The sequence below is a fragment of the Homo sapiens genome, chromosome 4, assembly GCF_000001405.40.
Source record: "Homo sapiens chromosome 4, GRCh38.p14 Primary Assembly".
In the NCBI taxonomy this organism is placed as follows: domain Eukaryota; kingdom Metazoa; phylum Chordata; class Mammalia; order Primates; family Hominidae; genus Homo; species Homo sapiens.
The window spans coordinates 143242993-143486785 of NC_000004.12; the positions used below are offsets into that span (position 1 = coordinate 143242993).

At 39.6% G+C, this 243793-nt stretch overlaps 1 protein-coding gene, 1 non-coding gene and 3 pseudogenes across 18 annotated transcripts, besides 13 other annotated features; 3 read left to right on the forward strand and 2 right to left on the reverse strand.

Annotated features, from left to right (window-relative positions):
• Positions 5489-5990: an enhancer, noted in NCBI's record as "NANOG hESC enhancer chr4:144169634-144170135 (GRCh37/hg19 assembly coordinates)". NCBI's record gives its function as "activates a minimal SCP1, AML or CMV promoter by ChIP-STARR-seq in primed H9 embryonic stem cells {active_cell/tissue: H9 hESC(primed)}" and the evidence as "EXISTENCE:reporter gene assay evidence [ECO:0000049][PMID:30033119]".
• Positions 92691-92900: an enhancer, noted in NCBI's record as "active region_21941". NCBI's record gives its function as "activates an Ori minimal core promoter by ATAC-STARR-seq in GM12878 lymphoblastoid cells {active_cell/tissue: GM12878}" and the evidence as "EXISTENCE:reporter gene assay evidence [ECO:0000049][PMID:35858748]".
• Positions 93093-93260: a silencer, noted in NCBI's record as "fragment chr4:144257238-144257405 (GRCh37/hg19 assembly coordinates)". NCBI's record gives its function as "represses an EF-1alpha promoter that drives an FKBP-Casp9 reporter gene in an ReSE screen in K562 erythroleukemia cells {active_cell/tissue: K562}" and the evidence as "EXISTENCE:reporter gene assay evidence [ECO:0000049][PMID:32094911]".
• Positions 93093-93500: a biological region, named in NCBI's record as "ReSE screen-validated silencer GRCh37_chr4:144257238-144257405".
• Positions 93201-93500: a silencer, noted in NCBI's record as "silent region_15718". NCBI's record gives its function as "represses an Ori minimal core promoter by ATAC-STARR-seq in GM12878 lymphoblastoid cells {active_cell/tissue: GM12878}" and the evidence as "EXISTENCE:reporter gene assay evidence [ECO:0000049][PMID:35858748]".
• Positions 93601-93660: a silencer, noted in NCBI's record as "silent region_15719". NCBI's record gives its function as "represses an Ori minimal core promoter by ATAC-STARR-seq in GM12878 lymphoblastoid cells {active_cell/tissue: GM12878}" and the evidence as "EXISTENCE:reporter gene assay evidence [ECO:0000049][PMID:35858748]".
• On the reverse strand, positions 93643-94198 carry LOC124900789 (uncharacterized; annotated as a pseudogene). The gene has a single exon (XR_007058287.1). The product of XR_007058287.1 is annotated as an uncharacterized LOC124900789, transcript variant X1 (transcript).
• Positions 93731-93780: a silencer, noted in NCBI's record as "silent region_15720". NCBI's record gives its function as "represses an Ori minimal core promoter by ATAC-STARR-seq in GM12878 lymphoblastoid cells {active_cell/tissue: GM12878}" and the evidence as "EXISTENCE:reporter gene assay evidence [ECO:0000049][PMID:35858748]".
• Positions 93810-94623: an enhancer, noted in NCBI's record as "H3K27ac-H3K4me1 hESC enhancer chr4:144257955-144258768 (GRCh37/hg19 assembly coordinates)". NCBI's record gives its function as "activates a minimal SCP1, AML or CMV promoter by ChIP-STARR-seq in naive and primed H9 embryonic stem cells {active_cell/tissue: H9 hESC(naive and primed)}" and the evidence as "EXISTENCE:reporter gene assay evidence [ECO:0000049][PMID:30033119]".
• Positions 93884-231573, forward strand: GAB1 (GRB2 associated binding protein 1). 16 transcript variants are annotated; one of them, XM_047449969.1, is made up of 14 exons: positions 102064-102143; positions 148452-148640; positions 151825-155916; positions 172485-172779; positions 190499-190724; positions 191096-191176; positions 195007-195608; positions 196810-196895; positions 197087-197390; positions 214688-214777; positions 216393-216486; positions 217372-217495; positions 223111-223233; positions 226039-231573. In XM_047449969.1, exons 3-14 carry the CDS (start codon positions 155884-155886, stop codon positions 226195-226197), a joined length of 2217 nt encoding a protein of 738 aa, XP_047305925.1. In that variant the 5' UTR covers positions 102064-102143; positions 148452-148640; positions 151825-155883; the 3' UTR covers positions 226198-231573. The 16 variants fall into 16 exon arrangements, with proteins under 16 accessions (NP_997006.1, NP_002030.2, XP_047305925.1 ...); XM_017007966.2 differs by lacking the exon at positions 102064-102143 and adding an exon at positions 124751-137747 and having other exon boundaries at positions 140479-148640; XM_047449968.1 differs by lacking the exon at positions 102064-102143 and having other exon boundaries at positions 148489-149013.
• Positions 100468-100543, forward strand: MIR3139 (microRNA 3139). Its single transcript, NR_036091.1, has one exon. It is a non-coding gene; the product is annotated as a microRNA 3139 (primary transcript).
• RPS2P20 (ribosomal protein S2 pseudogene 20) lies at positions 106246-107148 on the reverse strand (annotated as a pseudogene).
• Positions 129668-129857: an enhancer, noted in NCBI's record as "active region_21942". NCBI's record gives its function as "activates an Ori minimal core promoter by ATAC-STARR-seq in GM12878 lymphoblastoid cells {active_cell/tissue: GM12878}" and the evidence as "EXISTENCE:reporter gene assay evidence [ECO:0000049][PMID:35858748]".
• Positions 161539-161598: an enhancer, noted in NCBI's record as "active region_21943". NCBI's record gives its function as "activates an Ori minimal core promoter by ATAC-STARR-seq in GM12878 lymphoblastoid cells {active_cell/tissue: GM12878}" and the evidence as "EXISTENCE:reporter gene assay evidence [ECO:0000049][PMID:35858748]".
• Positions 161719-161838: an enhancer, noted in NCBI's record as "active region_21944". NCBI's record gives its function as "activates an Ori minimal core promoter by ATAC-STARR-seq in GM12878 lymphoblastoid cells {active_cell/tissue: GM12878}" and the evidence as "EXISTENCE:reporter gene assay evidence [ECO:0000049][PMID:35858748]".
• Positions 161849-161928: an enhancer, noted in NCBI's record as "active region_21945". NCBI's record gives its function as "activates an Ori minimal core promoter by ATAC-STARR-seq in GM12878 lymphoblastoid cells {active_cell/tissue: GM12878}" and the evidence as "EXISTENCE:reporter gene assay evidence [ECO:0000049][PMID:35858748]".
• On the forward strand, positions 181984-182992 carry RPSAP36 (ribosomal protein SA pseudogene 36; annotated as a pseudogene).
• Positions 194689-195888: an enhancer, noted in NCBI's record as "MED14-independent group 3 enhancer chr4:144358834-144360033 (GRCh37/hg19 assembly coordinates)". NCBI's record gives its function as "activates an origin of replication core promoter dependent on BRD2, BRD4, P300/CBP and CDK7 cofactors, and independent of MED14, by STARR-seq in HCT116 cells {active_cell/tissue: HCT116}" and the evidence as "EXISTENCE:reporter gene assay evidence [ECO:0000049][PMID:35650434]".
• Positions 231574-243793: the final 12220 nt, after the last annotated feature.

The following is a 243793-nucleotide window of genomic DNA, read 5'->3' on the forward strand; positions in this document are numbered from 1 at the left end:
CTAAAGTGTATTCGCACTTAAATTCCTAGGAATGGAACTTCTGAGTCAAAGGGCATATATATTTGTAACAATAGCGATAAGTACTATTAAACTGCCCCCTATGAAAGCAAGAAAATGTACCTTCCCAAGTAATGTATGGTAGAGTCTGTTTCCTCCAGCCTTGCTAACACCATGTGGTATGTAACCTTTGAATTTTATTCAGTCCGACAGCTTGAAAAATAATATCTCAGTGTAGTTTCCACTTTCATTTCTCTTCTTGTGAGTGAGGATAAGCATCTGTTCATGTATTTGGGGCTCTATATTTCATGGGACTGTTTGTTCATATCCCTTGCCCATTTTTCTATTGGGTTGTTGTTCCTCTGGGTTAGAACTCTATATTAGGGGCAGAACCCTTTGCCTGTGATTTGGGTTGTGAATACTTTTCTCCATTTTTGTTTACCTTTCATGCATATTTTTATTTTATTCATGGTGTTTTTGCCATGCAGAAGTTGTTGTTGTTGTTTTGGCAAAATGTAACAATCTTTTTTTCTGGATTCTAGATTTTCTGGATTCCAGTCAAAGTTAGAAATGTCTAGGGAAGATAAAAGTTAACTGTATGCTGAAAACAGTAAGTTTTGGGGAAAATAAATATTTAAAAGACCAAGAAACACTGGTAGATTATGGAGTGTTCGAAAGCCCCGCTTTCAAGGTGTTGCCAGAATAAAAGGTTAGTGGAAAGGCCTCACTTGTTCTTGTGCTGGTTTTGGGCAGAGGTAGAAACTGCCAAAAAATTAAAGGCTAGTTTTTTTTTTAATTGATGGGTAATACACATATAGTAAATTGAATAAAGGGCACTCATCTTAAGTATCCAACTCAATAAATTTTCACATATGTATAGACCTGTGTAACTACCACACAGATAAACACAACATGAATCCCAAGTTCTTGATCACCTGACAAATGGAAGAAGAAGGGATATTTAGTTCTGTGAGTCAGAGAAATTTTTCTCCAGTGCAATGGAGTAGGGAGAGTAAAGGGAATGAAGAGTCATGGGCATCAAACCAGCACTGCTGGAGTAACCTGCAGGAGTCTGGGGAGCTCGAAGTTCCTCCCCAAATTCTCTCTCTTGTTAGAACTTATTTACAGGAAAAAGGTATTGAGAATCCAAAAAACAAGTCAGGGTGGCTGAGATGTCATCTCAGGCCTAAGTCTTTGTGGGCAAAATAAAGATAACTCTATAGGAGTGGAATGAGGTGTGGCTGCTGCATTAGAGACAATGGGCATTTGAAGATAAAATTTAGGAGAACTGACTTATAGTATTGGGCTGGCATTTAATCCTTTCTTCTTTACTCTTTTCATAATCTCCCCTCCTTATTTGGTTCAAACAAAATTTCTAGGGGGAATGAAAGTGGGGTAGAATAGGAACAAAAATAAGCCAACAAAAAGGTAAGGCACCCAGTAAACCCTCATTCACCTCCCATCTTCTATTCATATTCTTCCCAAGCTTTTTAAAAATATAATTACAAGCTTCACACAGGTGTAAAGAGACAAAGGGGTATAAAATGAAAACTAAAATTATTCTCCTATCTACCCCATGTCTCATGCAAGTTGGAAGGGGAAACTCCTTAGTCTTAATGTTTCCTTCCACGTGGAGACGTGATATTTCTGGCCTCTCTCCACTCCACAATGGAATTCACTTTAAAATGTGGCTTCATCTGAGTAGCAAACTTCAGGGAAAATAAAAAGCTAAACCCGTGCATTCCTGGCTCAGCTTCTTCCTTTCTTTCACCTGGGAGCTGGCACCCCGAGGGAGAATGTGTTTACTGCTTTTCCAGGTGCAGGCTTTTCCCGAAATGTGGGAAGGGCTGCCCTGGTCCAGCACTTTTATAACTGCCTGGATAAAGTTCCTTCTACTAAAGGAACTTATTATGCCTTTTAGCTCTCACAGAAAGTTACGTTCTCCAACTTAGATTTTATTAATAATAAACATTTGAATCTTCCATCAACCTTATTCTTTGCCTTATTCCTTGATTTGTTCAGAAACTGAATATGGAAGAGGATTGGCTCTCTTCAGAGGCTTCAATAACACCTACTTACGACTGTTTCAGATTTCAATTCAAAAGAATATACTCATAACTCTATTTCTTGATGTGTCAGCTTTTGGAGTATCTGTTGGTCCTACTTTGTAAATAAGGAGGGATCTAGCTCACTAACTGGCTACTTCTTCTCCAAAAAATTGTTAGCATTTTTTAGTTTTAGCTCTACCACTGAAACTACCTTTGCAAAAATTTTAACAGTGAGAAAATTATGACAGTGAAAGAGATCTAACCTAACCAACTCCATCTTGTTTCTAACCTTCAAGGTGTCATTGTTCATTCCTGGGTGTAGGCCAAACTAACTTTGGGAGGAACTTAGTTTATAGTTTAACTTTGAAACAAAGATGATAACACCCCTTTCCTGAAACAAGCCCTCTTCTTGCCTGGGGACCAGGCTGCCTTTGTAGGACAAATAAATTAGCTGTAAGATTAGAAATTATGGTTTAGGAATCATGCAGCTACAGGCCACAAGATTCAAAACCTCCTCAATTGCTCCTAGGGATAATAACACTGTTAGAAAACCTAAGATTGGTGCTCAAGATATTTTTCAGACTCTGGCATCACCAAGATCGATGAAACTGGCTCGTCTGATTTTGTGGTCCCCACCCAGGAGCAGACTCAGTGCAAGAAGACAGCTTTGACTCCCTATGATTTCATCTCTGATCCAACCAATCAATACTCTCCACTCCCAGGCCCCCTACCTACCAAATTATCCTTAAAAAACTCTGGTCTCTGAATTTTCAGGGAGATTGATGTGAGTAATAACTTTGTCTTCTGCATGGGATGGCTGGCCTCAGGTCAATTAAACTTTCTTTACTGCAATGCTGTGGTCTTTGTGCAGCAGGCAGGAAGAACTTGTTGAGTGGTTACAACACTGGTAATCTTTGTAACTTTAAAGAACTTTATCTTCTATTTTTGTATCTACTTCAGATAGTATTCTCAATGCTCTAATTCATAAACTGAGCAATTAGTTCCCTACATTTTGCTCCAAAATTCCCCCCTCTACCACCTTCCAGTTTATCAGCTCTACCTTTAAGTCTTACACTATTAAAGCTTATAATATTTTTATTTTATGTAGACTTACACATAGGTACATACATATAATTATTACAATTAAATGTCCTAATGTTTTTCTAAAGGCCAAAGCTTTAAAACAATTATTAATATTTAAAATATGATGATTCGGGAAATACTATTCTTAGCAGAACAATTGATATGATAGGACCCACAAAGAGTGAAACATAATCGTAGGTCAATATACCATATTGCTTGAAGGAACTTTTTCCAAAGTCAAAGCCAAATGGATATTTTCTTCTTACATCCCATCAATTCCTCAATGCCATACCAGATTTTTTTGTTGCTTCATGTTTAGACAATGCATTTCGTACAGATTATTTTCCCCAATGTATTAGTCTGTTCAGGCTGCCATAAAATACCACAAATTAAGTAGTTTAAACAAAAGAAATTTATTATCTCACAATTTTGAAGGCTGGAAGTTCAATGTCAAGATGCCAACAGGGTCAGTTCCTAGTGAGGCCTCTCTTCCTGGCTTACAGACAACCACCTGCTCACTGTGTCCTCACATGGACCTTCCTCTGTGCATGCACGGAAAGAGAGAGATCCCTGATGTCTCTTCCTCTCCATTAAGGACACTAGCCCTATGGGATTAGGACCCTACCCTTATGACTTCATATTAACTTAATTACACTAGTTAAGTTCCCTCCTCCAAATATAGTCACATTAGGGGTTAGGATTCAACTTAAGAATTTAGGAAGGAGGGAAACAATTCAATCCAGAACACCTGTGTTTGTTCAAAATCTACAAATGTAGCAAATACTAAGATAACTGGGTATTTATAGAGTTATTTGCCAATTCCCTAGAATAGGTTATTCTAGAGGTAAGCTCCTATTACATATATGGAGAAAAGTATTCATTTACCAAGAGTCTGGAAACGTTAGGATGCCCTAAAACAGGGCCCCCAAACCCCAGGCCATGGACCAATATTGGTCCATGGCCTGTTAGGAACCAGGCTACACAGCAGGAGGTAAGTGGTGGGAGACCTAGCAAAGCATCATCAGTATTTACAGCCACTCCCCACTGCTTGCATTACCACCTGAGCTCTGCCCCCTGTCAGATCAGCAGCGGCATTAGATTCTCATAGGAGCATGAACCCTACTGTGCCCTGTGCATGCAAGGAATCTAGGTTGCGGGCTTCTTGTGAGAATCTAATCCCTGATGATCAGTCAGTCTCCCATTAGCCCCAGATTGGACCGTCTAGTTGCAGGAAAACAAACTCAAGCCTCCTACTAAGTCTACGTTATGGTGAGTTGTATAATTATTTCATTATATATTACAATATAATAATAATAGAAATAAAGTGCACAATAGATTTAATGCACTTGAATCATCCCAAAACCACCCCCCACCCCCAGTCCCTGGAAAAATTGTCTTCCACAAAACTGGCCCCTGCTGCCAAAAAGGTTGGGGACCACTGCCCTAAAACTAAACCATGGGCTTATCTCCTCTGGGAACTATGCATAACGTATTATAATTCCCAGGCCAAACTACTCCTGTCCTCATATTAGAGACAAGCCAAATTTTTACCTGAGACCTAGAGCTTCCCACTAGATGACCCATGGCTGGGGCAATTGTTCCTGAAGGCACTAAGGATTATGTTGTGGGTCTTTGTCTTAGATTTTCTGTGTTGCTATAACAAAACACCTTAGAATGGGTAATTTATAAACAGCAGAAACTTATTTCTCACAGTTCTAGAGGCTGGAAGTCCAAGTTGGAGGCACCAGCAGATTCTGTGTCTGGTGAGTGTCCAATCTCTCCTTCTAAGATGGCACCTTGTTGTTGCACCCTTGGGAGGGTACAAATGCTGTGTCCTCACATGGCGGAGGAACAGAAAGGCAAAAGGGGAAACCTAAATTTGTTCCCTCCAGCCCTTATATAAGTCACTAATCCATTCATGAGGACAAAGCCCTCATGACGTAATCATTTCCCAAAAAGCCCCTCCTTATAATACTATCACAATGAAGAGTAAGTTTCCACATAAATTTTGCAGAGGACACACATTCAAACCATACCAGCCTCAACCTCCCCACTCCATCACTCCCACATCCTAGTTAAGTCTGGATAGATACTCTAACCTGCACCCAGAAGTGAAGAGATGAGGACCCAGGTGAGGACCCAGGTGAGCACTCTCTTCATAAAACCAGAGTAAAAGGCATCTTAGATATCAACTCATCCAGAGTTCTTCTCTTTACAATCAAGAAAACAAAAACCGAGCAAATTTGGACAACGGGTTTATGTCCAAATTACACAAGGTTCAATTACATTGGAACCCAGGATTTCTGGTTTTGTTGTTGTTGTTCTGTATCCTGTACATGAAACAACATTGCCTTTCAAGTCTCCTCGATAGCAGGGGAACTCAGGAATTCAGAGAAGCTGCCTGATTTTTATAGATGAATATCCATTCACCCCCAATAGGAAGTGTAAATTGTGTCTCTGTTCCAAAGTTTGATATGTAATTACCGTCAGGAGCTGAGTTGGAGAGTGAGGAGCTGACAGGTGTTAATGTGGTCAATTAAGACAACGAGCCAAGCTGAAAGTAACAATTAAGCTTTTGTTCACTGACTGCAATTGTATAAGCAAGAGGCCAACAGGACAAAACACCAGCTCTCTAATGTTCCATTTTTCCCCACGGAACAGCTCCAGGGGAGTATCATCAGATGGATCAATCCAGAATGGCGGATTCGCTCACTGCCTTAGGGATGGGAGACGGGTTGGGGACAAGGAGTGGAAAAGTACTGAATACTGAGTCACAATGTCACAGTGGAGACAAGTGTCTTGATAAGGAGACCTCTGAAAGGAGGTGTTTGGACTAGGAATGTAGACATGTGTAGGAGCATGGCCAGTCTGGGAGGCACTGTGTCCTTGATTGCAACTCCCTCCAGACCATGCACCAATTGTGGTGTGGGAAGGACAGCTTCCCCCATGAGGCCTGCCAGATAAAGCCTTTGTAATCGCCTGTGGTCGGGACAGAAAGATCACTGGTAGGATTTTGACCTGGAGCCAGCCTCCTCAATCACATATGGTGACACACCTGTCCCCAGATGTGTTCACAAATAGTCTATAAGTCCTTAGACATGACTTTTCCTTAATGTATATTTTAAATACCATAGCTGACTATAGTCAGAATAAAGCTAATTTTCACCAAATTTTCTCCACAGTAAATTGTCTTCTCATCCATCATAAGGGCCACAACCAACACTCCTCTAACAAAAGACAGGTTAGCAAGAAAAAAGCATAACAAATTTATTTCAAAGTTTTATGTGACATCAGAGTCAGAAATGAAGACCCAGGGAAGACTATCTTTATGCTTAGGTACAATGAAAAATGGACAGCCATGAAGAAATATGATTGGACAAAAAGGTAGGATCTAATGGTAAGAGACCGAAGGGGAGACCCAGCAAGGCCTGTTTATTCAGATGCTTCTTGGCCTCTCTGTGTAGCATTCCTTCCTCCCAGGTATGGGGCAGGATCCCTCTGGAACAAGGGTCTTATGACCTACAGTAAGATAAAGCAGGCCAGGGAATTTCTTTATGGCCAGCTCCTACACAGAAAGACAGGGGGAGATTAGAATAATAGTCCTGGGTTTTATGGCTTGCTTTGGGGAGAATGGTTCTAGTTTCTATGATCCACCTTAAGGAAGATAAATTCTGGTTTCCATCACTTGCTTCAAGGGAGAAAGAAGGATGGAAAACAGGAGGATGGGAAAGTCAGAAAGACCTTGGTTCTAAAGTTGCTTCTAAGGCCTTCCAACCTCCTTTGGTTAAAAGTACTCAGCATGCCAAAGCGCCATAATTTGGGGATTGTGTTCTGAGCCCCAACAACACCAAAGATGCTACAATTAGATATTATTATGCATTAAATTGCATGCTTTTCTGTGCTATAACACAGAGCTGGATACAACTGTGAGAACTCAATAAATACATGTTTAGATTTCTTTGTTTGTTTTGGTTACTATAAAGATCTGAATATAATTAATGGTGTATTTTCTTTGCTTGCAGTATATGGCTTTCAATTTTACCTATTAATTTTATTATCCTATTCATTGTATACGGTTTTAATTACAATCTCCTCAAATCTTTCTTGGTAGAAATAAGTGTGGTAGAAATAAAGAAGATAATTGAATACAGATATTACAGTAAATACATGTCAACTGGAATGTGAAATGCTGTGGCTACTCCCCAAGCAGATTTCATCCTAAGACATTCCAGATAATATAGATAAATCCCTCTTCCCTATTCCTGCCTCCAAACCCCACCTGTTTCCCTGCCCTCAACACATTTCCTAAACTAGGACAGGAACATGTGGGAAAAACAAAGTGGAAAAGGGAAGCAATTCACAGCCCAAACCAAGCCAAACCATGTTTCCACCCATTTGTTGGACTTTTAAAAACTTGCTAAAGCAAATTTAACTCTGCAAATGTGTATTTTAAAAGGTCAGCTATTGAATGTGGTACGGAAATTGCACTGCCATGCAAGATTGAAGTGTTGTGTGAAATTTCAGCAATTGTGCCCATTAACAGAAAAAAAAATATTTACTGTAGGGTCTCTTTCCAGTACCAAGCTTTGGTTAGCTGACGGCGCTGGAATGTGCTAGCCAGGGGTACTCTGATGCCATGTTACCTACCACATCTTCAAAGCTGGAACATCTCCAGCTATGCCTTCCTACATTCAGTGTGTTTACGTACCTTTCTCTATTAAAATAAACACCATGCAGAATGTTAACAGACTGGATTAAAGTGGAAATAGACATGAAGTTGGGGGCAAGCATTAAGCATCATCTTTCTGCTTCTCCCCAGCTGTGCCACAGGCTTGGAACACTTTAAATAGGCTTGGGTGGAAAAGACACCAAAATTAGCTTTGAATTTTCTAGGGTTTTTTGTTTCATTTTGTTTTGTTTTTGCTGATTTCAGACACTTCAAGGCATTATTTAAAAGTAGCCTCCTGGTCTTTTCTTTCCCTGTGTTTCTTTTCTTTTCTTTTGATAATTGATTTAAAAGTTCTTTGTACTACCTTGCTCACCTTTTTTCTTACAATTCCCTTTACAATTGTTTTAACCTTTCTCCTACCTAGCTCAGTCTGCTTTTTGTATGCAGACAGCCAACAGGATACAAACTGTAAAATATGTTTGGCCTGACTTACTGTTTCCTTTCTACATGCTTGGATGTAGAGAATAAGAATCTAAAAGCATAGCTTTTTCCATCTTCTGAAAAAAAAAAATCCATGCTATGCAGGTTAGCCTAAAACTTTTGAATGAATGCAGTTGTCCTATGTTATACTTTAGTCACAGGCCCTTTGAATAGAGCCAAATCCCAGCTGCACCAATGTCTTCTTGGCTGGATATGAACAGTGCCATTGCCTGGGTTCTCATTGCTTTTCTGGCCCAGATCAGCAGATCTTCCCACACCCACACCCAGCCCTGCCCTTCTCCTTGAGTGTAAGGCAGGAAATAATAAGGCCTGAATAAGGAAATAAAGGCCAAGACACTATTTTAGTGCCCTTAGACTCTTCATCAACCAGAAACACTAATGGTCCCTGGTTTCCTTCTGGCCGTTCTTCAGGACCATCAGTAGCACAGCCACTGCTTCAGCCTCTTTTATTTGTGCACACACACAAAAAAATTATCCTAAATGATTGCTCAGTGAATTATCCTTTCCATGTGTTTCTTTTACTAAGAAGGACAAAATATATACATGAGGGAAATACATTTCCATCATTTACCCACAACTATATAAATGAATATTATGGAATATTTACAATGTATTAGGATTAACTGTAGGATTATCTTTTTCAAGGAAATGTACTAAACTTAGTCATAAGCAATGAGTCAGTCTCATTCCAGAAATCATTCAGAGGTGCCATATGAGCAAAGGTAACAAGAACTTCTTCATGGAAATATGCCAAGAACAATATATAGTATAAGAAAACACTTCAGACTATTTTATTTCTAAATGTAAATAATAAAAGCAATATTATAAACTGTAGACAAGAAGAAACTTAAATGAGAGTGCCGGTAAATGTTATCCATCCCAGCAGAACTACAACTTGCCAAGACTTCGGGAGAAACTGTGTAACTGCTACTGTTACAAATAAAGAGGAGGGATTTGGCATTTTCATGCAGGCAGACATGCTATCTATATATGTATGTGATATTAGGCGGCAAGGAAGACAGACAGTGTCATCCTTATAATAAGCATCCAGGAAAACAAGGTTCACAGACAGGGCCTTGGAATCTATGCTTCTTCCTGAAAAAGAAGAATCGGTTTTCCATTTGGATCTGCCATCAGGACACTTATTATCCCACTAAGAATAATTGCCTTAGTGACAATGAGGCACATAACACAAAGGAACAAGGGAAACAGCATCCAGTCTCAGGTTTCAAGATCAAATCAAGGCAGTGCGGTGAATAGGGCAGGGATTTCTGCCTGTTTTGTTCATTGATATGTCCTAAGTGCTTATAATGGTACCTGAACATAGTAGGTGATCAATAAATATTTACTAGATGAATGTGTGATGAATGAATAAGCAATGATTCAACATTATTCACACTGAAGGATGAACTATTTCTTGGAACATGTAAGCATCGGACATTTTGTAAAATGTTTTGAAAATGTAGTAAGTAGCCTCCTTTGTTTGCTATTCAGCTACCAAATATTTCATCTAAAATATATTTAAAGCAAGGGCATAGTATAGTTCATGTTTTTGGAAAAAATAACAAGTATTCTGGACCTACTACGTGCAAATCATTGTAACCTGTAAGGGTATGAGCTCTGATATAAGATGCAAATCACAGGTATGAGACAAAAGATAAATGACATACACAAAAGAAGATGAGCAGATTTTTGGATACCACAAAGAAAAAAAATGACCCTTGTTTTAACCATCTGGGCCTTGGTAGGTAGTAATCAGAAGCTCACATCAAAAACCTACTCTTCAAGTTTTAATATTTTTTCTACTTGGTTAGAGTGTACCAGTTAGGATTTGGTCAAGAAAACAGAAATCACTCTAGGTATTTCAAGAAGGAAAGGATTTAATACAGAGAATTAGAGCCCTTACACAAAACCACTGTCAGGACTAGGAGAAGAAAAGTCAGGGAAGCTCCTCATAGTTTTCAGGACATCAGGAAATTCAGAGATCAGAAGAAACCTCTGCTAATGATCTCAACTTCCTGCAGTACCAAAGTGGGTGATTTCCAGAAGAATACCTAAAAGCTTCGGGCAAAGCCTCATGTCTGCTCTTTGCCAAGGTTTGTTTATCTGCTTGCCCACAGCTGCTGAGTCAATGATGGCTTCTCCTTTTTGCCTTCGGTTCTACTCTAAATCTCAAGGAGTGACCTCCATACATGGAACCTGAATTAGAAATCTGGTGACAAAGCAGTTTAGAAAATATAATTTCCAGGCTTCCAGATCCTACATGATAAGGGAGAAAATAGATGGGAGTTAGGACTGTTGCTAACATTCCAACAGAAATCCAGCACAACGATTGAGGTTAAGTCTATCATCAAATGTAAATGGTTTTCATCCATCATATGGACTCAGTCACTCTCCTATGGAAGTTTTGTTGTTGTCTTCCTAAAACTCTCATATTTGGCTGGGCGTGGCAGCTCATGCCTATAATCCCAGCACTTTGGGAGGCCGAGGCGGGCAGATCACCTGATGTCAGGAGTTCAAGACTAGCCTGGCCAAGATGGTGAAACCCCATCTCTACTAAAAATACAAAAATTAGCTGGGCGTGGTGGTGCGTGCCTGTAATCCCAGCTACTCGGGAGGCTGAGGCAGTAGAATCTCTTGAACCTGGGAGGCGGAGGTTGCGGTGAGCCAAGATTACACCATTGCACTCCAGCCTGGGCAACAAGAGCGAAACTCCATCTCAAAAATAAATAAATGAGTACTCTCATATTCAAGAACCCCTCTACTATCATCATAGAAGATATATGCACTGAGTAGAACCTACTGACTACTGTTTTGTTGGCCAGAACGGACAAAACCTTGTAAGCAGTTTGCCTGCGGACTTCTTGGGAAACTGTATTTCAGTTAAGTTTATTTCCACCAGAGTGTGTTGCCTGATGCTCTGGGAGGACACGACAACCTGGGGAGGAAAGGGTGGATATTTTCAGGGAAGGTATGCAGGGGTAGATTAAAATTTAGTAGGTTCTCTGAGCAGAACAGACAGCAGTGGGCCATCAGGACAATGGAAATAGCATGTGATAAGCCTCCACTAGAATTTAACAGAACGGGGAACATGAGTCTCTCTCGACTCCTTTGCATGTTTTCTTGCATCCACTCAATAGCCCTTCACTTTAAATTCTCTTTTTGGTGAGTGAGATCTGTTGGGGGAAAATGGCATACTCTAGAAGTAGGACTAAGGAGAAGATAGAGAGTAGAACAATATACTGGGGTCATATTCCTCTCATTTAAAATAAAACAAAAGAATAGTTTCCATCAGCCCTCCCAACTTGAGGCTCCCAGTTGAGTCCCCCTGGCGGTGCAAGGAAGGGTAAGCATAAACCACCTCACCTCCTCGCACGCCCTGGCCACTCCCTTGCCCTCCGTTCCTCTCTCCACAAGGGAGCTTCCCTGGCCACCCAGGCTTTGAGCAGTGTTCTGCTCTGGAGGGAATGCCTCTAGGAACAGGATTATGGTCCTGTAACCCTGCCCTCTCTCTTCTCACTGATTTCCTTGGGCTAGGGAGTGCTGAAAACCAAGAACAAGTATCAGGTTCTTATTTTGATCTCTAAGAAAAATACTCTTTTATCTTTTTCTCTCCAGTCCTTAGGGAGTTTTTCTCCTGTAAGTGCAAGGGAAATTCAGGCTCCAAAAAGCCACCTAGGAAGATGACCCGGGGCCAGCCCAAGAATCCACACCCTCTTCTCTGCAGCACATATAACAGTAACTGTACCAGAGGGCTTAGCCAAAAGCAACATGTGGTTGTGCAAGGAGAGAAAGGGTGAGAAAATGCATTAAGATTTTTAAGATGCTGCTTCTTCACTGAGTTCCCTTGCTAAAGGTGAGTGAAAATAAGTACTTGAAGAGCAAAAATACATTGAGAACTAGCCAAAGCACTAGAATCCTGCTTTATAGGGCAAGGATGTAGAAAGGACAGAGAGAGAGAGAGAGGGAATGAGAGAGAGAGAGAATGAATGAGAGACAGAGAGAAAGGAGAAAGAGAACTTTAATTTTTTTCAAGCAAAACTAAAATCGTGGCCAGTCGCCGTGGCTCACACCTGTAATCCCAGCACTTTGGGAGACCGAGGCTGGTGGTTCACTTGAGGCCAGGAGTCTGAGACCACCTGGCCAACATGGTGAAACCCTGTCTCTACTAAAAATACAAAAAACAATTAGCCAGGCATGGTGGTGGGTGCCCGTAATCCCAGCTACTTGAAAGGCTGAAGCAGGAGAATCGCTTGAGGCCAGGAGGCAGAGGCTGCGGTGAGCTGAGATCACACCACTGCACTCCAGCTTGGGTAATAGGGCAAGACTCTGTCAAAAAAAAAAAAAAAAAAAAAAAAAAAACTAAAATATCTAGTATGAGGAATGATGAAGACTATGTTAGTTGCATACACTTTCAGATACATTAGCAGCACATAGAAAAGACTGAAAATAAGTTGATAATATTTTTCTTTTCAGTGTGTTCACATTCCCAACCTGAGGGGTGGGGTGCTTCAATGTATGTTTTTCCCCATTATATAATGTGGAATGTAATCAAGGAAGAATCATTACTGGACTAATCCTCCTCTTATATTAATTCTCTATAATAATGAATAATCAGTTATAAGGGAAAAGGGATTGAAATTAAAAGGCTAAAACTACAGGTTAAGCAAACAAACATAGCCACAATTATGTGATTGTAAGAATAACTTTCCATGAAGCTAATAGATGCTACATGGCAAAATATATTATTACAAACCCAACTGTCCCCAGATTGGGAAAAAAAATGTATGAGGCCTAAAAACTGCTGGATTATTTTGAGTAAGAATTGGACTCAAAATGAGAAATGCAAATGAAAAGTACTACTTCTATATCTCTTTAATTGACTGGTACTCTCTGCCATCAGATTTACCACCCCAGAAGACTACATGAAATTATAAAACCTAGAAAAATGGCAAAGCTAGAGAAAAATCCCAGCAGACGTATTTTTGAAACCTGATTTTTTAAAGCTCCTCTCTGAAATAAATCTCTAAATGTCACTACTTTCAGAATGCATCTAACTAGAGAATTTCAAAATTGCTTTTTTTTCTGAGAATTGCCCAGGACAATGTTACACAAGTGTCTTTGATAAAGCCTATCCTAATATACCAGAAGTATTTCTGAACTGTTGAATCATCACCATCAAAACAAAATCGTACATTCAGGAAAGTAGGTGTTTCTCCTGCAGTCGCCTTTTCCTTCCTTTTTGCAGGGGCATGCAGGAGATAGGGTCTCTGTCATCCTATCACCCTGCAGCCCACTGCAGCCTTGACCTCCTGGGCTCAAGCAATTCTCCTGCCTCACCCCACAAAGTGCTGGGATTACAGGTGTGAGTCACTGCACCAGCCTTCCTTTCATTTTTTATGACAATTTCAAGATGATTTTCAGCTTTGGTTTCTACATAGTGTTTTCCTTCAGGGAATCTATTGATGTTTTATGGGGGAGAAGTCTTCATTGTCCAGGACAGTCTCCAACATTGTGCAAATTTGGTATTCCTGGTCCTTGTTCACTAAATCAAGTAACATCTCCCAAATGCCTATGAGGAGAGTGGAATTCATGGAGTTGAGAACCACTATACCACAAATACATGTTTCTATATGGACAACTGCTGTTTATCATAGCCCTAAAGGCAATTTACACTTCTTGTGGCTGGGACACCACATTTCTTAATCATAATGCAGATTTTCTCTGAGCATGTATACATCTCTGTTCAAGGCATGGTTCCTTCTGAACATGGGCCCATTCTTACTGTTCAACATGACCATGGCTATTTAGTGTTTTTTTTTAATTGCATACATTTAAAGTGTGTAATTATTTGTGTTTTCTTATCTTATTTGAAGACATGAACAAATACGGAAGTAGAATTTATTTATTTAATTGTTTAAAGAGATGGGGTCTCTCTGGAGCTCAGTGGTACAATCACAGCTCACTGTACCTTGAACTTCTGGCCTCAAGCCATTCTCCTGCTTCAGCCTCCCCAGTAGCTAGGACACATGCCACCACACTCAGCTAATTTTTTTCCTTTTTGGAGAGACAGGTTCTTGCTATGTTGCCCAGGTTGGTCTTGATCTCCTGGCCTCAAGTGATCCTCCTGCCTCAGCCTCCCAAAGCACTGGGATTTCAGTCATAAGCCATAACATCCAGCCTAGAAGTAGAGTGTAATGTGTTTGTTTCACCTAGGAGTTCACTCCCAGGTTGTATCAACCCAGCCCTGTTCATATTCTAGCACTCTCTCATCTGAAATGCAAATGAAAGTGTTTCCCAGATGTTGCTATTGTACCAATTATATTCTCTTCAAGAAAAGAACTATCAGTCCTAGTGGGAGAAACTATTTTTATTCATTGAGATCTTTTCCCAGCAATATATATGGTGTGTCCATCCATTGGGTTGACTTCAGAAAGCCTGGAAGAGGACTTCTTAGGTTCAGATATATTTCCCAGAAGGAAAGACAGCCACCAACTAGATAACCGGGAGAAACTACAGATTAGGAAGAAAGTAAGCCACCCTGATGTCACTTAGACCTCATCTCATTGATCCTGCTAAGGCCTTCACAAGCTATGTTTTAAACATTTGTGCCTCTTATGATGATGATCCTGTCACTTCTCAGATATTACTCCTTAAGAATCTTCCATTATTCCAATTATTCAGCATAAAGACAGAAAATAAGCAAATGCTTAATTCCCTATGATGTTTGAAGAGAGAAAAAAAACTTTTCTTTCTATGCACAGGTTATGATCTTGGCATAACAATAAAACACATTTGCATAACACTCCAAAAAATGAAAAAAAATTACCCTCAATTCCACTTAGCTCCAAAAACTTTTTTATTTTTTCCTGTACTTTCCAGATCTTATCAAAATTGCAATCATAATTTACAATACCTTTTTGAAAAACACCATATCAAAAACATTTTCTATCTTCTTACTTTGCTTAAGCAAGGTATCTTGCTTACCTTGCTTATAAGTTATTATATTTGATGGTTGAATTGCAGTCCCTCTTTTTGATACATTATAATTTACTGAATTATTCTCTTATTTTTAAATATTTAATTTTTTTCTGTCAGGTTTTTTTTTTTTTGGTATTACTGATAAAAACATCTGTCCTACATCTGTCAAAATATTTCCTTAGGAAAAATTCTCTGGAGTAGTATTACTTGGTCAAAGCAATATTACAAAGTAGTATTATAAAGGTCTTCTTTGTAGTCTTTACTAAATGTTTTCCTATCCTTCAAAAGGTGGCTACGCCAACTTGAAATGCTCCTTGCTACATATCCATATCCAAACTTTACCTTCACCTCAGGTAACATAAAATAGTAACTCTGAATTGCATTTCTTTGGTTACTAACAAGCATACCCCCTTCCCTTGGTTAAGCTACACTCTAATTCCCTCATCTCTCTTTTGCAATTCTTTTGCAAAGCTGAGCACATAACAGCAACTCATGGCTTGTTGTTGCCTCCATTTAGAGTTAAGCCAAATTGAAGAAGAATGCTCAAGGAAAACAGAGAAAAGATCACTTACTCTTTATTTGGATGAACATTTTTCTGACTTCCTCCTATGTTGTAAAGAAAAGAAAAGCTCAAATATTTTGTGAAAAGCCTGAGTAATAAGTTAATATTCCTTTGGCTGCACAAAATAGAAATTTACTCTAGTTAGCCAGAAGAGGAAAAAGAATTTACAGAAAGTATATTGGTAAGTCTAATAGAACATAAGGAAAAAGGTCCGGGTCATATGGTCTGCCATTTAAGATTCATTTTACTGCCAATAACAAAAATTCTGACTAACAATGGCTTTAGGAATAAAGAGATTTATCTGGCAAAATAACATTCTAGATATTTTGAGGCTGGTTTTGCCACTAAATAAGGTCATCAAGGAGCCCGACTTTTTCCATGCTTTCATTTAACCAGACTCAATGTGTCAGTCATTCTTATGGGTGGTTGCTTCATAGCCACAAGATGGTTGCCTTAACACCAGCATGCCATTCAAAGCCAGGAAGCAGGAAGCAGGGGTGGTGGCTAGGGCAGAGAGTTCTCATTATTTCTCTTTTATTTTCAAGGAGCAATAAGCATTTCCCAGAAATCCCTCAGCAGACTTCCCATCATGCCTCTTCAGATAGAACTGGATTCATAGTTATTACTAGATACTTTATAATTATCATTAGATAGAACTGGGCTATGGCTTTATGACAATCCCTAGACTAGAAGTTGGGCCCATTTTCCATGAAATCAAGGAATCTTCAGCTGATACCAGAGGGAAATTGTGGTGTCTGGTAGTGAATAAGAATGGAACTGAGTCTCTCGGTAGGTAACCATCATGTGTGCCACAGGTGCAAACCAGGGAGTTTGTGGATGTTTCTTTCTTACGCTATGGGTTTTCATCAGCAAGAAACCCAAATCTCTTTTTCTCTTAGGTCAAAACTCCAGATTTCTAAAAGAAAGAGTCTTATGGCTCTGCTTGGCCTATCAGAGAGAATCACAAACTGGAGGCCTGGCTTCTGGTTCCTCTTCTGCACTCCAGCCTGGGCGACAGAGTGAGACACCATCTCAAAAAAAAAAAAAAAAAAGAAAAAGAAAAGAAAAATTAGCACAGTTCTTTGTGTATTTTGCTTATATTCTAGAATGGATAAGAGATACGAGTAAATAAGCAACGACAACATGCCCTTCATCCTTGATAGGAGACCATGTGTTCAGTGAGGGTTTGTGTCAGTGGCATGCCTGCACTGAGTGCCTCAAAGGCAGTATTCCACAGCTAACAAGAAATGTGATATGTTTGTAGGGTAGCATTCTCTTTGAGGGTAAATATGAATTCCTGGGAAGCTGAAGAAGTTAAGATGTCACAGCTGGGAAAGGGGACTGCATCGGCCCTCAAAAAAATTGGAATTGTCTTGAGCCAGAGATAAACACCATGGACATCCCTGACATCTAAGCTAAATGAAATATCATCAAAAGATATTTATTGACAATATAGTTTGATCTGTGTCCCCACCCAAATCTCATGTTCAATTGTAATCCCCAATGTTGGAGGTGGGGCCTGGTGAGGGGTGATCAGATCTTGAGGGCAGTTTCTCATGAATGGTTCAACACCATCCCTCTGGGTGCTGTTATTAAGTGAGCTCTTGTGAGATGTGGTTATTTAAAAGAGTGTAGCACCTCTCCCCATCTCTCTCTTTTTCTCCTGCTCCTGCCATGTAAGATGTGCCTGCTTCCCCTTCGCCTTCCACCAGTTTCCTGAGGTCTCCCCAGAAGCTAAGCAGATGCATCATGCTTCTAGTACAGTCTGCAGCCAATTAAACCTCTTTTCTTTATAAGTCACCCCTCCTCAGATATTTCTTTATAACAGTGCAAGAATGTACTAATACAATTTAACTTCCTAACTTGTATAAAGAATTGTACCAAATCCTGTGGAGGCACAATCTGTAAGCTTTGGTCCTTGCCCCAAAAGAGACTGCAATCTGTTTGAGGAGATTCTTGGTGTAACAACACCACAGGAGTAGATGAATGCTAATTGTAAGGTACAGACAATAAATGTTTTTCCCCTAGTAAGCTTTGTTGACAGTAACAGGACAGAAACTATGTCTGGTGGAGGAAAGGCCTGGAACTGTTTAGTCCACTCAACCAGCCCTCACGTATCCAGCCATGCCACAGCTCTTTCTTAGTCACCCAACACCCTAAGGTCATGGTCTCTTCTGATGCAGGCTATTTTGGTGGTGCGGGCCAACTATAAGGGCTTACATGTTGCCTCAAGAAATTCTGTTCCCGTCAAGTAGACTTCATCTTCCTCACCTTCTCTTGCCTTTTTAAAGACATTCATTTCAACTCTTTCACCCCCACCCCATGTTCTCATTTTCAGAGTGGCTAATAAAAACTTGATTATTAGGAGCAAAGATTTTTAAAACCTTTTTTATAGCCACCAAACAAGAACACAGTATAAGATAGAGGATTCTGCTACTGGTCTGCTGTGAGATAAGTAGCAAGTTACTTTCTATGCTGAAAAATTACTTAAGGAAAAAAGAATATGATTACTCTCTTTCCCACCTTTGCAACCAGGTTCCTGATAAAGATTAGTGAAATGGTCCCCAAAAAACTTGGTAATACTTTACAAAATATTTTATGATACTGTGCAGTCCTATTACAAAAATATAACAGAGTTTAAATGGATTTGTTATATATTCTCTCTCTCTTCTTTAGAGAGTTAATAGCCTTTCAGCTAGAAAATCCAATTACTGAAATCTATGTAATTTCTCTTGGTCATTGGAGAATTCAATAACACTATAAATCTAATTTTTTAAAAAATGTTCACACCATAAATGAATTATAATCAGCAGGACTAAGATCTAATTGGAAATGCTGCTACCATCTGAGATTACTTATGAGCCAAAAACAAATTGCTTAAACCAAACCAGACTCCCAAAAGCCTTGGAGAAGTATTTGTGTTGAAAATTTGGTTAATATTTTTATTCCCAACTTAAGCACCCAGATCTGGATCCATTATTATCACACAGAAGTTCTTGTTTATAAATCATTAAATGCTATTCAGGACTTTCCACAGGAAGCAGACCCTTAGTAACAGGAAGAATTTATAAGACTTTCTTTTTTTTGGAAAAAAGAACAGAAGTCAAGAAAAGGGGAATGCACTCTAGAGAAAGAATTTCCCATATACTAGACTACATTATTCCACAGGCAGCTGAAAACCTGCTTCTTTGTAAAGCTTTCCTTGATCCCATAAATTAGCGATTAACTTCTCTGTGTTGGAGACTACCACGGCTAAAATTTTTACCCTCTTTCTAGTATTTATTTGAATGACTTACATTATTGATAGTTATTTATCCATTAATCTTCCTCATCAAAGTTATAAGTTATTTGGGAAACAACAAGTTCTTTCACATTTTTTACTCCTTCCCACCCCCACCAGTGTCTCCTTTTGTGTGTCAGGTATTGTGGTAGGGGCTGGAGAGAAGATGGATATGGATAGGAAAATCAGCGCAGTTCCGGCTGGGCGTGGTGGCTCGTGCCTGTAATCCCAGCACTTTGGGAGGCCGTGGCGGGCTGATCATGAGGTCAGGAGGCCAAGACCATCTTGGTTAACACGGTGAAACCCCGTCTCTACTAAAAACACAAGAAACTAGCCAGGTGTGGTGGCACACACCTGTAGTCCCAGCTACTCGGGGGGCTGAGGCAGGAGAATGGCATGAACCCGAGAGGTGCAGGTTGCAGTGAGCCGAGATAGTGCCACTGCACTCCAGCCTGGGCGACAGAGCAAGACACCATCTCAAAAAAAAAAAAGAAAAGAAAAGAAAAAGAAAGAAAAGAACAATTAGCACAGTTCTTTGTGTGTTTTGCTTATAGTCTAGAATGGATAAGAGATACGAGGAAATAAGCAACAACAACATGCCCTTCATCCTTGATAGGAGAACATGTGTTCAGTGAGGGTTTGTGTCAGTGGCATGCCTGCACTGAGTGCCTCAAAGGCAGTATTCCACAGCTAACATGAAATGTGATATGTTTGTAGGGTAGCATTCTCTTTGAGGGTAAATATGAATTCCTGGGAAGCTGAAGAAGTTAAGATGTCAGTTACTAGTCTTTGATAAGAATCATGTGAGCTTCACATCCAGGCTGTACAGGCATTAAACTGAAAAGGGTCCCCAAAGGCATCTTGAGGGTTTGGGGTAGGGGGCAGGAAATTCTGGTTTCCTCCAACTCCCCAGATTTGCTGACTAACGCTTTTAATGAATGTCTTTCTACATATTCCTAAAGTTAATTGCTTATCCTAACACATATGTGAGCTTCATCATTCCTGAGGAGTTCAGTGAACTCCTGTGGATGTGCCTTGCATGAAAAGAAATCCAGGAAACTATGGAAACAAAGCCAGAACACACAACCTAGTTTCAACACCCATTCAATTCAATTGTAAATAAAAATGTATCTGAATTTGAAAAAAGGGGGATTCAGATACACAAAGAAAATGAAAATGTAAATGGCAATTGATTCATTCATTCAGCTGATAGTTATTGATGACTCTTTACATGTATCATTTTACAGTTATGATATCTGTAGCTATTTTTTAGTTTGGGGATTGTTAAATCTGGTAAATACTGAGACTGCTGTTGCTTCCTAGAAACTTTACCTGTACCTTGGATAAGCTGTAGGTGAAGGTGAAGTAGAAGATAGAAAGGCTAATTCTCAGGTTCAATCAGCCTGTGGTCTTCTCGCATATTGTGAACAGAAAGAATACTCTTCCAATTGTACAAACCAGTGCAAGGGCCAGAGAGGATGTTAAGAAAAGTAATGTTTTGAGACAAATGTAGTAGAAATCTTCAAGGAATAAACTAATGAGAAGTGAATTATCAAATTCTAAGCCAGACCGGGCATAGTGGCTCATGCCTGTAATCCCAGCACTTTGGGAGGCTGAGGCGGGCAGATCGCTTGAGGTCAGGAGTTTGAGATTAGCCTGGGAAACATGGCAAAATCCCATCTCTACAAAATACAAAAATTAGCCAGGCATGGTTGTAGGCGCCTGTGATCCCAGCTACTCGGGAGACTGAGGCAGGAGAATTGCTTGAACCCGGGAGGCAGAGGTTGCATTGAGCTGATCACACCACTATACTCCAGCCTGGGCAACAGAGCAAGACTTCATCTCAAAAAGAAAAAAAAATCATAATACAATGTGAAGTAACTCTTACATTATTTGAACTAACATTGCCTACTGCTTCAAAGCAGCTTTCTGTCTTATCTCCCAGCCCAACTTCTCAAAGGGATACAACAGAAGACATAAACACATACAGAGATTTCCAATCTGGATAAGATGGCATGCTGTCATGTTTTTCTTCTGAACTATAAACCCTAGGAAAGGCATAAGAGACAACCAAAGGACAACTCTGAAACATGGTTGGAAGGCAAGCTGGTCTGGGACCCCAGGGGAAAGGAACAACATGGTGGCAGGGCATCTATCATCTCCGCCACCCAACAGAAGGTCATCCCAGCCTATCATTTCCGAACTCCCTGCCTAGCAGTGGAAGGCAGCACCGTAGGCCCATTCCTCTCCTTTAATGGCATCAGGCAAACCCAACTCCACAAAGAAGACCATCAGTTGGAAGCCGTGTGGCTAGGGGAGGCACTTTCCTTCCCTGTAGGGTCTGTGACCTGGCTTTTCTGCCAAGAAAGACTGAGATAAGTGGCAGAAATGGCAAGATAGACCTAGTGACAGCAAGTAGCCCAATTCAGGAGGCCTCTTTATTCTCATGGGCCAAGACTCCTTTACTCAGAGACACAGAAACAGCCAGGGGGCACTGACAGGGGCATCTACCCCATCCCTCCTCACCAAGAGTCACTCAGCAACCAGATCTGGAGACAACCCTTCCATTCCCTTAGCCAGCACCAGCAGGGAGTAATGGGAGCCTGATATCAGGGACACCTGATAAATGCAGCAGACCAAAATAATAGTGCAAAGGCTCTAGAAAGTAAACTGCCTTTGGAACCGCTGCTCACAAAACTAGGCCAGGACCTGCATGATAAACCTGAACAGAGTGAATTCCTGCTTAAACAAAAGACTCAAATGAGACCTGGAGTCTCCTAACATAATTGCCATAATATTCAGGACACAATTAAACGTCACTGTCATACCCAAAAGCCAAGGAAATCACAATTTGAATATGAAAATGACAATCAACTGCTGCCAACACCAAGAAAAAATAAGAGGTAGGAATTATCTGACAAGGATTTTAAAGGATGCATAATACAAATGCTTCAACAATCAATAACAAATCCTCTTGAAACAAAAAAAAATTAATAGAAACTCTCAGGAAAGAAACAGAAGTTGCTTTTTAAAACAAACCAACTAGAAATTATAAAACTGAAAACTTCAGTAACAGAATAAAACTGAAAAATTCAGTAACAGAAAAATCTTTTTAAACTCAGTGGATGGGCTCAATAGTAGAGTAGAGACAACAGAGGAGAGAGGCAGTGAACGTGAAGCAACTCCCTGTAGGACAATAAAGAAAGATACAACTTTCTTTCCTTTTTTTTTAAGAAACAGGGTCTCACTATGTTGCGTAGGCTGGTCTCAAACTCCTAGGCTAAAGCAATCCTCCTGCCTTGGCCTCCCAAAGTGCTGGGATTATAGGCATGAGCCAACACTACAGGACTGAAAGGTCCAACTTTCACACCACTGTAGATGAGTAAGGATCAGCTGAAAAAATGTCAGAAGAAATAATAGCTGAAAATTGTTTAAATTTGGTAAAATACACAAGTCTACCCATAAAATACAATCTTTAAGGTATAGGGCTAGGCTGAGTTCTTAGACTTAACACCAAAACACAACTCATAAAAGGAAAAATTGACAAATCGAACCTCAGAGGGGGAAGAATATTTGAAAACCACATACCTAATAAAGGCCTAGTATCTATGATATATAAAGAATTATCAAAACTAAACAGGAAAAAAAACTATAAAATATCTAACTAGGAAATGGGCAAAAGACATGAACAGACATTTCAGAGAAGAGAATATACAGATGGTAAATAAGTACCAAAAAAAAGTGCTCAATATTATTAGCTACTAGGGAAATGCAAATTAAAACCACAATGAAGTATCACTACATACCTATCAGATCAGCTAAAAATTAGCGACAATACCAAATGCTGGAAAAGATATCAAGAAACTGGATCACTCACATATTATGTAAATTTAGGGAATATTGTTAATATGCTAATAAGTAGCCTCAGCTGCAGGAAAAAAAAAAACCAACTGACAAGAGGAAGCAACAATTAATTTTCTACTGTTCCTGTCAGCCAGAAAATGGGATAATAAAGTTAAGGAACTCCACCTTTCCTTAACTAAGTTGCACTGCAAGTACAAAAGCTACTCAAGTGTGCAGGAAATACCTTAAAACAAAAACAGACCCAAAAAAGGGTCCAGAATACAGCACTTGAATTCTGACCTTTTAAAATCTAACACAACCTAAGAGTTAGAACTGTACTCTCAGGCAGAAGGGACTGGACACATAGCCTTGGGAAGAGACCATATAGCTTGGGTCAGAAGCCAAGATGGAAACTGATTTGGAGCATTCCTTAACCATTCCATTTCTTGCCACCTCACTGCAGGAGTCCTGATTATGTTTGCATCCCACGTGGAGCCCAGCAGAACAGGAATAAATAGGATGAAAGGCCAATCCACACTTCTTTTTATTGATGTGCCTAATATATAAGTATGATTAGAATAGTTTGGGTGTTTGACCAACCTGGTACAGTTTGAAGAGGAAGTTATAAATCAGAGGAAATGTCTTTGACTCCTCCTAAGCCAGGTGATATGGTTTGGCTGTGTCCCCATCCAAATCTCATCTTGAATTGTAACTCCCACAATTCCCATGTGTCATGGGAGGCAACTGATGGGAGGTAATTGAATCACGGGGTTATGTCTTTCTTGTGCTGTTCTCCTGATAGTGAGTCTCAGGAGATCTGATGGTTTTAAAAACAGGAGTTTTCCTGCTCAAGCTCTCTTCTCTTGTCTGCTGCCATATCAGACATGCCTTTCACCTTCCACCATGATTGTGAGGCCTTCCCAGTCATGTGGAACTGTAAGTCCAATAAACCTCTTTCCTTTGTAAATTGCCCAGTCTCAGGTATGTCTTTATCAGCAGCATGAAAACAGACTAATGCAGTAAATTGGTACTGGGAGTGGGACATTGCTGAAAAAATACCCAACAATTTAGAAGCAACTTTGGAACTGGGTAACAGGCAGGAGGTTGTAACAGTTTGAAGGGCTCAAAAGAAGACAGGAAAATGTGGGAAAGTTTGGAACTTCCTAGAGACTTGTTGAATGGCTTTGCCCAAAATTCTGATAGTGATATGAACAATAAGGTCCAGACTGAGGTGGTCTTAAATGGAAATGAGGAACTTGTTGAGAACTGGAGCAAAGGTGACTCTTGTTATGTTTTAGCAAAGAGACTGGCAGCATTTTGCCCCTGCACTAGAGATTTATGGAACTTTGAAATTGAGAGAGATAATCTAGGGTATCTGGTTGATGAAATTTCTAAGCAGCAAAGCATTCAAGGGTGACTTGGCTTCTGTTAAACGCATTCAATTTTATAAGGGAAGCAGAGCATAAAAGTTTGGAAAATTTGCAGCCTGACAGTGCAATAGAAAAGAAAATCCCATTTTCTGGGGAGAAATTCAAGCCAGCTGCAAAAATTTGCGTAAGTAATGAGGAGCTGAATGTTAGTCCCCAAGACAATGTAGAAAATGTCTCCAGGGCATGTCAGAGGTCTTCGCATTAGCCTCTCCCATCACAAGCCTGGAGGCCTAGGGAAAAATAGTTTTGTGAGCTGGGTTCAGAGTCCCTGTGCTGTGTGCAGCCTAGAGATTTGGTATCCTGTGTCCCAACTGCTCCAGCCATGACTGAAAGAGGCCAATGTAGAGCTCAGGCCATGGCTTCAGAGGGTGCAAGCCCCAAGCCTTGGCAGCTTCCACTTGGTGTTGAGCCTGTGAGTGCACAGAAGTCAAGAACTGAGGTTTCAGAACCTCCGCCCAAATTTCAGAAGATGTATGGAAACCCCTGGATGTCCAGGCAGAAGTTTGCTGCAGGGATGGGGCCCTCATGGAGAACCTCTGCTAGGGCAATGGGGAAGAGAAATGTGGTTGGAGCCCCCACACAGAGTCCTACTGGGGCACCACCTAGTGGAGCTGTGAGAAGAGGGCCATCACCAGAATGGTAGATCCACTGATGGTTTGCACCATGAGCCTGGAAAAGCCGCAGACACTCAATGCCAGTCTGTGTCAGGAGAGAGGCTGTACCCTGCAAAGCCACAGGGGTGGAGCTGCCCAAGACCATGGAAACCCACCTCTTATATCAGCATGACCTGGATGTGAGACATGGAGTCAAAGATCATTTTGGAGCTTTAAGATATGACTGCCCCACTGGATTTCAGACTTGCATGGGATCTGTGGCCTCTTTGTTTTGCCCAATTTCTCCTATTTGGGACAGCTGTATTTACCCAATGCCTGTACCCCCACTGTATCTAGGAAGTAACTAACTTGCTTTTGATTTTACAGGCTCATAGGCAGAAGGGACTTATCTTGTCTCAGATGAGGCATTGGACTGTGGACTTTTGAGTTAATACTGAAATAAGTTAAGATTTGGTGGGACTATTGGGAAAGAATGATTGGTTTTGAAATGTGAGGATGTGAGATTTGGGAGGGGCCAGGGAAAGAATTATATGGTTTGGCCATGTCCCCACCCAAATCTCATCTCAAATTGTAACTCCCACAATTGGTCAGGGTGATCTCAAACTCCTGACCTCAAATTTCATGGGAGGAACCTGGTGGAAGACAATTGAATTATGGGAGTAGGTCTTTCCTGCACTGTCCTCATGAGAGTGAGTCTCAGGAGATCTGGTGGTTTTAAAAAGGGAAGATTCCCTGTACAAGCTCTCTTCTCTTGTCTGCCACCATGTGAGATGCACCTTTCACCATGATTGTGAGGCCTCCCCAGCGAAGTGGAACTCTGACTCCAATAAACCTCTTTCTTTTGTAAATTGCCCAGTTTCAGGTATGTCTTTATCAGCAGCATGAAAACTGACTAATGCACCAGGCCATCTGTAACTGGGGTTATGGTTAGATTGTGATGTTGTGGCCTTTAAGATGAGGCCGTTCACAGGTGTAGTTTACTGGGATGAAGATGTTACCATATTATTCCATTCAATTATGCCCCTAAAAACCATCCTCACAACAAAATAGAGCTCTTCATTTAGAGGAAAAAGAAATCTCACCATAAAGGTTAACTGGGATTTCTAAATGCTAAGTTTACATTGGAAGTAAAATTTGCATAACATTTAAGGAAATATGAGCAATTAAGTTCTTGTTGTGGCCAGGCACAGTGGCTCACACCTATAATCCGAGAAATTTGGGAGGCCAGGGTGGGAGGATCACTTGAGCCTAGGAGTTCAAGACCAGCCTGGGCAACATAGCAAGATACGGTTTACATTAAAATAATAATAATAATAATATTGCCTCAGTTTTCTTTCCCTGTTAATAATGAATGCTTGGTTGAAATCTAATCAACTTCTTCTCCAGGTTTGTTTCTCCCGAGCCCATCCTGAATCTTCTTTCAATATTAGGTCCTCCCTTGGATTTTTGTGCCAGGTTGGTGTCAAAAGCCAGAGCACTGCTCTCCTTACCACCGCCTCCTTCCTTTACCCTGTGATGGAGGTGGTTCCACCTGAGAAGGTGGTTGGCTGACCAGACATTCCTTTTAAAACAATTGCTTTACTTCTTTCTTTTCTGGGGTTCTTGCCTATGGCCAGAGAGAAGTTTTGCTAAGGCAAACTAAACCAATTGTTAGCTTTCAAAAGAACTTCAAAACAAAATGAAAAAGTACTTTTGACTTGTGGTATCATAAGAATGTCTTAACTTTTTTTATTTTTTATTTTTTTTTTTTTTGAGACAGAGTCTTGCTCTGTTGCCCAGGCTGGAGTGCAGTGGCATGATCTCGGCTCACTGCAAGCTCCGCCTCCTGGGTTCACGCCATTCTCCTGCCTCAGCCTCCCGATGAGCTGGGACTACAGGCGCCCGCCACCGCGCCCAGCTACTTTTATGTATTTTTAGTAGAGGCGGGGTTTCACCATGTTAGACAGGATGGTCTCGATCTCCTGACCTCATGATCCGCCCGCCTTGGCCTCCCAAAGTGCTGGGATTACAGGCGTGAGCCACTGTGCCCGGCCTGTCTTCGCTTTTTAAAAGCAAAGTTTTAAAAGTTTGGAAAATTTCCAAAATAGAAAGTTGGAGAAGAGAGTAAAACTGTGCTCATCCTGCACTGATAATTTTATTTCCTTCCATGAGATTCTGTGAGTAGAAAAAGAGGTGCCTTTTGGGAATCCACGTTAATTTAGATTTTCACGATTTTTTCTTAAATTATAATTTTTGTGTACTAAATATTAGGCCTGTGAGATTTGCAAAGAAAAAAATTCTCCCTGGTCGCCAACTCTGCCTCATGAATACATGGCATTTATCCCAAAGGGGATAGAGCTGAGAATGTTAGGAACTTAGGAGAAACCCTCTTCAGTGCTAGAAAGACACATCCAAAGCTCATGCCTTGCCAAGAATGAGCCACTAGGGCTGTCATCACAAAGGGCAGCACATTGCAACTTCTAACACTACTATAAATGTCCAACTTAATACCAGAGAGTGGTGTGGGCAGAGGATCATCTAGCTTATTACTACTTAAGCCAAAAGAATTTAACTTGTCCGGACTATTTGAAATACCCATTTATTAGTAAATTTGATGAGTTGATGATGGGTACAACTAACTCTAGCTGAGTCAGCCTTTGTGGCTTTTCATATACTTACTTACTTAGGGAAATAGAGTGGGAAGGTGGTACCCATGAGTAATTTGCTGCAAAAATAATAGCATTCTATCACAAACACAGGATTTGGAGAAAAGGAAATATACACATATGTATATGGAGATATATATGACATATATGTTACCAATAACATATATGATACATATAATTATAATTATGTGCATATATTATATATGTATAATATACATTTGTATATGTAACATATACACATCTGTATTATATTTTGCTTTTGCTAGCTTTTATCTGCTGGTTGTTTTTATTGGTTTGTTCTTCATTTTAATTTCTTTAATTTTTAATTTTTACAATTTTTTGTAGAGACAGGTCTTGCTATGTATGGTACCTAGGCTGGTCTGAAACTCGTGACCTCAAGCTGTCCTCCCACCTTGGCCTCCTAAAGTGTTGGGATTACAGATGTGAGCCACCAAGCCTGGCCTACTTACTTATTTTTAGGTAATCAGTTCTTTTTTAATTAGCTCAGCAGTGAGAAGAGGTCGCACCGATGGCTCATGCCTGTAATCCCAGCACTGTGGAAGGCTGAGGCAAGCAGATCATTTGAGGTCAGGAGTTCAAGACCAGCCTGGCCAATACGGTGAAACCCCATCTCTACTGAAAATACAAAAATTAGCCAGGTGTGCTGGTCCATATCTGTAATCCCAGCTACTCAGAAGGCTGAGGCAAGAGAATTGCTTGAACCCAGGAGACAGAGGTTGCGGTGAGCCGAGATTGCGCCACTGCAGTCCGCAGTCCGGCCTGGGCGACAGAGCGAGACTCCGTCTCAAAAAAAAAAAAAAAAAAAAAATTGTGTCAGTAGTGAGAAGAGTCAGAAATATTTGGAACTGGTTAGTATTGATATTCTGCATAGCAGCCATTTTTTTAAGAGTTCAGAAAATCTTTAAAATTATCTTTTTTTTCCTTAACCCTCACAGCATTTTGAATAAGTAATAAAAATTTTTGGCATTATTTCTAGACCTAGCTATAGGTAAGAATGTGGAGGGCTAAAAAGAAAAATGACTTGTCAAACAAAGTGCTCCAGGGGAAATCTAAACATCTAAAACAACAACAACAACAAACTCAAGATAATATTTGTCCGCATGGTAGAAAAGAACCAAATATGTGGACAATGGCAAATGAATGACTGAATCTCATTTCATCAGCTGTCCTGTTTCTGCCATTATATAGATACTAGATTTTATTACACGTTATTTTTTCACCTGAAAGATGCAGGATTCTTCATTTTATTTGATTTTATTTATATGAATTTTAATTCACATCAATAACACATAGAATATTTTTCTCAGAACTTGTGTCATGTTTGAAGAACTCTCTGCTATAAGCCTGTGTTTCTCAGAAAATTGAAGAGATAAATACTAAAACAGATTTTTGTTTAATATCTAAACTTTTTAGAGATATGAGTGGTATCATTAATTAATAGTTCTCTCTTCCAAACTGGTCTTACAAGTGGAACACATAGCCTTTGTGTCGTGAACAGGGCAAGGCAGGCACAGCCCTCGGCCCTCTTCTACCATTGCATCTCCCATCCGCTATCTCCTTCAAAGCACAGGGCCTGACATCAGAGTGAATTCTCACCAGGACCTTCTAGAGTGTGTGCTCATCATGGTTACAGCCTCCACACATCTAGCCTGCACATATTTGGAATGACTTTCACCTCCAGAAACAGTAAAACTGCGGCTATTAAAAGACAATCTTCCAGAGCCCCAAGATTTTTCAAAATGGATTTGAATCTGGAATTAACATTGACCTCTTTATTCTCATACACAGATACACAAACAAATAACAATAACAAAACAATAATAGTGATAGAACCTGAGCAACTAGTGAAAACAAACCTCCCAAAACTACCTCAATATATATGTATCACACCTGAGGGTCTGATGTGCTATAATTATGTGGTTTACTTATGCATTCATTTGTTGATTCATTCAACAAACATTTATTTACCACATACCATGCGTTCTATTCAAAGGGGTCAGGGGATGGCAGTGAATTAAGACAGACAAGACCTCTGCCCTTATAGAGTCTTATGTTCCAGGGGAGATGGAGAAGACAAATGATGATGCTGTAAAGAAAACTAAGATAGAAAGATATGGAAGGTGAGTGGGTTTATTTGGACAGGTGAACAGGGAAGGGCTTCAAGAGAAGGGCTGGAATAATTATAAGTCTGCCATGTAAAGATCCAAGGATGAGAATCAGAGGTAGAGAAAAGTCCAGGAGCAAGGGCTCTGAGATAATAACAGGCTTAGTGAGTTGATAGATGAAGGCTAAAGCATGGAAACGAGAAAGTCATAGGAGGTAAGGTTGGAGAAGTACACAGTAGCCATAGGAATAAGTTTTTTGCTTTTATTCCGTGTGCAGTGCGATGCCACTGGTATATTTTAAGTAGAAATATAATATCTTATTTGTGTTTTTAAAAGATTATTCTGGCTGCTTTTGGAGGAATGGACTGTAAGAGGCAAGACAGAAGCAAGGGACAAGTTAGGAAGCTATTTCATAGTATAACTTGGACCAAATTTTATGACATGAATGATGCATTTTGATTATGTATGAATTATGGAAGGCTGTATTTTAATAGCTGCAGTTTTACTGTTTCTGGAGATGAAAGTCATTCTATATATGTGGAAGCTGGATGTGCGGAGGCCGTAACCACGATGAACACTCACTTTAAAAGCATCTGGTGAGAGCTTACTCTCATGTCAGGCCATGTGCTTTGATGGAGAAAGCGAATAGGAGATGCAATGATACAAGAGGGCCTTACCTTGTGCTGTTCATGACAAAAAGGCTATTTGTTCCACTTGTGAGACCAGTGGAACTGATATAAAAGATTCTTCTCTCAGCACAATGGCTAAAGTAAATGGGAGCACCAACGTAAACTAGAAAAAAAAAACAAAAAGAGAAGATGAGGGAAGAAATTGGGACAGCAGAGATAGAAGACCCAAAACAAGACTTCCATGAGGCTGGAATATCTTATTACAGAAAAGTCAGTGCCAGAAAGTAAGATAGTACTCAGAACTCACCAGGACATGTCAAGAGATTGTATGAGTCAACATGAAGGGGCAACCACTGGCAATATTTTAGACAGTGCATTCATCAGAATTAATATTGTGTGAAATGGATACGACACATTGAAGAAAAAGTACCCATGGAGTTCACATTGACACTAACAAAATTTTTTTAGAAAGTAAAGGTGGAGAGGCATGATTCTTTACAGAAAAAAATGCCAAGCATTTAATGCAAATACACAATGAAAACAGAAAATCCCCATTTTAAAATCACTAATAGCAACGACTGATTCAGCAAAACCATAGTGGGTGCCAAAGCTACTAGGTGAAAGATTATTTGGAAAAAAATATTTATATAGATACAAAATCTTATCGCATATATTATTAATTTGAAAAGGAAAAGTTCTCTTACCATTTGAGAAATCTGACAGAAACTGATCAAATTTAACATTACCAATAATGGGACAAACTGACACAGCATTCTTATGATGTGAATCACTAAGAATAACCCACATCACCTGCACAGTACTCCTGAATCTACTCACAAGGAAACAAACAAATCAAAATTGAGAGACATTGTGCAAAAATAATTAACCTAGAGAAAAACAAATAAATAAAGTCAATGTCATAAAAGAAAAAAAGGGGAATAGGAGACTATTCTAAAGTAAAGACAAAATAAATATGAATGCTGAAGGTAATGAGTCATCTTCATTGGAATCTGGATTAAATAAATCTATAAATGGTAATATTCAGATAATTACAGAAATTTGATAGTGGGCCATGTACAAGATAAGTGAATACTTTTGTTCTTAGGAGCGACAAGAAGAAATATTTAGATTCGAGTGAGTATTACATCTGCAAATGGCTCAAAAATAAAGAAATAGAGAAGCAAAGAATTAAAAAGTCTAGATGAAAAGTAGATACAGTGCTCATCATCCTCATCTTGAAAATTTTCTGTAGGTTTGAATCTTTCCAAAGAGAAAGACACTAAAAAAGAAAACAATACAAGTGTTCTGCTGTCAGAAGTGGACTACGGTTCTCTTCATCTACTCGTACAGAATAGCACTGTGAAAGAGCGCAGTGTAGTATTAAAACCATGGGTTCGGCCGGGCGCGGTGGCTCACACCTGTAATCCCAGCACTTTGGGAGGCCGAGGTGGGCAGATCACGAGGTCAGGAGATGGAGACTGAGGTAGGAGAATTGCTTGAACCCGGGAGGCAGAGGTTGCAGTGAGCTGAGATCATACCATTGCACTCCAGCCTGGGCAACAGGGAGAGACTCCGTCTCAAAAAAAAAAAAAAAACACACACACACACACACAAGGTCTAGAGCCAAACCTCCTGGGTTCATCTTTCAATTTTTTCACATATTAACTATATTAACTATATATATAGTTTTGAACAAGTTACTTTATTTCCCTGTACTTCCATTTCCCAGCTACAAAATGAGAATAAAAATAGTGCCAACCACGAAACGCTTTTGTGAGGATTAAAGCATTTATAACTATGCTGGCAAACAGTAAGCACTCAATAAATGTAAGCTGTTAGTATTTCACTTCAGTGGTTACTAAAGGTAAGACTGTATATCCTCAAAAGACACTACTGAGAGAACAGCTCATCTAAAATGTAGTGATTGTAGATCTCATCCATGATCAAAATTATGAACTGGTAATATTTTTATTATTTATTACTACTTGGTACTCTTAGAACTTCAATTTAGTGTTCTGTGGGTTTTTTCTTTCTTTTATTTTCTTTTTTCTTATTTTTTTGAGACCAAGTCTCACTCTGTCACCCAGGCTGGAATGCAGTGCCGCGATCTCGGCTCACTGCAACCTCTGCCTCCAGGGTTCAAGAGATTCTTCTGTCTCAGCCTCTCAAGAAGCTTGAATTACAGGCGCGTGCCACTGTGCCCAGCTAATTTTTGTATTCTTAATAGAGACAGGGTTTCACCATATTGGCCAGGCTGGTCTTGAACTCCTGACCTCCTTGGCCTCCCAAAGTGCTGGGATTACAGGTGTGAGCCACTGCACCATCCTGGGTTTTTCAATGGATAATTTTTAAAATGCCTGTCTTGTAGAATTATTGTTATGATTATAATTTTAAGAACACTCACAATGGTTATCCTGAGTAAGAAAAAAAAACTTTAATTATGCTTGATATCCTATGTTAAAGATCACAGGAAAATATTTTGGAAATATTTTCCTTTAAAATAGTTCAAATTTTAATATTTAAATTATAAGTTAACCTTTAAATATTCAGAGCAAAGATTTTATCAAATTATTCATTTCCTTAGATCTGCATAGCTAAGGTGGTGTACATTTTTACTCTCAATTATGCCTTTACAAATATTTCCTTTGAAACTTCTCTTTCTTCCAAAATAAGAAACTGAAATGAAACCCAGGGACAAGCTAATGTAGGAATCTAACAAAATATAATTCCCCTCCTTCCTAACATGACTCTAGGATCTAGGACCTAAAGGGCTTCCCAACATGACTCTAGGACCTAGGACTCTAGGACCTAAAGGGCTACGGTCTTAGTGTAAAGGTGAACTGGAAGTAAATCTGTTCCCAACCTCAAAGCATTGCAAGAAAAATCAATTCTCTTAAAAATGGCACTGAAAAAAGGTGACAGAAAAAGTGATGCCAAAAATTTGGATCCACAACTGAGTGTTCATTGTGGGTTTGTACCCATAATTACATAACTCATGTAGTCCAAAAATATCGAACCAGTAATTCAGCCTAGAGTAATCCCTTCTAAGAATCTGGTAGAACACTCTGCAAAACTCCAACTTCCAACTGAGCCTGTAAGTTTTCCCATAAACAAAATTCTAAGAAAAATGAACATTCAGAAATAGCAAAATACATAAGAAAAAAGGCACAAAGAGTAAGAATTAGTGGAACAATATGGTCCAAAAAGCAGTCACATAATCAATTCAGCTAGTGGAGTTATCTCTGGTGGCTTTGTAATGTGTCAGCTTGGCTAAGCTGAAGCCATTTTTCGTTGGCTATGGTATGCTACAAGGGAGAGCCTTATTAGTTGGAAGGCAGGAGAGAAACAGCAGCCATCTTAAACTGCACACAAGTTGTATTATTGTTGCTTTGCTGACTCGCCTCATTGATGTGAGGTACCATCTGGGGCTACAACTGCTCTACCTCCCCCTCTACCCTTCTTTAGCTTTTCCAACTCTTGGGTGAGGTTTGCATACAGAGCTCTGGGACAAAGGGTCCCAGCTCCTGCAGGATACCCTTGGCACTAAGAGCAGAGGCAACAAGATTCGACACGTTTTGGTCCAGCCTTACAGAAAATTCTTAACCAGCTCCGCAAGTTGCATAAGCTTATAACAAATCTGTTTGTGTGTGCGCGCGCGCGCGTGTGTGTGTGTGTGTGCGTGTCCCAGTAGGGGATTTATGTTTGTTGTTTGTTTGAAACCTGACTAATACATTTTCAGACACAGACTATAAAATGACCATGTTTAATATGTTAATAAAAGATCATTAATATGCTAATAAAGAATATGCTAATAATGAATCATGAGGGGGTTCTGTTTGTGCTTAGGATATAAAAAGCTGCTACAAAAGGTTGCTCTCATTCCAACAGGAAGAAAATAGTTGATAAAATTTTAACTTTTTGAATTCATCAGAGAGCTGAGATTACAAGACAACCAAGTAAACTGAATTCTAAGGAGTGACAATCACCTCCATAGAGAGAGGTGGAACCCATGAACTATATTGCCTTTGAGAAAGCATGAGTAGAAAAGGTTGGTCCCTTAATGGCGGCTACGAAGAAATCAGCTAAAAATACTTACTGTATATTTAAAGACGGAGTACATACTAAGGTATCCGTTTAGAATAATTGGAAGTCTCCAGCACAAAGATAATTGGCACTCACTTGAAAATTATTTTCTGCAGTCTTTCACTAGGTGTTCACAAGAAAAACTAAATGTGAGGCAGAAGACTCAAGAAAGTCCCTTTTGCTGGAACAGTTATGTGGATGATAACTGACTGATGTTGGGAGAAAAGGCAAAAAAACACTGCCTGCTTTCCTAGATCCTTCTCTCATAGAAAGCAAGAGCTTTGTACCACTTGGAAAGGAGCAGCAAACCCTTGTGCAAAGAGCCACTGCTTGAAGGAAGGACAGAAACAAAAACCCTCTACTCTTGAGAAAAACACAGGAATACCCCTTGGGCTCACATTCCTGCCCCAATGTGTCTGCTGACACTGGAAGAGGGACAAGATTACTGTAAATACAATGCAGAGTAGTGCACTGAAAGTAACAGCAACAACAAAAACCTTAATCTAGTGCAAGCTATGACTGGATTGACTCAATGTCCCACACTAAGGGCCTGTTAGAAGAAGCATTCTTATTTCTAGGCATAAATATTATTTGCCTCAGTCTCTACTATTCTTCAATGTACAATGTCTGACATTTCATTAAATATTTTAGTCATACAAAAGGCAAGGAGAAAAAAACACCATCAATTGTTAAGAGATAAATGAATTACTAGAAGCAGACTCAGAAATGACCCAGAGGCCGGGCACAGTGGCTCACGCCTGTAATCCCAGCAATTTGGGAGGCCAAGGCGGGCAGATCACCTAAAGTCAAGAGTTCGAGACCAGCCTGGCCAACATGGTGAAACCCCATCTCCACTAAAAATACAAAAATTAGAGGGGCGTGGTGACAGCTTCCTGTAATCCCAGCTAAACAGGAGTCTGAGGCAGGAGAATCGCTTGAACCCGGGAGGTGGATGTTGCAGTGAGCTGAGATTACACCATTGCACTCCAGCAAGGGTGACAGAGTGAGACTCCATATAAAAAAAAAAAAAAAAAAAAGACCCAGATATGGGAAGTATCAGAGTCAGGGACTTCAAAATAACTGCAAATAATAATGTTAAAGGATACACAGGAAAAGATGGATGACCTCCTTGAACACACTGGTATTTCAGCAGAGAAATGAAAACTTTTAAAAAGAGTCCAGTGAAAATGCTAGAATTTTTTTTTTCAGTAATAGAGGTAACTTCCTTTGATAAACTGATTAGTAGAATGAACATGGTTGAAGAAAGACACAACAAACATTGTAACAAATGTGCCACTCTTGTAGGGGAATGTTGACAATAGGGGAGGCTAGGCATGCGTGAGGATAGAGGTATGTGGAATGGCTCTGTACCTTCCCCTCAAATTTGCTTGAACCTAAAACTTTTTTTAAAAGTCTTTAAATAAATTACAATTTAAAAAAGAAACAGAGGAGGCCAGATGCAGTGGCTCATGCCTGTAATCCCAGCACTTTGGGAGGCCGAGGCAGGCAGATCACTTGAGGTCAGGAGTTCAAGACCAGCCTGGCCAATAATATGACAAAACCCCATCTCTACTAAAAATACAAAAATTAGCTGGGTGTAGTGGCAGGAGCCTGTAGTCCCAGCTACTCAGCGGGGCTGAGGCAGGAGAATCGCTTGAACCCGGGAGGCAGAGGCTGTAGTGAGCTAAGATCACATCACTGCACTCCAGCCTTGGCAGCAGAGTGAGACTCTTTAAAGAAAAAAAAGGAAACAGGGATAATTGCGAAAAGAAGTTTTGAAATAAGAAGACTAGAATGAGAAAGACTAATATATATCTAATTACAGTCCCAAAAGAGACACAGGAGGGAACTTAGCAGAGAAAATATTTGATGAATATTTTCAGCAAACCTTAATCATTAGTGAATGGTTAAGATTTTCTCAAATTCTTAAAATACAGCAACTCACAGATTCAAGACGACTTACAAACTTCAAGCAGGAAACATTTTTTAAAAATCCACAACTATCTATTTCATAGTAAAATTGCAAAAGACCAAAGTCAGATAAGATTTTAAAAGTGATCAGAGTTGTGAAAATTAGAATGACAAATTGAAAAAAGTGTCAGTTCTCCTCAAAATGATCCAAAGATTTAATATAATGCAAACAATTCTAAAATGTTTTTGTGGAATTTGACAATCCATTTCTAAGATGTAAATGAAGGTGCAAGAGGTCAATAAGAGCCAAGACACTCTTTTTCTTTTTCTTTTTCTTTTTTTGGATGGAGTCTCGCTCTGTCACCCAGGCTGGAATGCAGTAGCGCTATCTCAGCTCACTGCAACCTCCACTTCCTGGGTTCAAGCAATTCTCTGCCTCAGCCTCCTGAGTAGCTGGGATTACAGGCGCCCACCACCACGCCTGGCTAAATTTTTTGTATTTTTAGTAGAGATGGGGGTTTCACCATCTTGGCCAGGCTGGTCTTGAACTCCTGGCCTCATGATCCAACCACCTCGGCCTCCCAAAGTGCTGGGATTACAGGCGTGAGCCACTGTGCCCAGCTTTGAGACACTCTTGAGAAAGAAGAAGGTAGGAACTTGAACTACCAGTTATCAAGTTTATTGTAAAGAGATTATAACTAACAATGTGGTTTTGGCACAGGAACAGACAAATGAGTTATGGAAGAGAATGGAACCCTATGCGCATATAGCCATTTGGTAAATGATAGAGTTGGTATTGCAGTTCAGTGCAAAGTAATTGCGCACTTCAACGTACTACAGAACCAGTTCCAAGTGGAGGAAAGATCTAAATGTGAAAGGCAAAAAAATAAAGCTTTAAAAATATGACAAAAGAGAATATCTCTGTGACCTGGAGGGTAATGAAGACTTTTACAAAGATTTTTGTTTTTTTTTTTGTTTCGTTTTTGAGACAGGGTCTCACTCTGTAGCCCAGGCTGGAGTGCAGTGGCTCAATCATAGCTCACTGCAGGCACAATCATAGCTCACTGCAGCCTCAAACTCCTGGGCTCAAGCAGCTCACCCACTTCAGCCTGCCAAGTAGCTGGAACTACAGGCATGAGCCACCACACCTGACTAATTTTTAAATTTTTAGTAGAGACAAGGTTTTACTATGTAGCCTGGGCTGGTCTGGAACTCCTGAGCTCAAGTGATCCTCTTGCTTTGGCCTCCCAAGATACAGGGAGTATAGATGTGAGCCACTGCACCCAGCCAAAAGATTTTTAATTGACAATTTTAAAGAAAAAGTTGGCAAATTCAGTTACATTAAAATTAAGAATTCCTCAAAAGCCATCATGAAAAAGTAAAAGGCAAGACATAAAATGTGAAGAACTATTTCAATGCATAAAGACACAAAAGACACAAAATTCAAATTCAGAATATTTTCAAAAACACTAATTCATACATAAAAGAGGAGAAAACAAGAAAAGGTAACGGTATTGAACCCTGGGAAAAGTTATGCCATAGAAAAGTGGCTTCTGTATGCCAGGCAAGTAACATATCTTAATTTCACAATGACTTGTAAGATCTATAATATCCTCATGTTTCAAAAAAGGAAGCTGAGTTCCCAGACAGCAATAGCTTTTCCAGGATTACACAGCTAGTAAATGTCAATGTCTGAATTCAAGATTAAGTCTTCTAACCAAAATCCACAGCTTCTGCAGTTTACTGTGCATCTTGCTTTACACCATAGTCTGTGATTAATAAAATTCAGAGAGAATTCGCTTTTCTTTGTTTACTTACCTGCTGGAGATTTGCCTCCTTCCTTAACAAATAACTGCTTCTTGAAACTTGTACCCAACACTTAAAATGTGTGTATTTAATATATCTGATGAATGCTGCAGCTTTTCTTCATTGTAGACCCTGCCACGTGTGTTTTAAGAAGCCCTGCAGGTGATTGCAATGCACACTCTAATTTGAGAACCGCTGCTCTATACTTACCTTAGATTTAGCTCAGAAAGCCACACAGCTGGGCATGGTGGCTCACATCTGTATTCCCAGCACTTTGGGAGGCCAAGGTGGACAGATCCCTTGAGGTCAGGAGTTTGAGACCAGCCTGGCCAACATGGCGAAACCCCATCTCTACAAAAAATACAAAAATTAACCTGGTGTGGTGGCAGATGCCTGTAGTCTCAGCTACTTGGGAGGCTGAGGCAGAGAATTGATTAAACCAGGAGGCAGAGGTTGCAGTGAGCTGAGATCACACCACTGCACTCCAGCCTGGACAACAGAGCGAGACTCTGTCAAAAAGCCACAGTTCTCATCTGTCTGAAAATGGCTTCCTCTCATCTCCTTAGAAAATTCTCTTTTTTGTCTTGTTCAAGCTCATTGCTAATTCTACTTAATGCAGGAAGCTTTCCAAGCCTGGAGAAACTAACTTCAGTTTCTCCCATCATATGGAAAGAGCCGCCTCCCCCAGCTCCAACCCTATCCCAGTACAGGATATTCACATTGTTTCTTAAGAGAAAAATAAATAAACACAGAAACTGAAATCAAAATTTCAAACCAACCACAAAGTGCAGTTGGTGTGTGTTTGGACAGTATGTGAATAAACATGTGACATGTTTATTTTACTGTTTAGAGCTTCAACTTCTGGACTAAAGGAACTATACCATGTATGCACTCTCCAGCAATGTGGGAGCCAAACACATTTTTAAATATCAGATAATAGCGGAAATTCTCAAAGCATGGTTCTGCCTGAGTATCTGCTATAGAATCACAGGATTGGATTAATCGATGTGAAAAATAATTGCTTGCATGTAAAAATTGTTTTTCAGAAGTTTTGTCCCCATGATGCTCCAGATATTGCCTGGAATATAAGCAGGCTCTGACCCCTCTTCCCATGGTCACCTCCCTGTGGCTTTCCGCGCTTCTGGCTTGGCTTTCCCTGGGAAGAAAAGCTGAAAACTTTCTTGGTACTGAGCCATTCTCCCATCTGGGATAAAGATTAAGAAAGAGGAGGGGAGCTTTTGATCAGATTATAAATGCCAGATGCTACCACATTAATAGCCCTACAGATCCCAATGGTGCTTACTTCAAACATTTGATTTTCCAACTCTCCTCTCTAAAGAATGTGCTGGTAACTGTCAGGAGTCACAGAGGAGTGGCCCACTACATTCATGAGCACTTGCCACTGACAGATTAAAAGGAAATCACGAGACCTTATTGTGGTTTATCAGCTTTCACATGGAGCAATTTTTCCCAGATTGGAGACTTCCATCATAGCTCAGGGAATCATGAGAATTGTTAAAGAGATCAGCATATCGGCTTCAAGCCAAGAGGACATAAACCAACATCAACGAAAGGCATTCTAGCCTTAGAATTAGTATAGACTTGGCCGGGCGCGGTGGCTCACGCCTGTAATCCCAGCACTTTGGGAGGCCGAGACAGGCGGATCATGAGGTCAGGAGATCGAGACCACCCTGGCTAACACAGTGAAACCCTGTCTCTACTAAAAAAATACAAAAAAATTAGCCGGGCTTGGTGGCAGGCGCCTGTAGTCCCAGCTACTTGGGAGGCTGAGGCAGGAGAATGGCATGAACCCAGGAGGCGGAGCTTGCAGTGAGCTGAGATCGCGCCACTGTGCTCCAGCCTGGGTGACACAGCATAACTCCGTCTCAAAAAAAAAAAGAAAAGAAAGAAAAAAAGACTTAGTATAGACTTATAGGAAACCATTCAGTTATTATAAATAAAAGAGTTCTTTGATTGTTTTCCTTATAAAATCTGAGGAAGAGTACATTGGTCAAAGCTGATGTGCAGAAAGAAAGTAGCAAAAAGAAATATGAGTGATAACAGAAAAAAGAGGAGAAAATGGAAGAGTCAAAGAAGAGAATCTGGAAAGGAAATACACAGTGAATAGAAGGAAGTAATGCAATAGAACAAAATCAATTTCTAACTCGAAATTCTTAATTATGGTAATAATTTTAAGCCCAGCCTCTGAGGGAAAAATAGTTATGATGCAGTCTAAGATCTATTGGATCAGCATTACTGAGTTTTCCTCTTGCCTGAGACTCCACTATGGCTTGGCCAGCACTGCTACTGACAGTCTTTATGTAAAATTTAGAAATTTTGTTCATTATGGATTTTCTTGCATAATTTTATTTTTTAAAATGTTCCATTAAAATATTATTTACCTTTATTACTGAGTTTTTGGTGCCCCTTAAATTTTGCACCCAAGGTGAGTGCCTCACTTACCATTGTCTTGGCCCCATGAATCAATCACACTTTTCTTTAAAATTTAGTTTGGTATCATCAGAATAAGTAATGGAGATATAGAGGCATTTCTTTCAAATGGAAAGACCAGCTAATCATCTGGGTTAAGGTAAATAAAGATTTTAAGACTAGAAGACCTCTTGGGAGGCTATTTTCACAAATTATGGAGTTAGAGAAATGCTTTTACCTTGAAGAATTATATGTGAAGATTTATTCTGAATAAAGTTTTTCCTGGGTGCTCATCTATGTGATCTAACCAAAGCCACACATAAACATTATTATGATTACGTCTTGATCTGTTACAGATATTAGGCCCTGAAATAAAACCAAAGACTCTTGTCCCACCAGCTCTGATGAAAACAGCAAACTGGCCGGGCTCGGTGGCTCACGCCTGTAATCCCAGCACTTTGGGAGGCCAAGGCAGGTGGATCACCTGAGGTCAGAGTTCAAGACCAGCCTGGCCAACATGGTAAAACCCCGTCTCTACTAAAAGTACAAAAATTAGCCGAGGGTGGTGGTGGGCGCCTGTAATCCCAGCTACTCAGGAGGCTGAGGCAGGAGAATTGCTTGAACCCGAGAGGCAGAGGTTGCAGTGAGCCAAGATGGCGCCACTGCACTCCAGCCTAGGCGACAGAGAGAGACTCCATCTCAAAAAAAAAAAAAAGAAGGAAACTGGGAACACAGCAACTCCCAGGTATAAATTACAATGTGAACCTGAAAAGGTTCTCCCTCGAGCAATGTAAGAAAGTTCAGAAAAAACATGTTTTGAATGTTAATTCATCTGTTCCTGTGGAAAAGTATACATACACCTGGATTCGTATTAAGTGCGTATATGTGGACTGTAGCAGGAGACTACAGAAATACATTTGGATGGAAACAAACCCTTGTGGCCAGGCACTGTGGCTCACACCTGTAATCCCAGCACTTTGGGGAAGCTGAGGAAGGAGAATCACTTGAGCCCAGGAGTTCGAGACCAGCCTGTGCCAAATAGTGAGACCCTGTCTCTAAAAAAAAAAAAAAAAAGAATATACAATAACATGTTCTCACTGCAAATGTAGGTGACTCAGAAATTTGGTACATGTAATTAATAAAAATAGTTTTTATTATTTTGTTTTCATTTGTTAAGAGAGGACAGAATAATAGGCATTTTACTAATATTATTTTTCTTAATTCCCATAATAACCATAAATGGGAGATTCTACTGTCCTCATTTTCCACATGAAGGAGATGAAGCTTACAAAAGAGATTTGCCCCCAGCCAATCTAGCAGCTTGTTAATAGCGGGTGGGGTCAGATTTTTAACCTGAGTCTGTTTGATTTCAAAATCTCTATGTTCTTCTCTATACCATGGGTTGACAAACTACAGTCCACATGTCAAGTCCACCATGCCACCTCACAGTCTGCAAGCTAAGAATGTCTTTTACATTTTCAAATGGTTGAAAAAAAGTCAAAAGAAGGATATTATTTTGTGACATGTGAAAATTACATGAAATTCAAATGTCAGTGTTCATAAAGGAAGTTTCATTGGAGCACAGCCACACCCGTTCATACTATCAATGGTTGTTTCATACTACAATGGCAGTTGAGTAATTGCTACAGAGACCATCTCTCCCACAAGCCTAAAATATTTACTGTTTAGCCTTTTTAAGCTAAAGCTTGCCAACCTCTGTTTTGCACTACCTTGTCTCTTAATTTGGTAGTGGAAATTTTAAAAGTATCATTTAAAAAAATAATAATCCCAGTTTTACTACGCTTTCTCTTGAAAGCATATTAGTATTAGATATATATTAGATATAGCTAACACTGAAGTGCATCTCTTTTTTTTTCAAATAACACTTTAAGTTCTAGGGTACATGTGCACAATGTGCAGGTTTGTTACATATGTATACATGTACCATGTTGGTGTACTGCACCCATTAACTCATCATTTACATTAGGTATATCCCCTAATGCTATCCCTCCCCTCTTCCCCCACCCCATACAGAACATCTCTTTATGATGCTCTTGCAAAAGCTAAATCTCCCTGCTTTTTGCACCTCCAACCTGCAAGAAAAATTTCATTCCTACCTCAATGTTCTACCAATCAGATCAAGTTACATTTGTCTCTAACTTAATTGCAGTTCTCCATTTAACCTACGTGGAAGAGAAAAATCTGAACAGGAACACAGACATAAGTGCTGAAGTGCTGGTTTCTTGACAAGTCATGGATTTCTGCCATGGCTGATTATAGGAACCATAAGAAGCCAAGAAGGAGATCACATTTAAGTAGCAGCAAAAGAATACTTTTTCAAGCTATATAATTCTATGTATAGAGAATAACAAAATTATGGCAAACACCACCACACCACACTGCAAACAAAATAAATAAGCTATTGTAAAACTGTGGCTAAATATCTAGTTTCTAACATCTACTTCCAATGGATTTCTGCTGCCTGCATTTCTTTTGACAGCCAGTCTGCTGACCTGGCATCCAAGACATCATTATGTAAAATGTTCTGGGAATCCAACAGTCAGTTCTCAGCATCTTAGGTCTAGCCTCCAAGCATTATTTATAATGCTAATGTCAGCACCATGACCCAATTGTATTCCCATAATCCCCTTCCAAGAGTGGAAGAAAGAAAACTCCCAAGAAATATCTATCCCTGGGACGTCAAAGGTAAGGCTGAGAGCAATGTTGCAGTCTCCTGTTTCTGTAGCTCTTGCTTTCTGACTCTCAGAGCAGCTTCTTTGGCTATTTCTCTAGGGCTTTCCAGCTTACACTGTTTTTTCTTATAACTTTTTGCCATCCGCTAAAGGAATTCATTGAACTAATGTGAAATATTATTAACAAGGCTGGCAGAATGCTCTTCCACGGATAATGAGACAGAGGTTTCTCTGCCAAAATAAATTTTCATAGGTACAAATTCTATTTCTCTGCCTGATCCCCAGTGGTTTAATTTTTTGTTTCCTAATCTTCGGCCTCAGTCAAATTATCTTTTCATAGGGAAAATATTCCTAGCAACCTAAAGTACACAACTGACTTTCCATGAAAATAAACTCCATTTCTCCATTCTCCTAGCCTCTCAGATTTCTAACACATTTAATCTTTTCTAGAGTCTGCCAAAGTCAAAGGAGTTCATAAAGTACATCATGCACCAATCTGCTTTTCAGACCAACTTGATATGATGCAGTTGAATTTTGACAGGCTAGCAGAAAGGAAATGACTTAAATCAGAAGCAGGCTTGGTTTAAAATTGTCTTGTCTGTGTGGTTGTTATTTTTTTCCTAGATGGTTCCAGAAAAAATAAATACGATTCTTGAGAGTGTCTACTTTGGAAATTGTTTTTTCCCTTCTTTGTCATTCTCTGTGTGATCCCAAGGGGCTACTGGAAAGAATTTTCCGGGAGCAAAAGGAAGAGAAAAGCCAGCAAAAAACTCAGTTTGCTCTTAATAACAACTCTTTTTCGCGTGTTGGTGAGCTGTCTCATCAGCCAGCAATGGAATCATTGTTAAAGACTCCTCTGGTTCCTTGACCTCAGGAAAATAAGTATCATTTAGTCCAGGATCAAAACCAGGTTGAAAAGTTCTCTTTAAGAATCTTAACAATATGCCAGAAATGACTTAGATAACTAGGTGGTTCGGACGAAATCTTTAATATTCAAAATACTTTAGAAAGAAAAACAAGCTTTTAAAAATGACAAACCCCAATGAGAGCAAAGATAACTCTTTAAAAATGTGAGAAGAAGCTGAGTCAGACTCTGTCAGCAAGCTTCACTGAGGCCTGGGGACTTGTAGCAACATGATTTTTTTTTCTTGAACTTACACAGCAACTTTTAGCCAAAGATCTCAACGTAGTCTATAAAAGGAAAATTATCTAACATCCCACTGGAGGGGACAGGTTCAGGATATTACCACTATCTCTCTAAATCAGGGTTTCTCAACCTCTGCACGATTGACATTTTGAGTTGAATTATTCTTTATTGTGGAACCTGTCCTGTGCAATGTAGGATGTTTAGCAGCATCTCTGAACTCTACCCACTAGATGCCAGTAGACTCACCATCCCCCCATGTCCCTCCTCCCTTGTTGTGACAACCAAAAATGTCTCTAGACTTGCCAACTATCCTCTAGGGGGCAAAATAGCCCCCAGTTGAGAAACACTATTCTAAATGAACCCACCAAGGCACAGAGTAGTCAATAGACTTATATGGGCCAGGTACGGTGGCTCATGCCTGTAATCCCAGCACTTTGAGAGGTCGAGGCAGGCGGATCACCTGAGTTCAGGAGTTCGAGACCAGCCTGACCAACATGGAGAAACCCCATCTCTACTAAAAATACAAAATTAGCTGGATGTGGTGGCTCATGCCTGTAATCCCAGCTACTCAGGAGGCTGAGACAGGAGAATTGCTTGAACCGAGGAGGCGGAGGTTGCAGTGAGCCAAGATCACACCATTGCACTCCAGCCTGGACAACAAGAGCAAAGCTCCTTCTCACAAAAAAAAAAAAAAAAAAAAAAAAAAATGACTTATACGATAGCACTCAGCCAAAAGGCAGTCTCAAAACTGGAAGAAAATGATAATTCCCAAGTCCCAAACATGTAACCCATACAACCAGTGCTCCCTACTTTAGTGGAAACTCATCTCTCAGACCACCCCTGAGTCACTAATTTATTCCTCAGTTTGGTTAGTTCTGGAAACATATCCACTAGGACTTAGTTGTCAGTAAAAATTTTCCCTCACGCTGCACTGGAAGGTTGGCTGTGTTGTGTATAACCGATTGGTGTTATTCTCTTGGGGATCACTAAGTGAATTCTGAGACTCACTAAGTGAATTCTGAGACTAACTTCTTTCTGAAAGCAGGTAAGCCTATATAGCATGAAACGAATCAGAAGCAACCCTGTTATTGTACATGCAGAATCATTTATAGCTTAAAGCCTTTACTAAATGCAGAGCCGCTGATGGAGCAGAATGGGATGGGACGAGGAGTTCACAGGATGACTTAGCTGAGCAGATGAACATTTTTAGATTTTATCTGGTAAGTCCCTCAACCACATTAATTTTTTGCAGAGGATTTCTTGGAAATGGTTGCTACATGTACTTTTTCTTAATTGATTTATTTAAACAGAACACTTCATTTGCATACAATTTTTTGATATGTTTGTGCTTGTCTCTTGATAAATTATAAAATGCCTGTCCCCTCCCTCCTTTTTATTCACATCAGCATGTGAACTTGCTGATCCCTCCATGAATCAGTGAAGGCAGGTACAGATTAACTTGGGCAATGAGCCACCTCAAGGATTTTGGGAATAGAAACAGGTGTAATCATTTATTTTTAAAACTTGAACTCAGAGACGCAAGAGGAGTGGAATGCCATGCTTGTGTGACTGTTGCAGAAAGCTGGGTGTGAAGCTGTACCATTTAGCTCTATAGTCAACGAACATATGCTGCGTACCTACTGACTCTGAGGCCCTGTGCTGACGTTATAGAAAATGCAAGAATGACCAGAGTCGGACGGGCCTGGTGGTTCATGCCTGTAATTCCAGCACTTTGGGAGGCCCAGGCGGGCAGATCACTTGAGGTCAGGAGTTCGAGACCAACCTGGCCAGCATGATGAAACCCTGTCTCTACTAAAAATACAAAATTAGCCAGGAGTGGCAGGTGCCGGTAATCCCAGCTACCTGGGAGACTGAGGCAGGAGAATCACTTGAACCCAGAAGAGGGAGGTGGCAGTGAGCCAAGATCAGGCCACTGTACTCCAGCCTGGGCAACAGAGTGAGGCTTCATCTCAAAAAAAAAAAAAAAATGCCCAGAGTCATGTTCTGCATTGATTTTTTTATTTTGTCATAGACTAAGAGAAAAACTGTTGCATATGCAGAAGTAATTATACTGTGAGGCAGAAGGTAATCAGTGATGTAAAGGGGAAAAGGGGAAGTGTGTGTTTTTGGCATTCACAATTTTTGGCCCCATAATACCATAAAGAATTAGGTTCTCATCACAAGATAGGGCAGGTGGTATGTAGTAGAAAATGCTCTAAATTTAGGGTCAAAAAATCTGGGCTGAAACCTAGTTTTTCCATTTTCTAGTTGCATATCTTTGAGCATGTTATATAACTTCTCTGAGCCTCAATTTCCTCACAACAGAAAGACAACAATAGTGCCTCAGAGGGTAACTATGAACAGCATGACTTTTGTTAAACCTTCAGACAAATGCTGCAGTTTCCAATGTTAGGGTCAAGCATAGCTATACTTTGTTGGATGCTTTCCTTGTGCAAAGTCTTTTAATATATCATCTTTAACCTACACAATAATCATATAAAATAGGCATCATTAGTCCACTTTTATAGATAAGGAAGTTGAAGCCAAAAGTGATGTCTAAAGTACACAGCTAGTATTCCACAGATTCTACTGAGTCTATTGAACCCAAAGCCCACCCAACCCAAAAGCATGCATAATTTTCATATCACCATGCTGCCATTTCACCATAGTCTCTATTTTGCATAATACAGCAAGAAGATTACAAATAAACAAGTTAACATAGCACCCATTGACATATGGGATTGATAAAATAACCATCAAGGAAAACAGTATTGATTTATCATATTTCAAGAATGGAAAAATAGAACAAATACAAGTTACCCCCGACAGGATTCTTAAGAAAATGAGACAAAATGACCTAAAATTTGAGACCAAAAAAAATGCGTGGGGAAGTTTACAGAAGTCCTACCCATTCCTAGAACTGGCGAGTTTCCACACTTGAGCAGGTGGAGGGCCTGAAGACCTCAGGAGCTTTTCTGAGTTTGGGTTTGAGCTCAGAACCCAGCAGCACCTCTCTTACCATAGGAAGAAAGAAAAGACCAGGCAACAGCTGTACTACAGGGCGCGAAGAAAGAGAAAGAATTAGCTATCTGTCCTCAAGAAATGAAGATTTTTTTTTGGCAAGCTATAGTGCAACATGTCAGGTGGAAATAGTCTATTTTTATATTAGGTTGGTGCAAAAGTAATCACGGTTTTTGCCACTTTAATGGCAAAATACTAATACTTGCACCTAATACTTTACAAATAGAAAGTGTTGCTCTTCTGGGAGAGAACATGGAGATATAGAGTCAGGAAAAATATCTAAGGCCAATAAGGATTTAAACAGAACCCCCACCAATAAAGTAATCTACTACAGGCTGGGTCTATACAGTTCTCTCATGTAATCCTCGGATCAACCACGTACGGCATATGCTCTATGACTATTTTGCAAATGAAAACATTTAAGTGAAGTGATCCTTTTATTTTTCTCAAGGTGTCTGTGGAGCAGTCATTGTGTTGCTTTGTAAGAAGTGGCCACCTTCAACATGGGAAGATGCTCTATCTGGCCCCGCCTAGGTCTGCCTGTTCCCTCAACACAGCCACTTCCCACTCAGTCTGCTCTACATCTCTATGCACACTGTCCATCTGGCACAAAGAAGGAACACCAGCTGGTACATAAACTAGCACTGGAGGTATTTCCAGTAGCCTATGACCTTTGAATGGATCAACCTTTCACAGTCAACTCCTGATTATCTGCAAAAGGCTTGCACATCTCCTTGGCAAAGTTCTGGCACATAAGTGTTATTTCAACAATACAAGAGAATAATTCCACAAGTTAAAGGAATTTTCATCTTGGCCTACACAAAGTAGTAGGAAGATAAATCTGCAGGGAAAAAGGAATAATAGAGCCTCCAATGTCAAAGAAAAATCTATTCATTGTGGATTATCTCTTGCTCTCCTCCATTAAGGCAGATAATTGGGGTTACCTGAGTCTCTAACCTTACAACACTGCTGAAAGCTAGGTATTAGTCTATTTTTATAGCTGATGAAAATGAGTGTCAGAGGTTAAGCAATTTGCCTCAGGCCTTACAGCTAGTAGGTGTTGGAAGAGAGGCTCTTCAACCTCACTTACCTTTTGTAAGGCACTCCCCTCCCAATAAAGCAAACAGCAGAATGAAATGAAGGGAAGACACTCCTTCTCTTTAAAAGCATGATTAAGAACAGTTAAAAATTTGGGGCTTAATTATCCAGCCTTACACTTTGTCAGCTACCTATAGTGAATGTTACATCTTGTCCTGGCCTTTTCCTTATACCCAGTAACTTTCAGGCCCCTGTCAATGGTATGTGCTCAATGGCTAAAGAATAATATTAATATTAGCCTAAACAACATTGCATTGCAAAGACAAAATCAAACGGGGAAAACAATATCAAGATACATGATTCAAGAGCTAAGCACAGTGGTGCACATCTGTAGTCCCAGCTACTCGGAAGTTTGAGGCAGGAGGATGACTCGAGCCCAGGAGTTCTAGTCTGAGCAATATAGTGAGACTCTGTCTCTAAAAATAATAACAATAAAAAGACATATGATTCATTCCAAGTCAAATAAAAAAGACTTCTTATCTTCAGATAAGCTTGGATCTATCACTTTATTAATACCAACAGTAAAAGTTGCCACTAAACATTGAGTATGTTAGCTCTAATTTAGAAAGTAGAAATTAACATTTCTATATTAAGTTGAGAAAACTAAAACTAAGCAACTTGCTCAAGGCCATTGGCCTAATAAGTGCTAGAACCTAGATTCAAACCTGGGTGTTTCTCACTTATAAGCCTGCAGCCTTCCTAACTGCACTAACGTCTATAACTAAGAAATGTTTGTATGTGTCGCTCATCACATAATTACTTCTCAGTCCCTCATAATTCTTAGATAATGGAAAGACACAAGACTGAGAAATCTGAATAGAGCCAGTGCCCAGAAATTGTCACCACTGGATTTAGTGCCTAAAATTTCACACTTTCAGTCAGCCAATGAGAAAACCCAGTTAAATGCAAGAACAAGCTAGAATGGATAGCATAATAACCAACTAAGTTGGTGACAAAGTCCTGAGAAACACTCAAGAGAGGTCTCAGTTTACTGGTAAAAAAAGGAGGGCATTGGACACCCAGGAGAAGTAGAAAATGGCCTCAGCCTCAACAGCAAACCCAACTGTAGCACCACGGCTTGCCCTGGCTAGAAACACTCCCCATCTGATGCATAGAAAATGGCTTGTATAACATCTTTTAGCAAGGCAATGGTTAATGTAGTATTAGAGCTCAGAGGGCCCAGCTGCTAATATACAAATCTGTTCAGAAGACATGGCTAGTATCTACACTGTGTCTTCAAGAAACAAATGGAGTCAAAATCCTGATTCTTCAGCCAAACATGTTTGCTACAGGTCCCAAAAAGGCATATACATAGAGTGATCCCATGCTCACATACTTTATTATCAGCTGAGGTTCTGACCCCAAATCTTTCCTCCTCTGTTGAGCTGCATAAACACAACCCCACTAACCTAGTTAAGACTTAGCCTAGAAGCAGGTGAAGTTTTGTAGGCCAGTGGCTCTGCATTAGTCACCTTGAGGACGTGTTAAAAGTTGGACTGCTGGGCCCCACCCACTGAGATTTTGATTCAGTTTGTCTAGAGTGGGACCTGAGAATTGTTTACATTTCTCATAAATTATCTGATGATGTTGATGCCACCAGTCTGTGGACCACACATTGAAAATGACTGTTATAGACCTACACTCAAGACTTGTCCCCAGGATCCTACAGCTACAGAAGCAGGAGGAGGCAAGGCAAGTTCCAAGAAAATGCACTTCTACACAAGGGCAAGAACAGCTGGCCAACCCTTCCTTTCCCCAGAGCCCTACCTGAATCCTCCTAGGACTTCCAAAGGCCCAGGGCCACCTTTCAACTGACAGGCTACCTCAGGCCCATCTCTCATTGCACCAGATACACAGGGAAAAAAAGAAAAACAAAATTGAAAAGACAGTCTGAAGAGCAAAATAAGTCCCACTTCCCTCCAAAGGGTAGAAAAAAATGTTAACCCCCTTGCTCCTCCCCCAGAAACTCCACTTCCTATCATGATGACCAAGTTATTGATCATTGCTTTTGTGGAAGAATAAGGTTAAGCTTAGATGTGCAATTAACAAGGTTTATAGTCACGCGCTTTGCCAGATGAACAACTCTTTGCAAAAATATTTACCATAAAATAAAGAAATTGGCACTTCCAATAAAAATATCACTACAGACATTTTATTTGGCCATCCTAGAGAAACATCCACAGAAGTGATCAACACATAATAACCTCCCAATTATCTTTCTCTTTAAGACTTATGGTTTCTTAAAGTGCTTTTTTTTTTTTTTTTTTTGAGACAGAGTCTCACTCTGTTGCCCATGCTGGAATGCAGTGGCACAATCTCATCTCACTGCAACTTTTGCCTTCCTGGTTCTCCTATCTCAGCCTCCTGAGTAGGTGGGATTACAGGCGCGCACCACCACGCCTGGCTAATTTTTCTATTTTTAGTAGAGATGGGGTTGTGCCATGTTGGTCAGGGTGGTCTCAAACTCCTGACCTCAAGTGACCTGCCCGCCTCGGCCTCCCAAAGTGCTGTGATTACAGGCGTGAGCCACCACGCCCGGCCACTTAAAATGCTTTTAACCATGCAAATTAGAGAGGCTAGAGTTAATTTTATAATGCATTAGATAGTTGCTGGGATTACTATTGATTTTTTTCATTTCAAATGGCATTCAGTTAAGGAATATGTACAAATCATCACTGCTTCCATCTTGAATGGTCATTTATAAAATTTTAGGGGCTAGAACACATAAAATATTTTTAGCTTGGAAGATGTGTTGCAGGGTGGAATGTTTGTGGGAAATGTCCTCTACATGAAGGATTTCTGCTCCAAAATGTCTTGATTAATTAACATAAACAGCTTTGAGGAAAAAGAGAACAGCATCTCACGTCTGGCAGGATCCTGGCAGGGTTCTTTGGAAATTCCAAGGCAAGCCAAACACAGGGAAACCAGGCCTGTTCCATCCACGGCTGGTCCAGTTCCAGGGAAACGCCTTGGGCTTGGGAGAGCTCTGGAAAGGCTCTGCTCTAGTTGGCAGTAAACCAAAGTCCATTTCTTCTTTTGCTCCCAGGTCCCCTGAGATAATGAATTGGCTTCAGAGCCCTGGAGAAATGGGCTACAGCTGAGGAGACCTGGAGGACCCTGTCAAGAATGGCCTCAGTCAGGTGCGGTGGCTCACACCTATAATCCCAGCACTTCAGAAGGATTGTTTGAGGCTGGGAGTTTGAGACCATCCTAGGCAACATAGTAACACCCTGTCTCTACAAAAAAAAAAAAAAGAAAAAAAAAATTTAAAGAATGACCCCGATGCCCTGCTCTGCACTGTGAGCTTGTCCTTCCAGAATTTCAAAATGGAATGAATGGAATTAAGCATTATGAGAAAGAAATATAATATTTACTGAAAGTATCCTGCTGAGCTTTTAAAACATATGTTATTTAGTTCTTGCATTAACACTGCAAGACAGAGATTATTGCCTTTTCTATAATACCAGGGGAAAAAAGGGTGAGCAAGAAGGCTAAGTCATCTGCCTCACATCACATAACACATTAGTGACAGAATCAGGATAGGGACAAGAGCCTATTTTATAGCAAAGAAACCATCTTCTCCACCGGATTCCTCCAATTAACTATAGAAAAGGGGAAAGTTCAAAACAGCTCAACACTATTATATTATTTTAAGCCATTCAGACACGAAGTGGGAAATAAGTACTTTGCAGGTTTTTCTCAATATCAAGGAGTGATTCCCACCACCGGGTTCTTGGGCAACATTGCAACATTGTGAAAAAGGTGATGTTGGTTTACAACCTTTCTATATCCCAGCCTCCCTCTCCTGTACCTCTACTACTCCTCTACCACCCAGGGCCTACATTAGCCCCTCATCAGAGCTCCCCTCTCACTCCTGGAGTTTTCCAGAATCCTGATGTGGTCTCCCATCCAATGTCATAAAGACCATGTAATTGTGCCAGTGTACAGAGGAGAGATCCTTTGTACAAGAAGAAACCCACCTCCTACTAGTCTTAAACACCTCTTGCTTAAAAATTAACCCTTCCACGCTCACCACCAACCTCTTTTCAGTACTTCCAATGCTTCCATATACCTGGGCTCAATTTGTGAAATGAGTGTAAAATGCTATCTGAGTAAAATAATTTGCACCACTTGAATGACAAATGGATTCAACTATTCAGAGATATCTGTATTTTAAAGGAAGAGTTCTTAATGAATTTTGAACACTGAAAATTGTCATGAACTGGAAGGTTTTTCTAGATGTATTTCTTTCTGATTTTATCATGTTTCACTCTTATCTCTCAATCAGTCAGGGAGCAGTCATGGACTTGGTGTCCCCCATATGAAAGTTTGCCAAGGCCGGGCGTGATGGCTCATGCCTGAAATCCTAGCACTTTGGGAGGCTGAGGCAGGCAGATTGCCTGAGCTCAGGAGTTCGAGACCAGCCTGGGCAACATGATGAAACCTCGTCTCTACTAAAATACAAAAAATTAGCCGGGCGTGGTGGTGCGCGCCTGTAGTCCCATCTCCTCGGGAGGCTGAGACAGAAGAATCACTTGAACCCAGGAGGCAGAGATTGTAGTGAGCCGAGATCGTGCCATTGCACTCCAGCCTGGGTGACAGAGTGAGATTCTGTCTTCAAAAAAAAAAAAAAAATAGAAAGAAAAAGTGAAAGTTTGCCGAAGTGTGATCTAACATTACCAGGTTTTGATTTGATTAACCTTTTTGCTGCTGCAGTTTCTTCTAAATAAAAAGATTTAATATTTCCATGAATAATCTTCTACCTAGGACTAAAATAGCACCAAGAAAACCTATCAGAGTTCAAAGACCTATGTGATTTGCCCAAATTTTAGAAGAATTGAAATGTGTAGTTTCCCCGAAAATATGTCATTAAGTATTACATATCAGAAAACTTAGGCCAAGTGTGGTGGCTCACGCCTGTAATCTCGGCACTTTGCAAGGCCAAGGCAGGAGGGTGTCTTGAGCACAGGAATTCAAGACGAGCCTGGGCAAGATAGCAACACCCCATCTCTACAAAAAAAAAGTTTTTTTTTTTAATTAGCTGAGTGTGGTGCTATGTGCCTGTAGTCCTAGCTACTTAGGCTGAAGTGGAAGGATCACTTGAGCCCAGGAGTTCGAGGCTGCAATGATCTGTGATCACACCACTGCACTCCAGCAGCAATGACTCTGCTGGAGCAAGCACCTGTCTAAAAAAAAAAAAGAAAGAAAGAAAAGAAACTAATTTTTTTAATGTATAGTAGTCAAAATATTCTTTGTTCAGACATGCCACTTGCCTAGGATTGTTGAATAGCTGGTAAGTCCTGTCTTGTTTAGCATCAGAATACGTATAGCATAGCAATTTTAAGAAACTAAAATATTAAACTACATATTTGCTTTCAAAGCAAAAGTTACATAAAATATCTTTGGACTATTATTAAGAAAAAAATTGCCTGCATATTTAAAAATTCAATGCTATGTTTTCTAAAGAAGGATGGATGGAGACCCCCTTACTGGTGCAGAAGGTCAAGCTTGCCTTAATGGTCTTAGGCAAACACTCCTTGCTTAAAAATTCACCTTTTCTACAATGTTTGAAAATAGAAGGAGGAGGAAATATGAATAGTGGAAAGAAGAAAAAAGTAGGTCAGGGCTTCGAAACCCTGCCATCTGTTCTTTATCACCTAATATAGATCTCTGTTTTTCCCAGTCACCACTCTTAGGACATCTACTATAGGGGACAGTTTATGTCAGTGATGGCATAATTACAGACTATTCCTCCCAGGCCCACATCTATATATGCCATCACTTCAGGCCCACAGGCCACCCCACTATTTCTCCATCTTAACCCTGGCCCTTCTGTCTGTGGGCCTTTGCTCAAGCCATTTTTCTCTTCCAAACACATACTCTCCCAGTCCTCAATCTCCCTCCTAATTAAACTAATAGTAGATTAAACTTTAATTAAGTTTTATTCATTTCTCAAGGCCCATTTGAAATGCTCCTTTTTTCAAGGTCCCTTTCTTGTTTCTTCCCAAGGGTGGCACATTTCTCCCTGTCGGAACCTCTCAGGTATTACCTTTGTGTTACTGAATGGGCCTTGTGTGATAGTTATTTGTGTTCTATAACAGATTCCCCCTACTAGAACTTCTACCAGAAAAGGAAGCAGGGCTTGTTTATGCTTGTACTTTTAGAAAGGGTTGCTACAGTGTCTAGAGCAGAGGAGGTGTTCAGTAAATGTGTTTTCCAATGGAAATAAGATGAAAATTTCAGACAGACAATGAAAATAAATAATTCTAGACTATTTCCTTCTTCAGTTTTTTTAACTTCCCATCTGCCTGGACTCCTCCCCTGCCTTTCTTTGAATATGAGGTTAAGTTTCATGTTCTCACACTTTGCTGTCAGTTAGCTGTGATCCTACCAGGAGATGACAATACTCATCTAGAGGGATAAGAGTGGGCACAGGCTATGGCCCATCATGATGAAAAAGAAGTAATAGGAGATCAGAAGCCCGGCCAAGCAGGCTTGTTTGTTCATCTCCCATGCTGACTTGCTTAGTGGCTTTGTAGGTCACTTTCTATATTAAGGCTTTATATCTAGTGCAAAAAAAAATTAAAGTTTATGACGTTTTTAACATCTGGAGAGACCATCAACAATAGGGTCTAGTGTCCTGTGGCTTCGTAGTCTCCTCTGGGCAATGGTATAGAACAGCATATTTTTTAAGCCTCAATCAAAAAGCAGGTTTAGGTAGCAATCTGGAAGGTTCTCCATGCTAAGGGGTTTTTTTGTTTGTTTGTTTTTGTTTTGTTTTGTTTTGTTTTGTTTTGTTTTGTTTGAGATTCAGTCTCACTCTGTTGCCCAGGCTGGAGTGTAGTGGCATGATCTCGGCTCACTGCAACCTCCGCCTCCCAGGTTCAAGCGATTCTCCGGCCCCAGCCTCCGGATTAGCTGGGATTACAGGCATGCTCCACCACACCTGGCTAATTTTTGTATTTTTAGTAGAGACGGGGTTTCACCATATTGGCCAGGCTGGTCTCAAACTCCTGACCTCAGGTGATCCACCCACCTCGGCTTCCCAAAATGCTGGGCTTACAGGCATGAGCCACCACGCTCAGCCCATGCTAAATTTTTAAATTTTGCCTGAATTACTCTAGAAGCATTTTCATTTTACTAAGTCACTTAATAATTTGTTCTACAGCAAGGGTATTTTTCCCACCAGCCAACCTCACCCAAGAAAAAAGCTGCTTAGGCTTTTTTCTTTCTGTGCCACTACTGCCCATCAGAGGACATGATCCCAGTCTTCTGGGCAGAGAGAGACAGTGCTCCCAGATGGCCTGAACTGCTGATGAGAACCGTCCATTGAGCAGTTTGCACAAAGGCATGGCAGTTTTCAGGAGACTTTGGTGCCTCTCCAGGTGTGCTGTGAGGTTAAAGAAAGGCAGGCCAGGTGTGGTGGCTCATGACAAAATTAGTTGGGCGTGGTAGCACATGCCTGTAATCCCAGCTACTCGGGGGGCTGAGGCAGGAGAATCACTTGAACCCGCGAGGCGGAGGTTGTGGTGAGCCAAGATGGCGCTATTGCACTCCAGCCTGGGGAATTTAAAAAAAAAAAAAAAAGGGAAAGGCTTGCCCTGGGTGCCCGTGGTTCTGGCCTGGACATTGCCAATAAGCGTGTTCTAAGACATCCCCCTCCTCTTCCTTTCCTACTGTCCTGTGTGCCCTGCCCACCTTGGCTCTGCCAGGTAACTCTCTTGTACTATCCCTTTGTTAGATTGTAAATTCCAGGGCAATCTCAGTAGTATATTCTTATTATCTAAGGTTGACTTAGGAAGTATAAAACTGAATAGAACCTGTTTCTTCTTCAGCTTCTTCACTGACTAGTCTAGATTGAGTCATTGCCTGTGACCTCTTGCTTATCCTAGGGAACAGGCCAGTTAGAGATGCTCAAGGAGCATAGTTGGGAGACCTAGATGATACTTCAGCCTGAGAGAAGGAATATGTCTCCAACAAGGAGTCCCCAGGGACACCTCCCGGATGAATCAGACCTGAAAAAAGAGAAAGTGATTCCTTTCAGCTAGTTTGCACGTGCCACTCCTGTATCCCCACCTCCATGTCACCCTGAATCAGCTTCTGAACTTCTAAACTTCAATATCCTTTTCCACATGTTCCACCCTTTGTTACCTGTCAATGAAAGCCAGAATAGCAAGCTGCTGCCACTTTCTTACAGGTTGGTGAAAAAACACCCGAACTTCTCATATCTGCCTACTTTCACCTTTGAAAAGAGTAGGGCTACTCAGGTGTAAGAAGGATGAAAGAGAAACTAGAGGGACCCACGAAAATTCCCACTTGCTACACAGTTTTTCCTGAGGCCATGCTATGTACCCCTCACCAGTTTATCTTCAACCCTTCTCTAATGATAAAAGCTGTGCACCCTTGTTAGTGGGAGTGTAAATTGGTTCAACCATTGTGGAAGACAGTGTGGCGATCCCTCAAGGATCTAGAACTAGAATTACCATTTGACCCAGCAATCCCATTACTAGGTATATATACCCAAAGGAGTATAAATCATGCTACTATAAAGACACATGCACACGTACATTGACTGCGGCACTATTCACAATAGCAAAGACTTGGAACCAACCCAAATGTCCATCAATGATAGACTGGATTAAGAAAATGTGGCACATATACACCATGGAATACTATGCAGCCATAAAAAAGGACGATTTCAGGTCCTTTGCAGGGACATGGATGAAGCTGGAAACCATCATTCTCAGCAAACTATCACAAGGACAGAAAACCAAACACCGCATGTTCTCACTCATAGGTGGGAATTGAACAATGAGAACACTTGGACACAGGGTGGGGAACATCACACACTGGGGCCTGTCAGGGGGTGGGGGGGCTGGGGGAGGGATAGCATTAGGAGAAATACCTAATGTAAATGATGAGTTGATGGGTGCAGCAAACCAACATGGCACATGTATACCTATGTATCGAACCTGCATGTTGTGCACATGTACCCTAGAACTTAAAGTATAATAAAAATAAAATAAAATATAACAGTTCATAACAAAGAAAAAAAAAGCTGTGCACCCAGGTGCGTCTCCGCACTTCAGTGGGGACACTGGTTCATATGCATGCAGGTCAGTTTCCTGAAGCTCCTCAGACACATCTCCTGGGAGATTTTCCTTGGCACAGAAGAAAGAATAATAGATCTCTTCTTTGCCCATTTCTCTAATCTGACTTTGTTTTACAAAACTGCAGATCCAGGGTGAAGAGTGTTAGTATAGTAGATAAGTTCAGGGTTCTAAAGTCAGAAAAGTCTGGGTTCAAATTGTGACTTTGTAACATACAGTTTTATGTCTGCAAGCATATCACTTTGGGTTTCTTGGCCTTCATTTCCTCAAGTAAATAAAGGAGATAAGGAGACAACAGGTAACTTGCCAGGTACTGGGAAGATAATACATGTTTCTACATGTCCTTAGCACAGTAAGTATTCAACAATGGCAGATATTACCCATATTGGGTGAAGGCTCAGGTCCACATAGTCATATGTGTTAATGGTGCTCCCTGGAATTGCTCAGTGCAATGACTGCAGGAACGTTTTACCCCACAGTTCTGGGAAGAAGTAAAGATGAGGACCTTTAAAAATTCACATGAAGTAGAAGTTAGACACAGAGCGGGCAATTCCCAGCAGTGACACCAAGCATACACTTGGTTCAGGGCAATTCTGGAGATAAAGAGGAGAAAATTTGTTTTTCTTTTTTGGAGACAGGTTCTTGCTCTGTTGCCCAGGCTGGAGAGAAGTGGTGGGATCACAGCTCACCATAGCCTCGACCTCCCTGCTTAAACAATCCTCCCAGCTCAGTCTCCCTAGTAGCTGGGATCACAGGCACGCATGACCATGCCCAGCTAATTTTTTTTTCTATTTTTTTGTACGGGGCGGTGCGGGGGGTCTCACTTTGTTGTTCAGGCTTGTTTTGAACTCCTGGGTTCAAGTGATCACCTTGCCTCGGCCTCCCAAAGTGCTGGGATTACAGATATGAGCCACCACACCCAGCCAAAAACTTTAAAAAATATTTTTTTCCTGCATCAAGGGAATGATACATTGCAGAACTTATTTTAAGTACAGACTTGCATTTGTAACCAAACAAACACCTCAAATTTTTTTAAGAACACTATAAAAATAGAGAATAACTTTATTATTGTAAGTTCATGTGAAACACTAACTAGAATGTCTGAGTATGTAATGGGGTATTAGGCACAAACAGGAGAAATGCTGTGCCAATTGGACATAATTAGACACAGAGATTAGACATAATTGTTGCCATTGAGAGCTTCTGGCCAGGTTTGGTGGCTCATGGCTGTAATCCCAGCACTTTGGGAGGCCAAGGCAGGAGGATCCCCTGGGATCAGGAGTTCAAGACCAGTCTGGCCAACATGGTGAAACCCTATCTCTACTAAAAATACAAAAATTAGCTGGGCGTGGTGGTGCATGCCTGTAATCCCAGCCACTCGGGAGGCTGAGGCAGGAGAATCGCTTGAATCCAGGAGGCAGAGGTTACAGTGAGCCAAGATCATGCCATTGCACTCCAGCCTGGGCGACGAGAGCGAAACTCCATCTCAAAAAAAAAAAAAAAAAAAAAAAAAAGGAGCTTCTGGTATAAAGAGCAGGGATTCTTAACTTGAGAATTATGGACAAGCCTTGAAGGACCCGCCAACCTCCAGAAATTGTGTACACAATTGTGTGTGTACTTGTGGGCAATTTCAGAATGTCCAGAGCTTTCTTCAGAATCTCAAAAGGATTAAAAAAAAATAGAAGAAGGAAAAAGAAAAGATGAAGAATCACAGATCAAGACTAAAGAATCATTGAATTATAGTAATTTTTCTATGGAATGCTACAAAAGTAGAGTACTCACAGTCATCTAATTCTGGGGTTCTCACACTGTTCTAGGTAAAGGACAAACTTAATTCTTGGCCCTGCTGAACTTAAGATAAGCTCAGTGTTTCATTCCTCTGTAAACATGTGATTTTTCAATACATTTGGATTTCTCAGAAATTGTTCACAAAACTTGTGCCAAAATCTATGATTCCCTTGGTATTACATTTGGGCTGCTCCAAGCCACAGGGTAATTTACAACCAGCCCGCTGTGTTGAGCCCACCCCCCTGTATGACCAACAGGAAGAGAAGTTTGGCAGCAACACTGCCCTAATGAATGAAAAATGCAAACCTTGCAAATCCCTCTGCATTTAAATCCCCCAGAGTCCTGATGCAGACACATTTCCAAAAAGCCTGCATTTCCAAGATGTAATTTACTGTCCTTAGAGGTTCATGTGGGCCACCCAAAGTAGATGGGCCTTATTAAAGCAGCTTTTATCGGCCAAGCAGATACAGTGTTTTTTATTATCAAATGGGGGAAATTTGATGAAATGAGCAGCTTTGGTGAGAAATGATAAATTGCACAATGTCATGGCATATTCTGGTGAGCATTTGCACATAGGGTCGCAGCAGAGGCGCACTGATCTCCGTGTCTCCACATGGCTTCACCATATTCCAATCCAGTATCTTGAAGAAGGAAGGAGACTTTAGGTTAGTTGTACCTTTGTATGGGATATTCTTCATAAAAACAAATGTGTACTGAGAGAGAAGCTACCACTAAATTCTCATGGGAAGAAGCCAGTAATTTCTTTTCTTTTTTCTTTTTTTTTTTTTTTTTTTTTGTAGACTAGACCTCAGTGAGGCAGAGACTCCAGGGAGGTGCTGGATAGAGGAAATCTTCTCCTTTGGAAAATATGCTTTTCCTGGAGCATGGGGTACTAGTCCCCTAAAAATAAGATTTTATTACACAACACAGGATACAAATTGTAGTACAGGTCCAGGATCCATTATTTACAGCCCTTGGGGCAAGATGTGTTTCAGAATTTGAAATCTTTCATTTCTTAAGGCCAGGAACAGTGGCTCATGCCTGTAGTCCCAGCTATTCAAGAGGCTGAGGCAGGAGGATTGCTTGAGCCCAAGAGTCTGAGGTTACAGTGAGCTATGATTGTACCACTGCACTCCAGCCTGGGCAACAGAGCAAAACCCCATCTCTAAAAATGTTAAAATAAAATAGAATCTTTCCAATTCTTAAAAGTTAGGGCTGGGGCAGCGGCTCATGCCTGTAATCCCAGCACTTTGGGAGGGCAAGGCAGGAGGATCACTTGAGTCCCAGAGTTAGAGACTACCCTAGGCAACATGGCAAAACCCTGACTCTATAAAAAAAATACAAAAAATTAGCGAGGTGTGGTGGTGCACGCATATAATCCCAGCTACTTGGGAGACTGAGGTGGGAGGATCACCTGAGCCCAGGAGGAGGTTGAGGTGCAGTGAGCCGAGATCGCACCACTGGATTCCCGCCTGAGCACAGAGTGAAACCCTGTCTCAAAAAAAAAAAAAAAAAAAAAAAAAAAAAAATTAAGACTTGCTGAAGGCTCAGGTTATCATTAGCATTTAAAATGTTAATATAGGGTATATATACTCTATAACTAAGAGAGGATGGGGAAACACCCTATTACTAAACAAATTCTTTTCATTATTTTCTTCTGCCAATGTTAAAGTGTTGATCATGTCCCCGCTCATGGTCCCAAGATGGCGATGGGTACAGCAGATACAAGAATATTGTTTTCATTCAGTGATAATCAACAGCCAGGAGAAAGGTGCTGGGGTTTCATGTTGTGTTTCTCTTCCCTATTGTGGAGAAAAATTCATTCCTAGAAGCCCCAGGGAGACTTCCCTCAGATACTATTGCCTAGAACTGGGTCCCAGACATATCCAATACAAATTCCAGACAAAAATGCATTCCCTAAACTTGGGAGAGATATGTCTTCCCTGCACACACTGTTGTTATAGCTGAACAAAATCCAGAGTTCTTATGCAAGGAATGAGGACAAAACAGTACTGGATAAAGCAACAAATGGAGACTAACACCAGAGTGTATCAAAAAACCAAGGCGAGGTTCTAATTCTTAGGAAGGAAATAGCATAAATTACCGAAATAGAATCTGATTAAAGTATTAGCCATCTGGGACCAAAATCTGTGTGCTGCCTCTTCTAAGAAGCCCTCATGGGCACCAAAGCAGACTTGTTACTCAGGTACACAGACTCATTTTTATTGGTTTATCCAGTGGTGATTTGTATCTTATCTTGGGATTTTACATGGAAGTCATGATACTTTACTCTCAGCAATCTAAGGGAAAGGAATGAAGCTGGAGGAGGTGGGAGTAAGAAAATAGAAAATGCGACCAGGTGAGGTGGCTCATGCCTGTAATCCCAGCACTTTGGGAGAGCGAGGCGGGTGGACCACCTGAGGTCAGGAGTTCGAGACCAGCATGGCTAACATGGTGAAACCCCGTTTCTACCAAAAATACAACAATTAGCCAGGCATGGTGGTGGGCGCCTATAGTCCCAGCTACTTGGGAGGCTGAGGCAGGAGAATCACTTGAACCCGGGAGGTGGAGGTTGCAGTGAGCCGAGATCACAACATTGCACTCCAGCTTGGGCAACAAGAGCGAAACTCCGTCTCAAAAAAGAAAGAAAAAGAAAATAGAAAATGAGGCAATAGGCTGGACGCAGTGGCTCATACCTGTAATCCCAGCACTTTGGGAGGTAGAGACAGGCAGATCACTTGAGGCCAGGAGTCTGAGACCAGCCTGGCCAACATGATGAAACACCATCTCTACTAAAAATACAAAAATTAGCTGGGCTTGGTGGCACATGCGCGTAGTCCCAGCTACTTGGTAGGTTGAGGCAGGAGAATTGCTTGAACCCAGAAGGCAGAGGCTGCAGTAAGCCAAGATCACACCACTGCACTCCAGCCTGGGCAACAGAGTGAGACTCTTTCTCAAAAAAAAAAAAAAAAAAAAAACAATGAGGCAATAAAGAGATAAGTTATAGACTAGACCAGGGGTCAGCAAATTATAGACTTTGGGCCAAATCCAGCCTATTGCCTATTTTTATAAATAAAGATTTATTGGAACACAGTGATGCTTTTTGGTTTATGCATTGTCTATGGTTGCTTGTGTGCTAACAGCAGAATTGATTAATTGCAACAGAGACCATATGGCTTGCAAAACCTAAATGTTTGCAGTTGAGCCCAACCTGGAAAAACTTGCTGATCCCTATACTGGTCCCAACCACCAAAGCAAGTGATAAAAAAAACAAATGTACCCTAAAATCTATGCACAAGGTCATAGGCATCTGCAAAGTTATAGGGCCATGGCCACTAGGAAAAAGGAAATCACAAGGGCAGGGCTGTAATTCAGAGTTCACAGCAGGATTAGAGGATTAAACAGGTGACTTGGATGAGATATCACAATGAAAGCCAAGGTAGATGCATGGTTCTTCCAAATAAGCATCTAAACAAGGCGATGGGCAAGGGTGAGTGTGTGAGTGTGAGTGTGTCTGAGTGTGTGTGTGTGTATGTGTCTTCATCTGTGTGTAATTCAAACACTGAAGGCAGGAACCCCATAATTAGGGTGAGAGCACCAAAGATGAGCACACTACAAATCAAGGAAACTTAGTGTTCAACACAGATTTGTAGCACAGAGCCATACTTTGTATATTGCATTGGAGTAAACCTGCAAGAGAGTTAAATAACAATGTTTCACTGGTTTGAGAGGAGCCTAAAGTGGCTGAAATGATCCTGCCTCAAGTCAATTATTTTGGCAAGTGAGGGGAACTAAGCCATGTGCGGTGAGATCAGCAGCACATCTGAAAATCACTGGGATCAGTAGAGGAAGAAAATGAACACTAGGGTGCTGCATGAACCTAACTATTTCAATATGGGGGTAATTGAGACTCTTGATCTAGAATCATCACTCCCTACCTTTGATAGCACTAAAGAAAAACCACACTGGGCATGGTGGCTCACACCTATAATCCCAGCACTTTGGGAGACCAAGGTGTGTGGATCACCTGAGGTCAGGAGTTCGAGACCAGCCTGGCCAACACGATGAAACCCGTTTCCACTAAAAACACAAAAATTAGCCGGGCATGGTGACATGCACCTTTAATCCCAGCTACTCAGGAGGCTGAGGCAGGAGAATCACTTGAACCCAGGAGGCGGAGGTTGTACTGAGCGGAGATCACGCCATTGTACTCTAGCCTGGGCAACAAGAGGGAAACTCCATCTCATAAAAAAATAAAAAATCGTATTCTGACTGTCGTTTTTCAAGATTTTCTTCTATTTGTGTAAGTAAAAAATATCATCTACATCTCCCCTCCTCACTCTTTAGTGTTGTTGTAACATGATGCAAGATTATATTTTAGGTTAGTGTTTCCTGGTGGCAGCTGGAAAGGCACCTTAATATCCGTATTAAAAATACTTGGAAATTGCATTGTGAGAAGGCCTTCCTGTGGACAGTGAATCCACCTCACAGTGGAGGATTCTCACAGCTCCATCAAAGAGGGTGTTCCCTTCCGGGGGCAGTGTCCTTGCCTCTTCCTGTTCTTCTGCAGTCCAGATTTCATATGAAAGTCTCCCTGACCCTTGGAGATTTAGGTAAACTTGGCCTGAACTTCTAGAGTAGCAGCTTGTGTGAGTCCAATGCCCCAAACACGCTTCCAAGAATTCCTGACCTTTTAACTTCATGGTTTCCTCTACCTTTGCTCCTACATACGCTTCTGTAAACTGGGTTTCATCCTGTTATGGATTTAATTGTGTGCCTGAAGAAAGATGTGTTGAAGTTCTAACCCCCATCACCTGAGAATGTGACCTTATTTGGAGGCAGTCAAGTTAAGATGAGGTCATTAAGGTGAGCTCTAATCCAGTATGACTGCTGTCCTTATGAAAAGACAAAATTTGGACACAGAGACAGGTACACATAGAGGGAAGGTGAAGTGAAGAGACAAAGGGAAAAGATAGCCACCTATAAACCTAATGCCTAAGGCTACCAGAAACTAAGAGAGATCCTTCCCTAGAGTCTTCAGAGGAAGAATGGCCCTGCCAATGCCTTGATTTCGGACTTCTAGCCTTCAGAACTGTGAGAAAAGGCATTTTGGTTGTCCTAGGCCATGTGGCTTCTGTACTTTGTTACAGCAGCCCTGGGAAATGAATGCAAGTATACTCTACTGGCCTGGGCTCAAAGCTCCACCCCTTGCACATGGGGCACCAACAAATCTGCTCATGCCACACCTTTCCTGAGTTCACTCAGTAATTACCAAGAGCAGTGACTGCACAGCCTCCACCCTGGAGCCTTCTGTCTTCCCACAGCCTCTCCCTCACACTCCACCTCAGGGACATCTCTCACAAGAGGAAGCTTCCTGGGAGGTGAGGGCTGGATCCCTGGCCAGGCCTGTCTGCCTTTTTGAAAGCTCTCAGAGTTCTGTGAAAATCATCTTCTCCATTTCACTTTTCTATCATGATGTTTAATCCTGGGGTTTCTGTTGCTACTTAGATTTGCACCTACTACTTTGTCCACTGACAATACAAAAGAATAGCAAAAAGATCTAGGTGTTATAGTTCAGAGGTGGAAAGAGAAGAAAGTATGGGGCCTTTTCTGTAACTCAGGACTTCTGAGACACAGTGCATTGACTTGACAGCAACAGATCCAGGAGCTAGACCTCAGTTATCTGTACAGTCAACACTCCTCATGATCAGAGAAGCATAATCTTGAAATCAAATGGCTAATCTGTTGACAGAAAGAGTCAAATTTTGTAAAAATTTGAAGAGATTTATTCGGAGCCAAATATGAATGACTATGGACTGAAGCACAGTCTCAAGAGGACCTAAGGACATATGCCCAAGGTGGTTGTGCTGCAGCTTGGTTTTATACGTTGTAGGGAGACATAAGACATCAACCAATACATGTAAGGTGTACATTGTTTTGGTCCAGAAAGGCAGGACAACTCAAAGGTGGGCAGGACTTCCAGGTCACTAGTGGATTCAAAGATTTTCTGACTGGTAATTGGTTGAAAGAGTTAAGTTATTAGCTAAAGACCTGGAATCAACAGAAGAAAGTGTCTGGGTAAAGATAAAGGGTTATGGAGACCAAGGTTGGTATGTAGATAAAGCCAGGCTTCAAAGAGAACAGATTGTAAATTTCTTATCAGACTTAAAAAGGTGCCAGACTCTTAGTTAATTCCCTCCTGGACCAGGGAAAAGACCTAGAATGGGAAGGGGATGCTCTACAGAATATAGATTTTCCCCACAAGAGACAGCTTTGCAGGGCTATTTCAAAATGTGTCAAATAAATTTATTTTGGGCTAAAATACTTCCATTTATTTCAGGACCTGCTATTGGTCATGTTGGTATCTTATTGCTACAAAGAGTCTGTTTTGTCAATCTTAATGTCCGTGTTTTAGTGTTTTGTGTTTGTTTTTGTTTTTGTTTGAGAGAGTCTCACTCTGTCGCCCAGGCTGGAGTGTAGTGGCGCAATCTCGGCTCACTGCAACCTCTGCCTCCTGGGTTCAAGCGATTCTCCTGTCTCAGCCTCCCAAGTAGCTGGGATTACAGGCACGCGCCACCATGCCCAGCTTATTTTTGTATCTTTAGTAGTGATGGGGGTTTCGCTATTTGGCTAGGCTGGTCTTGAACTCCTGTCCTCAGGTTATCCTCCTGCCTCAGCCTCCCAAAGTGCTAGGATCACAGGTGTTAGCCACCTTGCTCGGACTGTTTTAGCGTTAACGTGGGTCAGTTGTGCCTGAATTCTACAGGGAGGAAGGTATAATGAGTCATGCCTGACTCCCCATTCCCGTCATGGCCTGAACTAGTTCTTTGGGTTAACTTTATAATGCCCTTGGCCTAGAGGGGGGTTCATTCAGTTGGTTCAGAGGCTTAGAATTTTATTTTTAGTTTACAAACCCAAGAGCCCTACTTAATTTGCAATATAAAATATGATTGCCAAGCATATTGAAATACTCAGATTATCTGGTCTGAGTGCAGTGGTGTTTGCAACTAATTGATCACACCAGGTACAGATTTCTTTGTTCCTTCTCCATGCCCCCTGCTTCACTTGACTAGCCTAAAAAAAAAAAAAGAAAGAAAGAAAGAAAAGAAAAGAAATAAAAAATAAAAATACCCAGATCATCACTTGATAAAGTTTTATTTTTTTATTTTTTTCCTCTAAATAAAGTACACAGACAAGGAGAAAGATGTTATGATCTGGATGATCTATAAATATCAAATCAGGATAATTGCAGGCAGGTAGCATACCCTGGTTATGGAGATTAAAAGCATGAGTTCTATAGTCCAGTAGAAGTTGAGTTTTAACCACAGCTTTACTACTTAATGCCTATATAACCTCAGGAAAGTTCCATAATCTCTGTTTTTTAATCCTGTAAAATGAAGATAATAATGCTTAACTCATTATTATTATAAGTTACAACAATTACATGAGCTAATAATGCATGTCAAGTGCTTAGCACAGTTTCTGCCTAATCCTTCTATAGGTTTTATCTGTTATTCCTTTGAAAAGACCATCTCTCTAGGTGGGAACATGGGTGTGGCTGCTAGCTGGCATCAGGAATTGTGTTTGGTTGCTGATAATAGAGACTTGAAATGACAGTGGTTTAAACAAAACAGATGACATATTCTCTCCCTCTCTCTCTCTGTAAAGAAGAGTAAGCTGGCCATGGTGGCATACATCTGCAATTTCAACTACTCAGGAAGCAGAAGATTGCTTAAACCCAGGAGTTCGAGGCCAACCTGGGCAACATAGCCAGGCTGGCTTTAAAAATAAGAGTAGCAGTGGGCAGCCCAGGGTAGGTATGGCGTCTCACAATCATCAGGATCCCAGAGCCTTGCCACTGTTTGCTCAGGCTTCCTTTCATGTGGCTTCCTTCCTTAAGGTTACTTCATAGTGGAAGATGGAGCTCCAGCCATTATGTCTGAATCACAGATCACAGACAGGCTCTATTTCCTTCAATGAACCTTCCCAGAGTCTCAGCTAAAATTTCTGTTTACGTGTCATTAGCCAGAACACAGTTAAATGACCACAACCACACCTAGCTGCAAAGTAGGCTGGAAATACAGTCTTTTAAGAGTTCTCTTGGCAGGGTGCAATGGCTCACACCTGTAATCCCAAAGCTTTGGCAGGCCGAGGTGAGCAGATCCCATGAGCCTAGTAGTTCAAGATGAGCCTGGGAAACATAGTGAGACCCTGTCTCTACCAAAAAAATACAAAAATTAGCCAGGCATGGTGGCATGTGCCTGTAGTCCCAGGTACTCGGGGGTGCTGAGGTGGGAGGGTCAATCGAGCCCAGGAAGTCAAAGCTGCAGTGAGCCGTGATCACACCACTGCACTCCAGCCCGGGCAACAGAGGGAGACCCTGAGACCCTGTCTGAAGAAAAAAAAAAAAGTTCTCTTACTGAGGAAGACAGGAAGAATAGGTTTTGATAGGCAGCTCTGGCCCCTGGAACAAGAGCCGTTTTCCTTCCCCAACATAATGTTTGCAAAGGCTTGGAGCTCTAAAGGACCTGAATCCTGAGGTCCTGAGAGAAGGAAGGGTCACCCAGAAAGCCCAGAAGAGAGCTGAATCTAGGAGACCTGTCAGATCTCCTTGGTATGAAAACACAATATGATTTTTAGAGACAGAGGAGAAAGGGTATTGGCAGGAAACAGAGGCCTTGATTTGACAGAGTTCTCCAAATTTTAGAGAGTAGAATTTGAACATGTCTCAGTATCACTGTCCACTATGAGCTGATGCTTTTTTAATGCCTGTAAGGCAGTTACTGTCAAATAAACCCTGGACGCAGAATTCTGGGTCTGAACTGGCTCTACCACTCTCTCAAAGGGCTTTGAACAGCCCCTTTCTTCCTGAAGGGAGGAGGAAAAGAAAATAACACAGAGTGTCTATTTTAAAGGAATAAGGTGTTTGCAGCTTTATATTCTTTATATCATGCTATCCTCACAACAGTGAGGTGGATATTCTTAACCCTCAAGGTATAGATTAATAAACCGAGGATCAGAGAAGTTAGATAACTTGCTCAGGGACACTCAGCTAGGAAGAGGCAGAGCTGAGATTGAAGGTGAAGTCGAGCTCCTTCTGTGGCCTCAGCTCTTCACTGTAACCATGGACCAGCTTCCATGCCCTTCCCTTGGGTTCTGGGCAAAGCAAAAATGAGCCTGACCCATTGGGAGGTGGATAAACTGAGATCCAATAAAGCCACCTGACTTGGCCAAGACACAGAAATTCTTTCTCCAGCAGTTTTGCTCAGCATCCTTGCTTCTATTTTCTTATAGAACTATTGCCTCAGGCATGATTTTAGTATCTGTTGATAATGACAATCATGACATGATGGTGGTGCTTTGTGTCACACTGTTCATTCTCTAGAGAAAACAAAAAAAGGTTTAATGGTCAATTGCCTTTAGAAAATACAGCATGTTATACTCCCTTCCTTGATACTCTCAGTGCACAAAAATCCTTCAGCAAATAATTTGGTTTAATTTAGTTTAATCTAGCATGTTTAAAAAATATTCCCTGTTTCAGTAAATGGTATTATCTTATCTTCCATCCAATTACCCGTATCAGAAACTTTCAGACACACCGCCCAGCCTCTCCCCACCCCACCACACACATACTGTATTTCGGCCCATCTCTACATACTCACTGCCTGTCACCTGGCTTCTGTCACTATAGTCCTTCTGTAGCAGCAAACAAATTGGATTCACCTGCTTCCAGTCTTTCCCCTCCTCTAATCTATCCCCCATATTATATCAAGGATGATCTTAAATATGTAAATCACCTCACTATGCAAACCTTTAAGACAAGGTCCAGAGTCCCTAAATTGGCCCAGAGCCTTTCTCTGGCCTAAAACCCTTGATATGCCACGTGCATCACATAGGAATCTTTTCACATTTTCCAATGTTCTGCTCCATCTCTCCTGCCCATCTTCCTGTATACCAATCACCCCACTTGGCCCACTCTTCCTACACTCCTTTATCTGGCCAACTCCAACTTATTCTTCAGGTCTCAGTTGAAAATCTTCCCTCAACCATGACCTGGAGGTCAGATTACATCTCCTGGCTATAGATTCCCACAGATGCCCTTGCACATCTCCTGTCATCACATTCATCCCTGGAAATGAAATGTGTTGGGGTTTTTCTGTTTTTGTTTTTGAGATGGAGTCTCGCTCTGTCACCCAGGCTGGAGTGCAGTGGCGTGATCTTGGCTCACTGCACCCTCCACCTCACAGGTGCAAGTGATTCTCCTGCCTCAGCCTCCTGAGTACCTGGGATTACAGGCAAGTGCCACCACACCCAGCTAATTTCTGTATTTTTAGTAGAGATGGGGTTTTGCCATGTTGGCCTGACCTCAGGTAATCCACCTGCCTTGGCTTCCCAAAGTGCTGGCATTTCAGGCGTGAGCCACCATGTCCAGCTGTGAAATAGAGAGAGAGAGAGTCTTGCTCTGTTGCCCAGGATGGAGTGCAGTGGCACGATCTTGGCTCCCTGCAACCTCTGCCTCCCAGGTTTAAGCAATCCTCCTGCCTCAGCCCCACTATTAGCTGGGATTACAGGCACACACCTCCACGCCCGGCTAATTTTTGTATTTTTAGTAGAGACGGGGTTTCGCCATGTTGGCAAGGCTGGTCTCAAACTCCTGACCTCAGGTGATCCACCCACCTCAGCCTCCCAAAGTGTTGGGATTACAGGTGTGAGCCACCGGGCCCTGCCGAAACAATATTTTTAAATACAGGTTAGGGTAATATAAATAAATAAATAATTACTTATATGGTCAAATTAATTCAAATAATTCACAAATTCTTACAAATATTTCTTAAGGGCCTAGGGTATGCAGGGTTCTTTTTAGTTGTAAGTGGGACTTCAAAGTAAATAAGAGATCTATGCCCATAATCCCAGCTACTCAGGAGGCTGAGGCAGGAGAATCACTTGAACCTGGTAGGTAGGGGTTGCAGTGAGCCGAGATCATGCTACTGCACTCCAGCCTGGGTGACAGAGCGAGACTCTGTCTCAAAACAAAACAAAACAAAAAAGTATATATACATATACAGTTTCATATATTAAGCCCAATCTCCTTATCTGGCTTCAAGGCTCTTCAGAATCTTCCCAGCCTTCCTAATCAATGATCCCTAGTCTCATCTTTTTGCATCTGGGCCTTAGGGATTTTATTTTCTCTGTCTGGAATGTAAGACACTGGCCTCTTATCTGCCCAAAACAGAACCACCCATCAAAGCCTAGCTCAGATTCAACCTCCTCCAAGGAACCTGCCCTACCCCTACAATAAACACTAATTTCTCCCTTCTCTGAATACTTTGTAAACCACTAGAAGTCTATACCAGTGATATCACACCTAGCGTTCATGGTGGTCTTGTTTCACAGTTGTGGAGAACATTATTGTATAATAATTAGCTACTGTTTTCTCCTTAGATTTTCTTGCTTCTTTCCTTTCCCTGCAACATGGTCAGGGCCAAGCTCTGGCCACGGAGAAGGAAGCAAGAAAAAAAAAAATCTGTGTTTTGTGTCCCAAAAGCCAGAATTGCCAGAGCAATTTTTAAAATTAGATCAAAGGGAGGAAGAGACTAACAGAAGTTTCCCCCAGACTGGGTGGAGAAGAGAGGAGTAAGGAAGGAAAGATATGGAGCCAAGAGAAACCAATGCATTCCACTGACAGTTTCTCAACCTGTTTTGGGGCAGATCTCTAGGGAGGGGCCAGGACCTCTGAGAGGTGTGGGGATGGAAAGCAACAGGTGTCTGTATGATGCTAACTGGATAGAGCTCCAGGGAGACAGTCAGGTCCCAGAGAACTTGTCTGCAATATGTGTCTGAGCAGATAAGGATATGAACATTACAAATACTCTTAACCTCAGTTTGGCAAGAAGGAAGCAGAATAATTCCTGGGCCTTCCAGATATAGCACAGGAGTGTTCCAGAGGTTTGTAGGGCCTGAAGGGGCCATGCAGAGCCTTCAGGAATGAAGGACATCTTAGTGGCAATCTATATGCAAAAACAATTGGAGCAGTGGATGCCTCATGGACAAATCAGTCAAGGAACAGATGGGCCCTTTTCCAATATCTTGGCACTATTTACATTCCCTAGAATTTGGATAACATGGAGGTTAACCCTACTAGACTATAAGCTTCTTGATGGACAAGATTTTGTAAAATTTCCTTGTGGTGTCTTCTCACATAGTGCCTAGGGTGGTGTCTTTTACAAGAAAGTAAATGAGGCCGGGCTCGGTGGCTCACACCTGTAATCCCAGCACTTTGGAAGGCCGAGGCGGGCGGGTAATGAGGTCAGGAGATCGAGACCATCCTGGCTAACACTGTGAAACCGTGTCTCTACTAAAAATACAAAAAAATTAGCCAGGCGTGGTGGCGGGCGCCTGTAGTCCCAGCTACTTGGGAGGCTGAGACAGGAGAATTGCTTGAACCCGGGAGGCGGAGCTTGCAGTGAGCTGAGATTGCGCCACTGCACTCCAGCCTGGGCGACAGAGCGAGACTCCATCTCAAAAAAAAAAAAAAAAAAAAAAAAAGAAAGTAAATGAATAACTGAATAAATCGTGTTCTCCAGTTGTCCAGAAGGAAATTCCTGATCTTGATCTGGAGTCTCCAAAAGGAGTTCCTACTTTTCTCCCAGGCACCAAAAGGAGATGGACCAAGTCTCTTCACTGAATCTCCTTTGTCTTTGTATACTGTTAGTATTGTAGGTGTTTCCATCAACTTACTAGATATTTTATTTATTTATTTACTTGAGACAGGGTCTTGCTCTGTTGCCCAGGCTGGAGTGCAGTGGTACAATCTTGGCTCACTGCAACCTCCACCTCCTGGGTTCAAGTCATCCTCCCACCTCACCCTTCCAAGTAGCTAGGACTATAGGCATGCACCACCATGCCTAGCTAATTTTTGTATTTTTAGTAGAGACGGGGTTTCACTATGTCACCCATGCTGGTCTTGAACTCCTGGGCTCAAGGGATCTGCCTGCCTCAGCTTCCCAAAATGCTGGGATTACAGGCATGAGCAACCATGCCTGGACATTTTTATTTAGGTATCTAAGTGCAGGAATAAAAGAAAAGCAAAAAAAGAATGCTATTTGGTGGAATATGTTATTGCTTAAGTTTAAATGACCTTAGCAAATTTTTAAAAAGAAATCCTGAGAAAATATAAATAAATTAAAATAGTTTTTTTGTTTTGTTATCTTTTTAGACAGGGTCTCACTCTTTGCCCAGGCTGGAGTGCAGTGGCACAATCTCAGTTCATTGAAACCTCCACCTCCCAGGTTCAAGCGATTCTCATGCCTCAGCCTCCAAAATAGCTGGAATTACAGGCTTCTGCCCCAACACCCGGCTAATTTTTTTGTATTTTTAGTAGAGACAGGGTTTTGCCATGTTGCCCAGGCTGGTCTCAAACTCCTGAGCTCAGGTGATCCACCTGTCTCGGCCTCTCAAAGTGCTGGGATTATAGACGTGAGCCACCTCACCTGGCCATTAGCTATAATTTGTGCAAAATAACTTTTGCAGTGAAGACAGTTAGACACTGGGTTTAGGAAATTATCCTTTTTAAAGCAGGAGGATTTTGGAAACCTGGTATGAAAGAGCTGCCACTCGCAAATGTCCACATTGCAACAAAATATTGCTGGGTCGTCTGCAGGCACTTCTGGATTATCATTCTGCACCTTGGATTCTCATTCCTATTTAGAATTGTCATCTCATTTTCTCTCATGCTTCCTGACCTCAGCTCTTTGTAGATTTATAGGTCCACCAATATCCAGATCTTCGGTGTCTTTGTCTTTGACACTATTCTGATTGGCATTTGTATTAAACAACCTGGAGGAAGGCTAAGAAGGGTCCACACCATGCTCCAAAAGAGGGCTATGCCATCATGGCCTGGTCAGTGGGGTCAGAGGCAGTGGAGGTCACCTGCTCAAGTAGACAAGAGCAGTTCTGGGTTAAGCCCTCTATCTGTATAACTGGGTTCCCCATTCTTACCTCCTGGGTCACTGAAATTTATATCATCAATTACCCCAATCTCAATTATTCCACTTGGTTTTCAATTTAGCTTTGCTCCTGGCTACAGATTTCTGATACCTCCTAAAACCTATTTCAGTTTAAATGACCTTAGTACATTTTTTAAAAGGAACCCCAAGAAAACATAAACAGATTTATAAACAGCCTTTCATAAGAATACCTGTTGCCAGTTCAGCTGCCTCACCACAATACAGCCTTCCAGATATTGGGCAAGATCTGATATCCAACTAGGACCCTGGTCACTGAGTGAGTATAACCCCAGACTGGGTTTCAAATAAGCCTAAACACGTGAGGGTGCAATAGAGCAAAATTTTCAAATATGTGGATGAAACAAACTAAAAGAGATGGCTAATATGATGGAGACTTTTAAAGGCTTTTGAGAGCTTAAAAGGCTGGCTCAAGAGCAACAGAATGAAATTTAACAGCCCTGAGTCTGGGTTCCAAATACCATCTCATAAATATAGATGATGGAAAAAATGGCTTCACTATTTTATGTGAAGAGCCCTGGGTGTTTTTGTTGATCATGAGTTCAGTATAAAGTGACTTAGTTGCTCTAAAAGCTAATCCTCCTGTAGGCTGCATTAATAGGATTGTGTCCAAATCACGTAAGGCAATAATCTCAATATACTCACCTTCAACTGGTCAGGCAGCAGCTGACTATTCCATTGTGACCTCCATTCTACAAAAGGGTCATTAACAACCACAGACAACACAGGGGAAGGAGAGGTCTGGGCTTTCCATTGTACAGGGAATTGTTGGGATAACTGTTTAGCCAGAGCAATGACTCTATATCAAAATTAAAACTCTTTTGGTTCAATAAATAGTTCAGTTGGTTTAGGCAAAGTGGGATGTGGATCCTAATGATATAGAAAGAGCTGCCATTCAGATGAGATGCACAGGTATTGCTGTGCTAGTTGTTTATCTCTGGCATCTGCTCCGGTTCTTTGGTTCCCATAGAGTGCTGCCTTTAAATATTTTGACTATCACCCCTGGAAACAGGAATGTCTTGTACAATCCAAGGTTAGGAATATTGCTGAGCTTTAGTAAAGGCGACAGCCAGGAAATGGAATGTCACTGGAAAGGCTGGCAATATTGGCTCTTGGTTTCTCCCTTCTGTTTCATTCTTCTTTGTTTGTATGAGACAGCTTTCTCCAGACCCTACTCCGCTTGTCAGAACTGGCTTTCACTCAATCCTGGTTCCAAATTCCCAATAGAAGGGATTTTTCTGGGAGAGTATGGGTCAAGTGCCTTCCCCTATCAACAGTGGCCAAGTGGGTGGAGTACCTTAGGTAAATATGACTGCTGGAAACCCACTCCTGTGGATTGAGATGGGGATGATTAATACAATCATTCCATGGCAGGTAAATACCCCAAAACTTTTTATATAAGTTTCTTAATTTTCTTTGATGTCACAGGCCCCTTTAAGAAGTTGGAGAAACTTGGCTGGGCGTGGTGGCTCACGACTGTAATCCCAGGACTTTGGGAGGCTGAGGTGGGGGGCGTCACCTAAGCTCAGGAGTTCAAGACCAGCCTGGCCAACATGTCAAAACCCTATCTCTACTAAAAATACAAAAATTAGCTGGGCGTGGTGGCGGGTGCCTGTAATCCCAGCTGCTGGGGAGGCTGAAGAAGGAGAATCACTTGAACCTGGGAGGCAGAGGTTGCAGTGAGCTGAGGTTGCACCACTGCACTCCAGCCTGGGCAACAGAGCAAGACTCCATGTCAAAAAAAAAAAAAAAAAAAAAAAAGGCCAGGTGCAGTGGCTCACACCTGTAATTCCAGCACTTTGGGAGGCTGAGGCAGGTGGATCACAAGGTCAGGAGTTTGAGGCCAGCCTGGCCAATATAGTGATGCCCCGTCTCTACTAAAAATACAAAAATTAGCCAGGCATGGTGTGGGCACATGGAGTCCCAGCTACTCGGGAAGCTGAGACAGGAGAATTGCTTGAACCAGGGAGGTGGAGGTTGCAGTGAGCCCAGATCGTGCCACTGCCCTCCAGCCTGGGCTACAGAGCAAGACTCTGTCTCAAAAAAAAAAAAAAAAAGAAGTTGGAGAAACTTATCTTTTCCTCTACACAAAACACACACACACACACACAATTTTGTCCATGCTTTTATAACAGGTCCCTAGAACCTTGAAATGTATTCATTGATCCCAGAATAAGAAACCCTGACCTATAGAATGAAATACTTAAGGGAGAAAATATGATTATCTGCAATCAAATAGCTAAAGAATTATTGGGAAAGGGGATGACAATTTGGAAATGCATGCATAGTAAAAAAAAAATTGAAATGCTATGTAAAAATGAAAATATGGTTCTCTCTGGAAGTGGTATAATGAATGGCTCTTTTTTTTTTTTTTGCATGGTTTCCAATTATATTACTGAGAACATATCTGGCTACTTTTATAATGAGATAACCTTTTTTTAATGAAAGAAACTAAGTTTTTAACTGTTCTACATGGAGTTTAGAACAGTGGATGTAATTAACAAGAACACAGATTGTGAATCAATGGTACTGGTTGTCTCAGGAATAATCACATTGTCCCTGTATCTATCCTTGCCCTACTAAAATCTGTTCTCAAAAGTCAGTTGTGTTAAAATATAAGTCAGAGTAAGTCTCTCTACTCAGAACCCTGCCAAGGCTCTCCAGCTTACTCAAGTTAAGAGCCAAATTACATTTGCCTACAAGGCTTCATATGAACTTGATTCTGTTATGCCTCCTATCTCATCTCCCATAACTTTCCCTCCAGCTCATTTTGATTCCTCTCTGTTCCTTAAATTCCATCACTTCCTTATGTCTTTGCAAATGGCATGTTCTCAGTGAGGTTCACCCTATTTTAAATTGCAGTCCCCCTCCCCAATCACCACTGTTACTCTCCACGCCCCTTACTCTACTCACTTTCTTTTTCCCACCGGACTTATCACCTTCTAACATACTAATGTAAATTACTTTCTGATGTCTTGCTTATTACCTGTTTTTTCTCACCTGAATAGTAAGCTCCATTGAATTTGTTGTCTGATTTGCTGAATGCTAATCACCTGGAATAGATTCTGACTAATAGTAAACACTGAATGGATGTTTGTTGGAGGGAGGGAGAAAGAAAAGGGGAGTAAGCCAGAAGAATAGAGCAAAGGAAAGAGGAAGGGAAAAAAGACTGCAAGTGGCCAAGCAGAGGGAATTCCTAAAATGGAGAGAAGTATGGCTTGGATAACTTAGAAGTTTTACTGCAAATCTAAGATTCTATGATAGGACTCTTCCCTTCTCCATCATAACCCAGATTTTTGCTTAGATTTATTGCTTGCCACATGTCTTAGACAGGAAGCATTTGCATGAAAGGAAGATAACTCACTCAGGTCACATTAAATAAAAAGAGAAGTTTTAATTTAACATGTGAAATCTCATGGACTCAGGGTAGAAACTCCAATGTGTCCCCTGGCAGGGCTGAAACCAGGATGGCTTCTCAATCCTTCTGGTGCTTCATGAGCATTCATTTCTTCCTCTCAGCAGACATCTCATTTCTCCTTACTGGCCAGCCACAGGACCTCCCAGCTCCCGGGCCCATCACTAACAAACTAGACTCTCTGTTTCAATTCCAAATTCTTCAAGGTTCAGAGTTTCTTATTCTGGGATCAATGGTTACATTCAAGGTTCACTGATTGACTTGGCACAGCTCTTATCAATTGTTTTCTCATAGTTCAAGTGATGCTGTCACCAGAGACAACAGCCTCAGAGAGTGAAACCATGACCAAAGAGTCCACCCTGCTGGGCTCCTGAAGGGAGGTAGTTCTGAGGGAGGATGCACACGGGCTGAACAGGCAAATTGGCTAGCACACCAAGGCACCATCCCACTGGAATCTATCTGCATTAACATTCTGAACAATCTAATTGCACTTCCAAAGCAATTTCCTGTCTGGAAGAGGTTGCTGATTTCTTTGAAGCTAAAATAGGCACATCCTTCACTTATAAAAATAATAAACAGCTTTCTGAGAAACTTCTGAGGAAATTTTTCTACCACCTGGAAAAGCACAGTGAGAGGATTCATCTCCCAGAATAGGAGTGGCAGAGAATTTATCCTGAAATAGAGCTGACAACATTTGCAAAATTCTCCACCATGAACACAGATGTAAGTATAATTGACTTTTTATTATAAACAGCTTTTTATTGAGGTATAACATACAGAAATGTGCACAAATCGTAAGTGTTCAACTGGCTGATTTTTCCAAAAGTGAACACACCCACGTAACCAGTACCCAGATCAAGATATCAACATTACCATCCTATTAGAAGCAACCCCCTCGCCCATACACACACCCAAAGTAACCATTCTCTGGACTTCCAGAGAATAGCATTGCCTAAAATTCCGGTTTAAATTTTTTGCCTTTTTTCTCCTAGTTGAGTTGACTATCTTTTTATTTTTTAAAGCAATTTTATCGAGGAATAATTGACATTCAATAAAGTGCAAGTATTTAAAGCATATAATTTGATAAGTTTTGGCACAGATACCTACCGTGAAACCATCACCACAATCAATATAGTGAATATATCCATCCCCAGGCAACCACTGATCTATCTTCTGTCATTACAGATTAGTCTGTATTTTCTAAAATTTTATGTAACTGGAATCCTACAATATGTCCTTATTTTTGTCTGGCTTCTTTCATTCAGCATCATGATTTTGAAATTCATTCATGTTGTTACATGTAACACAAGTTCATTCCTTTTTATTATTGAGTAGTATCCCATTATACACCACACTTTATTTTTATCCACTAACTTGCTGATGGGCATTTGGGTTGTTTCCAATTTGGGGCTATTTAAAATAAAGCTGTTATGAACATTGTGCACAAGTCTTTGTATTGACATATGCTTTAATTTACCGTGGGTAAATATTTGGGAGTGGAATGTCTAGGTCATATGGTAGGTGTGTGTTTAACTTTATAAGAAACTGTCGGCTGGGCGTGGTGGCTCACGCCTGTAATCCCAGCACTTTGGGAGGCTGAGGCAGGCAGATACCCGAGGTCAGGAGTTCGAGACCAGCCTGACCAACATGATGAAACCCTGTTTCTACTAAAGATACAAAAATTAGCCTGGCATGGTGGCAGTTGCCTATAATCCCAGCTACTCAGGAGGCTGAGGCAGCAGAATCACTTGAACCTGGGAGGTGGAGGTTGCGGTGAGCCGAGATCATGCCATTGCACTCCAGCCTGGGCAACAAGAGCGAAACTCCATCTCAAAAAAACAAAAGAAACTGTCAAAATGTCTTCTATTTCACATTCCCAAAAACAGTGAGTTTTACTTGCTGAGTCTTCTCACTAACCCTTGATATGATCAGTCTTTTAAAATTTTCCTCATTCTAATATGTGTACGCATGTTAAATTATATCTCATTGTGATTTTAATTTGCATATTCTTATTGACTAGTGATTTTGAGCACATCTTTTGATATGCTTGCCACCATTTTTTTTTTTTTTTGAGACAGGGTCTTGCTCTGTCTCCCAGGCTGCAGTGCAGTGGCATGATCATAGTCCACTACAGCTTCTAACTCCTGGGCCTAAGCAATCTTCCCACCTGAGCCTCCTGAGTAGCTGGGACTACAGTCACATGCCACCACACCTGTTTAATTTTTAAAAAATTTTTTGTAGAGGCAAGGTCTTACTATGTTTCCCAGGCTGGGCTCACACTCCTGGACTCAAGCAATCCTCCCACCCCATCCTCTCAAAGTGCTGGGATTATAGGCGTGAGCCAACACACCCAGCTTGTATTTGTTGTTGTCTGTACAAATCTTCTACTCATTTTTAAGTTGGATTGTTTGTTGCTATGTTGTTGAGTTTTATAGTTTTGTTTTTTTTTTTTGACGGAGTTTCGCTCTTGTTGCCCAGGCTGGAGTGCAATGGCGTGATCTCAGCTCACCACAATCTCCGCCTCACAGGTTCAAGTGATTCTCCTGCCTCAGCCTCCCAAGTAGCTGGGATTACAGGCATGCGCCAACCTGCTCGGCTAATTTTGTATTTTTAGTAGAGATGGGGTTTCTCCATGTTGGTCAGGCTGGCCTCAAACTCCCGACTTCAAGTGATCCAACCTCCTCGGCCTCCCGAAGTGTTGGGATTACAGGCGTGAGTCACTGCGCCCGGCCTGAGTTTGTATAGTTCTTTATGTATTTTGGATACAAGTCCTTTATCAGATGTGATTTGCAAATACCTTCTCACTGTTTGTGGCTTGTCTTTTCGTTGCCTCAACAGTGTCCTCCAAAGAGCAGAGATTCTTAATTTTGAGAAAGTTCAATTCGTCATTTTTTCCCTTTTTTTCTTTTTTAATTTTTTTTTTCAGTCAGGATCTCTTGTGCCCACTCTGGAGTGCAGTGGAGTGATCATGGTTCACTGCAGCCTCAACCTCCCAGACTCAAGCAATCCACCTCAGCCTCCCACGTAGCTGGACCACAGGGGTATGCCACCACAACTGGCTAATTTTTTAAATTTTTTGTAGAGACAGGGTCTACCTATTTTGTCCAGGCTGGTCTCTAACTCCTGTGCTCAAGCAATCCTTCCACCTTGGCCTCCTAAAATGCTGGGATTATAGGCATGGGCTATCACACCCAGGTTGTATTTTTTTTTTTTTTTTTTTTTGAGACAGGGTCTCACTTTGTCACCCTCACTGCAGCCTCGACTTCCAGGTTCAAGCAATCCTCCTGCCTCAGCCCCCCAAGTAGCTGGGACTACAGGCGCATGCCACCATGCCCAGCTAATTTTTGTATTTTTAGTAGAGACAGAGTGTCACTATGTTGCCCAGGCTGGGGTCTCGAACTCCTGGTCTCAAGCAGTCTATCCACCTTGTCCTCCCAAAGTGCTAGTATTACAGGTGTGAGCCACCGCACCTGGCACCAGCTTGCATTTGTTGTTGTTGTTGTCATTGTTGTGTCTGTACAAATCTTCTCTGCATTTTTTTTTTTTTTTTGAGATGGGGTTTCACTCTGTTACCCCGACTGGAGTGCAGTGGCGCGATCTTGGCTCACTACAGCCTCAACCTCCCATGCTCAAGTGGTCCTCTCACCTCAGCCTCCCAAGTAGCTGGGATTACAGGTGTGCTCCACCATGCCTGGCTAATTTTTTGTATTTTTTGTAGAGATGGGGTTTTGCCACGTTGCCCTGGTCTTGAACTCCTGGGGCTCAAGCGATTTGCTTGCCTCAGCCTCCCAAAGTGCTGGGATTAAAGGCGTGATCCACCACGCCCGGCCCTGTGCATTTTTAAATTGTGTTGTTTGTTGTTTCATTATTGAGTTTTTATATATTTTGGATGCGAGTCTTTTATCAGATGTGATTTGCCACATCTGGCCTTTATTTTATCTTTTTTGAGTCTTGCTTTAGATGTCATATCTAAGAGATCTTTGCCAAACAATGTGTCTTAACCCATTTTCTGTTGCTATAACAGAATACACAGACTAGGTAATTTATAATTAATGGAAATTTATTTGGCCCGTGGTTCTGGAAGCTAGGAAGTTCAAGACTATGGTGCTAGAATCAGGTGGGGGGCACCTTCATGGTGGAAGACAGAAAGGCAGGGAGAACAAGAGCAAAAGAAAGAGGGCTGAATGCATTCTTTTACAGGAACCCTCTCCTGCAAAAACTAACTCATTCAAACCATAATGCTATTAATCCATTCACTAGGGCAGAGCCCTAATAAAATTCTTGCCTCTCAACACTGTTGCAATGGGGATTCAATTTCCAGCATATGAACTCTGGGTGACACATTTAAGCCATAACAGAATGTCACACAGATTTTCTCCTATATTTTCTTCCAGAAGTTTTATTCTAATCAGATTTAGCATTAGGTCTGTAATCTACTGTGAGTACATTTGTGCATGTGCTACAAGGAATAGATTAAAGTTTCGGTTTGTTTGTTGCATTTGGATATCCCATTATTTCAGCATCAATTATTGAAAAAAATGATCCTTTCTCCTTTGAATTGTCTATGCACCTTTGCCAAAAAAGAAAATTGGCCATATATGTGTGGGTCTATTTCTTGACTCTCTATTTTGTTCCATCAATCCATTTGTCTATCTTGATGTCAACACTACATTGTCTTCTTTATTGTGGCTTTGTTTTTTTTTAAATTATGGTTATTATTTTACTTTTTTGAGACAGAGTTTCACTCTTGTTGCCCAGGCTGGAGTGCAGTGCCTCGATCTCGGCTCACTGCAACCTCTGCCTCCTGGGTTCAAGCAATTCTCCTGCCTCAGCCTCCCAAGAAGCTGGGATTATAGGCACGTACCACCATGTCCGGCTAATTTTTGTATTTTTAGTAGAGATGGAGTTTCGCCATGTTGGCCAGGCTGGTCTTGAACTCCTGACCTCAGGTGATTCACCCCGCTCGGCCTCCCAAAGTGCTGGGATTACAGGCGTGGGCCACCACACCCAGCCTTATTTTATTATTATTATTTTTTGAGATGGAGTTTCATTCTTGTCGCCCAGGCTGGTGCCATCTTGGCTCACTGCAACCTCAAGTGATTCTCCTGCCTCAGCCTCCCGAGTAGTTGGGATTACAGGCATGCACCACTACACCCAGCAAATTTTTGTATTTTTAGTAGAGACGGCGTTTCACCAGGCTGGTCTCAAACTCCTGACTTCAGGTGATCTACCCACCTTGGCTTCCCAAAGTGCTGGGATTACAGGAATGAGCCACTGTATTGTGGCTTTATAATAGGTCTTGAAGTATGGTAGTGTAAATGCTGTCACTTTATTCTTTTTCAAAGTTGTTTTAGCTATTCTAGGTCCTTTGCATTTCCACATGAATTTTAGAATCAGCTTGTCATTTTGAAAAAAAAGTTGCTGACTGTGATACTGGGGTGTCGATTGTGATTGTCTTAAATTTATTGATCAATCTGGAGAAAAACTGACAACTTAATAATTTTGTCTTTTGGCTGGCCACAGTGGCTCACACCTATAATCTCTGCACTTTGGGAGGCCAAGATGGGAGGATTGCTTCAGGCTAGGAGTTTAAGACAAGCATGGGAAACATGGTGAGACCCCATCTCTACAAAAAATTAGTTGAGCATGGTGATGCATGCCTATAGTTCCAACTACTTGAGACGCTAAGGTGGCAGCATCCCTTGAGCCCAGGAATTCAAGGTTGAAGTGAGCCATGATCATGCCACTGCACCCCAGCCTGGGCAATACAGAGAGAGACTCCAACTCAAGAAAATTTTTTTGGTCTTTTAAAAAATATTTTGTTTTATTTTATTTTATTTTATATTTGAGACAGAGTCTCGCTCTGTCACCCAGCCTGGAGTGCAGTGGCACCGTCTTGGCTCACTGCAACCTCCGCCTCCCAGATTCAAGCAATTCTCCTGCCTCAGCCTCCCGAGTATCTGGAATTACAGGTATGCACTACCACACCTGGCTAATTTTTGTATTTTTAGTAGAGATGGGGTTTCACCATGTTGGCCAGGCTGGTCTCGAACTCCCAACCTCAGGTGATCCACCTGCCTCAGCCTCCCAAAGTGCTAGGATTACAGGCGTGAGCCACCGTGCCCAGTCATTTTTGGTCTTTTGATTCGTCAACTCTGTATATCTTACTACAGTCTTTTTAAATTTCTTCCAGCAATGCTGTCTCTTGCATCTATGGATTTACAATGATCAAATTTTTTGGCCATTATCTCTTCAAGAATTTTCAACATTCACACTTTGGGGACTCTAATTACATATATATTAGGCTACTAAAAGTGGTTTTATTTTCCTTATTACTCAGTTCATTTATTTCAATCTTTTTTTCTCTCTTTGTTTTATATTGCTATGTATTCATTTTCACTAATTCTGTGATATCTAATCTACTATTAATTGAATGCAGCATATTTTTCATGTCATTCATTGTATTTTTCATCTCTAGAAATTTAATTTGAGTCAGGCTGGGCGCAATGGCTCACGCCTGTAATCCCAGCACTTTGGGAGGCTGAGGCTGGTGGATCACCTGAGGTCAGGAGTTTGAGACCAGCCTGGCCAACATGGTGAAACCCCATCTCTATTAAAACTACAAAAAAATTAGTGGGATATGGTGAACCCAGGAGGTTCAAGTGATTCTGCTGCCTCAGCCTCCATAGTAGTTGGGATTACAGGTGCCTGCCACCATGCCTGGCTAATTTTTTTGTAGTTTTAGTACAAAAAAATCCTCGCTGAGGATCACACAGTGTTGAAATAGTTCCTCTTCTCCCCAGCCAGAGCAGAAAACACCATAATGCACAGAGCATTCATGAGTTCCTTGAAGGATTTTGTCTCAGTAGTGGTGGAAAGTTAGCCCTAGATTAAATGACGCTGTGGTCCTGCCTAAGAAAACGTAATAGCAACACCCCATAAAATCAAACTGTTTTCAAGTAACTATGTTCCAGAACAAAGCTCAATATATTTATAGAAAAACAAAAATATCCAACACTCAACAAGATAAAATTTACAATGTGTGATATCCAATCAGAGATTAGCAAGAGTTAGGTAAATATGGCCCAAAATGAGGGGGAAAAAAATCAATCCATTGAAGCCAATTTAGAAATTACAGACGATGACATTAGTGGACAAAAACGTTAGAACAGTTATTATAGCTATATCCCATATGTTCAGAAAGCTAGAGGAATGACTTAGCATGGTAAGTAGAGACATGGAAGATATTATGAAGACTCAAATTAAATTTCTTTTCTTTTTTTTTTTTTGAGATGGAGTCTCGTTCTTGTCGCCCAGGCTGGAGTGCAGTGACATGGTCTTGGCTCACTGCAACCTCCACCTCCCGAGTTCAAGTGATTCTCATGCTTCAGCCTCCCAAGTATCTGGGATTATAGGCATGTGCCATCATGCCCGGCTAATTTTTGTATTTTTAGTAGCGACAGGGTTTCACCACGTTGGCCAGGGTGATCTCAAACTCCTGACCTCAAGTGATCTGTCTGCCTTGGCCTCCCAAAGTGCTGGGATTGAAGGCATGAGCTACCATGTCTGGCTCATCATTTTGAGTTTAAAAGAAAATTGAGTTAAGTAAATCTAAGTTTTAATTTAATGGAATATTTTTGCTCATGCAAAAGAGAAAAAGAATAGTTTAAATTCAAGAAGTGTGAAAAGGTAATAACTATATAAAATAGCTCTAATACTATTTTATATATAGTGTTTTCATGTCACAATTACAAAGGGATTCGTTTATGTTTTTAAATAAAAACTCTCTTTTAGCCCACTTTGTAACCTAAATTTCGAAAATTAAGTTTAGAGATAAAATTATGCAGCTCAGGCAGTGATTCCATAATGTGTTTACATTTATCATAATCTACCCTGTAATGATTGTAATTAAAATGTCGATGAAAAGAGTCAAATTCTGTAAAATGTTTGAAGAGATTTATTCTGAGCCAAATATGAGTGACCATGGCCCGTGACACAGCCCTCAGGAGTCCTGAGAATATGTGCCCAAGGTGGTCAGGGTACAGCTTGGTTTTACATATTTTAGGGAGGCATGAGACATCAATCAAATATGTTTAAGAAATACATTGGTTTTGTTCAGAAAGGCAGGACAACTCAAAGCTGGGGGCAGGGCAGGAAGGGATGCTTCCAGGCTATAAGTAAATTTCAGCATGTTCTGGTTGACAATTGGTTGAGTTTACCTGAAGACCTGGGATTAATGGAAAGGAATGCTCAGGTTAAGATAAAGGACTGTGGGGGCCAAGTTTTATTGTGCAGAGGAATCTCTCAGATAGCAGACTTCAGAGAGAGAGATCGGTTGTAAAGTGTTTCTTTTTTTGTTTTTGAGACAGAGTCTCACACTGTTACCTGGGCTGGAGTGCAGTGGTGCAATCTCGGCTCACTGCAACCTCCGCCTCCCAGGTTCAACCAATTCTCCTGCCTTAGCCTCCCAATTAGGTGGGATTACAGGAGCCTGCCACCAAGCCCAGCTAATTATTTTTATTTTTATTTTTAGTAGAGATGGGTTTTCACTATGTTGACCAGGCTGGTCTTGAATGCCTGACCTTGTGATCCACCTGCCTCGGCCTCCCAAAGTGCTGGGATTACAGGCATGAGCCACCGTGCACAGCCGTAAAATGTTTCTTATGGGACCTAAAAGGGTGCCTGGCTCCTATCTCCTAGATCCGGAAAGAAAGGAAGGAAAACAAAGGGGAAAGGGATTCTCTATAGAATGTGGATTTTTCCCGCAAGAGACTTTGCAAGGCAATTTTGAGGTATGGCAAGGAAATATATTTTTGGGGTTAAATATTTTTTTCCTTGTCTCATAATGTTATCCCAGAGTCAGATTGAAAAGTAAGTCAAAATATATAGGATCAAATAAAACCCATCTGATGAGAATATATGGTTTGTAGGGCATGACTCCCTAGACTCCTTAGGTAGGAATTTGGGCAAGATAAAAAATCAGAGCTTAGTCCTCAAAAATATTCTAAAAATAAGCAATATTTTATTCCTTTGTCGAAGGACCATTTTCACATTATAACAATATAAATCTTATTGCAAGGATATTTCATTTTGAGATTTAAACATTACTTCCTTAGAAATGATTAAATGTGTAAACATTTCAAATTCTAAAATGTAGGTGGGACCTTTGAGAGGTAATTATTTGGTGAGGGCAAAAGTAATTGCAGTTTTTGCACTGTTGGAATTTGCCATTTGATATTGAAATACATTCTTAAATAAATATGGTTATGTTATACATCATTTTAATGGGCATTTCTCGCTTTATTTATTTTTTGCTACTTATTACTTGCTGTTTATTTTATGTTTATTTTAGACTATGGAAATGATGTTAGACAAAAAGCAAATTTAAGCGATTTTCTTATTTGAGTTCAAAATGGGTCATAAAGCAGTGGAGACAACTTGCAGCATCAACGAAGCGTTTGGCCCAGGAGCTGCTGACGAAGGTACGGTGCAGCGGGGGGTTCAAGAAGTTTTGCAAAGGAGATGAGAGCCTTGAAGGTGGAGAGTGTAGTGGCTGGCCATCGGAAGTTGACAGTGACCAACTGAGAGCACTCATTGAAGCTGATCCTCTTACAACTCCATAAGAAGTTGCAGAATAACTCAACATTGAGCCTTCTGTGGTCATTTAGCATTTGAAACAAATTGAAACGGTGAAAAAGCTCAATAAGTGGGTGTCTCATAAGCTGACCGAAAATGAAAAAATGTCATCACTTCGAAGTGTCATCCTCTTATTCTATGCAACAACGAAGCATTTCTCAATTGGATTGTGACATGCGATGAAAAGTGGATTGTATATGACAACCATTGACAACGAGCTCTGTGATTGGACTGAGAAGAAGCTCCAAAGCACTTCCCAAAGCCAAATTTGCACCCAAAAAATGCCATGGTCACTGTTTGGTGGTCTGCTGCCAGTCCACTACAGCTTTCTGAATCCTGGCAAAACCGTTACATCTGAGAAGTATGCTCAGCAAATCGATGAGATGCACCGAAAACTGCAATGACTGCAGCCGGCATTGGTCAACAGAAAGGACCCAATTCTTCTCCATAACAATGGCTGACCCTACGTCAAACAACCAATGCTTCAAAAGTTGAACAAATTGGGCTACAAAGTTTTGCCTCATCTATCGTATTTACCTGACCTCTCACCAACTGACTACTGGCAAGCTTCTTCAAGTATCTTGACAACTACTTGCAGGTAAAATGCATCCACACCAGCAGGAGGCAGAAAATGCTTTCCAAGAGTTCGTCAAATCCTGGAGCACGAATTTTTACGCTACAGGAATAAACAAACTTATTTCTTGTTGGCAAAAATGTGTTGATTGTTATGGTTCCTCTTTTGATTAATAAAGATGTGTTGGAGACTAGTTATGATGATTTAAAATTCGCAGTCCAAAACCCTAATTACTTTTGCACCAACCTAATAGGTTACAAGAGCTCTGCCCTTATAAATGGAACTGGTGCCCTTATACAAAAGGCCTAGGGCAGCCTGTTTGTGTCTCTTGCCATGTGAGGACACAGCAAGAAGGCACGATCTATGAGGAACAGGCCCTCACCAAACACTGGATCTGCTGGTACCTTGATGGAGGACTTACCAGCATCCAGAATTATAAGCAATAAATGGCTATTGTTTATCTATTACCCAGTCTAAGGTATTTTGTTACAGCAGCTTGAATGGTCTAGGTCACTGGGTGGCAGAGACATCCATAAAGCTAATGAAGCTTCAGCTCAGGGCCTGTCATTGCACAGGCCTCTTGTGAGAGTGGGGAGCTTCTAGGAGAAGTGGAGTGTCCTAGTGGAGAGGGGGTGTCAAGCTGTACTCAGGAAGAATATGTAAGGATTCTGGTAAATTACCTATAAATCTTAGAAGAAAGACATCTGCATCTCCAGGGCTTCGGGAATTTGTTGGTGATTTATTTCCTCATTCTAAATACATATTCATCCAAATTTCGTATTTGTAATTGCATTATTTTCGTTAAAAAGACTCCCCAAACTATATAAACTTCTGGTCCCAGGACATGAAGATTTGCCCCTGCAGAATAATTTTGTATCTATCTGAGGTCACTGAACATGAATTTACAGTGATGTCACTCATCCTGTTCTGCGACTTGCTCCAACAGCACTTGGCTGGTTGTGTGCAGAAGAAAGTACAGTCAAGCTGGGCATGGTGGCTTAGGCCCGTAATCCCAGCACTTTGGGAGGCCAAGGCAAGTGAATCACTCGAGGCCAGGAGTTTGAGACCAGCCTGGCCAACATGGCAAAACCCTGTCTCTGTCAAAAAAATACAAAAATTAGCTGGGCATGGTGGTGTGTAGCTGTAGTCCCAGCTACTGGGTGGGCTGAGGTGGGAGAATCACTTGAACCCAGGAGGCAGAGGTTGCAGCGAGCTGAGATAGCACCACCACACTCCAGCCTAGGTGACAGAGTGATATCCCATCTCAAAAAAGGAAAAAAAAAAAAAAAAGAAAGAAAGGACAGTCAGGTTTGTCCAGAGTTGGGGTTTTGTGAGATAGGAATGTTTACTGAAAATGTGGACCACAGAATTTAAGCTGGATAAGGAGAAGGGAGTGAAGAAAGGAAATGTCTGATAGATCACGGGAAAGCACAAGTCTTAATAGACTAGAAAAGCTGTTGAGAAGAAGGAATAATTACATAGGGAGATATTGAAAAATCAAGTTGAAAGATGTATAGCTAAAGTGGGATGCTGGAAGGGAATAACAAAATGCACAAAGATGATTGCTTGAGGTGATTTGGATAGATTTTTCTTTTTTCTTTTCTTTTTTTTATTTTTTTTTTGAGACAGTTTCGTCTTGTTGCCCAGGTTGGAGTGCAATGGCGTGCGATATCGCCTCACCGCAACCTCTGCCTTCCGAGTTCGAGTGATTCTCCAGCCTCAGCCTCTGGAGTAGCTGGGATTACAGACATGCGCTACCATGCCCGGCTAATTTTGTATTTTTAGTAGAGACCGGGTTTCTGCATGTTGGTCCGGCTGGTCTCGAACTCCTGACCTCAGGTGATCTGCCAGCCTCGGCCTCCCAAAGTGCTGGGATTACAGGTGTGAGCCACCTCGCCCGGCCTGATTTGGATAGATTTGAATGTCATAGGAGATGAAATGGTCATTTGCTTCAAGAAAATGTCTAAATCTGAAGATCTCCAAGGACCTGCACAATCTGTCCCTTGCCTGCCTCTGTACCTCAGCCAGTGCCAATGTCTCCATCATTCACCCCACTGCTGCCTTCATTCAGTTCATTAAATGCTCCTTCCAGCCTGAAAACCTGTACACCTGCACCTTCTCTTTTGTCTGGAATACTCTCCCTTACTATGTCCACCAGGCCAACTTCTTCTTATCCTGAGGATCTCAATTTAAAGCCTGAATTTCCTGGCGGGCGCTGTGGCTCTCACCTGTAATCCCAGCACTTTGGGAGGCCAAGGCAGGTGGATCACCTGAGGTCAGAAGTTCAAGACCAGCCTGACCAATACAGTGAAACCCCGCCTCTACTAAAAATACAAAAATTAGCCGGGCGTGGTGGTGCACGCCTGTAATCCTAGCTACTTGGGAGGCTGAGACAGGAGAATAGCTTGAACCCAGGAGGCGGAAGTTGCAGTGAGCCAAGATTGTGCCACTGCACTCCAGGCTGAGAGATAGAGTGAGACTGCGTCTCAAAAAAAAAAAAAAGTCTTTTCCTCAGGGAAGTCCTTCCCAACCTACCGCCCTACTCCTGGGGGGTACATCCTCTGTTATATGCCCAAACAACACTATATTTTCTTCCATAGCATTTATCAACTGTATTGCCAAAATGATGGGGTTAATTATCTGCAAAAGCTTTTCTCTAGGAAAGAGGAGTGTGGGAACAGGTCTGGCTTTCCCCTACTGTATCCTGGGTCCTCAGGGACTGGCATATAATAGGCATCCCATAAATATTCGTTGTATGAATAAAATTTAAGATACTAACATATAATAACTTTTTCCAGCGTGCCTTTTAAGGCATAAAGATATAAAATATGATTTAACAAATAATCTAAACATGACATATAAAAATAAGGCAAATTTCCTTTCTAAAATATATACATGGAGACATATCTATCTTCAATTTCTCTTCAACCCTGATTTAATTTCTAGAAATACAAGCCTAAAACAACTCAGTAGAAGATAGGAAAAACACTTAAAGATTTTTTACATAGGAATGAGATAACTGAATGCCTTATTTGAAATAAAGAAAAAAATTTGTGGAAATTCCCAAAGCTAAATAATACAAGATATATTACAATTTTCCATTTACAAAGAACTTTATAACAAGAGTGTAGGAAATGGTAAATTTGCTAAAGCCAATAGTTAACTACTCAACAATACTAGTCTTACTAATGCTAATTATACTTTTGGCTCAATGTAGCTACATGCTGCCTATGGGAGAAGAGGAAAACAAATTTGATGGTTTATTTTCATTTGGAAGATTTGTGGCATGATTTATATTCACATACTTAAAAAGAAGTGCTTTGGTTTATTAGCTGCCATAAAAATTACGCTTGTTTATGTTTCAGAAAGAACATTAAGAAATACAGCAACAAACAGCAAAAATCCTACAATATCTAATATGTGCCTGATATTTAAAACTACCATTTCTTTTTTCCTTTTTTTCGAGACAGACTCTCACTCAGTCACCCAGGCTGGAGTGCAGTGGCCCTATGTCAGCTCTCTGAAACCTCCCTGTCCCGGGTCCAAGTGATTCTTGTGCCTCAGCCTCCTGAGTAGCTGGGACTACAGGCACGCGCCACCACACCCAGCTAATTTTTGTGTTTTTAGAAGAGACTGGGTTTTCACCACGTTGGCCAGGATGGTCGCGACCTCCTGGCCTCAGGTGACCTGCTCATCTAGACCTCCCAAAGTGCTGGGATTACAAGTGCAAGCCATCACGCCCAACCAACACTACCATTTTCCTTTTTATTTATTTATTTATTTTTCAGAGACAGTCTCGCTCTGTCTCCCAAGTTGAAGTGCAGTGGCACGATCTCGGCTCACTGCAACCTCCACCTCCTGGGTTCAAGCGATTCTCCTGCCTCAGCCTCCCGAGTAGCTGGGACTACAGGCGCGTGCCACCACACCCGGCTAATTTTTGTGTTTTTAGTAGAGACTGGGTTTCACCACGTTGGCCAGGGTGGTCTCAAACTCCTGGCCTCAAGTGACCTGCTCACCTAGACCTCCCACAGTGCTGGGAATACAAGCGCGAGCCATCGCGCCCGACTAACCGACCAACACTACCATTTCTTTTCTTTTCTTTTCTTTTCTTTTCTTTTCTTTTCTTTTCTTTTCTTTTTTTTTTTTTAGAGACACAATCTCGCTTTGTCGCCCAAGCTGAAGTGCAGTAGCGCGATCTCGGCTCGCTGCAACCTCCGCCTCCCGGGTCAAGCGATTCTCCTGCCTCAGCCTCCCGAGTAGCTGGGACTACAGGCGCACGCCGCCACGGCTAATTTTTTGTATTTTAGTAGAGACGGGTTTTCACTGAGTTGCCCAGTCTGGTCTCAAACTCCTGAGCTCAGGCAATCCACCCACCTAGGCCTCCCAAAGTGCTAGGATTACAGGCGTGAGCCACCGCACCTGGCCAACACTACCATTTCTATTTCTCATTAAACTTCTGCAAAATCGGTGTTGCAATTCCCATTTCACATATCGGGAAACTGAGACTCAGAGACATTGTGTAATTTACCCAAGGTCACGACTACTCAGTTGATGACCTGAAAAGTGCATCCAGATCTGCAAGAAGTTCCGCCCTTGTGATACTGTTAAGTGCCTGCCAAAAGATGACGGTCTCTAAACCCCAGTGGGAACCAGGCTTTTTCAGATTTTTCTTTTTTGAGACTGAGTCTCAATCTGTAGTTTTGTTGACTCTTTATTTGCTTACTACCCTATGCCACTACCTCCATATATGCAGGGATCTTTGTCTTGTCACCACTCCAGCACCTAATTTCTTATTACAATCATCTAACATTTTCAAACTCAGAGGAGCTTCAGAATATGAATGTTGTGTTAATAAGAAAATGACTGAAGTTATGTCTTTCCAGAAATGCTCATTTATGTCGTCATATTTTTAGCACTTTTATCTGATTATATTATCTGCTGAAATTGGCTTTGGGGCTTTTTCACAAATAAATTGGAGAAGATGTTTATTACAGAATCATGTTAAACTCAGGACCAGTATAATAATTGTGAAACACACAAGGAAGTAGGCAAATAGAACTAGGGTACCCAGTAAATTTCCTTCCTTCCTTCTTTCTCTCTCTCTCTCTTTTTTTTTTTTTTTTTTTTTGACGGAGTTTTGCTCTTGTTGCCCAGGCTGGAGCGCAGTGTCGCGATCTCGGCTCACCGCAATCTCCGCCTCCCGGGTTCAAGCTATTTTCCTGTCTCAGCCTCCCGAGTAGCTGGGATTATAGGCGCGCGCCACTACGCCCGGCTAATTTTTGTATTTTTAGTAGAGATTGGGTTTCTCCATGTTGGTCAGGCTGGTCTTGAACTCCCGACCTCAGTTGATCCGCCCGCCTCGGCCTCCCAAAGTGCTGGGATTACAGGCGTGAGCCACCGCGCCCGGCCAAGTGTCCCTCTTCTAGTCCAGCATCCGAACAGTAGATTTCAAACAAATACAAAGTTAAGTGGAATAGGCAACAAATGGAAGGGGTGTGAGACTTCAAAATGTCTCAGAGATAGGACCCAACCAAATCCTTGGCCTCGCCAAGCGCCCCCATCACTCTGGCAGAACAGCTCCAGAGACCAGCCCTGGCCAGCCCTGGGTCCCCATCTGTCCTCCCCTCCAAGCTGGTAGCTCCCGCGCCCTCTTGGTCTGTCCTTTAATCTCGCGCGGCGGGGACCGGCAGGATGGTGGTCTCCCCGCGGTTTTGCCTTTCAGGCTCTCAAGTAAAGAAAACCCTCGAAACTCCTGATCTCGAGCACAGCACAAGCTCCGAGCTGGCACCGGGCTGAGTCAAGATGGCAAGCCCCGGACTGAACATTCGAATGTCCCTCAGTCTTCCCCGCGCCCAAGCCCCGGTGCCTCTGCCCTAGCCGAGGCCTCTGCGGTCTTCCCGGGCGAGGAGCCGATTGGGGGCCGCCGGACGGCGGAGGACCCTGCTCCTGCTTCCCGAACTACAGATCCCAGGGTGCCTCTCGGACTCGCGCTCCCTCCCTCCCTTGCTCCCTCCCTTCGTCCGTCTCCTCCCCCGGCCCTTGTTGTTTTGGCTGGAAGCACTCCGGCGGAGTTTCAGAGAAAGTCTGGGCAGAAACCGGAGCCGGGCCTGAACGTGGGAAGGGGAGGAGGAGAGGGAGGAAGAAGGAGCCCGGCGGCCGGGAGAGGGAGGGAGGGATCGGGATCTGGGGCCGAGCCGCTCAGGACCTGCCGCGAGCCCCGGGGTGGGGGAGGCGGCGGGGGAGGAGCGCGAGGGGACGGGACAGCGGGATCCCTCCCAGGAGCCAAGCCGCCAAGCGCCTCGTTCCTCTGCTGCTCCCCGCCCTCTTCGGCGGCCGCGAGAGCGGACCCACCCTCCGGCTTGACCTGCGACCTCCCTGCGCCCGCCGCTCAGAAACGCCCCGCGCTTCGCTGCCAACCCTGCGGCTCCCTCTGTGACCCGGGACCAGCCCCGCGCCCGCTGCCCGTAGGCGGCTCGCGGCTTCCCCTTTCCTCGGCGTTCACCGAGCGCCGCGAAGTGACCCACCCTCCCCCGAGGAGAGGGAAGGAGGATCGCTCCGGGCGCATCGAAACCGAGGGCGGGTGGGCGGGCGAGCGGGCACCGCGCGGGGCATTGTGTGTGTGTGTGTGTGTGTGTGTGTGTGTGAGCAGCGCTGTGTCTGTTTCGGAAAGCGCTCTGGGGAGGTCTTGTCCCTAGGGGGCGGAGCGCAAAGGACAGAAGCTCCGGCACCGAGTCGGGGCAGAGTCCCGCTGAGTCCGAGCGCTGCTGAGGCAGCTGGCGAGACGGCACGTCTGGAGGCGAGGCGGGCGCACTGAAAGGAGGCCGGCGCGCCCGCGGCCCCGGCTCGCGTTCTGTTCAGGTTCGTGGGCCTGCAGAGGAGAGACTCGAACTCGTGGAACCCGCGCACCGTGGAGTCTGTCCGCCCAGTCCGTCCGGGGTGCGCGACCAGGAGAGCTAGGTTCTCGCCACTGCGCGCTCGGCAGGCGTCGGCTGTGTCGGGAGCGCGCCCGCCGCCCCTCAGCTGCCCGGCCCGGAGCCCGAGACGCGCGCACCATGAGCGGTGGTGAAGTGGTCTGCTCCGGATGGCTCCGCAAGTCCCCCCCGGAGAAAAAGTTGAAGCGTTATGTAAGTAGAGCTGCGGGCACCACTCCGCGGGCCTCGGCGTCCACACCCCTCCCCAGTCGGCTCGCCGGCGGCTGCAGCTGGCCGCGCGCGGGGCTGGTTCTTAAACGAATGCCGGTCTCTTTCCCCTTGGCCCCTACCCCTGGCGGGCTCGGGACAGGGTGCCTTGCACTCCCTCACGCCCAGGCATCCACTTGGCCGGACAACTTTCTTCCTCCAGGTTCCAGACAGCCTGCTTTGCGGGCCTGTTCGCCCCATAAAAGGACCTAGACGTCCAGCTAAACTCCTGCTGCATGCTTTTTTTCTTCCTTAGGAAGGATGGGGTGCGATGGAGAGAGGAGCCTTCTTCCTGCTTTATTCCTGCATCTGATTATTGGGCTGATGTGTGCTAAAGCTCCCGCACCGGGAAAACTGCCGAGGTTTTAGGGCTCACTAGCCCTTTCTTTGGTGGGCGCTCCCTCTCCTCCGCCCCTCGAGATGGGTTGCGGGAAGCGGGCTGTGGAGCTGAGGAGTTGGTAGTAGAGACAAGCATATCGAACGCGCGCAAAAGGGAAAGAAAGAAAAGTTATTACGCGCCCTGCCGTTTGCTTAGCAGGGTTCACATTTTCGCGGTTTTGAATTGAGGGACTTTGGAGTTTGGCCCGGGAGCCTTGGCGGTTTGCTGCGAGAGGAGGGCGCTGGGGGGGAGCCTAGTGGCTGGTGTTTGGGCGCCTTGGATGTGCTGTCAAACTCGGCAGGAGGGGACAGCTGAAGCCAGAAGGGATTTCAGTTGCGGTCCTTTCCCAGGGAACCAGAGTGGCTTTAATGGTGTTTGTGTAATTGATACAAGATGCTATGTGTTAAACCGTTTTAGCTGTTAGGAAAAATATTCCTTGAAAGTATCAACCTTGCTTTAGTGGAAACCTGTGTCCTCTTCAGAGGTCTGGGATCTTATTCTTCCTCCCCATTGGTTGTTTTGTTGCTGCTCCCTTGCAAAGGAAAGAAATGACACTTTTGTGCTGACATCTGGATCAAATATTTTTCTAGTAAAATGTGTTTGCAAAAGCAAAATTTATGCCCCCTTAAATATAATATAAATTTAATGCCTGTACGAAGGGAACCCGTTTGTCGTTGAGGAATATCTACACCCAGTATTAGAGCTCAGGTTAATCCTGTTAGTCACTGTTTGCTTGTATAGAACAGAGTGAAGTACACAGAGTGAAGTATTTAACTTCACTGACAACTCACCAGTGAATTTCTGATTTACTTTCTGCCAGAATTTATTATAGACAAGTAATTTTATTGAAAGACTCGATGCCACAAATCATAAGAAAGCTCTCCAGAGATGTGTAATGCCTCCAAATCCTGTCCATCTATCAGTTTTCCTGAATATCCTAGTAAAAATGCTAACTTTATTCCAAAAATATGAACGAGGCAGTGTTTTTTTTTCCAGCTGTTCTAAAGAGAAAGGTAGGGGTGTGTGTGTGTGTGTGTATGTGACAGAGAAGGAAGGGAGAAAGGGGTAGGGAGATAAATATATTTGTTTTGAGAAGGCCCAATTTAGGAAAAACAGATTCTTGGAGGAATTAAAGAATAACATATTTGCTGAACGTGAAAGTGATAATATAGGTTTAATTCATTCTTTCACATGGTTAGTTCATGGCTCACTCAAAAGACGCCAGGCACTGTATTAGACACCAACCATAAGGTCACAAAATACAGTAGGAAAAAGGAAAAAAGCCCTGCCTCTTGGGCTTAGAATTCAATTGAACTATTAACCAGGAAAGAAATCAGCCAAAAAGATTATGTCTTAACAAGAAAAACAAAAAGGAAAGTATAATTTGATCATTACAACTGTTTTCTGAGGTAGGTGTCATCTCTATTTTACAGAAAACAGTCCTGCATTTGAACCCAGATCTGCCTGATTGATTGGACTGTAAAAGGTTAACGACTCTCACCTAGTTCATTTCAAATGTGGAGCTTAGACTAGGTTATCTCTAAAGGTCCTTCAGGCTCACACCTGTAATCCCAGCACTTTGGGAGGCCGAGGCCAGTGGATCACCTGAGGTCAGGAGACCAGCCTGGCCAACATGGCGAAACTCTGTCTCTACTAAAAATACAAAAAATAGCCGGGCGTGGTGGTGTACGCCTGTAATCCCAGCTGCTGGGGAGGCTGAGGCAGGAGAAATGCTTGAACCTGGGAGGTGGAGGTTGCAGTGAGCAGAGTTTGTGCCATTGCACTGCAGCCTGGATGACAGGGTGAGACTCCGTCTCAAAAATAGCAACAACAAAATAAAGGTCCTTTCAGATTATAACTTTTCCTGACTCTGAATATTAGTTGAGAATACAAGAATGAGGTGGACTATGGATCAGGTGCACAGTGCTAAAGAAATGTAAGACCTAGTCTTTGCCTTTAAGTAGCTCTTTGAGTCTTTGGGACCACGAGACAAGTATATGTGAAAAAGCCAACAGTGCAAAGTGGTATATGACTGTGTGTCTAAGTTGAGTGGTATGGGTATTTTTTGGCTGTTCTGAGGAACAAGTTCAATGTAGACTGAAACTATGGGAACATTTGAGAGAGACAGTGGGCTGCCTACATTGTGTTTTCCACAGGAGGATGAATGTGCCTAATAGCTTGGGAGAAACTAGGATTTTCTTTGCCTGGTGTAGCACTGGTGTTTTCTTTACCCACGAATAAAGTAGATGGAGATAGTCCTGGAAGACAGTAGACAGGGCGGCTGTCAGAATAGAGGAAACCAGCATGGAGTGTAATGAGTTAAATAAGGCTTATTTAACTGTCAGGTTAAATAAGGCTTGTATTTTACCTGTCAGGTTGGTGGCCCAGAAGATTTTGACATTCCCAGATTATTGATCTTTTGGCTTTGCTGTCCAGTTTAGATGGTTTTTGCTAAAGTAGCTTTGACCATCAAAGATATAGACATGTATACGTGCATTTCCTATGCTTGTTTTTTTTATGTAGAATGTTTATTTTTCTGGATAAAGGAAACATTGTTGGCCACCCAGTAGGCAAAATGTTTGTGGATAATGATTTGTAATGAATGGATTTGCTATGAAAAGATATCTTGGATGCTTGATACTATAATTATTAAATGAGACTTCAGGGAGTTTGAGCATCATGATTCTGTTTGGAAATATTTGGCCCATGGGACTTTGACAGTTGTCTCACTGTTTACAGCATTTATAGGGTAGTCCGAACACTGATTAAGATGATCCATAAGGGCTTTTAAGTGACAAAAAAATTGTTTTAGTTTTTTTTAATTAATTTTTTTTTGAGATGGAGTCTTGCTCTGTCACCCAGACTGGAGTGCAGTGGCACTATCTCGGCTCACTGCAACCTCTGCCTCCCAGATACAAGCAGTTCTTCTGCCTCAGCCTCCCCAGTAGCTGGGATTATAGGCATCCCCCTCCACACCCAGCTAATTTTTGTATTTTCAGTAGAGATGGGATTTCGCCAGGCTGGTCTCAAACTCCTGACCTCAGGTGATCCACCCACCTCAGCCTCCCAAAGTCCTGGGATTACAGGCATGAGCCACCACGCCTGGCCTTAAATTGTTTTAGTTTTAGCTTTAAAGCCATCTCATATATGGCCCCCAATGTATTCCATTTACAGCTCCGTTTTATGTTTACTGTTTCATAGTCAACTCAAGCAGGATTGTTTTTTGTACACGCTAGTGTGTTAGTCTGATGTGTAAGCTTTTCTTGAATTTTCTAAAGAATGACACACAAAAAAATGAAAGTCAAGAGTAGTCAGCAGATTCCCCAGCTTTTCCTTCTCTTTTTAATTTTTTCTATATTCGCAAAAGGTTCTTTCTTGTATGTGTTTCATTCTCCTGGAAGTTTTTAAAATCTACTTAAAATGTAGGTGAAAATTTTAATGCTTCTTTTCAGGGTTGCTACTGTGGTGTTGCTGTTTTCATGCTGTGTTATATATTAAACAGCTGCTTTTTTACTTTGTTAAGGACCTGATGGAATCATAAACAGATTACTGTCACTAGGATTACAGAAAACAAGTAAAGTCTTGGTAGTATGCACTCAACAATGGTGCTCAGATTTTTAAAGAATTATTTAAAGAAATGATGGTGAAATTTTCATCAGAACCTGAAATTTTAGCTGAAATAAGATGCAAGTCTGTAAATAAAGTATTGTTTCAAGACAGCTGGCTACCACCATCGCTCTGGAGGAGGAGCTTCCTTGCCTGAAGCCCAAACACTAAGTTTGGGCTCCTCCATAGCCCAGCTGTCAGCATTGGGCAGGTGCACAATCTCAGCAGGAGAACCTGCTTCTGAGGCCAGAGCAAGGTGGCCTGTTAGCTGACAGCCAGCCTGGTAGCAAGGCCCCAGCCAGTTCTTAGGTAGGTAATCTGTACCCAGCGTGGGCTCTCTGTCTGCTCTGCAGCTGTCAATTAACAGGACAACTCTTGTCTGGACTTCAAAAACACACCCCTGGTTCTGGAAATGGGCCTAGAAACAGAAATAGCCTCTCCTACTGGGTGGGCACCTGACATCTGACATGGAGGAGAGGGGCGTGGGCAGGCCAAGTGTCAGCATCTCCTTGGTTCAAGGACAACCCAGGACCTGTGCTAAGCATGAAACCCCTGCTCAATAGTGTCACTACAACAAAGAGGACTGTCATGTCTAGAAGCTCTTCCTATCCTTTTTTGACAATTACCACTAGCAATCAATGGATTCTGATGTTTCTGCTTACAGTGACTGAATAAGCATAATTATTCTATTGAAGGAAATTTTTTCTTGCCATCCTCATGTTAGTAAACATAATTCAGACTCCCAATGTTTTTACCTTTTCAAGTGTAGCAAGAATGTTTTTTCTGTTAACAGAGATCATCAACTTGCAATTACATTAAGCCTTTATGATGGTTAATGATAGTTCATTTGTTGTGCCTGGGCTGAATGATAAGTGTAGAACTCTCCACGTGCAACTTGCTGAATCTCCAAATCTGATTGCTACCTTTTGAGATTCAGAATTACTGTTAGGAAGGTGCATTAGTTTGGAGGGGGTAGTTTGAGAATTCTGCTGGCTCTTTAAAATTATTTTTTTAAGAGATCATCTTGGAACAAAAAGTGGCAAGAGTTATAGTTGGATAATCTGTTTGACAAGTGACTGGTTATTTCAGTGTATTTTGCCATAACCTGCTTAAAAATGTAAGGAGTAAAACACACAGCGTTTTTTGAGAGTAAGTAAAATCCCATATTTTAGACTTAACATAAAAATATGTAGATAAGCTATTGACAATTTGCAGACTGAGAAAGTTTCAGAGGTGATAGATTCTTTTTTTTTTTTTTTTTTTTTTTTTTTGAGATGGAGTTTCGCTCTTGTCCAGGCTGGAGTACAATGGCATGATCTTGGCTCATGGCTCACTGCAACCTCCATCTCCCGGATTTAACTGATTCTCCTGCCTCAACCTCCCAAGTAGCTGGGATTACAGGCTCCTGCCACCACGCCCGGCAAATTTTTTTTTTGTATTTTTAGTAGAGATGGGGTTTTGCCATGTTGGCCAGGCTGGTCTCGAACTCCTGACCTCAGGTGATCCGCCCGCCTCAGCCTCCCAAAGTGCTGGGATTACAGGTGTGAGCCACCGTGCCCAGCCAGAGGTGATAGATTCAAAACATGTGTTAGGTACTCAGCAGTCCTAATTTTCTTACAGAGACTGACAGCCAGAAGGAGCATTGTAGTAGATGGGCTACTACTTTACTTTTGAAGAATTTTGTATTAAAATGTAATTTGATGCACCCACTGATGCTTTTAGTGGGGATGTTTTGCTATAGTGGAAGGAAACTCAGACTGAGTGTCAGGACCCGGATTCTACTTGGTTTTGCCATTACCCACCCACAGGAGCATTTGACCATTCTGATCCTCAGTTTCCTTACCTGTAAAATGGGGGAGGGAGGAGCTGTAGATCTTCAGCAGAAGCCCTGTTGCAGTTTAGCGTTCCTCTTCTCAGACATTTTCTTGGGTGGAAGGGACAAATGGGGAGCTCTTCAATAAGCTGCAACATAAATTTTTGGGGGACATAAATCTTCCTTGTGGGGAAATCTTTACTATTTATCTTAAATAGTTTAGTGACTGCTTAAGCAGTATTCTTTGGGGACTCTTGGTTTTTAACTGAAGGCAGACCTGCATGCAGGGCCTTTGGCTGCTGTGCTCCTGGGCTGGGTGCTGTGTCTTGAGCCCCTGTGCAATGCCTGGCTCAGAGTAGGAGCTCAACAGATGCCTGTTGACTGAATAATAAACAGGTATCGCAGGAGCTTTTGTTATGTGCCATGTGTGGAATGCAAGGAAGGAAAGGCCCACTCTCTGCCCTTAAGGAGTTTCTAATCTGTTTGTGAAGACAAGCTGTCAGTCATTTTATAGGAGCTATGATATATGATTAGTTGCCAAATGAAAGTTTAGAGTGAGAACAGGGGATGCAGGGGTACGAGATGCCAGGGAAGACTCCGCAAATGAATTTTACACTTTGCTTTTAGAAGAGCTGGTGTACTGCTGGCAGCAACAGCAAAATCTTAAGGGAGGGCTGGTTTTAAAGGAAGAACAAAGATTTGTGTTGAGTTTAGATGTCCTCATGAAAAAAACTGCTTCCCAGCACCCCAGTTTCATGTGAGGAGTTTGGCTGTCAGCTGTATCTTCTAGTTTGAGAAGTTTTTGTTTCTGCTAAGATCTAATGTTCCTCATGGGTTCCTGAGCACAAGTGAATTTTCTGCATCAAACTAGAAATGAACAAAACAACTTGTTTGGTCACCTGAACTTATTAAAATTCCAAGGGACATGAGTTGTTTAAGATTTCTTTATGTCTGTTTTAAGCTAAGTAATTCATTCTGGCAAGCAGTTAGTTTACAACAGAGAGGGAGCATGTTCTGGTGGGAGGGAGAATAAAAGAGCCTTTGATTCATTTGCTTCTGAGTTCCAGCAGCAGGACCAGGGCTGCCTTGGGCTAGCGTCTTATTTCGGACTTTGGAAGCCATCTTAGCCCAGCTGTGTGAGTGCCAGCTCGTGTTGGGGGGGAGAGAATAACACCAACGGATCACATGAAACCCCCTCTCCCTGTGGATGGAGGGGTTTCTCTCATTTCACATTCCTCGCATCAACATGGCGCCTAATTTCCACCAAGTTAGAGCTCCATCTGAATTTGCCATTTGAACTTGGATTGAAGTCACGATCTTTCTGTGACTCCTTTTATCTCAGTCTGCCAACTAATACAGAAAACTTATCAAGTCACAGTTCTCTTTATTCTCCCCTCTTGGGGTATAACACACATAAAATTAGCATTCTTTCTTTTTTATATTACCCCTGGCAAAAAGTGGCCCATTGTACTGTGGATTTCCATATTTATTAAATAACTAGGCTCTTCCGTTGCCAGTGGGATGGCTATAGGAGCCTCAATAAATTGTAGATGACAATTTAGGCCTGTAGAATTGCTGAGAAAAGTCATTTTTAGGAACTGGAATTTTTTGCTCATTCTAGGCTTCTATGTTTGAGCATCTTAAATAATAGAAGAATGCCCTAACTGGAAAAAAGAATCATTTCTCTTTTAAGCAATTCACTTATTCATAGGAGCGAAGTTCTCCCTAGTTTAAAAGGTCGCATTACTGAATAAAGTACACTATAACCTAAGAGCTTTTGACCTTCTCCCAGCCCGTTTTTAAAAAGAATTAAGACTATGCACTGTAATGCATGTTTGGTTGTTATCTCTGTTACATTAGCTCTTGAAGCATTCTGATTACAACTTGTAGCTGCCAAGCCCTGTCCTGCAGTATTATCTGGAACAAAAATTTTCCATGTGGTTGTTTTTAGCAGAGCTACTATATGCAAACTGCACGTGAAGGATATAAGTTATAAAGGAATAGAGCTTCTAGAAGGAGAAATGTGAGTTAACTTTTTTCTACCATTTAATCATTCTTTCCTCACCTCTTAGTGTGTGTTTCAATAATGTTTATCATCTTTCTAAACTGAGTTTTCTTTTATTTTTATATATTAGAAAGAATGCCAAATTTACCAAGTGCTTTTCTGATGGTGGTTTTCTTTTCTCCCAGCTTTTTACTTTGAATTCATACTTGGCCTAGGTAGTTCTCTTAAGTTATGTGTTCAAAAAACAATGTCCTAAGAGGAAAAAACAAATGGCCACATTGTCTCATGAATTAAAAACAACATACCAAGAGTCCAAACATTTCAATGTAAAAATATTAAGCCTTTCTTTTTTTAGGAAGACAAATATTAAACTTTGCTTTAACTATCCTGTTGTTTTTCCTTTCCCTTTTTTATTTATTTTCTTTTGGTTTGACTCATGTAGTTTAAATTTATTTTGAAAACAGCTTTATACATACTTCTTTAAGAATACTGCACGTAGGGGAAAGCATCAAACTTCCATTTTACATTTCAAGAGAAAAGTGAGAGGAGGCCATCCTCCTGTCAGAAGAGGGGCAAAATGTCAAATAATACCAAGGTCTTCTAACTTACTTTTACATTGCTTGGTTATTTATCATTATTGCCTAGAGATATTTAGCTATTTAAACATGAAATAAGCAGGTAAATGTAATTTAAGTTAAGCAAGTTTCACATTTGCTTTTGTGAAACGAAATCCTGGACATAAGCATTGGAAGAACTCAACTCATTTTGTTGTAGTTTTTGTTTTAAATAGAAAATAGAGACAGGGTCTCTACATTCCCCAGGCTGGTCTTGAACTCCTGGCCCCAAGTGATCTCTTGCCTCGTTGTAGTTTTTATTGTTGTATTTAACTCATTAGCCAGCCAGTTGTTGTAACATTTTATTTGCTAACTTTTTAAATGAGAGGAAGGTAAAAGCACTCTGTGCCATAGTTCCCTACTCTCTCTTTTCCTATTCATTTCTGCTTCTCTGTGATATAAGCCTAGACATCAAAAATCACAAAATATTTGTGTCCCAATCTTTACACACACATTCTTTCACGAAACTTTTCTCTAAAAAGAGAGTGTTAATTTGTGTCACTCTTACTTAGTAATCAAGAATAGAAATAATAATGTTCCAACTAGCATGTAGATGTTTTTCTCTCCTGAAATGCAGCTTTTAGTTACTGCTGTATTGGGAAATGTGGTTAGGCCACTTTCTGACTGGCAGAACTCCTCCCTGAGATGACTACCTGATGAAAGAATTACCTGCCTGTGTGCCTTCCCAGTTCCAGTCCTTAGCACATTCCCATCACTGCTGTGGCCAGAGTTGGAGTTGCCAAGACTAAGGTGCTGGTGGAGGGATGACTCCTTGATTATCGAGAGAGAAGTGCTTTAATCTTTGACTTTTGTAAGAGAGATACTAGGTAAAAGCTACCTTCAGCGTTTTGAATTCCAGTGCTGTTGTGTAGAGCTTGATGAGGAACGATTACCTCATTCAGCTAGGGAGGTATTTTTTGAACCCTCTACCCTCTGGCAAAGTTATAATTGACCCCAAAGTTATGTAGGATTATTTACTTTACATGTTCTTGACAGTTTCAGGTTTAAATGTTTGAAGTGTTGAGAAAAGGTAAAAGGAAATATTGAACTCCTAATAATGTAAAATATTTGGGAAGGTACTTTGTTCCTAGTGATGCTGTTACATAAAACCAAAGCCTTCTGAGTAATCTTTGCTGGGTATGTAGGTCATTTACCTCCAAAGAAAAAGGCACACAATTAAACTGGTGCTGTTGAACGGTATTATTTTTCTTTCTATTCCTTTAAGCAGTCAAATAGTTGAGAGTCAAATTTATAAATGTTGACTGTTTCAAATGGGAAAAGCAAGCGTAATATATTTTTCTAGTTGATTTTCATAGTGACCCACAGTATACAGAGAAAAAGGTATATACACAGGAATCTGTGAAAATTATGGCTTCATTTATCATTCTTCGGTGTTTGTAATAGGATATTAATTTCCAGAGGACAGAGATGGCATTTGTTCTCTTGTCTCAAATATACAGTATGGTGCCTTGCATATACTCTTGAACAGCACAATCAAATAATTGTAGAATTTTGAGCCTAAAATTGTAAATTCTCTTGTCCAATGTTTCTTAACCTTTTCTAACCCACTCCTCTCTCATGTATTGTTTGAGTGTCCTTTGGCTTTTAATCCAGTTTTACTTTCTATGATTTGCATTACAAAAACAATAGCTATATTGAAACTTTTTTCTAATTACACATATCTCCTTCTCCACCAGTCAAGAATCCAACCCACTCCTTTTACAGGGAATGAAAATAAGCCTAAGGGAGGTGAATTGATTAGTCCAAAGTCATATTACTTAACCAGTTGTTCTGTTGGGGTCCATCTCTCCCCTCCCAGATAAAATCCTTTCCGTCAGAGTGAATGCCCACATGAACAGGGCACTGTGAAGAATGCAAAAGAAGAGGACCAAGTGAACACTGTTTTCACCTTTGAGAGCTGTGTGCTGCTAGGGGACATAGGTTGCACTTAGTTCTACAAATTACATCATGATCAGTGATGTGTGAGACATTCTGGTAGAAGAATCCAGCAGAGAGGTTAATTCAGGTACTCTGTGAAGGCTTAATGAAGGTGGCAAGAGGCATTTCACCAGCACCTTAAAAGATGGATTCAGTTTTCAAAGATGAGGCTGGAGTAAGATCTGATTTCTGTTTCTCCTTTTCCCAGCCAGACTCTTGCATTGTTGTTTACATTTGGCTCTTCCTCTTTTTCACCTGCTGTTCATTTCATAATGGAATACAGCTGGGTCCTTTTTCCATCACCCTTATTTAAACACCAGTCTCTGATGTTCCTAAGTGTTGGAGTTCTTGAGGGTTCCAGTGCTAGCCCTGGTTGGTCTCCTCCTCTTTTCATCTTTGTTAGTTGGTTCTTCATCTGTTGTGAAATCGTGAACTCCTTTGAAAATTTGAGGCTCCCAGTTCCCATAAGAACTCTTACTAACTTATACACAAACATTATTATAATCTTGGATGTTTTCTGACCTTTAAAGCTCATCTATGGCTCTTAACACCTAGTTAAATGCCCTGAATTATATGTTGATAATTTGAGTACTCTTTCTCAGCCCATTTCTCATTCCAGATCTATGGCTCTAATGGTTTAAATCCAAAACTGCTTATATAGCCCACAGCAACTCAGAGTCAGAATGCCCACAGCAGATCTTATCATCCTTTCCCTTAAACCTGGTCCTCTTGGCTGTTCCTTGTACAGTGGCTCAGCCAGAAGGTTTTCTTTGACTTTTCTCTCTCTCTCATTCTCCACACCCAGTGACCAAACCCTGTCGGTTTTACCTTCCAAGTATCTTGATTTATTGGCCACTCTTGCCTAGGCGATATTTGCCTTTCTTCTGGATTGCTGCAATAGCCAGTTGCAGTTGCTGCTCTCTGCCTCCTCTTGGGCCCCTCTTAGCTGTCTTATCAAGGCAGCCAGAGTGACTTTTCTGAAATACCAATCTGATAATGCCATTCCATAGCTCGAAGCTGTTCTGCCGCGCTCTTTTGCTCTTCGGAGTGCCTCTGCCTCTTCCCTTGGCTTGCATGGCCCTTTATGTGGCAGCAGCACATCCATCCAGTAGTGTTTGTTGCTTCCTTCTCCACTCAGTCTCTCCCCTTCAGCTATACTGAACTTTCATGGTCCAGATCAGCTCTGAGATCTCTCTCTCCGGGCCTTTGCACATGCTCTCCTCTCCTCCAGGAGTCCTTGACACTCTCTTTTCTGTCTCACAACCAGGCTAACTTTGGGAACCTTCTCTGAACTCCACCACCACTGCCACATGTACACACAGACATACTGTGCTGGGAGCATCTGTTTTGTCCTCCTGTCATGCTCTGTTATTCTCATAGCATAGCACTTGCCACACTTGATATTTGCTTGTTTACTTGCTTATTTCCCCTCCCATGGTGGGGCCATGTTGTGACTTTTGTGAGCCCCAGGTACATTTGCCTTCATAGGTCCCCCCCTTCCTAGATTAAAATATTCTAACCTGGAGTAGTTATATATTATTTTTCATTTTTTATTTTGATTTTTTTTTCACGCTTAATTCACTTTATTTTTCTTGTATAAAAACCCTACGTTGTAGCCACAGCTGGAGCCTGAGTCCGCTGCATGGAGACTCTGGTGTGGGTCTTGACTAGGTGGTCAGTGAAGTCCTGATAGGGAGACTTGGTAAATACAGTCTCTTTCCAGAGGTCAGGGGTCAGATAGCTGTAGGTCTTAGAAATGGCATCAAAGGTGGCCTTGGCGAAGTTGCCCAGGGTGGCAGTGCAGCCCTGGGCTGGGGTGTAGCAGTCATCGATACCAGCCATCATGAGCAGCTTCTTAGGCACAGGTGCGGAGACGATGCCAGTGCCCCTGGGTGCAGGGATGAGGTGCACCAGCACAGAGCCGCAGCGGCCTGTCACCTTGCAAGGGACGGTGTGGGGCTTGCCGATCTTGTTCCCCCAGTAGCCTCTGTGCACGGGGACAATGGAGAGCTTGGCCAGGATGATGGCCCCACAGATGGCGGTGGCCACCTCCTTGGAGCACTTAACACCCAGACCGACGTGGCCATTGTAGTCCCCGATAGCAACGAATGCCTTGAACCTCGTGCGCTGGCCGGCACGGGTCTGCTTCTGCACTGGCATAATCTTCAAAACCTCATCCTTGAGAGAGGCCCCCAGGAAAAAGTCAATGATCTCTGATTCCTTAATGGGCAGAGAGAAGAGATAGATCTCCTCCAGGGACTTGATCTTCATGTCCTTGACCAAGCGGCCCAACTTGGTGACGGGCATCCACTCCTTATCCTCGGCCTTGCCTCCGCGACCCCGGCCCCGGATGCCACTGCCGAAACCTCCGCGGAAGCCACCGCGGTTCCCCATCCCAGGGCCACCAGGGCCTCCGGGCCCTCCCGCTGCACCGGCGTCATCCGCCATTTGGTGTTTTCTCGGAAAAGAAGCTGATTTTTAAAAGAAAATATTAAGACACTTTTTGTGTGCTCCTAAATGTATCATGGGCCCCAAGCACTGTGCCTTCTGTCTGATGGATACGTTGGCCCTGTTAAATGAACAGAAATACTTTTAAGATAAAGTTGACAGCATATGTCAACTGCCTGATTGGGACTAAGAACGGTGAGGAGTTACTCAGTTATTTTGTCATGTGGCACTGTTATCATGGCTTAGCTCACTAAAACACTCTTAAGGCTTTGTGTTTTAGGCTGGGCGCAGTGGCTCACCCCTGTAATCCCAGCACTTTGGGAGGCGGGGCGGGCACATCACCTGAGTTCGGGAGACAGAGACCAGCCTGGCCAACATGGTAAAACCCCGTCTATACTAATAATACAAAAATTAGTTGGGCGTGGTGGTGCATGCCTGTAATTCTAGCTACTCAGGAGGCTGAGGCAGGAGAATCGCTTGAACCCGGGAGGCGGAGGTTGCGGTGAGCCGAGATCTCGTCATTGCACTCCAGCCTGGGCAACAAGCGTGAAACTCCGTCTCAAAAAAAAAAAAAAAAAAAAGAAAGACTTTGTATTTTAGGCCCTGGTAATGGGAAAAAAATTATGTATAGATTTATATAAAATATATTTAAAAATATGTATTTAGGAGCAAAAATTGATTATGTAAAAAAATGTGTTCTATGAGCTGTTTGACTACTACGCACATTTCTTCATGATGTTTCTGTGTACAGCAGTTTTTAGTAGAGGTGGGTAGGTGATTTGTCCCCTCCACGGGACATTTTGAAACAGGAAAGGTTCCCTTGTCCCCCTCGCAGGGCATGCAATGGGGATGTGCTCACTTCTTCAGGGCCCCACTGCTCAAACCTCTAGGGGAGCATACAGACCGGCAGGCCGAGGGGCTCTGACCCCACCGCAGTGTCTAGGGGTGAAAGTTTACAGCTGAGGCCCCAGCGGGCGTGTGTTACGGGGTGCTCTTTTAGTTTGCCGTCTATAGGCAGCTTGTGTTAACCAGTTCAGTTAGACCCCCTCCCTTATCACAAGGACAGAGTGATTTCTGTATCCCAGTGTTTCTTGCCTTGGTGTACCAGAAGAATTGGATCACACGTGGGGCTGGAGAATGAGTGCAAGGTTTTATTGAGTAGAAGTAGCTCTCAGCAGATGGGGGAGCCAGAAGGCAGATGGTTTTCCCCTGGAGTCCGGCCACTCAGCCGCCTGACTCTTCTCCAGCTTCTCCGGCCATACCCCGAGTTGTTCGGCCAGTCGATGGTCAGCTTGCCTGCGGGTGCTCTTCCGCGGTGTCTTCTCCCGCCAACGAGTTCGTCAGGATGTCCAGCCGCTTGTGTCTGCCACCTAGGGTCTGGGGGGTTTTTATAGGCACAGGATGGGGGCGTGGCCGGCCAGGGTGGTCTTGGAAAGGTGACCTTTCGGCGGCAAGGCTGGAGTGCCTATCCTCACCTAGGTTCGTGGGGATGGATCCCTAGTCAGGGACCACGCCTTCCTCTACCAGGCACTTCCCTTCCCCACTTCCATATCATTTAAAGGGACCAGGCTCTTCCCGTCCCAGCACTTCCATAACAATTTGACAATTTCTGGAGACATTTTGGTTGCTACAGCTGGAGGGAGGAATGCTTCTGGTATCTAGTGGGTAGAAGCAGGGATGCTACTAAACACTCTATTGCACAGATTTATCTGGCTCAGAATATCAGTGTGCTGAAGTTGAGAAATCCTCATATAGAGGGGTTCATAAAGCTTGGTTCTTACATTTATTTTATTCATTTAGTATATTTCCCTATGTTGCCAGTTGGATTGTGTCATAGCACCGGAAGCAAACATTTATTTTTCTGACTGAAGTAATGTTTGAGAAAAACAGTCATTGAGATGGCTGAGCCTTTGATCACTAGAGGGTTTAGGTGATAGGCAAATTCTCTCTCCAAGGATCTGTTGTCATTTAAATCATTACCAAAATACTCATTTTTACTTTGCTCTCCTAGCTTAGAGTACAGCCAATTGTTGTCTGGTAGGGGGATGCTGAGTCATTTATTCATGCATTTTATTACCTCTTGGCTGCAATATCACCATTCATTGTTCACAAGCCACCCAGCTTGTTTACTTTTTATAAATTACATGTAATCAAGTCCTCTTGCAGGTCTGGCTACTGTAATTGGCAGCAGCCACAGAGCAGGGCTGACAAGTCTGCATTTATGCTGATGTCTCATATTCAGCCCACTCTCCAAGCTTTCTTTCCTCTTCCATGTGTATTTTAGAAGGAAGGCAAATAGAAGGAATGCAAAGAGAGAACTGTTAAGGAGTTTTCTCTTTTCAGATGATCTTAAGATACTTATAGCTTGGCAGAGTCCTTGTGTCATTTGGTTGGGAAAAAACAAGGGTCTAGAGCAGTCAGTGGTCCTTAAACTTCAGTGTGCATAACAATCACTGGGTAACTTCTAAAGTGAAGATTCTTGGGCCCTACCCTCCTTCTAATGTTTTTATTAAGTCTGGGTAGAGGTCCAGAAAACTGCAGTTTCTAACTTGAACCCCTGCTGATTCTGAAGTAGATGGTCCTTAGGTTATTCTTGGAGAAATCCTGAGTTGGGCATAGAGGGAAAAAGAGACAAGAAATAAAATTCAATAGAAGTAAATACTTATAAAGAAAGCAAGAACCAAAACTGAGAGAGTAACTTTAACCTCTCTTCTGTGAGATGAAGGGAGTGAGTATGCTGTGCTGCTTAAAAAGATAAGCGTTTAGTTTTTTCTGGCAGTGAATGAGATCAAACTGTCCTCCAAAGACGACATATTGAGAGGATTACAGAAGTGAAAAGGAATTTTTAGAAAGGTTAGAATATGAGAAAGTACCTAACTGTCGCCAAGAAACTCAAAAGACATGATTAAATCAAAGAAAGTGTTTTGTAGGTATCTGTTTAAAAAAGAATGTGCATTCCTGAATCAAGAGTTTATGAATAGCTTAAAGATGAAGAGGAGAGATGAAGGAGGATTAGCTGTTCACCAGAAGTTCTGGTTATTCTGGTTATTGGATCTGAAAGCATATTATTAAAGTATTGTCTAGATTTCCTGGAATAGTTCTCATTTCTAATATTCTTTCCCATTGTTTTTATAATACATGTCTGATTTGCCCTAATTTTTGGTTAGTTGAGGTGTGGTTGATTTGTAAAAGAACACCAAAAGTGGGTCTACTTGACTGAAGAAGCTCTCTTGCTTTCCAACTTTGTGTTTGTGTATGTGTGTGTTAAATGTATGTTTTCTAATCTATCTCTTTTAACCTAAACTTTGATTTTAAAGTCCACATTAGAGAAAGAGCAATAGAGACAGACTGACTCCACTTTAGAAAATTGGTCAAGAAGTGGACCAGGTGGGAATGGTTACTTAATCCTAGCAGAGGAATAAAGTACTTGATTTCCAGCTACCTACTGAATGCACTCTGCTACTAGACAGCTATTCTTATTTTTTTTTTTTGACATATTATTTCCATAGGGGAACTTTATAGTTCAATTCAGTAACCTTGGAGAGAGATCCTGACCAAAAAAAAAAAAGAGAGAGAGAATTTTGGAAGTTACTTATAAAATGATGAGTATCACCAGCATTTGTTAAATCATTCTTTCTTTATTCTAATTATCTCTGTATTAAAGTATTGACTTTTCCACATACATGCTCTAGAAACCCAGGTTGTACTTTAGAACTTTTCACCACTATAGTATATTAACTAGCTTGCTAATCCTTTTTACTGTCTTTCATGTTCTCTCCCTGCCATCTGCTCACAAGATTTTATAGAATCTTCATATCTGCTTTGTAAGTGTTGAGGATCATTATTGTTATTGTACGAAGTGTCTACCACACCCTCTCATTGCACTGAGAGTCCGAGTAAGTTTAGTTAGTAGATCACTTTGCTCTGAAGTGAATAGAAGGGTTGTTGCTGTATGCTGGTGGAGACCCAAAACCAGCTTCTTCCATTTACTCAATCAAGGAAGGCTAGACTCCTGTGACTTGTACCCTGCACTTTGAAGACTGGGCTCAGGACTTGCTCTCTTCATTTCAGGTGACCTTATTTTCTTGCTTTCTTTTGTTTTTAAAATCGTACACTTGGTATATATCTTGGTGTATCTCCTTTTTATGAGCCTCTGAGTATTCCTAACTTTTTTTCAGATTTTTTTTTCTTCCTTGTTATTTATTCTAACTCATATACTGTTTAACATAGTGATGGGTGTTTCCAATGAATATTTATATTTTCTGAAAACAAGTGTAAATGCTCTTAGAGAGAAGCATAACATTAAATAGCTATCCAAATGCAACATTGAGAAATCACTTATAAATTTTCAGTGGGGGTATTTTAACTTACAGTTTTCCATTTTGAGTTTAAAGTATAGAGAAAAAAAGGGTTACAAAATATTAGGTAAGCAGATTTATTGCCCTTTGCCTAAGTTACTAAAGGGAAGTGTTTCTTTTAAAAAAAACTTAGTGTAGAAGATTTATCATTAAACTATAATATACATATTTGACCTTGTAATATTTTTGTTTACTTATATTTGAATAGAAAATGTGCATAGATTCACTTAAAATGTGTAGTACATTGTTATTCATTATTTCTTTGTTTTAAGTTATAATTTTTAATACTCAGAGATTTCCAAATCTTTAATATCTACCTGCTTATGCCAGTGATTCTTAAATAACTAAAAAATACTCTTTTATAGTAGCTTTTATGCACAATACATTTTTTAGCAAATGTGCTTTGCCCCAAGTTGGAGAATTAGTTATATGTTGAGAAGCCCATGCTTTTACTAAGTGAAATTGAAACATAGATACTGAAATATTTTTCATCCTTCAACTAAGTTCTAGCATTGAAAACATCTGTTTGTTTTCAAACAGGATCTGTTGTTTTTCTAAACCATGTACTTCCAAAGCAGAACAGATTTTCTTCGAGATTTTTATTGAAATACCTCAAGGAGAAGAAAATGACTCAAAGAGGATAAAGGCTAATTTTTCTTAATGAAAGAAGAAAAACATTTTTTACTCTTTCTATTCTTAATTTAGGCCTAGGAAATACCCTGAGTCCAAGGCCAGCTGGTTTCAGCATGCAGAGATAAGACTAGAACACAGCTTCCTGATGCCCAGACCAGAGCTGTTCTCATTACCATTTCTATATCCACCTCCATCTTTAGTGGGTTGCTGTGATTTCCAGCATTCAAACCCTTGCACATTTCCAGAGCCTTTTAGCTGTCTCGTGGAGCAGTTCATCCCAATTGCTGCCTTTTTAATTTTTATTTTCAATTGTGTTTAAAACAAAACAACAACAACAACAACACATAACATAAACTTGACCATCTTAATCATTTTTAAGTGCACGGCACAGTAGGTTAAGTATTCAGATTGTTGTGCCAGCCCAATCTCTCCTGCTTCACCGTTCAATCTCAGTAGCATTGGAAACAACAGAAGGGTCTTTATGCAAATACCTTTCAGGAAGGCGTGCGCCTCACCTGTGTTTGCTCCTTCACAGTAGTAGGAAGTTAATTATGTGGGATTTGCTCACCTGATCCACACAGCTGATCCTACTGTAGTGCACATTTGGAAATCCCACACCCCTTTCTTCCCCTGAGGAAAAAATTCTTTCCTCATCCTAGATTCAGTGCTCTGTTTAATCTTGAGCATATGAGAATGAGTCACCATGGGTAAGAGTGTAATCTCATTTATACCTTTCTTCCAACCCTCCTTTAATTTTTTAAGTTTATGATACTGGATCCTGCTTTCCTACATAAGGGCTGGTGATTTGGAGACTAATTTTGGGAGTGCGAGGTGTTGAGATTTTTTTTGGGAACCAGTGCTTTCTGTTCTGCTGAACATGAAGCTGCATGGCCTAAGTTCTGAAATTCAGGCTATGTATGGAATGTCTGTGTGGATGAAGAAACAAGCCAATGCCTTTTTTTGGGTCGGGGCCGGGGGGAGACTGGGAGAAAGATGAATGAAAATGTTAAGATAGTCTGATTTTGTGGGGGAAATATTCAAATTTTGAGAATTTGTGCAAATCAAAGACAAGCAGTTAGTTGCTTTGTGATTTTATTTTACCCACAAAAGAAATACTTGATATTGTGCTGAAGATGTTGTTGAATAGGTATATTAACTCAGATAAAATAACTGAGTTCTACTTTTGATTCCAGTTATCCCTATCTATGCAATGTGTAAATGCTATTTCCATTTCTTCATTTGTGGAATGAAAAACATTTCACTGGAAAATTGTTTTTAAAAAAGTACTTGTAAAGTACATTGGAATCTTTAGGATACTTTGAACATGGTGCTTAAAGAATGTAAATGGTTAATGCTTGCTTTCATACCCATAGAGGAATATGGGAGTGGGAGTCACTTGAATATCAAAATGAAACTCTGTATCCATTTTTAAATACAGTATGCATTTGAGCAAAGCCCTTCTCCCTAACTGCTTATTTTAAATTGGCAGTTGCTCAGCCAACAGTCAGTAATCTCAGTTAGCAAGTGTTTGGCACGCCTGTTTTAACCTGCACAGGTTCAGTTCACACAAAGAAAGGGAGGGTTGGGTTATGTGATGCAAACACCACGTTAGCCTCATTAACATATTTTGAATAACTGTATTTGAATATTTGCCAGCTAAGCTAGGCCATCTGAAGGCCTGCCAAACAAAATGGGGGTTTCTGCGAGGAGTGCAGAGATTTGAGCTTGTAAACTTTTTACTTTTTCTTCTTGAGGGGAAAGATTTTAGATGATGCTATTTAGAATACTTTCCATACCCTCTCAAAAGAACAACCTTTTTTGTGTGTGTTTTAATTCTGCAGAAATTTTGGACTTTCTCTTTCTACCACCTTTTTATATATCTTTAAAAGAGGTACCTTAGGACATGTCTCTGAAATACCTTTAGGTAATCTATCCTGGGTGGGTTTGAGTTTCTACTCAGCCTGTTTTTTTGTCTTTGCAGAATTTAGTCCTGAAGCTCTTTCTGTGAGTCTAGCTGGAGAACCTCTTCTGCAAACTTAATGTGTGAATACCAGTGGTTGGAACAGAACAGATAGGATAAACTAGGGTATCTGTAAACTCCTACCTAGTGGATGCCCAGATCATAAAGATGCCAGCCTGGTTCAACTCTATATAGTATAGACATTGTTTTTACAAGCCTTCAGTTTTGTGGCCTGACATCTGTATCTGTTCAGAAATACTTTTTTGACTTTGACACCTGTCTGGCTGAAACCACAACTTTGGACTCTAAAACTGGGCAAGGGAGGAGTCCATTGGAACCAGGGGTTATCAGATATTTTAATATACAGGGTTTTAAGGGTGAGAACATGAGGCAGCATACACTTAGCTCTCTAGTTTTCATTCTGGGGGACAGGTGAGGGGAGTATCAAAATCACCAGGGAACTCTTTGAAAATCATTCACCTTGATTATTTTTTTCCTGTTTACCTGTTGTGAAGGGTGGGTAGGGATGACAGTGTGATGAGGTGGCATTTGAATCTAGAATCTGCGGAAGCTGTGGGTGCTGACCACAGTGTGGTAGTTTCCATAGTTTGGGCCAATTTGCAACCTGTCTTGTACTTACCCTTTGGAATAGAAAGATACAGTCTCATGATGCCAACTCTCACCCCTCCTTAAGTGTGTATTTAGTAGTATTTCCAGGAAATGATTCCTTCTACCCTAAGGGCTTTTTCCTTTCCTTTATCTCTTCAAAGATGGTTCTTAAGACTTAGTTTTAAATCATATATATATATATATGAATTATCAGAAAGAGGGAAGAATAAATTTGAGCATTCCTATTTTTTTATACATGTTTTGTAAATCTCTCCTTTAGTGGAAGGGAAAGAGGATGCAACTATGCTGAGAAATGTGTCTGTTATATAAATTGCTATTTTAAAAAACCACTTTTAAAAACTAAGAACCTAGGAAAGAACTCCGGTACGTTAAACCAAGCCCTAAATTTTCAACAGACATTTTAATGATTATATATTTTATACGTTGTGTGTACGTGTGTGTATGCCTTAAAGTTTTTAGATTGAAGTTATTAAATTTCACCTGTCTTTTGTTGCTCTTAAATGATTTACATGTAATTTTGTCAGTGATTCTTACATGATCACCATCTACTCATAATTAATTGTATAGACACAATTTTAAGTTTCATAGCTTTTTTTCCAGTTGAATTGTAACAGCCTGTTTAAAAGACAAATTTATAGGCGATTGTAATCTTCATGAAGCAATGTGAGTTGATGAATACCTTTGAATGTTGTTTCGGTATTTTTCTTTTTTATTATAAAATGTTAAATATTTCATTTGTAGAGCTTCTCTCATGTCAATTTGTTGTATTTGACACAATAGGAATACTCATGCAGTGTTACCAGTTTCGTGATATGCGTTCAACATCTCTGAAGGTGGTGAATATAAAATCTGTTTTTCAAACAAGTACACACATGAAACTAAAACAATTTATTCAAGTCCTAAAACAACGTTAGTGAAACTTCAGTTCTGCCACTGTGCCCACATTTAAGCTGACAGCATGTGTGTGTGAGAAGAAGATACACATTACTGATAATCTCTTTAGAATGCATTAATATTTTCAGGCCCAAATATGAGTATTCAGTAGGTTCATCAGATTAAAAAAGCTAAATGAAATTTAAATATTGACTTGTATGTTTCCTTTAATTAATTTTGGTGACTTACTAATTGGTATTTGTGGGGATACGTAGAATTTTTTGAATTGGTGTTTGTATTCTCCATGTTTTAGTTATAAAGCACTATGAAGAGAAAGTGAATGAAGAGGCTGCCTTCAGGTGTAGTAAGGTTTAACTTCTATCCCGGTTCCAACTTGTCCTGCTGTCAGCTTGCTCCTTAGCTCCCTGGCTTATTTACATATTGTATAATCCAGACTGGCTTGTCCCGTTTGGTAGGTTGGTTATAAACTGCAGAGCTAAGTAAATGTGTGATAACATTTTAAATGGTATGAGAAGTTAAACAGTACTTAAGGAGTGATGTCGTAAAGAACCCCAGCTGTCAGGTGCCCCAGGGTTGGCCTCCTTTGGGGCCATTTCCGTTTTCTCTGAGTAACAGGAAATAAATGTGAAACTATAGTAAATTCTGGTCAGATGATGACCCCCTCATCCAGATGAGATGTAGCATGCTGGATCTGATACTGAAAATGTTTGATACTGAAAGTAGATTATTAACTATTTCCATTAATGAGTTTTGTACACAGGCAGAACAAATCAACAAAAAACCCACGGAAGCATTTTTATCTGTCTTTACCCAATATGAAAACAGTAAAGGCTAGACAAGTCCTGTTCTCCTCCTCCCTCGGTGTATAATGAGAGAACATTTCCATGTGCTTTGTGATGACCATTTCTAGTGGCTGCATGATACTGTGTCCAGTTGTAGGATTATTGGGTTTCCCAAAACATCACTGCTCTTCAGTGTTTAACATTATGAAAAGTTGTGCCTTATCCCCTGTGTGAGTGCTCTAAGCTCTCTGTAAGGCTGTGTGCCCTGGTCATTGTTGAGTATGTCCTTTTCATATTCATTTATAATCAGGCCAGCCAAAGATTGGAATCTAATGGTGGATGTCAAAGTCTTTCCTAGAGTACCTCTTCCTTCCCTACTGGGTCTCTCTGAGATTTTCAGGGGTTGCCAGTGGCAAAGGGTGTTTGTTAACCCCTAAAGTGATGGTGATGGTTTCTCCCTATTGTGTTATACTGTGCATTTGCTCCAATTTCAGGGTTCCTTGGTTCAAAGGAACGCTGGGGAACCCTAACTTTGAAGATCTCAATTTGACAGCAACCTGCCTTTTTCCATGAGTCACTGTTAGTTCAAAATACCCAAAAAGAGATTCTCATTTCTGTAGGTTGGGCAAGTTGCAGCCTGCTTGATTTTTTAGTGTCTTTGGTTTATAATGATTTTAGAGAGTAGAAGAGGAAATGGCTGTTTATTGTATGTTGCATAAAACTATATGGCCTTGTGCAAATGATCTAACTTTATATGAATCCTGGATTGAAGACAGATGTTTCTTTTGTATAAGTAGATTCACCACTCTGTGTCCTACTCTGAAATAATGAGGGGGAGAATAATCCCATATATATCACATCAATTTTAAAAAACCGGAATTCAAGAACTGGGAAATTTTTCAGTTTACATTCTCCTGATTCTGATTTTGTTTCTTACGTTATTTTTCTATTTTAAATTTGCTTTTATTATTTGAGATAAAAAATACTTTGTTTCCATTCTAAGTTTTGTTTTTTGAACTAAAGGTTAAAAAACCTGCATTCATGGAATTGTTGCCTTTTCAGTGGTTAACTGTTAGATTTTATAATCAGAAGATTGAGATCTTTAAAGGACAAAATGGAAAATAAAATTAGGTTTGGGGTAAGGAATCCTACTTGGACACTACAAAAATAGAAGGAAAAAAAGGTGAATGAATAATTGGCAAAACAAACTCTTTTTCCTGTAAGTTCCCTTTTCCCAAATTCTTGCCATCATGCTAAAAAAAGTTGTCTCGTGGGTTGATTTTTCTCAGAATCCTGATGCTTGTTGTTAATAAGAATTTTTTTCATGTGCCAAAGTTTTGTTTTTCGTGTGACTTCTGCGGCAATTTTGGTCTTACTGAAAATATTTTTTTAAGTACCATGGTAAAAGTTACTGGTAATAAGCCAAAAGGAGAATTTAAGGTGAACTTCTATACAATTTACTTTTATTGACTAGGGGAAATCAAATGCATTGCCCAAGGTAATTGAAGTCAGATTATTGTAGGAGAAATATCAATTCTAATTAAAAACAAAGTGTGAGTGCTTATTTCCAGTTTCAAAACTTACATTTTTTAATTTCTACCTCATCCTTTCCCCAACAAGACATATTTTTGCTATCAGGCTAACATAAAGTGCTGCTACTGACTGAGCCAGCCTAATGGAATGGCATCACTGTTTCTGTTGGCATAGTTAAGCAGGGGGTTAAAAATTCAAGTTTTTGGGAAGGAGTTTTTTTTTTTGGAGGGATTTCTTTTGCAATACGCAACCTTCAGACATTCCAGAAAGTAACTGTGGATGCATTTTAGGGTATAGCCAGTGTCCTTTGCATCTTTCAGTCTGATAGGCAAAATCATATTTTAGATTACTATTAAAACAGCATGCTGATTTATTCATCTTGTCCTTCCTTTTAAGAAATATATTTCAGAAATGCTAGTAACATCTTGCTCAGCAGCTCACTCTGACACCCTGACTTACTCTTACTGGGGAGATCTCACTGTTTTGTTTGCTCTGCAGATCTTATAGTGGCCTTTGACCAAAGGCAATGAAATGTTACCTGACTTGCAGTATCAGTCAGGATTCTCAGTTACAAGCAATAGACATCTCTGACTAATTTAATCATAAAAGGAGTTTATTAAGAATATTAGGTAGCCACAGTTTCTCTGGAAAAGCTGAGAACTCACCTTGGCAGCTTATCAGCCAGGATCAATGATGCTGAACTGATCTGGGGAATATATTGCCACTGCCTCCTGGCACATGATCATAGGCCCTGCATCTTGCACCACCAGCACAGTCACACGAGACCCCAAATGCCACCACCGCTGCCTTTGGGAACTGCATCACTGCCCCTACCTCTGGCCCAGGTTTCTGTACGGTTCTTACTATTTGTAACTGCTTGAGATTCTAAATCTGGGATGGATTATTTGGTGGAGCCAGTGTACCTAGTAATGTGACTGCAGTCTGATTGCAGGGGTGGTTGAAAAAGCAGTTACTTGGAGTTTTCAGCTTTTGAAGTGTTGTGTGTGGTTTTTTTTTGTTTTTTGTTTTTTTTAAGAAACATGATCTTGTTATGTTGCTCAGGCTGGTCTTGAACTCCTGGGCTCAAGCAATCCCCCCACCTTGGCCTCCCAAGGTGCTGGGATTACAGGTGTGAGCCACCACCCCTGGCCTGTAGTGTTAATTGTTAATGATTTTCCAAACATAGGAAGGAAAGTTCAGATGCTGGGTAACCTAAAAGAATCACATAAGTCCACCCTACATGGCATACTGGAGGTGGAGGTGGAAGGATAGAAAAATAAGGACAACAGCTACCTTCCTACATTACTTAAGATGCTAATAATAGTTATGAGAAAAATGTTATAACAGAACCCATAGTTTCTCAGTATTTTCGTAATAGCAGCATCCATATGTTACCAGAAAGGGGTCCTGAGCCAGACCCCAAGAGACGGGCTCTTAGATCTCCTGCAAGAAAGAATTCGAGACAAATCTGTGGAGTAAAGTGAAAGCAAGTTTATTAAGAAAGTAAAGGAATAAAGAATGGCTACTCCATAGAGCAGCCCGAGGGCTGCTGGTTGGCTATTTTTATGCTTATTACATGCTAAACAAGGGGCGGATTATTCATGAGTTTTCCAGGAAAGGGATGGGCAATTCCCAGAACTGACAGTTTCTCCCCCTTTTAAAAAGACCCTAAGGGGTAACTCCTGATGTTGCCATGGCATTTGTAAACTGTCATGGCGCTGATGGGAGTGTCTCTTAGCATGCTAATGCATTATAATTGGTGTATAATGAGCAGTGAGGATGACCAGAGCTCACTTTCATAACCGTCTTGGTTTTGGTGGGTTTTGGCCAGCCTTTTCTGTGCATCCTGTTTTGTCAACAAGGTCTTTGTGACAGTGTATCTTGTGCCCACCTCCTATCTCATCCTGTGACTAAGAATGCCTAACTTCCTGGCAGGGCAGCCCAGTAGGTCTCAGCCTTATTTTACCCAGCCCCATTCAAGATGGAGTCACTCTGGTTCAAATGCCTCTGACACATAGGCATAATACTCTGTTGAACAGTTGCTGTGTGCTTGATAGTTCTTTGTTTTATAATTTTATCTCTGATTCATACAGCAGCCTTGAAAAGTAGACATTATTGTCCCCATTTTGTAAAGGAACTGATGCTCAGAGTAACTTCCCAAAATCACACAGTGCATATGGCAGTGCTGAAATTCAAACCCGCATGTATCTGCTTCAACACCTCTCTTCCTGCTATCATACCAGCATTCCTCCTCATAGAAATTTTGTGAAAAAGCACAGATAACCTCCTTGATTTAAACTAGAAATTTTTGAGAGTCCTGCATTGTTTCTCTTAATAATCCACTACTTATCATTTATCATGAGTTGTGAGATCCTGCTAGGTTCAGGAGAGTGACTGGGACCAGAGCTACAGACTCAGGAGTCATAAGACCTTAAGAGCTCCTGGGTGCTGTGGGCATTGGTGAGGTGGTCCTGGGAAGAACTTGCAGAGTAAGAGAAGTAGTACTATAGGACCTAATGAAACATGAGCTGGAGGTGGGTTAGAAAGAGACAGAGTGGTTTTTATTTGGTAGAAGGAAAACCTGAATAGGAACCTGTTAGGGGAGCCCAAGAGCATAGTTGAAGAAGGAAAGTGTGGTTGGGAGCCAGGAACCAAAATAGGATAAGGTGGAAAATAAGCCATTGGAGTGGATGGCCAAGCGGGAAGTTATGCTCGCCTCTGTAGTTTGAAATCAAATTTGCAGAATCTTTACCTTCTCTGTGAGTATGCCATGAGGTGCGGTGATAGAACCCCTGCACTGTTTTAGGTTCATATACTCAGTGGACACATGCAATTTTGTGTTTGAATTTTTAGTTTCTTGTTTTTTAATGCTGCCTTTGCTCTGGTGGTCCTTGGGGCCACACCCAGGCAGTGAGCAGCCTAGGTGGACTAGGATGTTCCCCACATCCCACCCTAGAGTTACATCTGTTGCTTTAGAGGCCATCATCCCTCGAGAATGACTTAAATTCGTGCTGGCCGTGGTGGCTCAGGCCTGTAATCCTAGCACTTTGGGAGGCTGAGTTGGGCGGACAGGAGTTAAAGACCAGTGTGGCCAACAGGGTGAAACCCCATCTCTACTAAAAATACAAAAATTAGCCGGGCATGGTGGCAGGCACCTGTAATCCCAGCTGCTTGGGAGGCTGAGGCAGGAGAATCGCTTGAACCCGGGAATCAGAGGTTGCGGTGAGCTGAGACCACACCATTGCACTCCAGCCTGGGCTACAAGAGGGAAACTTCGTCTCCAAAAAAAAAAAAAAAAAGAATGACTTAGATTCATTCTCTCTGTCTGTTATTTTGTATCTGCCCACATTGATGTTAATCTGTCACTTTCCTTCCTACGTGCATGGGCTTGTGAAATCTCCTGACCATTTATGCTATTTGTTTGTCTTTTTGCAAATCAAAAGAGCCTAATGTCACCTTAAAGCATCATGGTAATTAAACTTAAGAAAGGATGAGTGATTACAGTTTATTTAATTCCTCCCTCTTTAGAGAACTTCTAGAGTACACAGGCATAGACATACAAATTTAGTTTCAAGTAAGAATGAGAGTATACCTGAGTAGTTTACATAAAATTATGGGGAAAACTGGATATGTGTTGGAGCAGACAATGTTTGTGGGGCTAGGTGTCCAGAGTCAAGTCTGTCTCGGATGGGCCTTCAGCAGAACGGCTTTTTCCTGACATAGGTGCAGCCTCATCCTATGCGTGCTCATCACAAGAGCATGTTTCTCCTTTGTTCTGGGGGATGGGAATTTCCTTCCTTTGATTCCTTTCTCTTCACTCCTACAGCCCCAGTGTTTGCTTGTTCACTCCCCGCGTCCCACATCAATGCCAGTCAACTCTGGCCTGCACTAGTTGGCATCGAGATCTGTGAAAAGGAGTAGAAGCAGGGGAGACAAAAATTAAAGCTCTCCCTGCATCTACTTTTTTTTTTTTTTTTTTTTTTTTTTGGAGACGGAGTCTCACTCTGTCACCCAGGCTGGAGTGCAGTGGCGCTATCTCGGGTCACTGCAAGCTCCGCCTCCCGGGTTCATGCCATTCTCCTGCCTCAGCCTCCCGAGTAGCTGGGACTACAGGCGCCCGCCACCACGCCTGGCTAATTTTTTGTATTTTTAGTAGAGACGGGGTTTCACCGTGTTAGCCAAGATGGTCTCGATCTCCTGACCTTGTGATCCGCCCGCCTCTGCCTCCCAAAGTGCTGAGATTACAGGCGTGAGCCATCGCGCCCGGCCCTGCATCTACTTTTTAGTTATTGGTTCCTCATCCTCTCTACCCCATTTGTGAAGCAGATGCAGGTAGAGGAAGAAGGAGGGGGAAATGATACCTAACATTACTAATATTCTTTTCTCTTCATCATACCCCTACTCTCCATTCACCCTCATCCCCATTCTCTTTTCTAATCCTTCAGTATCTTTCTTCCCTATTAGACTGTAAGATCCAGAAGGATAAAAGCCATGTCAATGTTGGTCTCTAATGTGCCCCATCAATGTCTAGTACAAGACTTGACATATAGAAGACACCAAGATGTGCTTGCTTGGTGAATGAGTGAGGCATGAAAGGGGGATTGGGGGAGTACACTGTTTTTCTCTATACCCCTCTTGACAACTTTACCCTGTTCTGATTTTTCACCTGTGTATCCCCCAATCTCTGATCTTGAAGGGGCCTGCCTCCTGGCCAGCAGCAAGAACATGGTTCCCACAATGGATGCTGAACACATTTTCCCATAGAGCATTTTTCTACATGGTGGTTAGTGTCTGTTGGAACTATACTGTATACTTAAGGGAGCTTTCGTGGCTGGCCATAGTACCCATAATGTACAACATTGTTTTTATGGGAAAATGCATTGAGTTCAAATGAATCTACTTACATGCAGACTTTTGGATTAAAACTTTTCCGTTAGTTGGGGACTACCATTACATGTTCTCCTGTCAGGCTTTTATTCATTACTAATACATAAATGAACAATAAGCCATTTTTTTGGAGAAAGACCAGAGGCAGAAGTCTTTCTTTCTGAGATTATAAATCATTACATTAAAATGAATTTCATTCATCCAACAAACATTGCTAGTTTATTTCAAATGTATTTATAGGGTGCCTGGCACATGTAGGGCTTTGTACAAAGGAATCATACGTGAATAAAATAGGGACCCTATCCTGGTGAGGTCATAGTCAGATTTCTGTTTAAATCGAAATTAGCCTCATAGTCCACAAGGTCACTTCCAGCTCTGAAATTCAGTAATTCTGTGATTTTTATGCTGTATTCATTTGCGTATTTCCTTGTTGTATGTGGTTCTGTTATCAAATTTATCTTTAGATAATAGAGAAAGCATATTTACATTCATTAATAACAATTAAGAGCAGTAACCCCACCATTATAGCTTTTAAATAATTCTAAATTTGTTGTTATTTATAAAAATGAAAAACCCAGGAACAAACCATTTAATTCTAGCTTTTTATTATAAAAAGAGTAGAGCCACATACATTATGAAATTGACATAAAAATAGAATGACAGAGACTTGACTTTAAAAGTTTATTCCATAAGGATAATATATATGGGTGTTGGGATTGCAAATATTTTTGTGTTTTTTCTAAATGTATTTCTGTAGTTTTCAAAGTTTCTATATTAGGTATTCCCTCACTATCAGTAAACACTGTTATTGTTATTCCCTCACTATCACCTCATATACATACATACATACGCAGGCACACTCCTTCCTTGTTATTGCTGAATAGTATCTCATTGTGTGGATATATCACACTTTATCCAAAATGGACTACACTAAATATTATTATTTTGAGACATGGTCTGGCTCTATCGTCCAGGCTAGAAATTTTCAATTTGAAAATTTTCAATTTGAAAAAATTGATTTTCAATTCAATTTTTGAATTGAAAATCACATGGTCCTCAAGACCCTCCATAATTTCCCAGGCTCATTTCTCTTACCTGTCTCTGTCCACGTCTCATGTCTTTCGTGGTTGGGTGCCATTCCTTCTTTAAGGACTATCTCAAATGGTACTTTTTTCCCAAATTTTTTCCCCTTGATTGAATAACAGTGTTTACTGTATTCTCACTGTATTTTGTCCAGGCCACAGTTTTAGCTTGTGCTTTTTGTTACTTGTATAATTGTCTCTCATTTCAGATTCTAACCATGAGACAGGGACATTTCTGTTGGTATCAGAAATAGCCTTGCAAAGGCTGGAATGTAGGGTAAATTGGTAGTTATTATTTCTAATTGGGAAGCTACAAAACTTTGTCTCAGGAATTAAGGAGGATAACTACATTTTGGGAGAAAACCTATCTTCCCATCCTTGATACAGTGATCTAATGTTGTGCATGTAGTTGGAACTCAATAAATGCTTGTTGAAATGGACCCAATATCTGGTAGTGGGACTGGTGGCATTTTCAATGTCCCTGGAAAGGAAATTCGATATTTATTTATACAATATACTTAGAAGTCCTAAGTTTAAAAGGGAGAGAGTGAGAACATATGTTGGTGAAACGAAGAAAATGTATATAAAGTACCTCTTTGCAGGAAAGCCCCAGAGCCATTGCTTTTCACTTTTATATTGGACATGCCATATTTGGATATGGTCAGTAAATGTTTGCTTTTTTTTTTTTTTTCTTTACAGAGGTATAAGTTCCAATACCTTAATGAAACAATCTGTAATAAATTCTCCTGTAAGTGCAAAGGCTGAGGGTATGTCTTCCATGTTTTTTGATGCCCTATTTGGATCAACCTTAAGTCAGAGATAGAAGTGCAAATCAGATGAGGGTTTTTTTTTTTTTTTTTTTTTTGGAGACAGAGTCTTGCTGTGTTGCCCCAGCTGAAGTGCAGTGGCACAGTCTTGGCTCACTGTAACCTCTGCCTCCCGGGTTCAAATAATTCTCATGCCTCAGCCCCCCAAGTAGCTGGGACTACAGGTGCCCACCACCATGCCTGGCTAATTTTTTGTATTTTAGTAGAGATGGAGTTTCACCGTGTTGCCCAGGCTGGTCTCAAACTCCTGACCTCAGTCAGTCCATCCGCCTCAGCCTCCCAAAGTGCTAGGATTCCAGGCGTGAGCCACTGCTGCTCGGCCAGGGTCCTTAAGTTCAAATCATGGAGCAGTCCACAGAGCACTCTTCTCAGGTGCAGAGTGGAAAGGACTTTGATCGTGGACTAGTATTTTTAGTCACATCCACAGGCCTTTGAAAGGGAAAAAATATATTATTGATAGGTCCTGTTTTTTGAGGAAAAAAAAAAAACAAGCATTCCTAACTACCTGGCAAATAATTTCTTCTATTCTAATGATAATTAATTTATGTGGTCAAAGATCAGAGAAAGGGAGCCATAGGCAGGACAGCAGCCCAGTATTGGTACCACACTCTTAGGGATCTCTTAATTTTTGTTTTCTTCATAACAATTGTCAGTTTTCTTACACTGTGCTGTATTTGGAGTGGATGATGCTGGTGGTGATTGTCTAAAACTTAGATATTTAAACAGTTTGAAAACTTGTTGGAGTAGGAATTATAAAAGCTTTATAGTTTTCATTATCTTCTCCATTCCCACTCTTCCAAGTTACTACAAATATGCCTAATTTTTATAAATATATGCAATTTAAAATGTTTTAATTGTAATATACAAGTAGTTCTTGGCAGTAGATTCCTTCGGAGATTTTTCTTCATATTTTATAGAGTTCTTCAGATTTTTTCCTCTTTGCTTATAATACTTATAAAGTTATATTTATTTTCTTTTGTCTAAACTCATTCAATGTGCATTTTTCTCACCTGCTCTTTTGTTTGCTTGCTGCGATACAAGGCTGTATAAAGAAATACTTGGTGCTTTCTGTGACAGCAGGCCATATAAAGAAATACGAACTCTTTTTTTTCTTTTTGAGATAGAGGCTGGAGCACTATGGCGCCATCTTGACTTACTGCAACCTCTGTCTCCCAGGTTCAAGCGATTCTCCTGCCTTAGCCTCCCGAGTAGCTGAGATTACAGGTGCCCATCACCACACCCGGCCAATTTTTTGAGATGGAGTCTTGCTCTGTTGCCCAGGCTGGAGTGCAGTGGCATGATCTCAGCTCATTGCAACCTCTACCTTCTGGGTTCAAGCAATTCTCCAGCCTCAGCCCCCCGAGTAGCTAGGATTACAGGTGTGCACCACCACGCTCAGGTAATTGTTTTATTTTTTAGTAGAGACGGGGTTTTGCCGTGTTGGCCAGGCTGGTCTCAAACTCCTGGCCTCAGGTGATCCACCCACCTTGGCCTCCCGGAGTGCTGGGATTACAGTTATGAGCCACCGCACCCGGCCATTTTTTTGTATTTTTAGTAGAGATGAGGTTTCACCATGTTGGCCAGGTTGGTCTCAAACTCCTGACCTCAAGTGATCTGCCTGCCTCAGCCTCCCAAAGTGCTGGGATTACAGGTGTGAACAACCGCAGCTGGCCAAGAAATACCAGCTCTTACCAAGCACTTTAATTCATTTAGTTTTTCACTCTGGCTACAGTGAGAAAAGACAATGTTTTTACACTTGATATACTTTTTATAAGAAAAAATCAATGCAGGATGAAAATATCCTGTTGCTCTAGTAATTCCCACAGAAGGTCAGCCTCAATAATAGAAGATGAAAAAAGTTTTGTGGTGTTTGCTGTTTTATAAACTCATATTTGGAGAAGGAACACAATATATATATGATTTCCTCATAACTGCTGTTGGTGCCCCAGATTTGATATTGTTGCATGATAACCTGACATTGCTTCCTGCTTCTGAAGGAATGATTGGATTTGAAGCCAACATGCTTGCTAAACCGGGAAGCTGCTATTACAGAAGGCACAGGAAGTCAAGCTGCCTATGCAGTTGTGCTGAGACATGAGACTCATACGTTGTGACCCGTGCCTATTGTATGTCTCCCCATCTTTATAACTGCTTTTGAAAACTGGCTTCAAATAAGCAAAAGGCCTAGTGTTATTTCCATAGCAGCACTAAAATTAATGAATAAGAGTTACAGAGTTGGCTGAATATAAAGGAGATATGTCTAACAATTACAGTTCTCCAAAACCTAGTGTGCTCCCTCTTTGTCCTTGTAAGTGGTCAAACAAAAATGGCATAAGCACTCACTTAGGTGTTGCATTGGTCAGGGACCTGGTGGGAGGCGGATGGCACACACAAGTTGGATAATTTGGGGAACATTTCATAAAAAGACAGTAAAAATGTAGGGTATAGTAAGAATATACAAGGGCAAGTAAAAGGGTATGGGGCAAGGGCTAATATCTGTACGTGAGGAAGAAAGAGGAGGAAATGTTATCAAACCACTGGCTGTGTACAAATGGCTGCCTTATAGGAGCTGAGGTCTGCAGTCAAGGGAGACTGTCCACTGAGAACATACAGGGACACAGCCAGCAGTTCTGTTCCCTGACCCTGGGCTCTTCTGTCTCCAGCCATTGTCCCTTTTGACTAAACACAACCAGTGTAGAACAAGGATTGTTGCAGTCCTTGACAGATCAGACTCTTCAGGCTCAAAGAGTACAAATAGGTGGGGAGTAGATTGGAGTTAAGTGGAAACAGTCCTGTGCAGATGTTATAGTGAGTGGGATATCCCTGCTGTCCTCATTGATAGTACAGAACTCTTTTTTTTTTAAATTAAAGTTCTAGGGTACATGTGCACAACGTGCAAGTTTGTTACATATGTATACGTGTGCCATGTTGGTGTGCTGCACCCATTAACTCGTCATTTACATTAGGTATATCTCCTAATGCTATCTCTCCCCGCTCCCCTGACCCCACAACAGGCCCCGGGGTGTGATGTTCCCTGCCCTGTGTCCACATGTTCTCATTGTTCAGTTCCCACCTATGAGTGAGAACATGCAGTGTTTGGTTTTCTGTCCTTGCGATAGTTTGCTCAGAATGATGGTTTCCAGCTTCATCCATGTCACTACAAAGGACATGAACTCATCCTTTTTTATGGCTGCATAGTATTCCATGGTGTATATGTGCCACATTTTCTTAATCTAGTCTATCATTGATGGACATTTGGGTTGGTTCCAAGTCTTTACTATTGTGAATAGTGACGCAATAAACATATGTCCGCATGTGTCTTTATAGCAGCATGATTTATATTCCTTTGGGTATATACCCAGTAATGGGATGGCTGGGTCAAATGGTATTTCTAGTTCTAGATCCCTGAGGAATCGCCACACTGACTTCCACAATGGTTGAACTAGTTTACAGTCCCACCAACAGTGGAAAAGTGTTCCTATTTCTCCACATCCTCTCCAGCACCTGTTGTTTCCTGACTTTTTAATGATCGCCATTCTAACTGGTGTGAGATGGTATCTCATTGTGGTTTTGATTTGCATTTCTCTGATGGCCAGTGATGATGAGCATTTTTTCATGTGTCTGTTGGCTGCATAAATGTCTCCTTTTGAGAAGTGTCTGTTCATATCCTTCACCCACTTTTTGATGGGGTTGTTTGATTTTTTCTTGTAAATTTGTTTAAGTTCTTTGTAGATTCTGGATATTTGCCCTTTGTCCGATGGGTAGATTGTAAAAATTTTCTCCCATTCTGTAGGTTGCCTGTTCACTCTGATGGTAGTTTCTTTTGCTGTGCAGAAGCTCTTTAGTTTAATTAGATCCCATTTGTCAATTTTGGCTTTTGTTGCCATTGCTTTTGGTGTTTTAGTCTTGAAGTCCTTGCCCATGCCTATGTTCTGAATGGTATTGCGTAGGTTTTCTTCTAGGGTTTTTATGGTTTTAGGTCTAACATTTAAGTCTTTAATCCATCTTGAATTAATTTTTGTATAAGGTGTGAGGAAGGGATCCAGTTTCAGCTTTCTACATGTGGCTAGCCAGTTTTCCTAACACCATTTATTAAATAGGGTATCCTTTCCCGATTTCTTGTTTTTGTCAGGTTTGTCAAAGATCACATGGTTGTAGATTTGTGGTATTATTTCTGAGGGCTCTGTACAGAACTCGTTTTTATGAAGAATCATTGACTTTCAAAAATACTTGAGGTTACCCAGTTCAAGCATCCAAAAATACAGACTTCCTGTTCATTCAGCATCTAGTTTAATGTATTCAATTATGGAGAGCAAAATTTTACATTATGAAACATCTTGGCTGGGCACGGTGGCTAGTGCCTGTAATCCTGGCACTTTTGGAGCCCCAGGTGGGTGGATCACTTGAGGTCAGGAGTTCAAGACCAGCCTGGCCAACATGGTGAAACCCCATCTCAGTTTAAAAAAAAAAGATGTATCTTGTTCCATTGTTGAACAACTGTAGAAGGTTATTCTTGCATTGAAATGTTCCTTCCTGTACCTTCTGTTGCTTGCTAGTTCTTCCGTTTGCTATTCTCTTGCCTTCTGTCTTTTGGTCCCTTTATGACATTTTTGGTGTTTGTTTAACAGGCATTCACTTATTCAACATCTATTTATTGAATGCTTGCTGTAGGCCAGGACTTGTTCTTGGTGCTGGGTATTCAGCTGTGAACAAGACAAAGCTTCTGCCTTACATGAAACTTACATTGTAGTAGGTAGAGACAGACATTAAGCAAATACATAATATGGTCTCTGTAGGTGATAACTACTGAGATTAACAGCAGTTAACCATGGTCACAAGAGAAAACTGTGGCTTAAATTGGGTCTGAAGTCATTCTGAGTCAACTGTGTAATGCAGTGGCCAAAAAGCCTAAATTCATCTTAGACTATTTGAATCAAATGGCCATGTTAGAGAGGTCATGTTTGCTTTCTTATTGTCAAGCTGAGCCTGGTGTATAGCATTTACTTTTTGAAGAGATATTGGCAAGTGGAAACTTGTTCAGGGGTATCCCCATGATAGCCTTGTAAACAGCTGAAGAAAGCCATCATATTTGCATGGAGTGTTCCCTAGGCCAAACCTTTCTGGTTTTGCCAACAGTTTCTCAAATGGTATGATGTCTATACTCTTTAACTGTCCTGGTCTTCCTCCAGATAATTAATTTCCTCTTAAAATGATGCTCCCAGAATTCAACTCATCTTTCCAGATGTGGTTTCAACTTAGGTAATGCTTATTAGACTATTTCTTCCCTTGATCTGGTTATTTAATTTTAGTAACGCATCTGAGGATTGAATTTCCTTTAAAAACACACACACACACACACACACACACACACACACATCTGTGTTACTTGACTCTCAGTGTTGAGCTAGGCTGTAAAGCCAGGTCTCCAGCACTTCTGTTCGTACAATTTATGTACATAAATATGTTACCCAGCATCTCTATTAAAATGTCATCTCATCGCTGTCTGTGCAGTATTCTACATTAAGATCCTTTGGAATATTGTCTTTCATCTAACTTGGTGTTGTCTACATAATTAACAAGCATATTCTCAAACTTCATCTAGGTGTTTAATATAATTGTTTAATTAAAAAAGAATAATAGCACCAGACCTTTCCTTCAGATTATAGCAGCTCAATAATTAATCCTGTTTTAGTATGACATTTCAAATAACTGTGAACAGCCTTAATATGTCATCCATTTTACATTTCTGCATTTTATCCAAACATTTTGAAAAATGAAGATACAGTCTTCATTTCATGATGGCATTTCTATCTGGTACTAGGCTTAACAAAAAACATACTAGAAGCCAGGCTTGGTGGCTCACGCCTATAACCCTAGCACTTTGGGAGGCCAAGGTAGGCAGATCACTTGAGCTCAGGAGTTTGAGACCAGCCTGGGCAACATGGCAAAAATGCAAATCCACAAAAAATCCAAAAATTAGCCGGCCATGGTGGCATGCGCCTGTAGTCCCAGCTGCTTGGGAGACTGAGGCACAAGAATTGCTTGTGCCAGGAAGGCAGAGGTTGCAGTGAGCCGAGATTGCACCATTGCACTCCAGCCTGGGTGATGGGAGTGAAACCCTCTCTCTCTCTCTCTCTCTCTCTCTCTCTCTCTGTAAATAAATAAATATATATATATATATATTTTTACCTTTCTAACATTGCAGGGAGTGACCTTTCTTTTTCATTCAGTCTCAGTTATGTGTCCAAAGCATTGGTATATGTTTTGGTTTAGTTTTTAATTTGCAAGCTCCATGTAAGACTACAGTGGGTTTTTTGTCAGATGCCTCCTTATTTATGAGTTGGAGTGAAGACAGGGAGAGTATTGACCTCATTCTTCCTGGAGATCTTTTTTGTTTTCCAAGGAGTTTGGTGTCGTATTTTATAGGATTTTCTAGATTATATGTATAACATCTTGACTCCACTCAAATGCCCAAGAACCCATACATTTTGGTGGCAGCATGACTTTCAAGAGGAGTTGCTTCTCTTGCTTAGTACAAAGTGTCCATGGATCAGAATGTGATTAAACAAGTCAAGTCAGGTGACTTGTCACTGAGGGTTTGTATTGGTTGCAAGTACCAGAAATGTGCCTGTGCCGATTGGGGAATCAGGATATTAGTCAAAGGAAAGGAAAACCTGTTCAACAATTTTTCTTGCTTTTCATGTGCTGCAGAGAAAAGGCTAAATCCCATCTGGTGCACACTATTGTGGGAATCTTATACTTTAGATTCATAAACACAGTATGTTCAGATTTTCTAGATTTGACATTTGCTTGAATGTGTTCGGTGTGTATTTTATACTGAGTGTCAAATTTCTTGCCTTTTGACGATAGCTGACTTTTAGTTGACTAAAAAAGTAGTAGTCATAGTTAGGTTTACTATCTGTGGCTATCACAGGGTTCACATGGGCATCATTGTCCAACCAAAGTTGCTTCTGAAGTGCTGCCATACAGTCTTGGCTCTCATGAACACTTGTCCTAGTTTTTACCGTTGTCCTGGAAGAATTACTTTCACGAGTGTCTGGGTTTGGAGGAAAAATTGTATGGCTCCTATGGATACGTCTCAAAGTATTCTAGGAAGCAAGTTGTTCCCATTGTGCAGTTATTGCTTTGACATCTGGCCTTCCTTACTTACCTCTGCTACAGAAAGAATCCAGAATGACTTGTAAGGCTGGTAAACCCAGTGATTCTTGGAATACTTTTTCAAGAATGCTCCTCCAGGAATGCTCTTGGAGTCTCACTCTGTAGCCCAAGCTTGAGTGCAGTCGTGTGATCCTGGCTCACTGCAACCTCCGCCCCCTGGGCTCAAGGGATTCTCATGCTTCAGCCTCCTGAATAGCTGGAATTATAGGTGCCCGCCACAACGCCTGGCTAAGTTTTTGTATTTTACTAGAGACGGGGTTTCACCATGTTGCCCAAGGTGGTCTTGAACTCCTGAGCTCAGGCGATGTGCCCGCCTTGGCCTCCCAAAGTGCTGGGATTACAGGCATCAGCCACTGCACCCGGCCTGAAAACACATTTTCTTAATGGGACTAAACTTTTCTAGCTGAATTGATCTATTTTAAAACTTGCCAATGAAAGCTCCTTAGTAGTATCTGCTAATTAAATGCAGTTTTTATACCTAACGGACCTTTTAAAGAATGTGTGCACTTTGCAAACCCCATTGCTTCTTGCCGTATCTGAGCACTTGCCACCTGGTGGTAAGGAGACCATTCCATCTCCTTCACTAGATGGTAGCACCTGGAAGTCAGGGATCATTGCTGACTTATCTTGCCTCCCAACATTGATCATGCAGTAGGTGTGGATGAGAAAGAGGGAGATAAGGGAAGAAAGGGGGCTGTGAATAAACGCTGTTGCTTTCTGCTTCCTTTTTAGGAGTTAAAAGTCTCTTCAGCTACCTGTTTAGGAGTATGAAAGCAAATCTAGGAAATGGCCTCTGCAGTTTTCCGAATATGACAAATCATTTAGTTTCCTAAGCTTGTTACTCTACAGTGGGACTTCTCAACCTCTGCACTGTTGATATTGTGGCCTGGATGATTGTTTGTTGTGTGGCCTGCCCTGTGCATTATAGGGTGTTTAGTTAGCAGCAGCATCCTTGGTCTCTGCCCACTAGATGCCAGTAGTGCACCCCATCCCCAGCTGTGACAACAAAAATGTCTGCAGGCATTGCCAAGTGTGCCCTGGAGGCAAAATAGCCGCCCCCTAATTGAGATTGAGAACCGCTGCTGCATAGGAGCTCCTGTCTGGGACAAATGCCCACCAGAGAAACCAGCAAGTAATAGAAATGTGGCTTTGGAAGGGAACTTAGAAATCATCTGGAATGTTGTATCCTGGAGAACTCCTCGCCCCACACCAGCGCCAGCACCCCTCCCCAACCCCCTACACCACCTCCACCTTTATACTTATGCTTTATACCTGCAGAACTATAACCTAAGGGAAGGAATGAATATAAAAAAGAAAAAAATACAACTATATGAGGTAATACTGTTTAGGGCTTGTAGGGTTATTTGTTTTAAGTTTGCTTACAGATCATGAACATGTGTCTACTTTCAGGTTACTCAAAATAAGAAAGCATAAGCTTATAGAAATAGGTCAGGGAGAAAAACACAGAAAAACTAATGTGCAGCACTACTAAAAAAGAATTCAAGGTGTATGTTGAACATTTTTCAGATTAAAAAGAACTCACTGGAATGTGGCTGGATTGCTAGTATCGCCCTGTGGAGCTATCTGGGCTTCATATGAGGCTATTCTAAGTACATGCATCAAAAAAGAGATATAGAAGAGTATTTAAAGTAATGATAATTGGCCTTTTTCAAAAAATGACTTGCTTTCTAAACCTGAAAAATAGCCATCATGATACTAGAGAAATAGCTGAGATATTAATATTTCCTCTGTAGATTGTTTTGTTTTATAAGGGCATTTTGTGTCTTACTAAGAAATCTCACATAAAAGTAAGAACACCAAATTAAATATTAGCTCTTGTGGTTATTTTAAGACTCATCTCAATAACCAAGAGAATTTGGTTCTCACACTTTGTACCTTTTGATTGTAAACAGCTTTAAACAGGTTTATGTTGTACTTCATCAAAAATTATAGAGGATCTGCAGACTGAGACGCATTGGGACTGAAATTAGGCAATTCAGAGTTTCTCATGCATGTAAGCTGCTTTTATTTTGATCCCTATCATTCTTAGTCTGTCTTTTCAAATATTCTACTGGAAGGACTGTTGTGAGTTGAGGGCAAAGGAGAAAATGGCAGGGTCTCGAGCCACCAGGCCTCATAATACCTGCTCTTTGAGGTAGAGTAAAAGCTAACTGATGAATGTTTTCCAGAATAATATTTAGATTTAGTCTGGTGGTTTTTTTTTTTTTCTTGTTTTGTTTGCTTTGGTTTAAGCTCAATACAGTCACATCTGAATTTACACAACAAAAATGTTTCCGAAAAGTTGTGGATGAATCCATTTTTAATAAGCCAAGTACTATAAAAAGCATCAGAAGAACTTGTTAACTGAACTTATCCTAATGTTCTGATCACCTGTTTCTTTTAATAGACATAGTGGTTGCAACAATGCTTTGATTAGTTCCTTTTTGGAAGCTGGCTTTTGTTGGGGGGAGGGTTTTTGTTTCTTGTATCTTAAACTTGACACCTTGATTCTCATTGAAAAAACTTTCAACCATGTATGGTTGGTGATTTGTTGAAATTTATAACTGAAAATCTGCCACTCTGCTTTTAGTATTTGAAATGCCTTGGCAGGGAGACGTTTTTCTCAGAACAGATCTTTTGGAGGACCTCAGGAAGTTAATTATTCTGGCAAGAAGTTCTTTTTGAACTTTTTTGGATCATTATGATATTATGCTAATTTATCTAAAAAATGGATTCTAAGTTGAATAACTGTATAGTCCTGGCAGATAAGAGCATGTCAGATGTCTTGGCACAGTTTGGGGACAGAGGGGACTTTCCCACTTCTTTATGTAATCCACCATCATAATGTGGGAGTTTTATGAAATTTCTTCTGTTATACAGAAATACTTAGCTTTTTAGGCCGTATGTGCTGCTCAGTGAAAACAAGCTCTGTGTATGTCTGTATATGTTTAAATGAAATGAAAAAGAGAAGTGAAATCCAAGAAATTTCTGGTTTGCAGTGGTGATTATTTTTAGCCACGTTCATGTGTTTTAAACAATCCCTTTTAGGTCTGTTGAATGTAGCTTGGAACAGAACGTCCCATAGAAATGATAGTATAGTACACGTGGTGGCAAAGTTTCCATATTAGCCCTCAAAGATTATTTAACTCATCATATACTCACACGCTTTGCCGTACAAGGGGCAATGATGTATAGCGTATAAAAACACTGTTTAATAATACTCAACCTACAGCAACTTTCAATACTAAGAATGAAATAAAATTGAAAAATTGTAAAAATGCATAAGGATAAATTTTGTTTCTCTGAAAAGGTTGCTTTTGAGGAAAAGTAGTTTTAAAGAGACTTGGTGGTGTGGTAGAAGAACTCCCAGCAGACCTGAAGATGTAGCAGATGTATAGCAGTTTGGGCATCTTGGACAAGTAAATCATACTCGCAAGCCTCAGTTTCTTTTAATGTCATGGGGATAGTTGTGTGGATCAGAGCAGAATTTGTGTGAAGGTGATTTGCAAACTGTAAAGTCCTATGCAAATATACAATATATGTTCTGGTTCTTTTCTTAATTATGAAAATCTTGTATCCTGGCCTTTTTCTTGACACTCATATATTAGTAACAAAAATCTTTATGCTTAGCAACAATTAGTAAGGTCCTATTTCGCTCACAAATACAATAAATGCATGTTATTTTGACCTACATGGATGATAGAAACATTTGCTTTTTTGTGACAGCCTATTGGAACTTCCAAAGTGTCTCTCTCTCTCTCTCTCTCTCTCTCTCTCTCTCTCTCTCTCTCGTTTTTCTAGTCTCTAAACCTCTCTTGTTTTTTCTTTGTCTGAGTATCTTTCTGAACCACCGTCTCAAGTTTCAGGTTATACGACAGAGCTCATACTCCAAGCCCTGGCCTCTCTCTGACCTTGTGCCTCTGGCCTGGGACAAGCTTCACACTGCCAGACTCTGCAGCTGACCCTTTGTATCTCCCAGTAGTCTGAGCAGCATTCATTTGCTCAAGGTCTCACCAGAGACCAAACAGGGGCAGCCTCTCTGGAGAGACCATGGCCTCCCAACAGTATTTTTGATGTCAGTGGCCTAGCCTTAGGCCCCGAAGCCAGGAACTAGATGTGATAGGGGCCAAATCCCCCAAACCCGAGGAGCTTTTCTGGTAGAAAATGTGTTATGAAAAAAAGGGGGACTCAGTGGCCATTGCAGACCAAAGCCTCATTCATTGAGGTGGGGTAGGGGTTGCTGGGGACTACAATTCAGAGTTATATATGTAACAGAGTTATGCATATAATTCAGCAAACAAAGAGGCAAGTTGAAAAGGGTTTATTAAAGTATTAATGTTTGTGTCAAATGTATAAAATTCAGGAAACAGGCAGAGCAATAACATTTAATGTTGGAAGAGGACTTAGAGATACAAAAAATAGAGTTTATTCATTCTGGAGCAGAGAAATCTTAAGCCGGATAGGTTAACTGATTTGCAAGTGTCTCCTGCCTTCCAATCCTGCATCCTTAAGGATATCCTTAAGATGATACATCTGGGTTTTGCGATGCTCTGTTCTCCAGGTACGGTTAGCAGTGATTTTGCATAACTATGTGCTGAGACCCTAGGATCTAACAAACTATAAAGGTTAGAAATGAAATATGAGGTAGCCTACTATATCAGCCACCTCTGATTCCCTTCTCCCACCACAGGGAGAATTAGATTGACCGGCTGATCGATTGCTTGATTGAGACAGGATCTTGCTCTGTCACCCAAGCTAGCCTGCAGTGATCTCCACTCACTGCAGCCTCGACCTCCTGGGCTCAAGTGATCTTCCCACCTCAGTCTCCTGAGTAGCTGGCACTACATGTGCACACCACAGTGCCCGGCTAATTTTTTGTATGTTTTGTAGAGACAGGATTTTGCCATGTTGCCCAGGCTGGCCTTGAACTCCTGGGCTCAAGCTATCCTGCCTTGGCCTCTCAAAGTGCTGGGATGACAGATGTGAGCCACTGTGCCTGGCCAGTAATATGTATTAAGTAAGGTAATTTGTAGGAGCTTAGAGAGAACCAGCAATATGACACAGTTTCTGCTCTTTTGGGGCTTACAATACAGTATTATATCATCAGAGGGGGTCCATTCTGAACCATACCTTGAATTAGGCATTAGCATACTAGATTCTAATTTTGTTTCTTCCATTGAATTTCTAACGTGGACCCTGGTTAAGTCTAAGAGATCATTTAAATCGTGGGCCTCAGTTTTTTTATTCATAAAATGAGAATATTGACATGGGCCTCAGTTTTTTTATTCATAAAATGAGAATATTGAATCTTGAAACCCTGTTATTTTTACATTCTGTGTACAAAAGTCTCATGGTACTATCTTTAATTTTACTTATCAGATTTTGAATCTCTAGTGCTCTTTTTATTTCAAGATATTCTTAGCCAAGCTATAAAATCAAACTAATTTATATGCTGTTATGAGGCAACTTAGCAATTCATATAACCACAGGCTAGAGAAAGTTTGGACATATATAATGGTTCATTTCTTCAATTTTAAGGCAGAACTACATCCCAAGCTTATGTAAAATAATTTGAATTATTATATATTCCCATAGTTCTGCCTCAAATAAAATATAACTGTTTTTGAAAATTCAAAGACTTAGAAAGTAAATTAGAGGATTGTTTATTATAAAAGAACTTTGGACCCTACAAAGGAATTTAACCACAGTTTTCTTTTCTTTGTTAATAGAGTCTCACTGTGTTGCCCAGATTGGTCTTGAACTCCTGGCCTCAAGTGATCCTCTTTCCTTGCCCTCCCAAAGTGCTGGGATTACAGGCTTGAGCCACCACTCCCAGCCAACAGAATTCTTTTCAACAGTGAGTTCCTCTAGTGCACTGAAAATGTAATATGATTTGCAGATGTTTAGTTTATGTACACCAGAAAGAAATAGTTACGTATATTTACAGTTCATGGTTCTCTGCAGCAGCGCTGAGTGTATGCCAGATATGCTTTCCGTTAACTAATTGTAGGGATTTTCTGTGGGTTGAGAGTTTTTTTGCTGTTGTGTTGGAATTTTACTGACCTATCTTTCCTCCCTCTCCATGTTCTTCCCAGTAGTTCAAATAGCATTCATATGTAAAATGACTGGTTAAAATATGGGAGATCATCTCTGGCTGTTGGAGAAGTCACCCATTTAGGGGATCAACCTGTGACTGAGGAGGCAGGACACTTTCTGTAGTGGGAGGAACATGGGCCACATACAAACAGATTTAGTTCAAATGCCAGTGCTACCTCTCCCTTGCATTAAGCAAGTTACTGAAACCTTCAGAATCTAGTTTTCATCTGTAATATAGGAATAATGATGATAATGCTTATATCACCAGGGAATTTGTCTTTCTGAAAGGGCTAGCACACAGTAGGTATTCAATGCAAGTTAGCTTTTGCCCTTGCCTTCAAATCCAGGGAACACATGGCAGCAACAAGACTGTAGCCCTGGGAGTTGCTATGTCTGCAGCCTCTTTAAGGTGTTAGGCAGACAGGATGTAAGCACTAGAAAGATTCAGTATGGTATCACCGGCTGTAGTGGTTCAGCCCTTGGCCTCTGTAGCCCAAGAGCCAGTGTTCGGGTCTACTAACTCTGTGCTCTTGAAATGTCTCCTACTTTTAAGTCAGTTTCCTTATCTGTAAACTGAGACTAATGGCATTTACCTAATTGGGTCGTTGGAGATCAAGTACCTTAATTGATATAAAGTGCTTAGAACAGTCCCTGGGAGGTGGTATTTTGCTCCAGTCTGTTATAGGGAGGATCATTTTGTTGTTAGAGTTCAGTGAAGACCGTTTTTTAAAATCGTGTGGAATGACTATAGGCATTATAAAGACAACTGAAGAAGCTCTTGTTTCTGAACAGTACTTGGCCAGTTTCTTTAACAGGAGATGGCTTTGCTTTTAGAAGCCTGCCCCAGAGTCTTCCATCTCTTCCACTCTCCCTGCACGTCCGCTCTGTATGGCTTTTGTTATTAATGTGGAGCAGTTGAAGTCACTGACTTGGGTGCAGGCCAGGCCAGCATTACTGAGGTCATATATTACTTTCCTAGACTCTAGTCATGAACAGGATGTTGGAAGTCAGAGGTACAGAGAAGCTGCCTTTTTAGGCCGCTCACATGAAAGGTGTGTTTGCTTTCCTCAATCATTTTTATACTAATAGATTGGAATCTTATTCAGTATCTTGGTAGCATTTTTTTCTTTTACTCTACAACCTTTATGCCGCCAGGCTGTCATTTGGCTTATTCTTTGGTTAGACAGACTAATGCTGTTTTGTTATGCACTTTCTTCATTGTTATTTCATTGTTGAAACATCTCTTCCTCGGTTAACTAAATATTTATTTAAGGCAGGTAGAATTTCTCAGTGAAGCTGTATATTTGTTTAGGTATTATAGATATATTCTAAAACATTTAGGGATTATTCAGTCTATATATTTTTTTCTCTTGGAAATGAAATAATACTGTGGAGAAAGTATTCATTGAAATAACAAGTGAAAGTGTGTTTCCCTCAGGAATAGTGTAAAAAGAACTTGCTTTTATTTTCTGCTTTGCTTTTGTATTTGGGACTTGGGGAAACTATGCTTTTGTTATTTTGGAAAAGCAATGGAATTTTATCAGACATTTTCCTGAAACTCCCTACTTTCTCTTTTTCCTGAAATACTACCTTCAAAGTCCTGTTTTGCTCTGTTAGGAGGTTCCATCATTCAAAAAGTGAAAGAGCTTGGTTAGTTGAGGTTATTTTGTTGATCTGTTGGCTTTAAAGAAAGAAGAGACTGTCAGAGAAAGTCTGAGAAACAACACTTGGAGGATCATATGACCAATAGTGTGAAACTGAGGACGCTGATTTGTTAGCTTGAGCAGTTAAGACTTTTTTTTTTTCAATGTCTGCAAGTAAATACGTGGCCTCAGACCCTGTTATGCTTTATGATGGGTGAGAGTGCAGAGAAAGTAACGTTCTCCAGGTTTAAACTTTATTCTGACTCTGTTCCCTAATCGTGAGGATTTTTATGTTTTTTGTAACTGTTGTTGTGAAGTAGAAACTGATTTCTAGTTGACTTTGGCTATTACTAAATTGTGACATGCATGCACTTCTTTTTAATTTAACAGTTGTTTTCTGCTGTTTTCTCAGTTTGAAAGTAGTAATTATGAATAAGAATTCCTAGAAATATTCTTCTTCCATAATGATATGTCACAGATGTTTGAGTGCTACACACACACTCCTCTCCATTTTTAAGTCAATTTAGTGGAGATAAAATGTAGATAATAGCTGTGTGTTGTAATGACTCTGGCCCACTCCCCAGAGGCTCTGTATTTCCATAAGTTATGGGACCCCTCTGATCTTTCTGAAATGGCCACCATCAGATCATTGAGACTTGACATGCAGTTTAAAATGTGTGTTTCTGAGATTTCTATATATGATTTGGACACAGAATAACTTGTGCTGTTTCCAAAACCACATTCTTTGTCCTCTTATAGAACCCAATGAAAGGAGGAAGCTGTGCCTTAAATGTCATGTTCTTTATGCTTAGTTCCTTTAAAAATGTATACTTTTATCATTTGTTATAGTAGAAGATTTTGAAAATTCTGAGAAGTGTAAGAAAAGAAAAATTACTTGTAACTCTACTACTCAGAGAAAAACTGCTGTTAAAATATTGAGGTATTTACTTCCAGACTGATTTTTCTATACATATTTATATAGCTATATATAGTTATTCTTTTGTAAGAGTGACTATAAACTGTTTTGAAACTGGCTTTTTTAACATAACAATATATGTGAGCACATTTTCCACATCCCCAAATATTTTTGAAAAATATTTCTTTTAAATATCTGCATAGTTTTGTACCCATTATAATTTGGCTCTGGAAGAAGTTCAAGATATGCCAAATAGTCTTGGCACAATGGCTCACACCTGTAATTCTGACACTTTTGGGGGCCGAGGTAGGAGGATCACTTGAGGCCAGGAGTTCGAGACCAGCTTGGTCAACCTAGCAAGAGCTATTTCCACAAAAAAGTGAAAAAACTACCCGGGCGTGGTAACACTCCCATAGTCCTAGCTACTTAGGAGGCTGAGGTCAAAGGATTGCTTGAGCCCAGGAGTTTGAGGCTGCAGTGAGCTATGGTCGCACCACTGCACTCCAGCCTGGGTGACAGAGCAAGACCTTGTCTCTAAAAAGAAAAAAAAAAGATATGTGAAATTAAAAAGTCCACTTTGGTGATAAGGTCTTCCTTCTAAATTATAGAAATAATTGGCTTAAAAGGGAAATTGAGAACATGCTAACTTTGTGCTTTATTCAAGATAGACTTGTTTATTCTTTGCTGCATTTCTATAACAAAACATTTCAGCTGTATAATCCTTGGTATAGCAATGACTAGTTATAATAATTAATTTTTAATTAGCTGTTCATGAAGTTTTCAAAACATCAACTTTTATCGCATTAAAAAAGTGAAATAATTTTGAAACATTTCTTTCCTTTAAATTTGAAGTAAGGTTAAAGTTTTTTGCAACCAAATTTGGGGTTCATCTACCATGGTAAGTTGGTGCTATTGGCTGTGCTATAATTTCAGGGTGAACTTGACTTTCCTTGAGTTTCCAGGCTGTACAGGACAGGAAAGGCTGTGGCCGTCAGGGAAATGGAGCCAGATGGTCCTCATGATCGATGCCAAGCTCCCAACAGAGACAAATGCTACACCCGACAGACTAGGGGCAACAGCACATGTTAGGGTGATTGCTCACCCTTTCCTGGAGAGGGGAGAGCTCTTCCCTTCTGCTGGTGTATTTTGCAGCTAGTTTTTGCAGGCTCTGTTCAGTCTGGTGTAGCAAGTGTCCAGGCAGTTAACTTCTAATGGGCAGTGAAGGAGGAGGTGATGGCAGTAGCTGGGGCCGAGTTGGCAGCTAGTAGGGCTGTCTGATGAAATCCACATTTTGGCATCCTTGAAGTCTTTCAAAGGAATCTGACTAAGTCACTTAACCTTGTGTCATTTTGGTTTACTTGGCTTTTAAAGGGTAGTGGTAATTAAACCAATGGGAGCCATTAGTTAGTAGATCTTAGTGGCAGTTTTCAGTTTAAAAATGGAAACCTACAGTCACAGAGCCATTGACTCGTAATAACACAGTGGCTTGTCCTTGACCCAAGGGAGTTGATTTGGGGAAATGAACATATCTGAGAGTCCTGTGTCCTGAGTTTATATATCAGCATAGCTACTTAGGAGCAGTATCACTTTGGGCATATTTCTTAACCTCTCTGAATCTCCTCTGTAAAAATAATCATAATTCTTCAAAACATAAGTGAGAGCTTATATTTTATATAAGTATGTGGCACAGTTATTAGTTCCTCACTAGATATTAATTAGTTCCTATGAAAATGATAGATTAGTGCCAAGTCATCTGACCTCCCTGTGTAGGCTTATTATTGATCACTGGGGGTCTGTAGCCCTGGAACAGTGTTTTCTTTTCTGAATTAATTACAGCCTCATGTACTGAGCTAAACTCGAATATGCAAATCTTTATGAAAAGATGCCCAAAATACAGTGACTTAAACAAGTTAAGAGGTTGTTGGTGCTTTCCTCCTCTCAGAAGAGCTCAAGGGATCCATACTGATTCAGGACTAGCATGGTACTTCAATAGAAAAATTCCTTCCTCTCGTTTCTCTGCCATCTTGAGAGAGTTGCCCTCATCTTCACAGTCAAAGATGGCTCACCATGATCTCATTTCAGCCCAAGGGAAAGGAGATGATCTACAAGTTGTACAGATCATTTTCATTTACATCCTATTGGCCAGAACATGACCACAGCAAGCTTCAAGGGAGGCTGGGAAATAAAATGTTAGCCAGCAGACACCCTGCTAGAGCTTCTGTTACTATAGAACAAGATCAGCAAACAGTGGTCTGAGTGCCAAGTCAGCCAGCCAGAAATTATTTACAAATTAAGTATAGTTTGTAAATAAAAGTGTATTGGCCGGTTATGGTAGCTCATGCCTGTAACCCCAGCTCTTGGGGAGGTCAAGGCAGGAGGATAGCTTGAGCCCAGGAGTTCAAGACAAGCCGGAGCAACATGGTGAAACCCTGTTTATACAAAAATTTAAAAAAAACTAACCAGGCGTGGCTGTGCGCACCTGTCGTCCCAGCTATTTGGGAGACTGAGATGGGAGGATCAGTTTAGCCCAGGAGGTCAAGACTGCAGTGAGCCATGATCACGCCACTGCACTCCAGCCTGGGCAACAGAGTGATAAATAAATAAAAATTAAAGTGTATTGGAACACAGATGTGCCCATTTGTTTATAAATTACCTGCTTTCACATGGCAGTGGAAGAGTTGAGTATCCAAAATGCATGGGACCAGAAGTATTTCCGATTTCAGATTTTTTTGGGATTTTGGAATATTTGTGAATACGTAATGAGATACCTTGGAGAAGAGAGTAAAGTCTAATATGAAATTTATGTTTCATGTACACCATATGCATAGCCTGAAGGCAATTTTATATAAATAATATTTTTTATTTTTAAGACAGAGTCCTATTCTGTCACCCAGGCTGGAGTGGCAGTGGTGTGATCATGGTTCACTGTAGCTTTGACCTCTTGGGCACAAGTGATTCTCCCACTTCAGCCTCCCCAGTAGCTGGGACTAAAGGCATGCACTACCATGCCCAACTAATTTTTTGATTTTTTATAGGGATGAAGTCTTGCTACATTGCCCAGGCTAGTTTCAAACTTCTGGGCTCAAGCAATCCATCTACCTCACCTTCCCAAAATGCTAGGTTTACAGGCATGAGCCACTGCGCCTGGCCCAATTTTATACAATATTTTAAATAATTTTGTATATGAAACAAATTTTGATTGTGTTTTGACTGCAACCTGTCAAATGAGGTCAGGTATGTGAATTCTCATTTGTAGTGTTGTGTCAGTGCCCAGAAAGTGTCAGATTTTAGAAGATTTTGGATTTTCAGATTAGTAATACACAACATGTAGTTGCTGCAGAGATCATATGGCCTGCAAAACCTAAAGTATTTATTATCTTGCCCTTTACAGAAGATTTTTTTGTTGATGTCTACTGTAGACAATGGGGAAATGAACATGGGAGGAGCAACTGGTAGTCTCTGCCACAGTAAAGAGAATGATAAGAAGGGTGAATCACTGCCTTTGAAATGTAGAGTTAGAACTTTGTACTTAGGCATACTAGTGGCCCATGGGGCAGTGAGTTGGTATGCAGGTGATTGGTTTTTTGTTGTTGTTGTTTGTTTGTTTGTTTGAGACAGAGTTTCGCTCTTTTTGCCCAGACTGGAATGCAATGATGCTATCTTGGCTCATCACAACCTCTGCCTCCTGGGTTCAAGCAATTCTCCTGCCTCAGCCTCCCAAGTAGCTGGGATTACAGGCATGCGCCACCACGCCCGGCTAATTTTGTATTTTTAATAGAGACAGGATTTCTCCATGTTGGTCAGGCTGGTCTCAAACTCCCAACCTCAGGTGATCCACCTGCCTTGGACTCCCAAAGCACTGGGATAACAGGCGTGAGCCACCATGCCTGGCAAGTGATTGTTGAAGAAGCAATGTTCAGGGACAGATTTGAGGAGCCAGGCATGAAGTAGCCTGGTGGAGGTAAAGGGATGAAGGCACAGAAGGCTGCTTACTGACGTGAGCTTCCATCTTTAAAGTGGAGCATCCTAACTCCTGGACTTTTCCCTCTTCCTGCAGCTCACTGCTCTGTCTTGCATTCGATTCTTGCTTATCAGCAGTGCCACCCCTGTAGGTCAGACTCTTTCCTCCCATTGACTTCTTACGGGTCTCCCTGCCTGGACATTCACCCTCCTCCACAGTCACCTCCTCTAAGTGTGGCTCTTATATTAGTCCCATCTCAAGAACTTCCAAGGAGTCCCTGTTACCTACTCAGTAAAGCCAAGCCTCTAAGGTCCTCCCGCTCCTTGATCCTGATCTTGATCCTATCCTGTCTTCCTTCACAGTCTTACACACACCCTAGATTCCAGCCCAACAGAAACACCTTGTGCCTGCGCTGTACTTTGCCACCACCACGTATTTGCTGTTGTCTCCTTGCTTCTGTCCAAAGGGTTTGGGGATTTGGGACTATGGCTTAGCACATGGTAGAACATTCATGGCTGGGCAGAGGGGGTTTCTGACTTTGTTTTGGCATCTCTCTACATCTGTATTTCCCTCTCCAGCCCCTACCCCCTTCCCTTACAACCTAAGGATAAGCGCTCCCTTTTTGAATGCTCCCTTTTTTAATTATACCAAGTACTATATATAACTCCCAAGGCACTTACTGCTTTCTGTGTGGGATTATAGTTATTCCATGTATGTTTCTAATCTTCTTGCAGAGAAAGAATCTGAGGCCAAGTCCAGATCTGACTGATCAGTTTCATCTAGTAGGTGCCTAGTGGCTATTTTGTTGATCAGTGTTGCAATGATGGTGTCTACAAACAGTGCTACCTACAATTTAGTGTGTTTCACTAAAAATGTAACTTAACACCTGGAGGAATTTAAGTGCAAATGCAAATAGAGGTTTTTTTGTGTGTGCGAGACAGAGTCTCGCTCTGTCGCCCAGGCTGGAGAGCAGTAGAGCGATCTCGGCTCACTGCAACCTCCACCTCCCAGGTTCAAGGAATTCTCCTGCCTCAGCTTCCCGAGTAGCTGGCATTACAGACGTGCGTCAACACGCCCAGCTAATTTTTGTATTTTTGGTAGAGATGGGGCTTCACCATGTTGGCCAGGCTGGTCTCGAACTCCCGACCTCAGGTGATCCGCCCACCTCCACCTCCCAAAGTTCTGGGATTATAGGCATGAGTCACTGCGCCCGGCCTAGAGTTCTAATAATTGTGTTGAAAATAAATGCCACTTAAGATCTTAAAAACACCAATTTTTAGGTAGTTTTTAGCAGAAAAGAAAAAAAAATCTATTTAACTGTTTTCTTCAGACCTGAAGCAGTATTTAAATACATTCATATTTAGAAGTTTTAAACAGTTCCTTGAAAAGCCAAGGCTGAGCCAGAAATCAGGCAGAGCTTTTGCAAGGCATAAGGAGGAGCATGTGGGCAGAAACCCCTGTGAGTGCAAGAGGTGGGCCACCTGCAGGAAAACTGCCCAGTCCACTCTGCAGAGAAGGATTGGAGCATTTTCTACACCAGCCTGCCAGGGACACACCTGACTGCACAAAGATCCATCTAAAATCACTCACATTATACTCACAGAAGGTGGTATTTTCACAGCTTCATCTTTCCGCAGTTGGTAATCAAATGTAAGAAGAGCTTTTATTTTTATAGGAATGATTTAGCTTATGGAGTACCAATCTCATCCTTTTCCTTCCTCTGTCTTTTTAACCAAGCATAGAATGAGGAGACCAATGTATATAATCAAATACTTGCGTATGCTGGAAAAGAATTTATGTCATTCACTCATCTCCTTTTAATTAAAACCTAGTGAGATTGGTGGCAATGTTGGGAAGCAGATGGATGAGCATGAATTTCAAATGTGTATTTAGAAAAATTGAAAGGATTGGTAGGAAAGATATTAAGTAGGCAGTGTGGTCGGGAGTTGAACCTGTGAGTTCAACAGCAGGCGCTTGTAGCATAAAATATAGTAGTGCTTCCAGACCCCTCTGACCTAGGGATGTCTAAGAGATAAGGAGGGAAAGTGCAGGGGTCTCTTTTCTTGTGGTTTATGCATTTTGAAGTTATTAAAGCATAAGACAATTTGTTCTGGAATTTTTACTCAAGATAAAAACTATGACCATTGTGTGAACATTACTGCTTCACCTCCCTCTCCTAACTCTACTTTTGTTTACTATTCCATATCCAGTGTCTAGCAGTGTACTCATCAAACAGTAAGTGCTCAGTACATATTTGTTGAATGACTAAATAAGTGGATTCTGGCACTTAATTATAAGAGCTTTTTGGAAGATGAAAAGATTCTTAAGCAAAATGATTTTTTAAAGATGTAAAGACAAAAGAAGCTTATCTTCCAGTCCCCTTCCTCACTTGACTCTGCCAGCCCCCTTCAATACATGCCTCACTGGCACCTCTCCTGGATTTAGCTTTAAAAGTTTGGGAGGAGTGAAGGTGTGTGTCCTCATATTACTAAAAGAAGAACCCTAGTGTTGTGTAACAGTGTTTCACAGGCTCTTTCATAATAAACATAATATTAGACACAGCCAAAGTAAGTTCATTTTGAATTAATAATCCAGTATTTCATAGTGCTGGTTCGAGGTACAGATCTAGGCCTTGTGTGCAACAGAATAGAATTTTAGAAGTAGAGTAAAAAGTTTCATCCACTAAGCTGTTTCTCATTGGCCTGCAGTCTGATTTCTTTCAAAGTTTTGGAGTTTAACACAAATTTAGGTGTTCAGCTAATAATAAGATTAAGGGTGTTTGTGGGCAAACCAAATATAATTTATATCCCTTAATTTTGAGCTCATAATGTTTCTGCTCTGGGTTTATAAGAGATACCACCGAAGAAAAATCTCAATTAGAGTGAGATAATTTGTAAAGTAATAAGTAGGGTTTTTTTTGTTTTTTTTTTTTAGGAAGCACACTAGTGTAGTGGTTAGGTTTTTGACTTTGCATCATAGAGACCTGCAGTTGATTATTTTACCAACCTCACTACTCTTTTGTCTCAACCCTCCAAATCTTTGTTTTTTCACCTGGAAACTGGGAATAGTAACAGTACTTTCCTCAGAGACTCATTAATAAGATAATTCATGTAAAACACCCAGAACAGTGCTACATAATAGTGTTCATACCAGTTATGATTAAGCCTATGCTGCTGGGCCAAAGAGCCCCCAAAATACAGTGAATTAAAGGGCATACAACTTTTTTTATATTGCTCATATAAAAGGGTAAGCATTCCAGGCTTGCAAAGAATCATGTTCTTTGCAGAAATTCAGGCACCCAGATTTCTTCCATCTTGTTGCTCCATGCTTCCTACATCTCAGGGTTCATCTACATAGTCAAAGATAGGTCGCAGGTATGTCTGTGTCCCAGCTTGAGGGGACAGGAAGAAGTGTGGAGGCAGCATGCGCAATGTCTTCATGCTCAGTCCTAGAGAAGGCACACATCATTGCCATGTACTTTGCACTGGGGAGAATTAAGTCACATGGCCGCCCACATCTGGCTGCCAGAGAGGCTGAGTGGTATAATTTCTACCTGGATGACCATGTGCTCAGTTACAATTCATTCATTGTGGAAGAACAGAAGAACAGATTTGGGTGAGCAGGTAATGGTCTGCCCCACAGTGCTTAATAAATGCAACCATTATGTATTTATTTAAAAATAACATTTCAAGTAACAGTCTAAATGTCTTTGTTCTGGGGAAGAGGAATCAAAGAGCTTCTGTAACACAGAATTTGTGCTACATAGCACATATCTCCCATAAGTGTTATTTTTATTTTTTGGAAGGGAGTCTTTTAAGTATTGAACTTCAAATCAAGGTAAACCTTGAGGGAGAAAAGAAAGAGTGGACAAAAAGCAGTAGAAGGGATGGGAATGTATTAAAAGGAATGAATGCTAATTAGCTATATGCTCTTCCTTCCTCTCAGCCAGCCATCTGGGCAACAAGAAAGGCTTACTACAGTTAGATAAATTTAACCCCTTCTCTGACCTGGCAAGGACAAAGTACACTGGCTTCTGAAGAAACTTTTTCTTGGGAGCAAGGTAGTTATTTCAAAGCACAGAAAAAGGCGGCGGGGGGCACAGAGAAGCACAGAGAAGCGGGGGCAGTTGCACAGGTAAAACATTCATCTTGGCTTTTCTTTTTAAAAGATAAACTTTGTCCCACGTAAAGAGGAAAACTGCATAGATATTCATTGAGATTATCTGATTTGTCACTGTTGCCAAAGAAAAAACAAAGGTAAAATACACGAGTTTCTGCATTCAGAAGAAAGTATTTCAGGTAAAAATTAACTATTAAGCAACTTTTCTCAGCAGAAGAAATGCCCAAATTCTTAAGGACAGCCAAGTTGTGAGTTAGAGAGCTAGTGTTATAACAGATATTTTTAAATACATATATGAATTACCTCCTTACGTTACTTTATTCTTGTGTTTTTAGCAACTGTTGAAAACAATTATAAGAAATGAAATAATGTCCTGAGCTGCCACATGGTATGTTTTAAAATCTGCGATTTTATTCTTGACAAGTAACATACACTACATGCTTTTGTGTGCAAGTAATGCTCAGATGTTTGATAACGGAGTGATCTTAAAGAGGAGGCATCTGTTTTTGTTTTTATAAGTAGTTCATTGCCTAACTACCAAAAATAGCTGCAGTTATTTTAAACAGATGGTCCCAAGTTAATAGGGAAGAAAGTAGAAGTGAGTCTATTTCCCCAGTTTTTATTTTTACCCCACAAAAATGGTAAAAATAATTAACAGTATATAATTTGAACAAATTCTATCAGAATGCTTTCTTCTAAGTTATTCTTTCTGAGAGAGGGGATTTGTCAATTGAAGTATATGATGTGGTGGAGTTGAAAGCCAATATAAATTGCTTAAATTTCTACTTTCTGATAGCGTTCATCAAAATGATTGCTGCATTGTTGAAATAGAGCTTTTGATTTTTAAAAGACAATTAAATTGTGGTAAGATACATGAAACCTACCAAAACTTACTTCAAAAGTTTTGAAGTCTTAAGAGGGTGGTAAGTGGTGGTGGTGACATGTTAAGAGTAGGACCTTGCCAGATGACCAGAAAGAATATGGGTTGATGACATTAATATTTTTATGATTTCTGAATTCCTCAGGAGTCCTAAGTTAATAGTTAATAACCTACTCTTTAGTTTCTGACATTGAAGATAATGAATATTTTGATAATGCAACAACGAATTTGTATTTATAAGGGACTTTGAAGAAGAATGCATTTGTGTGGTATACAGATGCTGTTACTATACATCAGTTTCAGTAGATTACAATAGTACTTGGGCCCAACTACTATCGTATATAGCTATCCATCTGTAAAGAAGATGGATATCTGAGGTTTTTTACTTCTGAAATACTAGGCTGTTAAAGCTTACTGAGATTTTTACTTTCTATTAGTGATAGCAGTACCTTTTTCATGTCTATGGGCTATATTTCCATGTATATGTCCACAAAGTACCTGCAGTTCTTTGATTTTGATTTTTGCATTTTCTTTACTGTTTCATGTGGACTATGGGCTGTAAGCTGCTTACATTGAATCTTTCAGTTTTGCTTCTGTCTGAATTTGTCTAGATGAAAAATACTAGACTGGCTCATATGAAATGATAAAATTGTAGACCAGGGTAGCAAACTATGGCCTGTGGGCCTGATACTGTTTAAGAAGGTTTTTCACATTTACAAAGGTTTTTTTTTTTAAAAAAAAAAAAAGAAAAAAAAAGAATATGAGACAGAAACCATGTGTGTAGCCTACAAAACCTAAAATATTTATGATCTGGCCCTTTACAAAAAGGTTTGCTGTCCTCTGTCATAGACAAATAGTACAGTGTTAAGTGGTTAAGGGCACAGGCTCTGGGTGAGGCCAGACTACTAGGTTCAGATCCTGGCTTTACTATTTCCAGTATGACCTAGTCAAGTTACTTAATGTCTTTGTGACTCGTTTTCTCATCTATAAATGGGAATAAATTACAGCCTACCTCATAGGGCTGTGATGAGGATTAAATTAATGTATAAAGTGCATAGAACAATGTCTGGTACTTAATGAGTATTCAATAAATGTTAATAATTGTTATTGCATTGGAAAAAATCTTGAAAGATCATGTAAACTAATTTTGGCTTTCCAGTGGTGAGTGTCCGCATTATTAAAGACCATTTTTCTGATTTCTGCATCAAGAGTGGAGGGTCATTTTCTTTTTAATGGTGCCTGCTTTACCCAAAAAAGAAAAGAGAGGCCCATAGTCAAATGTAAAAAAATGCTTGAAAACATAAAAAACTGTAACCACAGCTGCTTTTTAAGAAAAGGACAATCAAAGCTCTTTGAATTAAATGACACTTAAAAAACAGCACAAAGATCCTTTTACATACTTAGGACAAGCATAAGAAGAAATAAAGTGGAAATAAAAGATGTGGAAGATAATGTTAGAAGGAAGGGGAAACAGGAATGAGAAAGGTAGTCAGCAGCTGGGCGCTGTGGCTCACACCTGTAATCCCAGCACTTTGGGAGGCCAAGGCAGACAGATCAGGAGGTCAGGAGATCGAGACCATCCTGGCTAACACGGTGAAACCCTGTCTCTATTAAAAATACAAAAAAATTAGCTGGGCATGGTGGCACGTGCCTGTAGTCCCAGCTACTCAGGAGGCTGAGTCAGGAGAAACACTTGAACCCGGGAGGTGGATGTTGCAGTGAGCCGAGATCGTGCTACTGCACTCCATCCAGCCTGGGGGACAGAGTGAGACTCTGTCTCAAAACAAAACAAAAAAAAGGTAGTCAGCAGAAGAGGAGAAAGATTCGGATCAAAAGGGAAGCTGGAGGTTTTTCAAGGAAGTCCAGTGTTGACATCCCTCCTTCCCTTGGGAACCCACCTCAGTTAATCTGTGTGTCCAATTTAAATGCTTCCATTTGAAGAAAAGCCTGACTTGTTTATTTTCTATTGCAGAAATAAATTTTTATCATCAAGTAATATTAACTGAATATACATTATATGTAACTTGTGTTCCCTCAGAAAACTGATCACATGTATACAAAAGCATCATATTTTGTATCTTTATTTTTAGGTCAAGCAATTCTGTACCCCTTAGCCACTTAGTTTCATCATCATCATCAAACATTTTTTGGGTTCCTAAATATGTTTCTTCATGTTTAATACTTCTTTATTCTGCTTGTTCTTTCAAGTAGGGAAAGGACAAACTTAATTATTTACAAAATGTAGACGATGGTTAAAAAACAGGAAAAAAATTTAATGAAGTGTAATTCATTCTCTCTTTTTCCTTCTTTTGTACTCAGGTTGTTTATTCTGTTGATGGATATTGGACTGGAGTGATGAGTGTTCTAGGATGGGTATTTGATGATGCCAGGGGACTCAAGTAATGGCTTTGCATGAAGATTACACAGTAAAGCTGCACATTGATTACCTCATCTTATTAGCTGATGGAGATGTTTGAGAGGACAAGATTGCAGGGCTTTCAAGCCTGTACAGCTACCAGGATTTGATCCTAAGAGCTTGATCATTGTCATTGCCCATAGGGACTGTGTTAAGAATAGTGGTGGTTTACTACTTAAACGCATGAGAGTGTTATAACAGTTCCCTATGTCTTTTGAATTGTTTAGATAAGGTTAGGACTTTCAGATCAACTTGAGTTTTAATTTTTAGCATTTATAGAATTCTAAAATTAATCCTGTTTGTTTTTGTCTTCCTCCACTAAAATTTAAGTTTGCTGAGGTAGACAGTTTTGTTTCTGGAACCACTATCCCTCCAGCGGCTAGAACAGTGGAACATGTTCAATAAATATTCAATAAATATTTTTGAATAAGTGAATGAATGAACAGGTTAAATGTAATCTTTATTTTTTAATGAACTATCCTTTCCAGAGACATACAAATTGCCAGTTGATGGCATTTTTTATTTCTTTTTGTAAAAAGAGTATTTTAAAATTTGAATGAGTTCTATCTAACAGATAACACAGTTGAGTACATTAAAAGGGACCTTGAACACAAAATCCATGTTTTCGTGGATTAGTATTTTTGCAGCTTAAATGGTGAACGATAGGATTGTTAGATGCAAATAACTCTGGAAATTAAAGACCTTTAGTTGTAACTCTCCCTAAAATGTTTGTGAGAGCTTGTAAAATGTTGTTCACTTTATTCTATTATAAAAGGGCATTATAATAAATATGAAGTTTTGAAACCATGTTCTTTTAAATGAGGTGAATTATAGAACTCTGTTATTAGCCATTATGCTGTGCCCCTTCTTTTAAAGCATATCCCTCCACATACCCTTTCTAAGGACTTGGGGGTAACAAAATGAGGAGTAAGTGAAGAAAGAAGAAGGCACAGCTTGTCGAGATTGATGGACCGCCCCCCGCCCCCGGGAGAGCAGCGTAGGAAATTGCAGGATGAAATTTGTGTGCCAGTCTTGTCAGCACCCATTCCTGTTGAAGGAGAGGGCATATGGATGAGGTGGGGAGGATTCCAGCAGAGGGGACCCAGGAAAGGGGAGGGGGTGGGGACAACAGGAAGTGTAATGGGAGGCTTGGGGAAAGTTGAAGATCTGATAAAGGTAGTTGGTGAGGTGAAGAAAGGAGAATCCACTAAAACTTGACCCTAGGAGCATTCTCCGCCGAATGGCATGGGGTAGTGACCCTGACTCTGGACAAGGAGAGAAGCAAATGTACTCCTAGCCCTACTTGGGACCTTAAGGAAAGACTCATCCATGGCCATGATAGTGTAAATGCTGTTTATTGGTTTTAAGCTCTTTAACTCACCCTTTGGAGTGAAAAACAATAGAAAGTTAAGCTGGTTACAGAACAGACTGTAAATGTTATAAACCTTGAAAATGTAAACTATAGATACAGCAGATGGAAATTAGGCAGTGGAAGGGCATGAGGAGAGATGGGGGGAAAGGATGAAAACTGATTGTTCCAAGGAGCTAGAAGATGCACTCTAAGACTGATTAAAAATAGCAGCTCGATCGGGTGGCTTAATGTCATTCTGGTTGAGGGACTGGAATATGTGGTGCCACTATATTGGGATAAAGCAGGAAAGTGAGATGTCAAGACAGGACTTCAGTAGATCTAAAAGAGGTAAGTCATATATAAGCATATTATTTGGAAATATGGGGTTTCTCTTTCAGTGTCCTGATAAGAGACTGGATTCAGCCCAGATGGTTCAAATGCATACTTTAATGAATGGACTACTTATGGTATTATGGGCTGGTTTACATTCTTGGGGTTGAGGGACAGAGGAAGAAATAATAAATACTAATTTTAAAAACTGTACACAGGCTTATTGAGCACTGAGGCAGTGGAAGAGTGGCCACTCAAGGGTGCAGTGGTCAGGGATGTAAGGAGCCCCTGCTGGAAGCACAGGGAATAAATGCTCCCACTTCTGCCCAAACACAGAGAAAGGCAGAGAGTGAGTGGGGGTTAGGTAAAGCAGGGAGGGGTAAGAGAAGAATAACCAGCAGGGAAGGTAGGTAGAACTTGGGTTGGGGTGATCGTGTTGCCTGATAAACTGTTCTGTACAGTTTGATAATCTCTTGCAGGGAGATGGAATATTTTAATGTAAATATTTGCATTTAGCACCTACTATTTCATCTAATGTGACAGGAGCTTGGTGGACCAGTAGTGACTTGAGCAAGATCTCTGCCGTCAAGTAGCTTATAGTCTGATTGGAAAGACAAGATGCTACCAAAACTAGCAAAAAACAAACAAAAAAATGATTACACATTGTGATTAATGCTATAAGTTTAATTTCAGAGCACACAAAAAGGTTAATCCTGCTTGTATAAACTTAATTCTTTAATAATGATACTGCAGGCATTTTTACAATATAGTTAATTATTTGGGAGTGGGAACAATTCTTTTGAGTAGCCCATTTTGCTCTATTTAACTATAAATACACTACATGCTACAAATCAGATGTACAGATGAAACAGCTGCTGCTTCGTTGTTTTGTTCCTGTTACTCATTTTAATGAATAATTTGAACAGACTCCAAAACATTAAATTATATGTATAAACATACTTTAAGGATTATATCATAATGTTAGTGTATTTAAAACTTAGTGGTGATGTCATTACCTAAATATAGTAAATTTTAAGAAAACAAATTATTTGAGCTATTTTACCCTCTATAAATACTTTGGCAGTAAAACAGACAAGGGCTAAAAATCAACCCAAGCATCCATATCCAAGTATAGAGAGCTGTGAAATTCCCCCACTTTCTTCCTCCTGACATATGAACCTTGATAATTAAAATATATCTTTCCAAGGTCCCTGCATGAAATTTGACTTTTCTTGCCTTTCTAATGGAGATATGAGCAATGGCAGAGACAGGGAAAAGGACTTAGAAGCAGAAGAGTTTTATTCTGTCTTCCTTGATACTTCCTGTGGCTGAAGGGTTTTGTCCAAAGGGAAAAGATAAATGAACAGAGGAAGATAGATGTAGGCTCATTCCTCATGCCTCCCATCTTCCGTAGCATTCACAGCAGTCTGAGAACAGACAAATTCAAGTCCTGGGTTCCTATATCCTGAGCATTTGCTTATTAAAATAAACCTTTGAATACTTCATCTACTCTGATTCAGACTACTCTCTTTCCTCCATGAAAAAGCTGGTGAGGGTGTTATAAGCTGATACTATATACATGTAAGATGTAGTCATGAATCATTGGAAGCTCACTGCTTTTAGAACCTGCCAAAATTACCATACTAATGCACTTCTATGAAGGGTGTTAAAATGGTAATTAAGCAAATAAACTCTGCTTATTTTAGTACCTTTATTCATTTCAGAATATTTTTTGTATGGATCTCTCATTTGATTTTTACACAGTTTTTAGAAGCAGAATTTCTGCTGTTGCAGGGGGAAGTTTTATATGTTCAAGTACTTAAATATGAGAGAAAATCTAGAATTGCCTCTACAAATCATTTTGTTTGTAATAATCATGAGTTACACATTCTGTTTGCTCTAGAAATCAAGAAACAGAATAGTGGATCATTTAAGGCCAGAAACTATATCCACTACTTGTATCTCCCTTTTGGGATGGTTTTCTGATGTTTTTTTCAGTGTGTGTCATTTGTATAACCCTGGCCGGCTGTCTTGAAAATATATGTCACTAATCATGGTAGGGGGTAGGTGGGTGAGGGGGTCATCTGATTGGTTGTTTACATAAATTAGTTGTAGTGTCTGTTATCTTCATATTTAAATAACTGTATATGTTAGTATAAAACTCCAGTATAAAATGGGCAGCTGGCCAGGTGCTATGGCTCACATCTGTAATCCCAGCACTTTGGGAAGCTGAGGCAGGAGGATCGTTTGAGCTCAGGAGTTCGAGACCAACCTAGGCAACATGAGGAAACCTCATCTTTACAAGAAAAAAAAAGTAAGTAAGTAAAATGGGCAGTTGGTTTAGAAGAGAGACAGACAAAACCCATACCCTTTCTAGATAGAAAGATCCCCATCTAGATGAGTGTGCTTTCTGATAGGAGTCACACAGCCATACCTGCCATCACTGAACCATTGTGTCTTTTACTTTACCTGTTCTTTGATTTTGAAATACTGTGGAAATGATTTCTCAGATTTTCAGAGTTGTCTTTATGGAAATGATTTTGTTTTAGTTATTCACGTCTAGGACATCTGAAAACCAAAAGTAAAGTGGCCAGACCATGTCAGTCTAGAAACTAGCAGCCAGTAAATTGTCTTCTTAAATATTAAGAAAGCAATATACTACCTAGATGCAATCAAAGATGTCAGCTTTTCCTTAAAAGGCAATGATCAAAAGTCCAAAGGTGCACAAGGAAATAGTTAAACCTACCTAAGTTGAAACAAAAGTTTTGGCTTTAGGACAAAAGGGTTTAATAGGAATTCACAAGTAACCTTTCTATTTTTGAGTGACTGATTTGCAGTTCAAACTACAGGTAACCTCTTTGTGCTTTGTGTTTTATATTGTTGTTGTGTTTTTGTTTGTTTTCCCACGTGTTGGCAGTGCTTGCCTTTTTTGAAATTTTCCCTGCTCATAAACACTCCACTAGGGGGCAGACAAAAGAATAGAGAAGAAAAGAAACCCATATCAATACACTGCATCCAGTATACATTTACATGACATGTTTGCTGCTCCTTCTCTATACTGTGGCGGAAGTCTTTCTGTTCATTCATCCTTCTTATAAGGGCACTCAAAGTGATTTTTAGCAGTCTTATTTTTACATTTAAAATATAAACATATTTCCACAAGTTAAATGGTAATTTTAAAATTCATTGTCATAGTAATTTTTTATGGTTTTTCTGGTATGTCTACCAGTGAACCACTTAATAACGAACACTTAGTTGTGTATTGATGACTGTAATGATGATCCCTATAGGGTTTATCTTACGTGGAGCATTTGTTTACCCATCCACACTAAATTGAGTCTTGCTCTTTTTTTTTTTTTTTTCGAGATAGGGTCTCACCTGTCACCCAGGCTGGAGTGCAGTGGCGCAATCTTGGCTCACTGCAACCTCCGTCTCCTGGGTGTTCAAGTGATTCTCATGCCTCAGTCTCCCCAGTAACTTGGATTACGGGTGTGCACCACCATGCCTGGCTCATTGTTTTGTATTTTTAGTAGAGACAGGGTTTCACCATGTTGGCCAGACTGGTCTTGATCTCCTGATCTCAAATGATCCATCCTTCATGGCCTCCCAAAGTGCTGGGACTACAGGCGTGAGCCACTGTGCCTGGCCTGAGTCTCTACTTTTTGTCAGGCACATGTCCAAGTTTTGAGAACAGAGCAGCAAAGAGAAAGAGCCTGGATGGTAGAGTGTGAAAAGGGGGGTGGTTATGGCTGCCTCCTAAGCCATTTGGTGAAAAGACTAGGCTGTGAAAGGAAACGGAAGAAATTCTTGATGGCTAATGCTGGGTGGTTTTTATTTCTAATTATTCCTTATAACAGCTCATAATGATTAGAATGCCATATGGAGCTGGAGTTGGGGCTTCACTTGTGAGAGAATAAGCTCCCCTTCTTAATCTATGCCATGTCTAGGGAGGCTAGCTGAAGACTTTTTATTTTTTATTTTTAATTCTTCCTTTATCTTTGCTCCAGCAAGAATCAAATCCAGTTACCAAAAATGTATTTACTTCAGCCAACCTGGGGTTACAGAATCTTTAAATGAAAATGTTATTGCTTGGCTGGGCGCGATGGCTCACGTCTGTAATCCCAGCACTTTGGGAGGCTGAGGCAGGCAGATCACCTGAGGTCGGGAGTTCAAGAGCAGCCTGGCCAACATAACGAAACCCCATCTCTACTAAAAATACAGAAAATTAGCTGGGTGTGGTGGCATGCACCTGTAATCCCAGCTACTTAGAAGGTTGAGACAGGAGAATCACTTGAACCTGGGAGGCAGAGGTTGCAGTGAGCTGAGATCACACCACTGTACTCCAGCCTGGACAACAGAGCAAGACTCCATCACAAAAAAAAAAAAAAAAGTCATTGCTTTGCCTCTTTGTGGTCAGTTATTCAACAAAATACAGAACGGTGTTTTTGTTTTTATTTCTTTTTTATATCATAAAATTTATTTTAACTACGGATGTTTTGTTTTCTCAACTTTCTCTCTAGTTTGGAACAGTTATCTTTGTAGATAACTATAAGTAGATTGTCTAGTAAAGTTTTAAAGTATAAACACTTGAATTGCCTAGGAGTTAAGCTAATTTTTTTTCTGAGACTGTCTTCAGGTTACAATGCTTAACATAAATTGAAATATCAAGAGATCTTTTTTTGGAATAAATTATTCATCTGTTAGATCTAATAAATCATTCTGCACACTGTGAGATTGCAATTGTTGGTAAACAAGGTGATAACATTTCTGTTGAGAGGATTATACAGATTTGTTTTAGTCATTATTTGCTTAGAGCATCAACTGCATTCTGTACCAGATTGGGCAAGGCCTAACAGAACATTCATTGAGTGATAATTAAATATCTTAAATGCTACAATGTTTTGGGGATGCTGTGTTAAGTTAGAAAGTAAATAAATATCTAGTGTTTTTATAATCATGAAATGCATTTTCTTTATGGGTTTCAGGAAGCATTTCAGTTAGGACTTCACCTTTCCCTCCGTAATTCTAGCATGGTAAGCAAGACTTGGAAAAAGTCACAATAGGTGGAAAATTAAGGAATTAAAAATTTAAACCTGCCTCAGAAGGTTGTATGGCTCCTGAAACCAAAGATACATTCATCCTTATTTTAAAAACTAGCTACTTAAAAGTATGTATGATATGAATAAAGATTAGATGAGAATATGGAGAAATAGATTTTTTGATGCTGGCGAGATTATGTATAATTTTCGCCTTCACTTTTCAGTTGACGTTGTTGCTAGTTATTTATTTAAAATAAATTTGTTAAAGTAAATGCCCATATAGCTTACATGATTTTTTTCTGGAGAACACTTTCCTTGGATATTGGGCAACCTTCAGAAATAATAGACTCCACCACAGTACTTTAAGAGGCACAGACATTTAAAATTTATGATATACAAGTATAAGCTAAGTTTATGTTTGCAGGGTTTTTTTTTTCTCTTTAACAGCTGCTAGAATTTTAAGATTTCTTAGAATTAAAGACGAGATAAAATTTAAACCAATGCTATCCAAAAATTAATATCTAAGAATAACTTCGCATAAATTATAGAGACCAAATAGGCTTTTGTCTACACTAATAAAATGTTCCTTTGAATCCTTAATAATCTTAGTATAACTGCCCTAGGCGATCCAGGTTGATTGAAGCATTATGGATTTTAGTTGGAAAATTTTCCCTGTGTTTGATTTAGAATTATCTAGCTTTTTCAGGAACAGAACAATAAATAGAATTGTTGTCTTTAACATGCCTACCCTTCTGTACCAGCTGGGATATGAGGACTTTTATCTGTGTTCATAGCATATATATCTGTGTTCCACTTGACTTCTGGTCTCCTTTTCTCTATTTCACCAGCATGTACAGTCTTAGGAATGAGGAATGGGGAAGAGATCACTGGATTAGAGAGGGGATGTGTTGAGTGGAAAAATACAGGCCAAATAACTTCCTTCAGAATTTCGTGAAGGTCAGGTCCCATCACAAAGGGTTGGAGATTTGTGGTATTTTGAAGCCCTCTAATTAAATAGGGGAATAGGTACCATCTTTTCCTTTCCTGTTCACCTTTCCCTGTTCTACCCTTCTTCGTTCTAGTTAAATACCAGCAATTGGATATGTAAAGTAAAATACTGAAATGTGAAATTCTGTGGTGAAATGTGGGATGTCCAGATGACATCTCTGAAAACCCAAAGCCAATCCCTGTGCTCCAAACTGAAGGTTTATATTTAGAAGACAGTGCAGATCCTGTATTTTTAAATTGCTGTAAACATGTTTATGTGGTTATTTTTAGCTTTTACAGACTTTAGTGAACTTCCAAGTTGGCAAGTCAGACACAGTCGGTTGTTGTCTGTTACCTCAGATGCCAGCACTTTCTGAATGACTCTGGTTGTCTCACTGGGTTTCTAACATGTTGAAAGCAGATGAGTGTGTAAGTTATCTTGTGTCAACTGCACATGGTCTATCTAATCTATCTATATGGGTGATTGTATTACTATACATAGTGTACTTGTTTTCTTTTTTCTTTTTTTTTTGTTTTTAAGCTTTTATGAACTGGTAACAATTTTGCTTGGAGCTCAAGATGAGTTGGGTCCTGCCAGATGGCACTGTTATTTCTCTGGCAGAAGTAGCTAGTTATTTTCTCTTTTCCTTCAACACTTCTCTCCTTGTCCTCAAGCATTAAATCATGCATATACAATACAAATCCTTACAGCCGCTGTTATTTTCAGTCCATTGTATCTATTTCCTGTTGACCGAAGGTTATGAGGCTTGGGTAGTGTAGAGGGAGATGAAAAGTTGACAGAAAAAAGAAAGCTGGGCTCATTTTAGGGGCAAAACACCATAAAATGGGCAAGATGGCACTTGGATTTATTGAAAACAAAAAGAAATAAATAGGCAATCGTCTTTCTTGTATGGTGAGATCATTATCTGCATGGTGCATGCATGAAGAATCGTTTTCCTCCAAGAATCGTGTTTTATGAAAGGGTGACACCCGTAGCCCTCATGGGGAAAGAGGAAGATGTCATTATTGGCACTTGGGCTGAGCCTTCCACGTTTGCATCAGAGATCTTGATTTCATTATCTGTGCCATAATTTTTATCTTGCATTCAACCTTGTACTTAGTCCTTCTCTTTAGATGAAGTTATTCATTCTTGCTTATTGGACTTAATGTAGTTTATAGTCAGTAGCTCCAGAAGGCATAATTTATCTCTTTGGAAGGATGTCTTTCTAAAGAAACTTTTCATTGCCATATATCTTGTTCTGGAAGCTTTAGACTGAGATTTATGTTAAGAAGAAAATGATATTTAAGCGTTATTTTGGCTTTTTACATATAAATCTAATTATGGAAATTTGAAATTTGATTTGTAACACTTCAGTGCTTTCCCTTTAGTTCTTAATGTGAAAGTGTTGTTTTTAAACAGTGATCCAAATCTTAATATAGCAGTGTTTTATTTTGTTGTAAATTGTGAATGTTTCATAAGAAACTAAGAAAAGAAAATGGGAATGTTTTGTTTTGCTGGAAATTCAAAACAGTAGTTCTAACCCAGAAATAATTATTTTGGATTGGATAGCTGAACAAGAAATGGAATTTAGAATCAGTACATTTTTTGAAGATAAATTTTCATTGAAAAATTCTAGATTGTCATTGGCGTATTTTATTAATGATCAGTTTTATTTAAGCAACCATTTCCTTTCCTAATCATGACAATAACAACATATGGGACACATTTTTAGGGTAGAGTAAGTTTGTGGAACACAGTGAAACTAGGAAATAGACCCACATGCTTGTTAGGATCTCAGGCACAACTGCTTACAGTAGCATTACACAATTTAAATATTTGTTGTGGATTTTATTATTAAAGCTGTACCTGCTTCAGCAATTGATCTTGCTTGTCTCTTAAGTTGAAGAAATATCCTTTAAAACTGCACTGTCCAGCCTGGGCAACCCACTGAGACCTCATCTCTTCCAAAAAATTGAAAAGTTAGCCAGGCGTGGTGGCATGCACGTGTGGTCCCAGCTACTGGACAGGCTGAGGTGGGAGGATTGCTTGAGCCCAGGAGGTTGATGCTGCCATGAGCCATGACTGCTCCATTGCACACAGCCTGAGCAACAGAGCGAGACACTGTTGCAAAACTGAAAACAAAACAACTGCATTGTCCATATGATAGCTTCTAGCCACATGTGGCTAAATTTAAATTAAATAAGTTAGAAAATCAGTTCCTCAGTTGCATCAGCCACTTTTCAAGTTTTGTAGTCACATGTTGGCTAATGGATCCTGTGATGGTCAGCACAGCCATTTCCATTATCACAGAAAGTTCTGTTGGACAGCACTGCTCCAAAACTGCAATTAGAATTTGCCTCTGTGCAGGAAAATTTTATGTCTTTAATTTGAGAGATAACATGAATTTTCTACTGCATAAACAATATTTATTTTTTCATGGTCTTGTTCTTTATTTAAACAAGACGTTATTAAACATCAAATGGACATTGACATTATACTTCATAGCATATGCCATTTTGTTCTTATTCTCTGTGATGACGTTACATTCTACCCTCTGAGAGACTGGGAAGTCATTACACACACACATACACACAAATGTATGGATATATAGAGAGAGAGAGAGACTATGTAACTGTGTATATATACATAAAAATGCTAACATAATATTCAATGACTGAAATGTGTGGGCCTTCTCATAGTAGGCACTGTGAAGTTGTAGGTTCCTAATATTAACATATTGGCACGGTTTCAGTCCCAGGGTTCATAATTGACTTATTCCCTGATTAAGTTAGTTTCACTTTTTGTTCACTGAGCCTTGTGGGCTGGAGATTTGAGAGTTTATGGCTGAATTCTTACAACAATAAGAAAACCCACTATTGGTTTGTTGTATCATCCATTATACCTGAAGGCCAAGTTAGTGAAGAACAGAGACAGCATCATTACCAAATGAATTAAGACATTCATTCATTTGTTCATTTATTCAGGCAACAGTTATCACCCATGCCTTTTAACCACCAAGTCCTTGCATGCTGTACACTATGCTGAACACTTAAAGAGAAATAAGACAGAATCTTGGGGGAGGAAAGCAGTTGTACAAAGGGTTGATTGAAATGCCAAGGTAGAGTGCTATGATGGAGGTTTGCACAAGGTACTGTGGACATCTTGGAGTAGTCAGCTTGACCTGGCCGAGGTGACAGGGGAGCCAGAATTTGCAGAAAGAAAGGTGTTGCCAATATTCCTTCACACCAAATTCCATCTACTCCAAATGGAAAAGATGAGTTTCTTGCCATGATCTCTCAGTATTTTGGGAATTTTGCAAACCATGGGGAGAAAAAAAACTCTTTAAAAAAAAAAGCCATTCCTAAGCATCACTTTGATGGCTGTGTAAGACTCCTGTATGGTGGTATATCATCGTTTATTTACTCAGTTTCCTACTGTGACTAATCATCTGGGTTTGCCCAGGACTGAGCCATTTTCTAGGATGTGGGACTTGCAGAGCTAAAACGAGGATAGTCTTGTGAAAACTGGGATAGTTGATCATCCTACCTTCTACTGAATATTTAGATCATTTCAAATATTTACTTACAGAAACAATACTGTGCTGAAAATTTTGGTGCCTAGGTATTTAGCCACATTTTTTTTTTCATTATTTCCTTAGGTGAGAGTCGTAGAAATGGAATTAATGGCTCAATGACTGTGGACATGTTTTGGAGCTCATGGCAGTGCTCATGGTTCTTTATTGCATTTTTTGCTGTATTCAGCTAGACTGGCAGGAGTCTGCCTGGACATTTGCACCACCTCTGCCTCCGCAAGTTCTTAGGGAGATGAGCCAAAGACTTGTTCTTCACTAGCTGCAACTTGTGTTCCAAATCTTTAGCTGGCCAGATTGCATGTAAACTCCAACTAACAGAGCCTTGGCCAGAAGTAGGCCAAAAGCCAGTCTCAAAAGATGGAGTGAACTCTGTGTCCCGATTTTCCTCTGCCCACATCCTGACCTGAGCTCACTGACTCTGACTGCACATGGTGGTAAGAAAAGGGTGAGATCCAGTGGACCCAAGGCCAGTGGCCTTTCTTCCCAGTACACACAGCTGTGGGTCACCCCAGGGCACCATCCGACTCACATGGAACATTGCATGTTTAACTTTGTTTGGCTCCCAGCCAGTTTCTCACTTTTTCCGTCTCCTCTTGGTTAGGGTAAGAAAGTTTGCAAAACCACCAGAGTTAGAGTGTGGGCACAGCCCCAACAATTGGGAATATGAGGACAGAAGTGAAATGGTACTTTCAAGTAAAAATATACTTAGCTTGCCCCACAGTGCTGTATTTAGAATTAATACAGCCATGAGGTGACATACTTTCCTGTGGAACCTAATAAATAAATTTACCTAATTGGGGTCCAAGGCAGACCAGCCTCATACCAAATTGTCTCTGTAGTAAGATGTATTAAAGTCAAGTCCTATTTTCAGGGTTCTTAACGTGTTAACAGGGGTCCTGTGAAACCTTGAAACTATACAATATTACCTATATACCTTTTTTCTAAGAAAAGTTTTCATTGCTTTAATCAGATGCTCAAAGCCGTCTATGACCCAGAAAAGGTTTAAGAACCACCTATGTATATTAAATACTAAGGGGTTTTTGTCATTGCTTTTTTTTTTTGGCTTTTTGTTTATTTTATGTAGTGCTTATGCCTAGGCTTTGAGGTAGGCATTAATTTAGCAGTAATTTCAACAAGTAAATTATATGCACTATTACTGAGAATTCAAAATTCCTGAACTCTTTCCCTAGCTAGTATAGTATTTCTGAGTCAAATTTGATTTTTTTCCTCTTATGAAATTGTTTTATTTCCAACTAATTTGTTGTATCCAGGCAATGTACGTAAACTCTAATATCTTAAGTTTATGGAACAGTTGAAAGCTTAGATCTAGGCATTGTTCTGCATTATTTTCAGTGTATTCTTTTGTTTATATTACTAAGCTAAAGTTAGCTCGGATAGCACAAGGCTAGAAAATGGTGACAACAGTTTGAAAACAGGAAATTTTAGGCTTCTGTGTGTTTGGAACAGATGATCATAATGATAGAGCCAGTGGAGTGGAAACTTCCACCGAGCCTGTTTTTTCCTTATTTTGCTCTATGAGAAAAGATGGTGCTTCCTGGAAAACAACTCAAGTATTTTAAAGCAAATGGTTTTCCTTTGTCCCTGCTTCATGGTTAATTTGTTTTTCTTTATTTTATTTACCCTAGTAATAGTATTATGGAAATATTTTTAATAGGCAAAGTAATTCCTAAAGTGCTTATTTTAGATTTTTAAATATTTCAATGTATTACCATTTACTGCATGGTTTTTAGAGAAAATTAAAGCAATATATTATAATGACTTTAAGGAAAGAAAAATAAATTTATTCCTCTATTTTAAGTGTTCCCAACTTTTCTTGTTTGTTTGTTTAACCCCCTAAGTGCCAGTCTTTAAAATAAAGTCGTGACTCTTTATCTGTCTAGGCTGTTTCCTGGCTGAGACTCCTTCCACATGTATCCCGGAATTCTATATTTAAAAGAAAGGTTAAATATCCATTCACTAATTGCAGAGTAATAATAAAATAGCATTTCCATATACACATAAACTTTTTGTTTTGTGCACATCATTCCTAGGTTATTTTAAACATACAATTTTTTAAAATTATAAAAGCAATAAATGGAAACATTTTGAAAAAACAAAGTATGTAAAATATGAGACTCATCTGGCCCTTTCATCTGACCTATTCTTAGTTATCAGAGTTAACAACTTAGTATGTGTCCTTCCAGACCTGTTCTCTAAACATAGTGTGTGTTTGTATAAACACACAGTTTGTGCTGTGTTTGTACAAACACACAGTTATTTCACACAAATGGAAGTATATACCATGTGTACAATTCCGCACCTTGTTTTTTTTACTTAACAGTTATCTTGTGGGCATTGCTCATGTATATATATCCATGTCACTTTTTGAATGAATTGCCTAGCTTTATTGTGTAGATGTCCCATAATTTATTTGACCATTATCCTGCTGATAAAATTTAGATTACAACCTATCTTATCAAAAATAGCATTTTCATTTTGTGAAACGCACATCTTCAACCCCGACATTTTACAGATTTCTGAGAGTATATTGAAATTTTGAATTCTACTAAAGAAGTCACAATAATGGTCTTTCCTTAAATATCAGTTGTGAAATACCTTTTAAGAGATTTCAAAATAAAAAATTCCGCTCTACTTTTTTCCCCACACTTTCTCAGGAAAAGAGCGGGTTAGTAAAATTACAGTGGTGGAGCTTCCTGGTAGAAGGGAAGTTGGCTCAGGAATGTAGAAAGTATTGCTCTTCAGCTATCTGGACAAGGTATACTTTGTTAGGGCTTAACAACTACCAAGAGACCCCAAGATGCAGTCAGCAGAGTTCTTTTTCAAGTGCTTAAGGGAATGGGCTTGTTAATGGACTACTTGCGTGATGTTGCTGAGAGCTCAAAGGAACAGGAGCTGATGCCTTATCTCAGGGGAAGTTGAGGAAAGCTTTAAAGAACAGGTCTTGAGCTAGGTCTTGAAGGATGAGTAGGAGCTCATGGTGAGGGAAATAAGGTATTTCAGACTGAAAAAGAAACAAGGACCATGTGGGTGCTGTCTGAGGCCATCTGTGGAGGTGAGAGATTGGAGAGATGAGACAGGTAAGTATGGTTTTGAAGAACCTTGTATGCTATCTTACTGAAGGAGTTTGGACTTCAATAACAACTTTGAACTTTCCCCCCCCCCGCTCTGAAATCTTTTCATTTAGTCTCAGTGGCTGTCTGTGATGATTATTCTGATGGACAACATCTCACCAAGGCTTTGAGCACTTACAATGCATGAAGTGCTGTTGCAGATAGAAAAAAAAAAAGGAATTAGCTTTCAAGGAGCTTAATGTCCAGTTGGGAAAATAATTCATAAGTATTTGGAGAGTTTGGAAATGTAAAATAATAGACTGTTCCAATCTATTCTACAGCAATGCAAGAGATATTACAGAGCAGTAATTGATTGTCAGTGGTAGGAAGGTAGGGTGTGGGGAGGAAAGGGGAAGGTTGGGAAAAAAGAACCTTGAAGAATGAATTGGGTTTGAAAGATATTTGCTAGTGGTAAATATTGTGAACAAAAATAGGAAGATAGAGACAGCATTGGCATGAGCAGAAGATATTAATATAAGAAGATGAAGAATGAGACGTAAGCTTGAAAGGACCTGTGTTTGTTTTGTTTTGTTTTGTTTTTGAAATTTTACTTTAAAGAGCAATATAATCCTATTGATTGGATCTATGGTTCTTAATCATGGTGGCACATTAGAATCATCTGTTGAGTGTTTAAACCTGCCTATTCCAATCTTCACCCCACCCCCATACACTACAATTTAGTTGGCTTAAGGTGAAACCCCAAGCTTTTTTTTTTTTTAAGCAAAGCTCTCCGGATATTTCTAATGTGCATTCAGGGCAGAGAACCCATGGACTACCCCCGACCTCTTCTCTGATCTTCTCTCTTGCCTGCCCATATATTGGCCACTTCCTCAATAATTAGCTCTTCCAGTAAAGGTACAGGGAAAAGATGAGGGAATTTTGGCAAGCATCACACCAGGCATGTGAGCTGTCATTTATACCACAGAGAACTCACAAAACAGGGTGTACAGCAGTTACAATGTTTTTCTTTAAAGCTGAAGCCATTTGCTAGTTAGGTTAATTAGGCAAAATTTGTGAATTTGTTAGTAACGTTACAGCCATATAGGCAAAATTTGTGAATTTGTTAGTAATATTACAGCCATTAATGGCTTGGGGTTAATCCAGGTTAAAAAATGTTTCCTTCCCACCAAATAGTGGGACTCCCATCTGTACTTTCTTGCCAGTATGTACATACCCATACTCTAGGGTGTGTGATAAGCCTGCCTTAAGACCTAGCTTCAGTGTGACAGTTCTACAGGTGAGCATATCCAATTTGCTAAATACAGGAAATGTTTAAAAGAATAGTTCTTTTAAAATGATGTTTAAAAACATCTCTCTTATGTCTGTAGAGTTTTAAAAACAAATTAATTTGTTTACACACCTCTATGCTTGCCTGACCAATTCTTGAATGGGCTGGGCAGATCGCAGTTATATCACTATCCCTGCAATGCATAAATAGTATGAGAACTTCTGTATTTTTAATCCTTGCCTCAAACATTTTGTATTGCGTATTTAGCAGACATTGACTGAGCACCTCCTTGGCGCTAGGCAATGGGAAAGGAAAGAAGAAAGGTTAAAATGGCTCCAGCCCTCAGTACATTCAAATGCACAGATGTCAAATGATTTAGGAAAAAGGTGGAAATGGAGAGCTCAGAGCCAACTCGGATGGTGCCCCGAAGAGGGCTGAGCTAAATCTAGGGGGTAGATTTTGTGCCAAGGGGTGAGAGGCAGGACAGAGCAGAGTGTTTGGGAAACTACAAGTATTTCCAATGTGGTTGGAAGGCAGAGGGGCAAGAAGTGACGCTGGAGAGATTTAGGGGTGGAGATGGGGCGGGAGTTGATTGGAGGGTCCTGTGTACCCTGCCAGAGTTTGGGTTTTATCCTGTAGGCACAGGGGGCAGTCACTGAGCATAGGGAATTGGCTTCAGAATTTGGTACTTTTAAGTTACCCCAAAATCCAGACTTAACTGTTGACTTCTTGTTAACAAATTATTTGTTCAACTCAAAATTGGAGTGACTATTGCATATAAGAAATGGCTACAAAATAAGTTTTTACATAGTCCTTCTCAACTATGCAGACATCTTGCAAATTTCAGCTTCTTCATTACCTGCTCGTAATGGAAGTCTAGTCGTTAAAATGATTTTTTGTGTGAATTTCTTTTAAAATTACTTTGAGTATTTGGTTTTGAAGGTTTCTAGAAAGCCTGTCCTTTTTGTCTGCTCCTGCTCTGCAGGATTGGCAAGGCAGTGTACGGCTTTCTCTGGAGCTACCAAGGCAGCAAGGATAAAAATAGGACAAACTTTAAGAATCTCAGATATTTTCAGATAACAAAGACTGATTTATGTGGGCCCGTTTTGTGCTCTGACAAAACATAGAGACGCTTTTGTGCTGTGATTAGCAAGGGTGCTGATGTCAGTTCTCTTGTCGAGCATCAAGCTTTATTCTGTGGCTAAATTGTGCTTTGTACCATAATCCAGAGAACCTTTGTATCTGCCTTATTAAAGTGTGTAGTTTATGTAATTGCTTTTGTTTTCCAGCTTAATCTGTGCCAGATTCAATGAGGGTGACTCATTTTGTGACTGAGACAAACATTCACATTTGGACCATGTTAAAAATAAATAAATAAATGGCAGGTGCTGCTTGGCTAAATTCTGTGTTTTAATGCTGTAATTTCCTGCCGTAAGGGTTCACGTCTTGTATAATGTCTACTCAGCCTCTGTAATCACTAGCCCAATATATCTAATGCACCTCAATTCATTGCTACTCATTTCTTGATTATTTATTTTAGTTCCTAAGGGCTTTTTGAATTGTAACAATGTGATTTCAACAGGGAAGCCAAGGAATGGATGGGGGGGAGCCACAGTTAGCCGGAAAACAAAGAGTGACACATAAGCTGTAGCAAAAGGACATGTTCTGTGCTTTTCTGTTTTTGCCATTTTCCCAAGATGTTTTGTGCATGTGTTTTGGTAAAGTTGTCTTAGTTATGTTTATTTTATTATGTATATGTTCAGTATTGGAGCTCTTTTTCTCAAGTGGAAGATGCTTTGAAAGCACTCTCTTCATTGTGGCCCATGTATCAAATCTAATCTCAAAAATTTTACAAGTCTACTCTCTCAGGAGAATTCTGTTTATTTATTGTACAGATATGCTATGTACTAGGCACTGTGCTATGGCAAATAAAGCAGGCGTGGTCACTATCTTCTTGAACTTTTCAGTCTGTTTGGGGAGTTACGTACTACACAAATAAATACAAAGAAAAATTGAATTGCAAAATTACACAAATCACTACGTAGGTAAGTAATAGGATCTCTAAAACTATGCTATTAGTTTACACTGGAGTTGGTTGCATTGAGGGTGGTCAGGGAAGAGAAGCCCTGAAGGTTGGAGTTGGCCAGGCAAAAAGTGAGGGAAAGAATATAATGTATTTAGGGGAAAACATGTGCAAAGTCCCTGAGGCAGGTAAGAGTTTAGCCTCCTATAAACCCTATTATTGGAGGGGGAAAAGTGACAGTTGATGGAAATTGAGAGAAAAAAGACAGGAAACTGTATTTAAAAGATGAACTATACAAGCATAGCAATATGGTACTATTTATTAATAGTATAGGGGCAAATGACACTCTATACAGTGCAACAGCCTCTGAGAGTCTCCTGAAGTGCAGTATAGAAATGGATGCTTACAATACTTAGTCTGAATCATTGGGGAATGGATTATGTTTGGTGAAGTATGTAGTAAAGCATTTTAGAAAGATTTGCGTGCAAGACAATAAAGTTTTAAAAAGTCATTTCTGTATTTAAAGATGAAGCTTCACTATCTGGAGAAATCACTTACTGAATGATATGATTTCTTGAGGGCCCTGCATAAATAACATCATATTTTATATTCTTTTGCTTTACTTCTGCATTACTTTTTAAAGCTTACTGCTTGAGAGGGAAGTATCCATAGAGGGATAATTTTACTAAGAGATGATATTTATTTATTTTGCAGTAAGTAGATGCATATTCAATGAATGGATTTTTATAGTCCAGAAAACAGTGCTAAAATCATGTGAATCCAACACTTTATGACTTTTCAATATTATCTAAAACATCTATAGGACTCTACCCTGCCTTCCCTGGACACAAATTATATACTTATTCCTTTGAGCTGCGTGAAGAATGAGAAGTTAATTTAAAATGTTGATGATTAAAGACCTATATAATGTTTTTAGGCCTTTGTGATCTCTGGTCATCCTCTTGTTAAAGGATTGCCTAAATTTTTCTGTAGAGGAATGCTTGTTCATGTAGCAATACCTCTGCAGACATTTTGCCTGGGTTGCTGTAGTCTCAAGTATTTTCATGTATGTTAAATATTTTTTTCCACAATTAGTCAATTCTTTGAAGGTAGGAATAATGAATTATATACTTGTTTTTCTTCCCACAAGTAGCAAAGGGAATGTTTTATTCCACTGGGGGTTTTCGAGTCCTTCCACTTCCCAGAGCATCCCCACCACCCCGCTGCCCTTTTTTTTTTTTTTTTTTTTTTTTGAGGAGGAGTCTTCTTCTGTCCAGGCTGGAGCGCAGTGATCTCAGCTCACTGCAACTGCCAACTCCGGGTTCAAGCGATTCTCCTGCCTCAGCCTCCTAAGTAGCTGGGATTACAGGAACCTGCCACCACACCCAGCTAATTTTTGTATTTTTTAGTAGAGACGGGGTTTCACCATGTTGGCCAGGCTGGTCTCGAACTCCTGACCTCAGGTGATCTGCCCACCTCGGCCTCCCAATGTGCTGGGATTACAGGCATGAGCCACTGCACCCAGGCCCAGAGTGTCCTCTTGAGGTAGTCTTACCTAGAATGTTGAATCTGGAGCAGAGAATGTTTCTTAGTAAATGACTGAGACTTGCTAAAATAGGCCTCTTTTCTGTCTAGCTGCCTCCCTGAGGAAGAATTTCAAAGAGGAGTAAGGTGTAAGTTTGTTTCCAGGCACACATGTTGGGGTTAAAGGCTGATAAGGAAGGCTGTTTGTCATTTGGTTCTGCTTTTATTATTTGGTGACCATAGATTTAGGGAGGGTGATAGTAAAATAATTTTTTAGGCTTCTCTAGGTATAGTATTAAACTCAAAATTTACCAGAACTTGTGGAGGGGGTATGTGGTGAGTGTATTACAGATTGCCCATGTATGTTTGTTGGGAAGAGGAGGGGAAATATTAGAAAGAGTTAAATCCCATACTCAAGAATACAGGTCTTACTCGTATAGTCTTTGAACAACAGGCTGTGTGGCTAAAAGAGAGACACAATCAATTGCTTCCCAGTCAAGAAGCCAGAAAAGCTTCAAAACCTTTCCCCCTCCCTACTCCTTGCCACCGCACCTAAAAAAAAGAGAAATCTTTTAAGTGTTTAAAATCTGTAGGAGTCTTATGAAGAAGCAGCTTTATGTGTATTCTTTATGGCATAATATTAATGCATGAAAATCTGTTGCTTTTTTAAAAATTGTGGCAAAATATACATAACATAAAATTTATCATTTTAGCTATTTTTAATATACAATTCACTAGCATTAAGTATTAATACATTCACAGCACCATTGCAACCATGGCCACCATCATCTCCAGAACTTGATCTTCTTCAACTCAAACTCTAGGCCCATTAAATACTGTAATAACTCTCCATTTCCCACCCCTCCCCCTCCGCAGGGCCTGACAAATACCATTCTGCTTTCTGTCTGTATGAATTTGACTACTTGAACTACCTCATATAAGTGGAATCATACAATATTTGTCTTTTTATGACTGGCTTATTTCACTTAGCATAATGTCCAGCTTCATTCTTTTGCGTATGGATTTCTAGTTTTCCTAACACCATTTGTTGAAACCATGACTTTTTCATATTTAGTAAAAACTGAATCCTCCTTGATGTATTGCCTCAATATTATATAGTAGGAGATTTAATCGAACATACTGAATATATATATACATTATTAAGTTAATTGAGTTATGAGTAAACGTTGCTTTTCAGAGTGGCAGATTATCCTGTGGTAAAAACACACACACAAACACACACATATTGTGACTTTCTCTAAACAATGCATTTGTAAAATCAGTTTGATAAATGTGCATCTTCTTGAAAACATTATCTCAAGTTAATACTGAATGGATATTTTTGTTTTGTTTCTAGGCATGGAAGAGGAGATGGTTCGTGTTACGCAGTGGCCGTTTAACTGGAGATCCAGATGTTTTGGAATATTACAAAAATGATCATGCCAAGAAGCCTATTCGTATTATTGATTTAAATTTATGTCAACAAGTAGATGCTGGATTGACATTTAACAAAAAAGAGTTTGAAAACAGCTACATTTTTGATATCAACACTATTGACCGGATTTTCTACTTGGTAGCAGACAGCGAGGAGGAGATGAATAAGTGGGTTCGTTGTATTTGTGACATCTGTGGGTTTAATCCAACAGAAGAAGGTAAGTTCAAGATATTACTATTCAACTTGAATTCTTCTTTTCTGCTACATTTCCAGAAATGTCATACAATTCTTTGTTATTTTAGTTACACAATATAATGTTTTATTTTTATAATAGGAACTTGACATTTGGAAAAAGCACTGAATCCTTTAATTAGTTTGGGGAGAAGCTGTTTACCAGTTTTAGAGCGACAGACTTAGACATATTGGGGCAGTTTTTAAATATCCTGAAGTAAAAGGTGACAAGAAGACATTTTAAGAACATTTATTGAATTCCAATATAAATATTCAGTTTAACCATATAACACTGTTGATATTTTACTATTTTTCACCTATTAAAAAATAGCACATTTGGCCGGGCGCGGTGGCTCATGCCTGCAATCCCAGCACTCTGGGAGGCCGAGGCGGGTGGATCACGAGGTCAGGAGATCAAGACCATCCTGGCTAACACAGTGAAACCCTGTCTCTACTAAAAATACAAAAAAAAATTAGCCGGGCTTGGTGGCAGGCACCTGTGGTCCCAGCTACTCCAGAGGCTGAGGCAGGAGAATGGTGTGAACCCGAGAGGTGGAGCTTACAGTGAGCCGAGATCGCGCCACTGCACTCCAGCCTTGGCGACAGAGCGAGACTCCGTCTCAAAAAAAAAGCACTTTTATGTAGCTCAACCCAATTCTTTAGGTGCTATTTAAAAATATATTTTAAAACTATATTAGATTATGGCCGGGCACAGTGGCTCACACCTATAATCCCTGCACTTTGGGAGACTGAGGCAGATGGGTCACTTGAGGTAAGGAGTTCTTCAAGACCAGCCTGGCCAACATGGTGAAATTCCATCTCTACTAAAAATACAAAAATTATCCAGGCATGGTGGCACACGCCTGTAGTTCCAGCTACCCAGGAGGCTGAGGCAGGAGAATCGCTTGAACCCAGGAGGCGGAGGCTACAGTGAGCCACAATTGCACCATTCCACTCCAGCCTGGGCGACAGAGCAAGATGCCGTCTCAAAAAACTATATTAGATTATCCCATTTATGCCTAGTGTTCCATTATTGGAACGCTAAGCATGTGGGAGTTATTTATATCCCACTGCTCAAGGTCATCGCCAAGGTCTGATTGCAAACATTCAAAAAATTGCAACCTCAAGCATAAATAGGTTATGAAGTTAGGAAATAGCCAAGGTAATTATCATTACCTATGAAATGCAAGTGAGAATCAGTCACAAAACACAATGAACAAGTACCAAACAAATGAATTACTTAGCACAGGTCCTACAAGGAACATGGAAGAAGAAAGAGGGGCTCAAGGTTTGGGTAAGAGGTAGTGAAGGAAAGCTTCTGAAAGGAAAATAAATTGCAAAATGTAGGCTTTTGAAAGAAACAGTATTTCTGTGTAAATGAAAGGAGGGACGCAGAACCCTCCAGGCTTAGGGACTTAGGAAAGAACAGACCCAGAGAAGGAATCGAATTTTACTTGACTGGGGCAGTAAGGCTCTGAGTGAAAAAGGCCCAGGGACAGTTGCTTACAAATCTTGAATGAGGGACTGAGATTTGGGGTGCCTATCCTGGAAAGAGCTGAGTGACTAGAGGGCTCAAGAATTTTACAAGTGGAATTCTACCTCGGGTACTTTTTTATTATTATTATTATTTTCTTTTTTTTGAGATAGGATCTCACTTTGTCGTCTAGGCTGGAGTACAGTGGCATGATCTCTGCTCACTGCAACCTCTGCCTCCCAGGTTCAAGCGATTCTCGTGCCTCAGCCTTCTGAGTAGCTGGAATTACAGGTGTGCACCACCACACTGGGCTAATTTTTAATATTTTTAATAGAGATGGGGTTTCACCACGTTGGCCAGGCTGGTCTCAACTCCTGGCGTCAAGTGATCCGCCTGCCTCAGTCTCCCAAAGTGCTGGGATTACAGGCATGAGCCACCACACCTGACCTCGGGCACTTTTTAATAGCTGGCTGACCACTTCTTCTCTCTGCTCTTCCTTTTTAAACAAACGCTCAACATGTAGGTAGGGGACTCCAGTACAAAGTAGTTTTGTAGAGCCAAGAATCAGAAATAAAGGTGAACTGTGGTCTTTGACCTTCTTGTCTTTGTGGTTATACTCACATTTAGAAGCGTGCATTTCCGAACATCTACATTTAGGAGTGCTGTAGATACCATAAGGAGTGGAAAATTGTGTTAATAATCAACACCAAGATTCGGATTGAAGTGGAGCTAATCATCTCTAATGAGCTCAGGCCAGCGTGCCGCTTCCTCTCTGGCCAGTCAGCAGCCCTGGGGAAAGGAGCCTGCCAGGGCTGGGGTTTGCCCAGTGGGGTCGGGGAAACCCCTTAATGAGGGCGTTCAGAATCTCACGGGAACAGCAGTCTAAGAGGGAAGGAAGGGTCCAGCTTAGCTGGGAGGGGGCTGATGAAATAGAGATCTTCAGCAGAGCTCTAGTGATTAAAAACCTCAAGAAATTGTTTCACAGGAGGAATTAAGGGTTCAGTTGTTTTCGTGAAGTTACTAAACGTGGTCACAGTGTAAGTGGGCATGGGGGTGCTACTTCTAACTTCAGTTAAAACCCTTTCCTGTTTGCATTTATAGTTTATATTTGAGTGCAGCAGAGGGTTTCAGAGTTAAAATTACAAATGAGGTAGCTCTTTTTAATGGTTAACATCTAGTCAGTTGATGTCAATGACATCAATGATAATTATTGGATTTAGACAGCACATTAGTTTTATTATGTGATGGATTTTCAGTTAAAATAATTTGTCATTTTATTATCTTCTTCTTGTTCCTTTGCCTATTGCCTTTTCAATGTAGAATTTGTTTGGGGGGACATAAGGGCAGACTTTTGTCTCTGTTGGTTGTCTGTATAGATTGAGCTGATCCAAAAAGCTAAATCATAGATGTTCTTCCACCTCTCTTACTTTTTTTTACAATGCTCCTAAATATATTTACAAAGGAAATGAGATGTTCTCATAGAGGATGTGCATTCTTCAGTCAAGGAATATGAGTCTAATTTTTTGAAGCCTATTCAAGGGTGGGTAGGGTTGAGAACCCAAAATAAGAATTTTTAATTCTCAAGTGTCTGAGATTAACTTTGCAAGTTTTAAGGCACAGCGTCTTGTCTATTTGGCCACCTTAGGATGATTCTTATCATTTGGGAGCCTGACAAACACCCACTCTGCTCTGGGAAGGAAAGCTTGGTATGCTTTTAGAAAATTGATTGATTAGTTCACCAAATTATTTGAGTTTGCTGACACTCTACTAGGCTGTGGGAATTCATTCAGCAAATATATATTAGGTGATTAGTTAAGGAGACAAAAGGTAAACATCACAGACTGAGCATCTAATGGGAGAGGAGTCATTAAGAGAAATATCCAAAATAATTCATTGTAATAATTGATGAGTGCAAGTTTATATATACATATGTATATATAAATTATGCATTAAAATATATATACAGTGCATATATATATGTGTAAAAGTATAATTCTATGGAAGTTTATGAATATAGTTCTTGTGCTCATAGAGCTTACAGTCAGTCTAGTAGGAGGGACAAATAATCCAGGAATTATACTACTGATTCATAAGCGCTCTGCTAAAGAAGAACTAGATAAGCATAGTTAGCAGCAGCAGTGATCTTTTCAGTGCAGAACTCCCAATTCCTTACAAAATAGATGAGAGGTATATTTAGGTTGAGTGTAACTCTTGACTTGTGAACTTTTCATCTTTACAATATCCATGGTTGGGAAAGGGTTGTAAGAAAATTCACAGTATGATTAATCAGATTTCTTATATATAGTCTGTGAGTTGGCTACCAAGTACAGCTGTGTTAATCACAAGTCATTTTTATGTGTTCATTAATAGATAAAACAAGTATCTAAGGACTTTAATCTGCCAATACGTTCTACATTGAGGTCATGAGCTATATCTAAATGCAACTGCATTTATTTTTTAAATTCTATGATTGAGATTTTTCACAACTTCATCCTGGTTATTTCCCCAAATAGCCACATTTAGAAGTGTCTTAATATACTGTGTTGAAGTATTTGTTGAGTTTCTTGGAATAAATCTGTAAAGCATGAACAGTTCTTCATTATGTAGTATTAAGCAGCCAAAATCATACTTTATTCTGTAATTTTGGTTTTTGATCCATAATGGCGAAACTGCAAAAAGACTCTCAAAGTTTTTCAGCCATTTAAGTTCTAAATAGCAGAATACTGCTATTATCCTTTGTAATCATATTCATACAGTTTAATATGACAAGGTAAACATCAAAATGCCTTTGTTCTTCCACTGACTTGACTACCTGTTTTATATTCTCTTGTGTCCAAATAGATGTCACCACCAATCACTAAATAATAGTTGTTTTTGTTTTTATCTAGATCTGTCCCAAGCCTTCTGCTCTTCCTGTTTGAGAGAGCTGACTGTCCTACTGTTGGCTTGAAAATTAGCTAACAGCACAAGATAATTTTTTTACTATGCTAATTTCAGACTAGATGTGAGAAGAAATAGACCATTTCTATAGACTGGTTATCACAGTCTAAGAAAATAACTGTCCCCAGTCCCTGTGAGAATAACTAATTTTCCCCTGAAAACAAAAGGAAAAGGGAAAAATCTGACCTGTGTTTTGATTCCAGGAACCTCTCAAAATATCGTTACCATGTTATTTCCGCTGCCCCAGGTGACCACTGCTATTATTGAATACTGAAAGTGCTGGCAGGCTATATCTGTTTTTAAGTCCTAGCTCATTAAACTGTGTGTGGTTCCTATGAATGCTTTTCTTTAGTAGATTTGAGGGTAGAAACTAATTTTGTTTTTCTTGGAAATGTACAGATTTATTTTTGTTTCTGCAACACAAGGTGGAAGCTGTTAGATCTGCTAAACAAGTATTGGGAAGCAGCTCACTAACTTCATATAAAGGTCTCTAATCTAATTAGATGCAGGATTAGAAAGTTGCCTCTGAGTTGCTTTTCTCAAAATGCCCAGATCATAGTGGCTTAATAAAAAAAAGTACAATTCTCTGTTTGATATTCTCCCCTTGAGTCAAGTAGATATAAACTAACATGTAAGAATATACATACACTTCCTTTCCTGTAAAGCAATCTTTCTCAATTAGGGACTTTTTAAAATTTCTTTTTATTTACTTTTTTATTGAGGTATAACTTACTACTGTGAAGGGCACAGATCTTAAGTATACAGTTCAATGTAGTTTTATGTATTGATCTATATCTACATGTAGATACAGATGTCTGTGTAACTGCCCCTCAGATTAAGAATGGTACTCTTCCCCTCCCCTAGAAAGTTTTCTCATGCCTCTTTCCAATAAAGCCTCCACCCAAATTAACTTTTTTAAAAATTGCTTTTATTACTGTGGATTAGTTTGGCCTATTCTTGAACTTAGGAACCATTGAAACCATTATTTTTTCCAGTATTAAGCCTGTGAGATTCATCCATGTTGTAGCATGTAACAAGAGTTCTTCATTCCTTGTAGCATTTCATTGTGTGAATATATCACAAATTGTGGATCTATTCTAGTGTTGATTGATGTTTGGGTTGTTTTCAATTTTTAGTTAACACAAAGCTGTAGTGAACATTTCTTTATATGTCTTTTGATGAACATAAACACTTAGTTCTTTTGTGTATACACCCATGAGTATAATAACTGTGTTACAGTACAGACGTATATTTAGCTTTAATAGGTTTAACAGCTTTAGTTTTCCAAAGTTAGTGTACCAGTTGCCTACCTACCAGCAGCGTGTGAGAGTTTACTTTACATTCTCATCAATGTTTGATGTTGTCAGTCTTTAATTTTAGCTATTCTATTGGGTGTTAGTGGTATCTTGTGGTGTTAATTTGCATTTTCCTGAGAACCAATTCAACCAGAGAGTTTTTAGGTTTTTTTTCTTTTTCTTTTTTTCTTTTCTTTTCTTTTCTTTTTTTTTTTTTTTGCATATTTCCAAGCCACTGCTCCTGAGATCTTGATTTATTGAGTCTCCTGCGGTGGGGCCCTGTCACCTAGATTTCTAAAATTCCCCACAAGTGATTCTTAGGCCTTCAAACCTCTGGATAAGAATTATGGCATTTGTCAGCATTGCCTAAAGGTTTAATTTAAAGTCTCCAAGAATATTTCACAATCTACTAAAGAGGGAGTCATGACAAATAAAAAGTTTTTCTACTTGAAACAGATTAAACAGATCATGCTATGTTTAAGGGTCTTCAGTAGTTGAGTGAATAAATTGAAGAAACTGCAATGCAGGCTGCTTCACAGAAAATTGCAACTACTGCTATGTCTTATTTGTATCCACTTGTTAGATTTGCCTTTTTGAAATGTTCTTCCATAAAAAACGGTGTATTTAGAGTAAGAAAATGGTATGTTAGTATTAATGATAATGCATACTCTTTGTAGACCCTTATTTGCTAAGTTAGACAGTTCTATTCAAAATGCTTCTCTTTACAGAAAGAAAAATTATTAAGCACACCAGATAAATCATTAATCAATAGAAGCAGAGTAACCCTGACCTGTTTACATTTAATTGTGAACATAAAGGTAAACTTTTACACTAGAAACCAAAAAAATTATTCTATCAGTAGATATAGCCCATCTTCAGAGAAAATAAATGTATTTGGTCTCCTGAAAAGAACATGGGGATCACCACAGTTTTATTATTATATGCTCAGATACAGTAATTTAGTGGTTACAAACTCAAAGAGCCTATCACATCAAGTTTGAAACGTTCTACCTTACCAATAAGAAAGAGTAGAATTGTTTCCTAGGGCTTCAACTCTTCTACCATTTGGGGTTTCTTTAAGTAATTATTTTGAATGTTTAGAGGCATTGTCTTGGCACCCCAACTTTTGTGAGGGATACTAACACAAGGGTATTATGGTTTCAAATAGGATAAACTGTGCATTAGGCTAGGGGTCATGTGGGCCAGTTTATTATTTGTGGATTTCATCACATGATAATCTACTCTTCACTGGAAGCTTGTTCACTGAAAGGCTTTCCCTAGCAGTACTTAATAGCTTCCTAAGTAAATTTCAATTAGGAGTTTGCTCCAGCAGCTTATTAGCCTTTAATGGATGTTAATTATACTCTTCATGCCTTCTGATTTAAGAAATGGGAAATAATTTTACACACATAAGCAAACCCTAAACTAATGTTTAGTTCTTAGAAGCTTGATACCAGCATTACTTAGAAAGAGCAGTAAGTCAGAAACTCAAGGCAGAAAGCAAAATGGTCTATTCTATTACTGGTACAGTAGTATAGAATAGAGGCAAATCACAAGTCTTTATAAAGTAGAACAGAAGTTTATTTTTTCAGACCAGTTGCTTAGCTTTGGTCAGAAATGCAATGTTCGAGAATATTTACACACAGTGCAATGCTTGTATTAAAATATGCAGAGCTGAGTACATAGTCAAATTAACATGAGTAAAATAATCCCAAAGACTACAACTTTGAAGATAGTGCATTGTCTGAGCCAAAGTAGTGAAGTAGTTCCCTCTTCCCTTTTAAAGTCCTTTGTATGTTAATGTGGTTTGGAGTGGTTGGGGTTTCTTTAATGGCTGTTTAAAGGTCTTTTCATGATCTTGCTAGCAAACATAATGAAAGTTTTTCTGTAGTTATTGCCTCTTAGAAGTGTGTAAGTCTTCAGCTGGGCACGGTGGCTCACGCCAGTAATCCCAGCACTTTGGGAGGCTGAGGCATGTGGATGATGAGGTCAGGAGATCGAGACCATCCTGGCTAACACAGTGAAACCCCATCTCTACTAAAAATACAAAAAAATTAGCCAGGCGTTGGTGGTAGGTGCCTGTCATCCTGGCTAACACAGTGAAACCCCATCTCTACTAAAAATACAAAAAAATTAGCCAGGCGTGGTGGCAGGTGCCTGTAGTCCCAGCTACTCGGGAGGCTGAGGCAGGAGAATGGCGTGAACCCGGGAGGCGGAGCTTGCAATGAGCCAGATCGCGCCACTGCACTCCAGCCTGGGCAACAAAGCGAGACTCCATCTCAAAAAAAAAAAAAAGTGTATATATATATATATATATATATATATATATATATATATATATATGTCTTCACGTGCTATGAAAAGGATATTTTTTTTTTAAAAAAAAGGAAACTTTGAATCTCTGTCCTCTTTTCAGAAAATTGAGAGGATCTTGCAGGTATAAAGAGGGTAAGACACTTCTGTCATTTACAGGTGGGAGAAGTGGAAGGTTAAAAATGAGATGGTCCTATTGTGTTAATAAAACAAAGTCAGACAAACGTAATTGCCTGGCTAGGTGATTTTCTTTTCTACTCAGTGCATTTAGTGTATAGCCATGAAGTTTAAAAAAAGTGTTAAAAGTGTATCTGTAAAAACAACCACCTGAAAAAGTTATTTTAGTAGTTGCAGTGAAAAGCTAGAATTCATACTGTTTCATATAGGGAAGTATTTCCAGTGAGTAGTGTTTTTTGGTCAGAACTAAAAATTGAGCTGGTTTATTCCATTTTACCATGCCTGTACTGTAGAGGAAAGGGGAAGTATATGGAATACACTTGTGAATACAGTGTGTAGGATACATTAACAGTTTTCTGAGTGGGCTGCTCTTTTTTCCTCAATACTGTATATATTTTTCTTAAGCTCTTCTTTAAAAGATAAATATTTTTCATACTTCTCTTAAATCCTCAAGGATTAACTCTGAGTCACCATTTGTGGTATTTTAAATCCTTTTAAATAAATCTCTGTATTTGCAACTGAATCAAAACAGTAAAACATTTCACAGGGTAGGATCTGATGACCATTTTATAATCAACATTTTTAGATACCACAAGAGGTACTTATGAGCATCCACTGAAATTATGGCATTATGTCATATAAATATCCAAAAATTCATTTTTTTATTCTTATGTTTATATATAAGAAAGAAAAGGCTGGGCACGGTGGCTCCCTGTAATCCCAGCACTTTGAGAGGCCGAGGCAGATGGATCACTAAGTCAGGAGATTGAGATCATCCTGGCCAACATGGTGAAACCCTGTCTCTACTAAAAATACAAAAGTTAGCTGGGCGTGGTGGCGTGTGCCTGTAGTCCCAGCTACTCGGGAGGCTGAGGCAGGAGAATCACTTGAACCAGGGAGTTGGAGGTTGCAGTGAGCCAAGATTGTTTCACTGCACTCCAGCCTGGTGGCAGAGCGAGACTCCGACTTTAAAAAAAGAAAAAAAAAGGCCTTTCTGTGCTACCCACAGAGGGGTCCATACGGCGTTGTTCTGGATTCCCGTTGTAACTTAAAGGGAAACTTTCACAATGTCCAGAGCCCTTGATGTCCTGCAAATGAAGGAGGATGTCCTTAAGTTCCTTGCAGCAGGAACCCACTTAGGTGGCACCAGTCTTGACTTCCAGATGGAATAGTACATCTCTAAAAGGAAAAGTGATGGCATCTACATTATAAATCTGAAGAGGACCTGGGAGAAGCTTCTGCTGGCAGCTCATGCCATTGTTGCCGTTGAAAACCCTGCAGATGTCAGTGTTATATCCTCCAGGAATACTGGCCAGAGAGCCATGCTGAAGTTTGCTGCTGCCACTGGAGCCAATCCAATTGCTGGTCACTTCACTCCTGGAACCTTCAGATGCAGACAGCCTTCTGGGAGCCATGGCTTCTTGTGGTTACTGACCCCAGGGCTGAAGACCAGCCTCTCATAGAGAGAGGCATCTTATGTTAACCTACCTACCATTGCTCTGTGTAACACAGATTCTCCTCTGTGCCATGTGGACATTGCCATCCCATGCAACAACAAGGGAGCTCACTCCGTGGGTTTGATGTGGATGCTGGCTCGGGAAGTTCTGCGCGTGCGTGGCACCATTTCCCGTGAACATCCATGGGAGGTCATGCCTGAACTCTACTTCTACAGAGATCCTGAAGTGATTAAAAAAGAAGAGCAGGCTGCTACTGAAAAGGCAGTGACCAAGGAGGAATTTCAGTGTGAATGGACTGCTCCAGCTCCTGAGTTCACTGCTACTCAGCCTGAGGTTGCACACTGATCTGAAGGCATGCAGGTGCCTTCTGTGCCTCTTCAGCAGTTCCCTTCTGAAGACTGGAGCACTCAGCCTGCCATAGAAGACTGGTCTGCAGCTCCCACTGCTCAGGCCACTGAATGGGTAGGAGCAACCACTGGAAGGTCTTAAGCTGTTCTTGCACGGGTTCTTAAGCAACATGGAAAATAAACATCAGTATCTAAATAAAAAAAATTTTAAAAATTACAAAAAAAGAAAAAATTAACTCCAGGTATAAGGTGTTAGAGTTTGTTAGATGAGCTATGAAGACTTGACATTACATGGAGTATAGTAAAGATAAAAAGTTAGAGGTTGGTTCACCTTCTATTTACTCAGGCCAGATTCTCTAACAGAATATTTTTGAACTTGATTCATCTAGGAGTGCTCAGAGTTTTTGAGGAGCAAATCCCAAAACTGCACATGCAGGTGAATGGGTCTTAACAGATTTGGAAGTGCCCCTTGCCTTAATTTCTTCTGACTTGACACAAAGTCTGTAATTCCAGCACTTTGGGAGACTGAGGCTGGAGGATCTCTTGAACCCAGGAGTTTGAGACCAGCCTGGGCAACATGGTGAGACACTGTCTCAACAAAAAGTTTAAAAAATTAACCAGATGTGGTAGTGTGTGCCTGTAGCCCCAGCTACGTAGGAGGGGAGGATTGCTTGAGCCCAGGAGTTCCAGGCTGCAGTAAGCTAAGATGGTGCCACTGCACTCCAGCCTGGGCACAGAGGGAGACCTTGTCTCAAAAAATAAAAATAAATAAATAATAAAACAAACAGAGCGCTCAGTGAGTGTCTGCCCTGTGAATGAAACATTTTTTCAGCATCTGCAATGTGTAATGCACAATGCATAGGAGTTCTGATCCTTTCTTGTTTGTTATTGGGAACCACAATTAGAGATAAACTGTCATATTTAGCCATATTAATACATTATTATTCAGGCTTCATTATTAGGATATGACTTCTTAGGCCCAGAAGGTTGTAAAATGAGCTAAATAAACATGCTTGTGGTACATTTATGAATATTATAGTTAAATACATAAAGGCATTATCAAAAGCATGTGGATTTATTCTTATAATTTATTATCTAGAGAAAATAGAGCAGATATTTCACCTCTCTATGGTAAATTAACAAGCCAAATGAAATGCATTACTGATGCAGAACTTTGCTCTGTAGTTCAGCTAAACTGGGCTCTTGTCACAAGACCAGGAAGGATTAGGAACACAGACACATTGAAGGGTGAGGGGAACAGAATTTATTGGGCCAAAGAGGAAAAGAAGAAAAAAGTACTCTCAGGAAAGTGAGAGGGGGTCCTCCTAATAGGCTCCCCACCTCACAGACTGAATTCCAGGCCATCACCCAGGATCTGAAAAGGCCAGGCTCCTCCCTATATCTATCACTCCCCACTCTAAAGAAGTGCATCTAACTGCCTTTATAATAAGGATAAGGATGAAGACCAATCTTAACTTTTTCTTGCTGACAAGGGTCCCTGTTTTGGGAAAACAGCAGTCAGATCCCCCTCAGAGGCTTATCTAAGGGTTCCTGGCAAAAGGGGCCATCATTTGAGGCTCCGGTTGCATGACTGTTTGGAGTTTGATGGCCTGAAGGCGAGAATAGACAAACCGGGTTATTAAAAACATGTATGAAAACAGAACGGGGTTGCGGGTAAATACAGCTAAAAAATCCCAAGGTCTTTTATCGGTTTGCACAGGGAGAGGGAGGCCAAAGCCTGACTGGTAAAAAAAAAAAACAACAACAACAACAAAACCTTTTACCCTTTTTCCGGCATGTCAGGCTTCTGTGTTCCCTTCCCCCAAGCACAATCCTAAGTCAACCAGTTTAAGGTTTGGGAAATTAACTTTTCCCAGTTTGGAGGCTACATCAGAGGGGCGTGTCCCATAGTACAGAGACAAAATTACCTATCAGCAAAGGGAGGACAGAGGAGGAAAAAGAAGATTTTTTTTCAAAGGAGTCCTACGGATTCAGAATGCATTTGAAAGGGGTACAGACTAAAGGTGAATGGCTACTCATCTAGAAAGAGGGGAGCAAAGCATCCCAGGTTCCCTTCTCTTCCTAGTGAATACCCAGAGTATGTGAGGGAGAGAAAGTGAAGCATCTCTTTCTTTCTTCCATCATTATATCCCCAATTCCCAGCAACCTCTACAGGGTTCCACCCATGGGTATCAAAGTGGCCTTCACCTATGTTAATAGGGGGGCCTATGGGGGTGGGAATATGTGCTCTTACCCACATATGCCCTATCTCCCCTGCTGTCAGTAGCCTTTGAATTCCCTAGACTGCATTTATGCCATGGATATTGGTATAACCTTTATCCGTGAAAGGAGAAGCCTGGCTTAATCGGTAGGGATAAGTCACACTCACCTGAGCTGTGCCTTTTAACTTCCATTATTGTCTGCCTCTGGACCTGTCAGATCTAGTTTTATTTCCTAGGGCTTTTACCCAAAGCTTAGAATTGAGTTTGAGACAAAAATGTGTCTTGGGGGGTTGTATGGACTCTATATCATAAGCTGAATGCTAAGGTGAAGCTGTGGAATTGAGTCCTCCTCCAACAAGGGAGAGAAAAGGATGTCTTGTGACACACCCAGATAACTGGTGGCTATAGTTATGCTTGCTAAGATTTGGGTGCATGGGACCTGGCTTTGGTTAGCTCCCTTGGTCTTACTTTTCCAAAAAGGAAACCTCTGGGTGATGGGCATCCTGTTTATTCCCATCACTTGACAAGAATTGCAGGATATTTGCTTAGAACTAGAATATTGATCCAGATTTATCCATCCCCTTAGCTTCTTCTGAGCTGCAGCCAGAGATTGCTGGTTGGTTCACAGGAATAAGCAGGGTAAGTTTAAAATGTAGGCAAGAACTTAAAAACAACTAATGGGTCTAGAATATAATGACAAATGTATGAGAAGTTTTGAAACATTTCTCTCTCTCTCCAGTCCTCATTTTTGTTAAAAACAAATCACTCATAAGTAGGAATTGAACAATGAGAACACTTGAACACAGGAAAGGAGACATCACTCACCAGGGCCTGTTGTGGGGTGGGGGGAGGGGGGAGGGATAGCATTAGGAGATATACCTAATGTAAATGATGAGTTAATGGTGCAGCACACCAACATGGCACATGTATACATATGTAGTAAACCTGCACGTTGTGCACATGTACCCTAGAACTTAAAGTATAATAAATAAAAATAAATAAAAAAAATCATGATAGGATGGAGTTGTTTGCAAAATAGACTTTAGTCTTATACTTGGCCCATTATTTGCATAAAGTGCAGCAAGAATTTTTATTTATTTATTTATTTTTGAGATGGAGTCTTACTCTATTGCCCAGGTGAGAGTGCAGTGGCACAATCTCGGCTCACTACAACCTCCGCCTCCTGGATTCAAGTGATTCTCCCACCTCAGCCTCCTGAACAGCTGGTACTACAGGCACGTGCCACCACACCTGGCTAATTTTTGTATTTTTAGTAGAGATGGGGTTTCAACCATGTTGGCCAGGTTGGTCTTGAACTCCTGACCACAAGTGATCTGCCCTCCTCAGCCTCCCAAAGTGCTGGGATTACAGGTGTGAGCCACTGTGCCCAGCCTGAATAATTAATTTAACATAGGCCTTTTAGATCGACTTTGTTCCACAAGGAGTCTCAGATAGGACTTTCTAAAGCCAAGTCCATCCATGAGTTTGTACCCTCAAATACTTGTGAGTTGGGTAAACGCCTCTCTTCCTGAGATCCCAAGAACATGTGGGTCCTGGGCCTGTTGGAAAGTGGCATTCTCTACTCACCACAGGTTAGGAACCCTGTACGGGGACTGTGTAGATGAGCTATGAGGCCAATTTTCCCAAGGGGCTGAATAAAGATTCAGCTCTGCAAGTAGAGCTTGACTCCTTAAAGGGAAGCATACCTTTCTAGTCAAAGCCTTGGTGAAACAACCAGTTTCTCCAATTGCATCCTGTTGCAAAAGAAAATGGATTCTTACTGCATTGATGCAAACAACCATATTGCTATAAGTTAAGAATACTCACAACTAGTTTCCAAATTCTGGAGAAGAGAGGCAGAGAGACAACTATGCTCCAAATTTTGTTCACAGGATTATACCTTACTCAATTATTAAAGGCCATGAATAGCTCAAAATAAGTTTCCTTGGACTCTGATAAACAAAGATCAGCAGTGTTCCAAGCAAAAGTCAAAAAGGTTACTTCAGTTTTCTGTGAGTTCAGTCCATTTAGTTAACTCGTTTTGCTTGATGTTCGTGAACATTTCAGCCCTCCATGAATCCTGTACATTTTTCCTTTATTCCAATGTCACAATCTCCCAAGTTATCAGAAACCTACATTTGAAAGCACCTGTCAAAGTTCTGTAGCTGATTATAAACATCTTTTGAAGAGGATCAAAACAAGACAATTGTCAGTGAGTAATGAAATGTCTACAGTAGTTACAGTCAGAAACACAATTGAAAAAGAAATTTGGTTATCTCTGTGGTTTACAATAACATAACAACCTTAATTGTGATTGATAGCATATACTCAGACATTAGAATTTTAGAAATCCCATACAATTTTGGAACATATATTAATATTATTCCCTAAGATATAACCTGAAGAAGATTAAACATCATTTTGGCAATCCCATGTACCTAAACATGTCAAATAGTCCTGTTTATCTGTCTTCTGGGTGCTCCAGGAGCCCTCTGTAGCATCCAGAAAGCCAGGTGTCAGCAAAGACAATTTTGAAACTGAAGTTTGATTTTGGGAAGCCTGTTAATTATGTTAGAGGGTTAAAGCACTTGATATTATGAAATAGAATTTCAGATTACCATAAGTTATTTATTTTGCCAAAATGATGACTCAAATTCTTGAAAAAGCAGAAACCTTTTATAACCCCTTAAAACTTTTGCCATAGAGATTAGTGCCTTAAGAGTACCTTATTGTGCTTTTATTTCAGTGCTCAATTTACAGAAAAACCATATTATATGCTTTTGAATTTAGTTAATATGTTCACACTTGGAATTTCTTTTGCAAGATTAATTTTTACAATCCTTTCACAACTTGTTTGAACTTCTAGCTTTATCTTATCTAATTCAAAACAATCCTTTAACCCCAGGCAAAAATTTACATTTTGACATCTGCATTTTACCAATAATCTTTAGGCTTTTTCTATGTCTCAAAGATTAAAGTCACGTGAACTAAAAGGTACCACACAGCTTTTATCTACCCTTTCAATATTTGATCCAAGCACCTATCCTTCTTTAATTAATTAGAGCTCTTTTTATAGACATCACCCAGACAACACATATATAGCTACACAGACAGGCAGAAGAAAATCCAGTAACCACAAGATTTTTCATTTGCCAACCTCCGGGTTGAGCCCATAAAGAGACAGGATTAGGAAAACATGAAGCTTCTAAGGCCTAATAAACAGTTATAACTGGGAGGCAAAAACAGATTTTGAGAGGGATCTATTCACTTTTAATTTCTGGGGTTTCATGAGGAAAACAGAGGTCTCTCCCCTCTCATGCAAGAATTAAGGGTGGCAAGGCAAAATGGAGAAAAATAATTCAGTTGACTAGAAAAAGCCCTTTTCCAGCAAAACAAGACCCAGGAAGAGAAAAACATAAAGGCCTTTTAAATATACCTATAATTTGGATATCCACTTTTAATTAAGCTGAGTGCTCTTTAAGAAAATTCTTTTAAATTCTTTGTTATCCGACTTTAGCTGCGCGAAGTGGTCAGTGTTTCTGGCTTTCAAACTTTACTAAAGGCTCAGAGAAAGGAAAACCCAAGGCAGTTGGTGGGGAGGAAGAGAATAAACAAATAGCAAAAGTCACATAGATATCAAACCAGAAAGGACTCTGCCTGAGCTAGGATTGAGCCTGGGCCACCATTGTAAAATGGCGGAGGCTAAACAAAGCATTGCCACATGGTTACAGGTCACACTTCCAAGGACGTAAAACAAGATGGAGGCCTGCAGCAAAGTTTGCTACTGACCATACAGAAAGACATGCAAAGCACACCAGATTGGCTAAAGCTTAAGCCCAACCTCACAAATCCTTTTTCATAACTAAAACTTTACAGAGAAAGAAGAAGCAGTTTTCCTTATCATTCTTGGTCTAGCAAAACTCTGAAAAAAGAAAAAAAAAAGGCCTCGCTTTAAAGCTAACTCCTGACCTGGTGGAGAATAGGAAAAGACAGCTTAAATGCAAGGCTGTGTTAACTGCTGACAGCGTGGAGAAAAGAAAAAGATGCCTGGGGAAGAACCTGTCATATGCAAATAGGTTTCTTCTACCGGGAGAGAGACATGGTGGGGAATGCTGGCCAGCCCACTGCGCAGGGCCTTTTGGCCTTAGCCACTGCTGTCTAACTCGAAAAAAGAAGGAAAAGGCCAACATTCCTGATCCCTGGGAGTGACGGGAGTTGTGGGGAGGCATAATTCCCTCTAACCTCAGAAGAAATCTGAAGACAAAAAGGCTTAGAAATGAAAGGTAAAAAGATTTTTTGGTTTGCATCTTACCCTTTCTCATGCCCCACATTCGGGCACCAAAAATGATGCAGAATTTTGTTCCTTAGTTCAGCTAAAACTGGGTTTTGTCACGTGACCAGGAAGGATTAGGAACACATTGAAGGACACTTTGAGGGAAACAGAATTTATTGGGCAAAAAGGGAAAAGAAGAAAAATAAACTTCCAGCAAAGCGAGATGGGGTCTTTCTAACAGATTGAATACAAGGCCACCACGTGGGAACTGAAGAGACTTCAGTTTCAACCCAGCTTTTTCTGTTCTATAATAACAAATTTTAAGAACAAATTTATTCATGTATGAGCATTTGCCTTTTTCTGCATTATTTATGGCCTTCTATTCCTAAACAGACTAACAGCATTTTTTCTGAGCCTTTAATATACTTGGTTATGTCAGTGACTACAGCGGGATTTTATTCTAGAATTTCACATGGTTTTCAAATTGCTTCATTCTGCACAATTTAGCTCTTTTCATATTTCTCTCAGAACATAGTTAAGGGAATAATAAATTACTTATTTACTTGCTGGACCTCTTTCCATGAAAATACTACAAAAATCCACTAAATGGCAAATAAAGTTATGAGCTGAGGGAAGAGGTGATGCCTTAAAGAAGCTGTTTCCTTGAACATGAATAGACTTTATTTTCACCAGTCCCAGAATTAGAAGTATTTCTCTGTAGTCTGCTAAGAGGTAGAAAGAAAAGAACGATCATCGAAATAAACAGGGTAAAGAGCTGGCCCTGGTACTCACAGGACCACAGGCCTGGTAAATACTATGTAATTAAATGGGTCTCCTTGGAAGGTTGGGTTGGCTTAGGAAGCACTTCATTATCATGGAGTTTTAAAGTATCTTTCTCTTCTGCTAAGGTTGTAGAACAGCTTCCTTCTCATAGCCTCAAAACTGAAGACTGTTCAAGCAAAGGTTAGCCATGGCTTTTTTAGAGGATCTGGAATATATATAGAGTCCTACTCTTTAGATCTCTTTGACAAGAATAAAAAAATACTTCCTGTATAAAGGTCGCCATTTAGATAGTGTTTGTTTTAGCTGACATTGTCATGATTTATTCTGTTTTTGTGTGTTGAAACAATTTGTCTCCAAAGTAGCTTTGTTTTTCCAAAAATTGTTTAACTGTGATAGACGTGATAGTTAAACTTTGGTGTTGCAGATCCTGTGAAGCCACCTGGCAGCTCTTTACAAGCACCAGCTGATTTACCTTTAGCTATAAATACAGCACCACCATCCACCCAGGCAGATTCATCCTCTGCTACTCTACCTCCTCCATATCAGCTAATCAATGTTCCACCACACCTGGAAACTCTTGGCATTCAGGAGGATCCTCAAGACTACCTGTTGCTCATCAACTGTCAAAGCAAGAAGCCCGAACCCACCAGGTAAATTATATATGCCCATGTGAGAGAGAGACAGAGGCGTGTGTATGTGTGTACACACTGAGATTCTTACCTTTAAACTTTTTAAATTTCGATTTGCAGGCTTGAAAGAGACCATCTGTATAGGCATATGTTTCAGGCTTTATATTTCAGGTTTACATTCCCCTATTGATTTCCGATATTCAGGAGATTGTATCGAAGAGACACAATCTCTGCCATCTTTGGCAAAGAGCAGTTTTCCCTACAAGGCTCTTTTGGAAATCTGTCTCCTATTTTGTAGTCTTTGTTACAGACTCACAGTATTACTTGCTTAACAGATTTCACTGATTTATAAATGGTGATCTTGCTCCATTTCTTATGTGATTGTAAACCAGCCAAGGGTCATCTTTTGTTTCTGAAGAAGGAGAGGAATACCTTCTACTAGAAGATTTTGAAAGCAAAACGATTCCATTGCAGTGAGTGTGTTGTGGTGGTTTTGGATCTGTGTGAGAAATTAATCATAAGGTAAAATCCCAATATAGCAAATTCCATGGAATATACAAATTGGATGTTAGTGAAATTTGATCAAATAAATATATTCCTAAAAATTACGAAACTTTTAGTCTTCATATCTAGCAATGAAGCAGAGCTTACCCTAAGCCTTTTTATTTATCTTTTTTTTTTTTTTTTTAGGAGACAAGGGCTTGCTCTGTTGCCCATGGCTCACTCATAGCTCACTGTAACCCCAAACTCCTGGGCTCAAGTATTCCTTCTGCCTCAGCCCCCAGGTAGCTAGGACTTCAGGTGCATGCCATCTGTATGCTGGCTGGCTAATTTTTTCTTTGTAGTGACGAGGTCTCACTATGTTGCCTAGGCTGATCTCAAACTCCTGGCCTCAAACAGTTCTCTCACCTCAGCCTCCTAAAGCACTGGGATTGCAGGTGTGAGCCACTGCGCTTGGCCTCCCTTTACAAATTTTTAAGTAGAAGTATATGGAGTGCAGCACTTGACTGAAGGAATGAATCATCAAGCCTGTCCCAAATTCTTGGTTTCTCTACCATCTCCTTCCCTGCCCCCACACCCCTTTCCTCTTCTAAGCTATAAGGCATTTTAATTGGATCCTCCTTGTTACTTGATGTTGAATAGTTAGAAGAGTTAAGGCAATAAAGAGTCAAGAAGCAGTTGTTTTACTATTTTTAAAAGGAGCAGAAAAATGATGATTGAGAGGCCAATCTCTGCCATTAGTAGCTATGTGACAATTAGTGATACCAGTCAACTGAGTACATTTTATTTATGTATTAATCAGCTAGGGTCTGGATAGAGAGTATATTTCTTTATAGACATGAAAAATGTTTTTTTAAACAAGATTATAATTAAGCATTATTTTATGACAGATTTTTTTTTAATGTGGAAAATGATTATTACTGGGCTAGGATCAGACAAAGCACTTGTTCAAAAATTTTAATGTAGAATATGTTAAGATTCACGAAATAGTTTCTGTGAACCATGCCCTGAGATGATGGAAATAGCTCATATTCATTCCAAAGCTGGATTTCTATGTATTTGTTGTAATGGGATTTTACCTGTAAGAGCAGAAAAAAATTTATAAATCAACATTTGTTAATATCAAATTCTAACTTGATTTTGCTTGTTTGCTGTGAGTATCTAAAATTATACACTGGCAACTTTGTTACCTATGCTACTAACTAATATTTTATTTTACAAAAGTTTACAATTATTTTTCATTAGCAACTTTTTAGAAGCCAACAGCCAAGCGACAGTTCTCAGTATATTTTATTTTTATATAGTGTATTTCATTGATTTCACTGGTATCACAGCTTTCCTCTTGCAGTACAACTTATGCTCAAAATCATCACCCAGATGTATTTTGCTATCTATATTTTGCAAAAGTGACAGTTAAATAGCAAATATTTATGAGGTAACCACTATGTGCCCAATATTATGCTAGGTGCTATGAAGGTACAAACTATATAAGATATAGTCTACTCAGATATAGTCACCTTTGGAGTTTACAAGTAAGAGTTGCTAAGAAGTGAAAACATGCAAGCATTAAATATTTAGAGATGAAGATAATATACCAGAGTTGCCTTGCAAACTCTTGTTTGTTCTGCAAGACTTTAGTTAGAATGTGCTCCTCTAGGAAGCATTCCTCTCAAACTCCCAAGTTAGCTTAAATATCTTTCTGGGTTTTTATAGCATCCTGGTTATGCCTTCATATCTTGTTTTATCGCAGTGTTAGAAACGATGTTTTTACTTACTCTTCACTAACTGTAAGCTAGTCAGAGCAAGGAGCTTTACTTATTACTCATAATTCCTCTAGCTTCTCTTAACTCTGCATTTGAATTAAATGAAGTACAAATTTTAGAATATGCATAGGTGCATTAGAAATTCCACAAAGGGACAGTGCAAGTGTTTTTAAGATGGAGAAAACAAAAGCTTCATAGGAAGAATGGAATGTGAACTACACCTAGTTGGTGAGAGAAGAAAATCATTAGTAATTTGTGCAAAAATAGCTTGAGGGAAAGGAGAGATGTGAGCAAGCATGGTGGGAGGAAGATAATGAGGAGGAGAGCCTCTTGAAGAATAGGATGGAGAAGGTGGAGCCAGGTTATTAGTAACCTCAATGTCAAGTGGATTAGTGTGAGGCCTTATAGTTCCCACACCCTGTAGGGGCCCTTACTAGGTTTTTCTCTTGAATACATGAGTGGTATAACAACTGTGTTTTGAAAATATTGATCTTATAGAAGTCTGGTCCCATGAATAGATTGAAAGAGGCAGACAGTAGAGGAAATTCCACTAAGGAGAGTTCAGTCATGTAGATCTCAGCAGGGATGGGGACCTGAACTTGGGATGGTGGCAATGGGAATAGAACAAGGGAATAAGTACGCGGCTAAGAAGAAGGGCTCGGTGCCTGCGTGACTGGAAATCAAAGAGAAGGAATCAAGCTGATTGAGTTTTAAGCCTGGAGAATCTGGATAAAGTCATTTCTTTCAATGCAAGCCAGGAAAAGCAGTCAACTTAAGAAGTAAATGGATTTCTATTTGAGGCCCACAAGCAAGGTAATACTGGAGTAACCAAGTAGAAATATTAGTTTGAGAATATGGGACTTGGAATTTGGTAAGATGATGGAAGTTGTCAGCATTCAGAGAAGAAAATGAAGTTCTGAAAAAGGAGGATGATCTCTAATAGCGTGTATGGTAAAAGGTTAGAGGACTGAACTCTGTTGGCCATTCCCAGGGAGAGAGACGGGAGGAAGGAGCCAGTAAGTGAAACAAGGAAATAATCAGCAAGGGAGAAGGGTTTTAAGATCTTTTTAAGATGGAGAAAACAAAAGCACAATGTGGCACAATGTGGGTTTTCTGATAGTAAAGGGGGAGACTTTACAGAGCGTAGTGCCACATGTTACTAAGAAGTCAGGGAAGGTAAGCCCTTTAAAAAAAAATCATAGTTATTTAAAGAAATATTGTTTAAATTCCTACAGGACTTTGGACAACATGCAGAAGTAGTTCAGGTATCTTGTTTAGCATTAAGGAAGTGAGAGTGTGCTTGTGTTGTTAGCTTCATCTTGTCGTATACCCAAATTTTGTGATACCTCAAAATGCAGAGACCGAAAATGTTCATAAATGTACTTTAATGAGATTTCTCAAAGTGAGTTATTGTTTGGAGTTGGTTAACTCTGTATCACGTATTTCGATCCTCTTTATAATGTTGGCTAAATGTTTGTTAAAGAAAAGTAGTGGAAAGGAAGATATATGAAAACAATTAGATGTTACCTTCTTGTAAGTCACATTGACCTTATTCAATACCAAGTAATCATTAGACTTTTAATTTTACGGAACAACAAATTTGCCGTGGGGAGGTTTAAGACCAATGGATCAACTATATAAACTGTACTAGCACTAGGTTTTTGCATGCTCTTCAGAGGAAATGCTTTTCCTTGTGTCTATGCATTAATCATTTACCTTTCCCAGAGTTTTGTAATGTTTAATTCCAGTGCTTCAGGGATTGTGTTTTTATGTGCAGATTTAATAGGTGGAGTTGGGGGTGTGGGCAGATATAGGACAGAATTAGAGAGAATGCTTTTCTTGGTTTTGTGGTGGCGGTTTTGTTGTCTGATGTATAATCATAAAGGCTAAAGAACATTTGTGCTTTAAATCCTATGGATCACACAAAAAATCTAATGAGAAAAGCCCTATCTTTTGATTGCTTAGCGATAAACATGTTTATAAAAAATGTATTCTTAGTCTCCACCTTGTTTATTCTGTCATTAACAATTTTTATTTAGAACGCATGCTGATTCTGCAAAATCCACCTCTTCTGAAACAGACTGCAATGATAACGTCCCTTCTCATAAAAATCCTGCTTCCTCCCAGAGCAAACATGGAATGAATGGCTTTTTTCAGCAGCAAATGATATACGACTCTCCACCTTCACGTGCCCCATCTGCTTCAGTTGACTCCAGCCTTTATAACCTGCCCAGGAGTTATTCCCATGATGTTTTACCAAAGGTGTCTCCATCAAGTACTGAAGCAGATGGAGAACTCTATGTTTTTAATACCCCATCTGGGACATCGAGTGTAGAGACTCAAATGAGGCATGTATCTATTAGTTATGACATTCCTCCAACACCTGGTAATACTTATCAGATTCCACGAACATTTCCAGAAGGAACCTTGGGACAGACATCAAAGCTAGACACTATTCCAGATATTCCTCCACCTCGGCCACCGAAACCACATCCAGCTCATGACCGATCTCCTGTGGAAACGTGTAGTATCCCACGCACCGCCTCAGACACTGACAGTAGTTACTGTATCCCTACAGCAGGGATGTCGCCTTCACGTAGTAATACCATTTCCACTGTGGATTTAAACAAATTGCGAAAAGGTCAGCTCTAGTTGACTTCTTCTCTATTAGAGGTTAATGATAGAAAATCGATTTTTCTGAATATTTGTTCTTTTAAGCGTAGTTAAATATACTATGCTACAAAATACAGTCCATTTTTTTCCAGCTCTACAGCTACCTGGAAGGGTATATTGCATTCATGCTCTGCTGGAAGGGAAAAAGAGTTGGAGTTTCTCACCCCTGAAGAAGTATGGCCTTAGTAATGCCTTCCTGCCTCAGGAAGTGTGCCCTTCTCTCTCCCACTTTCTATAATCCTGGGTGGATAGGCCCTCTGTTGGGACAGAAGGGCAGGAAATGGACCAGCCACAAAGCCTCTCCGAGTCATACCCTTTCCTGTATTTGTGTGCCATTATGGCCGCTTCTAAGTCACATCTGTTGGGCTCTATTTCCTTCCTTCCTATATAAGCAGTTTTTATGTTGTGTCTAACAGGTGATATTCTGTTCCAGTCAAGCCATTATGCTGTTTGATTTTTACTTGTGTTTAAAGAGCTGAATCTTCTTTCCCCTTATCACTACCCACTTCACTCATTGCTAGTGAGTATACTTTCCTATACTGTCTCCTAGAGTCTGTATCCAAAAGTTACAGACCTTGAGAGGAGAAGAAAAAAATGAGTCTGGGTGATTCTCTGAGATTCTCAAAGTCCTACAAATAGAAAGCTAAAGTTTTTAATGCACATATCCTAAACAGTATGTGCTAAAATTTCTGTATTTTGTGGTAGAGTTTTCCTCAGCTATCTCCAAGATTTTAATGTATCTGTGATTATTACTTAAATCAGTACTTATTTCACCATTCAATAACAGTATCTAACTCCTTTCTTGAAGTGACTGTATAACCTGGTTATCAGTTAGTGAGATGTAAGTTATGCCCAAGGTGGTGCAAACGATGAGAAAATAGAGGTGTTTCTCTTCATCTTTAGATAACCTATCTTATCCCAGACTTAGACATTCACTCACACTCAAAATTAGATATTGGTATTGGTTAGCATATGAGTGAGTGTCTGCATTTTCTAGTGGTTTAATATGCCAATTCAAGACACAGTTCTATGAGCATCCTTTTTAAAATTCTGTGTGTGTGCATGTGTGTATGCATATGTATAATGAGAGAAAGATAATAGGTCATCCCAATGACCCTGAGAGCTGGCAAAGATGGGAATAAATGTTGATAGTTTGTTCTTTATTTTAGATGCTAGTTCTCAAGACTGCTATGATATTCCACGAGCATTTCCAAGTGATAGATCTAGTTCACTTGAAGGCTTCCATAACCACTTTGTAAGTATAATTGACCTTGGCATCATCAAGTGTATTTCATTGTCTAAATCTTCATAATTAGTGCCATGAGACTAAGTGATATCATGAAATAAAAGTACGCTGAGATCCATATGAATGAGTGTGACTTACAATTGTGTTTTCATGTGTGACAAGAGTTTTTGTTTATTAAAAGAAATATATATGTGTTTTAGAAAGTCAAAAATGTGTTGACAGTGGGAAGTGTTTCAAGTGAAGAACTGGATGAAAATTACGTCCCAATGAATCCCAATTCACCACCACGACAACATTCCAGCAGTTTTACAGAACCAATTCAGGAAGCAAATTATGTGCCAATGACTCCAGGAACATTTGATTTTTCCTCATTTGGAATGCAAGTTCCTCCTCCTGCTCATATGGGCTTCAGGTCCAGCCCAAAAACCCCTCCCAGAAGGCCAGTTCCTGTTGCAGACTGTGAACCACCCCCCGTGGATAGGAACCTCAAGCCAGACAGAAAAGGTAAGGAGAGCATGGCAAAGTAAAAGGCTTGGGGAGTGCCAAGTTAGATCTATCTTTAACTGCCATTAAATCCAAAATAGAATTTGGACTAGAAATTCTGAAATATTTCATAGTTCCATAGCCATCAAGTTATTTAAGCAAAGCAGTACTGCCATTTATAAATTAACAATTATGATATCACATGTTGATGTGAGGTGATATTTATAAGTCTCCTATCTCTAGAGCAGAGGTTACAAGCTGAAATACTCACGGGGTGAGCGGACAACTGGGGAGAATTAGAAGAAACTGGACTGCCGTAGCCCCATCTAATGGGAGTAACTAACCTACACTGCTACAATCCTTTGTTGACTTGTGAAATGATGCACCCATGCAGGCAAATCTTCTGGTATATCAGGAAAAGCCAGAGATTTCAGATTTTATATGTATTATCTCTCAATTTTTAAAGTTCTATCAACTAATTTAATTATTAAGAAAACATTGCAGGCCAACCCAAACACTTCTGCAAGCTAGATAATGGCCTTCAGCTGCTATTTAGTAACCTCTTCTCCAGAGTATATAATATCAAATCAGACTTAAGATTATTAATGTATTTGACATAATTATTTAAGAACAGTGAGACTGTATAATCTTTCCATTCTGTTCATATAACAACTTCTTAAAAATTACTTTGCCTTTGCTGGGGTAATACATGCTTCTAGTCTGTCATTTTTTTTTCCATGCTGGCCTTCATAAGTAACATTAAGTTCTAAGGTAACATAGTTTGTTAAGAAGTCTGTAAAAGAAACTGTTCAGCCAAATTGGGTAATGCCTACCCAGGTTTTTTAAATTGGGGTTTAAGTTGTTAAAACACAGACAATTTGATTTGTTGCACCATGCTGTTAGTGTGGCTTAATCTTGACAACCAAGTAAATTAGCATAAATGTAAATGTGATGAATGATACAATATCTGGCTTACATTAGGGTGTTTCAGCACATTTGAAAAGTCTCATGTGCTATATGTAGCTTTTTAAGACCACATAATGTTGGCATCAATTTCTCCTTAACCTGGGCTTAGATCATTAATATTAGTTCTAATTAAGTCCTAGTTGTGAGGAAAAGAGACTGAGGCTCAGACTATCTTAAGAAAAAAGATTTGGTTTTGTTTGTAAGTAAGGATAACCTCCTCGTTTCAACAGGAGGTTAACCTCCTTCAACAAGGAGGTTATCAGGAACTGAAGCAATTCTAGGGGACTGTTGCTGTGTCCTGCTCTCTCTGTGCATTTCTGTTTTATGGGAAATCTTTGCATCTGGTTTGTTCTCTTTCACATTCTTCCCTTCTTTTCTGTTTTCTTTTCTGATTCTTTTTTGTTTTCTTACTCTGTATCCTCTACTTAAATGGATTCTGCTTTCCAAGAGCTTTGGCCTCCAATGCTCCCCTTCTATGGCCTCAGTTCTGCCTCCTAGCTGCTTTTTATGTGCCCTTGCAGCTTCTGCATCAGCTTCTCATTGCCTTACTTATTATTTACTCACTTTAGATTGCTTAGAGATGATGTGATTGGTCTATGTGTGTCACACCCACGACGACCCAGTCTGCCCTGGCAGCAGGGCTGTGATTGCGGTGTGGATCTCAGAAAGGATGTGAGCATCAGAGGCTTTCTATCGGATAATGCTTCCTTTTGTTTCCTTTTTCTTTGTCTCTAAATCTATTTTAGACAACTACTAGTCATTTTCTTTGCATATAATATGCAAAAATATGTTTGGACATGTATAGCTTTATAATTGGTTCATACAGATCACTGAAGGATTGAGATATAAGTGTCATGAACTCTTTGAAATATTGAAATATCTTTTTTAATGTTAAACTGGTGCTTTCCTTATTTTCCAGTAACGAGTGCATGTTAGTGGCAGATCTCTACTTTTTAACTCCAAACCTAACAGTTTTATATTTTGAGGTCTCGCATAAATGTGGAGGGAGTAAGATTTGGGTGAGGTTACAAAGCTTTTAAGTCCTACCTCCCTTGCTCCTCTGCTGCTCTTTTCTCCCCTTGAGCTCTGTAGAGCACAGTTTGAAAACTCCAGTATATTTCAACAGTTGTGATTCCATGTGGTAAGCATAATATGAAATCAGGAAACACCACTGTTTATAAGTTAGAAAAGACCTAAGATCAATTAATGATTAGCTTTTAGTATCCTCTAGGTCTGATATCACTCATGTATCCCACATTATTATGATATATATTTTATGTATATATCAGAATATATACTATGTATCATGTATACTACATATTTTATAATTATACATCCCTATGTATTTAGTGAAAGTACTATTATTCTAGTACACTAGAGACTAATCACACTAGTTCTTTAACGTAAAAGAACTTAATAGAACAGAATAAAGTAGGTTCTTATTTCTGGAGATTGTGTTCATTCTTTTAAAATTTAACTGAACTGTTCAGAGACAATTGTGAGTTCGTTGGCCACATTATTTATTTGGCATATTTGCTTAGATACAAAATGAACTTAAAAAGAGCACCCAGATTGAAATACCCATATAGTTTTTGCCAGAATCAAGAATAGACTTAGCAAAACAGTAAAGAGGTTCCTGAAGTCATAGTATTCAAAAAAAATTTACTTTTCTTTAGTACTATTTTACTTTTTTTTTTTTTTTTTTTTGAGACAGAGTCTCGCTCTGTTGCCCAGGCTGGAGTGCAGTGGCGCGATCTCGGCTCACTGCAAGCTCCGCCTCTGGGGTTCACGCCATTCTCCTGCCTCAGCTTCCCGAGTAGCTGGGACTACAGGCACCTGCCACCACGCCCAGCTAATTTTTTGTATTTTTAGTAGAGACGGGGTTTCACCGTGTTAGCCAGGATGGTCTCGACCTCCTGACCTCGGGATCTACCTGCCTCGGCCTTCCAAAGTGCTGGGATTACAGGCGTGAGCCACTGTGCCCGGCCTGTACTATTCTACTTTTTAAATAGTTATGATACAGGAGAGGAGGCTTGAGAATGTATTTAACATTACAAGGCAGACTTTGTAAACTCACTTTACAAAGTTATGACTTCATAAACTCACTTTACAAAGTTATAACTTCAAGAAAAACACATTTTAAAATCCAAATTCAGATCTCAAAGCAAAGTTTATCCACAAACACTTAAACAAAAATAATGTCTCGTTTGGTCCTATAATTTTTCTCAGTATTCATAGCATCAGATGAATCTATTTTAATTTCAAATTTCATGACATCAGATAAATGACTTAATCTATTATTCAGTATCTCTTATATAAAACTCATTATAAGCAAATCTAATTCTATAAAATATGGCTTGATTAGTTTCAGAGCTCCATATAACTAGTTCATTGCCCTATATGTCTGGTTTTTGAGATTGTCTTTGGAAGGATCTATAAGAAACCAGTAACATTCTAGTCTTGTTTATAGCCCCAATTATAGATGTCAGCTGCTGTAGTTTGCATACAGATGAGCTTTTCAAATACTTATGAGTAATTGAAACTGCAGAAATACATAGATGTTCTGAACACTTAAACATAATTATCTTAGACCCTTTGCCTGTCACTCAATTCATGATAGTGATATTTTCATCATACTATTTCTGTCACTGTAGTGTTTGTTTTGAGCCAAGTTTTGTGTGTATTAAGAGAAACGTATTTTAAGCATACTGTATTAAATATTGGGAAAGCAGATGAGTCACTGGAAATACAGGACAAATTATATTTTGACCTCTTCAATTGAAAATTTTATATTTCTGATGGAAAGGGAGTTTTGTAAAGTTTGGGAAATTTATCTGTTATAGCTTCTCTTTATGTCATGACATAAATCTAGTATATTAAATCGCTAAACTTATCTAAGGCCCCCATCTCTGTCTAGTCTCTGTCTAGCATGATGCAGCAGCTGTGTGAGCCCCACATGCTGTCTTTATGTTGTTATGTTTGGCCTTGTCCATTCACGCCTTTCTGCAACAGTCTGAACATTAGTTACTATACTGACTTTTTTTTGTTAAGCCAGTGCAAGGTTTTGTATGGTGTTTTTATACACCACTTTGGTTAAAGTACCTTCAAGCTTAGATCCTTAATATTGTGTGGGGAGCATACAGAAGACTAATCCTGAGAGTTTCCCTGGGTGACTCTTTTGGCACAGTGATGGATTTGCTCTAAACATTTTTTCAAGAGATCTTTTAAAGTTTCTGAATGTGATTAAAAATTAACATGCACTTTTTAAAATTTTTATTCTTTTGTATTTCAATTTTTATTTTAGTTTTAGGGGGGTGCATGTGCAGGTTTGTTACCTGTGTATATTGTGCGATGCTGAGATTTAGGGTATGAATGATCCTGTCACTCAGGAACTGAACATAGCACCCAATCGTTAGTTTTTCAACCCTTTCCACCTGCCTCCTTCCCCTCTCTGGTAGTACCCAGTGTCTGTTGTTGCCATCTTTATGTCCATGTTTAGCTCTCACTTGTAAGTGAGAACATGTGATATTTGGTTTTCTGTTCCTGCGTTTATTTCCTTAGGATAATGGCCTCCACCTGCATCTGTGTTGCTGCAAAGGAAATGATTTCATTCTTTTTATGGCTGTGTAGTATATGTACCACATTTTCTTGATCCAGTCCACTGTTGATGGGCACCTAGGTTGATTCCATGTCTTTGCTATTGTAAACACTGCTGCAGTGAACATGCGAGTTCGTGTGTCTTTTTGGTAGAAAGATTTGTTTTCTTTTGGATATATACCCAGTAATGGAATTGCTAGGTTTAATGGTAGTTCTGTTTTAAGTTCTTTGAGAAGTCTCCAAACTGCTTTCCACAGTGGCTGAACTAATTTTACATTCCCACCAGCAGTATATAAGCATTCCCTTTTCTTCACAGCCTCACCAGCATCTGTTGTTTTTTGACTTTTTAGTAATAGCTGTTTTGACTAGTGTGAGATGATATCTCATTGTAGTTTTGATTTGCATTTCTCTGATGATTAGTGATGGAGTATTTTTTCATACATTTGTTGGCCACTTGTATGTCTCATTTCTAGAAGTATCAGTTCATGTCTTTTACCCATTTTTTAATGGGGTTACTTGTTTTTTGCTTGTTGATTTGAGTTTCTTGTGGATTCTGGATATTACCTCTTTCTCAGATGCATAGTTTGTGCATATTTTCTCCCATTCTGTAGGTTGACTGTTTACTCTGTTGATAGTTTCTTTTGCTGTGCAAAACCTGTTTAGTTTAATTAGGTCCCACTTCTCAATTTCCGGTTTGTTGCAATTGCTTTTGAAGACTTGGTCATAATGCCTAGTTTCTTGAGGGTTATTATCAGGAGGAGACATTGGATTTTATCGAAAGCTTTTTCCAGGTCTATTGAGATGATCATATGTTTTTTGTTTTTAATTGTTTACATGGTGAATCACATTTATTGATTTGTTTTTTTGTTTGTTTGTTTTTAATTATACTTTAAGTTTTAGGGTACATGTGCACAATGTGCAGGTTAGTTACATATGTATACATGTGCCATGCTGGTGTGCTGCACCCATTAACTCGTCATTTAACATTAGGTATATCTCCTAATGCTATCCTTCTACCTTCCCCCCACCCCACAACAGTCCCCAGAGTGTGATGTTCCCCTTCCTGTGTCCATCTGTTCTCATTGTTCAATTCCCATCTATGAGTGAGAACATGCAGTGTTTGGTTTTTTGTCCTTGCGATAGTTTACTGAGAATGATGATTTCCAATTTCATCCATGTCCCTACAAAGGACATGAACTCATCATTTTTTATGGCTGCATAGTATTCCATGGTGTATATGTGCCACATTTTCTTAATCCAGTCTATCATTGTTGGACATTTAGGTTGGTTCCAAGTCTTTGCTATTGTGAATAGTGCTGCAATAAACATACGTGTGCATGTGTCTTTATAGCAGCATGATTTATAGTCCTTTGGGTATATACCCAGTAATGGGATGGCTGGGTCAAATGGTATTGCTAGTTCCAGATCCCTGAGGAATCGCCACACTGATTTCCACAATGGTTGAACTAGTTTACAGTCCCACCAACAGTGTAAAAGTGTTCCTATTTCTCCACATCCTCTCCAGCACCTGTTGTTTCCTGACTTTTTAATGATTGCCATTCTAACTGGTGTGAGATGGTATCTCATTGTGGTTTTGATTTGCATTTCTCTGATGGCCAGTGATGATGAGCATTTTTTCATGTGTCTTCTGGCTGCATAAATGTCTTCTTTTGAGAAGTGTCTGTTCATATCCTTTGCCCACTTTTTGATGGGGTTGTTTGCTTCTTTCTTGTAAATTTGTTTGAGTTCATTGTAGATTCTGGATATTAGCCCTTTGCCAGATGAGTAGGTTGCGAAAATTTTCTCCCATTTTGTAAGTTGCCTGTTCACTCTGATGGTAGTTTCTTTTGCTGTGCAGAAGCTCTTTAGTTTAATTAGATCCCATTTGTCAATTTTGGCTTTTGTTGCCATTGCTTTTGGTGTTTTAGACATGAAGTCCTTGCCCATGCCTATGTCCTGAATGGTAATGCCTAGGTTTTCTTCTAGGGTTTTTATGGTTTTAGGTCTAACGTTTAAGTCTTTAATCCATCTTGAATTAATTTTTGTATAAGGTGTAAGGAAGGGATCCAGTTTCAGCTTTCTACATGTGGCTAGCCAGTTTTCCCAGCACCATTTATTAAATGGGGAATCCTTTCCCCATTTCTTGTTTTTCTCAGGTTTGTCAAAGATCAGATAGTTGTAGATATGCGGCGTTATTTCTGAGGGCTCTGTTCTGTTCCATTGATCTATATCTCTGTTTTGGTACCAGTACCATGCTGTTTTGGTTACTGTAGCCTTGTAGTATAGTTAGAAGTCAGGTAGTGTGATGCCTCCAGCTTTGTTCTTTTGGCTTAGGATTGACTTGGCGATGCGGGCTCTTTTTTGGTTCTATATGAACTTTAAAGTAGTTTTTTCCAATTCTGTGAAGAAAGTCATTGGTAGATTGATGGGGATGGCATTGAATCTATAAATTACCTTGGGCAGTATGGCTGTTTTCACGATATTGATTCTTCCTACCGATGAGCATGGAATGTTCTTCCATTTGTTTGTATCCTCTTTTATTTCTTTGAGCAGTGGTTTGTAGTTCTCCTTGAAGAGGTCCTTCACATCCCTTGTAAGTTGGATTCCTAAGTATTTTATTGTCTTTGAAGCAATTGTGAATGGGAGTTCACTCATGATTTGGCTCTCTGTTATTGGTGTATAAGAATGCTTGTGATTTTTGTAGATTGATTTTGTGTCCTGAGACTTTGCTGAAGTTGCTTATCAGCTTAAGGAGATTTTGAGCTGAGACAATGGGGTTTTCTAGATATACAATCATGTCATCTGCAAACAGGGACAATTTGACTTCCTCTTTTCCTAATTGAATACCCTTTATTTCCTTCTCCTGCCTAATTGCCCTGGCCAGAACTTCCAACACTATGTTGAATAGGAGTGGTGAGAGAGGGCATCCCTGTCTTGTGCCAGTTTTCAAAGGGAATGCTTCCAATTTTTGCCCATTCAGTATGATATTGGCTGTGGGTTTGTCATAGATAGCTGTTACTATTTTGAGATACATCCCATCAATACCTAATTTATTGAGAGTTTTTAGCATGAAGCATTATTGAATTTTGTCAAAGGCCTTTTCTGCATCTATTGAGATAATCATGTAGTTTTTGTCTTTGGTTCTGTCTTTATATGCTGGATTACATTTATTGATTTGCATATATTGAACCAGCCTTGCATCCCAGGGATGAAGCCCACTTGATCATGGTGGATAAGCTTTTTGATGTGCTGCTGAATTCTGTTTGCCAGTATTTTATTGAGGATTTTTGCATCAATGTTCATCAAGGATATTGATCTAAAATTCTCTTTTTTTGGTTGTGTCTCTGCCCGGCTTTGGTATCAGGATGATGCTGGCCTTATAAAATGAGTTAGGGAGGATTCCCTCTTTTTCTATTGATTGGAATAGTTTCAGAAGGAATGGTACCAGTTCTTCCTTGTACCTCTGGTAGAATTCAGCTGTGAATCCATCTGGTCCTGGACTCTTTTTGGTTGGTAAGCTATTGATTATTGCCACAATTTCAGATTCTGTTATTGGTCTATTCAGAGATTCAACTTCTTCCTGGTTTAGTCTTGGGAGAGTGTATGTGTCGAGGAATTTATCCATTTCTTCTAGATTTTCTAGTTTATTTGCGTAGAGGTGTTTGTAGTATTCTCTGATGGTAGTTTGTATTTCTGTGGGATCGGTGGTGATATCCCCTTTATCATTTTTATTGCATCTATTTGATTCTTCTCTCTTTTTTTCTTTATTAGTCTTTCTAGCAGTCTATCAATTTTGTTGATCCTTTCAAAAAACCAGCTCCTGGATTCATTAATTTTTGAAGGGTTTTTTGTGTCTCTATTTCCTTCAGTTCTGCTCTGATTTTAGTTATTTCTTGCCTTCTGCTAGCTTTTGAATGTGTTTGCTCTTGCTTTTCTAGTTCTTTTAATTGTGATGTTAGGGTGTCAATTTTGGATCTTTCCTGCTTTCTCTTGTAGGCATTTAGTGCTATAAATTTCCCTCTACACACTGCTTTGAATGTGTCCCAGAGATTCTGGTATGCTGTGTCTTTGTTCTCATTGGTTTCAAACAACATCTTTATTTCTGCCTTCATTTCGTTATGTACCCAGTAGTCATTCAGGAGCAGGTTGTTCAGTTTCCATGTAGTTGAGCAGTTTTGAGTGAGTTTCTTAATCCTGAGTAGTAGTTTGATTGCACTGTGGTCTGAGAGACAGTTTGTTATAATTTCTGTTCTTTTACATTTGCTGAGGAGAGCTTTACTTCCAACTATGTGGTCAATTTTGGAATAGGTGTGGTGTGGTGCTGAAAAAAAAGTATATTCTGTTGATTTGGGGTGGAGAGTTCTGTAGATGTCTATTAGGTCCGCTTGGTGCAGAGCTGAGTTCAATTCCTGGGTATCCTTGTTAACTTTCTGTCTCGTTGATCTGTCTAATGTTGACAGTGGAGTGTTAAAGTCTCCCATTATTATTGTGTGGGAGTCTAAGTCTCTTTGTAGGTCACTCAGGACTTGCTTTATGAATCTGGGTGCTCCTGTATTGGGTGCATATATATTTAGGATAGTTAGCTCTTCTTGTTGAATTGATCTCTTTACCATTATGTAATGGCCTTCTTTGTCTCTTTTGATCTTTGTTGGTTTAAAGTCTGTTTTATCTGAGACTAGGATTGCAACCCCTGCCTTTTTTTGTTTTCCATTTGCTTGGTAGATCTTCCTCCATCCTTTTATTTTGAGCCTGTGTGTGTCTCTGCATGTGAGATGGGTTTCCTGAATACAGCACACTGATGGGTCTTGACTCTTTATCCAATTTGCCAGTCTGTGTCTTTCAATTGGAGCATTTAGTCCATTTACATTTAAAGTTAATATTGTTATGTGTGAAAATGATCCTGTCATTATGATGTTAGCTGGTTATTTTGCTCATTAGTTGATGCAGTTTCTTCCTAGTCTCGGTGGTGTTTACATTTTGGCATGAACCACTTTGCACCTTAGGAGTAAAGCCTACTTGATCATTAACATGCTTTTTAAAAACTACATGTATACACTAATAAGTGTTTGGAGAATGTATGAGTAATACCAGTACATGAAACTAGATTTTGATAAACAGGTATTAAAGTTTAAATCTTAAGTCAAGCTTTGCGTTAGATTTGTTACCGTTTAAAGGAAATAAGTATGGAGTGCATTTTTACAGCAGAGCCTTAATGTGGGGTTTTTTCCTCTCAATATTCTCTTGACTTCAAAGTATAATTATCATTATTACATTTCTCTTTATACCATGAGACCATTAAAACTTATAAAAATTTTTCAGTTTTCTGCCTTCATTACTTTCTGGAATTAACAAATGATAATGTGAATTACTTTTACTCTTTCTTGATTTTGGGGATGCCTACTGGAAGTAGTAGCATAATCTGCAAAACTTTGGGAAGAGTAAAAAATTTAGGCTTAAAAAAAATTTAGGCTTTGTAAAGCCTGTAATAATACAGAAAATAAAATGTCCACTTTGTGTGGAATTTATGTAAGTAGTTACCTATTAGAATAATGCATTAATAGATCACATCTATTTAATTGAAATGTGACCTCACATGACTGCCTTGACTGTATTTGAGATGACCGACTTGAAATACCCTTAGAATTTAGTTCTTCCCTTTTTCCATTTAAATGACAAGCAAAAATGGCTGGGCACAGTGGCTCAGCCTGTAATCCCAGCATCTGGGGAGACCGAGGTGGGCAGATCACCTGAGGTCAGGAGTTTGAGACCAGCCTGACCAACATGGTGAAACCTGTCTCTAGTAAAAATACAAAAAAATTAGCCAGGCGTGGTGGCGCATGCCTGTAATCCCAGCTACTTGGGAGGCTAAGACAGGAGAATTGCTTGAACCTAGGATTTGGAGGTTGCAGTGAGCTGAGATCATGCTACTGCACTCCAGCCTGGGCAACAGAGCAAGACTGCATCTCAAAAAAAAAAAACAAAAAATGTGTGAGATTGATCAGGTTAAACACCACTAGCTTTAAGAGAAAGGCAGTTCATTAACATTCATACAACACAGATTTAAGCACCTATCAGTTACAGGATATAAATTCTCCAAACAAGGAAAAGGTTGCTCCCCTGAAGAAGCTCACCGTCCAGGACCCCTGAAGAAGCTCACCGTCTAGGAGGGGATGTGGAGAAGTAAACACATTATCATAATTACCGTGGAAGGGGCTGTGGTTGAAGTAAACTCTTGGCACTATTAGGGAAGCTCCCCTGAGGAAAGTCTGAGAGTGTGAGTGGCAATTAAATGATGGTAGGGGAGGGCAGCCTGGCAAAGGATCTTCTCGTTAGAATAAACAACATGCCCAGGTCCTTTAAAAAGAGGGGAGATGAGACAGGCCCAGAGTCGTGGGGAGGTAGGTGGGCGGGCAAAAAGGAGGGAGGAAAGTACCAAAGGAGGGACGAATGCCAGATGCCTTGCAGGTTCCTGGTCCTGAAGGAGTTATAATTTATGATAATGAGTTTGGACTTTATTCTGAGTGTACCATTAAAGAATTTTATGCAGGCACATAAACTTTAAGATTTATATATTTAAATCTTAAGTCAAGCTTTGGGTTAGATTTGTTACCATTTAAAGGAAATAAGTATGGAGTGCATAATCAGAATGGCTCTAGAAAGCTCATTCTGATTTAAGAATACAATAGAGAAAATAATTGTATTCTTTAATGTAAAATGTTATAAAAATCACTTTTCTTTCTCAGAGAGTGCTTTGCCCAGTTTTCCAAATCCAGGGTTCTTGAAGTCTTTGTTGAGACAGGATCAAACAGGGAAGGCATAGCAAAAGTCCCCCTGTCTGGCTCCCTCAACTTGGGGAACTTAACAGTGATTTTTGGAAGTTTTGAGGCACTTGGAGTATAAGCGGAACTCATACAGCCATACAGTGCGAGTTCATCACTTTCAGAGAAACAAAACAGGTAAATGAAGTGCTCATTTAAAAAAAAAAAATCAGACAAACAATTTTTTATTTTCTGGTGTGAATGTCTGAAGCACGTCAGGGCCTTCATTTTAAAAGAGCACCCCGCTCTTTGCTGCTCTGTTTCTTAGGGTTGTGTGAAATCGTGGTGCTACATTAAGACTAGCTTTACGTTTTGCCTTGACATCAGTGTTTGCACAGGAAGTTTTTATGCAGTTTGCAAGGCTATTTTCTTTCTTTTTCTTTTAGAGACGGTTTCTCACTATGTTGCCCAGGATGGTCTCAAACTCCTGGGCTCAAGTGATCCTCCTGCCTCGGCCTCCCACAGTGTTGGGATTACAGGCGTAGCCACTGTGCGTGGCCTGCAATGCTGTTTTGTTTGGCATACTTGGGGACGATTCCTTATAATTAAAATTGTCTCATTTTTTTTGAAGGGCTTTAGCTTTTAAGAGTTTAGAAGTGTCCTCCTCTGTAAGAGAGCAAAGCAAAGGGAGGGTATGAATCATATGCTGCACGCTCTTCTAGATGGCATATATTTTCTAGTTAGCGTGTTTTCATTTTTTTCTTTTAAAAACCATTAAAATAAGTTACAGTGATGAGGTTACAGTATACAGCAGTATATTAGAAAAATATTAGACCAAGAATCCAAAAAGCCAGAATTCATTTCTGGTAATACTATTAACAACCACTCCCTCCCATTAAATGACATTGGGCAAATCCGTTGACTTTTCTTCACATAAATTTTCTTATTTTAAAATGTAAAATTAGATCATCTCTAATCGTACTCCAAATTAGGGAGCAGATCACATGATCAAGAGATTGATATTAACAACCCTCCTAAGGATTAAAGCACAGATAGAAATTTCCCCAGTAGTCAGTGCTCTTCACTAAATTATGCTGCACTCTTTGTTCAAACCAAGTCTAGCAAAAGCCAAGTTGTAACTAACTGCCTTGGACTTAAACATTCAGGCTCACATGAGTTCTCTATTTATTCTCAGAATTTAAGAGTCACCAAAATTGGTTTATTTTTGCCTTTGCTTTAGTATTCTTATGTCTTATTATCTATTTTCACACTTTTCTTCAGCAATCAGTAAAACATTGGCCTATTATATACAGGCAGTAAAGGAGGAGAAAAGGCTAAGACAGGCCTCCTTACACCTTGGACTTTTTTTCTCGTTTCTTTCCGCTTAAGTAATATAGGGCTATTCTTTGGGCATGATTTTCATTTCTGTCTGGAACATTAATGTCAAATTGAGTTTGGAAGCATAGAGAAATCCAGCTAACAAAATGCCTAAGTAACATAGTACAATTTAGTGCAACATTTCCACATTTTAGCTTCTGCCCTAAAATTAACCTTAAGCTTTGCACAGAGTAGAAAATACACGTAAATTTTATAAATGTATTTTTAAAAATTTCAATATGATTATATCATATTTTTCTAATACGAAAACCAAGGAATACCCTAGAAAAGGAGTACCCTTTTAGTACCCACCCCAGAAAAAAAGGTAATGAAGATGAAGAAGAACTCGAGTGAAAGGCTTACTGATTTCATGCATCTGCTTTTGGCTCATACGAGTCTCCTTGGAACATGTGACATCTTTAAAAATTACTTAATCCACATTGTCTTCATCATTACAATCACTTACATTTTATATATGTTTTCACTGTAACCAACAAGAAATTACTGGTCACGAAGGTAAACCCTTCAGAGAAATGTAACGATTTTACATCTCTGATGTTGGAAGCACTTAAAATTTAGTTGAGAGAACTTACTGTATACAAAAGCAACGCAATACAAATACTCTTCTAAGAGTAACTATAGTAAAGATTGTAGGTTTGAAATAAGGATATGGGACTAAGAACATGAACCCTCTCTCTAGATTCACAGAATTTAAATTCTAGCTCTACCAGTCATCATCTGTGTGACTCTGGGCAAGTTACTTAAGTTCTATAAGCCCCCAACCAGCTTGGTAATAAAATTATTAAAATTTCTTTTAAATTGTACCTTCCTTACATGGTTGTTGGGAGGTTTTAGAGTGTCTAGTACCTAAGAACTCCTCAATAAATGTTCATGATTAAGTGTAATGGCATTTCTCTGGGCAGTCTTAGAGAATGTATTCTAACTTGAGCTTTGTGTAGAAATTAAAGTCACTGATTGATAAAGCAGTGATGGATATTGATAGTGAAAGAATGTAGAAAAGGGCTGAAATTTTAAAGATGTACATGAGAAATAGAGAACAGAATGGTCTAGCCAGAGCAGAGCACAATTCAAGAGAAGAATGTGTTGTAAACACATCCGTATTCTTATGGCATTTCCATATTCTCCATGACTTCCCCAAATAAGTCATATGTATTCTGTGTTCTTGTCTGTAAAATCATTGCTATCTTGAAATGTAATTCATTGAATAGAAGTAGCTGGATTGAATTGAAGTAGCTGGATACTATGTTGTACTTGTTGAACTCAGAATAAAAATATACAGATGAATCCTTAGCATTTTATTTGGGAAGCAAGAATTGCAATTTGAGATACACAGACCAAGTGGTCTTTGTTATGTCTGAATAACAAAGAGGAGGTTGGGAGTTTTATTAGAAAGAGAAATCTTAAGTATTGTTTTGAAAGAAAGCTCACTGGCACTAGAGAATTTCTTTGGAGCTGGCAAGATCTGATTGGTGAATGATGGTGGTAGGTAAAACCAGTTTTAGAGTCATGGCAAGTCATTTCAGCAGCTGCTAGGTAAAACCGGTCTTAGGGTTGCAGCAGGTTGTTTCAGCACCAGGGTTTGTGGAAATGTTAATTCTTGGATCAGTTGCTCTGTGCGGTGAGTGCTTTTTCCCCCAGCCCTCAACCCTAATTTAGTTGGCTACAACAAGAATGACCCAATTTGTATAATCAACTTTCACACACCTTTCTCACATAATGGGCCTTTAATGGCTGTTGTCTGTCTTCTGTCCTTTTCAGTTTGAAAATCATTCTCCTAGCTAGAGAAGACTAAAGCAAGATAGGAGCTGAGTTTCTCTCTCTTTTTTTTTTAATCTATTATGATTAGTTTTTCTTCCCAAACAGGTTTGTTCTTGCCTTGTTTCTTTTCCTCTAGGAATAGGTTTTAAAAGACCCTCCATGTAATTTTTCATAGGCCGTGATCATTCTGGATTATAGTCATCACACCAGCATTCACACAGGCTCGGGTAACTTTCTCATTGACCTTGACTCCCTGCTCCTTCCGTTTCAGTCCTTCCCATTTTAAAAGCTCTTTTTGTTGTCATATAGGGAAATCATTAGCATTTTGAGACCAAATGCAGATGCTTAAAGGGGATGGACTACATAACTCTGAAAATTTGTACCTAAAGATCCAGGATACGGTGTCATTACTAAGGGCTTTGGAGGTGGAAAATGGCATTGGTTTAGAGGAGAAACAATCAGTTTCAGCTTCAGAAGGATAATTGGAGATAACCTGTCAGGCAGTTGGAAGGTGGAACTAGAGAAAAAGTGAGAAACCATAACTCGGTAAGATTTAGCAGTCATGTGACCTTGATTATTTAACCACAAACTTAGATAAGATACTGGGGTAGCAAAGCTGAGAAATGCAAAGAGTGACCACTGGGAGATAACTATGGTGAAAAAAATCAGGAGGGAGCTGGAGAGCTAATGAAAACGGATCTTTCAGACAAGGAGGAGTGCATCTCACATACTAGGTCAAGAGCAGCAAACCAAAAGAAGTTCTAAGAGCATTTTGTAATTAAACCTGGTATCACTGGTGTGTCAGCTCTCTGTGGCATTCACGTAGATGTCCCCCCAAGCCACATCTGTAAATTCAGAGTAGTATCAACTATAGACATAAGTGTAGGAATGAGCACATTTCTTCCTTTCTCTACTTGGTTTCCTTAGTTTGTGACTGTGTGGCACAGAGTGCTGCAAGATCTCCAGCCGCAATGGAGAGTTCAAAACTGAACTCCAAGCAGCTCCAACATAGTATCCAGCTAAATTTCCTAAGATTCTCTATATCCCTAAAGGTCTGGAAAGGTAAGACAGTGTGGTATAGAACAGGAGTGCCACACCAGCAAGTGGCAGGCTAGAGGAAGTCTCAACTCTGCCTCCGGTTAAAGTGTAACCTGAACAAATCACTTAACCCCTTCTTTCTTTGGATGAATCTCATTCATAAAATGAAGAAACTAGATTTGTAAGGGCCTTTCACTCCAAAATAATCATATTATTTTAATACTAAGACTTACCTTCTGCCTCTTATTTTTTTTGAAGGGTAGCACACTATTTGGGGGAGTTTAAAAAGTTGTCATCGTAGCCGGGCGCGGTGGCTTACGCCTGTAATCCCAGCACTTTGGGAGGCCAAGGCGGGTGGATCACAAGGTCAGGAGATCGAGACCATCCTGGCTAACACGGTGAAACCCCACCTCTACTAAAAATACAAAAAATTAGCCAGGCGTGGTGGCGGGCACCTGTAGTCCCAGCTACTTGGGAGGCTGAGGCAGGAGAATGGCATGAGCCTGGGAGGCAGAGCTTGCGGTGAGCCAAGATTGTGCCATTGCACTCTAGCCTGGGCGACTGAGAGAGACTCCGTCTCAAAAAAAAAAAAAAAGTTGTCATCTTCCTTTGCTTTAGAAAAGGGTCCTGCGGGTATGGGCCCTGGATTAGGGAATTTTAGGGGTAGGGAGTGGATCTTGCCCAAAATTTTAGTATTTACCTTTTAAACTCAGGCTGCCTCATTTCTGAATAAACTCAATGTATTGTGTAACTTAGAAAATTGGTTAGGAAATTTTATTTTTTATAACTTCTACAGAATTATATTTTAAGAAACTTAGATTTCGATAGGTAAGGTGCTAGATATCAGCACTTAACCAGCAAATTCTGATTCTGCCACCTAATAGATGTAAACTCAACTTTGTAAATTCCAAGAAAAAAGAAAATTTAGTGCCACTAATAATGGAGTAGCTTAAATCACTGGTTCAAATGATATTGCAGCTCTGGCATCCAGGCTTCTAATGGGAAGGATGCCCTTTCATAGGCTTTTCAGCAGTGCTTTTATGTGGCAGACATTAAGTGAAAGGAAGATGATGGTAACTGAATTTATGCTTTCAGAAATATACTTAATTAAACTGAAGCTAGGCAATCAGTAGAACCAGAATCTAAACATGTAATTCTTGCAAGATGAAGCCATTGGGCAACCAGTGAGTATCCAGAGGAAAGAAATGCTGGTCTTGTTTTGGTTTTAGATTAGTAAATATAGTAGTGGCAACTTGCTTCTCTAGAAGAGTCTTGTTCAGGAGGTGCAGGAATAGATTAAGGTTTTAAAAACATCTCTACCAAATTAGAAAAGTAATATTACAAGGACGTAGGCCTTCGGGCTTTCATATGAGACACCAGATTTCAAAGAAAAGAAAGATGTAATTGAGATCTGACTAGGGTATTCTACAAATTTTTTATTTGATCCAGTTTTCTAAGACATGTTAGAAGAAAAACTAACATGGCACATATTTTCCCTCTGTTCCCCCAAATGAAGATAACAACTAACCAGGCTGGTTATCGCACTAAAATCCTGCCATCTTTTATACCTCCTTGCTGCTTACATTGTTGCATGTAAATTCCTCTTTTCCATTGTGCTGAGCATGAGCATGAATTTTATGTAACAAGACTGAAATATTCTCCACAACAAACTTTTGTTCATGCTTTTAGATGTAACATTTTTGCACAGGGCTCTGTTGCTTTTTTTTTTTTTTTTTTTTACAGAATCCATTTTCCAATTAATAAATAACATTATATTAAGAGAGTCTTCTTTTTACCAATTAGGTCAAAGTCCTAAAATTTTAAGACTCAAACCCCATGGTTTAGAGCGAACTGATTCACAAACCATAGGTGACTTTGCTACAAGAAGAAAGGGTATGTACTTTAGCACCGCATGCTGTATGGGGCATTGGGAATTTATTTTGTAATGTTTTTTGTTTTTTTTCTAAAAATAAAGAAGAACCTTAAATACTACTGCTGTTGTAAATAAAACTTTCCTGCACATTATTTCTAAAGTGAATGCTTCCCATAATACACAATGAGTCTACTTACTCTGCCATTAACAACAGCATGTTAAATATTTGATAATATGTGATATTCAGACTTGTCCTTTTGCATTATTCTTTTAACTTTGTAGACAACATTTTATCCTTTCAGTTTGTGAACTGTTTGTGATTTTCTGTTGTCTTCTGTCTTTATGTATATGTGTTCTGTTCTGAGACAGAATAAAGAATCATTTCCATGGATTAATTGTGCCATTATTTAAAAACTGACAGCTAAACTGCTATTAGCCTTTGGGTGTCAAAAAGTAAAACATTAACAGTTAAAGAAATACTTTCACTCAGCGGAATATTCTGTATGTTTCTATTTTAAGAATATAGACAAGCAAAATGGTTTCAGCTCAAATTAGTAAGTTAATTTGGTCTTCATTATATGTGAGTTGACAAAATACTTATGAGCCTCAATGCGTATGGTCCTTTAAAATGACCATTCATTTTATAGTGTAATGGTAACTATGCCATAACATACATGGACAAAGACTATAAATAAATCTCAAAGATGAAATTTTTTGTTAAGAGTGGCAGAATGAAACATAACTGAAATATTTACCTAACATGTTTAGGTAGTCTCCTAAAATATCTAGTATTAAATAGTATTGTTTCAGTTCTTTTGCTCACTCTGTAAATTTCTGAAAAAATCTCAGTCTTGACTTTAAGAAAATGGCTAAGAACTCTGTGGTATATATTGGTTTAATTGTCTACTGCAATATGAGGTAAATAAAGATCACTTATAAATGAAAATTATTATTAGCATTTACTTAATTGTATATAATTTAGCAAGAGATTTGTTGCTTAAATTACACTAACAATTTGAAGTAAAATAATTATGGCCTTTTTTCAGAGCGGAGTTTGGATCTAAAGATACAAATATTGTTTCGTTTTGTTTGTTTCCAGACTGTGCATGAATTATTTTAAAAGATTCGAACATTTTTTCAGTTTGGGGTTTTAACAAAGTTGTGTTTTTAATAGTTTCTATGCATCATTTTATATATATAGTTATATACTCCAATATTGAAGAAAAGGAATGATTTTACATAGATGATTAAATTTTCTTATTGAGTATGAAATTGGTGAAATAATTTATGAAATAATGAAACATATAAAGCAACCATAGAGGAACTGGGTCACATTACTCTTTATCTCATTTAGTTTATATTCATAAAATATGCACTTAGGCAACATGTTGTAATAGAGGTTTAGGCTTTGAGGTAACAATCATGAAACATCTGATTTAGCTTTTACCACTAATTACTTAGCTATGTAACCTTGGGCAAATCATGTAACATTCATGGACCTCATTTCACATGTGAAACTAGGTGGTCTTAGGTTTACTCTGGCTATCAAATATAAATAGAGTTACAGAGAGAGAATCTTGTTTGTTTTCCAAAGTTCTGTATACTAAAAATCTCTTTTTCTCTTTTTCTTTTCAGTCAAGCCAGCGCCTTTAGAAATAAAACCTTTGCCAGAATGGGAAGAATTACAAGCCCCAGTTAGATCTCCCATCACTAGGAGTTTTGCTCGAGAGTAAGTCCTTTGTCTAAAATATGTAGTTTGTATGAATAATGTGACTATCTAGAATTGTTCATTATCATGGAAAATATCTGGAATAGTGGTTCTCAATGGATGATCTGAAGAGCCCCCTTTTTGGGGGTTCTGTGAAGTCAAAACCATTTTCATTAATATATTAAGATGTTATTTTCTGTATTTTTTCTCCTTCTGAGTGTACAGTGGAGTTTTCCAGAGGCTACATGATAAGTGATGAGATCATTGTGACACCCAATAGAAATGTGTATTTGTGTATTACTTACGTTTTAAAAATATGTCTATTTTCATCTCTAATATGGCAAAATTAATAGATACAACTCATGTAAACAAAAATTTCTTGGGATTCTCAATAATTTTTAAGAGTGTAAAAGGTTTATGAAACCAAAAAGTACTGAGGACTACTAATCTTGAAAATATGGTAGTCTCTTGTGGAGATTATTTAACCGAGACTTATTTAAATGTATATAGGGAATTGAGAGGAATTTATGAAGTTACAAACCTATGTTGAACATATGTTCATGTTTCGTGTGTGTGTGTGTGTATATAGTTTTTAAAAAAATAGAAATTCTTAAGTCTTCCATTTTATATCTGTAACTTTCTACTTATCACCAAGTCACTGGCAGTGGTTTTTTTGTTTTACACAAAATATTTTGCTGTCCAAAATACACTTTTATAATACAATTATAAATATTAGTTATGTGTTTGTACACAAAAATTACATCATTATAAATGTGTACAATGAATGATTATAAACATAAGGGAATATTTCTGAAAGAATGCAGACTGTCTCTCATTTTTATTTGGGGAATAATTTTAGATATTTTTGTCAAGGCTTATGTTTGTGATGATAATTTCTGTAATTAGCTCTTCCAGGTTTCCCATGTCCCCCCGACCAGATTCAGTGCATAGCACAACTTCAAGCAGTGACTCACACGACAGTGAAGAGAATTATGTTCCCATGAACCCAAACCTGTCCAGTGAAGACCCAGTATGTAAAGTTTTAACTTTTCCCTTTCTGAGCAGCCCTTTTCAGTCATTCAAGCTAGAACTGTTCTGTCTATAAATTTTATCCTCGTATCTTTATATACTTAAGAAAAAGCAGTAAAAGACAACTTTTAAAAAGCTTATTAAAAATAATGTCATAAACTCTAAAACCAATAAAAGGTGAAAGTAAACTGTAAATGAGTTAAAAAAAAAAAGTTGCCTGGCACAGCAGCACAACCCTGTAGTTTCAGCTATTTGGGAGGCTGAGGTGGGAGGATCACTTGAGTCCTTGAGTCCAGCAGTTTGAGGCTAGCCTGCACAACATGTCACCCTGTCTCTAATTAGAAAAAAATTAAGTTTTCAGTTATATGTCATTTAAGAGATACTTGATTTTTTATACTCTTCAAGAAAATATACGGGCAGCATTTTATGATGCAATTCTCTAAGGCCATGTCACAGCACTCTAATGGTGAAATGGTCTTATAAGTAAGTAATATACCTTTAGATAGGTGTAAAGATTAAAGAAGACCTCTTATAAACATAACATGTTTGAGGTTGGCTATACTACCATAAAGCATGAGAATTTTCTAATGGTAGTGAGCATTTTGTTCCTCATAAATCAGGTAGTTGCCAGAAAATACTTCAAATGTTTAAGAATACAAACCAATTTTAATTTTTAAAAATATTTTGCTTTAGCTTTTCCTTAAGTCAGATTTAATGTTTGCTTTGTTATTTGTATTTTAGTTGATAAGTATATCCATTAGGATTAAGTTCCCCTCTGAGTAAAAGAAAATAAATATTTGTGACTCAAGAGAGAAGTTTCTTTCTTTCTCATGGAAAAGTCTAGAGAGAGTCAATCCAAGGCTGTTGTGGCAGCTCTGTTCCATAGAGTCTTCAGGGATTCAGACCTTTTCCAGCTCTCCAGTCTGCTTTCCTTGGGTGTGGCACATATGCTCATTGGACAAGATGATGCTCCAGCCAGCAGAGTGACATTCCAACTCCAGGTGGAGGAAAGAGAGAAAAAGAAGGGTACAGCCCAACTGCCTCATAAGGACAGTACCTCGAAACTGCTTTATAGAAACCATTAACCAGAACTTAGCCTGTGTGGCCACACTTAGACACAAAGGAGCTAGAAAACATAGACTTAGATCCGAGGAACAGTGGGCCCACCTAAAAATCCCATGCATATGGGAGAGGGGAGAGCAGGTATTGAGGGACAATCAGACCATATCTTCCAGGATAAGCAAATACCTGATGTCAAAATTTAGAATGAGTAACACTTTAGTGGCCCTATATTATTTAAAACAGCCCTATTTAGAGGTATAAAATATAAAGCCCAATTCTGTCAATGAATTGGTTTTTCATCCTTAATAGACTTTAGGCAGAACCAGCTTTCTTAAAACTATATATTGTCAGGAAACATAATTCAGTGATATGAAAAACTTGATTTTGTGCTTAAATTAATTAACTTTAAAATATTACCAAATTTAGCCAGGCACAGTGGCATGTGCCTGTAGTCCCAGCTACTCAGGAGGCTGAAGCAGGAGGATCTCTTGAGCCTAGTTCACACCTAGCCTGGGCAACATAGCGAGACCTCATCTATAAAAATTTTTAAATATCAAATTTATAAAGTATTCAAAAATAATATAATCAATATATCAATAATGTTTTCACTGATTTTTCAAGGCAGGGCAATTTTTAGACACTTTTGCTTTTGTATTCACTATTTTTCAATTTGAGTGGAGTTCTATTATTATTATTTAAGTTAATTAGTTTTCCTCAGTATAGTAAGTTGACTCTAGTAAAACTCTAAATCCTAAATTCTCGGTCAGAGTAGATATTGTCACCTATTTTCAACTTTGGGTAGTTGAGTGAACTGTTTTCTTATCGTAAAGTAATTAGAGTATTTTCTGAGGTACTAAAGAGTGTGTCTTTTTGCCCAAAATAGTAAATAGCCATAAAAATTTTGGAAAGTCCCATATAATAGGAAAGTTTAAAAATGTGATTTGTCATGGGTGTTAGATGAAGGGAAAAGATGAAAAAGAAGAGCATTACAATCAGAAATCAAAGGAAATCAAAATACAATTTTTTTTTTTTACACCTAATGACAGTAAGCCAGAAAGGTGCTTTTACTTGCCACCAATAGAGGTGTCTAAATAAACACAATGTGGTGAATTTCTTTTTTTTTTTATTTGGAGACAGATTCTCTTTCTGTCACCTAGGCTGGAATGCAGTAGCGCGATCTCAACTCACTGCAGCCTCCACCTCCTGGGTTTCAAATGATTCTCCTGACTCAGCCTCTCGAGTAGCTGGGATTACAGGTTTGCGCCACCACACACGACTAATTTTTGTGTTTTTGGTAGAGACAGGGTTTCATCATGTTGCGCAGGATGGTCTCAAACTCCCGACCTCAAATGATCTGCCTGCCTTGGCTTCCCAGAGTGCTGGGATTACAGGCGTGAGCCACTGCACCTGGCCTGTGATGAATTTATGAAGTACTTAGGTCCTATGTATTAGAAAAAAGCAAAAATGACCCAGGAGGACATACCTATCTACCAAGTACAATAGAAAAGTCAACAATGCCAATTCCATATCCTCATGCTGCCAAATACAAGGACTCATCATAGTCCATTCAACTCTCCCTTAGAAAAGAATATGAGAATTATAGCAATATTTAACAAACTTCTTTAATTTTGGATCAAAAATCATGCATTATCAAGTGAATTCTGAATGTGACACCTGAAATTCAAATGATGGTAAACCATAACTAAAGGCATACATACTGTTATGTGATAATAACAACAAAAATATGTTAAATGATTTTACATAATTTTTAAAGAATTTTTTAAAAATCTAGGCCGGGCATAGTGGCTCACACCTGTAATCCCAGCACTTTAAGGAGGCCGAGGCAGGCAGATCACCTGAGGTCAGTAGTGCGAGACCAGCCTGGCCAACATGGATAAACCCCGTCTCTATTAAAAATACAAAAATTAGCCGGGCGTGGTGGCAGGCGCCTGTAATCCCAGTTACTCGGGAGGCTGAGGCAGGAGAATTGCTTGAGCCCAGGAGACAGAGATTGCAGTGAGCCGAGATCAAGCCACTGCCCTGCAGCCCAGGCAACAAAGCAAGACTCCATCTCAAAAAAAAAAAAAAAAAAAATCTCACACTACTGGTTTGTTATTTAATTCAAAGAACACTTATAATACCTTATAGAATCTTAGAGTTTCTCTAAACTGTTTTGGGAAAATACTGGGTGAAAGGCTAGAATACAGACAGGCTGTTCCAGTGGAGATTAAATCAAGAGCAAATAGACTTCCTTGTAGACACACAAATGTTAACCATACTTAAAGATGGAAAAACATTCAGTTCTAGTAATAACAGACATAAAATAGGTTAACTAGCCACCCTGAGAAATTCTGTTTAGGAGCAACTTATTGGTATTATGCATGCAGGTCTTACAAATTTATGCATTTCTTTTATAGCCTTGTAATACTGTGAACAATTCTAGATATTTCTAATCAGAGAAATGGAGGGTATGGGTCTTTCATTGATCACATTTGAATATAGAACTTTTCACACACTCATGGCTGATTTTATGTGACAATGATATATAGAGTCATTCAGATAAAAAATTTCATGATGATTCCAGTTTCTCCATGAATTAGAAAGAAGAGAGGGATTGCTATTTATATTGAGGACCAAAACTTGCTTATATTTTTTGTGCTCTACATGTTATTTTTGATTTTTTGATTTTTTAATTTTTTCAGACAGAGTTTCCCTCTGTTGCCCAGGCTGGAGTGCAGTGGTGCGATCTTGGCTCACTGCAACCTCCGCCTCCGGGTTCAAGCGATTATCCTGCCTCAGCCTCCCAAGTAGCTGGGATTACAGGTGCCCACCACCACACCTGGCTAGTTTTTGTAGTTTTTAGTAGAGACGGGGTTTCACCATGTTGGCCAGGCTGGTCTCAAACTCCTGACCTCAGGTGGTCCGCCCGCCTCAGCCTCCCAAAGTGCTGGGATTACAGGCCTGAGCCACCGCGCCTAGCCATTTTATATATTTTTTTAATGTTTTATTTGTAGTAATTGATAAATTTGGTTTAAAAAATCTGTTTCTTCAAGTAGGAATATTACATTTAGTTGTACAGGTTGTTTACTGAATAAACATACTGCATACCTGATTATATGAAATTCAGGCTATGTGCTGCTCACCAAGCTGCAGTCGCCCACAGCACAGAGCTGTCTCACCCCAGTGCAAGAAGCACCTTTTAATAATTTGCAAAAAGGTTCCATACCAGCTATTAGCAGCCCTGCTACGAAATGAGAGAATAGTCTCAATATTTTCCTAGAAGTATCCTTTCCCTAAGGCACAGTTTTTTCTGTTTAACCTAAGCAAAAAGAAATGAAGTAGCAATATAAAAAGAATCAACAGAACCACCAGATGTATGCAGTTTTCAAATTGTTTTATTCATCATAACATGTATAAATTTTTAACTTTGTTAAATCATTATGATTTTCTTTAAAAGTATGAGATAATATATGAACATTAATATCAACAGTGCACAAGGATGAAATTCCCTAATGAGAAATACACAGTCTTGCGTATGAGAAGCCAAGAACATTTCTAGATGGGGTTAAAAGGAGTAAGGCATGGAAACAAGTCACTTGTTTGAGCACATGTATAATAGAACCCTGTTGTAATTAGAGTGGAGGGAATATATAGGGACTTAGGTTCATGCCAGCTTTTCCTTTCTATTTAGCATTGATCTTCAAGTGCCTATTTTTCATTTTTCTGCCTCAAGTTTTTTGTTCCTGCTGTTTATCGCTGTCATCTATCTTCCTACCTTCTTTCCCTTTTTTTAGAGAGTAGTCCTACTGTACAAATCATCTGAAATGGTTATTTACAAATTCCAGAGTTGTCTTCACTCTGCTCTCTTTAAAATCTTAGCACTATTTTTGTCCAAAATTTTAATTCTTTTTAAACCCAGAAGTTAGTAGTATTATTGCTCTTATTATATAAACTATGCTTATTTACGTTTTTCTGCATGTTTAGCAGCTTCTTTATCATTTCTTGTATTTCAGGCCTTCCTTAGGTAGTAATTTTCCTTCTCTCTTAAATACGTTCTTTAGAATGTATGCCTTTCAGGAAGGAAAAGATCAGGCTAAGGAAATTAGGTGGTAAAAAATCCAGATGATTGAAACAAAATACACTTAGCCAATGGAGTCAAACAAATTTTAGTGTGAAAGCCTTTAGATAAAACGTAGAAAGTTTTTTTAAAATTTAACTTGAAAGCAAGGAATATAAAGATCCTGTAAAGCATAATTGAGTACAGACATAATTTTAATAATGTTCAAGTTGGGCTATCATAGCTAAGTATCTCCTGATGTCTCAATCTTAGTGTGAACCAAGTTTAACTTTTGAAACTACGTTTAGCTTGCTCTAAGCTAGGCTTTAATCAGTTTTTTAAATATTACTTATTTTCTTTCTATCCTAAAAGGTTGTTTAACTTTTTAAGCTATGTCCTCTTGAAAGCAAATATTTAGGCTTCCGTAGATGTTCAACAGTACGAGTGGTATGTCTGGTGAATGTCTGACCGTTGATTTTGTTGTCTAATACTTTCAGAATCTCTTTGGCAGTAACAGTCTTGATGGAGGAAGCAGCCCTATGATCAAGCCCAAAGGAGACAAACAGGTGGAATACTTAGATCTCGACTTAGATTCTGGGAAATCCACACCACCACGTAAGGTGAGTGACATGTGACATGTCTCTTCTTTGTATACAGTTAGTTCACACTTCAAACCTGAAGAATTATTTCCTTTGGGATAATTTTATTAAGTTATGTTTAATATAAATTTAGTCTGGTCTGCTACTTGATGCTATCTCATAAAACAAAAATAACATAGTTATGGAGACTGATTATTTTTTCCTTTCTGATGGTTAGAAATTTTATACTTTCTACTTTTTTAGTGGTTACCATTGAAATAGTTATTTAACAAATTCTTTTTTTTTTTTTTTTTTTTTTTTTTTGAGACAGAGTCTTGCTCTGTTGCCCAGGCTGGAGTGCAGTAGTGTGATCTTGGCTCACTGCAACCTCCGCTTCCCAGGTCCAAATGATTCTCCTGCCTCAGCCTCCCAAATAGCTGGGATTACAGATGCGCGCCACCACTCCTGGCTAATTTTTGTATTTTTAGTAGAGACACGGTTTCACCATGTTGGCCAGAATGGTCTTGAACTCCTGACCTCAAGTGATCCACCCACCTCAGCCCTCCAAAAGTGCTGGGATTACAGGCAGGAGCCACTGCATCTGGCTGTTATTTAATGAATTCTAAAGTTAACCAGTCTAGTGTCTTTACTCTCCTTAAAATGCTCAAATTCTGTGCTATCTTTGTCCAAAATTTTAATGTTGTCTTTTTGTTAAGCCCACTAATTAGACAGTATTATTACTGCTCTTATTATATAACAATGTTTATTTACATTTTCCTACATGTTGACCAGCTTCTTTGTCATTCCTTCCTATTTCTCAGACCTTCCTTCTGCAATAATTTTCCCTCCACCTGAAATATACCCTTTAGAAGTGCCTTTAGTGGAGGTCATTGGTAGTAATTTTTTTCAGTTTTTGTATAACTTAAATGTCTTTATTTTGCCTTCACTCTTGGAAACACAGTTTTCTTGAGTTTACAGTTCTTGATCAACAATAATTTTCTCTCAGCCCATGGAAGATACTATCCCACTACTGTCTTGCTTCTATTCCTATGGAAAAATTGCTGTCAGTCTAATTGTAATTCCCTTGTAGATAATGTCTTTTCTGACTGGATGAGTTTAAGGTCATTTCTGTATCTTTGGTATTCTACAGGTTCACTACAATACGTCTAGACATAGATTCCTTTTTATTTATCTTGCTTAGAAGTGCTGCCTTCTTTTTGGATTCATATTTTTTATCAATTCTGGGAAAGTCTCAGTCACTATTCAAATATTGCTTTTCCATTTCTAAAATGAAATTCTGTTTGGGTCTTTATCAAATATGTCTGGCCAATTTACTGGCTCCTTTTTCAATATCTGAAGTCCTTGGAGGTCTGAATCTGTGTATATTGTTTCTCCTATCTCACACTCTCTACAGTTTGTTTCTTTGTGTGTTTTATATATTTTTATTGCAACCTCATTTTGTTGAACATATCTTCTGAGGACCTAAATTTCTTCTATAAACTATTTGTATTTGCTTCTGCTAGGAACCAGGAGGTGCTACCATCCTAGGACCACATCAGTTCCCTTCAGGGGTCCCTAGCTTGATGAGATATTCTCAGTTTCAGCATCACCTCCAATGCAGGGCCTCCTGATTGCATTTTTGAGATTGACATTCATCCTAAAGCCAACACCACGTTTACCATTTAGAAGCTCACCACTCCCTCTACTTCTCTTATACCTTAGACATTTCACTTTCTAGTGAGCGCAGCAGTGCATTGATAATTTTATTTAAATATCTATATCTTGTTGAATTTTAGGAATGAAAAGGCATCAGCTTATGTAGTTTGTCATTCTTGAAGTATAACTTTTCCAAAAACATTTCTTGTTAGCTCTCAAAGTAAACATTGATTCATGTTCTCAGAGGTTGAGAGACAGTCAAGCTTAAGTTGACAGGAGAATCAGGTTGTCTATGTTAAGATGAAACAGGCATCTGCTGTCCCTATTTTTTATGAATTTCATCTGTCATGGAAGCATTAGTTTGAATTCTTTTTTTTTTTTTTTTTTTTTTTTTGGACGGAGTCTTGCTCTGTTGCCCAGGCTGCAGTGCAGTGGCACGATCTTGGCTCACTGCAACCTCTGCCACCCGGGTTCAAGCCATTCTCCTGCCTCAGCCTCCCAAGTAGCTGGGATTACAGGCGCGTGCCACCATGTCAGGCTAATTTTTGTATTTTTAGTAGAGATGGGATTTCAGCATCTTGGCCAGGCTGGTCTTGAACTCCTGACCTCGTGATCCACCCATCTTGGCTTCCCAAAGTGCTGGGATTATAGGCGTGAGCCACTGTGCCCAGCTTTGAATTCTTAAATATAATAATTTTAAATTTAAGGCAAAAATAGTATATAGTTAGGAGAGAGACATTTTTAAGTTGAGGTAGTTGATGTTATTTTTTGTGTATGACCCAGAAAAATTTTAAGAGTATTCATGGCCGGGCATGGTGGCTCACGCCTGTAATCCCAGCACTTTGGGAGGCCAAGGCGGATGGATCTTGAGGTGAGGAGTTTGAGACCAGCCTGACCAATATGCTGAAACCACATCTCTACTAAAAATACAAAATTAGCCAGGCGTGGTGGCACATGCCTGTAATCCCAGCTACTCAGGAGGCTGAGACAGGAGAATTGCTTGAACCCAGGAGGCGGAGGTTGCAGTGAGCTGAGATCGCACCACTGCACTCCATCCTGGGCAACAAGAGCAAAACTCCTTCTCAAAAAAAAAAAGTATTCACAGTGGATGTGTTTTGTGTTTTAAGACTGAGTTGTACTCAGGAACACTCCTTTATATGTTGGACTTTTTGTTTTTTCTTTGTGTTTTAGCAAAAGAGCAGTGGCTCAGGCAGCAGTGTAGCAGATGAGAGAGTGGATTATGTTGTTGTTGACCAACAGAAGACCTTGGCTCTAAAGAGTACCCGGGAAGCCTGGACAGATGGGAGACAGTCCACAGAATCAGAAACGCCAGCGAAGAGTGTGAAATGAAAATATTGCCTTGCCATTTCTGAACAAAAGAAAACTGAATTGTAAAGATAAATCCCTTTTGAAGAATGACTTGACACTTCCACTCTAGGTAGATCCTCAAATGAGTAGAGTTGAAGTCAAAGGACCTTTCTGACATAATCAAGCAATTTAGACTTAAGTGGTGCTTTGTGGTATCTGAACAATTCATAACATGTAAATAATGTGGGAAAATAGTATTGTTTAGCTCCCAGAGAAACATTTGTTCCACAGTTAACACACTCGTAGTATTACTGTATTTATGCACTTTTTCATCTAAAACATTGTTCTGGGTTTTCCCAATGTACCTTACCATAATTCCTTTGGGAGTTCTTGTTTTTTGTCACACTACTTTATATAACAATACTAAGTCAACTAAGCTACTTTTAGATTTGGAAATTGCTGTTTACAGTCTAACAACATTAAAATGAGAGGTAGATTCACAAGTTAGCTTTCTACCTGAAGCTTCAGGTGATAACCATTAGCTTATACTTGGACTCATCATTTGTTGCCTTCCAAAATGCTGAGGATAATGTATGTACTGGTGTCAGGACCTAGTTCTCTGGTTAATGTACATTTAGTTTTTAATGGTGGAACTTTGTTATATTTTGTTAATTACAGTGTTTTTGGTTCATTGAGTGAAGATTCTGCCGGGTGGGATCTTGCACCTTTGAAAGACTGAATAATTACACTACCAAGTAAGCCTGCAAATCATTGATGGCATGCAGTGATGATGTGCTCTTACACTTGTTAACATGTATTAAGTGTTATTTGCAAAAGGTAGATTATGTAACCAATCAGGTACGTACCAGGCAGTGATGTGCTAATACACTGATCAGGTTTAGACAATGAGCTTTGGTTGTGTTCTTGTTAGTCCTAATATTGGTTTTCAGTTTGGAATTAATAAAGCAGTTGACATTCACTGTTAGTTACAGCAACATACTGTGATTTTTAATTAGATAGTAATTCAGATTTATTACTCTATGAAATTCTGTCTTTTGACACCATAGTGCCCTTTCTATGATTTTTTTTACTTAATATTCTTCTTGGCCTTATATTTAATTCCCTATGCAATTAATATTTTATATCTGCATTTTTTTAAAAAAAATAGATGTTATATAAGTGATTCTCGTATGTAGCACCTGTTGCTTTTCCACTGAAAGAATTACGGATTTTGTACTGTGATTTATATTCACTGCCCCAATTCAAGAAATATTGGAGCCTTGCTACAATGTGAAATGTTATAGTCATGGACTCCTTCCAACCAGATTTCTGAAAACACCAGAGGGATGGTATAATTCTGTCTCACCTATAACATGGTCCTGTGACATAGATATTAAGACCACAAGTTGTAGTGAGGCTACAATTATATTCGTCTGTCTTGGCTTTGCAACATAATTTAGAAAGCACGTATAGTTGTTTTTTAACCAAGTTACATACAATCTCATGTACTGATTTGAGACTTATAACAATTTTTGGAGGGGGCATAGAGAAAGGAGTGCCCACAGTTGAGGCATGACCCCCTCCATTCAGACCTCTAACTGTTGCCTGAGTACACAGATGTGCCCTGATTTCTGGCCCATTGGCCATAGTACTGTGCCTAATCAATGTAATAGGTTTATTTTCCCAATCCTCAAACTAAAAATGTTCATAACAAGATGAATTGTAGACTAGTAACATTTGATGCTTTTAAATATTTGCTTCTTTTTAAACAAAAACTAAAACCCAGAAGTGAATTTTTAGGTGGATTTTTAAATAAAAAAGATTGATTGAGTTTGGTGTGCAAGCTGTTTTATAATGAAACAACAAAATGAAATCTAAAATCCTGAAATGTGCCTAAACTATCAAAACACACGATACAGCTAATGTGTAAAGATGCTAAATTCTGTTACTTGGAGGATGAATATATTTAAGATTTAAAACACAATAATAAATACATGATTAATTCAAAAATAAAAATCTTTACAGCTGCCTATCAAGGGTCTAAAGCACTTAATGAATGTTTTTAGTCTAACTTATCATTAACTTTTTACAAGTCACCATATTTGAAGATCTGTAGCACTCTGATTTTCAGAAAATTTTTCATTCTGAATAATTTAAAAATGGTGATGTATTAGAAAGGCAGTTTGCTTTAGAAAACTAAATCACATTGAACATTGTATTAGAGAATTAAATTAAAAGTTTCTTACAGAGCAGTATTTTCCAAACATTTTTAGCACTAGAATCTTTTTAGATGAAATTTTATGTATAACCCCAATACATAAAGCCTGAAAACTCAATTTTATCAATATAAATGTATTTTGGGTTCACATTTATGCTTATTCATTTTGGCTCATTACTAAGCATAATAAGATTCTGAGTTATTTCTGAATAACACAAATGTGGAGTTATACATAGTTGATGAAACCAGCAGCCAATTTATAGCTATGCCCTGTTTTATTTGTATACTATCAAGAAAATTTTGATTCACACAAATGTAAGCAAAAATAATAGGTTTTAAACATACATCTCAGGAAATTCTTTAATTAGAGATAGCTAAAGTTATTCAAGGTCTATACAAAAATAAGTTATCCTGGTAGTGGAAGTTAATACATAAGCAGTCTCCAGTGTGGTAAAGTAGGGTATGTAACACATCAGAATGTGCGTTTTTATTAGGTTTTAAAATATGCACGTATAAAAACTAAATTTGAATCAAACCCTTTTAACTCACCTCCAAGAAGCTAGACTTTGGCCAGGAATGGGCTAAAAACCACTGGTTAACGATGTGACAGTTATGATCTTGGAGATTGGAAATCTTTCTTCCACATTAGAGTTCTTTACCTTAATTCCTTATTCTGAAAAATTGTAAGATTTTATGAAGGTTTGAATACTGAAGCACAGTTCTGCTTTCAAAAATTAAAATTCAAACTTGAAAAAGCTGTTTAACCCATGGAAGATATCATTTAGTAAGATGTAAAAGATTTTTTAAATCTACACTTCAGTTTATACATCTTTATCATTATCAATACTATATAAGTTACTGTGAGCATTTTAGAGAATTCCATAAAGGTACTATGAGTGTGTCTGTATGTGTGTGTATATATAGCATTGTATTTAATCATAGACTAAATTTAATTTGATATAGAAATACTACTTTACTTGTACATTAAGGTCATAATTTCTGCTGGACTCTTTTATATTTAATTAATGGGGATTATAGTCTTCCTTCATAAATGCATTTAAACCTGAAATTGAACACCAGTGTTTTTCTTTTTCTACTTATGGGAAGTTGTCTGCTTCCCCCTTTAGAGAAAACAGTATTTTTATATTTTGTTAAAATATTAACTACTTTATGCCTACACACTATGCTGTAGATACTGATCATAATTCTTGGGTGTTCACAAACACTCCTAGTGCCTCTTTTTTGGCCCGTTGAAAGTGTTGGTATTACTACTTTCACTACAGAGCCTTTGGCCCTCTAATAATGCTGAGGTGGGCTGATCCTTCCCATTTCTGTCTTCGGGTCATTCTGGTAGGTCTTCTCCTCCACTGTCAAGTAAGCAATCAGGTCCGTGACAGGGATTGGACATATGAACAAATTAAGTGGATACACACAGTGAGAAAGATACATGCATTCTATGGTAACAACTACTGTCAATAACATCTGATGTTACATGCACATTTATATATATATAATTTTAAAAACTGAACTATGAGAAGCCATGGTATAAATGAATATTGTGGACATCATGGACTTGATATGATAGAAATCAATTGTCAGCTTGAGAAAGTTGTTTTTAATCTGTCTAAATAGTTCATGCATTACTACAGTTAAAAATAGTTTCATTTGTCTTCTATAGACTTAATTTTATTCCGGTTCAGTATAATCTCTGTTAACAGAGTTTCAGCAAACTGATTGGTCAAGGTATTAACATAGCTTCTACTTCCTTTACTTAAAAAGATGTGGTTTTATGTAAGTTCTTGATTACTGATGATCATCCCAAATTTTGACAACAAAATCATATGTATAAATTTATTTCTCCCCTCTTGTTCATCATCTTTTGTAAAGGTCCCATTGTAGATCTTTTCTGCTACCAAATAAAACTTTTCAAACAATTTGGTTTCAAGACCTTAAATAGACAAGTTGGATACTAAGATTGTGAACTGATAAGGACATATAAATTTATATTTCCAGCCCTTCCTTAGAGTCTTTATCTGCATCAAAAACCCAATTCTGCCATTAACTGTGCTTCCCAGTCCCACCTCTATATGTCACTCATTTTCTGCAACAAAGATCTCACTAAATCATGTTGAAACACAAGTCATGATCCTCTCTAAGTAAATAGAAAAAGCTCCCTGGAAAAACTCTGTTGCCACATGCACGTGCCCTGTTACTCCTCCAGCCAGCCAGTGCTGCCAGCATTTTATTGTGTAAAAGTCCAAATAAATAAGGGCCTGCATGCAACCTTTATCTTCAGAAACTAGGTTTTATATGTAAAATGTGACTTGGGAAATGATTCTGTTTATTAACTGGCTGGGATTTTTCATTTCTATGAAAGTTTCAAACATCTCCAGTACTTTATAAAATCCCAACAATTGCTGTAAGTCAGCACTTTGGTCCACTCAGCCCACCCAGCCCACTTGCAACTCTGACTCTTCACTGAATCATATTTGGGAAGTTTGGGTAGGGTGAGGCTATCTTCTTCAAGATTATTTTCTCATATGTCTGTCTGTCACCTTGTAAACCATGAGACTCCTGGGTATTTGCATGTAACTTCTTTGAGGAAGTTACCACCATCTCTGATATAGACACACTTTTTGAGTTGCAGTTTCTGTTAGAATTTTTTGGAGACTAACTTGCCAATTCTGTGAATGTTATTGAATATTTAAAAAGCTGGGTCTGTAATGGGAGGCATTTTATTAGCTGTTGTGATTGGGTAACATGTCCCCTTAGATTTCCTGATTTAAAATTATACAAAATTACTATTTTTGATAAAATAAAGGAACACCTACAGAAAATTAAGTTTCTAAGATGTTTCTATACTTCATTAGAAAAGATTTTATTACTATTACTTATGGTTATTGGTGATTAACACTTAATGCGTCTCCTCTGATTTTGTGTTCCATGAGGTGCTTGGAACATTTGGAGTGCTCTGTGCGAGGGACATACAGTGATATAGGAAATTTAAAAATTAAAATAATACCCAAAACCCACTTTATCAGATATGGTATTGTGATGGTTAATATTATGTGTCAACTTGGTGAGGCTATGGCGCCCATGTGTTTGGTCAAACACTAGCCTAGATGTTGCTGTGAATATATTTTGTAGATGTGATTAACATTTACAATCAGTTGATTTTAAGTAAAGCAGATTCTCATCCATAATGTTGTTGAACCTCATTCAATCAGCTAAAGGCCTTAAGAGCAAAAGCCAAGGTTTCCAAAAGAAGTAATTCAGCCTCAAGATCATAACAAATTAATCCTAAGTTTCCATCCTGCTGGCCTGCCTTCTTGTAGATTTTGAACTAAAGAGTGCATCATCACCTCTTACCTGATCCAGTTTGCTGGCCTACCCTACCAACTTCAGACTTGCCAGTTCTTACAATCCTGGAGCCTTTCTTAAAACTAATTCTCTCTGTCTCTCTCCATCTCCCCCGTGTGTGTGTGTATATATATATCTTCAAAACACATATAAAACATGTAAGTGTTGGTATATAAGAATATATAGCTATCTTACAGATATGTGTATCTTATTGGTTCTGTTTTTCTGGAGAACCATGACTGATAAACATACTGAGTCATTAATCTGAGTGCCTCTCATACCAAGCAATGATTTTGAAGTTTAATTTGCAATGTGTTAGCAGTCTGCTCCAAAAGTTTCTTCTGAAGCCATTTACTGACAGTGAACCATGTTTCCACTTCTGGCCATAGCTTTTTATCTTCTAGGAACCATTAAATCAACATCTCCAATGATGGAAAATAGTATTCTAAGAAGAACACAGATTATTGGATTCTTGTCACAAAGGGTACAGAATACTATTAAGGACAGAATTTCATTTGTAACACTGGGTTGTAGTCTTCACCTCTTCACCCTTGTCACATGCTATGACCCTACACATTTATTTAGTTTTCCCTGCTTTAAATTTCTAAAACATATTACCCATGTACATCTAAAGCTGTTTTTTAATCAGCCTTATTAAAACAATGTGTTTGAAAGTTGCTTATTCCGGTCCTTAGACAAAACAGTAATTTTGAAAGTCAGACTAAGAAGAAAATACTGTTGTCCCAGATTTTGATTCTAATTGATGGTGGCTTATTAATAATTTAGTCATTTCACTAAGCTACACATGTTGAATTATTCAAGGTGCTATGGGAAACATGAAAGAAATCTACCTCATCTTTATCTTTACAAATATGTGTGAAAAAATAATACAGGACAGTAAGTTATTATTTCTGAGGTACCAACTATGAGCTACCAAAGAAAAAACAAAGTTCTGTATTTAAGAAAAGCTTCACAAAGATGGAGATTGAGCTGGACAATGGAGGATTTGCAAGAAGGTTGGCTTGCTACTGGTTTGTTTCATGAGAAGAGGTAAAGAAAAAGACAAAAGCAGAATATGGAGAACTATGTACTGGGTGGAGGCTTATGAAATATTGTATTAGTTACGGTGTGTAATCAGAATGTAGTGACTTTAAAAAGTCATCTATTCTCACAGTTTCCATGGTCAGAAATTCAGGAGTGTCTTGGCCGAACAGTTCTGGTCCAGAGTCTCTACTGAAATTACAGTCAAATTACCTGAGACTGGAGTTATCTAGGGCTGAAGGATCTGCCTCAGGTGGTTTACTCACATGGCTGGCAAGTTGGTGCTGCCTGTTGCTGGGAGCCTTTGTTCCTCTTCATGTGGCTGCTTCACAGAGCTGCTTGAGTATCTTTGAGGCATGGGGGCTGGCTTCCCCCAAAGCTAGTGATCCCAGAGACCAAACAAATGACCTAGCCTTAGAGGTCACACACTGTCATCTCTGCTGTGCAGTAATGGGTTGTACAGTTCACGCCTTGATTCACTGTGGGAGGAGACTTGCAAGGGTATGAATACCAGGAAGTAAGGATCACTGGGAGCCATCTAAGATGCTAGCAGTCACAAAGGCAAAATTAAGAGTTGAGAGATGAGGCCAAGGATGGAAGACCTTGGAAACTCAAGTGTGTTGGTAATTAAGGACTTGAAAATGTCAGAACAATAACCCAAAGCATGGAAAGAGTAGGCCACAAGAAGTCAGGAGGCAGTTCTAAACCTAGGTCTGTGAGTTTCAATGTATGTTCTTATAAAACTATTGAACAGTTGCTGTTCAATGTAATACATATGTAGTCCTCATACTACAAATTTATCACTGGTCAGTTGGCTAGAAGTCAAGCATCAAGGCTGCGTTGGTTTGATTTCTTCTGAGGTCTCTTCACTGGTAGATAGCCATCTTCTCACTGCGTCCTCAGATGGTCTTTTTTTCTGTGTTGGCACCCCTGGTTCTGCTCTCTCATTATAAAGACATCAGTCATACTAGATTAGGTAAAATGAATAATTTTACCTTAATTACTTCTTTAACAACCCTATCTCCAAAAACCTGACACATTCTGAGCTTGTGGCTATGTTTATGTCTCATCTGCCTGGCTATGTTAACTTTTCCCAGCAGGAAAAGATGGCACACTCAAAGAAGTAATTGAGGAGAGTTGAATGAAGGGACTATTGTATGGGTAGGGTTAAGGGAGCCAACAAGGAATGGTTAAAAACCCTGAGTAATCTGCATGTGGTGGTGCATACCTATAGTCCCAGCTACTCAGGAGGCTGAGGCAGAAGGATTGTGTGAGTCCAGGAGTTGAAAGCTGCAGTGAGCTATGATCACACCACTGCACTTTAGCCTCGGTGACAGAGCAAAATGACCCCATTTCTTAAAAAGTAAAATCCTGAGCAACGGTAAGTGACTAGCAGCAGTGAGAAGCCATTACCACTTCTAGAACTAAGGAGGCAAGTGGAGGAAGCTGTTACACCCAGCAAGAGCTGTAGCTGGTGGAGACAGTCTGCCAACAGACACTTTAATCTTAGGTAAAGGGACACACACACTATCAAATGCTGACCAGCAGTGAAGAAACCAGGGTACCTCTCTCACAGCTTGCCATTGGCTAAAACCAACCAGCCCCCAGAAAGGCTGGGAACCCAGAATATGTAATACATAGAAGTCAGTCTCCCAGGGCACTTGGGAAGGCAGAGAAGGGTGGAGGTACAGCAAACAGAGAAAATCAGGTACAGCAAACAGAGAAAATCCTTAACAATCTTCATTATCTGTCATCATGTCAGACCAGTAAGTCAGTTAATCTTTTATTGATCATCCTCATGGACATGAAGCATCTGTAGAAGATTGGCTTGCTGAACAGCTGATCCAACCTCTCTCTGGAGTACCCTCCTGTATTTAAGAAGCTGTAAAGATAAAAACTACATTTCCCAGACTTCCTTGCAACTAGGGCGCTGCTTGTAATTAACTTTTCACCAGTGATACTTGCTTAATCTCAGAAACAGTTCAGTGGAGAGACAGAAGTCTGTGAGGCATCAATATTAAATCTCGCAGTTTGCATTTAGGATGTGAAGCAATGGATTCCTGCTAAGCAATTCTTGCAGTGGTGTATGCTTGGAGCCAATACTTGCCATGGTAGATTACTGTACTCTGAAGGTATTACGGTTTCAACCATTGGTGCAGTGGTTTCCTGAACCCAGATTCCCGATTGTTCCCATGTCTGGCAGCTCCGTAGCGTTGTTCTGAGAATCCTTCCTAAAGAGCCTTCACACCTACCAGTGAGTGGTGTGATTTTAATCTGCATTAAATTATCTGTCGTTTAAAAATTACTAGCGTGGCTTAATTCTCTTGAGCTGACACAGGGGCCAAGCTTGTTGCTTTCTGAATTTTTTTTCTACTTTCGCATTGTAAAACTGTAATTAAAGACAATTTGGGAGAGTAAGAAGAAAAATGCCCACAAGCCATGTTACTTCCCTACCTTTGCCTAAATGTGCAGCTGGACTCTACTTTTTGCATTAACTATTATCATAAATGTTTTCCTAGGTGTTAAGCATCTGAATTATTTTTAAAGACTGCGTAATTTTCCTTCAAATATTTTGAAATACTCAATGATAATACCCAATATTGATACAGATGTGAGTGATAGGACACTATCATCTATACCACTAGGAGCATAAATTGGTACAACTTTTTAATTTTTTTTTGAGACGGAGCTTCACTCTTGTTTCCCAGGCTGGAGTGCAGTGGTATGATCTTGGCTCACTGCAACCTCCACCTCCCAAGTTCAAGCCATTCTCCTGCCTTAGCCTCCCAAGTAGCTGAGATTACAGGCATGCACCAACACACCTGGCTAATTTTGTATTTTTAGTAGAGATGGGGTTTCACCGTGTTGGCCAGGCTGGTCTCAAACTCCTGACCTCAGGTGATCCACCCATCTCAGCCTCCCAAAGTGCTGGGATTACAGGCGTGAGCCACCACGCCCAGCCTCAACTTTTTCAAAGAGCAGTTTATACATACGATTTTAAAGTCTTGAAACTGTAGTTAGCCTTTAACCTAGCAATTACATTTCAAGCAATTAGCATTAACGAATTCATCACAAAAAATTGTCTCCAACGAATTAGGGGCTTATCCAACAATGGAGAGGAAATTAAGTTGTACATACACATGTATATAGCAATTTATAATATAGAATAATAATTTTTAAAACCATGTCCTTCCAACAGGGGAGACCTCAAAAAGGAAAGGTAGATCAAGTATTTGAGAGATCCAGTCTCACTTCATCCTTGTTTTAATTACGGTACCTTCACATTTTTGTTTGTACATTGGAAGAAAAGTATAAGGTTTTATTTGAAAAATAGGTTTTACTACTTGAAAAAAATGTTAGCTCTTGCAATAAAAGAATATTTGATGTCATGAATGGTTCTTTAAGACCATTGGTGTAAAAATTAAGACTATGTAACCTGGGTATAATCCTGTTTTTGCATATAACTAACAGGATTAAAACAGCAGGATATCACTACAGATACTGCAGACATTAAAATGATAACGAGAAAGATTATGGACAACCTTAGGCCAATATATTTGAAAACTATATAAAATGAACAAATCACTAGAAAAGACAACTTTCTAAAACTGAAAAGAAATTTGAATAGTTCTATATCAGCTAAAATGAGTTTTATAATTAAAAACCTTTTTCCAAAGAAAACTCTGAGCTTAGATAACATCTCGATGGGTTCTATCAAACATTTAAGAAACAAATAGTTTTACCAAACATTTAAGAAATAACAAATAAATCCTGGTAAATCAAGAATGCAAGGTTCTTATCAATAAAATAAAGGGGAATTAATCACATGATCATCTCAATTGATGCAGAAAATTGTTAAACTTCAACATCTATTCATGATTTAAAGAACAACTCTTAGCAACATTAAATAAAAGGGAAGTTTATGAAAAAAAGAATATTTAAACATTTATCAGCAAACCTGACACTTAATGCTGAAATATTGACAACTTTCTCTTTGAGACCTGGAACAAGACAAATATGTCCATTATCACCACTTCTATTCAGTATTGTACTGAAGGACATATGCAGGGAAAATTACAAGAATTTGAGAAAATAAATAAAACAGCTGTTATCCACAGATAATATGATTGTGTATGTAGAAAGCTGAAATAAATCTACAGGTAAAAGGTTGTTAGAAATAAGGTTAACATACAAAAATCAATTTTTGTATGTAACAATTTGAATATGAAATTTTGATAGCATCAAAAGAATTGATCAGAAACACATTTAAAATAGTATGTGCAAAACCTCTGCTATAAAATATTAAGAATAAAGTCAAAATAGAGGAATAAAAAAGAGTATATGATGTGCATGGGTGGGGTAATTCAATGCTGTGAAGATATCAGTTTTCCCCAAAGTTGATCTTTAAGTTCAATGCAATGTCATTCAAAATCCCAGGTTTTTGTTTTGTTTTTGTTTTTGTTTTAAATGAACCTGAGAAGCTGATTCTTAAGTGTCTATGGAAGTGCAAAAGACCAAGAATAGCCAAAATATTCTTGAAAAATAACAATGTGGAAGAAGTACTCTATAAGATTTACAACTTATTATAAAGATGTAGCAAGTAACATTGGTACCAGGATGAAAAAGTATGCCAAAGGAACTCAAAAGAGAACACAGAAACAGAACCACGTATATATGGACACTGATTTATGACACAGTAGCTGCAGAGCAGTGGAAAACAATGTGGACCACATGGATATCCATATAAATAAAAGAAGAAAATTGACCTGTGACTCATATTATAAGCAAGTATCAATTCCTAGTGAACTGTAGATATAATTGTGAAAGGCAAAACAATAACAAAGCTTATACAGGATAATTTTATCATGATTCAAAAAAAAAAGAAGGTTTCTTAAAGAGGACCAGAAAGGAATTAACCAAAAAATAAAAGATTGACAAATTGGATTATATCAAAGTTAAGAACATCTACTCATCAATAGATACTGTTACAATAACCAAAAGCAAAACACACAGTGGGAAAATTAACAAATGATTCATAAACTGATTATATTTAGAACTCCTATAGATCAGTAAGAAAAATGCAGTAACTCAAAAAGGGGCAGGAGACGAGAATGCAAACAAAACCCACGTTATACTACTGCACATCCACTCAAATGATTAAAAAGACTGCCAATACGAAGCATTGCTAAGAATGTGTAAATTAATCTCATGCAGTGCTAGTAGGGGTCAAATTAACACAACCACTTTGAAAGACTGTCATTATTTACAAAATGTACAAAATATTTACAAAATTTAGACATATGAATACCTTATGGCCTAAAAATCATACTACCGAGTTATACCCAACTGAAATGCATGCACATGTGTAGCAAGAGACAGACATGAGAATGTTCATGGTAGTATTATTTACAAAAACAAAATGAGCAAAATAACCCAAATGCCCATCAACAGTAGAAAGGAGAAGTGAATTATGTTTTATTTCAATAATTCAGATATTTAAATGAATAAACTACAGCCACTCATAAGCATATAGATGAATTTCTCAAGTACAAGATTGACTAAAAGAAGCTAGATACAAAAGAACACAACATATGATTTTACCCACATAAAGTGCAAAAACAGTGCAAAAACTAAACCATGGTGTTTAATGCATGCTTAGGTGGCAAAACTATAAAGGAAGTAAGGAGTTAATTTCCTAAAGTCGAGGATAGTAATTACACTGGATGGGAAGGACAGGTAAAAAGTTGGAAGGGGCGCATGTGGTTTTTGGAGTGCTGGCAATGTTCTATTTATTCACTTGGGTGGTGGTTGCCTAGGTATGTTCACTTTGTAATAATTAATCGTGCTGCATATTTTTGTTTTGTGAACTCTGTGTGTTTTATTTCATAATGAAAAGATTAAAAATAAACTATTGCCAAAAATGTTTGACCTGAATCTAACATCCAGAAGACAGAGGGACAATTTAATTGACACCACCAGGAAACAATCAGACAAAATATAGAATATTCCATGTAAGACAACTTGCCCGGTCTCTACAAAAAGATGAAGTCTTTTTTTTTTTTAAGTGAGGGACTGCTCCAGAACAAAAGAGACAAACGCATAACAACCACAATACTTCATGGGGGAAGAAAGTGATTTAAGACATTTTAGGCACAAATAGCACATTTAAAATATGAACTAGATAATAAATGGTATTAAAGAATTACTCATAATTTTTCTGGTGTAATAATATTATGACAATGTAGTTGAATGTCCTTCATTATATAGATGGCTGCTGAATTATTTAGGGTTAAAACATCTGAAAATAATATTGAAAAAAATGCACACACATATACATATATGTACAGAGATAAACAGAGCAAAATAATTGGCATGTGCCTGCAGTCCCATCTACTTGGGAGGCTGAGATGGAAGGATTGCTTGAGCTCAGATGTTTGAGACCAGCCTGGGCAACAAAGTGAGACTCTGTCTCTTAAAAAGATAAGATGTAAGTTAAAATCAAAATATTAATAATTATTCCATCAAGGTGGTAAATGTTTATTGTACTATTCTTTCAAATTTTCTATTGAAGAGTTTTATAGTAGAAAGTTGAAAAGTAGTTGAACAATTCAATTATCTTTCTTATACCTGGAAAAAATGAGAGGAAGAGAAAAAAAAGGAAGGGAGGAAGGCAGGCAAGAAGCCAGGCGTTCAGGAAGGAAGAAAGGAAGGAAAGAATACACATATAATACATGGGAAAATCCTTGGATTCATTAGAAGAATAAGTAGACAAAATAAGCCATTACTATGAATTGGCAATGATTTTAAAAAATTGATTTGAATAATATCTCTATATGTTGCATATGTTCTCCACATCCCTTTTCTCAATTTCACATGTTAATCTAAATAACATCACAGAATAATTTTTATAAGGTATTATTTCTTTCTATACAATGTTTCTTATAAATAATACAATCATAGGGTTCAAAACATAAAAAGCATTAAATAGTTTACAGAAAAAAGTACCCCTCTCTCCTATGCCCATGTTATATGTCCTTCCAGAGATATGCTGTACACTCATAAGCAAACTCATATATACTAGTTCATATGTATTAAGGGACTTTTAAATTTAGGTTCTCCTTGACCTTACTTTGGTTTTTTTCTCCTAAGATTACATATGCACATTGCCAGCAGCGATGAACAAGTTGTTATTTGGTGGACAGCACCCTCTTGTGCATGAACTGAATTTTCAAGGGAAATCTGACAAAAAGTAGAATAAATTACATGAATATTCTCTCATGGAATTACAATTGTAAAAGTTCCTTGAAGCCAAGTGGTCTGCCCCCTTGCCTTCAATAAGTCAGTTAAGACCAGCCCTAAAGTATTAGTCATTTTCTTTTAAATCTTCAGAAGAAGGTGTCCCCACACTTGCCTTACCAATTTCACATATATTTTGTGCTTTTTGGTCTCCAAAACATTCTCACATCCATAATATTTTGTTTGATTACAACCTGAGTTATTGTCCCCTTTTTCCACTGAAATATATTAATAATTCACATACCAAATAACTCGCCCATTTAAACTATACAGCTGATTTTTAGTGTATTTGCAGCCTTTTACCACCATCACCACAATTAATTTAGAACGTTTTCATCAGCCCGAAAACAAATTCCGTACCCATTGGCAATCACTACCAATTACCCCAATCCTGCCTCAGCCCTAGGCTATCATGAACCTATTTTCTGGTTCTGTAGATTTCCCTTTTCTAGACATTTAATAAAAATAGAACCCATACAATATGTGGCATGGCCGTTTATGACTAGCTTCTTTCCTTTAGCATACTGTACACAAGGTTCATGTATGCTGTAGCATGTATCAGTACTGCTTTCCTTTTTATTGCTGAATAATATTCCATTTTACGGCTGTGCTACATTTTAATTATCCATTCATCAGTTGATGGACATTTGGATTGTTTCCACTTTCAAGGTAGTATGAATAAATGCTGCTATAGACATTTGGCCTCCTTTTTATTTTCTTTTATTTTTTAAAGATATTTTAGGCAGAAATAGCACATTTAAAATATGAACTCCATCTCACTCTGTCACCCAGGCTGGAGTGCAATGGCACGATCTTGGCTCACTGCAACCTCCACCTCCCAAGTTCAAGCCATTCTTCTGCCTCAGCCTCCCAAGTAGCTAGGATTACAAGCGTGTGCCACCACGCCTGGCTAATTTTGTATTTTTAGTTAAGAGATGGGGTTTCACCATGTTGGTCAGGCTGGTCATGAACTCCTGACCTCAGATGATCCACCCACCTCGGCCTCCCAAAGTACTGGGATTACAGGCGTGAGCCACCGTGCCCGGCCTCTTTTTTTTTTTTTTTTTTTTTTTTTGAGACAGAGTCTTGCTCTGTCGCCCAGGCTGGGATACAGTGGCACAATCTCGGCTCACTGCAGCCTCCACTTCCAGGTTCAAGTAATTCTCCTGCCCCAGCCTCCCAAGTAGCTGGGACTACAGGCACGAGCCACCACGCCCAGCTAATTTTTGTATTTGTAGCAGAGACAGGGTTTTGCCATGTTGTCTAGGCTAGTCTGGAACTCCTGGCCTCAGGTGATCCGCCCACCCCAGCCTCCCAAAGTGTTGGGATTACAAGCATGAGCCACCGCACCCGGCCGCCCTCCTTTTTCAGTTGCAAAGATGGAAGTCTCCTGAGCCGAGATAATCAGAGGCTCACAAAAAGGGGACTTGGCTTTGCCCATAGCCACCACCATTACCAAAAGCACTCCAACTACAGTGGCATCCCCCACAACTCCAATTCACCTAGGTCCTGTCATCTATCATCTCTAATTCTTCACCCCCAAAATGATCGTCCCATTACTTGCCACAGTCTCCCACCTCTTCCTAACCCTTAAGCCTTTCCTCTGGTTCTCTAAAGGAAGAGCTTTATCTCAATTTTATTCCCAAACTGACTTCACTAAACGTGAGCTCTCCTGAGGATACTACTTCCCATCTCTTTCAAGTGAAAGTATTTTCCTGTCATACCCTAGACCCTAAGAGCAGGACATGAGTCCCCTTCTTCCTCTTCCAACACTACTTCAAACAAGTTCTCAATCCTCATCCCAAAACTGTAACTATAGGAGCTTAAGACACCACCGTCCTCGTCGCTATATTCTAGTGATTTCTGTTCACTCCCTCTCATTCAGAGGTCACTCTCTCTCATCCCCCATGCCTCAATGCCTTCCCTTCTTCTATATTTCTTCCAATTTTCTGGGTAACTTTAATATCCTTCAGGGCAATGCATACAGCACACCAGCCTCTCCATGTTCCTTAAACTCCAATGACCTTTTCCTCCTCCTGCTTTCTACCCTAGAACTTGTGGAATCAGGCCAATTCACTAAATGAACAATTGGCAGAATATACTTTAATATTTGTTACTATTAATAAAGTTTACAACTGTACTCCACATCAAATGGAATAGATTTAACAGCTTTTGATAATTTCCTGTGACATTTTAGTTGAATAGTGTTACTTCATCTTCACAACAGCTTTTAAGGAATGTGCAATTCGTTTCTGATCTGCCTCTGTTCTTGTAGCTGAAAAATGCTGGACCAGAGAAAAGATGCAGAAAAGTTGGAAAGGAGGCCAGGCAGCACACAGCAAGCCTGGCTCCTGATCCCAGAGGGAAGTAAGACCGATGGGCAGGGAGGTGGTGAAGATGGAAATGTATTCAAGAATAGAAATATATTAATGGCACATTCATACTTATCAGTGCATGTTTTCTTATTAATAAATTTTTATGACCCTCAGTCTTTTCTTTCTGCTCAGATAATGAATATTCTCATTCTCTTCTCTCTTTTCTTCTGCCACTGCCTTAGTTTGCTCCTACCTCTTTTCTCACATAGATCACTGCTGGTAACTCCTGGCTGCCATCATCTCTGATTAGTTCCACACCCAGTGTCTCTTGTGCCTTCTGAATCCACCATCTCTATTCGCCATCATGATTGCCAAATGAATCTTTTTCCATCACAAATCTGATCTCATAACTCACTTGCCTAATATCCTTCAGATGCTCCCACAGCCTTCAAAATAAAATCCAATTCATTCATTACCTTTTTCCTCACACCCTACACTTAGAGCTGCTACCACCCGTTGGCACCTCTGGGTAACAATAAATTTTAAGTCAATACGTTATTTAGTTCTCAACAATGATAAAACGTGTCATATGTAAAGTCAATATAGCATCTGAATAAATTACATATATCAGATGTAAACATGAAATTATAGAAAGTTTAAAATTATCAAAATCATTGAGGACTCAAAGTTATCATAAATTAATAAAAACGAATTATAATGAGCAAGAACGCAAAGTCACTGTGAAGGAATCAATTTTAAAAATAAAACTTTGTTAAAATTATAAAACTAAGTTCTTTAGGATCATTTCAGTGCTTACTCTAATATCTTGTTTTCTTCAGAAATAATCACCAGATTTGCCAGTCTTTCTTGTGATACTGTAGACTTTAAGTGGTTCTAAAAAATTTTTAATTTTGAGAGGCTACCTTTTCACTGGCAAAATGATACTAGAAAAGAAAAAATATCTTTGAGAATTTCAAAGTATTTTGGAATGTGTTCAGTAAATTATCTCCATAAATATATTGTAATAATTAAATAGAATTAATACTAGACTTTGGAAAATAAGGCTTCCAGATACTCATACATGAACAAACCATAGGTATCCCATATATGGAATCAGAACCTACTTCCTATTATGACCCCCCGATGAATCATGTGTACATTGAAGTTTGAGAAGCACTGACATAGAAAAGTCATGATACCTCAGTATAATTTTTTCTTATTTTGAAAAAATAAAACAGCTTTATTGAGATATAATTCATGAATATAAAACTGCATGTATTTAAAGCTTATAAATTGATGAGTTTCAATGTATGTACACATCTAGGAAATCACCATCACAATCTTCTTTTTAAAGATAATACTCTTTCAGCTAATGTAGAAACAAAGCAAAGAGCATATTATTTGATGC

Excerpts from the sequence above, each read along its gene's own strand:
- GAB1 (XM_047449969.1), top strand. The coding sequence starts at position 155,884 with ATGAGGAAACCTCATCTTTACAAGAAAAAAAAA. Across the intron at positions 155,917-172,484 it reads ATCTTTACAAGAAAAAAAAA|GCATGGAAGAGGAGATGGTT; the intron begins GTAAGTAAGTAA and ends TTTTGTTTCTAG. Across the intron at positions 191,177-195,006 it reads AGCAAAACGATTCCATTGCA|AACGCATGCTGATTCTGCAA; the intron begins GTGAGTGTGTTG and ends ATTTTTATTTAG.